Source organism: Carassius auratus, unplaced genomic scaffold, assembly GCF_003368295.1.
Source record: "Carassius auratus strain Wakin unplaced genomic scaffold, ASM336829v1 scaf_tig00002331, whole genome shotgun sequence".
In the NCBI taxonomy this organism is placed as follows: Eukaryota; Metazoa; Chordata; class Actinopteri; order Cypriniformes; family Cyprinidae; genus Carassius; species Carassius auratus.
In genome coordinates this window covers 17,461-281,852 of record NW_020523440.1, presented here as the reverse complement: position 1 = coordinate 281,852, position 264,392 = coordinate 17,461, and the positions used below count along the sequence as shown (strand labels likewise).

At 36.9% G+C, this 264,392-nt stretch overlaps 2 protein-coding genes across 2 annotated transcripts; both read left to right on the top strand.

The window, feature by feature from the left end:
- Positions 1-10,482: 10,482 nt before the first annotated feature.
- Positions 10,483-12,510, top strand: LOC113069716 (protein S100-B-like). The gene is made up of 3 exons (XM_026242838.1): positions 10,483-10,582; positions 10,820-10,985; positions 12,030-12,510. The coding sequence occupies exons 2-3, from the start codon at positions 10,848-10,850 to the stop codon at positions 12,177-12,179; spliced, it is 288 nt and encodes a 95-aa protein (XP_026098623.1). The 5' UTR covers positions 10,483-10,582; positions 10,820-10,847; the 3' UTR covers positions 12,180-12,510.
- Positions 12,511-38,898: 26,388 nt separating this feature from the next.
- On the top strand, positions 38,899-208,562 carry LOC113069715 (CUB and sushi domain-containing protein 1-like). Its single transcript, XM_026242837.1, has 64 exons — positions 38,899-39,090; positions 39,481-39,605; positions 47,553-47,674; positions 58,794-58,897; positions 59,094-59,206; positions 61,905-62,087; positions 62,842-63,168; positions 66,228-66,422; positions 66,534-66,672; positions 66,918-67,105; positions 73,411-73,599; positions 75,253-75,369; positions 75,674-75,889; positions 76,015-76,203; positions 81,682-81,851; positions 83,153-83,309; positions 84,345-84,536; positions 88,799-88,925; positions 93,099-93,301; positions 93,955-94,146; positions 97,782-97,920; positions 99,259-99,446; positions 110,280-110,474; positions 132,039-132,155; positions 134,718-134,831; positions 136,890-136,985; positions 139,204-139,407; positions 140,974-141,098; positions 142,486-142,582; positions 149,732-149,836; positions 154,069-154,187; positions 154,287-154,356; positions 154,471-154,587; positions 159,140-159,349; positions 160,411-160,599; positions 161,959-162,136; positions 163,527-163,672; positions 164,202-164,282; positions 164,374-164,487; positions 165,697-165,885; positions 166,646-166,792; positions 169,290-169,478; positions 172,982-173,167; positions 174,505-174,699; positions 176,728-176,901; positions 177,486-177,659; positions 178,085-178,258; positions 179,983-180,171; positions 182,088-182,261; positions 182,959-183,141; positions 191,271-191,447; positions 192,520-192,699; positions 194,385-194,558; positions 196,009-196,182; positions 196,299-196,372; positions 196,484-196,595; positions 200,590-200,769; positions 201,156-201,218; positions 201,836-201,997; positions 202,707-202,819; positions 203,007-203,094; positions 203,325-203,457; positions 203,756-203,812; positions 207,962-208,562. Exons 1-64 carry the CDS (start codon positions 38,990-38,992, stop codon positions 208,119-208,121), a joined length of 9,774 nt encoding a protein of 3,257 aa, XP_026098622.1. The 5' UTR covers positions 38,899-38,989; the 3' UTR covers positions 208,122-208,562.
- The last annotated feature ends 55,830 nt before the right edge of the window (positions 208,563-264,392 follow it).

Here is a 264,392-nt window from a genome sequence, read left to right as displayed (position 1 = left end):
AAGTTAAGAAGATGAAGCCAAATGAGAATGAGCAGGTACAGGTCAAATCCTCAACTTGAACCGTCAACCTACAGTCTAATCTACTATGATCTGTAATATGGCTGCTTAAAATAATAATCATAATACTTGTAACAGTAACAATGTTAATCATTTATATAAATTTATGTTGATATTCAATCATATGAATTAATTTCATTATATCTAATTTTGTCCTATTAATATTACTTATATAAATTCATATTTAATATATTCCTAATAACTATAAAGTTATACTAGCTATAATTTATTTATAATATATAATTACTTTTTTGCCACACACACACACACACACCACACATATAATTTCTCTGTAAATACCATGTTGGAAAATGAGGGCAGATTTTTATTTTTTATTTTTTTGATAAATATTTAAACTTTTATTTATTTCTCTCTATCTCTTTCTAAAAATAAACAAGCAAAAATAATAAAATAAAATAAAAAATTATTAAAAAAACTCATCTTCCCTCTGAACAATTCCTTAATGAATCTTTTCCCCTTCAGAGCGATTCCAAACAAACGAGTTGTTTTTCTGTGATTCTCCTTAGCCTCCTTCGGGAGCAGTTTTCAATGCTAATGCCTCTGAGGTAATGAAAGGCCTTTCTGGTTATGGTTCAGTCTGAACACGTTCTGCTGTTAAACAATAAATTGTGGTTACGTTTTGATAGTTTCCTCTGATGTAATTTAGTATTGGCTCGTTAAAACATTACACACTCTTGAACCGTTTCCACATTTGCTATTAGAACAAGAACGTGAACTCATCCGAGAGGAAACATGCCTCAACATGTCCAGTCTGCTATGAAAACAGAGTATACAGTATCAAATTGTTTCACCCTCATGTCATTCCAATTTTGTATTACTTTCTTTTTCTGTGGAATCCAAAAGAGCATAGTTTGAAAAATGTCTCAAAGTCATTAGAGTCTAAGCTAAATTCAGATTAGCATTCGAGCATTCTGTAGTCTTTTACTGTCTACATTTACTGAAATTAACATGTTTAGCAGATACTGTATGACATGCTAGCTTTTGTTGTGAAGCAGATGCTTTCTTATGCTAGCTCTTGTTTTTCTGTTACATTAGCATTACCCTCTTCCACTATATTGGTGCAGAATTGGCACAAAGGTACTTTTTTCGTTTCTTTAGGTGTAATGTTTAGCAGGTGTTCAGTTCAGAGTGGGAGAGCAGTATGAGTCACAGTGAGGTGAACCTGGATAAAGAGCTAATCTCTGTCCAGCATTTACTGAGCTCACTTTACAAGCAGCCTACTGACCTGGATTCACTATTCCTGTCTCTGACAATTACCCACAGGAAAGCCTGACATCTGTCCGGCCCTGTGACCCAGACAGCGCTTTTGCTGCGGCCATCAGTTTACATGCTGTATGTCACAAATTACAACCTTAAACTCTCAAAACTACTACTACTGCTTACTGTTTATTTATTCATATATTAATTTAGTTAAATAATGTTCATATTATATTGTTATTATTTTATATAAATAGTATTTTATACTTTTAAATATTAACAATTATTATTATTATTATTATTAATATTTCCTTTTATATAATATCATATTTTATATTTTTTATCAATATTGAATAATATTGTTATTTTATTAATAATAATTTGTATCCACTGATGTTAATTTAGTTTGTTAATTAAAATTTTTCTTGCTGTTTTACAGTAATATTAGTTTAAATAATAATAATAATAACAACAATTTTCTTAATATTGTTAATACTGATAATATTAATAAGTTTGATAATAAATTAAACAATTAGATTAAATAATATTATTATTATTATTTTATTACTTTGAATTTTGTTACTTGTTATTTTAATAATATAATTTATATGATCATAATAATAATACATTTTATATGAATTTGTTATGTTAACAGTGATTACAATTATCGTCATTACATAAAAAATTCTTTATATATTAATATTCAAAAAATAAAGTTAGAATATAATTTTTGTGTTATTATTTGTACTACAATAAAAAGATATATAAATGATTGTTATTTTATTAGTAATAATACCTTATATTACTTGATAATGGTAATATTAATACACACATTTTATTTTATTATATGTTAAGTTAGTTTGTTAATTAACCATTTTTCTTGCTATTTTACAGATTACTTTAAATAATTATAACAGAAAAATTATTAATAGTTTAATATTATAATATTAATAAGTTGCATTATTATTTTATATTAGGTAATAATTACATAATAATTAATAAACAATTAGAATAATAAATAATAATAATATTAATATTGAATTACTTTGAATTTTTTTACTTGTTATTTTAATAATAATTTATATTTATATGATCATAATGATAAATGTTATATAATTTGTTATGTTAACAGTGATTACTATTATCATCATTACATTAAAATGTATTTATATATTAAATTAAAAAAAAATAAGTTAGTATAAAATTTATAAAAATTATAGTATTATTATTGTACTACCAGTGTTAATTTTGACACGAAATTTTAATTTAGTTTTAGTCTTAGTCTTTTGACTATAATTCTTTTTAGTTTTAGTCAAGTTTTAGTCATCTGATTTGTTTTAATTTTAGTCTTATTTTAGTCGACTAAAATTGCTTGGTATTTTAGTCGACTAAAATTGCTTGGTATTTTAGTCGACTAAAATAAGACTAAAATCAATAAAGATTTACTAGACAATTTTTTACAACTGGTATAGGAAACAAACTTAACCAAAATATATAAAACACAAATTCAACTTTATTTCAACACAACTGTGTCTTTATTTCGATTCAAAAGCTTTTATGCAGCAACAAACACTGTCATGATAATGTAAACAATAACTAGCTGCCAATTGACCATCAATAAAAGAAAAATAAAGTTAGGTCCAGGACCTTAAAGTTTACAGCTGAGCTGAACAATAAGTGCATACATTTAAAGTAAATATTTAATAAGTTGTCAGCTAGGTGGATAAAAAAAGTAACAAGATTTTATAAGGTATTCATTTGTCTAGCAATATTGTATGTTTTAAATACTACAATATTGCTAGATTTGTATGTATAATGATAGGATGTGAAACATTCATGTTTCACATGACTAATATAGAAATATTGTGATATTGTCAACAAGTAGAACATTATAAAATATACTAAACATTAGTATTAATCAAATGTATTTATCATGATATTACGTATTAGTATTTGCTCGCATCTAATTTGAAGAAGGGGCTATTTTACAGTACTTTTCAGTTCGTAATATTTAATGCTACAACATCTACGCACTGCACTATTCCAATTTTGCTTAGCTCAATAAACAAAAGAACATCGTTGTAAAATAGATTGAGAAAATGTCCGGTGGCTCGTCTGTAAATGTCTTTTCAAATTGGTTGTGTTCTTGCCACGAATGAGCGCTCTGCGTGCTTTACACTTTGTTTTGTTTTGTTCGTCGTCAAACGTGAAGTGAGCTGTGGACATTTTGTCGCTCTTTTAGACAGTAGGGACTTTAAGCAACAGCTGCGAATGGAACGGCTACAGCGACCGGAAGTTTGCCGTCACACCGCTGTAGCCAAGAACGTAAAAGTCACTAAGCAACGGTAAAAACAGAACAGCGCAACGCAGCATTAATTCATTTATTGAGATCCAAAAAAATATATAATTTAAAAATGCAAGAGAAGGATTGCTTTGGCGTTAAATGACAATCTTTTGTCAGAAGAGGAGTTTTTAATATTGTATGATGTAAATAAGTCTAAAAACATAACATTTATTTACCTAACCTCTCACGTTGTAGCGACTCTGGCAAATCAGCTGTTCTCCCGTAGTAGACCGTTAAATTAGAACGTCACAAAGTAGCAGTTAAATTCGCGCAGGCGCAATACAACGCCAGAATGGCGTTGCCGTTCCACCAGAGGCTGTTGCTTAAAGTCCCTATCACCTCTTCGAATGCCGACTTCCCGGGAGCTCATAAAAACTGAAAACCTTCGCTTCACGTCTCAATAAGTCAGGCTCTGATTGGTTCTCTTCTCTCATGCAGTCTGTTCTGTTTTGCCGGTTCTTTTGCTCATTCCTCGCATCTCTCCCGTCTGCTGATTTGATTTTCGTCACAGTCTATTTCGTCTCGTCCTTTATTCGTTGACGATAATGTCAATCAATTTAGTCATAGTTTTAGTCTCCATCAGTGCCTTCTATTTTAGTTTTCGTTTCGTTTTCGTCAGCAAAAATTATTCGTGACGAAAATAATGACGAAAAATATTTAGTCAACGAAATTAACACTGTGTACAAAAAAACATTTTTACATAAATTATTATTTGTTATTTTATTAGTAATAATGTATATTTATATTAATTGATAATGGTAATATTAATACATACATTTTATTTTATTATTATTATTATGTATTTTACACTTTTTAAAATAATAATATTAACAATTGTATAATATAACAAATTTACATGCATATTATTATACTACTATTCACTTTTACATAAAAGTTAAGACATGCATACCTTTCAAAACAAAAAAAATTATCTTTAACCTCAGAAACTTTCAAAAGTGTGTGTGTGTGTGTGTGTGCATGTAGGCTGACAAGGTGAAGTCAAGCCAAGCTGTTTTCAGGTGCCAATCTGCAACAGGCATCCAATTCATCACAAGAGCCGCATAATCTACTTTATCCACTTTAATTACTGCGCCTGTGTTGTTTTTGCCAGTTTGCAAAGCTTCTTTACTACGGGACAATACTGAGACAATGTCTAGGAGGGTAAATGTCCAAATATTACTCAAGCTTGATCTTCATTCTAGTTGGCGTCAGCAAAAATGTCAGCAGAGGTAATAAAGTCTTTGATGTTTTTTGAAGTTTTGTGGATTTGTTACATGAGCGCAGGGTTAATTCTAGCTGACCAGGTGCGCACGTCTATGTTTGTTTGCACTGAGCGATACATGTTGAACTTCACCTGTTAATCACAGTCCTACTTCCATTCCTAATTACTGCAGCAGATGACTGACTGTTAACATGAGCCAAACCAATTCTTTGCTAGATCAAACCGCTAAAACTAGCGATGTAGCATTGCGTCACACTACGAATAGCTAGTACAAGCATCAATAAAAAAGCATCTCGTTAATAAACGAGCTACACAGTTTTGAAAACAGTTAGCTACTGTTACACCTTCGAAAAACGCAGTTACGTTAGTGTTGTTGCTACTGTATCTTTTAAAAGTGACTCGTTATTTTTTTATTTTTTTTTTTGCAAATCACTTCCTAGTAAAATCGCTTTTATTAAAATGGTTTAGTTCTCATTAAATTCCAACTTTTAGATTGATAAAAGTAAATATTTCATAAAATGAAGTTGTTTAATATTCTGTTGATCACATTCTTAACGTCATACATGACATATAAATAAAAAACATGACCACATTAATTATTAATTAATTATTAATATGATACTTTATAAATATTAATTTGTACTGTTCACATTTATTAATATTAATGCATTTTTTTTTATAATAATAACAACTATATAATAGTATAACAAATATATATTAAGTATTTATATATATTTATATTTTGACTGTGACTGTTATATTTTGGTGTATGTGTTTAGCTACTGTAATGAATCTAAAAAAAATAGTTAAACAATAACTATACAGTACAATATAAAACCATTATACATTTTATTTTTTTTCAAAATATTATTATAAGTATTAAAAATATCCACTAAGAATAAATATTGCTGAAAAATTACAGTAATTGATTCATATTGTTAAATACTGATGAATCATTAATTGTAATATTATTGTATTTTTCCAAATAAGAAAGATAAAAAAACAATTGTATAGACCTAATATTATAACAAACATGTAATATTCATAGTATTATTTAATATTATTTTTATTGGTATATAACATATTCACGCCAAGCTAAATGTAAGGGAAAAATAGCATGATATTACCGTCAACATCACACACAGCTACCCCTCATTAAGGTAGTCACGTGACTTCAAACCATAATAGACATGACTTCCACACCACAGCTTGTTTTACTCATCGGGATAAGTGGCTTAATGCGTCTCCGGACTGGACCGTTTAACTGACCACACGAAACACTTACATGTAAAAATCGCAGGACAGATTAGAAACCTACGTGTCCAGACAGCTTTCTGTTTGTTAACCACGCGGAACAGATCAACGCAGTGTAAGAGAAAGACAAGCCTACCACCTAGTGGTTAAACATAAACATTGCAGATGAAAAGAAATAATGTTATTACAATAACAAATACACCCAGTCTGTAAATGAATCAGTAAAGCATTATATAAGCCCCTTGACACGTTTTAACCCAATTTGAATGGTTTCAAAGAGACTTGATGTTTTCATAAATTACATAACAGCATAACAGCGATGCCGCCACGAGGGGCGTATGTGAAAGAAACGTTTTTGAACTAACACTCGACTGTAGCGAATGTCAAGTTTAGCTATTTTCCGATTCAAAAATCAATATTTTATCAGAACAGAGTTATTCGGGACACTTTAGCACCTGGAGAGCTGCCCTCGTCCGTTACTTGTACCGCGCGCGTCTCCAAGCGATGACTCGGCGTTCTGAGGAACCTTTGAGAGAACGAAGCCCCGCCACTGCGAAGCGCGGCAACAGGTCATCGCCATGACAACAGCGACAATGAGTGAGTCTCGCCGCTTGATTTGTATGGAGAGAAAAGTTCACCTGAAATACACCCCAGTGGCTTTCTTCTTTCTTTTTCGGACGCGGAGGGAATCCGGCCAAACTAATCAAAACTTTCTCTCCGATCAACCACCCGCAAACAGAACACACACATTTCGTTCCTTAGCGTTCAAAAGGTCAAGCGATGAAATATTAGGTCGTAATTGTCGTTAAATCCTGGTCCCTGACTGTTTCACTGCGAAAAGCAGCCCAAGCTCAGCAGAAACAGCATTATTTACCAACTGAGGTGGCAAAATTACAGTTGTTTATCTATTTTTATATCTGTGCACAAATATGCAGTGTAATTTTTACTGTTTGACTAAATAATAAAGAAAATGTTATATATTATTAAAAATGCACATTAAGAATGATTTAATTGGTCAAACACACAGACAAAAAGTGTCCGACATGAGTTTTTTATTTATTTTTATTTTTATGATTGCAGTTCACGGGATGAACATTTAAGGCCACAAAAATGCTAACATAAATTAAGAACAAGTTATAATATATATAAATAAAACTTTTATATTATTCTATTATTCATTGTGAAATCAGGATTAATATTTTTAGGAGTTTTCTTAATAACAAAATCACAATCAGAAAATTTTATACAATTGTATATATATATATATAATATTATATATATATATATATATATATATATACTTATTTTGAATATTTTCAGTCTGTTTCTGAAGGTCATGTAACCCCCGCTCTCTGTGAAATCCTATTGGTCCAAAGTCCTCTTACTTGTGAGATGATATTGTGTTCAATCGAAAAGAACCACTGAAAAGTAAAAAACAAATCAATGAATAAATTCAGAACATTTAAAACTAATAAAACCTAAGTTAAATCAACATACCAATCCAGCAAAGTGAAGTATCAGCAGTGAATGACTTTTTCACCCTTGTGGTTTTAGTTTGTTTGTTTGTTTTGTTTTTAATGCAGTTTTCTAAACACACAAACGCTAATTTTAGTGAATTTGTGAAAGTGATAGATAGAGCCATAGTAAGAAAACAGTAGTCAATGAGAGCATGTGATCCTGAGCGTGGCTGGGGCTCAGAATGAGTTTTTTGTCAGGCCCTCCACCAGTATCCCAGAGTGCACTGGGCAGCCAGTCATATGGCTGACACAACGGGCAGAGAGAGAACAGGTTCCTCAATCCAGTGTTCAACAAAAGCTCATTTATTCAGCCGTTTTGTACAGAGGAGGTTATTCACAGACTAAAACAAACACACACACATTTGATTTTATGGTGGAGACTTTGCATCAATGTTTGTTTGTTTGTTTAAGTGTTAAACAGCATCAATATTAATATATTGTTATTTATTAATTATTTAATAAACTCATTTAGTTTTTTATTTATTTTGATGTAATCTGTTAACTAGAGTTATTGATTAATTAATTTATTTTAACTAAATATCAAGTTTAACTTCTAAAGGCCTCATATTGTTATTTATTTTATTTTTATTTCAATTAATTTCATTTAGTATCAAATCAAATAATTTTACCTGTAAAGGGCCACAAATAATTTTATTATAATTGTATTTCTTAATTATTTTGGTCATTTGTTTTGTTTATTATTTATTTGAATTTGATTTCAAGTGTAACCATTGAAAGGTATATATATATATATATATATATATATATATATATATATATATATATAATATATATATATATTATATATTATATATATATATATATATATATATATATATATATATATTATATATATATATATATATATATATATATATATATTATATATATATATTATATATATATTTTTTTTTTTTTAATTTCTATAATTTATTTGTTTTCACGTTATTGATTTAATTTTAAATAAAGTTTAACCATTTAAGGGTCACATTTTATTAAACTATTATTGTATTTATTATTTTTTATTAATTTACATTGTTTATATATTTTAAATGAAGTTTGACTAGTAAATGACCTCATATTATGTTATTAAATTAATATTGTATATATTGATTATTTTATAGTTTTTTTTTAATCTATTGTAATTTAATTTCATGTAATACTAAGTTGAACTTTTAATGGATTTTTAATTATTTAATATATTAATTATTTGTAAATATTTTAACATAATTTTTATTTTATAATAAATTCTTAAATTAAATTAAAATTACATTTAGGGATATTTGGTATCCCCCACCCAAAAATAAATAAATAAAAAAATAAAATAAAGCTGAACCAGTGGATCTGGATCAAAACAACAGTGCCCATGAATGAACAGTCATCTGAGTCAGTCCATCCGAAACGGACGCTGCTCCCAGATCACAGTGTGATGAACAAATCAACACATGAGTATAGAGAGGCAGAGAAATGGATTATTGATTTGTTGATGGGGTGTTTTATCCATCTGACCCCTGAGAAAGGCCGTCAGGACAGTGAGGCCCACATAAGAATACAGTGTTTGCTGCCAACAACAGTGTGCTTGTGCTGTGTATATGAAGCCACAAAAGACACATTTATTATGGCGAAAAAAACCCGTCCGACAATCCCAACCGTCTGGCACGCTGGACAAATGCCAGGGAGGTGTGGATGAAGGATCGTAGTGCCCATGACTGCATTCCCATGCACCTCTTCATTTTTATACGGAGGATGACTTCATGATTTAAGATTTCGCTGTTTATATAGGCCTAGAACAACTGTAGAATAGTAATAATCATTACAAACAATTTAATACATTATAATATTTACCAATTTCTTTATTAATAACTAGTAAGTATATCATAGTAAGTATACAAAATTTTGAAAATACAAAGCAACAATAATGCACAAATTTCACTAAACATTTAAATAATAATAAAAAAAAATTATAATATTGCAACTACATAGGGACAATGCTTACCAATAATAGGCTTTCATCTTTATATGTGTTTAAACAGTAATTATCGATAGTTGGGAAAAGTATATTGCATTGAAACATACCATAAACTTTCATGTTTTTGGACAACAAAACAAAAGAAAAATATTTGATCATATTAGATTATATTATGTATGAGAGTGTTTGTTCTCGGTGTTAAAGCTGTTTAATAGTCCAGTGGTGTTTAGGACACACGTCTGGCCAATTCTATAACAGAAAAGGATCGGCTGATTAACATGCCACACCACTCACTTCCTCTCAAACACACTATTGTCGTCCTCCGAGATGCAGGACAACAAAACACTTGTGTGCGCTTATGGGCCAACAGAACTCCCAAGAAAGATCAAAAGGAAAACGAATAGGAAAAATGAAATGAACATATATTCCATATGGCCTACAGGCAAAAAGACTAGACGACTAATTTATAAAATCAAGACACTGTATTTAATTCCTTGGAAAAAGACTGACCATGACAATACTTGTTTCAAAGAAAAAAATAAACAAAATAAAAAGCCTGTTCAAACAATAACATACTTAGTATTAAATTTCAGAAATTCAATAACATCAAAAAAATCTACCAGATTTTACAGAAAACAAACAAACAAAATGTTAAAAAAAACCTAGTTTAATTTTCTTACAGATATTACATGTAAATAATGCATTGTGCTTTAAAAGTTGGCAAATGATTTATTTTGTGTATATAATATCAAATTTCAAGCTTCGTTACTCAAATGTGTCACACAAGTGTTATACTTTGTGTGTGTGTTTGTATTAATCTCTTTGTATCTCACTCTGAATGTGTCTGTAGTGGAGTGAGAACAAGGTCAGAAGCTCATTGGTCAGTTTTGGTGATTGACAGGTCAGAATCTCCAAGCTTAAGGCCCCTCCCTTTCAGACCTATAAATTGACTCCCATCTCACTCCACTCTGAATCGCCTCATTCGGACAAACTCTCTGCTGGTAAGTTTTTATCATTGCTATGTTTTACAGCTTATTTTGCTCCAAGCTTTCCAAACTGCAAATTGCAAAACTAACTATGTAATGAGTAGAAATGTGTTTGCAAAAGACAGAAAGAAAGTTAATGGTCCATAAAATTGCTTCAACACTTAAACTTTTAAAGTCATTTGAGGGAAAATTTAAACAGCTTGAAATTGCTTTCAAACATTTTCACATTTTTAGTGCTTATTGCTATTCCAGAAAACGTTGAACGCTAGACTACATAAAGATGTCAGACTTGGAGAGCTGCCTGGGAACCATCATTGAGGTGTTCCACAAATACTCATCCAAAGAAGGTGACAAGTACAAATTAAAAAAGAGCGAACTCAAGGATCTGCTCACCAATGAATTTCCGACTCTTACCGAGGTAATTAAACTTAAAACTTTTTTTTTACACTTCACTTTGTCTTGAAATTTAAAGAGTATTTGATTTACAGTCAAGGCATTACATCAGAATTCAGTTTTTGTGTCAAAATTGTATTATTAAATATTTGACGGTAAGCAAAATTATCTATTTCCTACCTCTTAAGTTTTTTTCTTTTCCAACTCTTACCAAGTAATTAAAAGTAAAAAAAAAAAAATCCTCTACACTTTGTCTTGAAGTCAAGACATTACGTCAACAAAGTCAAGACATTACGTCAGAATTCAGTTTTTGTGTCAAAAATTTCGATTAAATATTTAACGCTAAGCAAGTTATCTATTTTCCTACTTCTTTAGCTTTTTCTTTTCCAACTACTACCAAAGTAATTAAACAAAATAATAATAATAATAATAATAATAACTGCTCTTCGTCTTGAAATTTAAAGAATGTTTGATTTACAGTCAAGACTTTATGGAAAATCGAGTTTTTGTGTCAAAAATGTATGTTTAATATTTAATGCTAAGAAAATTATCTATTCTCCTAATTAATCTTTTTGTTTTCCAACTCTTACCAAAGTAATTCAACTTATTTATTTTTTTACTCTACACTTTGTCTTGAAATTTAAAGAATGTTTGATTTACAATCATGGCATCACGTCAGAATTCAGTTTTTGTCTCAGAAATTTACGATTACGATTATGTTAAGCAAATTGTCTATTTTCTTACTTCTTAATCTTTTTCTTTTCCAACTCTTACCAAAGTAATTAAACGTGTAAAAAAATAAAAAAATAAATAAAGAATGTTTGATTTACAGTCAAGATTTTATGTGAAAATCGAGTTTTGTTTCAAAAAGTTTCGATTTAATATTTTTTATGCTAAAGGAATTAGCCATTTTCTTATTTTTATAGCTTTTTCTTTTTCCGACTCTTACTGAGGTGATTAAACTTATTATTATTATTTTTTTTTAACACTGCATTTTGATTTACAGTCAAGGCTTTATGACAGAATTGAAAAAAAAAAATCATTTTCATTTCTTTTTGATCTCACTCAGCATGTGAAAGATCAAGCAACATTGGACAGTTTGATGGAAAGCGTGGATACCGATGGTGACTCGGAGTGTGATTTTCAAGAGTTCATGACCTTCATCACCATGGTTACCATCTGTTGCCATGAGTTTTTCGAACACAACGAAGACGAATGAGTCGAATTAAAAAAACAAGTATTCATAGCATAATAGTAATACAACACATTGATTCTCTTAAAGTTTGCTTTGTTCTTTTTCGTATCATATTAGGATTGTTGTTTAGTTTGAACAGAATGTATATGCAGCTTGTACGACAGTTTGTTTTGCTAGACTCAAAACCAGTTTATTACAAAGCATGCTTCTATTATTTTCCTAGGCAATTTTTTTCTCAAAGACATCCCCATCATAAATCTCATCGAGTGCAATGCGGACCAGGTGTTGCGCTCTTGCCATTTCAGTTCCAGGATGATTGTGAAATGTTTTTCCTGATTAGCTTCAGACTATTAGGCTGCTATTGACTTACGTCAGATTGTTCCAGGGGCCTGAGACAAATCATGCTGTGCTTTAAGAAGACCCACCAAAGCAAATTATTCCTTTGAAAATATCTAATATGATGTTTACAACCATCCATAAATGGTTTGGAATTTCAAATCAATCCCATGTTATTAAAGCATGAAAACTCATTTTTTCATGTATTTAGATATCCAGAAATGTTTAATAGTAATGGTTGTGTTTTTAAATGTAAAGATCTTTGAGCCACTTCTTTATACTCTTGCTTTGTGAAATGGTGCTCCATCATATAAAATGCACAGATCACCAAACTATTCATGGATCGTTAGAAGAAGCCACTCTTGCAGAACATTTTGATACCATTCTTTATTCATGGCAGCGTTTTTGGGGACAATTATGAAAGAGCCCACTCCTTTGGTTGAAAAGCAACCCCACACACGGATGGTCTCACGATGCTTCACCTCACAGGACTCATGGTAGTGTTCACCTTTTCTTCTCCAAACTATTTATTTTCCAGATGTCCCATACAGGCAGAAAGGAGATTCATTAGAGAAAATAACTTTTTACCAGTCTTCTGCTGTCCAATCATTGCAGAATTTCAGTCTGTCCTTGATATTTTTCTTGGAGAGAAGTGGCTTCATTGCTGCCCTTCTTGACACCAGGCTGTTGTCCAAAAGTCTTGGCCTCACTGTGCATGCAGATGCTCTCACTCCAACCTGTTGCCATTCCTGAGCAAAAACTCTGCACTGCTGGAGACACAATTCCATAGCTGACTCCTCAGGATAACTCTGGGACATCCTGAAGACTTCTTCATTGCAGTTGAACCTCTTTACTTGAAGTTCTTGATGATCCAGTAAATGGTTCTTTCAGGTGCAATATTCTTTGTAGCAATTTCCTTGCATGTGAAGCCATTTTGCTGCAAAGCAATGATGGCTGTACGTTTCTTTGGAGGTAACCATTGCTAACAAGAACACAATGATTGAAGGCACTTCCCTCCTTTTATAGCAATCAGTCTGCTCTTACTTTTTGGTGTGGAAGCAGCTCTGTTTTATCATACTAGATATGTTTGGATGCTCTGTTATAATGCTACTATAATGCTTTATATATATGTTTATTTGTTTTTCTCTTCTGATTTGGGACATGTCCACATATGGTACTACATCAGATGCAGGATGTTTTGCAATGCAAACTCAATCTGATCAGCAATACTGGAATTCATATGATGGATGAGGCAATGAGTCACTCTAGGTTTTACTTACCATTAGTTCTCTGTGTGATGGTAGTCAGTGGAGGGACAGTGAGGTGTAAGATTAGGGCCGGTGACACACTGGCTGCGTGGCGTGAGCATGGCAGTTCTGCTTCGTGTCAGCTGCGTGGCGGCTGCTTCAGGTTTTCTGTGTCTTTACACACCAGAACTGTGCCTGACGCGGCGCTGGCGCGCTATGCTGCTGTAGGTGACATAGAGGGAGGCCGCTGACAGACCAGGCTCTTGTCTTCATGACAACAATATCTGTACTTCATGTTGAGCATACAATATAAAGCATACTGATAAAGGACGCCGTCAACCAGTATTGATGGCAAAATAGACTACGTTTGACAATATTTGGCAATATTTGGGTGCAATATTTGAAAATCGAAAATTATTAATTTATTTTTTAATTACATTTCTATCTGAATATATTTCAACCTATAGATTTTCAAACATCAAAGTGTCATGAATTAATATGAATTTGTGTACAAATGACATTAACATATTTTCCTATTCTATTTTGCCTGGAAACGCTTCCAACACGCTTGCGTGTCACGTGAAAAATAGCGTCGGTTCTATTTCTAGCATGCACGCATTTTTTCTGAGACGTGCGTCTCATGCAGGCAGTCTGCAAGCTCTAACCTATTAACATGGGAACCGAATTGAAGCGGACATGCCACGCAGCCTGAGACCATTGCGCCACGCATCCAGTGTGTTGCCGGCCTTATGGTGAAATCTTTAGACAAGCATAACATGAGGGAAAACTAGAAAGGCTTTTCTCTCTTTCCTTCATCCTGGCCTCGCATTAATTAGCAGTCTTCTGTGTCTCATGTGTTATTTATTCAAACAATGACTGATTCAAAATAATTGCTTATTTCTTCTTTGAAAGAAACAATAAACAAGTCATTAAAATTTTCACTCAATAGATATTACTATGTGGAACTACTTGTCAATGTGGGATCAGAAATGTAAGCTACTTACTCAACTTTTGGTATAGTTTAAGCTACCGAAAGAGAACAATATCTCCCTATGACGAGTGGGGCGGGGCCGAGAGACGTGGAACAGGAGCGAGGCCGGTGGAGTGATTGGGAAATGAGCGACACCTGCTCGACCCACCAGTATCGAGTCCCACGGAGGAGATGGAGGAATATAAAACCAGAGCGACGACAGTGACGGACGAGAGAGGACCAGGCCTGGGCTTTAGTTTGTGTTTTGAATATTGTTTGTGAATGACAGTCTGCCGTGAGGGGCTGCTGTACTGTTTTGTGTTTGTTTTTGTAATTAAAGTTTCATTTTGATTGTCCGCCGGTTCCCACCTCCTTCTTCCCGAAGATTATAGAGTTTTTATTCGTTACACTCCCAATTGTGCTTCAATGTTGTCACTTCAATAACTTCTCACAAACTGCAAAGCCGTCATAGATAGTTCTAACGTGAAATTTTCAAATGTGTAACGGGGGCATATCATTTTTGAATTTGCATCATTAAAAGAGTTTAAGGCATTCAAACACAAGACGCTGAAAACCTCACCTGAGTAGCTAGTTACTTGCGTGCTTTGTGCGGTGCGCACGCAGGCACCAGTGCTTTAAATGGTAAATGGACTGCATTCATATAGCGCTTTCAACAGACCATATGGTCATCCAAAGTGCTTTACAATTTGCCTCACATTCACCCATTCACACACTCATTCAACACACCGACTGCGGAGCCAGCCATTCAAGGCGCTATCCAATTGTTCGGGAGCAGCTGGAGTTAGGTGTCTTGCTCAAGAACACATCGACACTTGCTCAGGTGGAGCCGGGGATTGAACCACCAACCTTCCGGTTTGTAGAAAACCTACATGAACCACTGAGCCACTGTCGCCAAAAACGCTTTATAAAAACAAGACTGCATAAATGGCCATACATCATTATGGTTGTGGATATCTGAGGCGCCATGTCCACAATGATTCACAACCACGTAATAACAATATAATTTTTTTTTGATACTGGTGTAATTTCACAATTATCGATTCCAGTTTTGAAACCCCAGCAAAAATAAAAATAAATAAATAAATACAATACAATACAATATTCCATGATATATTGAAAGTGAAAATCTGTTGATTTATTACTAATTTATAATTTTTGTGGTATTTTGTCCAGCTGAAGGATCATGTGGCGGGACGTTAAGAGGAACAACGGGGACAATATCAAGTCCCCACTTTCCTTCAGAGTATGAGAACAATGCTGACTGCACGTGGAGTATTCTGGCTGAGCCGGGAGACACTATTGCCTTGGTCTTCACAGACTTCCAACTAGAAGATAGATATGACTTTCTAGAGATCAGTGGCACAGAAGCACCATCGATATGGTGAGTAAACTGGCCTCTGTTACTACTTTTACATTGCAATCTGTTCTCATCTCAGACCTATGTTGAGCAACAACACAATAGGATCCCTTTCATGGAATTAGAGCTGAATTACTCTTTTTGTATCCTTATTCAGGCAGGATTTATTTGGTAAATTACTTTTGAACAGTGGTTGTTTACAGAGAACATCTGTGATTTAAAACAAGTACAGGACTGGGATCTATGTAGTTATTACAAAGGTGAGACTGTCCATTGTATGGATGTGCATTTACAGAAAATCATGTGCTCTTTGTGTTGTGTCGGATTATGGACCTGTTTTGTTGTGTTTTCCCTCCCCATGTGCTCTATGACCCAGTTTCTCCAATGTTTGATTGTGTTCATGTCATCCAGGTGTGTCTTGTAATTACCCCCATTACCCTATGTATTTAAGTTTATCTACTTGGTGAAGAATGCATGTCTCCTGTTTATTAAAGATTATTATCCTGAATCTCCTTCGTCTCTGCATTCCATGCACCTCACAGTACACAACAATACAGAACACCTGACAAAAAATTGTAAACGTGCGTTCCCTCTCCATTTTGTTCTTGTTCTTGCTCCATCACTTTTCTTGATCATGGCATATTGCCATTGACCTGTTGACCACCCAGACACCATTGGACTGAACTAGAGAGAGGTGATCATCCAGTTTCTGGAGAGAATCCACCCCAGATCCAGAGTACCAGCCATTCCCAGAGCCCACCCTCATTATCCCGCAGCAAGGAGCACAATCCTGAGCCCACCGATGACAGAGAGCCTGAGCCCATTGCTACCACAAGCCATTGCCACACGGAGTGACAGACTTACCAGTCTGAACTGAAAATTGTCTGCCAGCCCTGTCGTTACCCTGTCTGATATGCTTCCAGTGTTGGGAGTTGCGATTTGGTGTGTGTTGGCAGCGCACACCTGCCCTGAGAACCCTGGGGCTCTAGATGTGCCTTATCCGTCCGACACTGTCAGACTCCTCCTATGTCGCTCCAGCTCCACCACGGCCTTCTAGGTCCCCCACCTCCGCCTCAGTTGACTGAGCCATCTGCTCGGCCTTGGCCCTCCAGATCCCCACCAAAGTCCTGACTCATCGGCTCTCCCTCTCAGCCTTGGGCTCCTCCACCTGCTCCGCCACCATTGGTCAGCCCCGTGGAGTCGTCAGTCCTTCCTCTACCATGGCTACTCTGTCCGTTGTCTCCACGCCTTCACGGCTGTGGCCTTTGATCCTGCCTGGCTTTGCCTGTTCCAAATCCCTCCTGTCCTCCTTCCTGGTTCCTCACTCCATCTGGTCTGCCCTGGCTCCTCCTGTCTCCTCAGGTGTGTCTTGTATTCACCCTCATTACCCCCATGTATTTAAGTCCCAGTCTGTGTGTTCTGTCTTTGTCTGGTCTACTTGATGTATGTGTGTCTCTGAAAGCCTGTGTATCCCCATCAAAGTTTATTAAATACTTTTATCCTGAATCTCCTTCATCTCCGCGTTCCTTGCTCCTCACAGTAGCAACTGTGACATTGTGAGAATCACAGACCTTTTTTGGGGGGGATGGGGGCGGCATCGAACATGTGAATTTGCTTTTATTTTGAAGCACAAGATGCCTTTTAGAACATTTGAAACTATGTTACACTCAGACTGTTATGTTGACAGAATACTGATGGTAATATATTGTATATTTGATATTAAATAAAATAAGTTGGGAGATATTGCATTAAAAAGTGTGATCCTCATCCAAATAGGGCTTTGCCTGTCTTTCAGGTATTGATCTCACTGATTATTCTTGTAACATATCACTTGTTCTGTGACTTGCTCTTTGATTGTGTCCCCACAGCTGTCAACTTGATGATCACCACTCGGTGGTTTAATACATTTTTCCTGTTTTATGTCCTCACCTGTTTCTGTCCGTCTCCTTTCATCAGACACTTCTTCACCATGTTTTCATAGGTTTGCAATTGTGACCAAATGTAAGTTCTAGCCTAGTAAGAGATGCTAAAGAAGGCTCTGCCTGAACTCTATTAACTTCAAGCTCTGTGAATAAATATGCCCTCACTCTAGATTTGTGGAGCATTGAGGCTTTGTAGTCACACAGGCTCCCTCACAAATAATTAGCTTTTCCACTTCACCAAAACACAGGTTCAAAATTACACAACATGGCTGATAAATAAACAACAGGAATGCTATTTACAATGCATCAGAAAGTAATATCAAGATGTTCCCCCTCAGGGAACTCGAGCTGCATCCGAAGACACTATGCGAACACCCCAGCGTGACCATGCTCTGAATCACATGTAAAATCAGTCCAATAGAAGGGAGAGATGTCATTGCTATTGACATAGTGACCAGGAATCTATGAGGTGGTATGAAGCACGTGAGGCGGAACCAGTGTTAGCTTTCTGTGATTCAGCAAGCACTCTGTGTTGTGTCAGTCATATCACTCTTGAGAGTCTTATTTGATGTCATCCATCATAAAAGAAGATATAAGAACAATGTCCATTCCTCCCTGCCCTCGCTAAATCACCATGGGGATACATACAGTCTGTGCATTGTTTGCTTGGGGGTGAGCCAATTGCCTGCATTGTGAGAAAATGCCATTGCTCTTGCTTTGCCCATGAAAGGCTCTCTTTGAAGAGGGAGCTTTCGCCAGTCTTCTTTGTTATGCTGGTCCCGCTTCAGCCAAGACTGAGTGGGCGGCTGCAATCGTGGGGTTTGCAGTTGGATTTGGCGGAGGGAATGAAGACGTGTGTGCCCCAAAGTGACTTACAAGAGTGGAGGTAGGAGAACACAGGTAGACTTTATCCTATGTAGAAGAGGCAATCTGAAAGAGAATAGTGACTGTAAAGTGGTAGTCGGAGAGAGTGTAGCCAGACAGCATAGGATGGGTAGTGTGTAAGATGACTTTGTTGGTCTGTAAGAAGAAGAGGTCAAAGATAGAGAAGAAAACCAAGTGGGGGAAGCTGAAAAAGGAGGAATGTTGTGAGGAATTTAGACAGAAGTTTAGACAGGCTCTGGGTGGTCACGTAGTGCTGCCAGATGACTGGGGAAACTACAGCAGAAGTAACCAGGGAGACAGGGAGAAAGGTGCTGGGTGTGTCATCCAAAAGGGGGAAAGAAGATACGGAGACTTGGTGGTGGAATGAAGAAGTTCAGGATAGTATACAGAGGAAGAGGTTAGCCAAGAAGAAGTAGGACATGGACAGGACTGAAGAGAATAGACAGGAATACAAGGAGTTACAGCGCAGAGTGAAGAGGGAGGTGTCTAAGGCCAAGCAGAAGGCATATGACGAGTTGTACACTAGGTTAGACACTAGAGAAGGAGGGAATGACTTGTACAGGTTAGCTAGGCAGAGGGATCGAGATGGGAAGGATGTGCAGCAAGTTAGAGTTATTAAGGATAGAGATGGAAGGGTGCTCACAAGTGCGGAGAGTGTGCAGAGGAGATGGAATTAATTAATTTCATTTATGTATTTATGTATGTGTACACACATACAAGTGCACCATGGTTTTCTCAAATAATTACAGTTACACCAAATATGTACAGTTAGGTTGTTATTTAATAATTAGGATAGGCCTAGTTAACTAGATTATATTCATGGGGCATGATGATTGCTGTCACCCAAGGAAAATGACCATAGTTTGGAGTGTGGTAAGAACATGAACAACCAAAATACATTTAAATCAGGGCCAAAATCTCTCTAGAAGACCATATAAAGAATCACATAGGACTTTTCTGCACAGGCTACCAAAACCTTTCCAGTTATGAAACTACTATTACTGTGTGTAAGATCAAATGTCATGCATGTCACGCTTAAGGGTGATTCATCGGCATCCCTGTTGTCTGTGTCCTGTCATTGTCTGCAGCTCGTGACCTGGGCAATCAGCGCTGATACATCGGCGCTGGTGTGTGAAGATCACGAGCTGATTGCCCTCACCTGTCGCATGTTCCCATTTTCCCTTATATTCTCTGCTGTGTCTGTCCCTTGTTGTCAGTAGATTTTGTGTTGACTTTGTGACAGTACTGTGTGTCTGTTTCCTTACCTGTTTTCCACTGTGTTACTCAGGACATCTAGACGAGGTGTCTTACATTGTCCGCGTGCCTGAGATCCTCTGTCTCGTTTTTCCACGTCCCGTTGGGCATTTTACCAGTGGTGGTCTCCACAGCGTGTGTCCGCAGGTGACTGTACGGACGGCTCTGGAGTTGTTACACTTGGGTTTTTGTTCGTGTGTGTGTCTTCACAAATTTGATTATTTTTGGATTCTCCGTTGTACTAGTGATGTCTAATTCGTGAACGAATTGTTCAATTTAACCGGTTCTTCTTAGTGAACCGGTTGAACCAGTTCACCAAATCGAACTGAATCATTTGAAAACTGTTCGCATCTCCAAAAAGCATTAACCCACAAATAACTTAACCTGTAAACCTTTTTAATGTGACTGACACTCCCTCTGAGTCAGAATAAACCAATATCCCGAAGTAATCCATGTACTCAAACAGTGCACTGACTGAACTGCTGTGAAGACCAAACTGAAGATGAAAACCGAGCCGAGCCAGATGACGGACGAACACACCCACTGTTGGAGCAGTTCTCGTTCTCAAGTCAAGAACCAGTTGCATCGGTTTTCGGATCACCAGTACACTGAACCGATTCTGATTTGAGAACCGATGAACTGATGATACTGCGCATGCGTATAATTTAAGTATTTTATTTCTTTATTATTATTATTATTTTTTTTATGTTTCTAATCTGTATATTGTAGATAATGTATAGGCCAAAAGGGGTTTTCAGGGAAGTTGGACAATAATTAAGACTCTAAAGACTCAGTATTTATAGTTAATGATGACACATTCACAAATGGAGTTTGTAGTAAACAGAACATGAACACGAGTAAAGTAGCTGATGTTACTGAACTGCAGCAGTTAGAGTGGTTAGAGCGATTCTCGTTCTCGAGTCAAAAACCGGTTGCATCTGTTTCTTTCGGACACGTCCGTTTCGAAAACCGAGGAGCTGATGATACTGCGCATGCGTGATTCAGCGTGAAGCCGACTGACTCACTGCGCGTCTGAGCCGAACTGGTTCTTTTGGTGATTGATTCTGAACTGATTCTTGTGCTAATGTTATGAGTGCGGGTAAACCGAGTGCTTGAATGAAGGGCAATCTGGCGAGACGTAAGTTCATTTAATAACAAATACATCGCAATGGATTATGTATAGTAAGTGGATCATGGTTTCTGTGCTGATGACACCAAATTTATTTACTCTATATCTTCAAGACTTAAATCCTCATATGCACATTATTGCTGTTACAGTATTTGGGTGTGTTGTTGCAAAACTTAATTGTAAACTTTTCATGATTATGAGGTTTCTATCTAAAGTTATGATTACTGACTTTATATATTTGTATGTTTGATAGACGTGATGCCATTACGTCATCGCCAATGATGTCATTACGTCGAGCATAAAAGAACCGCTGAACCAGTTTTTTCAACCGGTTTATTGAATCGAACCGTCCGAAAGAACCGGTTCGCGGAAAAAAAATCGAACTTCCCATCACTAGGTTGTACCAAATGAACTGTTTTAGTTATCTCTTTGCACACCTGACAATGCATGCTTGACCATTTTGTGTAAGGTACACACTCATGCACACTTACCTGCATGTCCCATATATGGCAGTCAGTGTTTGGAAGAACGGCATTAGCAGTGATGGGAATAACGGCGTTATAAATAACGGCGTTACTAACGGCATTACTTTTTCCAGTAACGAGTAATCTAATTGATTACTCTTCTCATCTTAATAACGCCGTTACCGTTACTGCAAAAAAATGCGGCGCGTTACTATAACTGATGATGAAGCTGTTTTTTTTTTTTCATCAGACCAACTAGATCTCTGAGCGAGAGGCAAATACTTTTTTTTACTGTTCTTCCTTGGTTAGTGGGCAGAGCACGAGACAAGCGCATAAATGCTGACGATTGGCTGAGGTAGAGTAAAATTTCATTGTAAGCCAATCAGAGGTAGAGTTGGGCGGGTTTTCGAAAGCACGCATAGTAGTGATGGGAATTCGGCTCTTTTGACTCAGCTCACTGAAAAGAGCCGGCTCTTTGGCTCACAAACGGCTCTTTAAATGACTTTGACTATAATATTTCAATTTTTATTACATAATTATTTAATTTCTATAGGCTAAATTTGAAAAAAATAGAGTTGGCTCTTCAGATATGCGAGCCAGCTCCCGAAGTTCAACTAAAAAAGCCGGCTCTTAGAGTCGGCTCATTCGCGAATCGCGAACGACTCATCAAAAGCTCATTCGCGAACGAGTCGATCCATCATCACTAACGCTCATTCGCGAACGACCCATCATCGGACAGGACAGGACACACAACGAACAACACAAGCCAGTCAGTCAACGAGAGACAGGTATGGCGACGAGCCCAAATAATCCAAAAGTAGCCTTCTCTAAATAGAAGTATATACATTACTTTTTCCTTCAAGAAATTAAAGAAACAATAAAAGGAAATATCAAAAGTTCCCAAAAATCTATCGTGTTATTTGCATTGATCCACTATATAAACATAATATCTACATACATGCCATTTGATTGGAGGCTAGTCTCACTTTGTCCCACAGCAACTTTTTTTTTTTAGATGTGTGCACAATGTTTCATGTTTCTGTTAATAATGTATTGTATTAAGTGTCCATTTCATTATAATATTCAGATTTATCATAAATAATTGAACATGCACATGTATTTTAAGTTCCTTTAAAGAGGGGTAGAGGTGGGGTCACGTTTGAGCATTTAAAATTTAATTTTACTTGAAAGTAACGCAATAGTTACTTTCTTAAGTAACTAGTTACTTTAAAAATTTGTAACTGAGTTACTAATTTAGTTACTTTTTGGAAGAAGTAACTAGTAACTGTAACTAATTACTTTTTAAAAGTAACTTGCCCAACACTGGGCATTAGGTAACGACGTTATTTTTTCAGTAACTGGGTAATCTAAATAATTAATTTTCCCATCGTTACAACGCTGTTAACATTACTGGACGTTAAATGTTGTGCGTTACTATTCATTGATTGAATAAGCTGTATAATCTGAACGCACCCCTGGCTCACAATTATTATAATATAAGCAATTATTATTGGCTAAGGCAGAGTTGTGTGTTTCATGGTAGCCAATCAGAGCCAGTGTTTTTATACACATGCCAGCACACGCGCCAGCGGCGCCACACACACTCTTGTTGTCTATTGACGTGCAATAAATATCAAAAGTTATGTACGAACACCTGTCTGTTCTTGTCATTTCAACTGACTTGTTAAAACTGCTCAAAAAATACAAATTCTTTAACATATAGCAACTTTTTTTTTAAACAGTAACGCAAATAGTTACTTTCCCTGGTAATGAGTTACTTTTATTATAGAGTAATTCAGTTACTAACTTGGTTACTTATTGGACTATAATAATACTATAATTAATTACTTTTTTAAAGTAACGCTCCCAACAGTGAACTGAGATTTTTTTTTAAATTAAATTAAAATAAAAAAAGGTTGGTAAAGAGCAAACTTAAACGTACAGACACCGCTGTGTTATCGAGGTATTGATTTACCTTTGTTTCTCTAATATTTCTGTTCAATAGAATTTCTGAGATTTTTACAGTCATGTGACAAACTGATACTGAGTTACTCTAGCCTAACAGGCACAGCTATAGAATTTAACAAATAGGCCCACTATAGATTCTTACGGATTACTGAAACATTGGCTGGTGAGCAGCCTCTAAGCCAAGTCTCTTCCATGATAGTCGGAAGTATTTTCTATATTGATCACATTTCAGTGGCATTAAGGAAATTCCCTCTTTTTTTTTTTTTTATGAGATATGCAGTATATTTTGACCACAGACATCTCACTGCATATTTTTTGAGATGCCAGATCAATCAAAAAGACTCCAGAAAGGCAGTAAGTATGTCCCTGATCGATGTCCAGCCTGGTGCTGTTGAATGTGCTGGGCAGCACTGTGTGCGTTTATGTCGTAGAGTCATTACATTGTTCTGACTATTTGGTTTGTTGCTCCATAGCCTGCATTTTATGTTTTTTTTTTTTTTTTGTTTAATCATTATGACACGTGTGTGTGTGTGTGTGTGTGTGTGTGTGTGTGTGTGTGTGTGTGTGTGTGTGTGTGTGTGTGTGTTTTAAACGGCAGTTAAAAGGCAGTTTATTGACCATTGGATGATTGTTTGTTTTGCTTGTGGTAACTGACAAATGATCAATGCTGATCAATCCTGAAGCCCTACTGAGTCAAGCCGATGCAGGTGCATTGGTCAATTGTGGCCTTTATATATGGATACAAGCTTCTGCCAAGAGCATTTACCTTAGAATATTTCTCCTTTAGGACTGTGATACCTTCATCCTGTTATCTGTCTGAGTAAAGTGGTTCTAGTTCAAACTAATTGCCCTCAGTCTTAAGATGTTGCACTCTAGGATCACCCTCATTCTTAGGGACAGCACAGTTTTTTTCATAACCTTCTGTTTTTGGGGCATCAGAAGAAGCTTATGATGCCATCTCTTTTGTCTGGGGTAGAAGAGTCAAGTGAGCCAAAGCTCCTCAAGCACAGAGAGCTGCATATTCAAATCAAGTAACTTTTATTTGTGTAGCGCTTTTTTACAATACAGATTGGGTCAAAGCAGATTTACAGAGGAAAACAGGAAAGTATTTAGTTAATCATGCAAGAGGACAATAAGAAACAGTATTTTTTTTTATTTATTTTTTTTTTTTTTCAAGTTTAAAGTGTGGCAGACTTTGCTTTGCGTGCTACAAATGTTACTATCCAATCCATTAGCCATGCAGAACAGCAGCAGAACTCCTGATGCTACCCTCACAGCCATTCAGCTGGGACCAGTCCCTAAAGATCATGTCTAGAGCTTTTTCAATGCCTTCCCTCTCTGCCATTACAATTTGCTGATATGGGGAGAATGAGTTAAATAAGTTTGTTTATGTTGACCTACTCCTGAACGTTTCCGTGTGCGCAGTAGTATCTCTGATCTCTGATCTCTCTCTCTCTGTGCGAGTGATATGTGTGTGTGTGTGTGTGTGTGTGTGTGTGTGTGTGTTAATTAAAGCAGTGCATTAATATATAACGATGATTAAACTGACGTGGAACTACTTGTGCATTCAATAGTTTTAATGCATACCTGCCACCCAATCATAATGAAGTATTTCAGACAGAACAAATAATAATATTATTATTTAATAAAAGTAGCACTTTCAAATTGTGGCAATTCAGCAAAGCAATTGTTTGTTTGTAGTTCATTTGAATTGTCCCTCTTCCTTTCACTTTTAAATAACTTGAATTAGTGGCAGTTCGACATCAATTGCTTGAATGCAACAACACAATTAAACCTCAAACTCACTTTAAACCATATATAAAACATATAACTTTTATTAACACAACAAATAAAAATACACCATGCTATAGGGCAGGCTATGCCCAATATAAAATAAATAAAATAAAAAATAACTTACATAGTTTAAATAGCCTATTTCCAGTTTTGCATAACCTGAGTAAACATGTATAATATATGACCAAATAAATAAGAAATGTAGAATCTGATCTCTGATACTCTCTCTCTCTCTCTCTGAGTGATGTGTGTGTTAATTAAAGCAGTGCATTAATATATAACGGTGATTAAACTGACTTGGAACTGCCTGTGCATTCAGTAGTCTTAATGCATACCTGCCAGCCAATCAGAATCAAGTATTCAGACAGACTAAATAATGGAATAAAAGTAAATATGTTGTCACTTTTTTTTAAATATATGAAAGCGGGAATTCATGTGTATATATATATATGTGTGTATAGATATAGATCTAGCAATGTACGGGCATAGCCATTTTGAATTGTGCCATGGACTTGGGCAATAAAGATGCATTCTCAGACAATGTTGAGGAAATGGGAGGAATTGAGAAACAGTTTTACTTTGTGGGTCTAATTGTCTAACTGTCAAATTGTGTATCATTTCAGGACATAATCTTTGGCAGCAGGCTGGTCATCACTGAATACTTGAATGTCACCAGTCACTTCACAGTGTGCACATTTTACTTTAGTCCAACCTCCTCTGTTCGTATTGTGCTATAGTACCATATTATATGTGTATTATTATTATCTTTTTTTATATTATACCCACATAGGCTAGTTCAGATCTTACACCAGTAATGCTGTGTTGTGGTCACTGTTCCCAATGGTGTTAGCTGCTGACATGATTTAAAGTGAACTGCAATCGAAAGGGAATGTCTCTGGTTATGCATGTAACCTCGGTTCTCAGAGGTATAAGGAACACTGTGTATATAAGTGTATATACAATTTTTTGTATTTTGTATTTGCATTGACTTGAATGATAACTTGCTGGGGATAAGTGATATTCTAATTATATGACCAGCACCTGTGTGTGTGTGTGTGGGTGTGTGTGTGTATGTATGTATGTATGTGTGTATATATATATATATATATATATATACAGGTGCTGGTCATATAATTAGAATGTCTGCATAAAATATGCATAAAATCTGCATTTTATGTGTGTAATTCATTCATTACACACTGACTGAGATATATTTAAAATGTTTATTTCTTTTAATTTTGATGATTAAAACTGACAACTAAGGAAAATCCCAAATTCAGTATCTCAGAAAATTAGAATATTGTGAAAAGGTTCAATATTGAAGACACCTGGTGCCACACTCTAATCAGCTAATTAACTCAAAACACCTGCAAAGGCCTTTAAATGGTCTCTCAGTCTAGTTCTGTAGGCTACACAATCATGGGGAACTTGTTGACTCAACAGTTGTCCAAAAGACGACCATTGCACAAGGAGGGTGAGACACAAAAAGGTCATTGCAAAAGAGGCTGGCTGTTCACGGAGCTCTGTGTCCAAGCACATAAATAGAGAGGCGAAGGGAAGGAAAAGTTGTGGTATAAAAAAAAAAAGTGTACAAGCAATATGGATAACCACACCCTGGGGGATGATTGTGAAACAAAACCCATTCAAAAATGTGGGAAGATTCAGAAAGAGTTGACTACAGCTGGATTAAGAGCGATCTTTCTCTGTCTATCATGGCAACTACTAGCAAGGGTTTAGACAATGTGTGCATCCGTGTGGGCGTTATTTGACACCCGATGACACACACAATCTTTATGTGAAATAAATGTATAAAATCTAACTGGTCTTATGCCATTAATGTACCAGGGGGAATTATTTTGTGAAATGCTAAATAGTGGAGTATATATTCTGTAGAAAATGCTATTTTCTTATTTAACTCAGTTTATTACTTTATTTATTGATTGATTTATTATGTTTTCTACAACTTAATGATCACATGTATCATATTTGATGGCTTTTTCCTTTCTTTATACATTTAACTAAACTATCCATTTTCAGACAGAGGTGTTATTTTAACACTTAGTGTGGTTGTGTAATGTCTCTGTCTACCACAGCGCTCTAGAATGTTATAATGGCACCACTTGTACAAGAGCATGTAATATTGTTTGAATAAATATATTGCTTTCAGAAAGCTACTTCTTTACTGTAACATTAAAAAAGACATGACATACTGTACACATACCTCACAAATTTTTATGTACGTGGAGGGCTGCTCTTCAAAGGGTCAGTTCACCAAAAAATAAAAATGGTCATAATTTACTCTCCGCCATGTTGTTCCAGACCCATACAAACTCTGAATTGTTGTCCTCCATTGCTAGTCTGTGAGATCAACATTTTCTTTTGAACATACATATTCACTATCATATAATGAACGGCCCCTAAGAACTGCAGTCTTCTACAGTACTTCAAGTATGCCGTGGAGAATCACAGAAAGTGACTGAACATTGTTGCATTGAACAATGAAGAACATTGTTGCGGCATCTCTCAAGCAACGAATAAACACCGCTAACTTGGAGAATGCAGTGAAAACTCCTCTTCTCGCGTCTGCCCTAGTCCCTCAGTGCAAACATCTCAGGTTTCTTGATGAAAACATGAGAGAAGTAACGTTAAGAAAAAAAAAAACTTTTTTGAACATTATAAGAATATTTTTTTCTTGATGCGAGTGGCGCGGATGTAGCCGCCGCCACCAATGAAGAAGAGGATGCAATGCCCACTCGTCGGAAAAGATCTTCTTCTCCAGTTCTTCAGTGATGATTATAATCATCCAGCCGAGACGAGTGGGAACAGTTCTTGCTGGAGCCATGTATTCCACCAGATGAGGATCCCATTCAGTGGTGAAACGGAAACACGAAGCGCTTCACACAACTAATTAGTTAAGCACATCGTTATTTGTGAGTCCCGACAACATTTGTGCCGTCAGATCGCATTTTCTCCACTGCCGGCCTTATTGTTAACAGACTAAGGAGCCAACTTTCCCCCGATCATGTTTACATGCCTGTGTTTCTTAACAAGAACATGTAAAACAATAGAAAAAAAGCATAAAAGATTTGCTTAAAAGTTAAGTGTATGCTATGTTCTACAATAGCCTAATTGCTGCAGGCTGCTTTACGTTTTTCTTTGTTAACTTTTTTTTTTTTTGCTTTAATCTGTACTTTTGTTTGTTTGCACACATTGTTAAAGGTTTTCAGCTACAAAACAGGATGTGTAATGTTCAAGATTATTGTGTGTAGGCTTGTTCAAAATGACAGAAACAATAAATGTTGCGGAAAACTAACGTCTGTCTCATTAAACTTAATTTAAATAAACAAATATCAGAATATTCATTTTTTTGTGAGCTCAAATATTTGAATATGATATTTGTGAGAAACGCCCATCCCTAGTAATTATGCTAGTCTTTATTACATAACACTGTTTCCTTTAGGAAACTAATGTATATTCAGATTAACTGCCAAAAATAAGATAACAAATTAACATGGGTTTAACTGTAACCATAACCATAAACATAACCGTCTATTAAAGCCTCAAAAAATGCATATATTGTAAAATCTTATGTAAATATGACATAAGACACTCACCGACGATATATTAAAAGTTACTCTTCCGTTCAGTAAAAGAAACCTCTGTTTCTGAGGTGAAAACCGCGTCCATGTATTTTTCAATATAAGCTCTTTTATTTCCGCCTTTCATGAAACCTCAAAATACTCCTGGACATAAACAATGAATGCTAACTGTACATTTGGAATCTTTACTTACCATGATGTCTTTCACTCTCTTCTCGCTTCTTTCACACTGAGAAAATGGTGGCTTCTCGCACTGGCGTCGTCCGATGTTAACGTGACATGCATGCTCTCTTTCACGTCCGCAATACTGACCCAATGCTGCTGGGTTATGATAAAATCCAATTTTCAACCCAAACTTGGGTTAAAACAACCTAACATCCTACCCAGTAGTCTCAAACCAGCATTTGGGTAGACAAAACAACCCAGCGTTTTTTTAGAGTGAAACTTCACATCTTTTTTTTCAAGGAAATCATGGTGAGGTTTTATAGGAACATGTAGTCTGAATCTTTAGCTTAAAGGAAGCTTTTTTATTATTATTATATCCATCCCCTCTTTCAATGCTGCTCGTAATGTTGTCTGTGGACTTCATTTTCAGCAGTTACTGCCAGAAGTCATCAAATTGGGCCTGCTCTCTTGACCTCTTGAATAAATTTGGCTACAACTTGTGAATAAAAGAAAGGCCATACTGTTGAAGACCTTAGATCTCTTCTGCTGTTCAACACAATATTTATGTATGACTTACCTGAACCCAGCACCAAACACCATCATTCATAACATTTAATTTAGCCTATATAACAATACATCAACAACAACAATACTACTACTACTACTACTACTACTACTACTACTACTATTTCTACTAATACTACTAAATGTACTTAATATATAATTTGTCTTTATAATATGTAAAATATAATACACAAATAAAATATCATGTTGTTGTTGATGCATTTTTTTTGCAAATTATACAGTTACAACCACCAAACAGAAAATGATTTTATTTTGTTGTTTATTACATGTAAACAACTTTTTTTATTCACTAATTCTTAAGAAACCACCGTTGCTTTAAAGAAACTGGAGACCTATAACCTATAATGATTGCAATGAACTTTTGTAACTTATGTATATTAAAGTGCTATTTCATGCATACTGAGTTTTTTACACTGTTAAAGAGTTGGATTCCCATGCTAAACATGGACAAAGTTTCAAAAATTAAGTTGTACGTTTGAAGGAGTATTTTTGTTCCAAATAGCGAGGCTGAGCACAGACATTTCACTGATCAGAGCGATTCACTGATCAGAGCGAGAGCGTCGTGAAAAGTCACAAAAGAAGTGTGGTTGCCAGGGCAAGACAACTCTGCACAGATTACCAAAAAAAAAACAGCATTAAGGGACCAGTGGATGGAGTTTATTTTTACAGAGCATCAACGGAGTTGTGTAAGTGTTTTTGTTTGTTCCCTGCATTTCGAAGATGCTTGTTTTACAAACAAGGCCCAGTTTGACGACGGATTTGCGCATCGTTTATTTCTTAAGGATGATGCAATCCCAACGAAAAAGGGTCACGATCGTGTGTTGGAACCGCAGGCGGTGAGTAAAACTGCTTAAAATATCTCTGCCTCCTTGTTAGTGCGTTCTGCTCCCATGCCGGAGACCCGGGTTCGAGCCCCGCTCGGAGCGTGTCGTTGCTGCTGCTGCTCTCGTTCAGTTTCAGCCTCGGGATCCGCTCGTGTTTTTCCGGGAAAAATCGGTACAGACTATCTTTCTCTTATGAATATAATAAAACTAAAGACTTTTTGGAGTTATGAAGGATGCAGTACTACTCTATAGGTACTCAAGATTAACAGGATATTGAGTGAAAACAAGCATTTCACCCACCCTTTAAACAGTTGAACCATATACAAACTTGAATACAACACATTGTAAAATGGTGTTCAACCCAACAATTGACATGAATGTTTGAGTAGAAACTGTGTCAAGGGTCTGATTGTTTCTGTAAATGTGTAAAACCCACCTCCTAATGCTTGTGAAGATTCTTTGGGATCAAACTTGCACATTGCAAAGCTGTTTCTTTATTTTAAAATATTTACTCTGTCAAATGTAATTAATGCACTGTTAATTATGTCAAAGTTGATTCTTGTTTCCAGATTGTATGAAAATTTATCCATCCTATTTATTTATCTTTTTTGAAAATATTAACACTTTTATCTGTTGTCCTCCCGATTGTTTAGCTATAGTTTTATCTGCACAGGCCTCTACAAGCAGTCTTATTTTATCAGGTTTTTTTTTTGTTTTTTTTTGTTTTTTTGTTAGCACATTCATCCTTTGCCTCTTCAGCTCAACCTGTTTTTCATGCACTGTTGAACTCCACTTTCTTGAAAAGAATGTGTCAATTGCAAGTCACTGCAGTTTTGTGCCAGACAGGCTTTACCTCACTTACTGCATTTAGCACCACCAACCCCGATTTAATTTCCCCCACAAAATGAATTGAGCCTTTTCGAGTAAATCAGTAAGTATGTAAATACATAAAGGTGCATCGCACAGAAGCAACCCTAAATCAACAAATTAAGCTGAAAATAAGCTTTGTTTTCTTCCAAAAAAAAAAAAAAAAAAATGTGACCTGGACATGTTCTTGAGAGGTTTCATGAGATTCACTCATGAGACAAAGAGAAGATCTCCTCTCCATCACATTGCCAAAAACAAAATAGTCTCCTCATCAAGGAGATGAAGCTCTGATTTGTGATGGAATATTAAATTATACACTAATGACTGTGCTGTAGCTGTCATCATTAATGCTTGTTAAGGATATGAATGATTATTGTCAAGACTGTGTGAATTTTGATTGGATTTAGTTTTGTCTTTGATTTGAGACCATTTTTCCTTTCTCTCAAATTTCATATTTAATATTTCAGATAAATATCCCCTGCAGTCATTTTGTTTGAATGTTTGGCATCAATAATCAGAAAAAGAAATATTGCTCCAGGACTGTAGCTGTGCACTAGTAGTGCATCACACTTGTGATTCAAACCATTACTGTCATGGCTTCAAATTAACCCTTGCATGATAATCCTTAAAATGAACACACACACAATAAGGAACATAATGTTTACACACCTTGCATTTTACAAGGTGAAGGTGAAGTTTTAATAGGCACACTGGAATATGAAAAAAAAAACTGCAGCAGGTCAAAAGCACAAGACATCTTAATGACATCAAAGCTCATCTTGAGTAAAAAAAGTATCAAATTTGTATTTTATTTATTATGGTTTTTTTTTTGCTATTGTGGTAAAGTCTGTATGAATAGATTTAGATTTTCACATTTCACATTTCACATTAGTACACAGTCACATTTTATCTGTGACTGTGTACTAAAGTGAGATGTTGATCATCCATATATCAAGATGCTTTTTAGAAAGAAACAGAAAAGCCCTAGGGTGTCCACGTTTCAAAAGTAGCGTCACACTGCAGGGAATTGGAATATTGAAATGGATGTGCAGTTCATCTGACAAGAAGCATAATTAGGAGATGCATAGACAAATATTTACTCAAGTCTGCATAGAACTTTTAATTAACTATTCTGTTAATCTCTGGCATAATTATCTGGAATAATAGAATCAGGTATATGGATAAAATCTGTTGGCATGCTGAAAGGAATCAGAGCTTGAAATATTAAGTAACATAAATATCAAACTTTAATATTAAATTCCCACAATCAGAAATTCAGAAGTAATGGTTTGGAATGTAAATGGAGTATGATTTTTCCAGCCAAACAACTAGCCAACCAACCAACTACTGTAATTTCTGTAAGAAAAAAAAAAAAAAAAAAAAAATGGAAATATAGATTAGAAAATATATTAACAGGTCTTCCGTCCATGACACTGACTCACTGCTGCGCTGCCAGTTTTAATCTTAATAGCTCTTAACACTGAGTGGATGGTTAGATGCATGATGGGTTAGTATTAAATAAAAAAAAAAAAAAATAATAATAATAATAGTTCTTTCCAGCATTAAGGTAATAACATTACTGTTTTTTTTTTATCATCTTATTGCAGTTATAAATTTGACTGCTAAATGAATGAAAAAGAACTATATTAAAATGCTTGTTTTGTAAAAATTTCTTTGTCATTTGAATATTGATTTAAAAATCATAAATTTTTCAAAAATCTGGGATTTTTTTTTTTTTAGACCATATGCTATTGCCCAACTTTAAAAGCAAGTAAAGAAAGGCTCCCTTTAATATCACTTAAGACAATTACTAAAGCTCTTTTTTACATCGTGTGCATTTTGTTGATTATAATGAGAGAACTTGAGTATAATCATGAGGATGTTTTAATAATCCGTCCATTCTTTAGAGTTTCAAAGATTTAATCGCACAGGTTTAATTTGTTCGTTTCTTGTTTTAGGCTAATTAGGCCTAAATAATGGGAACGAAATTATACAGTGCTTCACGTTTAAACATGCAACAATTTCTTAATCCGTTTACAGGCAAATGTATTTTTCCCAATAAGTTATGTCAAAATAAAGGACCGGTAACAAATAACAAAAAAATGCATGTTGTTTTATTAAAGGAAAAAAATATATTTAAAATATAAATTAAAATATAGGCATAATATATGAAAATGTTGACATTTTGCATATTAATCCATGTAGCCTACCCCCTAAAATAGGCTACCACTTTTAATGCTCCGATGCAAAGTAAACCACAATTTATTTTGAATAATATAACACATAATTAATATAATATAAATAATACTGCACATATTTTAAATGTGTCAAATCTAAAATATGGTTTAATACCATGTAGCTTAAAAAAATAAGCACAGGCTCAGGCTTGACATTTATCCTGCTTGAATTAGTTCTAAGAAATGCACATAACTTCACAAATACCAAACTTTCATATGTGAATATTAAATATTAAATATATTAAATATTCAAACTATAGTGTTTTTTTTCTTTAATTTTCTGTGACTGAAACGGTCAAATGTAATACATCAGTGAGGTAAAACTGACGTCTATTTGCGAAAAATGTGCTTTGATGTGCTTGTTTGATAACTTGTGGTTAAAGCCACTCAGCAGTTAAAAGCAGCTAATGCACTTTACAGACGCCGCCGCGGCGGTACCCTTTTGAATGTCTACCTACTGTAACTAACCAATTAACTAACTAACTAACTAAATTATTATTATTATTATTATTATTATTATTATTATTATTATTATTATTATTATTATTTAATTTCCTATTTAAATTAAATAAATTAGAATTGTTGAGTTTCACAAAAATATGGTTAATTAGTACTACTTAGTACTGCAATACCATACAGTATTACGAATATTTTGTGAAGGTTACGATAAGAATAGGGAATGTTTAAATAGTACAAATTAAATTGTTTATGTGAAACTACTTCTATGTTCAAATTATGTATTTATTTATTTTTGGATTGGACCATTTATTTCAATTGCCTTTTTTATTCTATGAAATTAATACCTTGTTTCTTTTCAGGCTGACTGGAATGAATTTGCCATCTCCTGTCATCAGTAGCAAGAATTGGCTGCGGCTTCACTTCACATCTGATAGCAACCATCGGAGGAAAGGATTTAGTGCTCAGTATCAAGGTAAGGGGTCAGTGTGTTTAGGACACTGGAGGAGAGGAGGGCTCATCATTGGCAGATGTGGGACAGTTGGCAATGAAAGATGGCACATCCCTTGGTGTGTCCTGCTGTAGCTAAAAATGACATCTTGGCTTCTCTAAGTGACTCAGTGAGCAGACACATTGCTGGAATGATGATAACAGCATCCCACTGAACACCTCCAACCACCAACCCCTACCCCTTTTTTAATTGGGAAATCAGTCATGACAGTACTGAGGGAATTCATGTTCATAACGTGAATAACGCAAGATGAGGCGCTTCTAAATCATTTTCATGATATGCGTTTATGATCGTGTTTTCTATTTGCATAATAAGCGAGGGATGCCGTGAATCTTAGGGTAAGCTTAGGGGATTTGTTAAATTTGTTATTTTAGAACATTTTAGAGCACTGGCTATGAATGCATTTTTTTTTTTTTATGACAAAAATATATTCACAGTTGAAGTATTGCAATTTGTGTAGTTTATAAATTATGTTCATGCTTAATAATGGATTGAAAATGTCCACAGTATTGGTGCATGAATAGGTGAGAATGGGAACAGTTGTAAAACCATCAGCTTGACCACTTAGAAAAAGTCACATACAGTAGATGAACATGAACACTTTTCCCTGAGGTGACAGTAGTCTCTCTCTCTCTCTCTCTCTCTCTCTCTCTCTCTCTCTCTCTCTCTCTCTCTCTCTCTCTCTCTCATTATTTATTTATTTATTTATTTATTTTTAACAAACATGATTATAAAAAAAAAAAAAAAAAAAATCACACCTGCAATTTAATTTGTGATTAGTTTAACCCATATTAAATGACAAAATGTTAATTATCTGGATTTGCTTAAGTTAAATATAAAGTCAACTTTTACATGTTGAATGTAAATATATGTCTAAATAGTAATGTCTTTTTAAATGTTTGTATTTAATTTGCATACAAAATTTTTACAATAATTGGCATCAATGCAAATCCTCAGAAGAATGTACATTCTATGCTTGACATGGCTCAATTTTAGGATGATGTCGGATAACTGTCGGATCTACCTCTGATAATTATTAAAATACCTCTGCCCATCAGGACAGTCTTATTTTGATGGCCCATGCAAGACAGATTCATAGAGGATTGTTCATTTTCAGTGAGGTGTTGGCACCCTTGGGTACTCGACAGCTTTTCCTAACTGTATAAATGGATTGTGATTTCCACTTCTACACACTTCACCTTTACCCTCTCCCTACAGTGAAGAAGGCCATCGAGCTGAAATCCAGAGGGGTGAAAATGCTCCCGAGCAAGGATACAAGTCACAAAAATGCAGTCTGTAAGTACACTTCTAACACAGCCCCCCACTTAAATCTAAGCAATCGTAAAACAAGAGAAGAGTTCAGTTCATCTAAGTAGAAAATACCTAATATGCTTCTTTCACAGCAGGCCATGAGGTCTAGACAAGATAAGTAAAATCCCTAAAGTTCTCACTGCTTTTTAGTATGTTACTGGTTTAGCTCATGTGAAGCAATGTAAAAATTCAGCAATAAGGTGCCTGTAATAAAATAAAACCGTATTCTCCTCAGTCATATAGTGGCCTTGCTTGTTTTCATTATGAGTTTAATAAAGATGCCCTTGATTATATTCTTAATAGGATGGAGGAAGCTACACAACGTTATGCTGTACGCATGATTTTGCCTGTTTTGTGTTTCGTTGAACAAGTTCTATGGCAATTAACATTACAAAAGCAGCTGACTCTGTGAAGTACACCACTTTAGTTGAGCTTCTGTATAATTTACAGTGTGTGCATGATGACAATAGCTTGTTTATGGACACTCAGTCAGTCATTACATGCAACATGCGAGAGGTTGCCTAGGGTTTTCATGACAAAGACCCCAGTTTACTCGTAGCAAATTAAGAGACTGTCATTTTACTGAAACAAACCAGACAAACATGCAATGTAACTTTTATATTCTACACTGCATCTGTGCACATCTAGTCATACTCATATGTAGCTAGACTTTAGACTATGGGCATACACCCTCTGGTCCACTTTGACATGATGGACTGACCACAGTTTGTATGTTTTTCACTTGTTGAACTGGATTTATCTGAAAAGATGATAACAATATGTCATGTAAAGTTTCAATGATTGGTGTGTGTGATAAGTCTTTGGTAGCTAAATCTAGCAGAAGTTAGTGAAACTGCTTAGAGCTCTTTTAAGGGCAGTTTTTAGATATTTGATTGGAATTGGAAGTACACTTGACATTTATGTATTAAATGTTTACATGTGCATTATAAGAAAGTCTTTGACACATATTGAGGTTATTGCAGGGCACTATAGGAGGAAAATAAATGTCCAAGAAAAACAGATACCCACTTTGATCATAACTTAAGAGACTGATATCAACAATCAGGGGAGATGACATTTGAAGACCACATCAAAAAGAGGGATGTGACAGTTGATCAAAAAGCCTCCTTCCACAAGTGAAATCATTGGGCTTCTCTCTCTCGCTCTCAAAGACATACCTCTTCCAAATGCACTGACCTTGCTTCATACTTTACATGAAGTGGTTTATGTGGGTTCTAGATTATAATTAATCTTCTGTCACCTTCTGTATATAAAGTTAGATTCGTACAGGCATAATTTTTTACCGACAGGAATGTGACCAAATGCAAATTTTGTTTTTAAGTTAGGCAGCAAGTTTATCAAAAAAATATGTAGCACAATGTGCCATTGGATGAGGAAATTCACCCATGCATTCAATTAATAAATTAATAAATTAATCAATTATGCAGCTGTACTAAACGAACTTCTATTACCAATTAAACCAATATTCCAGTTAAGAAATACAAATAAAGCAGCTGGCACATAATAATACAAAAATAATATATAATAATAGCAAATATAATATATAATCATAAAAATAGATTAAATAGAGTCAAACATATGGCCCCTTTAAAACATGGGTAATTATGTGGATGTAAAGATGGTCAATGCTGCACCTGATGTGAAGTCATCCATGAACTCAACTAATGTGATTTTGGCCAGCTATTGAACTCAGAGGGATGTCAGAATGTGAGGCTGTGTGAACACAAACTCACTGTGGCTTAGGAGGAACAAGAGAGCGGGGAGTGGAGAGACATTGGACATACTTTGACCTTTATTTGCTTTTTATTGGAAATAGCCTTGAGCTTACCATCACTAAATCCCCTGTCAGCTCTACAGGAATAGATATCACACCTGTGAGTGCCATCTTCACTGGCATTCTGATGAACACTGTACACTCTGGCTGTACTGAATGGGAACATTCCATTGCTTTTCTCTTTAATAGGTTCTTTGGAAAGGTTTGTTATTAGAAAGAAACATTAAATTATTGACCTTTTGTGTCATTCACTGTATAAAAGTTCAGAAGTTTGAGATCAGTAAGATTTTAAATGTATATTTGAATGATCCTACATTGCATATTATAATATTCACATTATTACTTTTTTTTTCTTTTCTGCTTTTATGAACATAAGAGACTTCTTAAAAAAAAAATAAAAAAATGAATGAAATACAAATCTAACTGATCCCAAACTTTTGAATGACTATTATATATAAAGTTGTGCTCAAGTTTACATACCCCTTGCAGAAAATGGAAATATGTTAAAGATTTTAACAAAATAAGAGAGATCATGAAAATTGCACAGATTTTCTTTATTTAGTTCTGTCCTGAATAAGCTATTTCAAATAATATATGTTAATGTATAATCAAAAAATAATAATAATAAATAAATAAAAAATGAACTTAATTTACAAAAATTACCCTGTTCAAAAGTGCATATGCCCTCAAATCTTAATACTGTGTGTCATTTCCTGGATGATCCACGACTGATTTTCTGTTTTGTGATAGTTGTTCATTAGTCCTGTGTTGGTCCTGAGCAGTTCAACTGCCCGCTGTTCTTCAGAAAAATCCCCCAGCTCCTCCACCTTCTTTTCAGCATGGTTTTCCAGCATCTTCTGCATATGTGAACCTTTTCCGAAAGTAACTGTATGATTGTGAGATCCATCTTTTCACACTGAGAACAACTGAGGGACTCATACACAACTATTACAGATGTTACAAAAACTCATCGAGATAATCCAAAAGAACAAGGGTGGCGGGGCGGGGGGGGGGGGGGTTTGTTTTGTGGGGTGAAATCTTTTTTGAATTTGAAGATCAGGGTAACCAGTCGACTATCGGACAAAATAAGTCTAATTTTGTTTCCTCTCTTGCCTTGTGTGTTTTGTCTTCTCTTGCATGCTCTCTCTTAATGCAGTAAGCCAAGGTGGGATGGCTGCAGACATTTGTCCAGATCCAGGGATTCCTGAGAACGGGAAAAGAATTGGCTCCAGCTTTCAGTAGGTCTTCTTTTTTTTTCTCTCTTATCTTTTGCGCTTGTCCTTTTTAACTTCATGACACAGCGTTAATCAGGCCTGGGCCTGCTGTTTGACATGTCCATCTGAACTCCCATACCGATTGGCCATTACCACCAGGACCTTTGGTCACTGCTACTAAGTGGGTTTCTAATGCCCCTACAGAAAAACCAAGTGCCATTACTTGTTCTGCCTTTAATGGAATACGATGTGGGGGATTCTGAAAATAGAAGAGACATTCGGTTTATAGACGTTTGACTGAAACTGCTTTCATCTAACCAAAGAAAGATGTGTAAGAGATATATACAGGGTCTGGGGTTGATTGTGTAACTTGTGTAGCCGGATGATCGCTGACAGTCATTTCAACTCCGGCAGGGTTGGAGCCAGTATCCAGTTTTCCTGCGACGACAGCTATGTACTGCAGGGATCAAAGAGCATCACTTGCCAGAGAGTGACTGAGACCCTAGCAGCCTGGAGTGACCACAGGCCTATCTGTCGGAGTAAGTGCAAATATGGCTTTCTTTTCCCCTGCTCAGACACTTTCTGTAGGGACGTTGTCAGATCCTGTTAAGTGACATGTACCACATGGAAGTATTGCCCATACAATTCGTAGGAATGGTTGTGACACACAGATTTAACAGAGATAACACTGGCACACGTGAATATATCAAAGAACATGTATGGATTTAAAATATGCATTTAGGGTTTTCTTGACAACTGTAGCTCTGTTCCAAAATTTGGTGTGCTTTTTATTGGCAAAAAGGCAGTTTCAAAAGGTAGACAGCATAATAAGAAACAGAGTTTCTTAAATTGTTAGATAGTCCCATAATGCACTGTGACAATCTTAGTAAAAAAATAAATAAAATAAAAGAATCAATAAAAAAAAAAAAAAAAAATTATATATATATATATATATATATATATATATATATATATATATATATATATATATATATATATATATATATTTATATAGATGTGTGTGTGTGTGTGTGTGCGTGTGTGTGTCTGTGTGTTTGTGTGTATTGATAGTCCACGTTAGACATTATAGTGACTTTACTTCAACAAACAGACATTACAGCCACGTGCACCGAGTAGACAAAGATTTCCTAACAAAGACAACAGCGCTAAAATCAAATGAGAAAAGATAAAAAACAAAAAAACAAAAAAACAAAACAAAAAAAAACACTTACTGTATGTTGAACCTCTTGTTGCTTGACTGCAATATACTTCAACAGATGATTTTGCTAAACTAACACAACAAGACAAAGCCATTAGCTAACACATTTAAAAGGTAATATAGAGTAAAAACCTACAATGTAGTGTTAATACATATTAAAAATACAAACCAACACATTCGTACATGTAAATTTATCCAATTTCTTTACAAATTTAAATGCTGGTGTTTTTTTACATCCAGAGGCTGCTCAGTGTTGTGGCATCTTGAAACTCATTGATCAATGTGATGGCACATTGACGTTCCAAAATGGCGGACATGTCAACATGTCTGAAGCAGTTGAATGTGGCATCTATAAAATATCTATGATAAAGACCCAAGAAGTGTCACTCGTATAGCTTTGAATGGGGGGAAAAGCAACACTCAATATGGCTGCTCTATCTATAGACGCCCCATCTTCTGAGTAAAAGAGCCAATTGCTAATCGGTAGAGTTAACTCTGCCATTAGAAGTCCCTGTTGCTATAGAAACAGTCTGGATTCTGAGACGTGCACTTAAGATTGTGCATCCACACTTGCTGGTCTACCCTGCATACAATTTTTTAAATGCTATTTGAACAAAAGACAAAAAAATAATAAAAAAAAATCATGAGACAGTTGTTGTCAGATTTCATTGGTGTTTTCAAATATGAAAATAGGAATAGGAAATTACTACAGAAATAGGAGCTGCACTTGAGGCATTTCAAAGATGGCTACCAAGTGAAATGACTTGAAATGAGTGAAGGGACTTTGGTAATACAGACTCCCTCATCTTCTAGTAGTAAGAAAATCTCTGACTACAGTAGCAAACCGTGGCACCGTAGGACCCAAACGGCTTTACTGAGCTGACCTTGATGTGCTTGATATAAATTTTATTTTATTAGAAAATAATGTTTGGTATTTATTTATTTCATTACATCAAAAGGCTTTGCAGTCCGGATTCAGACCTAAGTCTGCCAGTTGGCAACTCCTCTGCTCAAAGTATGAACTGTCTAGGCCGGGTTTATTTAGTAAAACTCTTTGTTTTCCTCTTGCTAGTGACTTCTCCTTTGTTCTTAGTTTGTAATTTTAATCCACATCTATTAATTTAGTCAGGCAGATTAATGAAGAGTGATATTTACTTTTATTAGCCACTATTATTTACTAGAATGCCAACAAACAAAAAAGAAAATCTACCACCATACCATAGCACCATGACCCTGATGACATCAACATGTCAAACACTGGGTTTTAACATTTATGTCTTCTTATTATACTAAATCAAATTTGTCTAATAACTTTGTACTTAATATTGTACTATAATATTTTACATAAAAAATTGTTTATAAAACTGCTACACAACTCATTCTACTCATGTTTCATGAATAAGGCTTAGATCTGTACACATCCTCAGGCCCTGGCATAATTAATTTCTACAACAACATTCCTAACATTAAATTGGATCTACGTGCAGCTGTTGTTGATGTCAGAAAAATACATCAAACCATTTAATTGTATTATATTTTGGACATCCCTGAAACCTTATCTCATGCTAGATGTACCTTAAGATGAGACCTGAGTAGGGCTGCTTTGAAAGGCATAGAGGACACAGGCCTCCAAATGACATGAATCAAAATGAAATAAGGCAGTGTGTCAGATGGGCAGACAGAGGAATAACCATGTTTGACAATTTCTCTGCACAATTCTCACCATTCATTGATTGATCCAGACACTTTTTGCTTCAGCAGTGCCAAGTAACCTTTTTAAACACAAGCCTAAAATGCCTTCCTTACCTTCTTCCTGTGATATGTTAGGGGGAGTGAGAGTATAAAACAGGAAGTTAAATACCTTTTAGCTTTGTGATTTCGTAAATACCAGTGCTTTGCTCTTCTCTCTCTCTCTCTTTCTCTCTCTCTCTCTGTTTTTAGTGGTGGTCTTAAAGAAAATCTCAGGAGATGTTTTGAGTTAATTATGGAGTACCTGCGAATAAAACAGAAGCTCAAACTGACCGCTGATTTATGCATGTACTGCTACTTTGATAATTAAGTTATAACTTATAACATCAATTTGCAAGTATACAGACCATTAAAATGACACAAATAGACACATCACAGCTATTCATGTATTTAAAACTAGTTGTAACCAGAGTTCTTATTTTATAGGTTCTTGTTCTTGCATGACCTCATTTATGTTGATATCAAACATACAGTACACCCTGCAAACTGAAGAGAATATCCTTAAGAGAAATTGCTATAATTATGACAGTGTTTGCAAAGCAGCACAGTATTGATATTCCTCAAACATTCAGGTTAGGGTTCCAAACCCCTGACTATTAAATTTGCAGTTACTCTGCCTGATCTATTTAAGCCTGCGTGAATACAGAGACTCCATTCATTCACATTCTGTTTTGGAGATAATCTCATGCTTTTTTTCTCACATAAAGATTTCCAAAATTGCTACTTAATTAAAGTCATATTTATTATTGACACAGCTAGGAATCTTTAGGCTATTCACATTTAGACAATTCTGGATGTGTTTTTTTTATTAGGGCCAACCCTCTTGTATCTGCTTTGTTTATTATTATTATTAATATTATTATTCCGCTTCTTTTTTGAGGGCTTAAACATGCTCAAAAAGTCATGAAAATTTGCACACGTGTCAAACCTGGTGAAAATTTTCATCTGATATAGGATTCAGAAGAGGGTGTGGCAAAATGGCTCGACAGCACCATCTATACTAATAAAATAAACAGCCTTCCAGCTATGTTTCACGTACATGCAAGAAAATTGGCACACATGTGTAACATGCCAATACCTACAAAAAAGACTTTTGAGCAAAATTCTAAACCCAACAGGAAGTCTAATAATTTTATTATTATGAGCAAATTTTGTGTAAATTTGGTCATTTCCATTTGTTGTACTTTAACACACTCCTCCTAGAGATTTCTTCAAATCAACACCAAATTTGGTATGCCTAATCTAAAGGCCTTTGCGATGTTAATGAATTTGCACTGGCCTCCAATAGCTGCTCGCATAAAATACAAGACATTGATATTTCCCTACAAATCTACCACTGGCTCTGGACCCATTTACCTAAATTTGTTACTTCAGACTTATGTGCCCTCTAGAAGCTTGCGTTCTGCAAGTGAACATCACTTGATTGTGCCATCATAAAGAAGCACAAAGTCACTTTTACAGACTTTTAAATTAAATGTTCCCTCTTGGTGGAATGACCTTCCCAACTCAATCCGAGCAACTGAGTCCTTAGCCATCTTCAAGAATCGGCTTAAAACACATCTCTTCCATCTTTATTTGACCCTCTAACTTTAACACTCAATATTCTAATTCTATTCTTAAAAAAATCTAACTACCTTTCTAATCTTTTTGTATTCTATTTTTCTTTTAATTTATTATGCAATTATATATATGTGTGTATGTGTAAAGACCTCTAACTAGCTTGCTCTATTCTTTTTTTTATTTTATCTGTTTTCTTTTTATTTATTATATTATTTAAAATCCCATGCTACGTGTACTGTGTTAACCTAACTGAGACTTGTTATAGCACTTATATATCATTTCTCTTTTTGTTGTTTTTAATTGCTTCCACTGCCTTCATCTGTAAGTCGCTTTGGAAAAAAGCGTCTGCTAAATGAATAAATGTAAATGTAAATTGCGAAGATCTTGAGTTTTCGTTGAAGGGCGTGTCTGTGGCGGCCTGGTGAATTTCGATGATACGCCATGAAAAATGAAGTTGCTATAACTCAGACATACAATGTCCAATCTTCCCCAAACTTCACGTTTGATGAGACACCGAACCTGAACAGATTGACATGCCCATATTTAGTTATAGTCATAGCACCACCTATTGGCAACAGGAAGTGACATATTTTACACTGCGACAAACTACTCCTAGAAATTTTATGACATCAATGTCTTTACTGTGGTCAGTCTAATCTAAAGGCCTGTGCGATGTTAAGTTGTGAAGATCTTGAGTTTTCGTTAAAATGGTGCTGTGACGAAGTTCGATGTCTCGCCATGGGAATAAAAGATGTTATAACTCAGGAATAAAATGTCTGATCTTCCCCAAACTTCACATGATTCCATCGGGTGTGACATATTGGCTTGATAGCGCCACGTATTCACTTTCAACAGCGTGCACCTCGAGCTATGTTTCACGTACATGTACAAAAATCGGTACACACATGTAACACACCAATACCTACAAAATTCCAGTACCAAAAATTATTGGTACAAAATCCGAATCCCAACAGGAAGTTGGTTATTTAGAATTTTCTCTGCAAAATTGGCGTTGTTTTTGCCATTTTCAGGGGTTGTACTTTAACGAACTCCTCCTAGAGATTTATTCAGATCAACACCAAACTTGGTCAGTTAAATCTAAAGACCTTTGTGATCTTGAGGTTTCATTAAAGGGCGTGTCCATGGCGGCCTGACAAATTTCGATGTTTCGCCATGAAAAAGGAAGTTGCTGTAACTCAGACATACAATGTCCAATCTGCCCCAAACTTCACATGTTAGATAAGACTTCTGCCCTTAACAGATCTACATGCCCATATTCAGTTATAGTCATAGCACCACCTGCTGGCAACAGGAAGTGACATGTTTTACGCTGCGACAAACTACTCCTAGAATTTTTTTGAGATTAATGTATTTTTTGTGGTCAGTCTAATCTAAAGGCCTGTGCAATGTTAACTTGTGGAGATCTTGAGTTTTTGTTAAAGGGCGTGTCCATGGCGCCATGACAAATTTTGATGTCTCGCCACAGCAAGAGAAGTTGTTGTAACTCAGGCATAATTTGTTCGATCTTCCTCAAACTTCATGTTCGATAAGAGTCCTGCCCTGAAAACATCTGAAGGCCAATATTCCATTATAATGAGAGCACCACCTGCTGGCAACAGGAAGATTGGCACATATTTGGAGTAAACTTTGATATTTTCCACTTATATTTATGAGTTTAAATGCATATTTCTCACCGTTCACCTATTCACTAAAGCCACTCGCTGCCGGTGAGCCCGGGTGCGAGGGCCCGTTCGTCACTGCTTGCAGCTTTAATTGTTGTTGTTTTTGGTTGTACCAAAGTCCTTTTAGGCAAGTCTTGCCACTCGGCCGCCATCTTGGCAATGCCTCCGGGCAGCTATTTCAGACTAACAAGACCAGGCTCCTATCTAAATTAATGGGCAGAGAGTCAGAACTGCACTTTCACTGGTCACCGGGACGTAAAAACTGCATGTATAGAAACAGCAGTAAAATATGAAAAAAATTGCTGAAAAGTTTGATGACTTTGCCCCAAAATAAGGTTTAAAATGCCTTTTTCCCACAGGTTATACTTTTACTACACATGAGCAAGGGTTCACGACACCGACTTCATTTATGTCTCTATCCAGAATCGCAGTGTCTTTTACTTAGAATGTAAGGTAACATATTTGTGGTCAACATAAAATGCTTTAACTGGCAATCTGGTGCCTTCGCATTGTGATCACCCTCTTCTATGTGGATTCCATCGGATCTTGCACACACCACAACTCGCTGTTGCCAAATCGTCTCCGCTGTCGCAAAACCTCAACTGTGCACATGCGAACCAGACGATAGGCTTAAATGTTTCCTGGCTTGACTGTTAAAAGGAGATGATTGGCTTTCCAGCGGGAGGGGCGGGACATGTGCATACAACCGTTATGTTTGCCGTTACGGGTTTTCCTTATATAGTTGTATGGAGGATTGAGGAAGTGACATGTCTCTTATAAATTATCTCTGGTTGTACCTAAGAATGATCAACATTTGAGTGTGTAATACACTGTGTCATGCAATTGCTGTAATAACATATTATTCAACTTATTCAGCCTTTTGTTCTAAGTTGTGAAGCTTATCTTGCATATGTTTGTATGTCATTTATTTATCACATATAGTGGGCATTCAGTTTTGTTCATTATTCACTAATGATATGCAGATGGCACTGCAGATGGTATTTTTGATGCAAAAAAAAGCATATATTGTAAATAGATAAGAGCTAGACTGATGGTGGATAGATAGTGGATCAATCCAGACCAGTTCAAGAAAGAGTTATGATTCATTTGTGATACGTTGATTTTATAATACTAGTTTGGTGGTTAATGTTTCTGCTGAGATAGTTATCTGTAGATTTTTTTTTTTCCCAAAACATTTCGAATTCATTTTCACATAGTAGTTTCTGCAGTGTATAAGCTCCTTTTGAGAAAATATATGCTATATAATCTCTTCATATCTCCTCCTATCCAAATATTCTTTTGTACCCTGTGAAGAAGCCAATGAAGCCACAGTAACGGAGCGGGGCTGCTCTTTTAAGCTGTCAAAGAAAATCCCTGACTAAACACAAGGGAGAAGCAGTTAATACCCTGGCACAGTATAGGGTTTGGAAAAAAATACCCTGACTTTGTCAATGATTGAGTCAAGTCATTCTGAGGCATGACCTTAAATAAATTAGCTCATGTCGTGAGGTCTGGATGTGTTCAAAGGAAGTGTTTTAGTGTGGGGTGGGATGGAAATATCTATTTGAAAACCTAGTGAGCTGTGTATGTATAAAGCATTTTAGGCATCATAGGTGCACTGTTGACTCAGAGACTGTTCCACAAGGTTGGCAGCATTATAAAATGCCTTCTAAAATGTTTAGTTTTGGCCATATTTTAAGACAACCTTGCAAATATGCATGAATGGAGAAGGCAGTCCCATAATGCATTGTGACAAGCTCAGTAAAAAGGTTAAGGGAGAGGAATATCAGTTATAAATGTTATGGTTACTAAAGCGCAGAAAAATGTATTGCTAAACGTAGTTTTTTAATAATTTGTGTTCTTATCGAGATGCTAACGTCAAAAAATTGTAAGTTGATAATGTCAAGTAAAATGGGCCTTTTATCTTTCGATTGCACTATTTTATCAGTATTTGCAGTAGTAAAATAATTACATTCATATCCAGCATTTCTCTTTGCTCATCCAACTTGGATTCATTTGTTTGTTTGTTTTTATTGAACTCTTCACAGTGCCTTCTATGAAGTGCACATGCCTGGAAAAGCCTTTGAGTTGCCTTAAATGCCTTAAGTAATGACAAGCTGGTTATATTGCATCAAATTCTTATATTAGTGATCGAATATCTACAAAACCAGTTGTCATATAACTCATAGTATGTTGCGTTCCTTTCAGTAGCAACATCAATAAGTATAAAACTTTGCAATTGTTAAATCTACTTTTACTTTTTTTGTACTCAACAGCTCGGACCTGTGGCTCAAATCTTCGGGGGCCTAAAGGCATCATGACGTCTCCAAATTATCCCGTCCAGTATGAGAATAATGCACACTGTGTGTGGGTCATAACAGCGATGGATCCAGAGAAGGTATGTTTGTAATTTAAATCTAAATTGCAACCTAAGGCTCACTCCAAGTTATACGAGAGAACAATTCCACAAAACACGCTTATGGTCCATTTTTAATCTACCAAACCAAAATATGATATGCTTTTGAATAGCCAACATAACACATAATTGAATGGGACTTTGCATGAATGTCAAAAATAATCTCAAAGATAATTTGTGAGGACATTTGCATTGCAGTCCACAGTGTTTGCATAATTGTCCACCTCTTGCCCCGACTGTCTCTCGCTATTACTGTGTCTCCAGATTTGATTAGGTTCAGCCACATGTCTTCAGCTCTGTGACAAGAGTGATGGCAATACAATCCGGCATGACCTCAACACACACCATGAGAATGACTCATGCTTTTGTTACTAAATCAAGACCAAATGAAAATAGTCAAAACAACATATAGAGTAAACAAGAGCTATCCTGCTCCCCCCCCCCCATGCTTTGCAGATATTACTTAGGTATTTCAGATATATCTTATGCCCAACAATGCTGTATTTATTTGATCATAAATGCAGTATTATGATGTATTGCACCAAATAATACATTGAAACGTAAAATTCTCCAAAACTGTTAAAGGGGGGGTGAAATGCTATTTCATGCATACTGAGTTTTTTACACTGTTAAAGAGTTGGATTCCCATGCTAAACATGGACAAAGTTTCAAAAATTAAGTTGTACGTTTGAAGGAGTATTTCTGTTCCAAAAATACTCCTTGCGGTTTGTCACAAGTTTCGGAAAGTTTTTTTCGAGTATGGGTCTGTGTGACGTTAGATGGAGCGGAATTTCCTTATATGGGTCCTAAGGCACTTCTGCCGGAAGAGCGCGCGCTCCCGTATAGCGAGGCTGAGCAGCACAGACATTTCACTGATCAGAGCGATTCACTGATCAGAGCGAGAGCGTCGCGAAATGTCACAAAAGGAGTGTGTTTTTGGTTGCCAGGGCAAGACAACCCTGCACAGATTACCAAAGAAAAAAACAGCATTAAGGGACCAGTGGATGGAGTTTATTTTTACAGAGCATCAACGGAGTTGTGCAAGTGTTTGTGTTTGTTCCCTGCATTTCTAAAATGCTCGTTTTACAAACAAAGCCCAGTTTGACGACGGATTTGCGTATCGTTTATTTATTAAGTATGATGCAATCCCAACGAAAAAGGGTCAAGATTGTGTGTTGGAACCGCAGGCGGTGAGTAAAACTGCTTCAAATATCTCTGCCTCCTTGTTAGTGAGTCTGCCTCCCTTCGGAGACCCGGGTTCGAGCCCCGCTCGGAGCGAGTCGTTGCTGCTGCTGCTCTCGTTCAGTTTCAGCCTTTACAGCTTCCAAACGCTCTCAACTCAAAAGCCTACTCGCGCTCGTGATTCTTTAGCTCCGCCCATACGTCATGCCTCCAGGCGCTCGTGTTTTTCCGGGAAAAATCGGTACAGACTATCTTTTGTCTTATGAATATAATAAAATTAAATACTTTTTGGAGTTATGAAGGATGCAGTACTACTCTATAGGTACTCAAGATTAACAGAATATTGAGTGAAAACGAGCATTTCACCCCCCCTTTAAAAAATTAAAAAAAAAATTTTTTTTTAAACATTTGAGATATATATATTTTTTTGATGATGAGTATAATGTTCAGTCTGTTTATTTACTTATTGTTTGCATATATATATATATATATATATATATATATATATATATATATATATATATATATATATATATATATATATATATATATATATATATATATATATATATATATATATTATTCCTTTTGTTGTTTTACTGTGGAAAACATTCCTTGATTATTTATTGAATCTGAAATGTTTGGTTGGAATGTTGGTTTCTCAGATACAGGGTATAAAATAGTTGTTTTTATACATTTCAGAGCAAAAACATGTATATTGTGATAGATATCATCTACAAGCTGAAAGACGTGATGTATGTGAGCTCTAATTCCAGCCCTAATTGTGACACATGGTTTTAAACACATGCTGTCTCTTATTGGGGTAATGTACTTCCTAAACTGAATTTTATAACATGGTCAAAGTCCTTTTAAGACAAGTCATGTCACTCTGCGGCAATTTTTGAAATGCCTCTCGGGCATGCAATTGCAACTCCTGTCTCTTTGAATGGGGAAACATCAAATTCTCCAAAACTGTTCACCAAGCTTACAATTAAATATAATTCAAACCCGATTCCAAAAAAGTTGGGACACTGTACAAATTGTGAGTAAAAAAGGAATGTAAAAATTTTAAAAAATCATAAACTTATATATAGAGATAACGTATCAAACTTGACTTGAAAGTGAGACATTTTGAAAGGTCATGCCAAATATTGGCTCATTTTGGATTTCATGAGAACTACACTTTCAAAAAAAGTGGGGACTGGTAGCAATAAGAGGCCCGAAAAGTAAAATGTACATATAAGGAACAGCTGGAGGACCAATTTGCAACTTATTAGGTCAATTGGCAACATGATTGGGTATAAAAGGATCCTCTCAGAGTGTCAGTGTCTCTCAGAAGTCAAGATGGGCAGAGGATCACAATTCCCCCAATGCTGCAGCGAAAAATAGTGGAACAATATCAGAAAGGAGTTTCTCTGAGAAAAAATTGCAAAGAGTTTGAAGTTATCCTCATCTACAGTGCATAATACCATCCAAAGATGGCATCCTTACATGGCACTGCATCACATACAGGAATGCTACTGTAATGGAAATCACAACATGGGCTCAGGAATACTACCAGAAAACATTGTTGGTGAACACAATCCACCGTGCCATTCGCCGTTGCTGGCTAAAACTCTATAGGTCAAAAAAGAAGCCATACTGTATCTAAACATGATCCAGAAGCGCAGGCATTTTCTCTGGGCCAAGGCTCATTTAAAATGAACTATAGCAAAGTGGAAAACTGTTCTTTGGTCAGACAAATCAAAATTTGAAGTTCTTTTTAGAAAACTGGGACGCCACGTCATCCGGACTAAAGAGGACAAGGACAACCCAAGTGGTTATTAGCGCTCAGTTCAGAAGTCTGCATCTCTGATGGTATGGGGTTTCATGAGTGCGTGTGGCATGGGCAGCTTACACATCTGGAAAGGCACCATCAGTGCTGAAAGGTATATCCAGGCTCTAGAACAACATATGCTCCCATCCAGATGTCGTCTCTTTCAGAGAAGACCTTGCATTTTCCAACATGACAATGCCAGACCACATATTGCATCAATTACAACATCGTGGCTGCGTAGAAGAAGGATCCGGGTACTGAAATGGCCAGCCTTTTTTCACCCATATAAAACATTTGGCGCATCATAAAGAGGAAGATGCAACCAAGAAGACCTAAGACAGTTGAGCAACTAGAAGCCTGTATTAGACAAAAATGGGACAATATTCCTGTTAAACTTGTCTCCTCAGTCCCCAGACATTTGAAGACTAGGGGTGTAACGGTTCACAAAATTCACGGTTCGGTTCGATACGATACACTGATGTCACGGTTCGGTTCGGTTCGGTTCGATACGTTTTAGATACAGCAAAATGTAAAAACATCTCAACTTTTCAGAATGCCGCAAGCGCACCGCGGGTCATGTGACAAGAACCAACCAATCAGCTTCATCCTTTCCCGTAACAAGGTTGAGAGCTCAGCCAAGATGAAGGAACAGCTGATCATAGTTGTATATGGATTGCCATTTTGAAATAAATTTAGTAGCAGAGCTACTGCAAGCGATTTTTAGAGCAGGAAATCCATTTATCCTTCGCTGAAATTTCCGCGTCTCATGGAGAGAGCACGTCATTGTTGCTTAGCAAAGACAGACGCCTCATGAGCGAGCCCGAGCGCTTCTGCCCGAGCGCTCTCTTGCCATCACCATTATAGCTTAAAGGGAATCCAAAGTGCACCCAAACACCAGACCTGTTGGTTATTGGAGGATCTTCTAATTTCTAGTCTGTTAAACGCATTGGCTATTTTGCAACGAGCCTTCAGCGCGTACTGAGTGAGCGAGCGCCTGCTGAGTAGCCTAACATAAACATATAAGATGGTGTTTTTTTCTTCTTCGGGAGTGTCAGGGGCGTTGCCTGTTACGTTGTTTGGGTTATTGGGCTACCTTGTTGAACGCATATCATTATATTTCTATCTCTCTCTCTTTTTTTTTTTTTTCCAAATATAATTAATTACTCCAACGAACCGTTCGGTATACATAATGCGTACCGCGTACCGAACCGAAAGCGTCGTACCGAACGGTTCAATACGAATACGCGTATCGTTACACCCCTATTGAAGACTGTTTTAAAAGAAGAGGGGATGCCACACAGTGGTAAATATATAATCCCTGTCGTATTCTGAATAAAATATTGAAATTTGAAACGTCCACATCGTTGCATTCTGTTTTTATTCACAATTTGTACGGTGTCACAACTTTTTTTGGAACCGGGTTTGTATTTGAAATCCCTAAAGATATCTGACATCAACTGTGTCATAAATGTTGTTATTTTTTGCTTAAATAGCATTATAAAAAGCTTGTTATTCAGGCAAGATCAGCCAGTGTGCATGCGCAGTCCTAAGCCCACGTCTCAGAGTGCTGACTGTTTCTATAGCAACCGGGACTTCTAGGCAGCTGCAGTGATGCACTGACTTAACCGATTAGCAACTGGCTCTTTTATTCAGCGGCCATATTGAGCGTTACATTTTTCCCCATTCAAAACTATACAAGTGACATGTATTGGGTATTCCATGGTCTTTGACATGGTGTCTTGCTGTACTGTGTATCCATGCATTTCTGTGGCAAACCGTAGTTTTCCCAGGACAGCTGTATTTGTAAAAAATTCAGATCCTAAAGCACTGCAGGAAGAAATTACATAATTATATAATTATTTATATTATTTGTATGTATTATTTATTAATATTGTTTTACTCCTCTATCTGCCTGGAATTACAATATCCTGAAGTGTGTGTTATGGTTTTACATAAAAAACAACCACAATATAGGCACTTTTATTTTTTCATGATGTGAATTTGTTGTAAAAATGACAGTGCTCTAACAGTTATTAGCAGAATACATTAATAAATGACAGTTGACATTGAACATAAATACTTGAAGTAAAACAAAATTTAATAAATATAATAATAATAATAAAATAGTAAAATCATAATCCTCTATGTGCATTTTGGTGTGATTGATTGCCCATTTCTCTCTGCAGATGATGTGGTTGTAGGATGTGACAGCATCTGAAAAACACAATTGAGTTCAGAGTTACAATGTGTCTCATTCGTTTTTGTAAAAACAAAGCCAAAAAAAGGACCATAAATTAAATATTTCTGTTTCTTGCTCAGTGGTGAAGAGGAGAGAAGTATCCTTAACTGAACAGGGCTGGTCACACTTACATGTTCTTTCAAACTGTAAAGTGAAAAATACATGATTTGTAAGAAACCAGTTACAATTTGAAAGTAAAATAAATAAATAAAATAAACAAAAGAAGAAGAGGAGTATCCTTATCCAGAGCTGCTCACACATACATGTGATAAAAAAGAAGAGAAAATAACATATTTGTTTGAAACCCGGTTTCTGATTTTTACGGCCTAAAAAGACTGATTTTGCTGTGGCTTTTCTCATACTTTCCAGTAATATTTGCGGCATTTCTTATTATTTTTCAGTGAAAATATACCACAGACAACATTCTTCTAACACCATTATGACTTTTCTGACTTCGAGAACCATTGTAGGGCTCCAGACTAAGATTTGAGGACACCAGCAATAGTGCCATTAAGTTCTACAGAAGGTGGCACCAGCACCTGACAGTAAAGCACTCATCCTAATCAGACATTTAAATCTTGGAAACATCTAATGTCTGGATTAGCATATGCAAGATGTATTTTTTGTCTCTAGTGCTTGTTCATCTGCAGTACGTCTCGAAGATGTTTCCTGTAAGATGTCAAACAGGCATTTATTAGAATGCATGTGAAACTGCTTCTGAGATGTTTATCAGAGCATACAGCAGATGATTCCCAGATCTTTAGCAGATGTCTTACAAATTTGATAAATAAATAAATAAATAAATAAATAAATATATATATATATATATATATAAATATATATATATATATATATATATATATATATATATATATATATATATATATATATATATATATATATATATATATATATATATAAATATATCAGCGGTGGGCTGTTATCGGCGTTAACGTGCAATATATATTTCCATTAATCTATTCTCACAGTCAAATCTGTAGGGGGCGAGAACGAGTCTTTAAACCTGTGTGTATGCCTACTGTGAAATTACCACATCAAACGTGACGTGCTTACATAGATGCAGCTAAGATGCCGCTGGGTTTGCTTCAGGGAATTTATTTGTATTTTTTAAAGGAGCTTCCCAATGGAAACCTCGACAAGACGCACGCCTGTTTCATACATAATCCGTCTGCAGTGCGTATGTAGTCAGTGTGCGTTTCATGTGTGGGGCAGAAGATTAATTCCAAGATTTCAGTGAGATTAATCTAGATTAAAAAATGAATGTATGCCTTCCACTAATAAATATATATATATATATATATATATATATATATATATATATATATATATATATATATATATATATATATGTATATATATATATAAATTGAAATTGAAATTAAAATCCAAATTCTGCAGAAAATAGGCGGCAATTACGAAAATTTGCGAATGGTTGCGGAATTTGCTGAGTTTGCTTGATTTTGCGATAAAATCAGCGATCGCAAAATCACAAAATACTGGAGGGACTGGTGTAGTTGAATCACTGAACTCCAGAAACTCTGTGATAAAGTGCTTTGACAGTTACAGATTTGAAAAACAAAAGGGCGGGAATATAGAACCCTAAACACTGACACAAAGAACCATTTCAGCATTAAAAGGGTTCTTCAGGATGCTATGGTTCTAAATAGAACTGGTTCTACATGTAACCTTTAAAGAACCATCTTTTTATCTAGTAAATGTACCCTTACTTAATAGACATGGTGTATGCCGGAAAGTAGCATTTGACGCCATTCATGCATGAAGAAGAAAATGCAATTTTGTGTGTATGTGTGTGAGAATATAAAATTATAAAACGATACTTTCTTTTGTTCAAATTCTAAGGCAGTATCACTGATATCCTTCATGTCATCTGACTTCATCACATAATAGGTGGATTGCCCTAATAACCATGTGTGTGATCTTCACCAGTAGTCCTACTTCCAATGACATATTTTCTTGTTCCTGATGAATCTTGGGAAATGCTTAGCCACAAAGTACTTTTTTTGGATATACAAGTTAAATGCTGTATAAAATTGTCTTTGAAAATAGAAATAAGAAATAACAGTTAGTTTTAAACAATACGGCTGTGTTTATATTGATATAATCTTGTCATACTGTATTGTCCATGTTGTTATTGTCACGTGACCTGACAGTTGCGTCAACTGACTGCCATTCATGTCCTCGTGGAATAGTAAAATTTCCATCAAATGCTCATTTAAGAATCTCGCAGGAAGGAGTAAGTCATTCAGGTACTTTTTGCCTACTGTTTTATGAATAATGTAATTATTTTTCTTCCCACCTATGCAGTAGAGTCACATGGCAACTGGGAGCTTATCATTTGATTTACTAAATGAATGATATTACTCTCACCTGTGGAAAACTTGTGTGTTACTCTTTTTATGCCAAAAAGAAAAGGAACAAATTATCTTATCATTTTGTACTGTATGTATGGTCTTGTGATAATAAAGGCATTTTAATAAATGATAGTGCCTTTGCTAGATTTTTGTTTTTGGACCATGTTGAACCCTTGAACTCATAGCACCTTCTTGTTGTATTTCACCAAGGTATGGAAGCATTCTCCACCATTAAACAATCTTTTTTTTTTTTTTCTTCTTTGCTCAGAACAGAAGGTTTAGACCTCAGAAGATCATAAAAATGCAGTGTTGATATTCATCTCTGTCATAGCATAATGGTCCGAGACAAGAAGGTCATGTTCCACAACATGTTCTGACTGCTGAAACATTCAGACTCAAGGCCATATTAGTAATAAACATCAGCCTGCTTACAGACCAGTAGCATTTTATCACACTGCCCTTAATAACATTTATTATCCCTTCAAAAAAGGGCCCAGTTACTCACAAGAGGTCTCACTGTGTATATATATATATATATATATATATATATATATATATATATATATATATATGTATATATATATATATATATATATATATATGTATATATATATATATATATATTTATATAATAATTTATATAAATAATAGTTTATTTATTTTATTATGCTGTCTGATTAAAAAGTCGACAACCTTTTTATCACAGACACTGGAGATTTGTAGCCTCTTTGTTGTTCATGAAGTGTGTAAATTTATAGTCTATTTTGTGTTTCCTTTGCATCTGGAGATGGAGAAGTTAGGTTGAAGTGTTGAAGGTTAAATTGTAGAGGTTTAGGGACATTCAAAAAAAAAAGTTTGTTTTGAAGCTATTTCATGTATATAGCTATAGTATCTTTCGTATTTTTTACGATCATTTTCTAGTAAATGTGTGTTATAATAAATGCATTATGTGACACTTAGCCTTTATGTCAGTAAATTACATCCTTTTTGGACATAAATATTTAAAGCCAAATGAACATGAAATATAGATCCAAATTGTCTGTAGTCATTCACAATTATTATTTTATTTTATTTTATTTTATTTATTTGTTTATTTTTTGATGTTGTTTGTGCAGTAGAAAGATCAGACTTGCATTGCCACACAGTTCAGAGGGAACACTTGTTTGTAACTAACACTGAATCTGATTTGTAAACACTCATTGTTTCTTTCTTTTTTTTTCTTTCTACCTGGATGAGAAAAAAAAAATGCACAATAAAACCACTCCATTTAGCAATTTCTGAAGAGCATCGAGAGCCGTCTTCTCTCAAACTCAGGGAGAGTCAGTGAGGCCATGTCAGCCCATTTCATTTTTGTATAAAATAAAGAAATCAATAATTCTTTAAATCTGGTGCAGGGAACAATCACTAAGATGTCCTGTCACTCTCTGATTGTGTTTATGTTGACCATGAGTGCTGTTTTTATCCTCTCGCTAGGTCTTCTTAAAAAAAAAAAAAAAACATTCTTTACCTCTTGACAGAAGATTCTTGACAGAATAATTTAAAAGCCTGTATTTTAAAATTCTAGTTTAAGGTCTCCACAAACGACTCCGTATCAGCGTTTACATTTTATACAGATCAGATTGTTGTCAAGATCTTCTCAGTGTTGCTCAATCGGTCCCCCTTTTTCTTTTTCTTTTTTCTTTTTTAACTAATGCAGCCATCCTACTTTCTCTATCACCAAAATGGTGACCAAAGACCCTCTAGCAATTATAAAATGATAATATCTACTGAAACATTTGTTAAGGAAATATTTATTTGTGAGATAAATCACAGGCTCTAGTAGTTCAATTGTAAGTAACAACATGCTGTGATGCCTGCAACGTTTGGAATAGGGTTGAAACTGTTGGAGCGATGTATGGACTGATCAGAATCCAACATTAAAATTATCCTTTTAATAGTAGAATAAAAAAGCACAATTTTAAATGCCATGACCAATTTATAAACCCTATGTTCACTTAATTTTAAGTTTTTATATAAATTGATGAACACATTCCAGGTTTTATCAACATAACTGGCCAACAATTTTGTAGTAGTAATTACCCATTAATTAGAGGTGGTGTAACCAGTGTTAGCCACTTCACTAATGTCTGCTAGACATTAGAAATCACTTGTGGGGATATATTCATACTTCACTTCATTAACCTTTGCAATGACAGAAGATGATGTATAAGGCAACAAATCGGCAATGCTATTGTTAGCTTTGCAGGTGTTTGAGTAGTGTCCTAGCAACCAAATTGCATAGGGTAAATGATGCTGTACATTTCTAGCATTTTGCAGGTGTACAATTATCAACAGAAGAATAACCATTTCCAAGTTGCAAGTTCAACAAACAGAGTTCATTGGAACTTGCAACCACAGTTGGCTAACAATGCTTTTGGGAGGTGCGCTTCAGGCCTGTCTGACTGGCGCCAATGCATTTTGTGTTACATAAATTAATTAGATTACGAAGAACTATGGATTGGAGTTGTATACTTTGCGTTATTACTAAGCTTTTTGAATGCATTTTTTTTTATTTTTTTATGGTTTTCAAAAGGTGGTGGGACATAATATGCTTTGGCAAAATTTTGAAATATCAATTAATGTAACAACATGCAACGTAGTTCAAATTATGGAGGTGCAATCAGCAAGTTAGGTTGTTGTATGGAAAAAAAACGAAAAAAAAAAAAACAATGTTTGCACCTTATCGGCGGAATTAACAAAGTACAAATTACTGTGTCTCTGCATGTTAAATTACATTTTACTCACTCTCATGTTCAAAATATTGCACACTGTCCTTGCGTGGAACACAAAAGGACATTTAGAATGGCAGTTTCACTTTCCATCCCCTCTCACTTTCATTGTATAAAAAATTCATTGAAAATGCATTGATGACATTCTGCATAACATCTCATTTTGTGTTCCACTGAAGAAAAAAAGGAATACGGTTTGGAACTTAATAATTATACACCAAACACATTTAAAGATGGGACAGAATTTAGATGAGAATAATAACTCTTAAATAGACCATTTGAAAAGAAAAAAAAAAGTGAGGATTTTGACAATAGGGTAGTCCTAATTAAGCTTGATCCCCCCACCCCCTTCTCCTTCCAGCAATCTCTCATTGAATCCAATTTTCTTTCTGCAGCTGTTCTTTCTGTGCTCAAATCAAATGAACATGCAACCATTTTCCCCGGGCTTTGAACCATACATGGCGGAACTTTTCAAATACTCACATATCTTAAATTAAACAAAATTATTTAATTGCACCTTAATCTCTGCTTCTGCAATCAGCCTTAAATGTGTAGCCATGGAAAATAATAAAGAGTGATGACTGACCTGCGTTGCTGTTTTTAATATGATTAATCTCTGAGTCAGCCTCATGTGGATAGGGCAATTCTGCTCTGAGCTTTTTAACCCGTGGTGTTTGTCATGACCTCTCTTTTATTCTTATAGGTCATCAAGCTGGCTTTTGAGGAGTTTGATCTAGAGCGAGCATATGATACGTTAACAGTGGGTGACGGAGGGAAGATAGGTGATGCTCGAAGAGTACTTTATGTGTGAGTAGAGCAAAAAGGATTCTTATGTTAAAGTGTGAACAGGCATGTGCTTCTATTTATAAATGCCTAAGTGACTTTATTTCTTTCAAGAGAAGCAACCACATGAAAATGGCACTGGGCTTATGTATAAGGTTTCATGGCTCCATATGAATACACAAATCAAAGAATAAAATTAGATTTTGTGCATCTATTCTAGTCTCACAGGATCCAGCGTGCCCGATTTGATTGTGAGTATGAGCAGCCAGATGTGGCTCCATCTGCAATCTGATGACACGATCGGATCGCAAGGATTCAAGGCTGTATATGAAGGTATGTGATGTTTGGAAACACCTGGTTTTTGCTTTCTTATGGTCATTTCCACTGACTGTAAGAGTGATGAAACAAGACAAGAAATATCAGTGTGTTATTTATTCCTTTTCACAGTGAAAATGTATGCTTGAAAATGATTTCGGTTGTTAAAGCGTACCAGTTTCAAAATGGCATGCAAATCAAAGGCAAATGGAGCAGCATATGTGCAGTGCAGACATTTTTCAAAAGCTTGTGTGAAATATTCTACCTGCTGTTCACCCTGCAGGAGAATAGCATCAAAGCAAGTCAGATCGCAGACATGTATTTAAATATACACAGATAAACCGATAAAATTTGCTACAGAAACAGCCATTTCTTATTCAAAGGTAAACATGTTGCACCATTATCAATTTATCAGCTCAATAACTGAACTCTTAACAGAGTGGTGAAAATGCTTCTGTTTTACATCCTGTTGTTATTTATATTCACATGATTAATGTAACCAATAACTTATTTTTTTATTATATGCCACATATTTTTTTGTTTGTTTGTTTTATGTTTATGAATATTTCCAAAATTAAATTGTATGTATAATTGTTCGAGTTCCCAGTGGATTTCCTTGATAAATTTGACAACACTTTAATTTATTTCAGCATGATTAAGTAGACTTTTTTCTTTTGTGTTTATCTATTCCCTTTGTTTCTTCCTTTTTCAACCCCATAACTTGTTTTTCCAAAGCATGCTGTTTAATACCTTGAAATAGAGTTTTTCCCTAGCCACTCTTCACTCTAAACTGTAACCTCACAATTGAGCAATTCTCACCGTCTGGATAGCCTAGCACAATGACACAAACCCAATTAACTTTGTGTAAACCCAATTTCACACTTGTGCTTCTAGTCACGTTGCCATGTTTGACAACATTTCCACAGGGACCCACTGGTGGGACACTTTGTTTGAGGCTGTGTAGATGTCAAACTCAAATTCATCATTTCATATGTTCATTTAAAAGTTCTTAGATTGGCAAAGGATTGTTTTCCCCTTCAATGGAAATGATAAACTTTTGCTGGTCACCAGCAGTGAGCAGACAGCCCAAAGGCCTGGTAGATGATTAAACCCAAACCTCTAAAGTAGTCCTTTCCAAACCTGTCCTTGAGGACCCCCTGCCCTGCACATTTTGCATGTCTCCCTAGACACACTCAATTTCGATCTTGCAGTCTCTACCAACTAGCTGATGAGTGGAATCACGTCTGTTAGATAAGGGAGACATGCAAAAGGAACAGGGCAGGGGGGTCTCCAGGACAGTTTTGGGAAGCACTGCTCTAAAGAGTTAAATGAATATTTCATAAAATACTTCACTAAACAAAAATCGGGCATTATTTATGGATTTCATTCCGAACCGACAAGCTAAAATGAAGTTTTTATGAAAGAATGGCCATAAAATAAATACAATTACAATTATATATATATATATATATATATATATATATATAATTTTTTTTTTTTTTTTTTTTTTTTTTTTAAATAGGAAAATGCTTGAGTAATTACCAGAGAACCTAAACAAAAATATTTCACACTTAATTGCACAGAAAATGTCAGAGAACTGCTTTTCCATTTAATAATGGTATATGCTGTTACATTTAATTCATTAGCATACATTTTTCCCCAGTGTCTAAGGAACACAATGACTTGTCCTGGCAAATTTGACATTTTTGTCAATAGGACAGATAATAGATTTGTTTGGTCTAGAGCTTTAGGAAGCTAAACACATTAGTTAAATGCTGTGTTAACGGTGCTAAAAGCCCCATACAAAAATATATGCAAATGTTTAACAGAACGTTTATATAACTGGTAATGGTCCCGGTAGCCTTCCTGTGCATTATTTAATACCTTTGTCTGTAAGATCTGTTTGCTTTGATGAGTTGGCAGTCCTAACACGATAGCCTAGCGTTTTTGTGGATTCTTAAACTAATCGCCTGTGGCAGCACTGAAGGTATTTAGCATGCTCTTATCACCTTGTAGAGCTTGTAGAATCTGCCGCAAGTGGGAAACTCATCCCCTGTAGATAATCGTCTGGCTGGGTCAATAGAGCACTTGCTGCTGAGCTGACACCATAGTTGTTAACATAAAAATGAACTCTTCCTGAACATCATTCGTTTGTCACTGTCATTTTATACTGCCTTCCAAAACATTTCCTGGAAATAAACAGCCTAGCTCAGGAGTTATCACAAATCAAAAATGTGTTGAAGAACTATTCTGATACTGTCAAGGACAGCACAGAAAAAGTAATGCTAAATGTAAGTGATACAATGCAACTAACAATATAAATATATTAGGATAGCTGCAAAAAATAGGTTTACCATTGTCTGAATGTTTGAATGTGTTTCCCATATTTTTGTTGTTTATGTCGAATAAATCCTATATACATTACACTTTAATTGTTTTCCTGTTTAAGTGAGGCTGTTTCTTCTATATTGCTAGGCTTATGTAGTTCATGTTAATGTTAATATATTTCGGGAAGCAGAGTTTTTTTTTTTTGTTGTTGTTTACTTTTGTACAATAAACATTCTTGGTTCTATTTTGAGTTGGCACTTCAATGTAAAATCCAATTTCTAGAGCGAAATCACTGTGTTAAACTACTTACAATACCGAAAGGTGGTCCAATTGCCAGGCTGAAAACCACGTTTAAATTAAATAAATCATGTACTCTTGTATTCCACAGAAATTGAAAAAGGTGGATGTGGAGACCCAGGCGTCCCTGCATATGGAAAGCGAACTGGGGATCGTTTTTTACATGGTGATGTGCTGACCTTTGAGTGTCAGGCTGCTTTTGAATTGGTTGGCGAGAGGACAATATCATGCCAGCAAAATAACCAGTGGTCTGGAAACAAACCCAGCTGCGTCTGTAAGAGTCATTTTCTGAAATGCATGATTATAATTAAAATGTTGCCATTTACAATGATTAATGTATCGCCTCTGTAAAAACATGACATCTAGATTAGGGGCAGATATGAAGCTAAATGGCAGCCATCCATGCTAGAAATTACCAGTTTTGCTGTATGAGAGATCAATTATCATATTTCTGTTTCTGGAATGTGTTACTGTCTCTTTCTTTCTCAATAGAGAATGCACTGTGTCTGATTGTTTGACTACAAATGTCTGGATATATGCCCAGTCTGCAAAAAAAAATACAAAATAAATAAATAAATAAAAATAATAAAATGTCTAACAATCGATAATGATATAAATTTACATAAACATGGTGCCACACTGCACCAGTTTTTGCTCACACAAACTGAAATATAAGCACAGCTGTAGTGAATTTGCCCCTCAATCTGTCATGAAATGGTATTTTTCCTTAGTACTGAGGTAAGAGGGAGCAGTGTACTCGTTAATGTTTTTGTTGTTAAAAAGAAAACCTCTTAAATGACTTTTCCTGACAAATCTCAGACTATGAGTGAATTCCTTGACATGTCATAATTTCTGCACTATGCAAACACCTCATTAGCATGGTCTATGTGAATTCTCTTTTCTCTCATCTTTTTTTACAGACATAATAACATTTCTGACAATGTACCCATTGTGGATGAAAATAAATATTGTAACCTTTGTAATGGAATTATATATATACATATATATATTTGTCTTCATCTCCACAGTCTCCTGCTTCTTCAATTTCACCACTTCATCAGGCATCATCCTATCGCCAAGCTACCCAGAGGAATACGGAAACAACATGAACTGTGTGTGGCTCATTATAGCTGAGCCAGGCAATAGGATCCATCTCATTTTCAGCGATTTTGAGTTGGAGCCCCAGTTTGACTATCTCATTGTGAAAGACGATGGGATGCCAGAACCCACCACGTTTGGAACGTTCTCTGGGAAGGATGTACCCTCACAGATTGCTAGCAATGGCCATATAATGCGCTTGGAGTTCCAGTCGGACCACTCAAACACGGGAAAAGGGTTTAATATCACCTACACAAGTAATTGCAATATCCATATTATGTTGATTATTATTTTTTACGGGTGAAGTGTGCAATTTCCGCACCACTAGGAGCACAAATAATATAGCTGTCTTGGGCTGATTAGGATACTTACAAGGCTAGTCAGTTCACAGTTCACAGTCATTTGCACTGTAAAAACATAAGGCAACTTATCGCTTTTTTGAGTAAACTTAACAAACAGGGACTAAAGTCCACGCAACTTAAAATAAAAACTTAATATCACAAGTTGTCACAACATAAATAGCCATGTTAACATAAAAAAATATCAGAACAAAATATTTTTTGTTTACTGAACACAAGGCCTATTATCTATAAGCATACACAATTTAACCCATCCAAAGTGCACACACACAGAGCAGTGATCACACACACACACACACACGGTGCCGTGTTCATCATTTATGCTGTGGCACCCAGGGAGTAGTTGGGGCCTTGCCTTGCTCAAGGGCACCTCAGTCGTGTTATTGCCGGCCCGAGTTTCGAACCCACAACCCAAGGGTTAGGAGTCAAACTCTCTAACCACTTGTACACGATTTTATATGATTCAAATAGTCTAAATAAATAAAAGACCATAACACGGGTCAAATAATTTTTTTTATTATTGAAAGTTTGTGTCCATAGCACAAGGACATACCGAGTCTTGTATATTAACTTCTTTACTCAATGCATTTTACACTGAACTCAACACATGGTACAATCAAATGAGAGGAGGAGGAAGGAAGTGTGTGTGTGCGCGCGCTCTTTGGATGGGTTAAATGTAGAGCATGAATTCTGAGTATGGGTCACCATACTTGGCTGAATGTCACGTCACTTTTCACTTTTTTCACTTTAAAATTGTGTATGCTTATAGATAACAGGCCTTGTGTTCAGTAAACAAAAAATATTTTGTTCTGATATTTTTAGGTTAACATGACTATTTATGTTGTGGCAACTTGTGATATTAAGTTATTATTTTAAGTTGGGTGGACTTGAGTCCGCGTTTAAGTTTACTCAAAAGAAGTGCTTGCGATAAGTTGCCTTATTTTTTATTTTTTTTTAAGTTGACTGAACTTTTTTTTTTTACACTGTGATTAAGGCGGGAAATATTATGGTGCAATTCCAACACTTTAATTAGGCATATCTCCTTTTAGCAAATGGCAAACTTCAGTACAATTTTCACAGGATTCCATTTTTACAGCAACAAGCTTTTTTTATATAAAAAGTAGGCAGAACGATTAAGATACTTTCTTTTGAACAAATTCTAAAGTAGCATCATTTGGATGTAATTGTACACAAGGGAATTTTGAACTTTCTCCTAGCTTGTCATTGGAAATAGTGCTTGCTTGTTTTGCCCTCTCTGGAATGTATCTTTGATACCAGTGTAGTATTCATGAAGCTTAACTGGTACAGTGTGTCCTAGCAATGCCAAGGTCATGGTTTGATGCCTAGGAAACACATTTAATGATAAAACAAATGCTTTGGATAATTTTTGTCTTTTTTTATATATATATAAAGGCAACTGCTAAGTGTATAAATTTAGCTTTGCTCTTCATTAACAATAGTCCAATTTCACTGTACTTTCTGTAGTGACAATAAATAATCATGAATCTTGAATAAATATAGTTAGACTGTTAGAATGCCATTAGGGATACATCCAGTCAGCAAGCTTAATGTATTTACAACAAAAGTATTTACATTTTTAGTGAATAGATCTAACTGTGAACAAGATCTGTGTTGGCACGTCTATGTGGGAACAAAAAGGGGTGGTAGATGGAATCAGTAGTTCAAGGCAATGTCAGTGTCAGTGGATTGTGTGGTTTGATATTTCAACAGTAATGCTTCAGTAATGTTGTGTCATTGTCTCAGAAAGTAGTAGACATGTTTCCCAAAGTGGCGTTGGTGCAACTGTCAGGCATGGCCCTAAGAACAATGAGGCTGTCATTTGGGAATGGGGTAGAGCTGCGTACATATCCTAAGCCCTGGCTGCAAGGTCTCCATGCATTAGCCATCATGATTCCACAGGGGCCTTGCAGACAGAGGTGTTCATCAAATGGAAACACTGAAGTAGCTTTGACAGGATCCTCTGCTTCTGCAAGTACACATATTGAATAATTGAAGCTTCCACACTGACATCCTGTGATGCATGTTCGACACATATGTGAGCTGTCTGCAGAGTTGTGAGAAAGGGAAAGCAGAGATTTGACAAAAATCTTCAAGCCATCTTGAGTGTGTCTTAAACCACCATATTGCAGGAAAAATAGAGGGTTTAGAAACGAAGGCTGAAGGCTTTCTGTTGACGTTTATCCATGTACCACCTCAGCATCTGTGGTTCTTTCACATGATTCAGATTTATTTTTCCTGGGAATTGTAACAGTTAATATAAAGTTAATTAAGGAAGTATTGATGAAGGACTAATGAATTATGAAATGTAATGCACACCCAATGATGGTAATGCTGCCATTATTGTGCAGGTTTGTTCTCAATACATTCTTAAGGTTTTGGCCCTTGAAATACTCACGCATAATTATTTTCTTAGTCATTAATAATTCATTAGTAACTCAAGACAGTTTTACTGCTTGACTCGTTCAACAAAGTAATTCAACCTGGAACTACTTCATAGAAGTGCAGATACAGAAAATTAATTATTGAACACCTATGAATGTTTGTCAACCAATCAGAATCAAGTATTCAACCATACCATAAAACAAAGTGAAATAATGCCTCGGAATATAATTATGTAATTATACTGTAATTCATCTTGTAATGGAAAATCTTAACAAACTACTTTTGGACATTCAACGATGCAAAATCCAGACTTTGTAGAATCTGCTGAACCTAATTAATTGTTGCCAAAGTGACATTTTTTTAAAAACTAATATTGCATTGTGTGGTATCCAACCCAGGCTCTTGAGAAGTCATACCAATTTCCAGTAGATGGAGAAATCGTAAGAATACGCTGACCCAAACTTAAGATGTAGTGCCATCATGTGTGTTAGCATTGTTTTTGCACATTTATTATATGCTTCAGCACTGATTATACTTTTATCCTGTGTCTATAGCTTTTGGTCAGAATGAATGTCATGACCCTGGTATTCCTGTCAACGGGCAGCGCTTTGGAGAACATTTCTTACTGGGTAGCTCAGTGCTCTTCACTTGTGAAGAGGGCTTTATCAAAACCCATGGATCCGAATCCATTACCTGTGTCATCCAGGATGGAAATGTAGTGTGGAACGCGGCTGTCCCCCGGTGTGAAGGTGAGAGAGCTTTTAGACTTTGGTCTTCTGCACCTTTTCTAAAGGTGCTGCTGGGATTTTTGAGATGGGCTGCTGTTAAAATTAATTTTTTCTGCACTCTCACTATCCCAGCTCCATGTGGTGGACATCTAACGGCTCCCATGGGGGTCTTACTTTCCCCTGGCTGGCCCGGATACTACAAAGACTCCCTTAACTGTGAATGGGTGATTGAAGCCAGGAAGGATCATGCCGTCAAGATATCATTTGACAGGTATTGATTTGTTTTGGGGATTTTTATTTATTATTTTATATTTTTTTTTCATGTGAAAGCCCTGGATAAACATCCCTGTCCCCTTTTTGGAAGCCCTGGCAACATTCTCTTAAGTACAGTTTCTCACTCTTACAATTTTTTTTTTTTTTTCATTAACCTTCCAGTTTAATCTCCCTCATTAGAGTAATTCTGATAAAGACCTGGGTCATAAGCAGATGTTCCGCTCTTTTCAATTTCCTGTGCAGGTTTCAGACAGAGGTTAATTACGACACATTGGAGATTCGGGATGGACCCTCCAACTCATCGCCATTGATCGGGGAGTACCATGGCACTCAGGCCCCCCACTTCCTCATCAGCACCGGCAATTACATGTACCTGCTCTTTACTACCGACAACAGCCGTTCCAGCGAAGGCTTCCAGATCCGCTATGAGAGTGAGTCAGTTTCTCATCTTTCCTTTGCAGTGATTTAAATGTACAAATATTGGATTTTCACACTCCAAAGTGGGCAGTTCTGCAATATTTTGCAAATTTTAGCAGGACACGATCTTTGGTGCATGTGATCTAATTATAATGGCTTCTCCAGGGTTACAATCAGATTTTAGTTTCTAGTTGCCTAAAAATTATGTAGAGAAGCCCGGCAAGTGTGTGCTAGCGTCACATGACCAATATCAACATTCAGAGGCAATTTTAAGAGAGGTGAAGAACCTCTGTGAGTAATTAAATTAATCCGAAAATTAAGTTTGTTTTCTTTTTGAATATGTGTGGTGGTGGTGGGTTTGTAAACTACACTTCAGAGTGCAGTTAGAGTTTAATGTCCCGCTGACACAAGGCCTGTTTGTTTGTTAGTACAAGCTCATCAGATCGACCAATCATTATTGTTAAATGCATATTTTAATGCTTTTGTAATTATTGTTGACTTGTTTACAGGGACTAGCCGAAAAAAAAAAAAAAAAAAAGGACAAAATCAGATGTGGCATCTGTTATAGTGGATCCCCCGCAGGCATATAGAGGAAAAATAATTAAATAAAAACGTTAGTAAATTGTAACATGGAACCGAGAATGGTTAAACCACCACTAGCATGAAAGTCTTTTGAATACTTTATATGTCAAATTTATTGTTAAAGGTGGAGCATGCAGTTTCTGTGCTCCTACTGTCACATAGCAGAATAACAAAAAGAAAGCATATTTTCAAACAGCCTTTGCAAGTGCATCACAACTCCCCTACCCACACCGCCTTAACTTGAAGTTAAGCTGACCTATCGTGAAAAAACTCTACAAGTTCTTAATCTTGATTGAAACCAAAATATTACATAAATTATTCTATTTTGTAAAATAGCACCTATGTTTACCCTTGATTTACTCCATTGTCTGTCTCTGTGCATTTTGCCAAGTCTTCAAATTTTGGGTTGCACTTCTGTAACAAATCTGAATTTCGACTAAATCACTAAAACCCTCTGATTAACCTGCTACAGTAGCCCCACCCTTGACTCTCACTACTGTGCAGAGGTATGCAAATGCATAAATAAACAGGCAGGTAAAATATTTATTTATATATTTATTTATTTAAGTGCACACCCTCAAATTCAAACTGCAAATGACATTTGAAAATAACTCTTTAATATTCAAGACAGTTAAAGGACAATTTAGCTGTTTTCAACCAGCTTTATAATGTTATAATACAGCTCTATAAAGGTAAAACATGACAGGAGTATTTGTAAATGAATAGTGTGTACTCTTTCTTCATGTTACCTGTACCTAGGTCTTCTGGATTGTTTGTCAGCTTTTGTGGAATTACAGATCATACTTTAGAAATTTTTGTACCTCTGCTCACGGTTAATTGGTTTGATCCCAGAGTGTTATGAAGTTTCCTTACCTTCTTTGACAAAGGGGAAAACCACAGCCTCTTTTCTCAATTTTCTTTGGTCACGTAGCACTGATTAAAAAATAAATAAATAAATAAATAAATAAATAAAAATAAAAATAGCCTTTCTACTGCATAGACAATTTTTATTAGCCATCTACAGCAAATAGTTGCCCTTGGGCAATGGAGAGTTGTCTAAAGCCCCATGTTCAGTACATGTTTCTTTAAATAAGTGCAACCAATTAAAATGGTCAAAAAGTATCAAAGAAAAGTTCATTAAGGTGCAGGAGTCCCTGTCAAGCAATATTTGAAGACAGGATTTAATTTTCTGACACATGATCACAGTAGCACGTGGTGTGAGATGAAGGTAAAATTATTTGCTTGAGTAATCTTTTTTTTTTTTTTAAATGACATGAACTCTACATAACAATAAAAGAATATGCATGAAGGTGTAGAGAAGACCTTTGTCAGGTTTTATGAAGTTTTTTTTTTTTTTTTTGCATGTTTAGAAAATCAGTTTTTCTTTCTGTAGTCTCAGGGCAATATTGTGTGATAAGGGGTAAGGATGCAGGGGTCCACGGCTCCCATCCCTAACCAGGAGGTCCCCTTGGACAATTTCTCTCACTGGCAAATAATGTGTGACAAAAATTTCACACAGAGTGAAATCTCATAACATGAAGTACATGAGATGACACACAACTCTACATGATATAAACCTATGCCTGTATCTAATCCAGTATATCAAACCCTTTTTACTTAATGATTTCTTGACATTTTTGAAAAAAAACAAGAAAGATTTGTGATTTTATATTGCTTTCTGAGCATTGTCTTATGTAATATTTAGCATGTATGTACCATTAAAATGTGTGCAGTAGAGGGTCAAAAGCCCTGTTAATTTAATGAAAATTCAAGTGTGATATTCATGGCATTAATGATTTATAATATTTCCATAAAAAAAGTAAAACCTGAAGTTATACCTTTTTAATAATCAGTTTGTCCTATGGAGATGTCTTATCATGGCACGGCACACAGATGTAAATGAACAGAAATTAATCTTCCCTGCAAGTAAAATCAAATATCAGTGATCAAATTCTTATTTATAAAAACAGAACTTATAATAAAATAAGTGCTTTACAAATTGGCAAATTAAAAGAGATAGTTGACATTGTTGTTATAATTTATATGTTATCTTGTGTTATGCTATGTTTTACGTTATGTTATGTTATGTTATGTTTAAAAATACTGATAAAATATGGAGACAATTTTTTGAGTTTGCATATATAATGACTTATATATAATGTATTTATTTATTTATTTATTTATTTATCAACCATTTTTTATTTTTTGTTAAACAATGCCATTGTTCAGTCACACGTTATGTTTCACCTGTCAGTTCTAACTGGCAACCTAAAATAGTGTCTAGGAACTATAATATGGAAGAGAGGTGGGTGCTCCTTTTGTAGTCAACTCTTTAGTTATGAGAGGGTGGGATGGGCTGAACTGGAGTGGGACAGGTCCTTAACCCTTGTGCATTGTTCAAATTCACTACCCTTTCGAGTTGTGCGTGGATGAAAACATCCACTCAATTAAACTGCTGTAAAAATGTATCAGATTCATATATATATATATTTTTTTGCATAAATCTGTTAATCAACTTCAGTCCTGATTAAAACTACCAAATGTTTAAAAAAAAATCCAAGAATTTAACTCTTTAATTGCCAAGTTCATAAATGATGTCACTGATTTTGGGGGGGGGACCACACAAAATGACTTATTTTCAATATAAAAGTAATTGTGGCTGGATTTTTTTTTTTTTTTTTACTTTTTACAACAGTCTTGGGCATGTCAAAGATTAGTAGCAACATTGGCTTTGATGCATTGTTAGTTTTTTTGCAGCATTAGATTAAAAATTTTTCTCCCTAATTAGTTGTTGGTGGCTGTTTTTGCCCTATTGACTTCCATTATAACGACATTTTTTGATTGCAAAGCCATGACACCATGTAATCATGCATTCTTGATTGTTGGTGGTTTTCCCTGTTGGGAAGAGGTAACATTTGTTATTTTTACAGTTGATCTCTAGGTGGGACCATTAACCCTTTGGATAGGCCTGTGCAAAAAAAAGCTTAGTTTCTGACTTGTATATAAAGCTATATGGAGTATAATAGCATATTATATTGTGTGTGTATGTGTGTGTGTGTGTGTGTGAGAAAGAGAGAGACAGAGTGTGTGAGAGAGACCTTTGCGCACTTACCTTGATGTATTTCAGAAAATCAAAATGTACACCTCAGCTCTCAGAACTACATGGAGTAAACAAAAGTGTATTCATGCACCTGCTGCCTTTTAATGGTGGTGAAAGTATTCGGTTGTTAAGTGATGACGTAAGAAGCGCTGTTTCCGGTTCAGGCCTCAACTCGCTTCACTTGAGAATATGACCTCAGCAGCCGTTTATGAGCATTGTTTATTCATATTGATAATTTAAGCTAAACGCTTTCAAACTTACGATATACACTACAGTCTCCGTGCTCACAGTGTCCCAAACACAAAGAATTTATATATATATTTTTTTATATTTATATTTTCATTGTCTGGCTATCTGGTACTTCAGTATGGAGTTAAAGGTTAAGATTATAACTTTTTCGCTAGTATTCTATCACATTCTGAGTTTATATTAGCACCTTTTGTTGTTTTCTCGTGGTAACTGATAGAGTGTTTGGACACGGAAGCGCTGCTACGTGACGTCAGACTTAACAATGGAATAGACTAAACAAAAGCAAAGTACATGGATTTAAACACTTGCATGGCATCGTGCTGGTCATTTAATGGTGAAAAAAGCAGCAAGCAACTTGTACCAAAGTTTTAGAAATGATTATGTAGCATGACCCCTCCAGCGAGCTGCAGCTTATTTGAAGTTGGTATTGCATTTTGGTTCATAATACATTATGTTCATAAATTTAATGCAAAGTAGATTTTTTTACAGGATTTTAAGGTTTTAAACTGGCTTTGCCATCAAGAAAAGACGAGCATTTCACATATAGGCCATCTGTACTTTTCACCATCAAAAGGCAGCATGTGCATGAACACACTTCTTTTTTTATTGTTTACTCCATGTAGTTCTGAGAGCATGAGGTGCATATTTGGATTTTTTCCGGTACTGTACATCAAGGTAAGTGCACGAAGGTCTCTCTCAAACCCTCTCTTTCTCTCTCTCTCTCTCTCTCTTTCTCTCTCTCTCTCTCTCTCTCTCTCACACACACACACACACACACACACACGCTATAATTTGCTGTTATACTCCATATAACTCCATATACAAGCCAGAAACTAAGCCTTTTTCTGCACAGGCCTATCTAAAGGGTTAATGGTCCCACCTAGTGATCAACTGTAAAAATATATTTTTTTACCTCTTCCCAAAAGGGAAAACCACAAACAATCAAGAATGCATGATTATATGGTGTCATGGCTTTGCAATCAAAAAATTTCGTTATAATGGAAGTCAATGGGGCAAAAACAGCCACCAACAACTAATTAGGGAGAAAAAAAATAAATCTAATGCTGCACAAAAACTAACAATGCTTTAAAGCCAATTTTGTTTCTAATCTTTGACATGCCCAAGACTGTGATAAAAGGTAAAAAAATATCCAGTCCACAATCACTTTTTATATTGAAAATATGTAATTTTGTGTGTTTTTTTCCCCAAATCAGTGACATCATTTATGAACTTGGTAATTAAAAAGTTAAAATCTAGTTTTGATTATGACCGAGGTTGATTAATAGATTTATAAAAAAATATTTATCTGGTACATTTTTACAGCAGTTTAATTTAGTGGATGTTTTCATCCACGAACAACTCGAAAGGGTAGTGAATTTGCCCAGAGTGTACCGTTGAGTTTTTGAAAAAATTCAAAGCATTGTCCCAAAATATGGGTCAAAATAAGATTTGTCACCAAAAATCATTCCATTAGCTCAAACACAGAGAAAATTGTGGCCAAAATAAGACTCAACTTTACCCCCTAGTGGACGAAAACGTCCCCAACAACGCACAAGGGTTAATAATTTAGTCCCAGGCCCTTTGAAGGAGTTTGTTTTGAAATGTGATTTTGTTGCACCCCACTGCTCAAATACAGTGTCGATTGGAATGTTAAATACACTAGTCCTTGTTCCAAAACCTTATAATTAACAAATTTAGCACTGCTTATAGCACATGTGCCTGCTTGTTTTCTATTATTGCAGCTGTATAAAAATAGGTTGTTTGTAAAATTAAATGTTATCACTTTTTACCACCCCATGAGCTTAACTGAAAAATGCTAATTATAGCTTTATAAAAACTAAATGACTTGACAAATAGTCTCCAGTTGCTCTTCCTCAGCAGTAATTTAACATCTTTATTATAATGTAATGTGCTGTAGTATAGACTGAAGAATGAGAAATGTGGGCAAGAAGCAAGATGATTCTCAAATGATATTCATGACTCCCAATAAATTACCTGACATTATGACTGATATACATGAAACTCATTTGTGTCAAAGTGTTCCTATTTTTCATACTTTATAGACAGCTATCAAAGGTTTATCAGTGGCCACAAGGTAGATCCGAATGGTTGTGAAACTAACAGGTGGAACTATTCCTCAGAAGTCAGTCTCTGAAGTCAGGGGAAATGGTTTAGAAAACAGTGCTGTCACTCAAAATATAGAAAAGGTAAGTAGAAATAAAAATATTAGTTCAAGGAAGGAAACCACTTTGGGACTAGTATCTGCTGATTAATACTGTCTAAAGTGCTTCCGACACAATCCTCCTTTCAATTTAGACCTTGGAGGTGGAATTAAATATATATTATATATATATATATTTATTTGATTGTTTTGTTTCTTCCACACAGGTATTATGATGGAAACAGACTCTTGTTTAGATCCAGGTATCCCGGTGAATGGAAAAAGGCATGGTGACACGTTCGCCATCGGCTCCAGAGTGACGTTCAGCTGCAATAAAGGCTATACTCTGAGCGATAATGAACCCATTGTGTGCGAGAGAAACCATCAGTGGAACCATGCGCTGCCCAGCTGTGACGGTAGGCCAAGTTGCGCTCTCTTGATTCTGATCATGTACAAGAGAATCAGCTCCTCCCTACCACCCAACGATGCCTAAAAACTGGACCCTGGTGTCAGCTTGCACTCTATGTTTTAAGCACACAGGTGTTTCGTTTAGGGAGAACTTTGGAGCCCCTTGAACATCTGGGGCCCGAGGGCATTGGTCAGGGCTATCATCCAATCCTTCTAGGCTGCATTACATTTTTATCAGAGGGGAAAGGGTAAGCCCTCTTAACACTCCTCCAAGATTTGAGTTCATGCATTTTTGATTAGAGGTGACTGGCATGTGCTGTTTCATAGATAACTTTAAATGGAGGGGGAAAAGGACAGGGAAGTGGGAACATATAATTGAAGTCCTTTATCTGATATCTACAGGAAAGCTCACTATAAAGCTGTTTATCTTATTTGCTTTATGATTACCGGGATTGAAGTAAAGTGTTTTCCCGAAAGACCAATCATGCTGTTGCCTGTCTGTTCCAAAATTCCCAATGTTTTCTTACGCTTGCATCTTATCAGCTCTGTGTGTTTGCTCAGACTTTGATTCAGCATGACGGGCTCTCATCGGGTCCTGAAAGTCATTACAGACAGGACAGATACTCCCCATCTGTTTGTTGGAATATAAATACATGTTCATAAAAGATTGCACATTTCCTTTCTGTCAGGTTGATTATTATTATTTAATGGAGAGTAAAATTCTGATTTCTCGAGCCAAATTCAGAACCATTTTAAACATGGCCACACCCAAAAGTGCATATAATAGACATGTGAGCCTCAGAACTGGACCTTGGAGCAATGCAAGAAGATTGTGTTGACTGATGAATCATGTTTTCTTTTAGATCCGTAGGGTTGATCTCGAAATGTCAACAATTCAATGCTTTGATCAGGAGGAGCCTGATTTGACTACCAGTCTCACAGTCGAACATTCATGGGGTGTTATTATCATGCCATTTTGGCTATATGGAGGTGCTTAAATGTCTGTTTTCACATAGAACTACCGGTTTTCTCCCAATAAGTTAATATACAGTCTATTAAGATGATGCAAATAAGAATCTGAAAAGAAAGACGCTTTAAATACATATATGTCTGTCTTACTCTCGTTCTTTGATAAAAAAAAAAATCACATTTTTTTTATTGTCTCTACTGACAGACATTCTCCAGTCAGAAAATTATCTCAGTTGTTACATCTCTTTTTGATATTCTTACAAGTATTTTTGCTCTATATGATATCAACCTCTTATTAGTTAGTGTTACTTTAAACTTGTTTTTCATGTAAAAACATCTCCATTTCAATGTTTTGCATCTATCATTTTGTAGTTTCACTAAGTTTTATTATGATATTTACTTATGTAACAACTGTTTTACATATTGTTTGTGAAGTGTTTGATCCAGATGTCAACAACTCAATCTGGACATATGGTTGAACCATTGTTGATTATATTATTTGAACAATGAACAATTTGCAACAAGCCAGCAATATGTAGTAAAATGCTGAAACCACTTTTTAGCAACTGCATAGCAACACCCTGGCACAACCCTCACATTATCTTCAGAAAATCAATTTAAGCTTGAACCAAAATAATTATGAAGTATGTATTTCAAGGCTAGATTTACTTTTTCTGTTATTGCTTTTCCAGCATTGTGTGGGGGCTATATCTATGGAAAAACTGGAACAGTTCTTTCCCCTGGTTTTCCGGATTTCTACCCAAACTCTCTGAACTGCACTTGGACAATAGAAGTGTCCCATGGGAAAGGTAAGACAGAAGAACATGTTACAGCCACAAGAGTTGCACGTACTGCTGAAACTGATAAAAGTTTGAGGCACAATGATTTTACCCATGCGGTTCCTTTCTGTGCCCTTTGAAATTACCCTTGATAATGAATTTAAGATACCTTTCACATTTCTCTACATTTAAATTACTTGGCACCATGTCGGGAAAATGCGATTCTGTTTCGATCAGTATTAGGTTCCCTCTGAAGTCTTCACAGTGGGTTGTGAGGTTGAAACTGAGGTTTTGCTTGTGACTGACGGCCCTAATCTCATCTGAAATTCCCCAGGAGTGCAGCTTCTCTTCCACACGTTCCACCTGGAGGACTCCCATGATTACCTGCTCATTACCGAGGATAGTAGCTTCTCCGAGCCGGTGGCCAGGCTCACAGGCTCTGTCCTGCCACCCTCCATCAAAGCAGGCCTGTTTGGCAACTTCAGCGTCCAGCTACGCTTTGTCTCGGACTTCTCCATGTCATATGAGGGCTTCAATATCAGCTTCTCAGGTGGGTCACCACTCATTCTGTTCATTGGTGTGTGCTTGAAGGCACGGTTCTCATGGTGCTTACTCTTACCCATGCTTTGCTAAGCAGTCTGGAGGTTTAAGAGTTATTATGACTTTGTGCTGCAGAGTACAGCTTGGAGCCATGCGAGGACCCGGGAGTACCCGCATACAGCAGGAGGGTGGGCTTCCAGTTCGGGGTCGGCGACTCACTGGTCTTTTCCTGTTTTGCGGGCTACCGTCTGGAAGGCGAGAGTAAGATCACTTGCTTGGGAGGAGGGAGGAGAGTGTGGAGTGCAGCCCTGCCCAGATGTGTGGGTAGGTGGACATATGATTGTCATTTATCGTTCTCAAACATCAATGTGTTTATTAAAGGGATAGTTCTCCCAAAAATGAAAATTCTGACATAATTTACTCACACTCATATCATTCTATGTTCATTAGACCTTTGTTCATCTTTGGAACAAATTAAGATATTTTTCCTAAACTTTGTCCTAAAAGTAATCCATATGAATCAAGCGATTTAATCCAAGTCTTTTTAAAAAGCATGATTGCTTTTTATGATTTATATGGATTACTTTTAGGACAAAGTTTAGGAAAAATATCTTAATTTGTTACACGTATACACTTTTAAAGGATGGACAAAAAATATGACAGAATACTAAAATCCAAAGATGAAAGTCTTTTGGGATGGAAACGACATGATGATAGTAAATGATGATCCTTTTTCTCTTCTTCTTCTTTGATTGAACAATCCCAATAATGCATCAGTGATGTTTAGGTTTGCATTTCATTTGACAATTGTTTCCATTTAAATCAAGCAATATTAGGATTGGGAATTCAAAATTAATATGATCAAAAAGACTCACAAATTAGTCTTGAACTTTTGGGTGTCATTTATACACTCAAGTTAGTGTGATTTAAAATTTGGGTAAAAAATTATATTCAGAGCAAGTTTGTTTTTTCTGTTATTTTAGTTTAGTTCTGTATTATGTTATTATGCATAAGGAATGCAATGTTAAGTAACAAGAATTAATTGAATTCAAAATGTATTTGGTTTTAAACATAATTTTAAGATATACAATGTAGTAGTACATAAAATACTTATTACTAACCTTCACTACTACTATTGGGTCATGAATTCAGAATGCATTAGATCAGTGTTTCTAAGAGACTTTTGGAAGATTTTAAAGATTTTAAATCTTTCCCAGAAAAAGTTTTTTTTTTTTTTTTTTTTTTTTTATTATTATTTATTTTTTTTAAAGGAAGGCTGTCACCGCCAGCATTTTTGATCATTTAAAAAAAAAAAGTGTAATGGCATCCAGAATATTTTGCTGTATGAATATAAGAACATGCAATATATAAAAACAATTCACAGAGCCTTCGGAAAAAAAAACAAAAAAGAAAACTTTTTTTCTTTTTTTTTTCTTTGTAGCTTCATGCTGTCTTTTTTTTTAGCAAAACTTGAATGTGTGTTTGTTTCACGAAAAAAAGCAACATTTTGAACAAGAAGTATTTTTGTAAAATACTACATCTTAATCCAATTCAGAATGATGATAAAAACATAGGTAATAGTTCGCTTCCATCAACACATCCAAAGCTTAACCAGTCCTATGTACGACTTCTTGGATAGTCATTTGATCTGACATGTGGCCAAGTATATTAACCCATACTCCAAATGTGTACATTTCGAGTAGTGTAAACAAACAAACAGACACACACACACTGTGAACACATACCTGGAGCAGTGGGCAGTCATTTTTGCTTCAGTACCCCCGGAGCAGCGGATGGTTTTGTGCCTTGCTCAAGGGCACCATAGTTGTGGGAAATTAGGGTGAAAGAGTGCACTGTTCATTCACTCCTCCCACCTACATTACAATTACTGAGACTCGATCCTATGACCTTTTAGAGTTAGAAGTCTGATTGTCTCTCTAACTATTAGGTCACAACTGCCCCTAACATTTGAGGCACTATTTCATTTGGTAACATTAAGCAGTTTTGATTTATATGCTGTTTAATGTTTGATGACTGCATTATTTTACATCTGCTTACATATGTGATCACTTGTTTCTGCTTCTTCTTCGCCATGTTTTCATGATCCAGACATTCAATACTCTTTCAGAAGATGCATAATAGTGCCCCCTACACAGTGGCGTAGCCACCCACAGTGGCAGCTGGCACACCTAAAAATAGATGCAGAATTATTTTTTATAGTCTCAATAAAAATGTTTACTAAACTTGGGCTATTGTTGTTTACTTATAAAATGTATATTTTAAATCAATCCTTTCACCCGTAAGTTACAAATATTTTAACTGACCCCTTGTTTCCATGGTGACGTGTCATGATTGTCAAGTGACACACCACAGCCACAATAACTAACAGATGTATCGCTATTCGTTTTATTTAGTTATTACAATTTTATTAAAAAAATATTCACAAACTTACTTACCATGTCAACCATCTGATATTCAGATTAACCTAAAAAATAGAACCTAAAAAAAAACATTATGTGGTTGAAAACACTGCATTAGTTGTGACATATGGCAAGCGCTGAGCTCGTCCATCTCTGGCTTAGTGCCAACCAACGCGCGAAAACTGTTTGAATCTGGCAGTTCTGTGACGCCACTGAACATTCTAAATCAAACTCTCTGGAGCACAGAAATAAGAATCCAATATATGGTGTCATAATGCTCAAAATGTTAAAATGTAATTACATTTTAAATTATTTTCGTAAAAAAAAAAAATCTGCCGGCATTCAGACTGCCAACCAATCAGCAAACAGCAGCTGACTGTGACCCCAGTAACTCCCCAGAGATTTTTGCCGTGCATTTAAATAGAGATTTTTTGATTGCACATTGCTAGCTAGCAATATGTCGCAGAGCTCCCTTCTTAATTTTTTTTAAGCAAAAAAACCTAACGTTATACCTGATGAGGATGTTTCTTGTGTGCCATACTTGGTCTGCTTGCTGTGCCTTGCAGGGCTTGGTCCCGTATTGCTGCTTGCAGCTATAAAGTTTTATGGTTATGTGGGGATGGTTATGGTTAGGGTTAATAATTCTGCACAGTAATCTGACAATAAATGTGGCATACCTTGAATTTCATATGCACACCAAGAGTCTCTTTTCTGGCTACACTACTGCACATTATACCAGTAAAAACAAGGAAAGCCGGGAAATTCCATCAATGACAGAGAAACATTGTCTCTTACCGTAAATGAGGAAAAATTCCATGGCGGGGAAAGATTTAATGAACTCTATAGCTAATTTGACCATAAAATGTCCCATATAAGGAAGGGAGAACCAATTTTAACCAATGCATATTATTAGAAATCTGGTCTTTTCCTTTCATCCTGAAGTGAGTGCATTTTACAATGCCGCAAATTCATTATTTAAATGCTCTGACTATTCCCCCATCGTATTAATTATTTATTTATAATGGAACTTGAGGTAGAAAAACTTTTAGAGATCTTGGCATAACAGATTAATATAAAAATTGATCAGATTTTTTTTTTTTTTTTTTTCTGTTTTGGTAGTTAAGTGGTTAAGGTCATGGATATTTGTGGACAGCATTAAAAACACTGCCAAAATAATGTAATTATGTTGTAATTGTGCAGTCCTTCTGTCGGACCTGGTTTTATTAGTGGTTAATCGCTGCAGTGTAATAAGAGCGTGTGAGTGTGTCTTTAATTGGTCTGGTGAGCACAACAAACATTAGCCTCAAGAGGTTTGGATTATATTAGCCACATAAAATTGATAAAGGGTTGATGGGGACATTCTCACTGAAAGTAATTATCTCTAGTTTAAAAGCCTCGAGACCAGAGTTTCCCAATCAATAAGGGTGCTAGATAACTAAAATGGGTGAGGGTGAGGGCTAGACACCAGAGATATTTGAGTTCAGTGGTTTAGAAAAAATGTGAAATACGTGAAAGATTATTTGATTTCAACTGCAATCAGCTAAATAACCTCTCTGGAAGAGGTTTGGATAAGTGATATTTACGTTCTCTGGGGCTGAGTGAGCAGTACAGTGGCAGTGACTTCTTCCACTAATTGGGCTTGTAGCAATGCAGTGGGGAAAGGAGCAGGGATCTGTTTAAACAGCACTGAACACAAAGCACTGTCACTGAGAATACTTACCGTATTTTCCGGACCATAATTCACACTTTTTTTTAATAGTTTGGCTGGTCCTGCGACTTATAATCAGGTGCGACTTATTTATCAAAATTAATTTGACATGAACCAATAGAAATGAACTAAGAGAAATGAACCAAGAGAAAACATTACCGTCTACAGCCGCGAGAGGGCGCTCTATGCTGCTCAGTGCTCCTGTAGTCTACAACTGTGCAGCATAGAGCGCCCTCTCGGCTGTAGACGGTAATGTTTTCTCTTGGTTCTTGGTTCTAAATAAATGTGACTTATAGTCCAGTACGACTTATATGTTCTTTTCCTCATCATTATGTATTTTTGGACTGATGCGACTTATACTCAGGTGCGACTTATAGTCCGAAAAATACGGTATTTCTCTGAATAAGTATTATATTAGGGTGTGTATATATTAGTATTATATTATATGTGTGTGTTGTAGTTTGCATCAGTTTAAGGTTTGAGAACATAGTTATGAATGGATTTGGATAAAACTCTGTGATCTCTCTTTGTTTTACCCTCTGCTGCTGCATCCAAAGATCCTAAGGAATTTCTTATGGCGGCCACAGGCCAAAACTTGAGGAATCAGTCTGTTGGTGGGTGAAGGGCAGAAACTGCATTTTCATCAATAAGAAATCCTGTCCTTCCCGGGTTTTGTACCAAATGTCGTCTTTTTGCACTCTAAGAGGTGTCTGGCTGTTGTCCTGGCAACTTTATCTGATGGCGTTGGACAGTTTGCTTATGTTGGTCTGCCAAGATCCAATCAAAATGTAGCAAACCTTTGTCCACTACTGTGGTCAGAGATGGGCACAGCAATAAACTGGGTCCTGGAATGTGCTGTTCACTACACATTGAATTCATTGCATGGATGGATGTATGGATGGAAGGATGGATGGATGGATGGATGGATGGATGGATGGATGGATGGATGGATAGATAGATAGATAGATAGATAGATAGATAGATAGATAGATAGATAGATAGATAGATAGATAGATAGATAGATAGATAGATAGATAGATAGATAGATAGATAGATAGATAGATAGATAGATAGATAGAGTAAGACCAAAACAATTAATGACACTTAATATCCACTGGATAAAAAAAAAAAAAAAAAAAAAATCTACTATCACTTTAGAAACATTTCTGTGAGTAGTTTATCTCTAAGGAACTGACACCTTTTTAAAAAGTTTGAATATCAGGAGGCCGTTGTTGGAGAATTTTACTTTAAGTTGCTGAGCTCAAGGTCTGGAAGCAGCATCTGCTTATATATTTAGAGAGCTGCTAGTGCAGAATATTAAACAGAAGACATCTGATCCTAACACAGCAGTGAGCTGTTGTGACCAGCAACTAGCTAATGCATAAAGGCCTCTATTAATTAGTATTCCTCTGAAGTTGTTCTCACAGTGATTCATCAAAATGACAAAGTCTCAAATTCCAGACGGTACAAAACCTTGGCCTAAAATTAGCCTGTCAGTAGGAAATGGAGTAGCAGCTGTCAAGGCACTACAGGCCTTAAGGGAACACAACTTATTTGTAACCAACCCCTAGTTTTTCACAGCCATGTGCAGCTTTGATAAGTCTGTGCTTTCTGCCCTCAATATGTGAACATTTTCTTCTATCTTTCCCATCCATACATCCTGGGTTTGCCTAGCTGAGTGTGGAGCCACTTCTGTGGGCAGTCAGGGTGTCCTACTCTCCCCCAATTACCCAGATAATTACGACAACAACCACGAGTGCATCTACCGCATTGAGACCGACAGAGGCAAGGGGATTCAAATCACAGCCACCACCTTCCAGCTTCACGAGGGAGATTTCCTCAAGGTGAGAATGACTGACATGAGTCATTTTATATATATATATATATATATATGTGTATATATACGTATGTATGTATATATGTGTGTGTGTGTGTGTGTGTGTGTGTGTGTGTGTGTGTGTGTGTGTGTAAACAGTCAAACCAAAATGTATTCAGACACCTTCAACTATATATCAAAATTATTTAACCTATATAAATAATTGTGTAATTGTGTGAATATGCATAATAGATCAAACAGTGAATTATTATTATTTTTTTTTATTCATTTGTTCATTGTTCATTAATTTGTCTAATTAAACTGTAATTAAAAAGTAAAATTATTGTTATAACATAGTTCAGACTCCAAAGGCCACATCAGTTAAATTCTATGTTATTGTGGTCAGTTGTGACATTGCAAACACAACTTTGATGAAGTTTGGTGACTGCAACACCTCTGTAATACTGTTAACATGTAACAGTTTGTAATCCATGAGAGACCTGCCAATGGGACTTGGAGACACCATTAACTATTCATAGATTAATTTACGTTACAGTGCTCAAGGCACATGTACCATCACAGAAGAAATATGTTCCCTTAAGACCAATATGGCCACTAATTAAGTAACAAATGAAGCATAAGAATGAGGTGCTTTAGCAATTCCAAACACATAAATTTTGTCACAGTTAATAGTGATACTGTTGCAATGAATCATCAAAATTTTGTCTGTCGGCACTAAGGGGATATTTGAATTTAATCTGTCAGCAAATTAGGTCTTAGACTTTTATATCTAGCATGGTTTGCAAGATTTATAAGGAAAACGCTATTCCCTCGTCACTTATGTTGATTGGCCGTTTTAGTTGATTTCAGCTGATTTGTGAGGCTGTTTTATCAGGCTGTTTTATCATTGTAGACAATCAGCAAAAACAATAAGTCTGTTCTGAGACCAGTGGCCCATTCTTCTCATGCAACTTGGAGTTGCATGTAATTTTCCATTAAAGCTTGAAATTGTGTCCTCCGCAACAAAGAAAGTGGAAAAATGCTGCTTGACATTGATTTGTGACCTTTAATATATATATATATATATATCTGTGTGTGTGTTTATTTTTTATTTTTTTCCTATGCCGTAGTGTTGACCGCCCTCTCCAAGCAGAGGTTATTTTTTCAAAATATATGCAATTTTGAAAAGAAATGACATAATTCAGACACCAAAAGACAATATTTTGATTATTATTTTTTTTTTTTCTCAGAATAAGCAATTCTGATATAAACTGCTGACAAAAAAGCTGAGTAAATATTCCTTCTTCTTTTGGCCTTTGGTTTTCATAGGTTTATGATGGTCAAGATAGTTCAACAAGACTCCTGGGCAATTTTACAAAAAACAACATGTCTGATGTCATCCTCAACAGCACGTCCAACCATCTTTGGATGGAGTTTAACAGCAATGGTACCGGAACCAGCAAAGGATTCAAGCTATCGTACAGTAGTAAGTTGGTCCTGTAACTTCATCCTGTAATCACACACTGATTCTTTTGAAATGGCTACATAAGTGAAAAAAAATAAGCTTTATGCATAAAGTAATTCTTTTAAATCAATCTTATAAGCATATCTAATAGTATTAACCTGTGTTTGGGTAAAATCTCTTGCTTCTTCAATTTTCCTAGCCAAATGTGTTGTCCTTTCCTATCACTCAATTTATAGTCACATTCAACATAGTGACACTGAGATCATATTTACTGTAAATCACTTTGATTAAAAATAAATGGTGGTTTCAGAATGGTTTCAAACTGATTTTCAGCTCAATCTGTTGAATTGTTGCCAGTGTGAGAAAATAAATTACAGTTTTGACTAAATATTTATATTTGTTTTTATAAATACTTGTGAAATAGAAATAGAAGCTCAATTATTAAAACAAACAAATATTATATATGCAATGTTTGTTTGTTTGTTTTAATAATTGTGGTTCATAAAAACTAAATACTACTGCTCTAATTAAAGGAAATAATGAGTAGAAACGAAGACAGTAAAGACACAGCATGTGCAAGATATTACGGTTTTAATTGCTGGTCAGAGACAGTCTAATAATATCCTCATTATCCACTCTTTGTTATATCCTAATTAAGACTACCACCATCTTCCCAGCCAAAAGAAGGATAATAGTAAATGCATTAAAGAGCAGCTCAGCAGGTTTATTGTTTTCAGACATATTATTTGAAAAGGTTTTACCTTGAATTGTCTCTGCATTGGAAATGTGCTTTAACCAATCACATACAAAAATGAGAAGACAGAATGTTTGAAAGGGTGATCTTTGGGTTGGGCATATGCTGAGCTGGTATTAATTTGAGGTGGGCTCCTCGGGGCTGCATAGGTAATTGTTGTGTGTAGGTGTACCTTTTATTGCACTACCTTTATGTCATTTTTAACTGAGAGGATGATCCAGCCTGCCAGAGGGTTGATTTCAGGTGGCCAGATGTCTTTTTTACCATTGAAATTGGCTTACCTTGATCCCGCCTCTCTACAGGTTTTGACCTTGTCAAATGTGAGGAGCCGGGGACACCTAATTATGGCTACATAATCCAAGACGATGGCCATTTTGCAGATACATATGTTTTGTACAGTTGCAATCCTGGATACACACTGCATGGAAGTAGCACATTGACGTGCCTCAGCGGAGACCGTAGGGTGTGGGACAAACCACTTCCATCTTGTATTGGTGAGTTAACAACAATTTTTTTTTTTTATTTATTTTTTTTTTTTTTTTATTCACTGCATACAGTCATCATCCATAATGCAAAAGACATTCTGTGAAAATGTAACCATAATATATTTAATATTTACTGAGGAAGGTCATGTCAAAGATTGAAATTAGAGTGAAATGAATGGTTGAAATTGAAACTTTGATGCTTATCACATACAGTAATTAGATTTTGAGACTTAGCCTGGATTTCACAGACAGGGTCACATTTTACATCTTTCAAGTAAATGTTTACCCCTTGCTATTAAATGTTTGTCAGGGAAAGGCTTGAGTTCGTATCCCTCACAAAAACCTGTCAAAGAGTCTCTTAATTGGTTGTCAACATTTGTCATCACTTCCAAATCTTCAGTGAAAAGCAGGTGAAAAAAAAAAATATTTGAAAAATAATGAAAAATAAAATTATTCAGTGTACTGGAAAGGATGAACAGCAAAACAAACCTTTGTAACATTGCATTAAAATATGTTCTGATACAAGTGTTATTAAATTTAGAATTAAAACTTTATCAATGAAAATCGAAGACAGGTTTGGAAATAAAATTATCAATATAATAAAACATCTATTTTATATAAAAATGTTTGTCAAATCACCTTAAAATGAACGTTTTGCCAATGCATGCAATGATCTAATGGATCAGAAAAGTTACAGTGTTCAGTGGTGTTAGGCAGTGTTTCTTTCTATCTGGTGTTAGGCAGTTTCTGTTGTACCCTATACCATATATTTGGGTTGGATTTGTTTCTTCACATGCTTGCTACTGCTGTGGATTATAGAAATAAAAATATAAAAATCCCCCATTTATCAAAATAAATATCAATCCTTAATGTTAAATATTGAGCTTTGAGGGCTGCCACTCACCCTAAATCCAAAAGCCACTCAAAAGTGGAGGCTTTACAGAATATTTCCAGTTTTTTTATGATCACACATCTGCCCAGTATGATGCAGCTCTGTATCCACTGTGATTTATATATATATATATATATATATATATATATATATATATATATATATATATATATATTTTTTTTTTTTTTTTTTTTTTTTTTTTTTTTTTTTTTTTTACATGACTTTAAGGTTCAGGGTCACCAGAAATATATATATATAAAAAATTATTATATTTCAAATATAATCATGTACCTCTCTCCAAAAATACTGGACTTCTGAGCATCGTTTTAAAACATGAACTAGATTTCCCTCCTCTCTCTGGCATCGCCAACAATCAGGATTATCCTTAAAAACGGTTCTAAACAGCCTTCTGGGTGTCCAGTAAAATATGTGTAAAATTTTAAATTGTATGAGACATTTTCTAATATATTCTAATAATATCATATTTTAAATTTCCAGTGATCTTCTGCCATTCCTCAGCTTCAAATGTGCATCCCAGATATTTTCTCCTAGATTATCTTAACCTAATATTATAACTAATATTTTGGCCCATCTGAATAACAAGTAAGGAATAATATTTAGATGACACATGGCCAGTACCCATAATGTTCCAGAACATCTTGAGATAGCTTTTATCTCTGGGAGTGTATGACGGAGAGGCAAGATACTTGTGAGCATATGCCTCATCGGCAGATAATCTCCAAATCATTAGGCAAGATGAATTTTTGTCTCTGTAATGAAATGTATTAAATCATCATCTTCATAAAGATCCTCCAGAATATATATTTTTTTTTATTTCTATCTATCCATTCCTTTCATAACACAGTTGTTCCACCTGTTAATAGCTTTGGATTGGCCCAAATAGCAGATGAATGGCTTGGAAAAGGGTCAACCCCTAGAAAACAAGAGGTCTTCTTTCAAACTGTTTGGAGATGGGAAATAATCTAAAGATTATGCAATAGTAGTGGATGTTAGTTTTGTTGTGTTATGAGCTCAAATGGTATAAGCAGTCAAGCAGATTTTTCCATGGCTACCCATGGGGGAGCTCTCTCCGGAGGTAATATGAGGTTCTGTCCCATTCCACAAAAACTGTTTGTATATCTTTATCAAATATACAGAAATATTTTGAATGGACAGGCCATAGGCAGCATTGAATTTGCCCCAAAGGGAAGGAAAAAGGGGCGCCCACCTTGCTAGGTCAGCTGAATTTTATTTTTATTTATACATTTTTTTTAATGGGGGGGGGGGGGGGTTGTCAAGATTGACTTTAACAATATCCTTAAAACACTTGGGAAATGTAATTCCTAAATATACAATTTCCTTGTCAGGCCATTTAAGTGCACATATCTGAAACAATGATTTTGGACAGTAAGCAGTCTTGGGGTAGAGCCTCTAACTTGGACAAACTGACTCTGTATCCAAAATAATTTGTCATACTAAGTAATGCAGAAGTGACTTAGTTGAAACTGTGACAAAAAGCAAAATATAGTCTACATATAGCATAAATGTCCCTTGTTGAGTTGAGCCCCTAACAATTACCCCAGGAAAGCTGGTATTTAATTCTATTGCCACAGCTAAGGGTTCTAATACGGAACAAAACAAAAAAGTAAAGGGGGAGAGTGTGCGACCCTGACGAGTACCTCGCCCCAGTATAAAGTATGCAGAAATAACCCCATTAGTTTGCACAGCAGCCTCTGGATGTTCATATAACAACTTCACCCACTTTATAAAAATTGAGCCAAATTCCAAAAATTTCTAATGCTGTGAACAAGTACTAAAAATAAATATATTTGTATTTATTTTTGTATTTATTTATTTATTTATTTGTTTTATTTTTTACAGTAACACACGTAAAAAGTCAAATCTACACCGTATTTTAATGTACTTATGATAATGCACTGTAAGGGTGAGCGATAAGAGCAAATCTATGAGTAAAAATATGACTTAAATGTGAATTAATGAACATATTGCATTGTAAACAATAGCAACATCTCTGTTTTAAAAAGTTAAAAAGCATCCCAAAATGCAGCTCATAAAGTTGATTAAGTGGACTGTCTAGAGGGAGCAGAGCTAGAATCTATCCCATGAAGAAGCTCAAATATAATATTATTAATAATAATTAATTTGTACAGTGACTGTACACACATTCGACATAGAAGTATCTTACAAATATATTAATAGATTAATTGATGACCTGTATATCAAGTATTCAGGTATTAACATCTGATACCATTACTGTACCATGATACCACCAAATAATTATTTGTGTGATGGAAAGATTATGTCATTAGATCAGGAGAGGTGTAGAGAGTAGTAGTTACTCTAGTAATTAATGTCTAAGCAAAGTTATATATATATATATATATTTATGTATAAATAAAGCAATACTTTGCATGCCACATAAAACAGCACCATAATGAAAGTAGGTATAAAAACAATAAAAATTTCTTGATCTCAAATAATTATTTAGATATTTAAATAAAAAGGGGTGGTATACTGAGCATGAACCAAATGCAAGAGTGTCTTCATATTGTAATTCGGATAATGAGAATGTCCTTACGAGACTCAACTTTAGTAATTACATGTGAGACCCAGGAGAAAATAAAGTACTTGAGGAGGATGGAGAGAAGCTCTCTCACTGTGGTTAGGATGAAGTAAATGATTACTCTGTAGACCCAGCACAGTATACTTACACAGAGATTTTTTTTTAGGATGGACCCAATTCGGTCTTTACTGTGCTGTACTTATTCCATAATTAAAACTTCTTGAACAAGATGTAGTTTGGGAGAATGGTGTGGAAAATGGAGAACACTGTCTTAAGCCAACTTTGCACAATATGCATTTATTTGAATTAGTCAACATAATAAACCAATTTTCTGTTTTATCTGCTTGCTACACAGCATACACAATGGCTAAAATACCTATAGTGTACTATAATTTAACCCTCTGGAGTCTAAGGGTATTTTTGAGGCCTGGAGAAGTTTTGTCATCATGCCCTGACATTTGTGCTTTTTTCATCTTCAATGCAGCTTCATTGAAATGTTAATTTTTTGGATTATACTTAATGATAAAGTTGAAAAATATCCCTTTGCTTACTCTGTTTACCTTGAGCTATGATGTCATCATGTATTTGCATACAAACTTACGATTGGGATTCTTCTTAGATTTATATGCGTACTGAACAGTAATTTGTGTCATATTGACGTATTTTGTAGTAATTTGTAATAAACATAAACTTTTTTCTTTCTTTTTTCTTTTTTGCATTGTACACACTATCATTTATTTCCGGAAATGCAAATCTAGTTAAAGGCCTTAATTTGTTTTGTGTGTGTGTGTGTAGCCGAGTGTGGAGGACACATTAGCGATGCCACATCTGGACAGATTCTGTCTCCTGGTTACCCGGCCCCTTACGACAACAACCTTCACTGCACCTGGTCTATTGAGGCAGACACAGGCAAAACCATCAGGTATAAAAACTAGCACTTGAAACCATGTTATGTTTTTTTTACCACCCCTCCTTTTATTTCCATATAATTCCCATAAAGGAGAATCACCACAACCATAAAGGAGCATGGTGATTGCATTTCACCCTGCTGCACGACCTACCACTGGCTGGCATCTGTTCCTACAACTGCATTACCTTTACACAGGGGGAGGGTTAGTGAAAGAGCGAAAAGAATAGAGACACAAAAAGCCATAAGCCAGTTAAGCCTTCAAAAATGGAGCAAAACTCAGGTAAGCCAATTCGGTTGATCCATTTAAGGAGAAAATGGCTTATAAAGAGGAGATAAAAGGAGGAGTTGTATATGGGATGTAATCCATACCATCAGGCATGCATCATGTCATTTGCATGGTGCAGGTGTTTAAAGTATTTCTATACATATAAAGGCCAGAGTGAATGCCCATCAATGCCAGCACTCATCAATGCCAGTAAAAATTGACTTGTTATGCAGGGTATGTGATTGGAGTGGAGCAATAGTTATTTCCTCTCCACACTCAAAGTGTCTCTGCTACAACTCTCTCGCTCCCAGCTCACAGGTGAAAGAAACCTCTCTGTGACTTCACTCCATCGCATACATTTGCACAATAATGGCTGCACTGTAAAGTTCTCTCTATATGTTTTTTTTTTTATTTTGTATTTTTTTATTTTTTTTCATCTAGGCTCGAGATGTATTAGGTGAAAGCATGTTTTCGAAATTCTGTACAGTTGAAAGGTTGTTGCATTAGTATGATGACATCTTATGGCTGTTCACAATTTTTAAAAGACTGCACTGATAGGACAGACTGATGTTTTACTCACCTTCAAATTTTATTTTCATATGTTAAAGGAAAATGTTTTTTCCTCCTGTATGTGTATTTTATTTCTAATGGTAACATTTAACTTATATTATATATATATATATATATATATATATATATATATATATATATATATATATATATATATATATATATATATATATTAAAAATTATTCCTAATATTTTTTATTGCATTTTTAAAATGTCATCGCATTATATATGTTCATAATGCAATTCCATTGATGGCAGAAAGGACCCTGCTGGTGAATGGAATGTCGCTTATGAGCGTTGTGTAGTTATTTGAATGAATAACTCTCTGTTTGTGGAGAGCAGAACTCATGGTTGTCCACCCACACATCCCACAGAGACAGTCATTTCTGTGACTTAAGTTGATCAATGCTATGCTTTCATGCCAGCTGCAGAGATGTGCTTGACTCAAGGAGGTCAGACACAGTCCTGTTGAGTGCAAATAATATAAATCCCAGTGGCTCAGTAGAAAAAAAAAAAAATATATATATATACAGGTGCATCTCAATGAATTAGAATGTTGTGGAAAAGTTCATTTCAATAATTCAACTCAAATTATGTGTATTAAATAACTTGTGTATTAAATAAGTTCCGTGCACACAGACTGAAGTAGTTTAAGTATTTGGTTATTTTAATTATGGAGATTTTGGCTCGCATTTAACAAAAACCCACTAATTCACTATCTCAGCAAATTAGAATATGGTGACATGCCAATCAGCTAATCAACTCAAAACACCTGCAAAGGTGTCCTGAGCCTTCAAAATGGTCTCTCGGTTTGGTACGCTAGGCTACACGATCATGGGGAAGACTGCTCATCTGACAGTTGTCCAGAAGACAATTATTGACACCCTTCACAAGGAGGCTAAACCACTCAGTTCACACAGTTCTGTATCCAAGCATGTTATCAGAAAGTTGAGTGGAAGGAAAAAGTGTGGAAGAAAGAGATGCACAACCAACCGAGAGAACCGCAGCCTTATGAGGACTGTCAAGCAAAATCGATTCAAGAATGGAATTTGGAAAGAAAGAATTTGGCTATAGTTTTCATATTCCTCTTGTTAAGCCACTCCTGAACCACAGACAACATCAGAGGCATCTTACCTGGGCTAAGGAGAATAAGAACTGGACTGTTGCCCAATGGTCCAAATGTTTTGTATTTCATTTGGAAACCAAGGTCCTAGAGTCTGGAGAAAGGGTGGAGAAGCTCATAGCCCAAGTTGCTTGAAGTCCAGTGTAGAGGGCTGCATTGGGTTTGGGCTCCTGCGGGACCCGCGGGACCCAAAGCAAATCTCCCGGGAGTGGCCGATTTGACCTTTGCTTCAGGTGGGAGTGGGCGGTCAGAACATTTCACGGGAGACCAGCAGGGAACGGTGGTGTGTAGTAGAAATGGAGTCAACGCAAGTTGAGAAGAAAATTAAAGCTGTTGTTTTCTTGACAAAAGCAAAGCAAGGCAAGCCGTACATCTAGAAACAATTCTCAGAAGGATTTTCTGTACTCTCAAAATTCACATGTTTTATTTTGAGCATCACTGCATTTAGTGTGTATGGGCGGGTCTTGGAAGAAAGATGCACAAGTCTGGGACCGCAGTCAGTCAGCAATATACTTTTCCTTCCTAGTAATGTGGAGTAAGCAAAGCAATAATGCCCAGTGATCAAATTTTATTTCATTTCATTCGTTTGTTAAGTAGGCAACAACTACACTTTATGTATATATATCCTATATATATATATTTAGTATTATTTATTTTCTTTTTTGCAATAGCCTGTTAAGCAAGCTATTGTGAATGTGAAATCTGTGAGATTTTGTCATATTTCGTTTTGTATTTATTTTGTAAAAATTATATCTAGCGTGTTTTCAAAGTTCTCTGTGTTTATTTAGTTAATGGTAAAGTCATTTCCTAGTTAATCGTTTGGTGCGTGTATGCAGTAGGCCTAACCTGTGTTTAAAAACTGAGGTGCTACTAGTTGCGGTTTTGTTTTAACGGTTAATGATTTATAACGCTAATCAAAAAAATACCCAATGTTTTTGTCATGTGTGGTGCTTTGGTTTAGCATTGGTTACTTCAAATTATTTAAACAAAATGTTTAAATCTGTTATTGTGGATGTTAACTTGAACGAATATTTAGTTTGAGTACCTATTTGTTTACATTTTTCACAAGCTCTGAGTAAAGTCCGCGGGAGTGGGTGGGAGTGGACACATTGAGGGTGCGGGCAGGAGTGGAAAAACATAGGGAGCGGGCGGGCCTGGTCATACATTCAGCTGGAGCGGGCAGGTGTGGGTTTAAGAAAACAGTCCTGCGCAGGGCTCTAGTCCAGTTTCCACAGTCTGTGATTATTTGTGGTTCAATGTCATCTGCTGGTGTTGGTCCATTGTGTTTTTTGAAAACCAAAGTCACTGCACCCGTTTACCAAGAAATTGGAGCACTTCTGCTGAACAGCTTTTTGAAAATGCTGATTTCGTTTTACAGCAGGATTTGCCCACACTGCCAAAAGCACCAAAAGTTGGTTAAATGACCATGGTGTTGGTGTGCTTGACTGGCCAGCAAACTCATCAGACCTGAACCCCATAGAGAATCTATGGGGTATTGTCAAGAGGAAAATGAGAAACAAGAGACCAAAAAATGCAGATGAGCTGAAGGCCACTGTCAAAGAAATCTGGGCTTCCATAACACCTCAGCAGTGCCAAAAACTGATCACCTTCATGAGCCAAAATCATCACAATTATTAAAAGATCCAAAGAGACATAAACTACTTCATTATGTGTGCACTGTGTTGAATTACTGAAATAAATGAACTTTTCCTCGATATTATTATTATTTTTTTTTTAGATGCACCTGTATATAAATTCTGAAGGCTTTTTATTAATTCAATGCTGTAAAAAAATAATATATATATATATATATATATATATATATATATATATATATATATATATATATATATATATATATATATATAAAGTTTTGAATGAATCGAGTGATCATTATATTATTGTCAAAGATAATCCAGATTTATTAATAAGGTCCTATTTTGAGGAATCATATATATATGAGAAACTGGAATTCATTTTGCAGGAAGTGGAGGGTTACATCATATCCATACACAGTTTCCACAATTTACTTTAGCTTTAATTATTAATACATTTTTAGAACATATCTTTGAAAAGTCTGGACTTCTGATTTTATCAAGTAATTGGAATGAATTATATTTTAATTTGCAAGTGTTTTGTGCTTATTATTATTGATGCAATGTTTTTGAATGTCTTTGAAAGATAATAAAACAAAACATAATATTCTCGCTATTTTTGACCTTCCCAGCCTTCACTTCATAGTCTTTGACACGGAAGTGGACCATGACATTCTGAAGGTCTGGGATGGACCAGCGGAGAGTGGCATTCTGCTGAAAGAGTGGAGTGGATCGCTTTTACCTGAGGACACTCACAGCACCTTCAACATCCTCACACTTCAGTTTGACAGTGATTACTTCATTAGCAAGTCTGGCTTCTCCATCCAGTTCTCCAGTATGTATCAGCTTCTCCTTGCCTGTGTTGATAATAATCTTATATCATTGCAGTATGCATACTTTACACTGAACATAACTTTTCAATATACATGGTAACTGGAATGTGCTTGCCTGGAAATAATGTTGGATCAGCTACCATTTCTTTCTAGGCAAATCTTTTGACTGGGGTGCCAAAAATCACTTTTTAAATTCAAAATATAAAATAATTGTATTTCCAATATTATAAGTCTGTCATGTAATACATACAATAGCAGGCATTGTAGTCTATAGTACAGTATATGCTGTGCAGTATGCAGTTAGTAGTGAGCAATTGTTCTAAGAAAGCCTTTTTCTCTTGTTAATTTCCTCAGATCTCGCTGTTCTTATTATAAACTATTCATGTATTTTTAAGTGGTTATGGAGCATGTGTTTGTTAAAGCATTGCATATTTCATTTGACTTCTTGACAGTAATATGATATGATTGATGAAGTATAATTAAATTAAAATCTTCATAAACATGAGTTTAACTCTATCACATATGTGAGCTGCTGTGCATCTTGGAATATTTTGTCAAGAGCAGAGGTCCATTCTCTCATGAATAAGTGATTTTTTTGCTCTCTCTAATGTCTCACTGATCCACAGCTGATTTAAAATTTATCTTTTTATTTCAGCTACAGTTGCCACGACCTGCAACGACCCAGGGACCCCTCAAAATGGAACACGTTACGGAGACAGCAGGGAGCCGGGTGACACCATTTCCTTTCAGTGTGACCCTGGATACCAGATTCAAGGAGTGTCTGAAATCACTTGTGTTCAGCTCAACAGGCGATTTTTCTGGCAACCAGACCCACCCACCTGCATTGGTGAGATCCGACTTGACTCTGTGCTTCTTAGTTTCTTTACTGGAAAGCTCATTCTAGTAAGGAATAAGTATAATTCCTGTGTTTTAAAAGTGAAATAATAATATTAATTACAACCGTCAAAGCAGTACATTAATTTTGAATGAATGCAATACATTAATTACAAAAAAAAAAAAAAAAAAGTAATGTTAGTAACGTCATAACTATTCGTGATCTGAGGAACATTACAATTTCTCTGGGATGTTTCCAGTAGCTCCTTCATGGGACATGGTTGGATCCACATAAAAGGGGTGGAGATTGGTAGGTTTAGGGATGGAGATGGGTGGGTTTAGGGATCAAGGGGTGAAGACGCGTAGGTTTAGGTATATGTAAGGTGAGAGGAGTTGGATCTGGATCAAACCACGGCCCCTGGATTTTGTGTTTTGCAGTGAGGACCATCTTGATGTTTCTGCAGTTTGATTGGATTCCATCTATTGCAAATTCTGTTGACTGGACATGTTTTGGAAAGGCACACACATGTCTATATAAATTCTAAGTTGTGTTTAAGTATAACAGGTCTAATGCATATAAGAGCAAACCTAAGCCACATAATGTCTAAGAGGCCTCTCCTCAGGATATGACACACAAAAACCTGCTTGAAATTTGCTAAAGCACCTAAATGACTTTCAATTTTGAGAAACATATTCTCTGGTTTGATGGACTTCAATTCCAAGCGACATATCTGGAGAAAACCAGGCACTGCAAATCACTTGCACGGTACCATTCCAATGGTGTAGCATGGTGGTGACTGCACTTATTGTGCTGCAGATGAGATTTTCAGAAGCACTGGGAATGGACGTGGTAAAAGGAAAGCTGAGCACAGCAAAGCACATCAATTTACTTAATGAAATCCTGGTCTGGAAGCCCTCCGGACTGGAGGTTTACCTTCCAGTAGTACTACGACTCTAAGCACACAGCCAAGACAACACAAGGGTAGCTTAGTTACAACACACTGAACCTTGAGATGCTCAGCCAGAGCCCAGACCCAATCAAACACCTCTTGAGAAACTTGAAAATGGCTGTCAAACAAATATGTCTCCCTCCAACCTGAAAGAGCTGAATACTGTCACAAAGGCAATGTATATTAGCATCTAAAACCATCACTGTACTTGTGTTATAACTCTACTCAGTTGTCCACTACCAATCAAAAGGTCATAGCATTACTAACCTCTTCTTAGCATTCATGTCTATACTGAGTGGTCTTCTAGAGATTTAAGAGAGATGCATACAGTATTAGCTCAGTGTTATAGGGAAAAGCAGAGCTGTCTCGCCCACAGCATTACAAAGTTGCGTTTATATTATTACTATGACCTTCTCTCAGACCTCTAGTATTTTCTGCTTATTTTCTCCCTTTTTTTCAGTCAGGCTGTATGCTCTGCACTTTCTAAGGATGTTAAAGAATAGTGTTTTTCTCCAGTGTCCCAATTGACTTTTTTGATGCCATGCTTTTGCCATGAAATTCTACAAGGTCCTCTCGGGTTCAGGAAGAAAAAAAACCCATTCATGTTGTCCACAGAGCATTTTTATGATTCAAGATTCAAGAATCAAGATTCAAGATTTTTTTTAGTCACATACAAAATTATATATAGCATACCAGCAGTGAAATGTGAGTCAGGTCCGCTCCATGGATAGTGCAATTATTAAAGAAAACAACACAGATTAAAATATACATAAATATAGCTATGTAAGAATGAAATAAAAGTAAACAATAAAAATATAAGAATAAAATATACAAAAATTTATATTGTAGAATTAAATATAGAACGCAAAATAATGTGCATGAAAGTAAACTGTAGTCTTAAATATTATGTGATGTACAATGTGCATATGTGCATTATATTGTAGTCTTAAATATTAAGATATACAGGAACGTACAAGAGGCAAATGTGCAAACAAGTTGACGCTGTCAGTATGTCAATGTGAGATAGAGAATGATGAATATCTTACTGATAAAGTTAATATTAAGTGGAGACATGAAGATGTTAAGAGTCTGGATTTGAGTTTAGGAGCCTGATGACCAGGGGGAAGAAACTCCTCCTGAGTCTCTCGGTTTTTGCCATCAGGCTACGGAAGCGCTTACCAGATGGCAGCAAAGTGAAAAGATGGTTACTGGGGTGGGTGGAGCCTTTGATGATTTTAGCAGCTCTGCTTCTGCAGCGTTTGAGGTAGATGTCCAGCAGAGAGGGGAAAGCTGACCCCGAGATGCGCTCAGCTAAGCGCACAACTCTCTGTGGGGCTTTGCAGTCTTGACTGGAGCTATATTTAGATATATGATATATGATAATATTTAAACCGTTTGAGGCAGACTTAGCATGAGCTCAAAAGCTGTCCAGGGATGATATACTTTTGTATCTTCATTAAGCAAAAACAAAAAAAGAAAAACTTGAATTGCTGAACATTACCAATATTTCTGAAGGGAAGTCCACCTATCAGACAAGTGGCTGTTTCCAAGAAGGGAAGAATCACGGCAATCTGACTGCCCACAGCCTCTCTGTACTCACACAGTTTTCATATTTGTATATATTTGTATCATAAATATGTAATCTGTCTTTTTATATATGTTGGTTAGTAGTTTTATATTGTATTGACATTATTTCAGTCTTTTGCAACGCTTCATGGGGTGTATTTCATATCATAAAAAGCATTAAGTACACAGTTTTTATAGCAGTATTTGCTCCATACCAAATATTAAATGAGTGTAACTTCCAGAACCAAAGCCTGCAGTAATTGGCAGATCCTATTATAACAGTACTGCTCATCAAGATTATATATATATATATATATATATATATATATATATATATATATATATATATATATATATATATATATATATATATATATATATATATATATATATATATATATATATATATATATATTTACAATTAATCTAGTTTCATTTACTGATTATTATCATTTAATGTTGTGGGATGTAGTTGTCCTGCTATAGCATTAGCATCATTGTTTCAGTCTTCAGTGCACATGATTCTTCAGAAATCATTGTATTCTGTTTATAATATTTTTTAAATTATCAGAAAATTCAAAAGAACAGTATTCATTTAAAATATAACTGTTGTGCAACATTATCAATCTCTTTAGTGTCACTTTTGGTCAATTTAATGCATCCTTGCTGAATAATATTCCATCCAATTAAAGGATGGAAAGTATTTATTTCTTTAAAAAAAATAAAAATCTATTCATTCATTCCGTTAATATATGAAAATCATAAATCAAAAACTGTTCTCAGCTAAAAGTACAAGTACTTATAGAAATAAATACTCAAAAAAGTAATAGTCTTAATAGTTACTTGAATAAGAGTAAAAAAAAAAAAAAAAAAAGAAGAAGACTGTGATCAACGTTTCCAAAAGATTTACTCACTTAAATGTAACGGAGTAAATCTACTTCAATACTACCTACCTCTAGTGAAAATATGATGGATTCAGGAAGTTTAGGTAATGAAAGGTTTGATTTCAAAAAATTATTTATTATTTAACAGATAATGAACTCAAAATAATCATCCTGTAATCAGGCAGCTGTGACATTGTGTATTTTTGCTGTGTTGAAGGATCACATTAACACTCTCCTTGTTATGACAGCTACCTGCGGGGGCAATGTGACAGGACCTGCTGGGGTAATTCTATCACCCAACTATCCCCAACCCTACCCACCAGGAAAAGAGTGTGACTGGCGAATAAAAGCCAACCCTGACTTTGTCATCGCTTTAATCTTCAAAAGGTAACATGCTCATATAGCGTCCTCTAATGACTCGCATGCCATCCGAATGGGTGTAACATCTTTTACAGGGATATTTTTGATTCACTACAGAATTTTTTTTTTTTTACTCAAATTTCTATAAAAGTGAAGTGTTTTTAAACACATTTATCCTGAGAACATGTTAATTTGCATATGATATAATTATTACACACTCTGAGAAACAAAGGTACAAAAGCTGTAACTGGGACTGTACTTTTTCAATAGATACAAATGTAAAAGTAGACCATTAGTAGTCCATTAAACAGGAAACACATTAAACTTTTGGTCACATTTATTTTAAGGCCCAATTCTCACTATTAACAAAGTATTAACAATTAAGTTCGCCACAATAAACTCCTAATTTTCTGATTATGAATAGTTTATGTATGGGGTAGGATTAAGGGATCTAGAATATAGTCAAGCAGAATAAGGTATTCATTAACAGCCAATATGCTAGAAATAGGCATGCTAATAAGCAAAATAATAGTTAATAGTGAGAATTGGTCTCTGAAGTAAGTGTTGAAGAAGTGTTACTGAGCATTTAAATAAGAGAGCTAAAATCAGGGTAGAAAATTACCTATTAATTCTGCATTATGACCGTTTTGATGTGAAAAAGATAAAAAAAGTGGGGCACTTTATTATCCCAGAATACTCAAATGTACCCTCAAATCTTCAAAATGGAGCCAGACTGCATAGAGCAGGTTTAAAAGATGAAAACTTTCAAACGAAATTGATGATTTTTCTTTTTTCTTTTTTTTCTTCTTCTTCTTTAATTTGGGGTGGAAATGCATCAGTGTCAAAATATATTATGAATTCAAATCACTGCAATTTATTATAAGTGTCATGTATCTAAGCCCTCGCACACAAATGCACAATCACAATCATCAACTCACATACTTGAATCTTTAGAATGATTATGACTCTGATTGCTTATGTTTCACCCAGGCAAAATAATCAGGCTTGCATAGACTTCCATTATAATTACTAAAAGGACAAACTAGAAAGAAGGATTTACTTCTGGAAACTAGTGGGCTTTCTGATGAAGCAGGTTATGCAATGATGTATGGGTTGAACACTTGTTGAACATCTTTGTTTATTAAAAGCAATTATGATTCAAGTAATTGGTTGAGCATCTTAAGCTCCTTGCACATTACCTTTCCTGGACAACTGCACAAGACCATTCAGTGCTCAAGACCAACATCCAAAACTTCACATATGCTTGTATTTGAAAGTGTGTTGTCAGATTTATATATATAAATTATCATATATATTAACTAAATATCTAGGAATCCTTAATTCTTTCTCCCATTTGTTGTGTAGTTTTAACATGGAGCCCAGCTATGACTTCCTCCATATCTACGAGGGTGAAGACTCCAACGGACCCCTAATCATCAGTCTGCAAGGGAACCAGGTTCCTGAGCGCATCGAGAGCAGTGGAAACAGCCTTTTTCTGGCCTTCCGCAGTGATGCCTCCCTGGGGATGTCTGGTTTTGCCATCGAATATAAAGGCAAGATTCACCTTGCAGTTGTGTAGTTTGTTCTCTTGAGGGGAGGGCTTGGTAAACAAGTGAAGCAAAACCCCTGGTTTCAGATTGTGTTTCAGGGCGAGTGTCATGAAAACATGTCCAGGTCACAAGTCAAATGAAACTTTTAGTGGTGCTGAGGACAGATTTTGTTTTCATTTTGTCATTCAAACACATTATCCTTGAATTCTCCTTATCATTATGTTGTTGTTGTTGTTTTTTATCATTATTAATATTTTTATAATTTAAATATTATTATTTACACATTATAGTAATACATATGAGATGAGATAATCAAAATGATAAAATAAGAAGGAAATGTGCTTAATTGCCATGAAAGTGCAAAAAAAAAAAAAAAAAAAAAAATAGGCAACTTGTAATTTCTTGTTTATTACTTTTATATTTGGAGAAAAATATGACCCAGAGATGTTCTTGATGGGATCTTAATTTTCTCAGATGGTCCTCACTCTAGAACACAAATCCCAGGGGGCGTGGTTATATCCAGATCCAACTCCTCCCACCTTACATATAATTAAACCTTCCCGTCTCCACCCCATGATCCCTAGAACCAACCCATCTCCACCCCTAAACCTACCAATCTCCACCCCCTAGATGTTGATCCAGGGGCGAGGTTTGATCAAGATCTAGGGGGTGGAGATTGGTGTTCTGCAGTGAGGGGCTACTGAATTCTATTGGCTATAAAAGCTTGTTCTTTGTAGGAACATCAGGTAGTTTTGACTGCCATGTCAGTTAAAGCTGATGCACCCTTCAGTAATTAGATTTTGCTTTCCTCTTAAATTAGTAAATATGGATTTGTTCTTTCTTTCTTTCTGTCTTTTATGTGGACTCTAAAGGCTGGTAAAATGTCTGAATTATGTAAGCACTGTGTCTTGGATGGAATAAAGTACACCATGACAATAGCTAATGTCGAGCAGCCCTTTTGTAACTTACAAATTCAAGTAAGATTCCATCAATACTGTAACACCCATTAACCACTGACCCTGATGATCAGATATGCACTCTAGAGTTCTGCAGCTATTTTCTCTCCACCCTAAGAAGATGAGGCTGAGGGAGCTCTGACACCTTATATACACCTATATATACAGGACAGACCAAAAGTTTGGAGACACCTTCTCATTAAAAGAGCTTCATAGCCCTTGATGCCTTCAGTGTGACTCTACAATTTTCATAGTCATGAAAATAAAGAAAACTCTTTGAATGAGAAGGTGTGTCCAAACTTTTGGTCTGTATATATATATATATATATATATATATATATATATATATATATATATATATATATATATATATATATATCACCTTTATTTATATAGTGCTTTAAACAAAATACATTGCGTCAAAGCACTGAACAACATTCATTTGGAAAACAGTGTCTCAATAATGCAAAATGATACTTAAGGCAGTTCATCATTGAACTCAGTGATGTCATCTCTGTTCAGTTTAAATAGTGTCTGTGCATTTATTTATTATACCCCAACTAAGCAAGCCAGAGGCGACAGCGGCAAGGAACCGAAACTCCATCGGTGACAGAATGGAGAAAAAAACTTTGGGAGAAACCAGGCTCAGTTGGGGGGCCAGTTCTCCTCTGACCAGATGAAACCAGTAGTTCAATTCCAGGCTGCAGCAAAGTCAGACTGTGCAGAAGAATCATCTGTTTTCTGTGGTCTTGTCCTGGTGCTCCTCTGAGACAAGGTCTTTACAGGGGATCTGTATCTGGGGCTCTAGTTGTCCTGGTCTCCGCTGTCTTTCAGGGCAGTAGAGGTCCTTTCTAGGTGCTGATCCACCATCTGGTCTGGATACGTACTGGATCCGGGTGACTGCAGTGACCCTCTGATCTGGACACAGACTGGATCTGGTGGCCACGGTGACCTCGGAATAAGAGAGAAACAGACAAATATTAGCGTAGATGCCATTCTTCTAATGATGTAGCAAATACATAGGGTGTTATGTGAAGTGTTTCCGGTTCCGGTTTACCTAATTAATGCAGCCTAAAAATCCTTTAATGGATTTGGATATTAAAAGCATATTAGTATGTTATGTGTATGCCAGGTTAAAGAGATGGGTCTTTAATCTAGATTTAAACTGCAAGAGTGTGTCTGCCTCCCGAACAGTGTTAGGTAGGTTATTCCAGAGTTTAGGCGCCAAATAGGAAAAGGATCTGCCGCCCGTAGTTGATTTTGATATTCTAGGTATTATCAAATTGCCTGAGTTTTGAGAACGTAGCGGACGTAGAGGAGTATAATGTAATATAATGTATAATGTAGCTCATTCAAATACTGAGGTGCTAAACCCTTCAGGGCTTTATAAGTAATAAGCAATATTTTAAAATCTATACGATGTTTGATAGGGAGCCAGTGCAGTGTGGACAGGACCGGGCTAATATGGTCATACTTCCTGGTTCTAGTAAGAACTCTTGCTGCTGCATTTTGGACTAGCTGTAGTTTGTAAACTAAGCGTGCAGAACAACCACCCAATAAAGCATTACAATAGTCTAACCTTGAAGTCATAAATGCATGGATTAACATTTCTGCATTTGACATTGAGAGCATAGGCCGTAATTTAGATATATTTTTGAGATGGAAAAATGAAGTTTTACAAATGCTAGAAACGTGACTTTCTAAGGAAAGATTGTGATCAAGTAGCACACCTAGGTTCCTAACTGATGACGAAGAATTGACAGATCAACCATCAAGTCTTAGACAGTGTTTTTACAAGCAGAGTTTTTAGGCCCTATAATTAACACCTCTTTTTTTTCTGAACTTAGCAGTAAGAAATTACTCGTCATCCAATGTATGTATGTATGTGTATATGTGTATGTGTGTGTATATATATATATATATATATATATATATATATGTGTGTGTGTGTGTGTGTGTGTGTGTGTGTGTGTGTGTGTGTGTGTGTGTGTGTGTGTGTGTGTATATATATATATATATATATATATATATATATATATATATATATATATATATATATATATATATAAAATATGTGTGTGTGTGTGTGTGTGTGTGTTTGTATGAGATTTTTATATTTTAAGACCCCACTGAATTCCATTTGGAGCTCTTTGTGCCTTCTTGTCTATTAGATTAGATAAGTATGCTGGCCTATTCATAAATTTGACTTCTAAATAATTATTTCTGTTCAAGGAAATTGAACAAAAAGGATTGATGACTTGTCTTGCTCTCAGGGGCTCGTCCAAAATTTGGTCCAGTAAAATGGTCTCTGTGAGAATGCCCCCTGAATAACAATAACAAGTACCAGATATGTAATCACATATAGAAAGTACATTTTAAGGTAAAACCAAGGATTTTGGATAAATAAATAAATGCGGTCAATACGTCTTTTTCCAAATTCCATATATATGTTCAACTACTGTACTGAATGTTCGTATAGCAATTTCATGGTGTTTTTAAACTCACCATCGGATTTTGGATTTAGTTGTGCTATTGGAAGTATGACACCTGTACTGGGGTGTATTTCCCAATAGCATTGTTAACCAGCAAATGGTTGCAAGCTAACATGCAATACATTTGGTATCTTTCATTCCACTTAAATATACATTTCAATCTGAATATTTTGGCATATCAACAGTCAGGACATTTTTATATGTGAATAAAAACACAAGGGAACATAAGAGTATGATGTAAGAGAGAACCTGCAATGAATCAAACATCAATTACAGCAAAATAACAGGGAACAAAAAACAGTGACGTGGTCATCAGGAAGCAAGTTTAATATAGCAGCATCTCAGCGATCTTAAATCTGTTAATTAGCAGAAGTTATTACTCCACCACAAGCATGTGACCTTGTTAACAATGGCCCTATACTGCTGAACCAGTGTGGTTCAAATTCGACTGAGATGTGACCACGTTCATGGAACAGTTGTGACTAGCTAGTTAGCTTTCAAAACAATGCATCATACTATAGTAGTTAATCAGTGAGTGACATTGCTGTATGGGAAACACACCCCTGGAGTACTAAATTCATGCATTAGTGAAAGAGCATATGTTAAACGATTAGTCAAAAAATAAATAAATACAAATAAATAAATAAAAAACCTCTTAAGTGGTACCGATTTATAAGTTGCGCTTCTTTGAGTAATACTATTAACCTTTCACAGTGAATGCCTGGCACTATTCCCCATGAGAAGAGCAGGTTTTGCCAATTTGCTTTTTGTAAATGCTCTTTAAAAAAAGAACGGGAGTTTGTATTTCAAAAATCAGGGCATACAATGATGCAATGACAATGCACTGTCCCTTACATGCTATGTACCTCTCTGAAATAATTTCTACTCCCAGCGGCACTTTTTATATGATGACAATGGAGTAAATGTGCAGTTCACGGATTGTTGAATTTGTAATTGCCATTATTTTAATGGCAGCCTATTGCACAGTGTAGATGAACTCTGACTTCAACTTTTAGTCTTTGCTCCACATTAGAACCCAGTACATTATAAAGTTTGCTTGCCAATGTATTAAATTGCTCTGTTGATAGTCTCGACATCCCACAATGCCTCAGGATTTCACTTTCATGTCATGCCATTAGGTTTGCCCCGTTTTATCAGGAAACAGAGTGACGCATGGGAGTTTGATTTTCACAGTGAAAGTAGGGATGGCACAGTTGGCTGAAAAAAACAAAAAGGGTTCCACACACGGTTCGGCACGCGCTGGGACCGCGGTTCAACTTTAATCTGACAAAACATCTGTAATATGGTTTGCTATAACACGTAAAACAAACTGGGTTCAGCTAATGTATGTTTCTGTTGATGCATGCGCATTCTGGATTCCCAGACATTACAACAACAGCGATGAGAAAAAACAAACAAACAAACAAAAAAAAACACCCTGGACAAATCATTCACTTTTGTTCAATGTGGAATATGAACAAGTCATTTATTCCGCCATCACCCGGGAGCTGATAGTGCGTGCTCACAGATTAGATCTGAATAGCACACGTTGATATGTTTCACTAAACTCATTTAAGCTTTGCCAGTTTAAACATTTGAGAGCCAAAGGATGCAAGCTCGCGCGCACAGTGAGAAGATTTGTGCATGCGCTCATCCGAAGCGCCAAAAACCCGCGCCTCAGATCACGCGCAAATATTAAGCTCTCTCTGAAGTATTGTGTTTAAATAGACAAATTCAGATAAAAAATTATATCAGAATGCCCGTTTTGGTAAGTATCCTACAGCAGACATAGGGCTGAACGTAGGCCTACTTAATTAGTGCACTCGATCAGTGCATTCTCTTAAAGTGTCTTTATATTAATTATTATTAATTATATTCGAACAGCAACAACAAGGAAATCACTCACTGCTCTTGATTTAAAAGCTTTTGTAACTTTAATAAATAATTATCTTTAATTTGTACAGTCCAACATGCAATGCTGTTTTACATTTGATTACTTTATTCAATTTCTGTACCATAAAATCTTATGCTAGACCTACCTAAAAAAAAGCAAAACTGAAAATCACTGTTTATTGTTGTATCTTTACTCTATTGTATGTATTTGTGTTGTTGCTATAGTTGGATAAAATATTCTTCTTCTTTTTTATTAGAAAGTATAGTTCCCTTTCAGTCGGTCACGTTCAACGTTACGAATGGGATCTCGCCCAAAAGCCCAGTCACCTTCGAGTGGTACAAAACGAGCCAATGGTACACAAAGTACCTTGGTCTGCGGAATTTGCATCGCGAGCTCCGCCCCGCAGAGCGGGTATATAAGGAGCAACGCAAGCAACTCGCATTCAAGCTTTTGCTTCTGAGCCAAGCACATCGCTTGCTGCAATCACCGGAGTGTTTACAAGCAAGAGCTGGTGTTGGTGTGACGGCGCGATTCAGCTGTTCGTCTGTGTTTCCTGCGACAGCTCCCGCGTTCCCCTGAGCGCTTCAACACCCCTAAAAGAGCAATTTCTCTCACAAAAGAGATACGGGCCAATTTGTGTCTTTTTAAAGATGTAATTTCGCCCGTGTGTTTCTGGGTGCGGTCGATATATCGCTCCTAGTGACAGTCATGATCGCTGTGTCACGTGTCTGGGCTTCCAGCACGCTGAGACTGTGTTCGTGGATGGCTCATGTTCTCATTGCGGGGACATGACCATCTCGGCGTTGAGATCGAGACTCGATTACCTTAAAAGGTATAAAGTCCCCTCTGCCACACCCCGTTCTAGCTCTTCTTTTCGTAAGAGGGCTACTTCGGCTGGTGGCCAGGGTGACCTGAGGGTTACCGTGTGGGCTTCCCCGATGAGCTAACCTCCTTGGGCCACACCCCCCTCACATACGCCGCAGCCGGTTGAGTTCCCGGATGAGCTTGCTGGACCCTCTCAGGCTCCTGACATCTCATTTGGGGCTCGCGAAGAGAACTGTATGTAGATCGCCGTATCACAAGGTGGGCTTGAGTCCTCGGGAGATGAGGGTTCGGCTGCGTTGCCTCCCTTGGGAGTGCCAGCGTTGTCCGAGTCCTATCCCGAGCTGACGGCCGTGCTTTCCCAGGCAGCGGAGAACATCAGGCTTGAGTGGAATCCTCCACCCTATCCCGAGCGCTCGAGGCTGGATGATTGGTTCCTGGGGGCTGCTCATGCGGATCGCCAGCACCCCCCTCTGGTTCCTTTCTTCCTGGAAGTGCACCAGGAAGTAACTAGTTCATGTAAGGCACCTTTAACTGCCCGAAGCAGTTCTGGTTCTTCCTCCGCCTTCACTGCCCTCGATGGCGGGGCGGCCAAGGGGTATGCTGGGATTCCCCCGGTGGAGCGTTCTGTTGCGATGCAACTGTGTCCACAGAGTGCCTCCACTTGGCGTGGTGGTCCCAAGCTGCCCTCTAAGGCCTGTAAGTTCTCATCCACGCTTGTGGCCAAAGCTTACAGAGCTGCAGGCCAGGCCGCTTCTGCCTTGCATGCCATGGCCTCACTTCAGGTCTATCAGGCCAAGCTGCTCCGGCAGCTGCACGAGGGCAGTGCTGACCCTGGGGTTTTGCAGGAGACGCGCACTGCTACCGACCTCACTCTCCGGGCAACGAAGGTCACTGCGCGCTCCTTGGGTCAGGTGATTTCCACTTTGGTGGTCCAGGAGGGCCACCTATGGCTGAACCTGGCTGACATGAGGGAGTCTGATGGGGCTCAGCTCCTCAACTCCCGGGTCTCCCAGGATGGCCTCTTCGGCGACGTGGTAGAGAGCTTTGCCCAGCAGTTCTCTGCCACCCAGAAGCAGTCTGAGGCCATCAGACACATCCTGCCCCGGCGGCCCACTGCTGCTTCCACCCCGCCGCCGGCGCAACCGCCTCAGCCTGCTCGTCGCCGAGGGCCCCCCCCTGCAGCCAATTCGGCCACAGCAGCAGCTTTCACCCCAGCCGCAGTGAGGAGATGGCCGCAGAAAGGCCGCGCAACCCGTTTCTCCCCCTAAACCTGCTTAACGCCAGGCCAAGCGGCATTCCTGAGACGGGCGACCCGGAGTTGGAGACGTCAGCTCATCAGGAGATGGTAGCAGGACCACTCCTTCCCCCGGAGGAGGGCCGGGGGAGAATCCTTTGTTCTCATTTTCTTTTTGTTCTGCCACTGGCCCTGCGGCCGGTGGTACCCAAACCTTCACTAAAAGAGCTGTTTCCTCCACCTCCGGGTCCCAAGAGGCCACGAACGACAGTTGGCGATGTGCTTCCTCGCCCCTCTCGTTCTCCTCTCCCCTTGCCAGTTTCCATGCAAAGACGGCTCAAGAACGCTTCGCCTTCTCATGCCCTCTTTGCTACTTGGATTCAGACGAGTGCCCGTGCTCCGCCCCCGCTAAGGGACGCTATGCCTCCCATGCCGGGGCTGTCTGCTCCACCACACTGCCCCACTGTGGGTACGCCTGTAGTACCCTTGATTCCACTGGTTCGGTTCCTGGGAGCCTGGCTAGAGCTCCCCAGGCCTTCCCGCTGGCTCATCTGAACGCTCAGGCTCGGCTACGCGATTCAGTTCGCCCGGCGTCCCCCCAGGTTTCGGGGTGTCCACGCGACGATGGTGGGCAAAGATGTCCCTGTCATGAGCGCGGAGGTAGATAGAGCCGGTCCCTCCAGCCGACATGAAGTCCGGCTTTTCCAGCCCTTACTTCATAATACCCAAGAAGACTGGTGGGTTATGGCCAATCCTGGACTTGTGTGCCCCATTTGTAACGTCGAATGTGACCAACTGAAAGGGAACGTCTTGGTTACATATTTAACCCTCGTTCCCTGAAGGAGGGAATGGAGACGTTACGTCCCCTTGCCATATCGCTGTTCCGCTGAACGGCCGGGTCACTGGCTCGGCTCCTCAGCGAAGACTTGAATGCGAGTTGCTTGCGTTGCTCCTTATATATCCGCTCAGCGGGGCGGAGCTCGCGATGCAAATTCCGCAGACCAAGGTACTTTGTGTACCATCGGCTAGTTTTGTACCACTCAAAGGTGTTTGGGCTCTCAGGCGAGATCCCATTCGTAATGTCTCCGTTCCCTCCCTCAGGGAACGAGGGTTACATACGTAACCAAGACGTTTTTCCATAAACATATCACATACCGAACTGTACCGAAACCGTGACTCTAAAACCGTGAAACAAACAGAACTGTGAAAAAGTTGACCCGTGCCACCCCTAAGTGAAAGCTAATAAGAACACCATCACAACACTCAGGTGATTGGACTATTGGAATTTTTTGCTTCATGTCTCAGTGCAGTGATTGAAATCCGGGTGGAAGACCCAATTTTGCAAGATTGATTATATTATTGATGGTGTTTCATTGCATTTCTTCTACTGACTTCAGCTTAAAGGTGAAGTGTGTAATTTCTTCTAAAACTGTTTTTAAAAAGTCTTGCTCATTTGCGAGACATATGGTTTGTTTCTGGCCGTGCATGGCACCTGTAGCTCAAGAGATCATCATCCCAATATTAGCAACAATAAATAAATAAATAACAGTCATTTGATTGGCACATTTCAGAACTGATTGTGAATCCCCATTATTTCTAACAAAATGCAATATAACTAAATGTACACTATGGATAAAAATGATCAGTTTATTTATTTACTTTACGGGTATAATGAAAGTATTGTTATGAAAAGCTAAATAATGATAATTTTAGGCGCAAAATAGCCCTGACTAACAATATCAGTGGACCTGTGATGTTTGATATTGCAAGTTCAATAGTAGAACTGCATATGTTCGTTGAAGGAGCCATCAAAGCAATGTTACTTTCTCCTTGATGAATCACTGGTGTTGTCTATTTAACTGTTCCCAAGTTCAGATCTGAAAATCATAATATCATTGTTTGCTATTTGTTCTTGGCTTTGCATTGCAACAACAGCACTCTATTCTAAGGCCTGAATAAGTGTCTCACTCTCTCCATCGAAGCCTAAATTAGAATGTAAATGACATGATGAAGTCCTTTTCTCGTTTTTGTTGTGTTTACTTTTGATTAATACAGTGTCATCATTTGCTGACTGTTTCTCTTTATACAAGCCAATCATTTATCTGCTGTTGTTTATCACACACCAGTAAACACAATTATTAATGCCTTTACTAGGGAAAATAAATGAATATGAGAATATTAGAGTCCAAAGACTCTCATACCTTGAGGAAAAACAGAACAGATTGATGTTTTACATTTATTTTAGTGGCCCTTAAAAACATGCACCGATGTATGAATGCCATTGCATTAGTTCAAGGGTTTGATTCATGGTTAATTTGTGATTTATAGACACACAATCTTCCAAACCAAACTTTTATTTATTTATTTTATTTATGTGTTCCACACATCTCATTTGGGCCTGGTAATAAGTAGTTAAAAAACCTAATATATGCAGGGAAAGTGGGCAATCAATCTTATGACGGACATGCATGTCAGGGTGAGCGGGACTGTGAAGATTTTGTTTGAATGTTTAGCTTCCATGTGCGCTACAAATGATGACAGAATATTCATTTTTGGGCCTATTCCTTTTAGTTTGAGTGGTGCACTCCAGGTGCACTAGCTGTTCCTCTGTTGTTGTAGAAACGAGGAAGATTGTGTTGCACACTTGCAATTTTGCAGATAGAATCTTCCCCTCCTCCTTCCCACTTTCTCAGGCCCCTAAAGCTTTGCAGATAGCTGTTAACTGTCAAGTTGTTTGGCAGCCTCTCCAAGCACCACCTCCGGAGATTTTTCCAACTGTCCTTCTCCCTGTGTCTGGTGCCAGAAGGACAGAGGCCATCTCCTGCTGCCCCAGCGCATTCACCTGCCTCTCCCCTGGTGATAGTTTGCTTTAATGCATGATGCCCTCAGGCAACTGTCTGCTCGCTCTTCACACTCACTGTCAATCTAACGGTTTCCTCTTATGCTACTTCTCTTTTTCCTTCTGTCTGTTACCTGTCTCAGAACTGGGAATGGTTTGCATGGGACAAATGCAGGATACGATTGTGCATCTGATTAATTTTGTTCAGAGTTTGTTGAATTACAGAAACGAGTGCTGTTAATCAATTAAAAATCATGTGAACAAATTACCGACATCAGCAGCATTTATCGACAGGTGTGTTTAGAGAACTTTGGGGGATGCTGGAAGGTGGCATTTGTTTAAGGCAGGTTTATACTGAAGATTCACAGAGAGACAGGCTGAAACCAGTAACTGCAGTCTGCAACATTCAAACACTTCCCCAGAGACATCCATGGACAAAGCAAATATTCAAAATCCATTTGTCTTTTTGTCATAAATTACATGTGGACTATATGTTAGAAACAGAACAGAGCATCTGTGACTTTAAATAAATGATGTGCTTCATACATTATTTGTGCAATTTTAAAACTTTTTTATTTATTATTGTTATTTTACAGAAAAGCCACGAGAAGCATGCTTCGACCCAGGGAACATAATGAACGGAACTAGACTGGGAATGGACTACAAGCTGGGATCAACTGTGACCTACCAGTGTGATTCTGGTTACACCATTGCAGGACCACCTACTCTCACCTGCATCATTGGGGCTGATGGGAAACCTGTATGGGACAAAGCTCTGCCTACATGTAAAGGTAGGATCTGAAAAATGCAGCTTCTGTACGGAGGCATTAGGGGTTAATGGGAGTTAGAGGACCCTATCATACACAATACTTTTTTGCTAGTTTCGGCCTGATAGAGTTATCATTTTCAAGTTCTGCACCATGTTGTTTAAATAGCAAATGCATCTGGAGCCATTTGCTGGTCTGAAAACGATGTGTGTTCAGGCACATTGCTGGTGCATTGCTATTTTGAGGCAACTGAAATAGACTGCAAGATTTACGAACAAAAACCTTGGTCTAAATATAATTTTTTTTGTTATATATGGAGCATGTTAGTAATATGCACCTATAGGCGGGTGCACAACGCGTGTACTGCTAATCACACACACAGGGATGCACAGCATCACACAAATATTTTTAAGAATGAAAAATTAAATGATTAAAATGTAAATTATTATAATTGTGTACATAAATATTAAAATGCCTACATGTCATAATGAATAATCTTTGCATGTATCAGACTTACGCACAAGAGTAGATCTATTTCTGTTTTTTCACTTGCATGTAAATAGCAAATCCCCCATGGAGCGAGCACAACTGGCATTTAAAGGGAATGGGAGATGAGACTCTGATTTGTTTACACCCAAAACACACCCATTACTCACTTCAAGAGAATAGGGACAACCCTTTTGGATCATACGCGGGGCGTGCCGACCATTTTTCCCTTCATTAAATTAGCAACAGTGGATTCAGACAAGCCTAAGAGCAATTGTGCCATGCACTTTAGACCATTCGCTTAGATCTTTTTTATTTTTTATTTTTTTATTATATATATATTTTTTTTTTTAGCTCTGAGGCAACTCATTAAAGGATTAGTTCACCCAAAAATTAAAATGTTGTCATTATTAACTTACCCTCATGTTGTTATAAACCTGTATAATTTCCTTTCTTATGTCGAACTTTCTTATGTATTCCATAACTCCCTTCCATTACATTATTCCATTAGTCATATCATGGCATAATTTCCCCCCCATTTTAATATTGCCAACTAATACTGGAAAGTTGTAATTATTATATATTATATATATATATATATTATATATATATATATATATATATATATATATATATATATATATATATATATATATATATATATATATTTATTTTACACAGATTGGGTGGTAGTTTATTGATTTTAGAAACTTGATTTAGTCTTTTTTTTCCATACAGTTTTAAAGTAGTGACACATGTTAATTTAATAAAGCACTGCTTCTTCTAAAGAAATTAGCAGCAGCCTCCTTATCAGAGACAGTATTCCTTTTGTTTAGTTTTTTTTTTTTTTTTTTTTTTTTTTGTGATCTTGAGAGATAATTGATTAGGCCTTTGTTACATGCATAATTCTACTCTGTCACACTGCCAGGACCCAGCCAATATTCATTGGGTTTGGAGAAACCGTCTGGTGCTCCAATTTACTTACACAGAGAGAGAGAGACAGGGACAGAGGCCTTTGAAAGAGCAGCGCCTAGGTCTTTGTTTCTCAGTGACAGATGAAAGAGCCTGAGTGGTGACAAGTGCCACTCATTCACACATTTGCTGTCAACCCGAGACTTTTCTCCTTTCTTTAACTTCCCCTGTCTGTCTGTCTTTTTTTTTTTAACTTGTGTTTTGGTCAAATATTCAGGCAAAGAGAGCATGGACATATCAGTGAGTTATTATGTGATTTGTAGAGTTGGAAAATAAATCAAAACAATTATATATATACATATATATATATATATATATATATATATATATATATATGTATATGTGTGTGTGTGTGTCCTCGTGCGTGTGTGTGTGTGTGTGTGTGTATGTATGTATGTATGTATGTATTTATTTTTTTGTTTTAATCAAATGAATGAATCATCACTGTGCATGATTCTTTTTTATGTCTCACCACCATGATAATCAAATGAATGAATGAACAAATGAACAAACAAATGAATGAATCACACTTTATTTTAGGGTCCAATTCTCACTTTTAACAACATATTAACTATGAATTTTCCCCAATAAACTTTTTGTTAATTTTAGGTATGGGATAGGGTTAAAGAATCTAAAATATGCTCATGACATTAAAAAGTACTAATAAACAGGCAATATGCTAGTGATATGCTTGCTAATAAGCAACTAATTAGTAGTGAGAATTGGTCCCTGAACTAAAGTGTTAGCAAAATTTCATGTTACACCTTAAAGATATTTCAACAATTCATCATATCCAGTGAAGTACAAATCGATGTGGTTCAATAATCCCATCAACCATAATTGCACAAACACATTTCCAATGCCCATCCCCCAACCTGCCATGGTTGAGTTAGTGTTATGTCCACCCCAGTTGATTCGCTCAAATAAACAGATTGAAATTCCAGTTTGTGTCGCTAGCAGCGCAGAAATCACCAAGCGCCGAAATCAGAACCAAGCGTGTTCAAATACAACACCAGGTTACAAACAGATATGAACGTGCAGTGAACATCATTGACCCCACTCCGAAAGGTCAAACAAAGGATTTCGCATTTCAGTAGCATCCGCTGATTGTTTAACCTCTTTTGATGGAGATGGAAAGCTGCTGATGCCCTTTGTAAGACAGCCTCATTTCCGCACTCCAGGAACATTTTGTTTGTCCTCACTGATGGGATTTCCATCACGTTGCTTCTCCCATCTTTATGCATGAGCTCTAACTGTGAGGTAGAGACATATTCCTACACAGGTCATTGTTGAGCAAACACAATCATCTGATTGTGTCATGAGAGATGCTTTATTTGATCTTAATCATCTGCACAGAGTGTACGCAAGCAAACGTTTGCACAATCCATTAGTTTTCTGCCTGCTAAGAATCCCCACCGGCTCATCTATTAGTTAAATGAGTATGTCTACCAAAGACAACTGGATCATGGAGAGGTTAGACATCCTGGCTCAGTCGCTATCAGCCTCTTTACATAACCCTAGCAGGGTTTTATTTATTTATTTATTTATTTATTTATTTAAATAATGTAGTGTTATGGTAGATGGGATAACCTTTTTTATGGCGTGTTGGAGTCAGTTGCAGTTCAAATGTGCAGTTCTTTTTTTTTTTTTTTTTTTTTCTGTTTCAGTTACGTGTAGTCCTTGTTGAAATCACAAGCATGTTGATTTATTACAGTTTTCTACAAACTGGAAATACCCTAGCAACTGTCTGGCAACTGCTCAGAACACATTCACAACCACATGACAAGGCCTCCGTCTCATCAAACATCTGGTACCTCTTCAAACTGACAAAGTATTCAAAGGCTCATTTGACATTCAGCCTTCAGACTGTTTAAAAGTTCTAGGCAAGGCTACCAGTCCAACCTTCAAAGTTTGCCTTGAACTTTACTTTTGTAGTTGTGATTAGTGTTGGTTTGATCCTTGTCTAGCTGGTGGACCACATAGCAATCCTGTTGAACAGTGAAACATAATGAGTGAAACTAGTTGACTGGGATGGTCTGGTGTAGCTGGTTAACTAAAGAAGTCTTGGTGGATAGTCTGGTTAAGCAGAATAATAGGATCACTGGCATTCTTTTCAGTTTACGTTATATAACCATTACCACATCGAGTGTGTCCTCAGTTATTTTTCTAATAATTCAACTGCCCATATTAAATGATTCGTTACATAATGGATAATTGTTCATGTTTATTACTATTTATTTATTTATTTATTATTATTATTATTATTTACATTTAGATTACATTTGCAATCCATCATTTTATTATTATTTTTTTTTTACTTAGTTTGTCTGAAAGGGATAGGGTTTATAAAACAAAAAATAAAACAAAAAAAAATCTGACAAAATGTATTCACCCTCATATCATTCCAGACTCATAGGACTTTTGTTCATCTTCAGAACAAAAATGACGTTATTTTTAATGAAACTTGAAAGGTTTCTGTCCCTCCATGCAACATCTAGGTAACCAATATATAGAAAATCCATGAAGATTAGAAAGGCGTTGTAAGAAAAATCCATTTTGTGTTTGCCATATGTGATGTGCTTGCTGTATGTATGCATATCTGAATAAAAGCCCAAATTATATCAATTCATTTTAAGTGGGCAGTCGTGGGCTAATGTTTAGAATGAATGACCAGTGCTTTCTTCCACTCTCAATACCACGACTGAGGTGAGACCCTTGAGCATGGCTCCGAACACCCAACTGCTCCCTGGGCCCTGCACCAATATAGCTGCCCACTGCTCCGGGTGTGTGTTCACGGTATTCGTGTGTGTTCACTACTGTTTGTTTGCACTTGAATGGGTTAGATGCAGATCACAAATTCTGAGTATGGGTCACCATACTTGGCCACATGTCACTTCACTACATTAAGTAATTATGTCTCTACACAAGACTTGGATTAAGCTGCTCAAATGAATTAGTTTTTCCTTTATGACCTTTTTGCATTTTAAGGGTTTTGGATGCATATACTTTTTAGTGGAGAGACAGAAACCTCTTAGGTTTAATTAAACATATCTTAACTTGTGTTTGACATCAAATGGGTTTGGAATGACATGAGGGTGAGTAAATGAGAAAATTTACATTTTTGGGTGAAGTACCCATTTAAATTATGTATTGAATCTCAGAGTCTCAAAGTCATCTCTGATATTTGGACCCCATATTTATCAATGTTCTTTTAGTTCATCAATCGGAAGTCATGCAGTCACTAATCAGTGACATACAGAAGTATTTTGTGGTGGTCATGGTGCATTGATTCACTAAAGTAGTTTGTGGAGGTTAATCCTTTTAGTTGTCCTCATTCAGAGCTCTTAAATGTAGAGGTGTAAGGTTAGACGAACTAGACGAAAGGCTGTGAGCTTTTTGCTATGCATTTATACACTGCAGCTTCCATTTATCAATAGCCCATGCTTAAATCTAATGAGGTAAATGGCTTGCTGAGTACTTACAACCTTTAGCCAAAGCGGCTGCTTCCAAGTAGTCCAGTGAGAATGAGTCCTATTTAATTGGGGGGTGGCAGCGGATAAACAAATGAATCTGGGTTTCACATTGTAGGGTGGGTGATAGCTTGAAAAGAGTGCACAATTGGAAATCGTTCTGAAAACCAAAGGAGATGTGAAGCAAATGTTGCTGTTTCACGGGCCATTTCACCATATTGTCTGTCACTTTAGTTTATTTCTAGTCTCCTAAATCTGTTATTTATGTCACCTTCAGCAAAGAGAGGTAGCACGCCATCACTGTATTTAGACATTGCGTCGACCTCCAGCTCTACACAATGTTCTAAAGCATATCAAAAATACAGGAGCCTTAGGCCAGGATAATGATTTTAATAAGATCCTTTAGCAGTTAATGGGGTGTGATACTCTCTCATCAGTTAAACCATACGAACAGATGCATACGTACAATGCACATGTGATGCGCACAGACACATGACTGTAATAAACAGACTCATGTTCAATCAGACACAGCAGGAAACCAATAACTTGTAGAAAAACAAACAAACAAACGAACAAACAAAAAAAGGGACATTTTAGTAGCCCACACACAATGTCCTCAGAACAACAACAACAAAAAAAATCTTCACAAGTCTTTATTCGGACGCTTAGTGAATACCAACAAAAGTGCACAGAGAAAATACAAAACTGTTTCAATATCACATACTGATGATAATGTGATATTGAAAAAATAGTTTTGTCTTCGCACTGTGAACTTTTGCAAGGTCATCTCAAATATAATCAGATAACTGCTTTATATATAAAATTATGAATGATATATGAATGTTGAATGTGTAGCATTATATAAACAACCCATTGTATAACACTTAAATGCATGTGCCTTTCTGTCATTCTTACATGCAGTAAAACTTTGTCATGGGAAAAAAGTACTTTCATTCAGTTAACCATCATTTTTATAGCAATAAACATATCAGCCTTAACCAAGAAATCACTAATATTCATATTCATGTGATATATGAACTGCCAGGGGCTCTGAAAAAAAAGGAAGAAATAATAAAAGTAGAGCAAAACGGATTGCAGTTTAATACATGGCAATGTTTGTAAAAGATTTCCATGATCTTGTGGTTATCATGAGAAAAAACTGTAAGGCAAACCACAGAAGATAAATAATAATAATAATAATAATAATAATAATAATAATAATTTTCTTTTGCAGAATCAACACCTACAAAACACTTCTTGTTCAAAGAGATAAAAACACCTGTAAGGTTTGCAGCAACCCTTTGCATATTTGATTATTAAATATTATGGCTATTTTGGTTATAAATTCATCTTACAACAAGCTGGCATTAACACACACAACATGCTTAACCATGTAGCAACATTGTATAAACCACTCAGGAACCCCTAACACAATGATCTGCAGTGATGGAAAGTCACTTATTTTCAATGAGCAACAGCAACCATTTCTCTCACTCATTGAAAATGAATGATCTCCAGTCGCTGCAAATCACTGTATACAACAATCTTCTGTAAATACCATCGCAACCACCCAGAACATCCTTAGTAACACACTTGTAAACATCTAGCAATGCAGTAACAACTGTCTAGAGCACCCTAGCAGCCACAAACCTAGCAACAACAGAGCAACCATACAACAACATTCTGTAAACCAACATGAACACCCTAACAACCATTTAGAAAAGACACACCCCTTCAAACTTCAAATGCCCTATTTTAATGATCTTAATGCAAAGTGTAAATTGCATGGTGAAGGTGCACTCAGGGCGTGTCCAAATCCACTTTTGCTATTTTGACGACGGAAAAACGGTGTGCCTGGGCGCATTTTTGGAATGGGTTGTACCTATTCTCATAATGAGTAATGGGCTTAATGTTCAATAAACCAACCAGAGTGTCATCTCCCATTCCCTTTAAGAGCGAGATGCGCTACCACCAGAGCGGATCGCTATTTACAAGGCAGAATTTGTTGGCGGAAAAGCTGAACGCTTCTCAAGCGAAGAAATCGATCTGCTCATGTGCAAAGTTAAAGCACACAAGCAGATCATCTACGGGACAAGCAGGAAACTACCAAAGCTCGGCACGATGAGTCAGTTAATATATATTTGTGTGTATTGGCATGATTGTTCAATTAATTTGGCAATTTCATTCATCATAAGTAGTAATAGGCTGAATTGCAAATAGGTAATCTAATTCTAATACATGCAATGACTATCCATTATAAAATTGTTATTTATGTAGCCTACACAATAATATTATTTTACACTGTAATCCTTTTGTTTTTAATATTTGACATGTTTGTGTGATGCACATCCCTGTGTGTAATAAGCAAAGTCAATGCGCACTGTGGTCCCGCCCAGAGGTGCATTTTCTACCAACATACTCTTTAAATAAAAAAAGCATATCGTGCCATTGACTTTAGACTTTAGACCAGGTTTGAGTTGGTCTATGGCACAGTCTATTTTCAGCTTCTTAAAATAGCAATGCACCAGGAGTGCTCCTGAACACACCTCTTTTTACATTAGCATGCCCATGGGTGCACAAATGGGCGCAAATACATTTCCTAATTAAACAACGTGGCGCTGGAAGGGAAAATGCAAATCGCACCGGACTGAAACTAGCAAACACACTTGCGTCGCATTGCACCGGGTGTATGATAGGGCCCCAAATTTCCTAACGTGTACATCATGCATTAACATACATCTGCATATCTCTGTAGGTGTTGCTTGCCAGCAAATGTCTAAGTAATCGTCTAGAATATTAGCAACTTACGGCGCTCACGTGCGCATGTCCATGAAACCATATAGTGTCCCATTCGTTATTTTAGCTTTCAGGAGGGTACTCACCGAAATTCATTTTGGCATAAGGGGCCCTATCATACACCCAGCGCAAAGTGATTCAAGGCGTAGTGCAAGTGTGTTTGCTAGTTTCAGTCCGGCGCCGTTTGCATTTGCGCATCCAGCGCTACGTCATTTGATTAATAAATACATTTGCACCCATTTGTGCACCCATGGGCGTGCTGGTCTAAAAAAGAGGTGAATTCAGACGCATTGCTGGTGTATTGATATTTTAAGGAGCTTAAAATAGACTGCACCATAGACCAACTCAAACCTGGTCTAAAGTATAAAGCCAATGGCGCAATATGTTTTTGTTATTTAGAGAGAGCGTTGGTAGAAAATGCGCCTCTGGGCGGGTCCACAGTGCGAGTGTCACGTACGGTGTTACAAGAAGCACGGGAGAGATCCAAATGCAGGTAAACAGGTTTATTGAGGGGCAATCCAAAAGATTAAACAGTCCAGGCAGGGTCAAAAACCAGAAAATCCAAAAATATAAACACAAACAAAAACACACGTGAAGAGCAGACTCTGGAAAGTAACATTCATACAACAAGGACTCCGTGACAAAGACTCAAACAGACCGGGTATAAATACACAGAAGGATAATGGGGAAACAGGAGACAGGTGGTGAACAATCAATTAACTAAAACAAGGAGGAAGGTGACCAAATAAGGGAACAGGAAGTGATAAGATGACAGACACCATGGGAACGGAGGACACCTAGTGGACACCCAGGGAACACAACTCAGACACTGTGACAGAACCCCCCCCCCACGGAGTGGCTTCCAGACGCTCCACGATAGACAACACAGAGACCAGGAGGGAGGCGGACAGGTGGAGGCTCAGGGGGAGGGACGGAGGGCCAGAAAAGAAAAACATGGGGAACAGGTACCAGGATGTAACACAACACAGGGAGACCAGGAGGGAGGAGGACAGGTGGAGTCTCAGGGGGAGGGACAGAAAAGAACAACATGGGGAACAGGTACCAGAATCTAACACAACACAGGGAGACCAGGAGGAAGGAGGACAGGTGGAGACTCAGGGGGAGGGAGGGAGGGCCAGACTAACCGAGGGGAACAGGGATAGGAGTGAAGACACAAAACAAGAAAACAAACAATAACATGAAGCCCCCCCAGGGCGGAGCAGAAGACCACCATATCCGTGTGGTCAGAGCGGAAGTCCCCCAGGGCGGAGCAGAAGACCACCATGCCGCTGTGGTTGATGCCTGAGTCCAACAGGGCAAAGCAGAAGACAAGTACGCCCCTGTGGTTGAGGCCGGAGTCCCCCAGGGCGGAGCAACAGACGACCCAGTGACTTGACTTGACTTGACTCTGGAAGTTCAATGGTGACCCGCCTTGTCTCTGAAAGGTTCCCGGTGACTAGCCCTGACTCTGGAAGGTCATCAGTGACTGACCCTGGCTCTGGAGGATCATCGGTGACTGGCCCTGACTCTGTAGGGTCATCGGTGACTAGCCCTGACTCTGGAGGGTCATCGGTGACTGGCCCTGACTCGACTCTGGAGGGTCCACAAACACCTGACTCGACTCTGCAGGGTTCACAAACACCTGACTCGACTCTGCAGGGTTCACAAACACCTGACTCGACTCGGGAAAGTCAATGGGCTCCTGACATGACTCAGCATCGGGTACCGCCTCGGCCTCCAGAACAGCATCGGGCACCGCCTCGGCCTAGGGAACAGCATCGGGCACTGCCTCGGCCTCCGGAACTGCATCGGGCACCGCCTCAGCCTCCGGAACAGCATCGGGCACCGCCTCGGCATCGGGCACCGCCTTGGCCTCCGGAAAAGCATCGGGCACCGCCTCCGCCTCCGGAACAGCATCGGTCACCGCCTCTGGGACGGCGGCGGCCTGCTTGGGAATGTCCTCCTGGACGGCAGCGGCCCGCTCGAGAACGTCCTCCAGGACGACAGTGGGCTGCTCGGGAACGTCCTCCGGGCTTTGAGGAATGGTAGACGCCTGTCTCCTCCTCCTCCGCCCTCTTTGATGGTGAGTTGGTGGCCCCTTGTCTGGAGACTCAGGCATTGAGTCGGCCATCTTGTGCTGTGGCGCTGGGCTGGCGGCCATCTTGTGCTGTAGCTCTAAGCTGGCGGCCATTTTGTGCTGTGGCGCTGGATTGGCGACCATCTTGTGCTGAGGCGCTGGTTCAGCAGCCATGACGTGAACCGTCTTGGGAACCTCTAGGATCGTTGATAGCATCTCGAAGTAATCGAGAAGGGTGTCAGCGGCCATCTTGGGCGTTGGTGCTGAGCTGGCAGCCATCTTGCACTGTGGGGTGAGGCTGGCTTCCATCTTGCCTCGTGGTGCAGGGTTAGTGGTCATGCACCGCAGCGGCGCTGGGTTGGCGGCCATCTTGTGCTGTGGCGCTGGACCTGCAGCCATCATGGGCAGTGGCGCTGGCTTTCTTCTTCTGCCCTGGTGAGATGGCGGCTCTGGTCCCTCCCACGTGAGCCTCGAGTCGAAGGGTATTACAATTGTCACGTACGGTGTTACAAGAAGCACGGAAGAGATCCAAATGCAGGTAAACAGGTTTATTGAGGGGCAATCCAAAAGAGTAAACAGTCCAGGCAGGGTCAAAAAACAGAAAATCCAAAAATATAAACACACACGTGAAGAGCAGACTCTGGAAAGTAACATTCATACGACAAGGACTCTGTGACAAAGACTCAAACAGACCGGGTATAAATACACTGAAGGATAATGGGGAAACAGGAGACAGGTGGGGAACAATCAATTAACTAAAACAAGGAGGAAGGTGACCAAATAAGGGAACAGGAAGTGATAAGATGACAGACACCGTGGGAACTGAGGACACCTAGTGGACACCCAGGGAACACAACCCAGACACTGTGACAGCGAGTTGACTTTGCTTATTACACACAGGGATGCATCACACAAACATGCCAAATATTAAAAACAAAAAGTATATCAGTGTAAATGAATGTTATTGTGTAAGCTACATAAATATAAATATCTAATGATGGATAGTCATTGCATGTATTAGAATTAGGATACCTATTTGCAATTCAGCCTATTACTACTTATAATGATGAATGAAATTGGCGTATTAATTGAACAATCATGCCAATACATACACATATATATTAACTGACTCATCGCGCGGAGCTTTAGTGGATTCCTGCTTGTCCCGTAGATGATCTGCACGGGTCCTTTAACTTCACTCTGATTGGTGTATTGAAAGATACGCCCATTACTCATTAACAGAATAGGGACACCCCATTCCAAAAATGCGCCCCGGCACACGGAACATTTTTCCATTGTTAAAATAGAAAAAGTGGATTTGGACACGCCCTGAGTGCACCTGCATCGTGCACTTTATACTTTGTGTTTAGAAAAGGGCCGAAGATGTCATTTTTACCTACAAGCATCTTATTCAGTTTATCATATTTACATGACTGAATAGGCTCCGTGAAGTTAATTGAAATGTATTTGAAACAATGTTTCACTGGACCAACTGAGTGATAGTCAGATCTGTTCAAACTTTATTGACAGTTTAAAGCATGTTATCATTCAATCATCACCAATAATTACATAGTTTAAATTTATCAAATGGTAACCCTAATCTAGCAATTCCATAGCAACTGCCCACAACACCCAAGCAACTATTTAGGGGGAGCATTTCTCGTACAACAACAACGTAACTCATTGCTTCATTGTATAATGCATTATGAGATAAATTCATTAGTCACAATTGTTTCGTGAATCCAACGTAATATGGTTGCACCTCTGTTGTTTAAACCACTGTGGTTTAACAGTGTAAGCCTGCCATTAATGATGTTATAAACAGCCGGTGGAGTAATAACTTCTGCTAATTTACTGATTTGGGATCACAATTAATGTCCATTATTATAGTTCATTTACACAAACAACAGAGTGTCATTCATATGTATTATGTTAACATGCAGTATTGAATTGTTGCACACTTTACTCCCATACACTACATGCAGTTCATTAAGTCATCAGCTTTCGCCACAAGATATTTTTTTAGTTATGCTACTGTAATTAACATGGCATCTGAAGGCGGTGAGCGTGATTTCACCAAGTACAACATGATCCTGTAACAACATTCCAATAAACCAATCAGAATTGAGATATAACTTTTCAGGAAACATCTGTTTTAGATTTACAATCAGAGTTAGGTGCTTCTACACCTTTGTTAATCAGCTTTCATTCCCCACTGATTTTAGGAATAAATTAATTGGTAGGGTTAGGTTTGGGGTAGTAATTAGTTTAATTCTATACTTTTGGACAATTCGGTGATCAAGGATCATCAAAAGATTTTGATCCAGGAACATGTATAACTTGACAAACTCAGAATCTGAAGGCATTCTGTTCCCTATAGTTTTGCTTTATTTGATGTTTGCATCATCGCGGGTTCCCTATTATGCCGTACTCTGGAGTTCCCTTAAGCATCAATGCACACTCTTCAAAAACAGAGGTGATTGTTGACATGCTGAAATATATAGAATGAAATGTCTATATATTCACATAGAATGAAGGATATATAATGTACTGCATGCTAGTTTGCTTGTTTTGTCAAAGAGAATGATCTGTTTAAGTCCATGTCATATTAAAAAGAAGGTATGCTTCCAACCCCAGGTCGAGAGCTGTAGTTCTAACCACACAAGTTTGTGATGTTGTTTGTAAAGTGTTTGTTGAAATAATGAGTGTGTTTAAATGCACCCTCATAATGCAAATATAATAGTACAGTATTGTTCAAAATAATAGCAGTACAATGTGACTAACCAGAATAATCAAGGTTTTTCGTATATTTTTTTATTGCTACGTGGCAAACAAGTTACCAGTAGGTTCAGTAGATTCTCAGAAAACAAATGAGACGCAGCATTCATGATATGCACGCTCTTAAGGCTGTGCAATTGGGCAATTAGTTGAATTAGTTGAAAGGGGTGTGTTCAAAAAAATAGCAGTGTGGCATGCAGTCACTGAGGTCATCAATTTTGTGAAGAAACAGGTGTGAATCAGGTGGCCCCTATTTAAGGATGAAGCCAACACTTGTTGAACAAGCATTTGAAAGCTGAGGAAAATGGGTCGTTCAAGACATTGTTCAGAAGAACAGCGTACTTTGATTAAAAAGTTGATTAGAGAGGGGAAAACCTATAAAGAGGTGCAAAAAATGATAGGCTGTTCAGCTAAAATGATCTCCAATGCCTTAAAATGGAGAGCAAAACCAGAGAGACGTGGAAGAAAACGGAAGACAACCATCAAAATGGATAGAAGAATAACCAGAATGGCAAAGGCTCAGCCAATGATCACCTCCAGGATGATCAAAGACAGTCTGGAGTTACCTGTAAGTACTGTGACAGTTAGAAGACGTCTGTGTGAAGCTAATCTATTTTCAAGAATCCCCCGCAAAGTCCCTCTGTTAAAAAAAAAGGCATGTGCAGAAGAGGTTACAATTTGCCAAAGAACACATCAACTGGCCTAAAGAGAAATGGAGGAACATTTTGTGGACTGATGAGAGTAAAATTGTTCTTTTTGGGTCCAAGGGCCACAGGCAGTTTGTGAGACGACCCCCAAACTCTGAATTCAAGCCACAGTACACAGTGAAGACAGTGAAGCATGGAGGTGCAAGCATCATGATATGGGCATGTTTCTCCTACTATGGTGTTGGGCCTATTTATCGCATACCAGGGATCATGGATCAGTTTGCATATGTTAAAATACTTGAAGAGGTCATGTTGCCCTATGCTGAAGAGGACATGCCCTTGAAATGGTTGTTTCAACAAGACAATGACCCAAAACACACTAGTAAACGGGCAAAGTCTTGGTTCCAAACCAACAAAATTAATGATATGGAGTGGCCAGCCCAATCTCCAGACCTTAATCCAATTGAGAACTTGTGGGGTGATATCAAAAATGCTGTTTCTGAAGCAAAACCAAGAAATGTGAATGAATTGTGGAATGTTGTTAAAGAATCATGGAGTGGAATAACAGCTGAGAGGTGCCACAAGTTGGTTGACTCCATGCCACACAGATGTCAAGCAGTTTTAAAAAACTGTGGTCATACAACTAAATATTAGTTTAATGATTCACAGGATTGCTAAATCCCAGAAAAAAAAAAAAAATGTTTGTACAAAATAGTTTTGAGTTTGTACAGTCAAAGGTAGACACTGCTATTTTTTTGAACACACCCCTTTCAACTAATTGCTCAACTGCACAGCCTTAAGAGCGTGCATATCATGAATGCTGGGTCTTGTTTGTTTTCTGACAATCTACTGAACCTACTGGTAACTTGTTTGCCACGTAGCAATAAAAAATATACTAAAAACCTTGATTATTCTGGTTAGTCACATTGTACTGCTATTATTTTGAACAATACTGTATGTATGGCAATCTTGATTTAATCATCATAATCATAATTTAACATTACCTCGTGTATTTGCAATACTTAGATCACAATAATGAGATTAAGCTCATAATCATAACAAGCATAATTGTATTAAAATATGTGGTTTAAAACAATTTTAATTGCAGTAAACAGGGATGTAAATCTCATTATTACAGCTCTGACCAAAGTGTGCATGTACTCTGATAAAATCATATGCTACGAGTTGTTCACACAACTTCATGAATGAACTCCGTAGCGTTAGGGTGCTAAGCATTCTCAAATAAATAAATAAATAAATAAATAAATAAATAAATAAAATTATAATAATAATATTGGCGAAACAGAATTAGCAAACACTCCAATGCATATTAATTTTTGCAATCAGGAGAGCTTCATAGGTTTTATTTGCAATGTGTTTTGCAGCATTGAGCAATGTAACCAATCACAGACATATCTGTTGATTTCTTAAATGCAATGGCGAACCAGAGGTGTTTAATTTCAAGCATACACTCACCACTCAGAATGCCAAAGTTTTTTTTAGTGCTGAGTTATGGAATCTTGTGAATCCTGTCATTATAACAAAGTGTTAATATTATGTAAATTGTGCAGTGTAGAAAGAGATACATTGACTTTAACAGAACAGTGTGAGATTGCAACATTGAGATGTCCATCGCTGTGCCAAATAACCTTCAAGTACATCTGTAGTCCTTTTTTTTTTTTTTGCATTTCATGTGAGTGGACTGTGGCCAGTAACATGCCTAATGTACTGTATGTGTGTTGTGAAGAAAGTGCATAATGACAAAAAAAAAAAAAAAACATTTACATTAAGCGCAAATAGCCCGTCTTGTTGGTTGAAGCTATTTACACAAACTCCACCCACCAACATGCGATTTGGCAATCGCCAAATCGCAAATGGCAAAACGTGTAACATATTTATTTTGACGCGATCAACCTGGGTTCGAATCTGCCTTTTGGCAAACTTTTTTTTTAGGGTTAGGATAGGTGTAGGGAGGGCTTTATTGTCCCAGTAAGGTGGCATTTATTTAATAATTTGAATTTAAATTACAATTTACACTCAACAAGTTAATACTCTATACTGTTTTACAATGAACTACAATATGTGGTGCAGCCAATTGCCACTATTTGCAATAAGTAATAAAATTGTATCAAAGTGTAACTTGAATATGTAGCTATTTGCACTAAGTGTAAATAGCTCCTATTGCTATTTAGACTTATAGTGCAAATAGCCGCTGCCTAAAAATAAACACCTCTTAGCAAATAATGAGAATAATCAAAACCACATGTAAACTGGAGTGAAGAGGTTTGCTTGTGTCATGTAAACATCTTACTGCAATTAGGTGCTCAATCTGATTAATTGAAATAATTGCATTATTGGTGCACATGCAAATATAGTAAACATCATTGAACTATGCAGGTAATAACAGAGCTTGTGACCATAATTGGATAACAATCCTTTTGGGAAACACACCCCAGATCACCTTAGCAACTTTCAGTCAACCGTTCCTCCAAAATTGTACTGTAGCATATGCTTTCCTGTGAGTGCACTGCTCTTTGGTGCCTCTGACTGAAAGTCTTATGGCGGATATGCTGATCACTATGAGCAGGACTGGGAAGACTCGGCTTGAATGTTAAGGCTCTTTCTCCCTAAGATTGCTCACATGGAAACAGCTTCTATGTGCGATACTCCATAAACATCCGTCTGGCATCAGCTGTCTGATATGGCACAGTGTTTTATGTAATGGTGGCTCATGCAGGGTTAATGGGGTTTCATCAGAGCACTCCAATAACTCCACTAACAGCCAATAACCCTGCCTTTCCCAAGTACAATTCTGCTTCTTTAACACTAACTGCTTGCAGAATGGACATTTCCAAGCGAGAAAATTGATTTTAATATTGTTAGTGACAGATTAACAAGTAAATAGTGTGACTATACATTGGACAAGTTGTTGAGCAGGCGATGACCACTTGGCTTTCTTTTTTACACGCTTGTAATTTCCAAACTATCGTTTGGAATACTGATGTGGCCCAGAGCCATGTCCTCAAGCTTTTAGACAAAACTCATTAGAAAGAGGTGAGATCCCTTTAAATAATGAAGGATTTTCCTTTCTTTCTTTGGTTCTCTCACCCAAATAGATCTTTTATTCGTTTCCATAGTAACTAAAAGACTGTCTCAGTACTGTTGAATGAGGACTCTTCCCTGTCTGTAAATAGTGAGAGGGTGTGGGGGCTGGGAGCATGGTGGGATGGCGCCTCTCAGAGGCTGTACAGATACACAGCTGCTTCTAATCTGTCAAAGCCTCCTGTTCATGTATGCATGATTTTGCACAGCTATGTTCAAGCTTTAGATTTGCAAAGGACGTTCGGGTTAGTCAGGTGGCAGCCACAGCTGTTGTCTTCATGCTTATGTGAGGCAGGAACACATGGGCTGCTACATTTAGCCACACATGTAGTCTGGGCACAACAGAGCGCTGCTAAAAACAGCTAATGAGCTGCTGTCTTAGAGAAGATACAGTTATCCTGCAGTGACCTGTTCTTATGTAGGCTAATGCTTGTTTTGATGTCATGCGTTCTTTGTTTAGCAGTTGGGGCTTTCAGTGGGTGGTTACAGAACATAAAATGATAAAAGATGGGAATCCAAAAATAAATAGGGAAAATTCTAGTGCACATAGGTTACCACCAGGTTTTGATCATTCTCTCTTTTATGATTCAAATATTTTTTGCTGTCCTTCTGCAGAGATGTTGTCTTATACTTCAACATCATTGCACTGATATTTTGAGCTGCATTAATCCGATTTGCTGTCATCCAAATCACTCGTCCATGTTTAATTGTAAATCAATCACTGAATATGCAACTAAATTTGCTAAATTATTCAGTAACAGTTTAGTGACCAATTCTCACTATTAACTAGTTGCTTATTAGCATGCATATTATTGGTTGTTCATTAGTTCTTATAAAGCACATATTATTCCCTTATTCTGCATGACAATATTCTAGATCCCTTAACCCTACCCCATACTTAAACTTAATAACTACCTTTAACGATTAATAAGCAGCATATTAGGTTTTCTTTTTTTTCTTTTTCTTTTTTTCTTTGAGGCAAAATAGTTAATAGTTAAGAGTGAGAATTGATCCTCAAACTAAATTGTGACCAATTATTCAAACACATTTTAAAATATTTCATAAACATAATTTCATAATGTTCCAAATATTTATTTATATATTTATTTATTTATTTTAAGGAACACAAAATGAGATTTTCTTAAAAAAAAAAAAAAAAAAAAAAAAAGAACCGGAGTTGGTTGTAATACTGTTAGAAAACATGGACATCAGTTTACATTGTTAAACAATCAGTTTACATGTTAAACAAATGTTACATATTTAAATGAAGAGGACCTACCAATTCACCTTTTTTAATTTTAACATGCAATAAACAGATTGAAAATCAGATTATGATTTGAAGTGAAGTGCTGCTTTGTTTTGAATACCAAAATTGTGTATTTGTCCTGTTAATATTAAATGTGGTAACACTTTAGTTAAAGGATCAAATCTTATATGAACTAGGTGCTTGTTAGCATGCATATTACTGGCATATTGGCTGTTTATTAATACTTGTAAAGCTCAAATTAATGACTTATTCTGCAAGACCATATTTTAGATTGTTTAATCCTACACTATAAACTTAAACACTACCTTACTAATTATTAATAAGCAGCATATTAGGAGTTTATTACAAAAGTCCTATTTAATAGTAAGAATTGGTCCCCAAACTAAAGTGTGATCCTATACATTTTACAGAGAGACTTATGACATCTGCTGTCACCACAAGAAGGTGGTTGACGTGTACGATGTGTGATTTTATCCCTGTACCTAATTAATTAGTCTTCTACTGTGGTCTAGTAAATTTGCTATTTGCATGTAAAAATGGGGCAAAAGGGATTTCAAAAATTTTCAGTTAACCACGGACTGTCGTATATATACACAGACAAAGAAATAAAGAAAGATACTCCAGACAGTCAGGCCTGAAAAAAAAAAGATATTTCCAAAAACCTGAAATTTCCTTCCACCTCAGTGTGAAATTGCAGATTTCTAAAGGCAAATCTTCCAACAAAAGGCACTGTGTGTGTGTATTTGCATATGCCCACTTGCACACAATCACGTGCAATTGTGTGTGTGTGTTTGCATGTAGCTCCAGACAGTCTTCTCATGGTGAGTGTGAAGGGAAGGTGATGTGATCAAAGGTACAGGAGCGAGTTTGATATGCAGAAAACGGGGAGCCTCAGCTGCATTCTGACACCAGCTTTTCATAAGCTCACAGAAGCATTGTGAGGCAGATGAAGCAACAGACCTGTGGATGCCAGAGCCCAGAGGCTTTAGCATGGGACTGATGCGTGAGGAATCTCAATTGAAGATCATTGTTACTGAGACCTGAGGGATGAAAGAAACACAGACGGAGTAGAGAGATCACAGGTGGCGTGGACTGCAATTTTGGAAGACCACTCGTACTCATTGGCATTGAGATAAAGGCAAATGCAAGCTGGGTAATGCCAGGGTTTAGGTACACAGAGAACTTTCATAGCTCTAACCTCAAGCTCTTTTGTCGTTCATCCCATTTAATGGCTCTTGGGATGGGTGTGCTGCAAATAATTAAACCAAATTATTACTCAATTCAGTTGAGTATCGTCAGCATAACAGTGGAAATTAGTCCCTTATTTTCTGATAATATTACCAAGGGGCAACATGTATACTGAACACAGCAGAGGACCTAGGACAAATCCTTGTGGCACTCCATACAATTACTGGTGATAATTGAGATGACTCAAATGAGTTTCTGTGCTATAGTGGGCCTGAAACCTGACTGAAAATCTTCAAAGAGATCTTTTTTTTTTTTTTTGGTAGGAAGGAGCACTATTGAGCAGACATAACTTTTTACATTTTTCTTTTTTTTTTTTTGGCATAAACGGAAGATTTGAAATGGGTCTGTAATTTTCCAGTTCACTAGGGTCTAGTTGTAGTTTCTTAATAAGAAGCTTAATACCCGCCTGCTTGAATGATTTTGGGGTGTGACCAAAAGATAACCGAAGAGTTAATAATATTGAGAAACTGTTCTTTTGCAAAAGGTAACAACTCTTTTAATAATTTAGTGGGTACAGGATCTAAAAAAATTAAGTAATCCAATTTATTTTGGTGTGGACTTTCTCTGTTAAAATTAAGGTAACATATACTGTAAACACACACACACACACACACACACACACACACAGAGAGAGAGAGAGAGAGAACTGATACAGGGGTCGGTAGCACTTCTTTTAATCAGCCAAGCAAGCATTGTTGTTGACCACAACTATCTATAAATTCAGATTTTTTACAATAACTTTTAAAAGTAGAGTTCCCCAACACTTCTTATCACAGGTGGTCCATCGGTCATGGTCATACAAGGTCAAGGTCATACGCTATGGGCCAGGTGTGACAGAAGCACTGACACTGATTAATATCTCCACAAATACTCTTCACTGACCTTTTTAGCCTCAATGTTTTACACTTGGCACTGCCAGTAATCCTCTTGGTGACCTTTGTGGTTGTTTTTCGCTTGTTTTTCCTGGCATGAACAGTCAAACACCTAAGTGTTTAGCCTCTACCCATTATGGGCCTGATAAAGAGATAACACACGCCAATGCACCAACACACAGATGATTTATAGTTTTCTTTGGCTGCTCCTCCTCAATACTCCTTCTTTGTGCTCAGACCTGAATTACAAATCAGTTTTACTAAAATACCTGTCAGAGGCTATAGCAATTCCAATAGCCCTTCCACATGGCTTGCATGATGTGTTAATTGTAGGCCATTTTAGCAGCGCTACCTTTTTTTTTTTGCAATCAATGTCAAGCCTAAGCAAATTATCCCTGCCTGTATAAAGGTATGCACATTTTCCAATACCTTGTTATTGACTTTCTTGCTCCAATAAATGTTTAGGAGTTAAGTGAACAACTTGCTGCTGGATAGAATGATCTAGTGTCATTAGCTTGTACAAGTCCACACAATACTTACACCTTCTTGGCCGGAATTGTGATTACTGTTGTGTTGTTATTAGGGAGTGCTAGTTCTGTCTATGATGTGAATTACGTTTGTTGTGCAGTGATTTATTGTTAAAACAGCAGTTTCAAAGTATCAGTCAAAACTGCTTTTTACTGCTTTCTTTTTCTTTCTTCTTTTTTTTCCTTTGGTAAATACTCCACTAATCTGTTATTTAAACACTGCATTCTTTTTAAATAAGGTATGCCTTGCAATTGTGACTTTTGCTCCCTACACACTAAGCAGGGAGTATCTGTTGAAGTTAATTTTGCCTGGCAAAATTCATTAATCTGAAATGCCCTACAATCAAACACAGGCAACAATAGAGTCATGCAGATTAGGAGTTTCAAATATAAAAATATGATCATGTAAATAAAAATAATATACATGAGAATATTTCATTATAAATGTATCTAATAAATCCAGTTTTGATTATATGAAATAAATCTTTTTATTGATGCTGTTGTATTATTATTATTCGTATGTATTACAGTTAATATAAATTGTGTCATTTATCATACATAAACCCCTAAATTTAGTTATAAATGTGATTGATATGTACTATTGAATTAAATGTGAATTTTAATTTTTGGCATTAATGTATATATGTTAATAGTTTATATGTAGTTTATTTAAATGTATTTTAGCCAAGCTTTATATAAATATTATTTATTTGACCATACCTTCATATACATTTGTATATGTACATATATATATATATATATATATATATATATATATATATATATATATATATATATATATATATATATATATATATATATATATATATATATATATATATATATATATATATTAATCTATTGCATACTATTGATATATTTAACTCATCATTGTTTATTTTAGCCAAACTTTGTGCGTTACTATGGTAGTATGCAATTGCTGAATCCTTGTTCACTTGTTGTGAATTGCTACATCTACAGTATGCACACTTCATCCCTATTCCATTACGATTTGGAATTAAATTCTATTGACCAAATATTGACTTTGAGGATTAGAATATATTTTATAGCACATATAATGTGGAAACAGAGTCTGTGACAAATTGACTGCTGAGAGCACAAGAGTCAGTCATTTTTTTTTTTTTTTTTAGATCAGACCAATCATAATGGGGGAAAAATAAATTGACGTTGCTTGTAGTTTCCTGCTGTCCATATATATATATATATATATATATATATATATATATATATATGTGAAGAACTCCCTTAGCCTCACTGGTCATCACATATCTAATAGAGTACTAAAATGAAATTATGAACATTTAAGGTTGTTTCTCTCGTTTCAGCACCATGCGGTGGGCAGTACACTGGATCAGAGGGAGTGGTATTATCTCCAAATTACCCTCTCAACTACACAACAGGCCAGACCTGCTCCTACTACATCACAGTATCTGGAGAATTTGGTGAGTAAATAAAGTTACTTAAAAAGGTCACGGTTCAGTTTAGAGATTTCTTGGAGTGGGATATACCTAAAAAATGTATAAACGGCTAAAAAGCTGTTAATTCAGAAATCACTAGTAAACTTTAATGAAACCTTAGTTGTAATGCTAACAATAATATTTTTAATTACTGAATAATGTTTATTTTTAAGGTGTTTTTGTCTGAATTGTAAATTAATTAACAATTTATTAAGTATAGGAACTGATATCTTTCAATTTTCCGTCCTCACTTTGTTCTCATTTGTAAAAGAACATTAGATGAGGTAACATTGCCATCACAAATATAGTACTGGAAAGTTAATTAGTAGGTTGTATTGCAAGTATAAACTCAGTTACCTTAAATATTTCATTTCATTCAAGTGGTGAGTCCTCCGTCTGTAGATATTAACTGATGTAAATATCTTCCTGCCCAAACAACACACTCACGCTGTGTGAATCAATAATTAACTGCATTGAATTAATAATAAAGCAAAGAGCATAAACTCAGGAAAAATAAACATAGTTCTAATGCTCACATTTACATTAAATATCTGGCTCTATTAAGATAATATATATAAAAATATATATTTAGTTATGCGAAAGTTCACTAATACCTGCAATTTTGGATGATCCATAAATGCTCAGTTAGCATGTAAGCTCAAACTGGATAGCTATATTACAGTACTATATTATATTTGTTTTACTCAGCAATATTTTAACTTGGTTATTCATAAAACAAGGAAAAGAAAAGGAAAGAAAGAAAGAAAGAAAGAAAGAAAGAAAGAAAGAAAGAAAGAAAGAAAGAAAGAAAGAAAGAAAGAAAGAAAGAAAGAAAGAAAGAAAGAAAGAAAAAGAAAGATACTATGGAAGTGTGTATAATGTGACCCTGGACCACAAAACAAGTCTCAAGTCGCTGGTGTATATTTGTAGCAATAGGCAAAAATACATTGAATGGGTAAAAATGAATGATTTTTTTTTATTATATGCCAAAAAATCATTAGGATATTAAGTAAAGATCATGTTCCATGAATATATTTAGTGAATTTCCTACTGTAAATATATTAAAATGTAATTTTGGATTAGTAATAGCCATTGCTAAGAACTTCATTTGGACAAGTTTAAAGGCAATTGTCTCAATATTTACATTTTTTTTTTTTTTTTTTTTTTTTTACACCCTTAGATTCCAGATTTTCAAATGTTTCTCGGCCAAATATTGTCTTATCCCACCATACATCACTGAAAAAGCTTATGTGTTCAGCTTTCAGATGGTGTATAAATCTCAACTTCGAAAAATTGACCCTTATGACTGGTTTTGTGGTCCAGGGTCACATATATGGAAATAACATTAAATATGAGTTGCTTAAATATATTTTTGGCCATACTTTATATCCACGACTGCACAAAACCACAGTTTACTAAATCCATTACAAATCCTTGCAGTTAATGCATAGCAAATATGTGTAAGTAAAGCTTTAACATTTGAAGTTTGTGGAAGTGTTTGTGAGCCGACAGAAATCCAGTCAAACTGATATTTACAGAGCTACTAGCAGCGACCCTTCAGCTTTTCTCTGCTGTTTGAGTATGAAGCGAGGGCCGACATCTCATTACAGAGGACATAATAGAGTCGTCGCAGTGGCCCGGGTGACCCCTTTCCACCCTTCTCTGCTTAGCTGGCTCTCACCACAGCGACTGACATGCACAGCATGCCTCTGTGATTTCCCTGGTCTCTCATGTCCTACCATGTGAACCATGTGTCCTTTCTGGCAAGCGAATGCGTTTAATCACAGCTTCATCACTGGTCTCAGGTCAGAGGGAATGGACACCAGACGGGACCAAACATACACATAATGCATACATTACTGACAGAGGTTCATGATTTTGAGGTATTGAGAGTACAGTGATGATAACACTACAGTACTTGGATTTATACTAGCAGTGAGAAAAGGAAAAAACAAATATTATAATAATAATAATAATTATAAATACTACTTCTACTATGAAAGTTTTAGCTGAATATGTAGCTATATATTGTTACATGAAAAAACAAGGTATGTAAATACACTGGCTTAATTCTTAGTCCTCAGTGTGTTTGTGGTAAATCAACATAATTTTTATTTGTGAGTCATTCGGTTCATTTGATTAAAAAGAACCAGCTCAGTCATTTGTTTGTGAATCACAAGCTCTCAAACTTAATTCCCACACAGGTCATTGTTTTCCAGAACAGAGCTGTTGCTACACTAAAAGTGGTGTCCTGTGGTATGGGTTTACAGTACGCACATTTTATTCACAGTTTCACGGCATGATTCCTGTAATCAAAATCTTCTGTTATAATGAATGTAATCTCATGTGCCATTTTGATTTGACTAGGTTATACTTCAGGTCATACTGCATATTATGGACACTTATAAAACCATCGACCTGAAGCAAGCTTGTAGATGGGATATTTATGTGAATTTATGTCTTAATTCATTGTATGTCTTTTGTTAGCATCTTTTCCCAGCTGTGGTGATAGTAAAATGCTCAGTGCGTTTCATTTTGTTTCCTCAGTGGTGTTTGGGCAATTTGCCTATTTCCAGACAGCCATGAATGACTCCGTTGAGCTATTTGATGGGCCCAATCAGAATTCTAGGCTGTTAAGCTCCCTGGCTGGGTCTCATTCTGGTAAGTAATAGCTTTACATTCACCCCAGTTTTGTTGCTATGAGTTTGCTTTGAAATGCACAGAACCCCCAGGCATAAATGGCTTTATAAATCTGTAAAAAAAAAAAAAAAAAAAAAAAAAAAGACAATTGTGCAGACAACTGAGCAGTTTAGGAGGATGTAAGTTTAATGGCTCATTTCAGAGGGAGAGATACAGGAGTGTCATTTTTGGCAAGCATTTGATAATATTATTTGTAATTGTTTTTTTTGTTTTTTGTTTTTTTTATATATAGTTTGAAATCGGTGTTACATAAACACTGACAGTGAACACAGTCACTCAGCCTCAGGCAAATTAAGTCTTTGTTTGCAAGTAATATTTTCATAAAATCATAAAAATATACATCACCCTAAAAGACTGAATGAAATTGGTTTTAGACTTCCATGTATCCAATAGCTTTGGGGTGATCTACAGTATATTCTAGTTATCAATCTTTTTATTCACAAAAAAAAAAAAAAAAAAAGTAAAGACAAAAAAAATTCTGGAACTGTATACATCCAGAGTGAGGAAAAGTGCTCATAAAATCACTCTGGATCCCTCACATCCAAGTCACCCCATTTTTGAACTTTTGCCATCTGGCTGGCGCCTCAGAGCCGCAAATACCAGAACAGTAAGACACAAAAACAGTTTCTTCCCCCAGGCAATCTACCTCATGAACAGTTAAATGTTCCCCACTTATGCTTATGCAAAAAAAGTGCAATATCCTTATATTTATTTGTTACCCCTCCATCCTAGTACATCCCTCCACCTTATTCAATCCTATTCCATTATCATTTATAGCACAATTGTTTATACACTTATTTATTTGCCTACATTTTTTTTTTTCTCTTTGTGCTGGTGTCTCTATGTACTGGAAGCTTATGTCACTAAAACAAATTCCTTGTATGCGCAAGCATACTTGGCAATAAAGCTCATTCTGATTCTGATTCTGAAATATATATATATATATATATATATATATATATATATATATATATATATATATATATATATATATATATATATATATATATTCTTTACTTTTTTTCTATACTTTTTGTGTAGAATCACTATAACTATCAATGTAAACAATTAACATCTGGCAACCAAAAAGTGTCCTTTTCTCCCCCATCTTCCTTTAAAATGAACGCTGCTTGGTTTTATTTATATTTTTATTCATTTATTACTATTATTATTATTATTATTATTAGTAGTAGTAGTAGTAGTAGTAGTAGTATTCATGCTATTCATACGTTTTTAAGTGTGGTTTAAGTGTTCAAATAATGGAATCCATGTTGTCATTTTCAACTATTCGATCCAGACTTTAACTCCTTCTAAAAAGAAAATGTCATCCTTGCAGCTTCCTGCTGAATTATTGTCGGTATTATTGAGTGAAAGGTAATAAAATGCCAAGAAAATGAAAATCACTGCTAATTCCTCAGTCTTTGCAGGATTGATGGCAACCATTGGACACAAACTGTTTGTGTGGCATTTTTATACTGTATATCTTCATGGTCTGCTGTGCAACACTATATTCCAATGGGAAGCGCTGTAAATTCATATAATTTCTATCTCATCTTTGTGAGCAGTGGGCTAGAAATCCTGACAGGCCACTCAATTCATAGTTAGAGTGTTTAACCCTCCAGGCTCAACTGTAGTGTTTCATTCACCATCTATATCAGCACTCTGGTTCTTTTCTTTGGATACAGCTTTGTAAAAGTACACTTTGACTTTGGATCTGGATGCTCAAGTTTAGCTCAAGGGTGAGTCATCCTTTATGTTGGGGATTATTTTTTTTATTTATTTTTTTATGTACCTGCTGCATCTTTGAACATGCCGCAGACAGCTAGAGTATTTATTTGGGTATCCATCAGTTTTAGGCCCATCATTGCTGACCTGCGTCTCCACCCTTGCCCCGGAGGCTGATTCGAGTTATTAAGCCATCCGTCATGTACGCTACCTTAAGACAAGTTTGTTGCAGCACATTTGCCTCCATAAGCGACTCTAAGAGACTTTAACATCTAACATATTGTGTTTTTGCAGGAGAAACCTTACCCTTGGCCACCTCAAACCAAATCATGCTGAGATTCAGCGCAAAAAGCGGCCCATCTGCCAAAGGTTTCCATTTTGTTTACCAAGGTAAGCGAGCACTCAACTTTCAGTCAATAACAGGTCCTTGTGCAGAGCCAAGGCTTTGTTTTTAATCTTCAAATCCGAAACATTCAGTTAGCCTTTGTGTTTGCGTTGTGTATATATTTGCACCGTGTATAGGGTGAAATCACGCCTCTGAAGTGTCGGGCCGGCATGCTGATCAGTATGCCAGAGCCAGCTTTTAGAGGGAAATAGCCTTTATATTTCACACAGAGAAGTAAACGGCTGCAATCACAATGTCATAACCAATACACAATATAGTCAAATGAGGAAGGGGCTTGAATTTGATATAATTTGTAAAGCATTTAGCTCTGAGCAAAGCCAAATGGGAGAATGATTTCTGTGCTATTCTCAGTATTTTGAGAGTTGCCTTGCAGTTTTTGAGCATTTTTCCCCCCTCTCCCCATCCCTTTTTTGCCACTTTGGGGTTTTGTATTTCAGTGTGTATATTCCAGAATAAGGCATTAGTATGTGCTTTATAAGTACTAATAAACAGCCAATATACTAGTAGTATGCATGCAACTAGTTCATATTGAGAACCGGTCCCTAAACTAATGTGTTACACCCAATTAAATAATATATTTGTTAACATTAGTAAACAAACTATGAAAATACTTTTAAAGCATTTATTAATCTTAGATAATTATTACATCACATACATTATTAAAATTAAAGTTGTCTCTAATAATGTTAGTTAATGAACCTGAGCTAACATGGACCGTCAATGAAGAGCTGTATTTTTATTAACTAACATTGACAAATATTAATAAATACTGTAACAAATGTATTGCTCATTGGGGTGAGTAAATTAGTTTTGGGTGAACTGTTCCTTTAAATGATTCACCCTTGACGTGTCAGACTCCTCAGACAGCAGCAGTGTGCCGCAGGACATGCGAGGCATTTCCCCTCGTTTTAAAAGAGGTCATAAATTAGTGTATAAATTACAGTACGCTTTTTAACTCCCTTTATCAGCTGCCTTATAAAAAGATACAATAGGAATCTTTCATGGGCACATCAGCGTGCGCACACACTCACAGTGCAGACCGCGGCAAGCCTGCTATGTCTCTTTATATCTCTCCTCGCCGTTTTATAGTGTACAGCAATGGGCACAGAGAGAACAGCTGGTGTATGAGAAATGTTCTTTGACAGTTAGGACAGTTCATTTGGCTCATGGAGGCATCCAGGTGATGGTGGATGGTCCCTCCAGCCTCTTCCTATATATTCACAGCCATCAGATGAAAGTTAAGACACAAACAGAAAAAAGAACCAAGTTGCTACAATGTTCACAAGCAAAACCAGCAAAGTTCTCTGTGTTAAGGTCATGGAGATGCTTATACAAATGTGCTAGATAAATATATAAGTGTGTTTTATTTAAAACAAGTGCTAAAGTAGTCGCAGTGTACACCAGTGCACTGGTGAACACACAATAGGTTACAAATGTGGAACGTTATCTGTCTTTTAAAAGTGCATAGGTGCAATTATAAAGACAAACTTTTGCTTTTAATTCATGAAAAACTGAAATGTATAATAATAAAAAAATCTAAAACAAAATATATATTTGTTTTTAAGTTATCAAATGTAGAAATGGACATGGACAATTTTAGCAACATGCCAATGGAAAACTGGTAATGAGTCCAATGATGAGTCTATTTTTTTGTGAGGTGTATGTTAGGACCATAATTTTTTGTCTATGCATATTTTGGTCACACTTCGTTTGAGGACCACTTCCTACTATTAACGAACTGTTAATTAAGTATTTAGGTATGGGTAAGCTTTAGGGATCTTAAATATAGTCATGCAAAATAAGGCATTAATATGTGTTCTATAAGTACCAATAAACTGCCAGTATGCTAGTCATATGCACGTGACTAGTTAATTCTAAGCGACTAGTTAACAGTGAGAAATGGTCTCTAAACTAAAGTCATACTTCTCTTTAAATTCATTAGATGTTTTATTGTTAGTACATGTTAAATAATTGGTAATTAATTTAATTAATGTAAAAAAAGAACCTTATTCTAAAGTGTTGCCAAAATGTTTGTGAAAACTTTGGAATTCTTTGCTGAAGAGAAAGTTCAAAAGAACAGCAATTGTTTGCTTTGTTTTACAACAATGTTAAGAGAACTTATTAGGTTTTGAAACAGAGCCGGTGTGTTTCCAAGCCTCCATCTGGTCCGCTTTGATTAGAGATCTGTTTCCTGTCCACTAGCTGTTCCACGCACCAGTGATACACAGTGCAGCTCCATCCCAGAGCCCAGATACGGCAGGCGGATCGGGTCCGAATTCTCAGCTGGCTCCATTGTTCGTTTTGAGTGCAACCCTGGATACCTCCTCCAGGGATCCAAAGCCATCAAGTGTCACGCGGTCCCTAATGCTCTGGCACAATGGAATGACACAATTCCGAATTGTATAGGTAAGCTAGCCTGGATTTATTGAAGAAAAATGCCCACTAGTCATGTTTTATTCAGGACTAAACAATTCAGCTTGTTTGAGCATTAGAAATAAAGCAAGATAGACAGTACAAATTCCATTTTACTCTTATATGCTTGCTAACAGGTACCGTCATTCAAATGTTTATTTATTACCCTGTATTTTCTCAAGTCCTTAGAGAATGTAAATGTACAACTTTCTGTGGTCTCCTCTAACTTGAGCTAACTAATAAGGGTTAAAAATCCCGCTGGAGGATGAAATGGCAGTGGCCTCTATGAGGATTTAAAATGTCAGGCCTCTAGTTAATATTTCCTTCTATACTGCCATCCTCAAGGGGCTGAGAAGCTGAATCCAAGGGCCTCTGGGCCGCAGCCTTCAGTTCAAAGCTGTAACCTCCAGGCTTTAATATTGAGCATTTAGCTGTCGCTGTATTCTATAGTGCTGTCACGATTTTATCACTCCCAAGGCACGTCCTCATTTCGGTCTGCTTTCAAATCTCACTTCCCCGTTTTTCATAGGAATTACAAACTGAAAGGTAGATATCTATTAAATATTAATAGAAATTTTATGTATTTAGCTTGTTAATCGTAACATTCCTCATTCATTCCTTTCATCATCATGTATTAAAGTCAGCATGAAACACTATTTGGAACCAAATTTCTCTAAGCTAGGAGGTAAGTCCATAATACCAGCATGGAGAGAGCTTGAGCCATTAATGTCATGTAACTAATTGTTCTAGAGCTGCAGGAACGACAATACTATTGTAATGTGCACAAGCTCAAATCCTTAAGATGTGATACCACAGGCATCAGATAGGAAATTTATAGTCTGTTTCATGCTTTTAAGGTCCATCTGCAGAAATCAGGTGTTTGGAAAACATCTACTGTAATAAAATTGATTCATTGCAGTTTTTCAGCAAAAAGAGATTAACATACATGATTAGAAAGAAAGAGATTAGAAAGAGATTAACATACATGACATAGTTTTTAACATCCAGGCCACATTAAATAGTTTATAACGCTTATACATAACACAAAATGAAGTTTTCTGAAAATCTCGTTTTGTATAAGGGGTAGATTTAGGGTTAGGGTTAGGATTTGTGGATAGAAAATATAGTTTGTGCAGTATAAAAATCATGGCAAGTCCACATAAAACATGGAAACCTGTGTGTGTGTGTGTGTGTGTGATAACTTACCTTTGAAGTGTTCAAAGTAAGAACAGGAACATGCATTAATAAAATGAATGTTTTGACTGTCGATCATGTTAACTTATGAATAATTTAGGATACTTTCTACAGATAGAAAAAATAAAGCTTTACAACGGCAGACATAAGATTGTTTCTTGGGAAATATAGTGCTCCCAGAAAAGCATTTTTCATGCAGAGAATGTATGTTTTAGCAGGGTTATGATGGCTTTGGTTCATGTTACCTCGGGCATAATCACATCTTGTGTCAAAGGAGTCTGCTGCCTTTCTCACAGGACTCGGTTCAGGCACTTGTACGGTTCCATTCTCAGCATGAGCTAATTTTTCCTCTGTTTTGCTCCACAGTCCCATGCAGCGGGAATCTGACAGAAAGGAGAGGTACCATCCTCTCCCCTGGGTTCCCAGAGCCTTATGGGAACAGCTTGAACTGTGTGTGGAAAATCATTGTTACTGAAGGAGCTGGTATCCAGGCAAGTACAAAAGTGTGAGCTCATCAAATGCAGTAAAGCTACACCTGTTGAAATTATATAATGAAAAAGATTATTTTGTAGTCAGCAAGGCAGTGAATTACAAAGATTAATTTTAGCATTGGAAGATTAATATGCTTTGTGTTGTTCAAAGTACTGTTTATTTAATGTAAAAGATACAACAGAGATGCCAAATGTAGACCATGCCCATAAATGAAAGTCAAGATAAATCTGAATAAATTGGATTGTGGTTGTTGTATGTATTTTGGCTACCCAAGTTCATTTAAAATACATGCTTCTAGCTACATTTCAGCAAAAAAAAAAAAAAAAAAAAAATATATATATATATAGTCCTATAAAAAGGACTATTTAAAAAGGACTATTTATCTATTTATATATATATAAATAGATAATTAAACCCTTCCCTATATGTACAAATCGTTGCAGTTTCCAGTAGACATGAAGACCAGAGGCAGTAAATCTCCAACAGCATTTATTCACACAAAGTATGCTTTACAGTGCCAGTGTTTTAATTAAGAAAGCCTAAACATTGCTTCAAAAATCTCCTTATTTAAAGCAAGACAGTTATAATGTATAGAACAAAGACATATTTACAGCACTTGGAATCTGGCAGCTGTATTAAATATCCAAGTAAACATGTAAAAAATGTAAATAAATACATCAAAAGAAATTTACCTGCTATTACCTATAAAAATGTTCGTAGTCGAGGAAGAAGGCATTGAACTGGCGAACATTTAACTAAACTTTAATAATAAAATATACACAAAATATTCATATTCACGTGCTTTGGACAGTCACAGAAACAGCCCTTTCAACATTGGAGGTGGTGCTCTGAGCTACGTATACTATAGAAAGTTGGCGTTGGTGGAGGGTCAAATGCAAGTCTGTCAGATGTCTCATACACTGGTGAGAAAACATTACATTGCAAAGCGCATAATATTACAATAATAACGTCTTCCGTTCTTATTTGATCTGTAATAAAATAATGAAACAGACTGATGACGTATCATGCAGCCTATTGTAGCCTTGGACCGGAGGATATGATTGGACAAACACTTTAGTCCTAGATCTTCCACAGACAATTTAAATACATTTGGACCACTTAACCTAGTGATTGCTGTCGTAATGTGAATAGACTTTCAACCAGCATAACAATTATTTATTATTTTAAATCACCTACCCTGCCTGCTAGCACAATCAGCCTGTTCAGGAGTTTCAGAGAGGGGGTGAAGAATTGTTGCATAAAACAAACTTGCTATTTTTGGTTAAAGACAACTTGACTATGATTATAAGCAATGCTGAAAAGTTACAGCATATGACCATTATGTGAATTCATGTTCATTGTGTAGAATTTTCTTTTTCTTGGCAGATCCAAGTTATGAGCTTTGCCACCGAACACAACTGGGACTCATTAGAAATCTATGATGGTGGCGATATGACAGCTCCAAAGCTCGGGAGCTTTTCAGGTTCGTATTATCTTTATTAATCCTCTTTTAATTGCTTATTCAAAAATAGTATTTTGGAGTGATTCAGCATCTGATTTACAGAAGTTCTCCTAAAGCTCATTTGCATACTTCTTTATAGCTCATTACAGTTTCATATTGCTATAAAACTGAGAGCCAATCCCTGACACTGGTTTTATGCCCATGTAATCTTGGAAGTGCTGAAATTAGAGTCCTGGAAGGCTGTCCATGTGCCATGCCTTACATAACAGATGAGTGCCCTCATGTTACATTTGGTTGATTAACAGTATCAAATTAAGTGAAGTGACATTCAGCCAAGTATGGTGACCCATACTCAGAATTTGTGCTCTGCATTTAACCCATCCGAAATGCACACACACAGAGCAGTGAACACACACACACACACTGTGAGCACACACCCGGAGCAGTGGGCAGCCATTTATGCTGCGGCGCCCGGGGAGCAGTTGGGGGTTCGATGCCTTGCTCAAGGGCACCTAAGTCATGGTATTGAAGGTGGAGAGAGAGCTGTTCGTGCACTACCCCCACCTACAATTCCGTCCGGCCCGAGACTAGAACTCACAACCCTTCGATTGGGAGTCCAACCCTCTAACCATTAGGCCACGACTTCCCACAAATTGTACACCCTTTCTTTTTTTTTTTTTTTTTTTGGTTCCAGTTGGAAAACGTCTCGGGTTACGACTGTAACCCTTGTTCCCCCGAGAAGGGGAACGAGAACTGCGTCGAACGACACTTTGGGGGAAGCCCCTCAGCGTAGCGCCTCTGAAGTATGAATGAACCTGAGCCAATCTTGATTGGTGTTGCGTCATGACGTAATGTGTGACGGCATACGCGGAAGCTATAAAAAGGACGCCGGCACACAACACAGATAGCTTATGTAATGAAGCAAGCGCTCCCAGGCAGGGGGAGGTGTGGCGACGAGACGCATTTCTCGTTCCCCTTCTCGGGGAACAAGGGTTACAGTCGTAACCCATCGAACTGCGTCGAACAACACTTTGGGGGAACGAGTACCCACTATGCCACAACGGGCCCTGCCTGTCCTAGTGTGAAGCTGCACACAGGCACACTTAGGATGAGAGCACAAGGGTGCCAGGTGTCGATGGAATGTCCAGGCTGTAAAATCTAATGAAAGTGTGAGGGGTGGCCCATCCTGCTGCATCGCAGACCTCCTGGATGGGGGCCCCAAATAGGAGGGCTCTAGAGGACGCCATGCCTCTAGTAGAATGAGCCCTCACGGCCAGAGGTGAAGGCAATTTGCGCACCTGGTAGGCCATAGATATAGCTTGGACAATCCAGTTGCTAATGGTCTGTTTGGAAGCAGGAAGCCCCTTCTTGGGCGACCCAAAACAGACTAACAACTGGTCTGACTTCCGCCATAAGGAGGCCCTCTGGATATATATCTTCAAAGCTCTGACAGGGCAGAGCAAGTGAAGTCTCTCCTCATCTGCCATCACGTGAGGTGGAGGATGAAAAGCCTGCAGAACTGTAGGCCGTGCCACATTAGACGGCACCTTGGGCAAATAGCCCAAGGCAAATAGCCCAAGGATGGCTTTTGTCGCCTGGAGCAAACTCCAGGCACCCATCAGATATAGAGAGCGCCTGGAGATCTCCTACCCTGCTCTAGAGCTGAGTATGGTCTCCACTACTCCTGCTGACAGGCCGGCCTCTCGGTACTGTGCCCACAATGGGCCCCAGCCCGTGAGGGAGGCGTCTGTCTGTCTGGCTAGGACCTCTTCGTTGAAGCCTTCTTTGCCTGCAGGACGGCCCTCAGGTCGCCTGGCTTAGGCTGAGGCTTCAGCTGAGAGCGTCTATGCCCCCAGGCTGCCTGAGGGGGGGCTCTAGAAGCTACGCTCTCCTTTCGCGCCTGTCTATAGGCGGAGGAGCTGGCGGATGGCTGCGGCTGCCCGCTTGGGGCAGGCTTCTTAGACATTGTCTAAAGGCTGCAGACTGTTTCTTTGCCTCCTGAAACCTGTCGACGACGATATTAACTGAGTCGCCGAACAGGCCAGAAGGTGAAATCGGGGCATCAAGGAGGAAAGCCCTGTACTTCTCCTTTAAGCCCGACAAATTTAACCATAAGTGTCTCTCCGAGACCACCATTGCCGCCATGGAACGGCCGATAGCACGGGCCGTTCCCTTTTTGACTCGGAGAGACAAATCTGCAGCCTTGCTCAACTCCGCAATAATTTCTGGAGTTGGACCCTCGCCCTCATCGATATCTTTAAGAAGGTCAGCCTGGTACGCCTGCAGTACTGCCATTGTATGCAGACTAGCGCCAGTCTCGAGATCCACCGCCAGATCCATCTGCGAGCCCCATGAAGAGCGTTGCAGGTCCCGCACCTCGAAGGGGAACTACCAGCCACATTTATTCCATCCAATTCATTATCACACAGTTCTGGACCAAAAAACTGCACACTTAAAATTGAAAGTTTGAATGTTATGAGTATTATAAAGGCCACCATTATCACTCGCATTTTATTGTGTACAGTTTATTTATTTAATTATTTTTTGTAATTATTCGTTGGCATGGAATACCTTTGAAAAGTTGATATTTATTATGCCATATTTATTTAATAAAATAGAGATGCTGAAAAAAAAAAAAAAATAATAATAATAATTTACCAGCACTTCTAATTAACTTTTGAAGACAAGGATGATTAATAATAATGAAAAATTGTAAGAGTGGCCCTAAGATTTCCCTTAAACATTCATATAACTTATATATTCATTTAACAAGTGTATATTAAAATATCCAAATCATATAATGAGGGTTTAACAGAGCGAACAAATCAAATATAGACATATAAGATAAAGATGGGAAAAATGACATCACAAAATGCTTTTTTTTTTAAATGTCACACAGCATGATTAGGAAGAGGGGGCATGATCTTCCTTTGAGAGAGGAGGCTTAACCTTTTTGATAACTCTCCCAGTGGACTGAATCGTGGCCAGGCCTCTAGCTACACTTTCAACACGACTGTAATGAACTCTGCCTCTGTGTCACACTAGCATGCTGGTGAAAGGTCACCCAACCAGGGAGCTCCTTCTGCCCTAAGGCATGTGTTCAGGGACACTTCACACTGTCTAGCACTCCTCACCTTCCCCAAGCCATATTCCCAAAAGCTGAGAAGCTCTTTAAATGCTAAAACATCTTCACCCAGTCTACTGAGACACCTGCCGCCAATCTATGATTGAATTTGATGATAAAACGATAATTTCCCCTCATTTAGATCTCAGTGGTCCAAATTATACGAGCCCGGAGTCATTTGTGAGCATTGGAAAGACATGGCAGGGAATCAGGAGCCAGTGTCATTAGGCATGGTGTTTGGCTGCCCATTAAAATGTGCTCTTCGCTCTCCTGTCACCTGTGCTTTCCCTTTATATCCCCCACACACTCGCCCATCACAAACGGTCGTTTCATTCTTCCTCTAGTCACAAATCCATTAGGATAATACCCTTAATTAAACTGTCAGATATGTTTTGTGTTTCTGTCTCCCCACACTTTTCATCATTCTGAATTAATTGTGGCTCAACAATTGCCATTTTAATTACAACTGCATGCATTGTGTATGTGTGTGTGTGTGTGTGTGTGTGTGTGTGTGTCTTCAAAATATATCACTGTCATTATTTACATAATTCTTACTGCATGTTATGATCCTGAAGTGGAAAAGTGGTCAAGATCAGACCATATTTACTTTTTATTTACCAAAAATCAGCAATGATCCCAGCCCATTCTGCTTATTCTATTCATGTGGTTCTGCTGAAGAGGCTGACAGCTTTTGTACTTTTTTTCTGAGAGTGCATTTATTAAACAAAAACACAGTTATTATAGTAATCTTGTAAAATATTATTAAAATTAAAATGACTGTTTTTTGAACACCATTTTCTGCTTTGATTTTTGTGGAAAGTGAAAGTGACGAAAGTGACGTGACATTCAGCCAAGTATGGTGACCCATACTCAGAATTTGTGCTCTGCATTTAACCCTTCCGAAGTGCACACACACAGAGCAGTGAACACACACACACACACACACTGTGAGCACACACCCGGAGCAGTGGGCAGCCATTTATGCTGCGGCGCCCGGGGAGCAGTTGGGGGTTCGATGCCTTGCACAAGGGCACCTAAGTCGTGTTATTGAGTGTGAAGAGAGCACTGTACATGCACTCCCCCCACCCACAATTCCTGCCAGCCCAGGACTCGAACTCACAACCCTTCAATTGCCAGTCCGACTCTCTAACCATTAGGCCACGACTTCCCCAAACCATGATCCACTACCATTCAGTAAGTAAAAAAGAAAGAATAAAAGATAAAGAATTAAATTAATACTTTTATTTAGCAAGGTTGCATTAAACGGATGTGACAGAAAAGTGACAGTAAAGACTAAATACTGACTCAAAAAAAATTAAGTATTACCGTTTCCACAAAAATATTAAGAAACAAAAATGTTTTCAACATTGATGATAACGAGAACTTGATTAATAAACAGAACTGATAATAATTTAGCACCAAATCAGCATATTGAAATGATTTATGAAGTATCATATGACAATGAAGACTGAAGTGATGGGACTGATGAAAAAAATTATCTTTGCACCACACAAATAAATTGCATTTAAAATATAGCAAAATAGAAAATAGTTATTTTATATTGTAATAATATTTCACAATATTGCTGGTCTTTCTGTATTGCTGATCAAATAAATGTAGCCTTGGTGAACAGTACTGTAGAGACTGGTATTTTTTATTTTTTTTTGTACTGTACTGCTCATGGCACAAATTAATCAACGCTTCGCTCTTCCACACAATACCTCCCACAGCTTCAGTTTCATACTGAAAATGAACAGACATGTGGTTGGACTTCAGTTCAAACGCTGCCTGTTCATCTCTCTTTTACCCCACACATTTTTGAGTCTGTCTTCTGCTTGCAATTTTTTTCTTCATCTGTGCGGGCGCAACATAAGTGCTCAGTTTAGAAAGAATATCGTTCTGTAGTGTCTTTCAAGTCGTGGGAATGTATTTTACAAAAAATCCTTCTTCTCAAATCCCCCTAATCTGTGAGGATGCATTGCTCCTTTTGCTATTTGGCATCCAATGTGATTCAGTACTGTAATTGTACAATATTCTGTCTGGCAAAGTCTGTTTAAGCTCATCTGAGTCTCATCTGAGCATGTTAAGATCTTCTCTAAATTGCCTTGTCACTAATAGTGATGATAGACCGCTGAATAGCTGGACACTGAATGAGCTCGGAGCTGTCAATCTTCATCCAAAAATGATTAGTCAAATCATTCAAGCACTTTTTTCAGGCTGGAATATTAGGAGTCAGATGGCAGGATGCTTTAAGTGCAAACATGTCGGGGAACCATTTTCTGGCAAATGCATGACACCATTTTGGGCATTTGTGTAAAGATATAAACAAGCCATGTATGAATATATGCTACGGATGTGAGTTTGAAAGAAATAATTTTTCTCAAACTAAACAGTTCTCTAAGCGCATGCCATGGCTATGTGGGTGTATTTAAGCATTCATCATGAGTCACTATGCGGCGGCGTACTAAGGCACTAAATACTATAAACAGTATTTTGTTGATTCTTTTTGCAATCGTATTTACTCCAACCTTATTTATTTTTTACACGGTATTTGAATTGTACCTTCATTCCCAGAGGGAAATAAAAAGAATATGGGTAAAAGCAAATAAGCTTAATGGACCTGAGCTACTTACAATGAATGGTTGTATTTTATTAATTAATGGAAACACACAATTCTTAAATAATGTAACACTTGTATTGCTCATTACCAGTCAATGTTAGGTAAAGCATTTGACCTTATTGTAAAGTGCTACCAGTGAGACTAACCCTAACCTTCTATTTTTTTGAATAAAAATAAAAAAATGCAAATGATACATAGCTGTTCAACCTACTTTACCACACACATCCAGATGCTTGTATTGAATGGCTGCCTCAAACAACACCAAAGACAGGAACTGCTCAATATCCATCTCCATTTTTAAACTGAGTGAAGACTGATACCAGGCCACATGTCATTGGAGCACAACATGCATTGAACCCAGAACATTTCTTTAACACATGTCCGCCCACATTTACTTATCAGTGCCTGTTCAGTAGTCAGCAACTTGGCAGGAATGTCTTATTGATACGGTCTGTTGAGCTCTGTATGTTAGAAAAAGGGTAGAAAATAGTTATTTGCAACAATTTTGGTGTGAGAAAACATTGTAAAATGATAATTGTCAAAAAAAAAAAAAAAAAAAAAGGCAAAAGGGCAAAAATATGATGAAAATAGCTATTATTATGTTACATATTAAAGTCAACATGAAATAAAAAATAAAATAAAAACACACACAGTCAACTTAAGTCACATTTGATGATATTTTAAGTAATTTTGTTTCTTAGTAGTTGTTGTTGTTGTTTTTTTCAGGTATGTATTTATGTTATACATACAGATTATGTTATTTAATCATTTTAGTTTCCATAGATGTTACCATTATGAATCTATTCTGGTACATAATGCCCATTTTTCAATTCAATCAATTCCAGAAAGATAAATTCAAGTCCCAACCAACCATTTCTCACTGCCATTTCAAGCTGTATCAATTATCATTTTGACTTTAAGGATGTTATGTAGTATTCATGGTATTTTCTTCACATATTAAAGATGTCACACTCTATATAAGGTCTGTACATATATGTATAAGCAGAAGGAAAATCCTCTGCTTTGAATCCAGATTGGCAGCAGTTGTTTTGCTTTTTAGTCTGACGATAAGTGACTCTTCCCTCTGAGCTGTGATGAAAGTTCCCCCCTGAGAGCTCAGTAGGATAGCGACACACTTCAATGACTATCGCCTGTCAAAATTTTATTTTTTTTGCCATCCCTTTTTACTTGACTCCGTTTCATTTGGCTGATGTCCAAAACAGGCGAGTCTTTCTCGAGAGCGATACGCCTGCCATGATTAACAGCTGCTTACCTCCCTTTGCCCTTTAGTTCCTGCATGTGTATACACACTGATCATTTAGCTTGTATATGTGTGTATGAGTGCTGGAATGAAAACATATTGTCCATGTGTGTGATAACTCCAGCCCTTTTCCTGCTCATGCATCTTTCTGGTGTTATCTTCCAGGTACAACAGCTCCAGCCTTGTTGAACAGCACCTCCAACCAGCTTTACCTGCACTTCCATTCAGATATCAGTGTCGTCGCAGCTGGATTTCACCTTGAGTACAAAAGTGAGTACAGAACATGTCACTATGGTGCTTTCATTATCCTGAACCCTCTGCCCTTGGTAACAGTCCAGAGCAAGACTTGCCGCTACATTTCACCGCCAATCACACACAGTGGGGACACGGACACACATGTACACACACACACACTGAGCTGTATTTTTTCGATCTCTCACCGTTCTGCTGCCAGGTGAAGGCAGAAGACAGTGTGCCCCAGCTCTCATTAGTTGATCGGATGCAGCATCTATGTTTGGCGACACCAGCATGAAGAAAATTGGAAAACAATGGGGATGCATTTCAACCTTACATGGTATAAAATATATATATAAAAAAAAAAGTCTAAGTGTATTTTCATTTGTACCTTTTTTTTTAAGTGTCGTCTACAGGTAGTTTTCAATCGTGAACATTTTGCATGACTTTGCTATTAAAACAACTGATTCAGATCATCAGCTCATTGGCATTAGCAAAGAGCTTGAACTGAACTGAACATGTCTTAAGTTGCTGGGGTATATTTTTTTACAATAGGCAAAAAGACATTGTATGGGTCAAAATTATAGATTTTAGATTATTATAGATTTTCTAGAAAATTATAGATTTTTATTCCAAAAATATTAGAATATTAAGTAAAAATCATCTTCTACAAATATATTTTATAATTATCCTTTCTATAAATATATTAAAACTTAATTTTTGATTAGTAATATGCATTTCTAAGAACTTAATTTGGACAAATGTAAAGGATTTTCTTAGTATTTAGATTTTTTTTGTCCCTCAGATGCAAAAAAAAACAACAAAAAAAAAACAAACAAGTAAGACCCAATGAGATTCCTTCATGTGAATGTCCCTTCAGACATGGTCTGAATTAACCCTGACTTCCAGTACTGCCAGTATATCTCTAACAACATTAAGTTTGATATTTTGTGTGTGTGTGTGTGTGTGTGTGTATTTGCAAGCCTTTCAGACTGTGACCTTTGTGTGTTCAGACCAAGCCATATATAAACCACCATACCAATTTGCTTTCTGTCCCATTTGTCTGTTTGCGAGGGCAGTGTTCTCAGTGGGACAGCCCAATTTATACATTTCTCTGTCTCTCATCTGTGAAAGGGTTGGTTAGTGGGGCACAGGCTGCAGTAATGTTATGTGTTACTAGTCACGTAGAGGTAGATGGAAAGTTTGATAATCTGAAAGAGCTAGAGATTGGAGTTGAGCATTTTGATCTCCGAAAAAAGTTTTAATTAACAGTATGTTGACTTTGTAAAGCCAAACTGATTAAACTCCATTAAGAAAAACACACATTCAGCACTGTAAATGCTCTGATACAGCGGAAGCAGTCTCAGTAAATACAGTGTATCAATTATCTGCATCTCTCTGGTTAGAAAACACTGATAAGTGCACTGTGGAGCTCTGGGAGTTAGGAGCATTTTGACCCTGGGCTGAGTTTAGATCAGCTCCCCTCTTCTTTTTCTTTCTAAGACTGTCTTTATCACTCTTTCGCTTCTTGTGCTCTGATTTTTTTTCTGTAATGTGTTCCAGTGGATTAATCAGGGTCATTTTCTCTGTGGAGGAAAAACTGTCAAGCGCATCTTCCAAAAAAAAAAAAAAAAAAAAAAAAAATCTAACTATGTGTAAATGAGCCGTTTTAAGCAACACTGTCCAACAGCGACACCGGCAGATTTTATCTCTCAAGGTCATAATGTTCTCATCGAGCTCTGGAAGCTTGTCATGAATGTGTGTTGGTGTAACAGCACAACAGAACAAACAGGACCTCCACTGTGCTATAATTGGCGGATGACTCTGTGAAGGTGATGATATTCAGTAAGATCAGGGAATTTTGTGTTGGAAACCAGTCCGTGAATCAGCCTGATTTTTTTTTTCTTCTTCAGATTTATATAAACTCTGAGCTTAAGAAAGAAAGAAAAAAAAAATTCTGCATGTAATGCAAGAGTATGGGTCGATTAAAAAGATGATAATTAAAAACTATACAAAGTGAACGCTACATTAACCCATATGACATCAGTTGGTGAATAAGTGTCTTAAGTGAAAGCTGATGATAGGCAAGTGAAAGAAGCATAAAAAATAATATTTTATAATAATAATAATAATCATCATCATCATCATCATCATCATCAATATTTTTTACCATTGTGTTCACTTTCTGTATTTTTTAAAGTGGTCTCATACACTTGGATTATATGCACTGATAATCTTAGTATGTGTTCATATGAAATACAAAAGTCATCAGACGGCATGTGGGTGAGGAAATGATTAGAGAATTTTCATTTTTGGGTGGTCTTTAATGAGCCAGATGTGATGTGAAGGCCAGAAACATGCAGACAGAATACAAGAATGTGTTGATATAAGAAGTGACATGTAATTAAAATATAGAATATAGACTTTTTGAAAAATACACTTTTTGTGTTATCTATTCAACGCTTCTGTCTGCAAAAATAAATTAATAAATAATTTTAATGTTTATTTTGGACAATTTATTTTATTTTATTTTATTTTGGTTTATTTTAGTTTATTTTATTTCAGCAAATATTAATATATAATGATTTGCGACCAATTAGATTAAGTAATGATCAAACCATTCACTGTTAAGAACATCACTAAACATGATTTACAATTAATTTGAGATACAATATTTAATTAAACACTTTTTTGGAGATTTGTAAAATTTTATTAAAATAATAAATAAATAAATAAATAAATAAATAAATGAATGAATGAATGAATGAATGAATGAATGAATTAATGAATGAATGAATAAAGAAAAATAATTCCCACCAAAACTTATGTTTTATTGTGTTTTATTTTCTCACACTTAATGTATTTGCACTTTATCTTGTGCATTCAGCCAGTATACTCCATAGACAGCTAATGGCAGTATCTCAAAACAGACTCTCATTTGATGAAGTTTTGATGCCAGAAATTTACCTGATGAAAGTCAACTGAACTGAAGCTGAAATGTGTGTGCTTAATGTATGAAAACAAACCTCATTCAATGCAGAAATATCAAATGGAACTTGAACTGAATTTCTTTACTGAAATTGAACTGGACTTAAAAGCTAAGCCAGAAGCATGGCATGCCACTCAGAATAATATATGTTGCAACATTAGCTTTGTTGAAAATTTGAGTATCATGTTGACTGATTTACTGGAGGGCCATGAATAAAGATGAAATGTGGTGAGAAAGAGAGGGTCTTGGCAAACCACTCCGTTTTGCAGCATCGCCATCAGCTTTGAACTGTCATCTTTGGCTCAGCTCTCAGAACATAAACCCTTTTCCTGCCCTGTTTCATCATACACTCTCTGATAGACCCCACAGTAATGCATGTGAAAAATAATAAACACTGAAATAATAATCATAATAAATAAAAAGGTGTCATTTATTTAAAATTTGTTTTTATATTCATTATTAATTTATAGTAGGTAAACTAAATTCAGCTTTAATCAACAAAATATGAACATTTGGGTAACACTATTTTTTATTCCCTTAACAAGTTGCTTATTAGCAGGTAGGGATGACCTTTTTTCTACATCCCTAATCCTCCCCATCACCTAAACTTAACAACTATCTTACTAACTAATAATAAGCAGCAAATTAGGAATTTATTGAGGGAAAAGTCATAGTTAATAGTGAATAAGTGTTCCCTATTCTAAAGTGTTTTCATATTTTAGCTTGTTTGTAATTTTTCAAGCATTTTTAAGGTGGCCCAATATTTTATTTATTTATTTATTATTATTTTCCAGTGTACAATGCAAGTTGATTCCCTTCAGATCTATTTTTTTTCTCTTTATGTATTATTGGTTGAATTGCAGTAACCATCATCACAAAAGCGTTATTCTCTTTTCATCTTTTTTTGTTTGTTTACATATTTCCGCAGTTCAGCTCGATCAAAAATGTACACTCTGAGATAAGATAATACAGAAAAAAGCACACTCCACCAATGCCACCTGTTGTGTGGCATATTTCACCAAGAGGAATATGGAAAGCATGCTCTCATGAACCACACCACAGCCATCACCATGGCAACACTCTCGCACAGTCTATTATAGACCCGAATTTACTCGCTGAAATCGAGTGGATAAAAGACAGCATTAAATTACAATCAGCAGATGCGTTCAGACGATTAGGAATACCTGACGCTATCATTTTACCTGTTTATGACAGCTGTGACATAATATACAGAATCTGTATTAAGAACATGTCTTAATGCCTTCTTTGACCCGTTTAGCTGTGGGACTGACGACCTGCCCGGATCCTGTGATCCCGGCCAATGGCATCAAGAACGGTGACAGGTACATGGTGAACGAGGTTGTGTCATTCAGCTGTGAGCCGGGATATGTGCTTCAGGTGAGTTGTCGATTATCCTCAGTATGCACACAGGTAGAAAAGTGCCCAAAATAACAAGCTGGAGAAGCTGCTGCGTCATGTCATCTCTTTGTTTTCCAGGGACATTCTCACATAACGTGTATGCCGGGAACCGTACGTCGCTGGAATTACCCCACTCCACTTTGCATCGGTATGTTTTTCCGTAATAATCAGATGAGATAATTTTTTGACCATATGGCTTTTTCATAGTTTTTAATATTCAAACACCCTGGGCATTATTTTATGTCTCCTTATGTTTCTTCAGCGAAGTGTGGCGGTTCACTGTATGATATGAGCAATGTTGTCCTGAGCCCGGGTTTCCCTGGGAACTACCCTGGAAACTTGGACTGCACCTGGAGAATCAAGCTTCCTGTTGGATACGGTGAGTGCGCCGAGAGCTGGCACTGGATCAGCTGTGTGGAGATTACAGCTTCAGATGCTTTCTCTCAAGGAGGAGTGTCCCCTTTATTTGTGTTGAGGGGGGACTACTTAAAATAGCGAACCTACTGACTTAAAAGTAAACATGAATTTGAAAGTTGACCCTGTTTATTTTCTTGAAGGGATTTGTCATTATTCAATAATCCACATGTTGTTCCAAACCTGTAAGAATTACTTTCTTCTGTTAAGCACAAAAGAAGATACTTTGAACAGCATTTTTCTTATGTATTCCACATAAGAAAATCAATTAATAGAGGTCTGGAATAATTCATACTCATTCTGGTATGTAACGTCCAATTAAGTGTATTTTATTTTTATTTTATATATATATATATATATATATATATATATATATATATATATATATATATATATATATATATATATATATATATATATATATATATTATAATTATACATATCAAAAATATATATTTTTAGATTTGTTTTATCGTATTATTTATTGATTGATTAATTTGTTTTACCAACCATGATTTTACAGTTGTGATGGTAGGTAAAATGGCATAAAATTGTGCTTTCATCCAAACCTCTTATTTTCTGTAGGCTACAGCATTTCATTATGACTTTACATTTTTCAGTGTAGCTTGATCATAGCTGCAAAATTGGGATGTTTTCCTCTAAAAAGAAAACCTTGTTTGAGTAAACTGGATTATTCATGTAATGATGCAACTTAACAGAAAAAAAGGTGTCACTAAATAGACCCTACACAGCTTTTTTGTTTGTTTTGCCAGGAAACAACATATAATATATTAATATTTGATTAACGTTAACTACTGTTCGAAATCAGAAAGTCTTAATTCAGTTCAGTGCAACAAAATGGTTTTTGAACATTTTACATGGAAACTCACTTGTGTTTCATGAATGACAACCATTGACTTTATTACATGAGCAAACTAATGCATTAGGTATTTACCCAGATAGATACCCAATAACGGACAGCACCACACTGAATGCCATCAGACACAAAGTGATACTAGTGATCCTTTCCATTTGATGTTCTGCCACTTGACACAAGGGTGATATTTGGTTTCATTTATCGCAACTTTTATGGCCCATTTGCATTCTCCCATCTCAGTTCAAATGAGTTATAAACAAAACAACAGTTCAAGATGGCATCCTAGGTGTGACTATGACTTTCCCTATCTGTCGGTCACTACGAGTTATGTCGACCGACAAATGGGGTCTCACTTGGGAGGCCAATCATCTCTGAATTTAGGAGAAAATGCAAATGAAAATTGGCTAGTGGATTAACATACCTGAGCCACTCCCGTGCCGACGGGTATAAATAGGGCGACAGGTGCATCCACTCATTAGATTTTTGCTTCAGAGCCGAGTAGTTGTATGAAATCTGTTATACTCCACAAAGCCATTCATCTGCTGTGTCAGGAAGCTGTTCTGGTTGGCGGTACGGCGCAAACAGTGGTGTCCCTTTCAGCGATTCCCCTGGGCGCTTCAACTAAGAGAGCAGATTTTTTAAAACAGCAAATCGCGGACGTTTCGCGTCTTTTACAAGACGCCGTTTCGTCTGCGTCCTTCTGGATGCGGTCGTTTCCTGTTCTCTGACAACGGCCACGTTTGCTCTATTCCATGTCTGGGCATGGTTCATGCACGCACTGCGTGTGTGACCATGGCAACGCTGTGATCGCGTCTCCCCTTTCTTAAAGGGAAGGGAGCAGACCCCTCTGTCACTACCCGTTCTGGTTTCTCTGTCTCGAGCAGAGGGCCGCCGGCTAGTGCTCTGGGAGATTTGAAGGTGACAGTGAGAGCTTCTCCGCCGAGCCACGCCCCACGGACCTCTTACCCCTTCCGCAGTGTTTGTCCTGTGCGGCTGCTGGGTGATTTTGCTGGGCTGTCTTATGGCAGTCCCAATGGGTCATTCAGTTTGCCGCCGGAGATCAGATGTCGATTGCAGCATCAGGGATGGGCTGTTGACCTCTGTGGATGAAGATTCGGCAGGGCTGCACCCCTCGGGTGTTGTCGCCACTGCCGAATTGGACCCAGAGTTGACAGCCATGCTTGCTCGGGCAGCTGTTAGCATCAGGATGGAGGTTAATGCACCGCCCAACCCTGAGTGCTCATGGCTGTTTGATTGGTTCTCGGTGTGGAGCGCGACTCACAACCACGTTTTACTCTGGTTCCTTTCTTCCCGGATGTGCATGGGGAAGTGATGTAGTCGTGCATGGCCCCTTTTACGGCCGGAAGCAGCTCATTTCGTTCCTCCGTCCTCACTACCCTCGATGGAGGGGCAGCTAGGGGTGCGTTGACATTCCCCAGCAGGAGATTGCGATTGCAGTGCACTTGTGTCCGCAAAACGCCGCCACTGGGAGGGATAGTCCGCGCCTCTCACCCAAGGCCTGTAAGCTGTCGGCCGCGCTCGCTACCAAGGCTTACCGTGCTGCAGGCCAAGCTGTCTCTGCTTTGCATGCCATGGTTATCCTGCAGACCTAAGTGATCTGCCCCAAGCGGTGGTAGACACTATCACTCAGGCTAGAGCCCCTGGATACGTGGCCAAGGTTCCCACCACTCCCTTCCGAGACCAGGTGGTGAACCTGCAAGCGCTGCCCCTGGAGGAGGCAGATCCAGCCTTGTCGTTGCTGTGTCCCGTAAGAGCACTTTGCATATACGTGGACTGCATCCAGAGCTTTAGAAGCTCTGAGCAGCTCCTGGTCTGCTTTGGAGGTCAGCAGAAAGGGAAGGCTGTCTCTAAGCAGAGGTTGGCCCACTGGATATTGGACGCCATCGCCTTGGTTTACCATTCCCAAGGCGAGCCATGCCCCCTGGGGGTGAGGGCCCACTCCACACGGAGTGTGGCCTCCTCCTATGCACTGGCGCACGGCGCCTCTCTGGCAGACATCTGTCGAGCTGCGGGCTGGGCGACACCTAACACATTTGCGAGGTTTTACAACCTCTGTGTAGAGCCAGTTTCTTCCCGTGTGTTGGGTAACAGGTAATTGGCGGGAAGGGCTGGCTGGGTGTCACGCTTGCTGCGCCATTCCCCCTAACATGGGGATGTGAGCTCCTTTCTTCTCCCGGTAGAGTTCCCCGGTTGGCGTACCCTGGTCGAGCATCCTCCAGCACCCTCGGCAGTCAGACTTGGCGGAGCAGTCTGTCGCCATGCCCAGTTCTGGCGTTAGCATGCCCAGAGTCCCGGTCAGCCCCTGTACTGGGCTAGGTGTTCATATGGCTTGGTTCCCTACGGGTAATCCCATATGTGAATTCTTCCACGGTAAGGTTTCCCTCTTGGCAAACCCGCGTCTTCCCTTGACAGACCCGTTCTGTCAGTCTCTTCTGGCAGCCGTTCCATCCCTACTCCAAGGTAGAAAATTAATTTGCACCCATTTGTGCGCCCATGGGCGTGCTGGTCTAAAAAAGAGGTGTGTTCAGGTGCATTGCTATTTTAAGGAGCTGAAAATAGACTGCGCCATAGACCAACTTAAACCTGGTCTATAGTCTGGTGCAATTAATATTAAACACAGGGACACACAGCAGCACACAAACATGCCAAATAAAAATAAAAAAAAAATTGAGGATTGCAATGCATAAGAATTTTTTTGTAGGCTAATTATATATATATATATATATATATATATATATATATATATATATATATATATATATATATATATATATATATCATAATGGATAGTCATCGCATGTATCAGAATTAGGCTATTCTGAGAGAAGTCTATTCACCATCAAAACTTTAGTGTTTCAAAAAGTTTGTAAAAGCACAGTAAACACAATCCATATGAATTGTGCATTTCAGTTCATTTCTTCTGAAGAGACTCAATCACTTTATGTGTTGAACAAATTCATTTAGTTTTTCATTCATATATAAAACTGATAAACACACATATATAGAGTGCATCATATAGGCTAAACCTAAGCTCAAAAGTGCTTTCTTGGCATGCGAGAACAAACCTCATTGCCTCCTGTGTGTCGAGCAGGCATGTATATGAGAAAGCCTACATTAAATATTTTCATCACACTGGATGAAGTAATTGTGTCTGTTCAGATGAATTGGATTGTTTTGGATATATGTTTCAAAGATGAACAAAAGTCTTATAGATACTGAATGACACTAGGATGAGGAAACAATTTTCAATTGTATATACTCTACCAATCTGTGTATTCCATGCCAGCTTATTATTATCATGCTATTATTAAAGTAAATAAGGCACAAATAAAATAAGTTCTAAACATTCTAAAAAAAAAAAAAAAAAAAAATCATTTAAATTTGATGCTGATAAACTAAGTCTCTGGAGTCTGTATAAAGATCAATAACATGACTGTTTCATTTTGTCCATACATATGAACATGAGTGAAAAACTATTTGTGATTTAGCAAATCTCTCTTAGCAGAGGAAAGAGCTGGTCTGTACAGGCCAGTCAAAGTTATTGTTTAAAAAGACTTTCCTTATGTAAATTCTGCACATAACCCTCTTTGAAAGTCTAACCACTGTGATCACTCCGCAGGGGCACACATCCAGTTTCTCAACTTCACCTCAGAGGATAACCATGATTTTTTAGAGGTTCGCAATGGGCCGCACCACAGCAGCTCTGTGATTGGACAGTTCAGCGGAAGCCAACTGCCGCCCCCTATACTGAGCAGCACACACGAAACCATCATCCACTTCTACAGTGACCACTCCGAGAACAGACAGGGCTTCAAACTCACTTACCAAGGTGGGTGACCTCCCACCTTCCATTTGCATGCTGCGCTCTCTTCTCCTGCAGACATCAGCCGCCCTTGATTTTGTATTGACCCTTCGTGTGGGAGTGAAGGCCTTTTACCATGATCACTGGAAATATCTAAAGATTCACTTCCTTTGAGATCCCTGGGAGGACACTTCATTATGACAGCCGGGGTCTTGAAAGCATTCTGAAATCAATAAGACGGTGCATTTGGATGTGCACTTGGATTCCACTCGATATAAATAACTTGCCATTGTCTGGTCTCCTCGCTTGTAGGTCAAACAGTTCGTCTGTCTTTTTCTTATCCACTCAAGTCTGAGTTGAAAAGAGCCAGGCACAGCCTTGATCTGTGCTGCCAGACAGGCTTTTGCGGGGGGAATACTGATGCCATGTTTTGATACACAAACAATGATGCAGGATGAAAGAATATGATTATAAAGCTGTTGATCATAAGCGCTGCACTTGAAATGTTGCCTGGAGATGCTTGTATGTTATTTTGACAAGCTTTGTGGTACTTCACCACACTGCTGGCAATACATAGACATGAGCAACACATTGCATGTATATTTGTCAATAATGCCTTAATGCGTGCTTGTCATTTTGAAGTTGATAGAGTAATTGCAATTATTTATTTATTTTTGTAAATTTTTAATTGATGCACTTATTACTTCATACATTAGGCTTTTATCACAGATTTATAATATAGTGAGAATGTTTTCTTTCCCAAGAGGCCCAAAGTGAGCAAAACAGATTGCAATGCAATTAAATGTTGCCCGTTGACACTTTATAATAACTTTCATTAATAAATCATTAGCAGACTTTATATAATGCTGAACTGATCGTTAGTTAAGATAGATAGACAAACAGTCAGACAGACAGATAGATATAATAAAATAAATTTGGATTTGGAATGGCATGGCATGAGGGTGGAAAATAATGAAACACTTATTTTAATTATTTCAGTTCTTTTAAGTGGGCCCTCTAGTAAATATCGTCCAGACATGGCTTTGCAGATATTCATATATTCTATTATTTTTTTTCTTTTCTTTTAGCGTATGAATTACAAAACTGTCAAGACCCATATCCATTCCACAATGGCTATATCATCAACAGTGATTTCAACGCAGGCCAATCCATAACATTTGAATGCTTCCCTGGATACGTGTTGGTCGGCCACCCTGTGCTAACATGCCAGCATGGAATCAACAGGAAGTGGAACCACCCCTTTCCTCGTTGTGAAGGTAAAGGGAAGGGAAGAAAGTAAAGAAATGTGCTCCTTTTCCATCTCAAGTTTTTCAAGTTGTGTTGAGATTAGCACACGGTTATTTTCAGCCCTTTTGCCCACACTTTGAAACAAAAAGAATAAATTACTGAATAAATTGTCTGACTTTTCGAGACTTACAAAGGTATTATACTCTCCCAAATGTCTTTTTAACTATGCTCTTTAAGTAATGTGTTACTACTTTGTATCACTAGTACAACAAGAGCCACTGGGTTTTAAAACTATCTTTAAAACAGACTTTGAAGACCTGAGCTGTGGAGACATATGCAACTGGGAGCTGTTCTAAATTGTATCCTTGATGATTAGCGTGGGTAGTGAAGTGTGAAAGCCGACCTGTCTCTTATCGATCAGTCGCTCAACTTGTTCCTCCTAGGCATGCCTTTGCAGGGAATCTGCACTGCATAGACTTTTGGGCCATTTTTCTTTCTTTTTTATCGTAACGGTGTTATTCTTTTGTGAACTCTGTGCCAGTATCTTCTACCCAATGTTTTTCTATAGCAGCCTCAGGAATGTTCTGTTCTCTTCTTCAGTTTTCACTCATCTGCAAATGAAACAGTACTATCTTTTATAATAGCCTTTAAAAGATACATGTTTATGTTTGGTAAATTTCTGCACTCTCATGTTATATTTTTTTTCTCTCGATAAAAAAAATAAAAACTAACAAACAAGAGAAAAGCACCATAAAAGTGGTCCATATGACTCATGCAAGTCTTCTGAAATCATACACTCATTCTTTAATACTTTTTTGTATGGTGATTTTAGTCCTTTGGAGAATTATGAAAAATAACTGCATGGACATTTAAAATATTTAAACATTGCAAGAAAAACTGCAAGACTATTTTTACGTACCTCAAGGCACGTTCTGCAACAGTTTCAAAAAGAAATTTCCACTAAAACACAGGTTTCATATGTGAACCCTGACACATTTTGATTACATTAATCTAGTTACGTATTGATGTGTTTTTATTATGTTGCTTCTGGTACATATTGCTGTGGTTCAATTCAAATATCCGGGGACCGTCGCTAAAAGTTATGCCCTACACCAAACCCAACCCTAAACCTAAATCTGATAGTGTTATCAAATTCAAAACTGATATTTAAACGCATTTATTCTCAAACTCTGTATGAAAAGCAATAAAAGGTGTCAGAGTTTTACTGCCTCTGTTCATTTCTTTTGGAAACTGCAGTGATATGTACTTATTGGTACGTATTTCGCGTCTCGCTATAATGTGCGCCCAGGTATGTTTATGCCATGAGACCGGGTAGAAAGATAGATTACTAATGCGGTCATGGTTGAATGATGTTTATCTTCACACAGCTCCCTGTGGCTACAACGTGACAGCTCCAAACGGCACCATTTTCTCTCCAGAGTACCCAAATGAGTACCCAGACTCTCAGGACTGCACTTGGCTCATCACCGTGCCCCATGGTCACGGGGTTTACATCAACTTCACCCTGCTCCAGACTGAGCCTGTTACTGACTATATCGCTGTCTGGTGAGCACAGCTCCATTTAACGAGTCATTTAGCAAATATCAGACTGAGATGAGGACAAGACATTTATTTAAGCTTTCAGACTAGACTAATGCTGCTGTTGTTGCCATAAATCAAGCAAATCATTACGCAAATCAAGCTTTGTTTACTGACATTTGTAGTGTGTAGTCACTGTGCAAAGCAAGATTTCAAGAAAAGTTCAGTTGTCTTTGAAGTTGTGAAGCTATTCACTCAAAATGGGATTCTCATGAGAAAAAGAATAATAATAACAACAAAAAAAAGTTTTGTTTTGGAGACTAATATTCACTTTTAACTAGTTACTTATTATGATGCATATAACTAGCATATTGGCTGTTTATTAGTACTTATAAACAGTGGCGTATTGTAACTAAGTAATAATACTTTGTTACAGTACTTAAGTGTTTTTTGGGAGTTTCTGCACTTTATTTGAGTTTTTATATTTCAGCCAACTTCTACTTTTATTCCACTACATTTCCTAATTAAAATGTATACTTTTACTCTGATACATTTCCCCAAAACATATGTGTTACTTACTACAAGGTTTGACGAATCTGCAAGTTAGATGAAGTGCTTCTTATTCTTATAGTGCTTCTTACTCTTATCCTAAAATACAAATTTGATAAAAAGAGTTAAAACAGAACAAAATCTTTCTACTCAAGATGTGTATGAACATTTTTTGTATATATTTATTTGCTGCTTTTCCATTTTGCATTTACTTGTACTTTTACTTTCAATGTACCTTTAATATATAAAAAAAGAAAATGCTTTTTGTACTTGAATGTCACATACTTTAAGACATTTACTCATGTGCTGTATGCTTTATACTAGTAGCTAGTACTAGTATACAGCCATTATGTAAATAATAGGCATGCTAACAAGCAGCTAGCTGATTGTCAGAATTGGTCCCTTAACTAAAGTATTACGAAATTTCTTCATTTGAAACGCTTTCATTTATTTTAATGAAGTTACAGAAATAACTGAATGGAAAGCTTGTTTTTAAATTGTAGGTATTTTGTAATGATCACAAAGCACAGAGCCGAATGTAATAGTTCCCACTGAATAATCTGAAACAGTACTGAGTTGATTAAAAAACATGGAAGCATACATCTCCAGCGCTTTCCCAGTAATATTGGCCATTAATCTTCAAAAGCCATTAAACAAGTGGACTAGTCTGTTAAGTCATAATTTTTGCTGTTTTTGTTGAAGCTGGTCTGTAGTGTAATGATTTTATTAAAAAGTCAGCACAAACTCATTGTAAATTTGGAAGTAAATACATTTTCTCCAACCACTCAGAATTTTGAGCCATTATTATGCCATTAAATGGCAGGATCACAGGTTTTAATGTAATTTCAATGCACGTTTCCTCTTCCAGGGACGGCCCAGAGCAAAGCTACCTACAGCTGGGAATTTTCAGCGGTAACACAGCCCTCGAGTCAGCCTACAGCACTTTCAATCAGGTTCTTATCAAGTTCCACAGCGACTTCTCGACAAGTGGATTCTTTGTCCTCAATTTCCATGGTTAGTTTCTCCTTCAAATGAAAAATGTTGCCCCTGAATGCATACCGTTAAGTGCCGAATATATTCAAAACTTGTTTTTATTCTCTAAGGAGGCATGACTGCTGCCTCTGATGACATCACGTTATTTCTGGAGATTAAAAGAGTCAAAAATAGAAGCTTCCTTTGGCCTCTTTGATATCAGTGTCAGCATGCAGGCATGTGTTGAACTGCATAGGAAAATCGGAGTGTGAAAATGAACCGGTCTTTCATCTATACCTCCAACGTTCATTTCAGTCTGGCATATTGGTTAGTTATAGATGCGTGGTTTCAGTGCAGCTTTTATTCTTGAGAGGACTCCCTGTATGTTAATACATAGAATTGTATGCTGTCACATGTTGTATGTGTAATTGATACACTGGGTCGGTGTGAGATGTGTCATGACTATAAAAGAGAAAGAAAAGGCAATTTGCTTCAAAACTATATATATATATATATATATATATATATATATATATATATATATATATATTTTTTTTTTTTTTTTTCTTAGCTTATGGGCTCAAGAAATGCCCTTCTCCCCCTACGGTTGAACAAGCAGAGATGTTATTTGAAGACCAGGACTATGAAATCGGTATGAACAACAATCCATTATCAAAGAATATCAAAGACGTGAGAAAAAAAAAAAAGTGTATTTCTTCTCACCATCTTACTGTACCATACAGGTGACATTGTGAGGTATCGATGCTTACCTGGATTTACATTGGTTGGCAGCGATGAGCTCACCTGTAAACTGAATTCTCACCTGCAGTTTGAGGGTCCACCACCGGTGTGTGAAGGTCAGTGAAGAACAAAACCTGTCGAAATGTGTGAAGTATATATATATGTGTGTGTGTGTGTGTGTGTGTGTAGACGGTTTCATCGGGTGCACGCACCTGTCCATAAGTTAACTTCCGGTCTGTGTTGTGTATATCGGTCTGGCTGCGGTGCCTTGTATTTTATATCACTGCATTTATGAAGGAAGACTTGCAGGCATGGAAGATATGCCTGATAAAGCAGCATTTGTGAGCGTAGCTCTGCTTTGTTTACAACTGTTACTGGGGAAACCTCTATTTCTTGTGCTTTAAAGCATCTCCTGCTGAAAAAGAATGTATTTGCATTTTCATTAAGTCCACCTGATTTACGCAGGAAACATATTTTGTTTGTTATCAAAAAAATATCTTGGTGCTGACAGAAAACAAGATGCAAGCTTAGCATCCTGAAGATGAAAAAGTGACTCTCTAAAACTTGCCTAAACTTTACAAACATCCTATAGTGCTATTCCTCCAGGATATTAACATCCAATATGCTATTCTATTCTATTCTATTCTATTCTATTCTATTCTATTCTATTCTATTCTATTCTATTATATTTAACCATCAAAATATACAATATTTTGATGGTAATACATAAATAAAGCTCTATGTTACAGTAATTAATATCTATTTAAAAATGGGAATTACAAAACACAACCAAAAGGAAGTACTTAATGTAAATAATTTAAAGATGGTTGGGGCCACCAATCTGAAATAATAAAGTTATGAATTTTTAGTGTGATTATTGTAATCAAAGCTTGCAAGCAATATATAATCCATAAAAGATGGCATTGAACACCCCAGAGGCAGCATTTTTGTTGTATGGTAACGAGTAGCCGACATCTGTCTTGGGAGCTTTCAGTTTTAAATCTGAGCCGTTTGGCTTGTCCCTACTTTCTGTACAGTGCCATGAAAAAGCGATAGTTCTCCTGGTTTGTTTCCTCCGCCCTCCCGCCCACAAAGCGGATTAACAAAAAGCTTCAGCTCACTTTGTTGCTTCCTCAAACCAAGGCTTGGGGCCCCTGAGGTAAATCCAGGAGAAGCACTGCGCATGTTGGAGAAAGTTCTTAAACGTAACAGTTTTTTACTGGAATACTCTGGAGCTTGCATCTTGTGCTTTGTTAGTAGGATAACCTCAGTGTGATGTGTAATAATAGCCATGATTCCTGTGAAATGCTGTGTCTACACTACAGCTCAGTGTCCGGCAAATGAGGAACATTCTGCTTCCTCTGGTGTGATCCTGAGTCCAGGCTTCCCAAAAAACTACCCCAACTCCCAGACCTGCTCATGGATCATCAGAGTGCTGCCTGCCTTCACCATCGTCATTTATGTGGAAATGTTTCAGAGTGAGAAGCAGTTTGATGAACTGGAGATCTTTGATGGTAGATTATATTCTATTCTATTCTATTCTATTCTATTCTATTCTATTCTATTCTATTCTACTTACAACAACACTTCATAACACACACACAAAATAATAATAATAAATATAATAATTAAGCCATTTTGACCAGTTTATTAAAATGCAAATGCATACTATTAAAACAAATGTCAAGCAAAGAACTGAGACTATAACTGAGACTTAAACAAATAATATTAATAATAATAATAACAATAATAATAAATAAATAAATAAATTAAATAAGATTTTTGAGCTTTATATTTAGGAGGCATGCTTATTCATCCAAAAATTACATTTTGCTGTTGTTGTACTCACCCTCAGGCCATCCAAGGTAACTCTATGTAGGTTACTTTTTTTTTTATTCTTTCTTTTTTTTTTACTTTTTTTTTTTACTTTTATTTTCAGTAGAGCAGTAAAGAAGATTTTTAGCTGAAACTGCGGAACCTGAAACTTTTTGTTAGTGGCTACCATCACTCATGAAACAAACCTATGCAGGCAACACAAAATTAATTCCTGTGGCTCCTGACGATAGTTTGAGGTCTTTAAAGATCCCCAAGGACCCATCCAAATGACAGGAAACACAGTGTAGTGTAAACAGTAGTGATGGCTAGGTTGAATTTGGATTTGCTGATCAAAGGTGGCACTTGGCATGAAAAGTCAGATTTTTTTTTTTTTCAGTCACGTCTGTGGTTTGCAATATTTAGCATTACGTGTTGTTTTTGTGATGTTTTATTTACCAGGGCCATCTGGACAGAGTCCGTTGCTGGTGGCTCTGAGTGGGAACCACTCCACACAATTGAATTTCACTAGCAAAACAAACCAGCTTTACCTCAGATGGTCAACTGATCATGCGACCAGCAAGAAAGGCTTCAAAATACGTTACACAGGTTTGTAACAGATTTATAACTTTTCATGTTTTGCATTGATGCATCCAGAAGTTCTGTAGGGTTATTGTTAGAAACTTGGAAAAACAAAGTACTTATTGAACACAAAACCAGCAATACTTGTATAAGGTAGAAATCCACCAACAAAAAAATAAATAATAATAATAATACTAATATCTAGCTTTGATTACATATTTGAAGAATCCAGGCATTTTAAACAGGCATTTACAATTATCTCTAATTTGTCTGTTGGTATATTCAGTAGCATGCAATATGTGTGTCAGATTAATTCCCACAATTTAGCCTCCCAAGGTTGCTGCTTTGGATCAGGCTAGAACCAGACACGTCCTACCTTCAGGGAGCCATTGGCAAGTCTGCTGTAATAGAGGTCAAATATGCAGTAATGAATTTTGCTGAATAACTACCATGTCGTTTGCTTCTGACCGACATTTCCACCTTTGGCTAAACATGATATATGAGCCACAAAGCCAGTGGCCATGATTACTCAGCATCTCTTCACCAATTCCCATTTATCTGCCTCTCTGTCAACATTTCTTGCTCTCTGTGTTCATTTCAGTTGATATTTCTGACATGCTATGCCCTATGCAGGCTTATTATTCCAGTGTGTTGCCACCTGTTTCCTGTTTATTGGATTTTGTCAAGAGCAGACAGAATGAGAAACCATTGAGTCACTCCGAGGGACTATGTTTGAAACCCTCTGAGTGGATACTGAGCTTTATATTTATATATATATATATATATATATATATATATATATATATATATATATATATATATATATATATATATATATATATACAAATATATATATATATATATATACAAATATAAATGTCAATAATTACAAGATCTGGGTAATGCTTTATGATAAATATAATACCTTTATCTCTATAAAACACATTTGAAAAGCAACTTCAAGCCCCTCCTTGTTTTTCCTGTCTTTCTTAGTCTGTTGGGCTTTAAGCGTAAAGAAAATTTAAATTCAGTGTTACATGAGCTTTTTTTTTCATGCTAGGTCTAGTTAATCACTCACCGCTAAGCCTAAACCTCTCAGCAGAATTGGTGATGATGCACTTGATTCGATCTGTCTGAAGTGAGATTAAGCTTTGACATCCCTCAAGCTTCTGCTTCCCTTTTTATGAGGGGTAAACTTGTATTTGTGTCACATCAAAAACAAGATCTAATGATCTGATCATAACCATCAAGCTGCAATTTCTCTTTCGTTTTATCTCAGAATCAAGATTAAACGCGGTTGTGAATTCAAGTTTGAGGCTTTTTAAGTCCACATCTGTTAGTTAGTTAGTTCATCGAAATGGCTGTACCACCAAAAAAAGTTGACTGAATTAACTTAGCAGATAAACATGTTAAACACGTTGTGAAGAAATAGACTAAAAATATGGATTTTTGTCCAATAAAAAGCTGTCTTGAAGTGGAGATATAGTTTTGCTTCAGGACTCATTGGTCAACAAAAATACTGTTGTTGTTGTTGTTGTTGTTGTTGTTGTTTTTTTACATTTATTATCCCAGTAATTAAGGACACTAAGCAATAACCACATCTGTCCTTGATTCAGCTGAAGCAATATTTAGCATATTCAGGGTCGCACAAATGCCTTATGTAGTTTGGGTAATGGTTTTTGAAAGTTATGTCATGCCAACAGTCTTTAATAAGTATTTTTGTCTTGTTTTCAAGTAAAATATCCAAAAATATCTAAAAAGAGATATATTTAGCCTATTTTCAAAGGAAATTATGTAGTAAGTACATGTATGCTTAAATTGCGGAGTGTTTATGACAAGGGCAGGGCAGGGCCATTGTCATCACACACGTACATCCAAATAGTCACATTATACTAAAATCCACAGAAAGGTTAACAAGTGATAAATGTTTTAACTTTGACCAAAAATGGGGTGAAGAAGTTTCATTTTTCAAGATTTCAAAAGTGACTAGCTGAAGGATCACCCTTAAAGTTGCAGTCGGTAACATTTGACGCTCTAGTGGTTAATAAACAGAACTGTTTGCGTCTTGCGGAAGAACATCGTAGCCGGAACTACTTCTCTCTGTTTATGTCTATGAAGAATCACAAAGGTACTGTGTTACTCCGCCGCGGTACCCCCGAAGCAATCTAAAATAGTCCGAATATAAACACTTATTGTAGGTGCACCCTAGTGATTCAGGACAAGCTAAAAACATGGTTTGGAAAATGGATTCATGGTGTACTCGCTTATTATGTTAATTTTTCTACATTTTGAACACAAACAAAGTTACGGACCGCAGCTCTGATTGGTTGTTTCTTAACGGGAGCAATGCATTTCTGCAAATGGCAATAGGACCACTGGGAGGAGCCAGAGGAGCTTGATTTTTTCACAGATTATCTGTCTCATATTCTACTGTCAGGACATAATGACAGGTTTAACAAATTTGTACCTACTGCAGCTTTAACATCATTCAATGACAAACTGTGCTTGTTTCTATCTCCCGCAGCCACGTATTGCAGTGTGAACGATCAACCCAAGAATGGAGGAGTCATTAATAGGGCGAGAGACCGGCCAGGCAGCAGGCTTCAGTATTACTGCAACGCTGGCTACAGGCTCGTGGGTCACAGAAATGCCACATGCAGACTCCATCCCAATGGACTTTACCAGTGGGACAATCCAGCCCCACTGTGTCAAGGTAACTCACTCTCCACAGAGATATTCACTGCCTCATTCTCCTCATTCACATGAGAGGGAATTGCCTTGAAAAGGCGGCCCACCTCCTCGCATATGAAAAAAATGTGTCATTCTGCGGGGCGCTCAAAAGCACCTCTGCATGCCTCAATGAGAAGCCGCTTTTATTCCATTAAACACTTCCGTCGAGGACTGTGCAATGAGATCAAGAGTGTCCTTTGTCCCAATGTCATAATGGGCGACTCTTCAGTCATGCTAAGACTAAGACAGAAATGTAATTGAATGTGTTTGATGTGCCGCGGTTTCTCTTAATTTCATTGTTCATGCTTCCTTCTCTGCTCCTTCCTCTTTTATTGAGGTGCTAATTTTATCCTTCAGCCTACGTGGCATTTTGTCCGCCCTTTCTCCTTTCACACTCCGAGCCCTCGTGTCTTCTGTTCCAGAGCATTGTCAAAGAAAATGGTCTCTTCTGGAGGTTTGCTGTGCATTCATTAGCGAGACGAGTCATCCATCAGACGTGCACTTGCATAAAAATAGTGAGCGAATGAACAGTATGTAGGCCTAATTGCTTCAGCTGTTATTTGTGGAAGTTTAAGGCAGGTTAAGAGATGAGGCTGAGATGATTATATAACGATTAAGTATATTGCGCTTTCCATGAATAATGTCGGAATTATAAGGTCTAAAACTTTTAAAAGAATAAAGCCATTTGATGTGTTTTTTTTTTTTTTTTCTCTCTCTAACAAATGTTTCATCAAAGAATATGTGCTTAACCTTGACAAAATGTTGACTATTAACTTCAGGAAGTCAAACTATAATATGACTATTAATATGAGCTTCCTTGTTTGTATGTGCAAGGTTTACAATCATGTATGAACACAATGTTTTTGTTAAATTATACATAAATAATTATTAGGGCTGTGAATCTTTGGCTAGGCAGCGATTCGATTTGATTCACGATTCATAGGTTTTTGATTCGATTCAAGAACGAGTTTTGCAAATTTACAATGATTCAATTCGATTCGATTCACAATTAAATTTGATTCGATTTGATTATAACGATTTGATTCTTCATTCTTTAAGTTTATTCACAGGATTATTTAAATGCTTCCCCTAAATAATTTAAATGCTTAGTCAGGGGGCGAATTACAGCAGCCTTTATGTTTAGAGAACCATAGGTTCATTCTGCTTTTTATTCAGATTAGCTGCAGATAAAGCCTGGCACGTCTATGAGAGCGAGATCACTTCTCTTTCAGTGTGAAAACTTCTTTATCATATTTTCACAAAATGAAATGCTATAGTAGCTATTTAATTTTTCCTCTCCATCAGCGAATGATGAATCTGAGAGAAAACGCGTCCGATGTCTGTTTCTAAAGCAACCAACGCTACTTTCATGCATCTGATTAAATAAACCTCAAACTCTTATTTCAAGGTCATTGTTAATGCTGTGGTTATTTTAAGTTTCCCTCATACAGTCAGCATTGGCAAAACACATTTATCATTCAATGGAACTGTGCGGATTTAGACACTTACATTTCTGCTCCGTCCATGCAATATATATGCAGCTTTCGACTGCTCAGGTAACACTGTCTTTAAGATGCAGAGAGCAATTGAACTACAGAAAAGTAAAGCTACTTCACTTTAATATTACTGGCCACGAGTCCTGAGGAGAGCTCACACATGCGAGTGCAATCCTGTGACAGTCTCGAGCGGTAATAGTGGAGCATGTGAAGGATAGATGTGGCACAAACACTGTTCTAGGTCTCCATTGATTCGTGCTTGTAGTAATTTAATGTGTATATATTTTGAAAGCATTGAATCACTATAGAAATCGTGATTCATTCGATTCTAAGCATTTTAAATAGATTACTGTCCGAGATCAATGATTCACAATTCATTAATCATATTTCAAGATGCATATGAATCATCAGGGTTTGTAATCGATGCATCGAGAAAACGGGTGAATCATTACATCGTAAGTGAATGAAAATCTTCTGACTGCTACTCAAAATAGTGCCCATAGCCGCATTTAAATTGTCACCTTTTAAAGGACGTTTCACAAAGATGCCAGCCAAAGTTTCTGTACATTCAACAAGCAAAGGTTTTACTCAAAGAATCTCATTACTCTTAATCACACAAAGGTAAATGACACCATTTCAAGGACTGGAGGTTAAAGCACATCCTTTTACCATTGCACAGAGCTCAGAATAGCCCTGGCTAGGCCCCAGTTGTATTGAAGGGCATCTAGAATGGGGGCTAATTAAGGCTAATAATTTCTTTAAGTGGTGGGAGCCATCCATGCAGTCTGCCAGCAGGTCAGTCTGAGGTAGAGAAAGGCTTCAGGCCTGATTTTAATTCAAGTTGTGGTCATTTTAACAAGGAAGAGCTTTAATTGGTCCCATTGCTTTCCTCTGAATTCTTGTGTGTGCCTGCAGTTTTTTTTAAAGACTCACCAAATTTATTATAATTTTTGTATTGTTGAAAAGAGCCAATTTCATATATGAATAGTTTGATGTAATACAGGACTGTTACCCAAGACCAACAGGACTTGACAAACCGATGGGTTTTAGGCCAGGTTCAAGTCATTTTTTTCCAGGTGATACTTTACAGTAAAGTCCCATTAGCTAACATTAATCAATGCATTTAATAACAAAGAGCAATAGATGTAAAATAATATAACAATAAATAGTAAATATAACTTTACATTGTTATCTTATGTTAGCTAAAGTCTGTTAACCTTTTTTTATTATTATTGTTATTATAATTATTCATATTTAATAATTTATTATTTAATGTTGAAATTAACTAAGATTAGTAAATGCTTTAGAAATATTGTTTATTGTCATAAGTTATTGTTAAGTTAATGTTATACAATGTAGTTAACCATCTTAACAAATTACAACTTTTCTGTGAAGTGTTTTTCAACATACAGTATAAACATATAGTACAGTACAACATACCGTATAAAATTTTGGTTGGAAACAAACAAAAAATTCAAAACTATACATTATTGTGAAATGTAGGTACTGCCTTCAATATATAAAATATAATAGGTTGCTTATTTTACTTATTTTTACTTTGAAGTCTACTGTCCTCTTTTTATTATTATTATTATTATTATTATTATTATTATTATTATTATTATCATGTCTTCAGTTTCATCATAGTCCTTAAGTTCACATTTCCACATAAATGTATCAGCATACATAGAAAAGGCAATAAAAATGTAATTCACTTTAAAAGAAAAATATTGTAAATCAATGGGAGTGGTATATCCAGCCTGTCATGACCTTTTCAAATTTATGTAGCTTCAGTTTTGAAGAAAATATGTTTTGCTGAAAACTCCCTGTACTTAGAATGAGGAGTGGTACAATAATGGTCATGTTGTGCTTGTTCTAGAAGGCAAGTCAAGTCACTAGGTATTTTACGAATTTGAATATAATATTTCTATATATAGAGAGACTGTTTAACATGTATCCACATGTAATGCTGTTTGTATCTGATTGGCAGCTGTGTCTTGCGGAGTGCCAGAGTCTCCTGCTAATGGTTCATTCCACGGCTTCCAATACACAGTGGGCAGTAAGGTGCAGTACCAATGCGAGGAGGGCTATAAGCCTGACGCAAGCAGCCTGCTCACCGCCGTCTGCCTGGAGGATGGCTCCTGGAGCAACACGGCACATCCTACCCGCTGTTTACGTGAGCAAATTGAGCCCTCTGTTTCTATGACAACAACATGTTAAAATCTACTGCCTCATTGAACCGCCGTAGTCAGCCGTTTCTCTCTCAGTCCCCCTCTGAGAGTAATGTAGGGCAGGTAATTGGCAAAATTAACAATAATGACTTGATTTTTTGTGGTTTGGTAACTCAAACAAGACAAATGGTATGATACGGCATGTCCCCATTCTGACCTGAATTACCATTACCCTACAAAGCCGACTAAAGAGCCCACAGCCAAATAACCAAGTATTATGCATTCAGAGGTCACAGCGAGAAAGACACTCATTATAGCCGATGTTGCTACAGATAATGTCATTTAGTATTATGATATTCCTCATCATCGATGGGAAGGAGAAAGGATGAGGCTTCTGTCCTGCTCTGTAATACCATGTCAAGGTGTTCTTTCATTCTATAGCTTTCATATGATAGCATCCAGAGTTTCCGAGACTAGCTGTATTGTAAAGCACTCGAGCTGTTTGTAATTTTCTAAACAAGTGCGAGCTGAGGGACATGAAACCTTTGTAATGTAGAACATGGAGAGAGAACATTATGTGAAAGATAAAGGCAGGGGTAGGCAAAGATATTTTGGTCTACTTAAGATCTTGTTTAGTATACCTGACCTAGCTTGCAAGACTTTTTCTTTTCTTTTTTTTAAAAAGTTTGATGCGCCTGCACCAAATAATGCTTCTTTTGAATCCGAGCTATGCACTGTGCTGTTCAATCAAAGGACCGTCTGTTCCATGCTGGCTCCATTATTGTTACTTCGAAACCTTATGTTTCCACTTCAGTTTTCAACCACCTTTATATAAACACACAAAACAAAGCAACCACATTGTTCAATCGTAAATGTGCTAACAAAATGGAATAGATGCCAAGCCATTCGTTGGTTGACTTACAAGAAGTGAAAACTCTTTCAAACAGTGCTGTCTTTGGTTGAAGTCAGTCCAAGATTGTCAACCATTGGTGTGAGTTTGAAGCAGGTCAACCTGCTTTTAATAACAGTTGCGAATGAGAAATGTGTCATTTGACAAAAAAATCCACCTCATACTGTATGACACAGTTCAAATTTTGGAAACATCTTAGAGGATACATTTTAAACAACATATTCTGGATGCTTGTTGGCTATTTTTCGAATCTTGAATTTTAAATAAAATAACTAAGCTTTTGATAAGTTATTCAATCAGTCAAGTGTGTCCTAACTTTTCACTGGTATTATATATCTATCCCATAATTCCTGTAAACTCTAGTTATTCCAGTTCTAGGACCCACAAGGTCATTGTTTTCCATTAATGCGTTCTTTGCCTTCTGTCCTGCAGCGGTTCAGTGCCCTAACATTGAGAGCTTGCTCTCAGAACACATGGTATGGCATCTCATCTCAGGCTTGCTGAATGAGTTCGGTGCACGGATAATGCTAAGCTGTTCCCCCGGCTACTATCTGGCAGGCAGGAAGACCATCAAATGCTTAGCTAATGCAACATGGGAAGGGCTGGAGGAGAAGTCTACCTGCAAGAGTAAGATTGCATTTACAGAAACAGAGTCACTTGCACATGCATTTCTTTTATTATTATTATTTTTGGAGTTTGGCTGTTTTATCAACTCCTTTCAGTGTATGTCTATCATCTGTGATCATGGAAGAAAGAAAATGGCATGAAAGTGCATAGTGGATGATAACGACCATTTTGGACTGAACTATTCTTTTACAAAGACCCCACAATAAAAGCACAATTGAATTCCAAATTCCGCTCTTGGGATTTCACAAAAAGATCACTGTGTTAATTACCAGACAGTGTTCATTGTGAGCTAATGAAACAAATACATTAGGGTAGCAAATATGTCTGAAATCTGGCTGCTCTCTATACCATGTCTCATTTATTTCTCCACTGATCCAAGCGTAATCCTCTGGATTTAGCATGAGCGCATAAGATGCCATCCACTGCTTAGTCATTTCTGATCGTGGCCAGGTTTCCACCACTGGGACAGGCTGTGTAAACAGTATCATGGTGATTAAGTCTTTGGTGAAAAATGCTTCAACTAATTCGAGGTCAGAGAGCAAATGTAAATATTCCAATCAGAGGCAGCTTAATTCTGAATGTGTGTATGCACCATGATGTTGTTAATGAAAGGAACAGATGCAAACAGCTGGGGCTTCCGTTGTAATTTGAATTCTTAAACTGTCATAAAATTAATGTGGATTGATTGTATAATTACTGCATGCACCTAACAATGCTATAGTGCTGTTTTGCTAAGGTAAGTATAGCTATTATTATTGCTCATACTCAGGGTTGTGGGTCTTAACAAATTCCTTGCCCCAAGTATGAAATTTCTTGTGTATTTAATCCTGTATTTGTCACACTACACATGAGATATATCTTGATACCAGAATATCATGGAGGCTTTGAGGGTAACCTCTTTTGATCAGAAACCACACATAACAACGTAGAATTTAAATGAGCTAAAAAAAAATAATAATTAATAAACACCTTTGCAACCGCATATAGATGCGCTGACACTCAAAACTCCATAGCACCATGGCAAACATTTTACATGGCCAATCACCTCTCACATTTCCTTCAGAAAATGTAAGAATCTAGTGGTAACACTATTTAAAAGACTAATTCTCATGATTAACTAGAATGCATATTACTAATATGCTGGCTGTTTACTAATTCTAAAGCACATATTAAGTGCCTTTTTCTGCATGACCATATTTTGATAACACTTTATTGTAGGGTCTCTTATCTAGTTGCTTAGTAGCATGCATATTACTTGAATATTAGCCATTTATTAGTACTAATTAAGCTCATATTAATGCCTTATATTATGTGACCTTATTCTACATCCCTAATGGGAAAAGTTGTAGTTAATAGTCAATGTGCGTTTCCTATTCTAAAGTGTAATTTATAACTCACATTATAGATCTCTTAATCATATCCCATGCCTAAATTTAACAACTACCTAACTAACTATTAATAAGCAGCAAGTTTCGAAGTTAATAGTAAGTTAATGGTGAGAATGGGACCTTAAATTAAAGTGTGACCTGATTATCTTTACAAATCTAGAAGAGTACGAATGTATGGATTTAAAGTGTGATAATTAACTAAATGTTCATTTTGATTTCCATTTTAGTTATTTTGTGTTGTTATACTCTGTTATTGTTCTAAATTTTGAGAAAGCAGTAGCAATATACACTCAGAAATGAAGAAAAGATGTCACTGGGACGGTACCTAACAAAAATGTACCCTTTGAAAAGGTACCGCCCCAGTGACAGCTTTTGTACTTTTATTTCTGCGAGGGAAGAGCACTGTAAATAACAATGAGTGTACAAACTTTTAACTGGCAGTGTACTGCTATTACCCTTGACATGTCCACCAATATATAAACACATCTGTGTTGCTTTTAGCCATAGCCTCTTCACCCCTCCATTTCCTGCTAGCTACTGTGAATAAGAATGGCATATTGTATCCATCATCATCAATGTGACCTTTTTCAGCTAAACATGCCAAGTGTATTCAAGAAATTGGAATGGCTTTTCCCCCCAGTTATTTCCTGTGGGGAGCTTCCATCCCTTCCTAATGGCAGGAAGATGGGCACTCTGACTACCTATGGTGCCACAGCTATCTTCATGTGCAACACAGGGTACACTTTAGTGGGCTCGCACGTGAGGGAGTGTCAGGCTAATGGTCTCTGGAGTGGAGATGAGACCAAATGTCTGGGTAAGTAGCATCTTTCAGCAGTGTTCTCTGATTGGATGTTATTATTACTGAGTCATTCATGTGTAGAGCAAAGCAAATCTGTTTACTGGATGTATTTCTAGTCTATTATAGTATGCTTGTATAGTTCTAGTTATTGCACAGGACTAAGAACAATGTGATTTCCCCTAAGTAGGACATGTTCCTGGAAAAACATCCTTAGTTGGCCCCCAACAATGTTCCTATTAGGCATTCACAGCCTTAACCCTAAATTCACATAGTCTTGTGTTGCCAGTGTTAATTTATGACTTCCGTAGTGCTAAATAATCCTGGAAATAGGGGAAATACTTGAGCAAGCATTGAGAGCAGCTCATCTGAGGTCTGCCACTGTGTGACAATCAGCGCTGACCCTAGAACACATCACCTGCTGCTTGACCAAACAGCACAGAGGGCATTTCAACGAAATGTCAGGCAGTGACTCCCGGAGTGCTCTCTGAACATAACGCTGATATTTCCATACCTCATGCTCTGTAAAATGCCTAGTTTGAATCTGTGTTTGTGATACGTTTGTTGATTCTGACCACTCTTTTTTTTTTTTTTTTTTTCAGCTGGTCATTGTGATTCTCCGGATCCAATTGTTAATGGCCACATCAGTGGTGATGGATCTAGTTATAGAGACACAGTCGTTTATCAGTGCAACCTGGGCTTTCGGCTCATAGGGACATCGGTTCGTATCTGCCAACAAGACCACAGGTGGTCAGGCCAAGCACCTGTGTGTGTTCGTAAGTGTCTTTTATTTATATATTTAGTGTTTATGTATTGATTCTTTAGCCATTTACAAAAATAAATAAATAATTAATTAATACTGGCACTTAGCTATTCTATTATATTCTATTCACTCTAATTTATTTAAAATAAAATAACCTTGCTATGTGTACTGTGCTAAATTAAGGTAGTAAGGAGTATGCTGGGTTTGAAATACTTATAATAGTTATATAAATTAGTTAAAATATTTAATGCATTAATTTGAGTTATTAATTTGTCATCTGGTGATACCGATTAATTACAAGACATCAGATTATTTGCCGAAGAATGTATTAAGTGACAACCATAATTTTAACAAAAAAATGTGTAGCTTCAACGCATGCATAAGCCATGCCAGCAGCTTTGAAAAAGAAGTGATTGACCATTCTCCTTTTCTCAACAGCCATAACCTGTGGCCATCCTGGAAACCCTGCAAACGGTCGGACAAACGGCAGTGAGTTCAATCTCAACGACGTGGTCAACTTCACCTGCAACACAGGCTATTTGTTGCACGGTGCATCCAGAGCCCAGTGTCGCATGAACGGACAGTGGAGCAACCCTCTTCCTGTGTGCAAGGGTATGAACCTTTTAAAAAACACGACTTTACTGTATATCAAATGCTTTCAGGCAACCTGTCCTTTGTTGAGAATCTCAGTGGAGACGCAGGCTCGAACACCGTCTTGTTATGCGAGAAGCTCCTTAGTGAGGCTGTTTAACACCCACAGCTCATGGGCTCAGCATTAACAGAGCGAAACCAGCATCTGTGCTCAGCAGTCTGAGTCAGCCAGTGAATGACAAGAAGCAATGTGCAAATAATTCTCTGTGTGTCATTTCCCATCTTGAAGTGTTGATTTGAAAGTCAAATGGGTCTGCAGCAACCCGTGTGACATTGTGGGATGCTTTCTGACATTAAGTAGGAGTAACCGTGCACATCTTGTCACTTTAATGATTCATTAATGTGCAAAGGAAGTTGTTGATGGTGGCCTGGTGAAACTGAATCGTGACAGTGTAGTGAAGGTAGGTCAATGCATCTGAGATGGACAATTCCCCACAGGCTCAGCCAGAGCCCAGGGAAAAAGCTCTCAGCAGGGAGAAAGGCATGGCATTCCTCTGAGCAGATGCATTGTTAAAGAAAACAAGCCCAAGTTGAGTTGATATGAGCTTTGTGTTTTTGATATAGTATTTAGAAAATTACTAACCTTCTTTTTTCTCCAATTATTATTATTTGTTGACATTTAAATGAGAAATGTTGAATTGTTACATCTAAATTAAAAAGGTAGAACTCACATGCAAAAAAGTACATTTATCCTATACACATGAATAAGAAATCTAATGCACTTTGTAAAACTTAAATACAATTATACAAAACCACTGTTAATACACCCAATTTTAATGATCATATAGATTTGAAAATAATAATACTTTGCATTACTCATATAAATAAGAAGTAGTAACTGGCATATACAATTGTAAAAAATAAGATTTGTAAAAAAAATAAATAAATAAATAAATTCCCAAGTAATTGTTATTGTTTTTCAGCTGTCAACCATATGGCAATTATGCTGCCTTATTCTTATTCTGAGCTGTGTCCCTCTAAGATATTTATTTTCAAGGTACGCTCAGATGAAACCATGATGTCTCACAAAGAAAAACACACCAATAACAGGTGTCAATTATCAACATTTTAGCTGCTTGTCCACCCACTTTTCTTTTCCCCGGGGACTTAATTGAGTGCCGAGACAATGACAGCTGCCACAGAGGGAAGGCAGTCTGGTTTGTTTCCTCTGGACATGGCCTCAACTTCTATCTTTTTTTTTTTTTTTTTTCTGTTAAATTGTGAAGTGCAGTAACTGAATTTGTACCTGCATGGACGACACAGCATGCCAAGGACATCATGTACACGGTTTGAGTACAGAAAAATGTAATATGACCACATCTGTCAAAATTTGTCAAGACAGTGTAGAAAGAATCAGCTACATGTGTAGAATAACGTTCACTGCATGAATAGATATGTCAGCTTTAGATCAGAATGCATGCATGACATGTTCTAGGTATGCACAGGAAAACAAAAGACGTTTCACTGTTGTGTAAGTGCACAGATAAAAGGCAAAGTAAGTTCTGAAGGAGCACAATTCACCCCCTTATAATTTATATCTTCAAAAAGAAAGTGCGGTTTATGGGTTGATTGAAATTGCTTCAGAGGCTGCACCAGTGATCCTACTGTTCAGCCTCCTCCATTGATTTCTTCTGTCTTTCCGCACTCTGTCAGACATTAAGCATCTGGCTGTTTTTATCTTGCAGTGGTAAACTGCTCTGATCCGGGCTTTGTGGAGAACACGATTCGTCACTCTCAACAGCTCTACCCCGAAAGCTTCAACTACAGAAACAGCGTGATGTATCACTGCAAGAGAGGCTTCTATCTGCTCGGCTCCTCCGTCCTCACCTGCCAGTCAAATGGCTTCTGGGACAGATCACTTCCTAAGTGCCTTCGTGAGTGATAGCCTAATGTTTAGTCTAATACACACTTGTCCAGAGATTCAGTGCCAAAAACCGCTTTGCTGTTGAATACATGTGATGGAATGCTTGAAAAACTTTTTCAAAATTAGAATTGGTTCTTGGTTTCTGTAATATTCAACATTCTTAAAACAAGCTTAATTCATTGGAGAAGCAGGATTATTTAAGATGTTGAGACCTTTTTTTTTAGAGAAAATGTAAGAAAAATAAGCTTAGATCATACTTATATTACACAAGTTATTTAGATTTTTATTTTATTTTTTTAAAGGACAAACTTCTGAGTGATTATCTATGTATTTTGGTTTACATAGATTTTTTTCTTTAAGCCTTAATATTTTTAGCGATTTTGCACAAAAGGGGATACATTTAGAGATGTAACTTTTTAGAGAGGGCTTTTGCATTCTGACAATGTGCTTTACCAAGCTAAAGGTAACTATAACTGTTGAACTGTCAGTGCACTAAAGTCATCTCTTAGAAGTTGCTTTTCTAAATCCATCCTCTTAAAAGCTCCACTATTTCAGCCATAAAGGACCACTTATGTAGCAGACACGACTTTTGTAAAATAAGACAATTACTGCGTTGTCAAAATGTTTGTATTTATTTTTTATTATTTATTATTTATTTATCCAGGAACTAGTGACTTTGGGCTGATACTCGGTGTGTTTCCACCGCAGGAACCAGTAACTAAATAAAGATCCGGGTAAAAAAAATGCCCCTCAGAAAGTCCCTGCTGTCGATGTAGTACTTTTTCAGAAGTTCCAGAACTTTCGGGGGCGGGACTTGAGTGCTAAACATCCTGATTGGTTGAGTTAACGCAGCACTGTGATTTCAACCACCATTAATACGGATCATTTTCAAAATATTACTGTTACTGAGTCATGAAATGTAATTTTAAACATATTTCAGCCGAGAATGTAGTTGTTTAAAACTCAAATCTGTGTTTTTTTTTTTGTTTTTTTGTTTTTTATGAAGACAGCACTTATTTAAAAATGTTTCTCACAGAACACAGAAAGCAACAAGTCTGGGGGAAAAAAAAAGTTCCTGGTACAAAAGTTCTACCAGAAAGACTCGAAGAAGATATTGTAACAATTCATCCATTTATTTATGACCCAGCAAGCAATTTACAGTATATATCGTAGTATTTGGTGTAGGCCCCATCCGTAAATAGCAGTCCGAGGGTACGGATTCAGGATTTCCTGCCTGATGATGAAGGCAGGGGTGCAGTCGACCTCTGTGAGGTTTTAGGAGGGACCATCCTGGTGGTGGTGGGATGGTTGGAGGTGAAGAACATCCTGAAGTGGTAAGGAAGATGGAGAGAAGAAGCTTGTTATTGGTGAGGGAGGAGCCCATCTTGGTGGTGGAGGGGTGGGTGGTGGTGAGTGAAGCGTTCAACATCTGCAAACTCAGACAAGTGTAAGCACAGGTTCTTTTATACTTCTATTATTAGAACGTGATTGGACAATTGAGAAGGTAATAGGTGATGCTAACAATTGAGTCTTCCTGGCAGAGCTTAAGCTAAAGCTTTCATTTCTGGGTCATTTCGGTGGAAACGCAGCAATATTATATTTTAAATGTGTCAAGTTAAGAAAATAGTTCAACATCTCAGGACTCTGCAGGTTTTTTTTCTATTTTGTTGCTCTCCATATATCTGTTTGAATGCAAGCATTCAGCCAATGTGATTGCCTCTTTGGAAAACATCTAATTGGTGTCTGGGTATGGCTATGTTCAAATCTGGATATGGCTATGTTCAAAACTGTATAGAATTTACTTTTCTGCAGTATATAGGTTTTAAGCAGTGCTTTGCGGCACAGTTTGATATTATGGAATAAAAAACTGAAGTTTTGAAGAATCTAATCTGAGTTGGTCCTTTCTCTTTCTTCTGCCACCCATAGCAATATCCTGCGGTGATCCCGGCACACCGCCGTTTGCTGTCATGTCGGGCCAGAAGTTCACCAACAGAGCTGTAGTCCATTACTCTTGCAGCCAGGGCCGAACTCTTGTGGGGAACGCCACGCGCCAGTGTCTGGATGATGGCCGGTGGAGCGGCTCGCCGCCCTACTGCTCCGGTACACACTTCAGCAGGTGGCAGAGCCTCAGGGCGGGAGACTGCAGACCAGCTGGCTAGCTGATCTTTAAGCCTCTGTCTGAGCAGCTCAGCTTACATCAGACTTAAGTGTCTATCTGAGCTCAGACAGATGTTAAAGTTTAAACAGTAACTGCTGTTGACATCAGCACTGACAAAGTTCTTGTTTTCTCCCTAGTCCAGATGATGTGCACATCACGCAGCTCTCTGACATTATATGTTTATGTGATAGGTTTATGAAATAATAACATAAACCAGACTAGAGCATAGCAGTTTGGTAAGAAGTACACACATTCATTTTGTTCATATATAAACTGATTCAAGATAGATCGACCATGAGCCCTAAGATTGGTTTGCTGCTACAGAAGCATATATTAACACCTAATTTACAAATTCATGGTGAAGAAGGAATCCACCAATCAGAGAAGTCAAAAGGAAAACAGTAACTGAACCATAAAAAGGCCATCAGGGACACCCACACTGAAAATTATGTATTCAAGTTAGTGTCCTACACCTTTCGAATAAGAAGAGCACAGGCAGTTCGAGGGATGTGGAGTCACAGAGAAGACAGTTGACAACACAATTGTTGAATAAAGTCTTTATTTGTGTTTTATTTGCTTACAAACATTTCTTGAACCGAGGTCACTGAGGAACGAGAGTCAAGCCTATGTGCATTTCAGGTGATAGTCCGGGATTCTGTGGCGATCCAGGAATTCCTCCTCACGGTTCTCGTCTTGGGGAAGAGTTCAGGCATAAAAGCCTCCTAAGGTTCACGTGCGAAGCGGGCTACATGCCGATCGGATCTTCTGAGCGCACCTGTCTGCAGAACGGGTCCTGGACCGGAACCCAGCCCGTGTGTGAAGGTGAGAGTCACAGATACCTGTAGACTAGGATGTGGCTCTGCACTTGAGATTAATTTGATCAGAAAGCAAGCATTCCTCTGAGCAAATTGTAATCCAGTACAGGCAGTGGCCTAATGAGTAAAATGTATGCTTGAGGGACTAGGGTTTTTTAGTTTGTGCTGTATATTTATAAAGGTTTAAATGTATTCTTAGAAACTAAAGTCGGATCAAATTACGATGTGCTCTCTTTGTTTCTGAACCTCACTTAACCTGCTGTGCTCACTGTTTCCTGAATTGTACACTGTAATTATTGTAAAATTGATCTTTTTATGCTAACCGGCCTAAAATCGGTAATTGCGACTTAACTCAATGACTCTGGTTAGTGGAGCCACACAAAAGGCCCTGTCATTAAGCATAGTATCTAATGATACATTACTTTACTAAGAATCACTCCTCTGGCTAGCTACAAATGGAAACACAGGACATTTTGACATGATTCAGAGTGTGAGCAAAGAATATATATATATATATATATATATATATATATATATATATATATATATATATATATATATATATATACTTCAAATGGTTCCCTTATTTTGCAACTGACCATATTCATGTTCTTTGTCATTGTCCTCCAGATTTCCCATATGCAGTCCCTGTTTGTGTATTTGATCACTGACTCTTGTCTGACAATTAGAACATTTTAAAATAGTTCATGTATAATTTATATTTAGTTTAGATATAGTTAATATAAATTAACAAATAACATTTTCTATTTTCTATTAACTTACCCACACCTAAACATTCATCAATTTCATTGCACAGCTTCATTTTATTTCTCAATATTTAATTTAGTTATTCTCAGATGAAAATAATAATATCACTCAGCAAATAAATCTCATGGAAGCTAGAGGTCTGAATCACCGCAGGAAGTATTTATGCCATATTATTAGAGGACAGCAACAATGTGCCCAATAGCTTAATGTGTTTTATCACTAATTTATTTGTTTGTTTTCAGCTACAGACAGTACAGATGGGGTTGTGTAAAAGAGATTGATAATATACATTATTCAGGGCACATTCATAATTGAATAGGGGCTATAACACATGGCTGAGACAGAACGCTGCGGGTGGTAACTCTTCGGTGGGCTTTAGTACAGTTGTGAGGATACAGACAATACTTTCCAGATACAGACATAAAACACAAGCCTGTTGCTACTTACAAATAATGACTTAAAGGGGTCATATGATGCTGATAAAGAGAACATTATTTTGTGTATTTGATGTAATGCAATATGTTTATGCGGTTTAAGGTAAAAAAAAAAAACACATATATATATATATGTATATATATATAGGAGAAACAATATATATATATATATATATATATATATATATATATATATATATATATATATATATATATATATATATATTGTTTCTCCTCTATGCCCCGCCTTCTGAAATGCATTGAATTTTACAAGACTCATCGTTCTGAAAAAGCGAGATGTGCTCTGATTGGCCAGCTATCCAGTGCATTGTGATTGGCCGAATGCCTAAAGCATGTGATGGAAATGTTACGTGCCTTAACATACAGTATGCCATCTCCCAGGCCAGCAGCATGAGACTAAGGACCAATCCCAATTCTACCTCTTAGCCCTTCCCCTGTTGGTTTCATTTCGCATCAGAGGGAGTGTAAGGCATGTTTATAAACCAAATAACTTAAGCAATTTGTGGGTTAGTCCATACTGGAGATGCAAACCATTTCAAATGATTCAGTTCGATTTGAAAGTGAAAGTGAAAGTGACGTTACATTCAGCCAAGTATGGTGACCCATACTCAGAATTTGTGCTCTGCATTTAACCCATCCGAAGTGCACACACACAGAGCAGTGAACACACACACACACACACTGTGAACACACACCCGGAGCAGTGGGCAGCCATTTATGCTGCGGCGCCCGGGGAGCAGTTGGGGGTTCGATGCCTTGCTCAAGGGCACCTAAGTCGTGGTATTGAAGGTGGAGAGAGAACTGTACATGTACTCCCCCCACCCACAATTCCTGCCTGCCCGGGACTCTAGAGAGCATCTAGAGAGCGTCAGTGCGGATCATTTCAGAAAGATAACAGCTTTAACACCAGCATTCAACACTTTTTTTAAATAAGTCGAGCTCAAAACTCTCTTTCAGTCAGCAGCGAGTTTTTGAAATAACTTGATCCAATGTGGATTATAATCACCATACAAGGCTGAAATATGCACGCTAGGCATTACTTAATAAATACACATTTGTGATAGAGAATAAGAAGCTGAGGTTTATCCAAGCGGTCATATTTACCATGTTTACTAATGTTTAGCGTGCATAGTCTTTTACATCGCTTATAAATATCAATATGATCAATGTATCATGTATTCTATAGTTAAAACATCGATGCTTTTGAATTTGAATATATAACAAAGCATGCAAACAAATGGCCACTTTTATCATGTTCATGTGTGATCGCAATGTTCCAGTGACTTATTTCTTAGTTTTCTGATAACTTATCTTTGTTGGTGAAATGATGAGGTTGCATGATGTTGTTCTGAGAGGTGTGTAAAGGGCGTCTTTTAGTAACGCGCAGCGGAGCTTCAGGCTCCACTATGGAAACCCTGTGCTATTCTGGCCTTGGTGCTACTGGCCCGAGTCTATTTGCCCCGCCCGGCACGCTTTAAGCCCTGGCTCGCACTGGCCCGACAGTGGAAATGCGGCTAATGACTACAGGCCTGTGGCTCTAACGTCTGTAGTCATGAAGTCATTTGAAAAACTGGTGCTGGCCCACCTGAAAGACATCACTGGACCCTTGCTAGATCCTATTCAGTTTGCCTACATAGCAAACAGGTCTGTGGTTGATGCAGTAAACATCGGACTGCATTATGTTCTGCAACACCTAGACAAACCGGGGACTTATATGAGGATCCTGTTTGTGGACTTCAGCTCGGCCTTTAACACGATCATTCCAAACCTCCTCCTGCCCAAACTAACTCAGCTCTCCATGCCCACGTCCATCTGTCAGTGGATCAACAGCTTCCTGACAGACAGGCAGCAGCTAGTGAGGCTGGGTAAATACACATCCAGCACCCGTGCAATCAGCACCGGAGCTCCCCAGGTCTGTGTTCTCTCCCCACTGCTCTTCTCCCTGTACACTATCGATTGAACATTCCAAGGACCCTTCTGTCAAGCTCCTGAAGTTTGCAGACGACACCACACTCATCGGCCTCATTCAGGACGGTGACGAGTCTGCTTACAGACAGGAGGTAAAAGAGCTGGCTGTCTGGTGCACTCTCAACAACCTGGAGCTTAACATGCTCAAAACAGCGGAGATGATCGTGGACTTCAGGAGAAACCTCCCTGCACTCCCCCCACTCACCATCATGAACAGCAATGTGACTGCAGTGGAGTCATTCAGATTCCTGGTAACCACTATCTCTCAAAACCTGAAGTGGGACATTCACATTGACTCCATTGTGAAAAAGGCCCAGCAGAGGTTGTACATTCTCCGCCAGCTGAGGAAGTTTAACCTGCCACAGGAGCTGCTGAAACAGTTCTACTCCACCATCATCAAATCCATCCTCTGCACTTCAGTAACTGTCTGGTTCAGCTCAGCTTCTAAATCGGACCTCAGAAGACTACAAAGGGTAGTCCGGACTGCTGAGCGAATCATAGGTTCAACTCTCCCATCTATTCAAGAACTGTACTTATCCAGAGTGAGAAAAAAGGGCTGTCAAAATAACTCTGGACCCCTCCCATCCAGCACACTCCCTCTTTGAACTGTTGCCATCTGGTCGACTCTACAGAGCTCTGAGCACCAGAACGACCAGACACAGGAAAAGTTTCTTCCCTCAGCCAATCCATTTTATGAACAGCTGATAATAACTGTGGAACACACTACACTATTTATATTTATATTTATAAACACATACACGTATTTATCTAACAAACATACTTAGCGTATACTTAAATTTTTTGCACATAATATACATGTACATGCATAAATGCTCATTGTAACATACCTGCCATACATTGTCAATTTGTATATTGTCTTTCCTTACACACCTATTTGTATTTTTTTCTATTTTTTATTCCTGAAGAGAGCAGTCTTTTTCATACAAAAAAATCCCGCACCCGATGGAGAGGAATGGGGTGGATGATCTTGGCTGCAAGAGAATGAGAAATATATTTCTCCATGACCTCCCTCTCCGGATTGGAAAGCAAATATAATTTGCCTTTAGGCGGAGACGTACCTGACAATAACTCCATAGCACAGTCATAGGGATGATGTGGAGGTAGAGAAGCAGCCCGAGACTTACTGAACACTCTCTTCAGGTCGGGGTACTCACGTGGCACATTAGACAAGTCAGTGTGATCATCCTGAAACACAGAACAAGACAGGGGAACATGTAGACAACATACATGATGTATAACAATATTCATTCCAGGACAAGACAGAATTTTTTCCCCAGTTTATGTGGGGATTATGGAGCACCAGCCAGGGATGCCCCAAAACCACAGGAGCAGCAGGAGTGTCAGTGAACAGAAAGTCAATGTCCTCAGTGGGTTGTCCAGAGTTTAATGGCGACCTTGGAATGTGTGACGGAGGGTAATGGCTGACCATTAAGAGCCACCGCAGAGATGGGCTGAGAAAGTTCCACCATGGGTATCTTAAGTCTTTTAGCCACATTAATGTCTAGAAAATTACCCCCTGCCCCCAAATCCACCAAAGCCTCGCAATCAAAAGTTAATGAATGAAGTGTCAGCATTACCGGTAGTGACGTGACAGAAAGAGAGATTTTTTGAGAGTTGCTTCACCGTCAGTAACCTCTTACCTACTGGCGGGCACCGGCTTTTACTGGACATTGCTGAACGACGTGACCCCCGGCTCCACAGTACAAGCATAATCCTTTCTCTCTGTATCTCTGCTTCTCCTGCTGCGATAGGCAAGATCTGCCCATCTGCATGGGTTGGGGATCAGGGAAAGGGAACTCCCTCTCCTCAGAGACTGATGACATGTTGCTATGATGAGTGACGTCAGGGATTCTCCGTAGTGTCTTCTGTTGGACACGCCTCCTTACTCTGGCATCCACACGAATAGCCAGCTCAATGAGTTTATCCACCCTCATGGGTAAATCCGAGGAATAAATCTCATCCTTGATGGTGTCCGAAAGTCTGTGTAACAACAGGTCCTACTGTGCTTCAGAATTCCAGCCACACTCTGCAGCTAAAGTATGAAATTCGATAGAATAATCGGCTACGGTGTGATCCCCTTGTTGCAGCTCCACGAGAAGTCTAGCTGCCTCTCTGCCATAAGCAGCGCGATCAAATATCTTCTTCTACTCCTCTGAAAACACTTGAAAGAAGCCACAGCACGAAAGTCTCTGTTCCCACACAGTGGTTCCCCAGCGAGCCGCTCGTCCTGTGAGCAGAGTTATAATGAACGCTATCTTAGACTCCTTGGTGGGAAACGATGACGGTTGAAAATAAATATAGAGGGAGCATTTAGCAAAAAATTAGTGACACAACTGGGGCTCCCCGGAATAAAAAGCTGGTGAGGCTCAGGAGAGCGGATATTTTGATCCACGGCAGCTGGTGGATTAGACGCAGGTGGTTGCTGAGAAGAAACGGTCTCTAACTTGAAGCGCTGAAACTGAGTGGTAAGTTCCGTGAGTGACCAGGACTTGGACAGCACGACCCGTAGCCACTCCTCTGCGAGAGTTACCACTGGTTTAAAAGTCTTGTAGTTCTGCCAAGCTCGCTGGTTCCATTTTGGTTGGTTTGCTCTGTCACAATGATCGAGTCACGAGATCCAAGTGCAAGGTAAAAATGTTTTTTTTTTGTAGCTCAGATAGTCAGCAATGAGAACATAGGAAGACGATGGCATAACCCCAGATGAATCACGTCCAGACCACTCAAGCTGCAGTAACTCAAAACCAGCATAGGAATCTCAGGCGGGCGAGGAATAAGATCCAGAGAATGCCAACTCGAGGAACAGGAGCACAACAAGACAAGAGAGACAGACGAGATATCAACGAACCTGCAACATGAACAGGAAGCAAGCCAAACTTAAAGGCAGCGCAAATGAGCTACAGCTGGTGCTCATTAACGCAGCTGTTGCAGACAGACACAATCAGACAGAGACACAAAATAAGCGCACTGACCCATGAACCGTGACATGGATATCACTAGATCCGGACATCACTAGACGAGTCAAAAAAAAACAAAAAACATTACAAACCAGGTTTTTATTGGAACCATTTGGGACATAATTACTTATATTGCCTTTTTACATGTTGCGTTGCGTTGCATATCGCGCTGCGTAAACATGAAACCATGTCTGCATGATCTTAGAAACAACAAACAAACCTACTCTACAGTGCTCAAAACTGTTTCGAGCACATTGAAACTGCGTTTGAATTATCAGTGCCAAATTAATGAAATATAAATAACTTACTTACAATCTGTGAGTCAGAAGTTCCAGACTGTCCTTGCAACGTTTGAAATGCCCCGCTTTATAGAAACAGCCATTGTGCCACAGATGTGTTGCAGGCTAGTCCACATCCATAAAATGCAAAGCATTGATCTGAATATTTGGTTTGGACTGTTCTGGAACAGTTTTTAAATAAAACTTAACCACTGAGTTCTAGTTGTGTCCTCTTTTCGAAGGCCAAACACGTTTTTTCGCTTTCACAACGATGTTCCATTACATTTCAGCGGTGGCAACAGAGAGAATAAAAGTTACTCCTCCTTTCTTTGCGTGAACATTTGGGCGGCGTTATGCAAATCTTTCCACATAATGACGTAGAGATGTGAGGGTGTGTTAGAACGAGCCATTTTAGAGGGGAGGGGTTGACTGTTAACTTTTATAAAGAACATCTTTTGGATTTGAGACTTTAGTCTTTGCAGCTTTACAGATTTTCTTTATGCACCAAGAGCTTGTAACACTCCAAAGAGAAAGAAAAATTTTAAATCGCATCATATGACCCCTTTAAAATTGGGAGCTGTATCTGTTTACAGCAGCCCTGTATTGGGATCCCATTAAATCTTAATTGGTCCAGTATTTCTCTATTTACTTACATTTTATATTATTTAATCCAAGAGGATATGAGGGCCAAATTACAGCTACAAAATGTTGAATAAAGATTAAGTGAGTCCTCTATGTCACCAACTATTTAAACAACTGTTCTGCTGATGTAAATAACCTAGAGATGATGAAACTCCAAATGCAATTATAGAGGTTTAATAATGATTTCTTAACTGTAACTTAACCAACAACTAATTGATATTCAATATGCTCTTGGGGCATAAAAACACCCTTAAATTATTGTTTCTTTAATAGAAATGGAAACAAGTCATTTAAATCTAATTTTCTTTTGCACATTGTTCATCATAATTTAGAAATCATTATTGAAAGCTGTGTCATAGGGACACCTGACCAATTGCAGGTAGTTACCGTGCATCTCTGTGCATGTTTTCAGATTCTAATAAATCTGAACTCTATTGTTATTTGAAAGTACTAGCAAAGAAAATAATTAAAGTTGGAACTAATTTGATCTACCTTTCTAGCAACACTCTAGGCTCCGGTTTCCTGTACTGTTTATTTAAAAGATCCTGTTAAAAATAATTTCACAATAGAAAATTACTTTGCATGAAATTCCTTGTTCTTTCTTTTTAAAAAACAGTCAAAATGTACAATTTAAATATTGGCTGTTGCACATGAGTCGTCATAATTAAGAAAAGTGCTGTCGTAGGGACACACGACCAATTAAAGGCTGTCACGCATCTCTGTGCTATTAGAATTCAAACTCTAATTAACCACATTGGCGCGTATCATCTTTACTGCCCTTATCTGAAAACGACACTTCAAAGTATGAGGAAAAAGAGAGAAAAAAAAACTTGTTAAAAGCTAATTGGAAATGGAAGTTTGTCTACCTTGCCTACAACACTCTGCAGGCTGTAAAACACTGTGATTGTGGTCTAATTTCAAGTGTTTTGCATGATGTGCTAGCCCTTAGATATGTTTCACAGACGCTCTTCTCTTGCGACTGCTGTTTTCAATCCCAAAGGGCTCACATTCTCTCTTTTAACTTCTTTGGGTCTTTGATTGCCTTCCCAGCTGTATCCTGTGGAAATCCTGGAACGCCGGCCTATGCCAGGATCATTTTCAGTGATGGTATGCTGTTTCCTAGCTCGGTGACGTACGCCTGCTGGGAGGGGTACAAGACAACGGGCCTCACCACTCGCCATTGCACCACCAATGGCACCTGGACCGGCTCAGCACCAGATTGCATCGGTCAGAACAGCAACTTTTACTCTTTGTGATTAACAAATGTTTTTTTTAATTTATTTTTTTATTTTTTTATTATTATTATTATTATTTTTTTACCCTGCTTTTGTAATTACACAGGCATTGCTTATGTAATGTACCCTGTGTGCTTCAGGGGTTGCACTAAGTGCACTAATAACTGATGAGTTCTGTCACAAGTCACGTGATCCATCAATGTTAACACAGATTGAACATGTTAACAAAGTTTCTCTTCTTAAGTTAAAAAAAAGGGGGCGACAACAGGAAGAATCGTCATCTCTCCATAAAGTTCAGCAGTTTAAGCTGTGTGATATAGGTTTTGTTTAATAGCCTGTAATGGGAAAATATACAGTGGGGTCCAAAATCTGATACCACATTGAAAATCTGGGATATAGAAATGTATTTAGCCTGGATAAAAGAGATCAAATAAAAACAAAGACAAGTTAGAATATTCTAGGTCATAAAATAAAAATTATTATTATTTATTTATTTTATTTTATTTTTTTCTATTAAAGGTCAGCTGTTTTTGATTCCACTGAAGTACAAAATGGTCTTTGAGACATTCTCAAATTATACTCATTAGCTTTTACAAAGACATGTGGTGGTGTTATCTAAGCAAAAGATGGACAGAACTGACTACTCTGATCATGAATTTTTTAATGAGAAATGTAAAATAAAGTGCTTAAAATAAATGTGAATTGTGAGCATTGTTGGTCCCACGTGAAGGTGAAAATAATGTGAAACCAAATGTAGCCCAAAAGACCCAATATTTTAAATATAAGGTGCATACAGAAAGTATTCAGACCCATTTTTTCACATTTAATGATTTATTCTTTAATATTAATTTATGTATATATTTATTTTCCATATCCATTTACATCCAAATACTCTGTCTACACAGTAGGGACTAACAGATGAAAATTCATATGAAGTTGTAGGGAGTGCAGTTTGATGTGAACAGAAATAATAATTATTATTATTAAATGTCCTTGTGCAATCTCTATGACTTAATAAAGAATGTTGAAAATGTTTGAGTCTAGCTTGTCCTCTCTCTTTGCAGTTATCAGCTGTGGGGATCCTGGTCCAATTGCCAATGGAATTTACATTGGAAATGAGTTCATATTTAACAAAACCATCCACTTTCGCTGTAACCCTGGGTATGTGATGGAACCCCCTGGTTCATCTACTCTACGCTGCAGCAAAGATGGCACTTGGAATCAGACCAAACCAAGCTGCAGAGGTAACTTACAAACATACACGGTTCTCTCTGTGAAGGCAGAGAGGGCAGAATTTCCTGTCACTCTGCAAACAGCATCACGAGAGCTTTTAAAATATATACTAATATTGTGGAGTTCTTCGCAACTTCAAAAGCCTTTCAGATGTTTTTGATCTTTGTTTTTTTTTTTTTTTTGACTTGCCTGGCAAAGTGAGATTATTCACTTATGAACTCCAAGGAGATGTTGCCATGAAATGTGTAGGATCTATGTTATCAGATGTCAAAATGAAATTAGCAAGTGGTGCAATGCAGACAGCTCAGCCTCCTCACGATCGGTTCTAGAAAATATCATATATATATATATATATATATATATATATATATATATATATATATATATATATATATATATATATATATTATTTTATTTTTATTTTTATTTTTTTTATTTTTTTTCTGATGCAGGAAGAAATGTGATAGATGTTTAATATTCAGAGCGATTTTAGTACGTAATCCCATTAAGTCATCGTTTCCTCCCATAAGCAATACACTTCCTCCCATTAGCAAATGGAACGTAATGATCAAGGAAAGAAAATAAATAACTCTAATCCCCTTGTTAGCATACTCTTCTTTCAGATCTCCCTTTTCTGCATCTAAACAAGTGAAAGGAGGAGGTGCTGGGTTTGCACACATCTTCCGTCAGTAATAATGATGGTGATGAAATCAGAGCTGTCGGCTGTTCAGAATTCCTTTTAAAATGCATTTCAGATCCATTCCTTTAGTTTGAACTGAGGTAGCAAACAGAATATGGAATTTGAATTTGAATATAGGACAGTCTAAATAATATCTAAATAAAGGTAGGTGTAGGTTTTAATGCTACATGACATGGGGTATTTCCAGAAACATTACTTTATATTGATAACCAATGTTTAAAAAGCCACCTATAGAGGTTTGTATTTAATTTATATATGTGTAGTTGAGATGAAATATTTTCAGACACATCCTGCAGTGTGATGTGCTATGTAAAAACACTTTTCTTATTATAGCATAATGATTAGTCACACAGCATTTATAAACAAATTAATTTCACCTAAGGACCCTTCATGATGGCAAAAAGGTGATCAATAACAGTGCAAAATGTACAAGGCATGGTGTTCAGTTGCAGCAACAAAAATATTCAGTTAATGCATTCTTATAGATTTTATTGTAACATTTAGTTAATGTCAATAAATAAATAAATAAATAAATAAGTAATAAAAAATGGTGTAAAGCATCAGTTGACAATGGTGAAAGTCCATTTCCATAATGCGTTAATTTATGTCAAATTTTGATGTTAGTATTTATTTTTTAAAGGTTATCTGAATGCAATACTTTTACCCTAAAATGTGTTTCAATGTCGTTTCTTTTTTTCTTTTCTTTTTTGATGGTATTAAAAATATGTGCAATCAGTTAAAGATGTATTCTACGTACAGTGTCACTGAGTAAATTTTGACATAATTAGTCAAATTATTAATTTAATTATGTGTTTTCTTACAAAACTTGGATTAATGAAAATCTTTAGCTGTGAGAGTGTTAAATTTATTTAAATTGCAATGCAATTTCAATTACAGGACTCTATCCAGTGATCATTGGACTATCCCAGTTCCACTCAATGAAAAAAAGGGGGCCAATTATTAAATACTGAATACTTTTGTGGTGGTGTTTTTCAGTCATCATGTGTGGCCAGCCACCAGCTATACCCAATGGGCGAGTGGAGGGCTCAGACCTGCAGTGGGGTTCAAGTGTTACCTACAGCTGCTTTGAAGGATACCAGTTGTCCTCTCCTGGAATAGCCACATGTGAAGGGAACGGCATATGGCGTGGCGAAATCCCTCAGTGTCTGCGTAAGTACTGTTATGTTCCATTGACAGAAAACAAAATTAAACTCCATTAACACATCCATGAAAAGATCCAGCATATACGGATGATAATGATCCTGTGAGGATAAAAGTACAGTCTGTTTTGTGCTAAGCTAACACTTTCTGTAGTATGCTCTAACATTTAAGAAAAAATAAAAATAATAAAATAACTAATAACCACCTAAACACATATTCTTCAGTATTAATAATATAGCAAGATCTCTACCATCTTGACATTTTTCTGCCATCACACCATTCATACCATCATAGCGCCCAGCTGTAAATCCACATATGGGCCAAAAGTTGATATTTTCTGTGGCGACTGTTGTTGTCTTTAGAGTATTGTGTCACTATGATGGAAGGTCCATGGCTTGACTGAAATTGTGTGAAATGCAGCTACACCACATCACAAAACCAGTTTTGACATTTTCAATACAAGTGTCAACACATCACAAATGGATCCCTCAAGTAGCCTGGCTTTCCAGCATGCAGCGTGAGAAGTACGAGGTGCATGCAGAGAATCACTGTTAAATCCTTCTAGCTTTTATTGAAAGCCTTTGACACAATGTTACAACAAAAATCCTTGTTAAAAGTGACAGAAAAAAGAAACCTTATTGTAAGTACACACACCAAGAAGTATTATTATATGAAAAAGAGCAGGGCTAGTTGTCTGATGGAGAAGATGTCAGGAAGACTGCGTATATCTCAGTAAGTAAAGTTTGGAGGCAAAAGACACAAATGCTTGTTTTCTCCAGAAGTGGTTTTGTATGCTGCTTTGAAACTTGTTGAAATCAAACTTGTCGATCAATACCTTTGATCATCTAAACTAAATTTAGAAAAGTCCATTAACTAGGACTTTTGCCTCAATAAGTTCCTAATTTGCTGCTTATTGACAGTTAGTAAGGAAATTGTTACAGTAATTTAGGTATTGGGTAGGATTAGGGATGTAAAATATGCTCATGCAGAATAAATATCACATTGTACATGTATTTGATACAAAAATAATTAAATTAAATAATTGATTAAATCAAATGGGGGGAAAAAAGATAAATTGTAACTATATTTTCATGTTTTCTCAAGCAAAGCAGATTGTTGAAGTCCACTGAAAACATATCTTCATAGACAATCATAGCAAACAAATGAATCCGTTTGATCTGATCATTTGACAGCACACTTGATCAAACAAATCAGTCTAATCAATTTCTGAGGGTTTTTATTATTCCTTTGCATTTCCAATGCTTGACTATCTTGTTTTAATGACAGTCTACTGCATATACTGTATACACACACACACACACACACACACACACACACACACACGCACACACACACACTCATGTTTGATTTCTGTGAAAAGTGAGGACATCCCATAGGCATAATGGTGGTACACACACACACACACACACCCATATATATATATATAATTCCTTTACAGCCATGTTATGTGGAGATCCAGGCACTCCTGCAGAGGGCTTCATAGAGGGCCGGCAGTTCACCTACAAATCCGAGGTGTCATTCTACTGCAGACCTCCATTCCTGCTGGTGGGCTCCTCAAGAAGAGTTTGTGAGGCGGACGGTTCATGGAGTGGAATACAGCCTTCATGCATTGGTGATCCACTATTTACCTTGAATAAAAGCAATGCAATTCCACTGCCATGTGATACATAAATATTGATTTATATATTTAAATACATTCTTCTAAAATATGTGAATGTCTGTTTATAGATCCAACCAACAATGCATGTAAGGATCCCGGAACCCCAGCATACGGAATTCCAGTCCAGGCTCAGGGATTTGAGGTGAGAACAAATGACATTCAATAATTTCCTGTCCTTTAGTTGAGTAAATAACAGCTTTTGTTTCTTTGGTTTCAGGGTTTCAGTCCCAATAATGTAATTCTCTTTTTTCAGGTTGGAAGTAAAGTTTTCTTCAGATGTCGGAAAAACTATCACATCCTCGGCTCAACAACAAGAACGTGTTTAGAAAATTTAACATGGAGTGGGATACAACCAGAGTGTGTTGGTAAGCATCAATATATACAGATTGTGTTCCAAAAGCTAGTGAGCTGCCCATGCTGGCAGCATCTTAGTGCCTTGAGCATGAAAGCTATTCTGAGAAACCTTCTTTAGGCCAAATTCTAAATTAACTTTGCTTGTATCCATTGCACAGAGGACAATGTAAAAAAAAAAAAAAAAAAAAAAAAAATATATATATATATATATATATATATATATATATATATATATATATATATATATATATATATATATATATATAATATATATTAATAATAAAATCAAACCAAGTTGGGGAAGATATAAGACTCTTAGATATTAAAAAAAATTCTAAAAATAAAAAACTGATTATAAATAGAAGATTTTCCACATTGAGTGTATCTACGTATCATTTTACCGCCCACACACTATGATAGTTTTGCTAGAACTTTATTTTAAGGAACAATTCTCACTATTAACTAGCTTGCATAATACTAGCCTATCAGCTGTTTATAAGTACTTATAAAGCACATATTAATGCCTTATTCTGGGTGAACATATTGTAGATCCCTTAATCATACACCATTCCTAAACTTAACAACTACCTTACTAACTATTAGTAAGTAGCAAATTAGGAGTTTACTGAGGCAAAAGTCATAGTTAGTAGTTAGTTAACAATGAGAATTGGACCTTACTAAATATATATTGCTGTTGTCATCATTTCCAGTCAAAACACGTTTTGCACTGATTGACTTGGAGTTGCTTCAGGTTTATTCCAAACTTTTAAATATCTCTTATGCAATGTATCTCAAATATCTCTTTAAATATCTCATATGCAATGCATCTATCAGGTCGCGATCATCTCACAAAGCATATATTGGCCTCTGCTTTCAGTCCTCTATTGTCATGCCATCTCCATTTACTGTTAGCGCCCAGAAAATCTAGTCTAAAAGCTGAAGTTTTAGCTTAGCAACATGCTAACAGCAAACTCTATTGAAATCAGTTGGGAGTGAGATATGATATTTGCTATGTGAAGAACACTATTTGCTACCAAAGTAGGGCACTTATGAGGTTCCATTTCACTGAGCATACTGCCTCAAAAAGAAGATTCTCGTGTAGGTGTCTGAAAGCAAGTCAGTTCCTTAGGTTTAGGAACACAGCCATAGCGTTAAATCAGAAACAAGATGTGTGATTGATGATGTACTATCAGGAAAACAAAGTAGGTGAGGATAGTGAGACCGAGAGAGAGAGAGAGAGAGAGATCTTTACACAGGAAATTACTGCAGAAGGGTATTGTTTGAAGAAGTACAGATTATTTCAGAGTTAGGAAGGCTGAGGGTGCTAATGTTAAAGATGCTGACAGCTTAGCTGAGAGAAGTTTGCTCTTGCAAATCTACTTTTTGATAGAAGTTCTCTGAGCAGTGTCATGCACTTGATCCTTGCCACTGTCCCAGTGATGATCTAAAGCTGTATGTGTGAATTCCACGTTGTGATTCTTTTATATTGAAATGATTCCTGGAAGAGAAACAAATGTGGCCAAAATAATTAAAGTCAGCTGAGTCTAAACAGCTTGTACATAAATTTGAGATACGTGAACCACTTTGACAGAGCGCCCCACCAAATCCTTAGGGCATCTTGCCTGTGTAAAGCAGTCAAACTGTCAGAAGCTGAGAGGCTGTGAGAATTGAGTTGACAAAAGGTGAGGTGTGAGGACATGGCTCATATATTATGGAAAATGGGAGCACTCAAGTCATGTCCCAGAATGTTTCTGTCAGGGGTGTGGCTTTATCTCAACTGTTCTTAAGTATGAAGCTGAGACTCCACTCGAAATATTTCTGATACAGCTTTTATTGCAGGGATTTTAAGGGATGCTCTAGTCAGAATTTTTAAATGTATTACAGATTATCAATTTCCTGTCGTCAGAAGCAGCTGATACCAATAATATATTTTTTTATATGAAACCCTATAACTGTAACTTTGTTGAAAATTCAATGCTCAGATATACATTTCAAACAACAACGCTGGCTCAAATGATAAAACTATTATACAGTCATGGCCAAAAATATTGGCACATTTGGAAGTTGTGATCACAGAAGGGGGATGAGAAACTGAACTGTTAATCCTTTTGATCTTTTAATAAAAACAAATAAAAAATAAATAAAAAAATCACAAAAATCTGAAAATATCATGGGGGAAATATCATAATGAAATTAATGTTTTTCAAAAAATACGTTGGAGACAATTATTGGCACCCCTAGAAATTATTTTGAGCAAAATATTTCTGAAGTTTATTCTCATTCATATTAAAAATTTTGAGCACTCCATGGTGATTATGAACATGAACTTATCCAGCCATGGTTTCCTGTTTCTATGAAATATAAATAGGAGGGAAAACAAAGCCCAAATGCCTTTAATCATCCATCACAATGAGAAAAAACTAAGAATATATTTCTGATGTGCAGCAAAAGAAAATTGAGCCTCACAAATTGGTGAAGTGGCTTTAAGAAAAGAGCTAGAGCAATGAAAATTCACATTTCCACTATAGTGGCAATAATTAAGTGGCAATAATTAAGAATTTCCAATTCCACAGCTGGAGAACTCCAGAAAATAGTTGAGTCTCATAGTGGGTCAGAAAACCTTTAAAAAAATTTCAAACAGTACCTACATCACCACATGTTGTTTGGGAGGGTTTCAAGAAAATTTTTCCAAGTTCATCCAAAAAAATCCAGCATATTCAGTTATCAGACATTACTGCAACTTCAAATGGGACTGGCTTGTATGGTCAGATGAAACTAAAAAAGAGCTTTTAAGCAGCAAACACTTAAGATGGGTTTGGTGAACACAGGAATAAAAAGTACCCCATGTGTACAATGAAATATACAACTGTATTTTTTTTTATGTCGTGGGCCTATATTTTTGCTGGAGTTCCTGGACGTCAAGTAACAAGTAACTAATAGATCATCATGGAGGTGATGTGTAACCCTTGCAATGGATCTATGAGGAGTCATAAAATTTACGGCATAAAAAATAAATGTGACTTCTGCACCACGTATATGTTATTTTATTTGTGTTATCAAATTAATGAAATAAACAAAAAAATACATGAAATCATTATCTAGAATTTAAGCTGTAAATAAGGTATATGTAGTTTATGTGTCCTAATATCAGTAGCGATCTCATAATATGTCCACCTTAGTTCAAATAAGCCACACACACACACACACACACACACATATATATATATATATATGTGTGTGTGTGTGTGTGTGTGGCTTATTAATGTGTCCTAATATCAGTAGTGATCTCATAATATGTCCACCTTAGTTCAAATAAGCCACACACACACACATATATATATGTGTGTGTGTGTGTGTGTGTGAGTGTGGCTTATTTGAACTAAGGTGGACATATTATGAGATCACTACTGATATTAGGACACATAAACTACATATATCTTATTTACAGCTATATACACATTACAGAAACATTACTGAACATAACACTAAACAAATAGATACAGATGCAAGACAAGCAATTTAAACAATTTCTCAGGTTCTAGGTATATATGTGAAAGTAAAATTAATACAATTATGATGGGGTCTTATTATGTCTTTCCTATAGAACATATGAAGACTTTATTTTGATGCTCCATTTGAGACATTCTACCTACTAACTTCTCAACCATATTTCAAGACTCTCTTCTTAATATTTGCTAACAATTTACAACATGTAATTGCAAATTAATAATAAGAGTTAGTTGGCATGCCATTACAAAGTTACTTAAAGGTAGTAGAATGATGTTTTAAGTGGACTATCAAAATGTGAATCCCAAAAAATTAACATATTAAAAGAAAGAAAGAAAGATGGCATGAAAGTGGTACTTAAGTCTGACCATTAGGCTCATTTCCTCGGAATCACCAAAATACTTTGGTTTATGGAATTGCCCATTGGAAGAAATACTGGCTCCAATATGGTTTATCAGTTGGAACATCACTTATTGTTTCTTTCTCTTTCATTTTCAGCACATGCCTGTAGACAGCCTGAGACCCCATCTCATGTAGACGTAAAGGCTATAGACCTGCCTACTCTAGGTTACACACTCATGTATACATGCCAAGATGGTTTCTACTTATCTGGAGGATCAGAGCACAGGACCTGCAAAGCAGATGGGAGGTGGTCAGGCAAACCTCCAGTCTGCAAAGGTACTGAAATATCAGGGCTAATTTAGGCATGGAGTAGGTTTAAGGGATGTAAAATATATTCATGTGGGATAAAGCATTAATAATTGCTTTATAAATGCTAAAAACAGCCAATATGCTAGTAATGTAAATGCAAGTTCATAGTGAGAATTGATCCCTAAACTACTGTGTTACAATATTTGTACAATTTAAGATTAAATATATAGACATGATAGTAGTGCCTCCATTTATAAATGTACAGTATGTAAGATTTTCATGTCTGTCAAACTGTTGTAGCAGTGACTCATTCTCAGAAAAATTACAGCAAGAAACTTTGATTAACTGTCATTACCACTGTACAGGTTTTATCCACAAATGTCACATGATCAATTATTTGCTCTATTTTCTAGTTGGACCCAAAATAAACAGCAAATCAAATGAGGATCCAGACCTGCAGAAAAACAAGATTCGTGGTATAAAACCTTTTAAGTTCCCCTTATATGATCCATATTGCAGTCATCAAAATAAACTTGGCCTACATGAAGTTGAACTGTGGTCATTGGAAATAATGGGCATGTCATGTTGCATTTTTAAGAAAAAAAAAAAGTAAATGTCAGAGTAACAAATATAAAGGTGAAGTGTGATTATTATTTTTTTTGGTGTTAAAATATGATGATTTGACAAATCAAATTTGTAGGTGTTGTATTGTTTGGGAAGCATGTTTAAATATTGTTTTTGCAATTCCATTCAGTGCTGCTAGTACTATTTATTTTTATTTTTATTTTTTATTTTTTTTAAGTCAATTAAATCAGCTCATTTACCAGTATGATGTTCATCACATTCTTGTTCCACTAATATCTAAACACCAAACATAAAGTGTCTACATTTTTATGCATTTGTTTAACAACATACAATTAATGTTTCATCATTGAAGGAAAGAAAAGTCTTTCTTTATATATATATATATATATATATATATATATATATATATATATATATATATATATATATATTGTTGCCTTAGCAGTTATGTTCATACATTTCCACGTGTTACACATATGTAGAAATGTTTTCTGTATGTGTTGTTTAGTTCCTGCAGACGTGTTCTCTTTAAACTCTGGGTGGGCTGGATTCTATGAGTATCTGGGAAAGAGACAGGCTGCCTCAGTAACAGTCAATGCATTCAATGCCACCACCAGCCGGGTCAACGTCACTCTTCTGGAGCAGAGTGGGGTGCACATCAAACTCTCTGGTAAGTTCGAGTTTTCTGCTAGGTTTTGAAGACACCATGTTCACTGAAGACTCTAGGGCTGGGTGATGGATATATTGTATGACTAAACATCTGTCAGTCGGTAGAAATTTTGCTATACTTTTTATACCTGTAAATATATTCCACTTATATCAGTGGGCATGACTACTTTTAGGTTACACTTGATCACAGTAAGAAACATAGAATGTTATCAAGGAGTGTTGATAGTGACAACATAGAAACCAAGTTATTTGTGGATGAGTATAAAAAAAAGTGAACTGAAATGTGGTCAGCTGCTGCGGTAACAAGATGACTTTCCATTGATCCAACTGTTATCTTCCTTGAACATTTTAGGAGTCTGTTCTTACATATTAAACATGCTGAAAGAGAAGGATTTTCTTACTTTGATGGGAGATGGATTATGGAATGATATGGAATAATGGAATTAGCATTGCATCTTATTTCTTCAGTGCTGAGATTACATCCGATTTCTTACTTGAACTGAAAAGGCTATATTGCTATGGATGATTTCCACATCTTTCTTTGCCCTAGTCCTACACCAAAAATAAACAGACAGCAGGTTTCTGAAAGAAATGTAGATAATGGAAATTGTTGGTTATTTTAGTTTACCTTACCTTACTTTTCCTTATAAGGTTTCTTCTTCTTCTTCTTCTTCTTCTTCTTCTTCTTCTTCTTCTTCTTCTTCTTGCAGGTACTTACAAGAAAGAAGAAAATCATCTTTTATTAAAAGTTTACCAGATAAGAGGCCCAACAGAACAATATTTTAGCAAATTCAAAAATGATAACTGGGCAATGGATGGATATGTGAGTATTACAAAAGTGGTAATAATAAGTTAATAAACCATTATATTTTAAACGGTTATGTGATTTCCTAAATTTGAATTGCATATATATATATATATATATATATATATATATATATATATATATATATATATATATATATATATATATATATATATATATATATATAATTTATTTTTTTCTACAGGTTACCACAGAAACTGAGAAAAAAATGTTTGTTTACCAAGGGCACATTCACAGCAAGGATTTTGGGAAGTTTCAGCTAACAAGACAAGGTAGATTGATAAATACTGTGTGTGTGTGTGTGTGTGTGTGTGTGTGTGTGTATATATATATATATATATATATATATATATATATATATATATATATATATATATATATATGTTAGTACATTAATTAGTATTAGAATTGATAATGGTTATAGATTTTGTAATTATTTAATTTATGATTCTGAATCAGGCAGGTCGTAATTTCACATTTTTTACTCTGAATTCTCCGTCAGGTCTTATTACCACAGATATGGATCCATCTAATCCTTACTACAGCACAAACAGCAGTTCTGTGGCAGCTGCCATTCTAGTGCCCTTTTTTGCTCTTATTTTATCAGGGTTTGCCTTTTACCTCTACAAACACAGGTAAGAGGAACTGACTTTGTCTAGTGTGTTGATGTTATTTGTCCGTAATGAAAGTGAATCAGCATTGTGTCACTGCAGTGATAGGAAACTCTTTGCCAAGCCATTCATTGTGACTGATATTGTATCTGCCTAAAAATAGTTAGCAATTAAAATCTCTTAAAATACCAATGAGTTCTAATCAAGTCTATGTTTAAAAAGCAGCATGGGAGTTTTCCTTTGCACACAAAAGAGTTTGACAAAGTTGTCATGAAACATGACAGTTATCCAATATTAAAATCAAAAAAATAAAAATTGGCAGGGCTCTATCACAAGGCACAGATGACAATGAGAGGCCCAAAGACCCGGCAGTCTCCAGGTAAGTTACCGGAAGCTAATGCCACAGGCAACGAGCCCTTTACAACCTCACCTTCATTGTCTACATTTTATTTTCTCATCTCGTCTGAGTCATGGCAGAGCACAGAAATTATGGGAAATTAAGTGACTTGCATTACTTCTAGTAGTCTTATATTAGAAGGTAAATTCTGTCAAACCTAATTTGATCAACTAAAAGACATCCTGTTTATTTCTGTTTGTGTACAATTGCCACCGGAATATCATGAGAATTGTGTCTGATGTGGTGACACGTCAGTGTCTGTTAGTCAGTGGAAATACGAACTGGGCGTGGGATATAGGTTATTTATTTAGATTTATTTGGACCCTACAATTTGACCGGATTTTAGATCATGAAGTAGTGACCTTTTTTTTTTTTAATTATTGTTGGTAAGAAGCAGCAAAGTTTCCAGTTGGAGAGAAAATTTAAAACTGATATGATCTGATATGATCAAAATAGCATACTACTATACACATACATATAGTAGAATACCTAGATTATCAAATACATTTGCCAAAATGAATTTTACAACAGAGCATAATGCACTTGGAATGGTAATACAAAATGCACTCCATTTGATCTCACATTTCAGTATGCTAAATTAATTGAAAATAATTACAGCATATTTTTTCTTAACTCATTATTTGATGAGATCAGCCAAGAGTTTTACTCAAAATTTAAATCAAATGTAAAAAAATATGTCATGTGACAAACACAACAATGCTTTAAAATGCAGCATAGTGCTGAAATGTGTACTATTTGGGGAAAAAGTAGGCAATGATACAGCATATACCACAGAGTATGCTATTATTCCATAGGCATTGTTTCACCATAAATGTTTCAAGCAGTATTATGCCACATTATCTCCTGACCTCTTTGTCAAGACCTCATCACATTACATTTGAAAATCAAGCAAGGGGCCTCCTCTCATCCTCTTTGAAAAATATACTGCATTTATTATTTTGCATTCAGTGTTGCGAAAAAAAAAATATCCCTAAAGTAGAAGGTCAAGTCGACCACAATACATTGTGAGATACAGTGTTCCAAGTAGTAAGGATATTTCTATAAAGGACACAAGCCATATGGACTGCTTTTATAATGCTCTCACAGTGCTGTGGATAACAGGACAGCTGCTCAGACATTCAACATAATATTAACATTTATGTATACAGTATATACTAACATTTAGGTTTTCCTGGAAGAATGTATAGGGTTAAAAATGACATAAGAGTGGGTAAATGCCCAAATTTCAATTTTGTGATGAACAGCTTCTGTTTTAGAATGAAAAATATTCAGTTGGTTTGTATATATATATATATATATATATATATTAGGGGTGTAACGATACGCGTATTCGTATTGAACCATTCGGTACGACGCTTTCGGTTCGGTACGCGGTACGCATTATGTATACCGAACGGTTCGTTGGAGTATTTAATTATATTTGAAAAAAAAAAAAAAAAAGAGAGAGAGAGAAATATAATGATATGCGTTCAACAAGGTAGCCCAATAACCCAAACAACGTAACAGGCAACGCCCCTGACACTCCCGAAGAAGAAAAAAAACACCATCTTATATGTTTATGTTAGGCTACTCAGCAGGCGCTCGCTCACTCAGTACGCGCTGAAGGCTCGTTGCAAAATAGCCAATGTGTTTAACAGACTAGAAATGAGAAGATCCTCCAATAACCAACAGGTCTGGTGTTTGGGTGCACTTTGGATTCCCTTTAAGCTATAATGGTGATGGCAAGAGAGTGGTTTCCTTTCCAAAGCGCTCGGGCAGAAGCGCTCATGAGGCGTCTGTCTTTGCTAAGCAACAATGACGTGCTCTCTCCATGAGACGCGGAAATTTCAGCGAAGGATAAATGGATTTGCAGCTCTAAAAATCGCTTGCAGTAGCTCTGCTACTAAATTTATTTCAAAATTGCAATCCATATACAACTATGATCAGCTGATCCTTCATCTTGGCTGAGCTCTCAACGTTGTTACGGGAAAGGATGAAGCTGATTGGTTGGTTCTTGTCACATGACCCGCGGTGCGCTTGCGGCATTCTGAAAAGTTGAGATGTTTTTACATTTTGCTGTATCTAAAACGTATCGAACCGAACCGAACCGAACCGTGACATCAGTGTATCGTATCGAACCGAACCGTGAATTTTGTGAACCGTTACACCCCTAATATATATATATATATATATATATATATATATATATATATACACAGTATTGTTCAAAATAATAGCAGTACAATGTGACTAACCAGAATAATCAAGGTTTTGCGTATATTTTTTTTATTGCTACGTGGCAAACAAGTTACCAGTAGGTTCAGTAGATTCTCAGAAAACAAATGAGACCCAGCATTCATGATATGCACGCTCTTAAGGCTGTGCAATTGGGCAATTAGTTGAATTAGTTGAAAGGGGTGTGTTCAAAAAAATAGCAGTGTGGCATTCAATCACTGAGGTCATCAATTTTGTGAAGAAACAGGTGTGAATCAGGTGGCCCCTATTTAAGGATGAAGCCAACACTTGTTGAACATGCATTTGAAAGCTGAGGAAAATGGGTCGTTCAAGACATTGTTCAGAAGAACAGCGTACTTTGATTAAAAAGTTGATTAGAGAGGGGAAAACCTATAAAGAGGTGCAAAAAATGATAGGCTGTTCAGCTAAAATGATCTCCAATGCCTTAAAATGGAGAGCAAAACCAGAGAGACGTGGAAGAAAACGGAAGACAACCATCAAAATGGATAGAAGAATAACCAGAATGGCAAAGGCTCAGCCAATGATCACCTCCAGGATGATCAAAGACAGTCTGGAGTTACCTGTAAGTACTGTGACAGTTAGAAAACGTCTGTGTGAAGCTAATCTATTTTCAAGAATCCCCCGCAAAGTCCCTCTGTTAAAAAAAAGGCATGTGCAGAAGAGGTTACAATTTGCCAAAGAACACATCAACTGGCCTAAAGAGAAATGGAGGAACATTTTGTGGACTGATGAGAGTAAAATTGTTCTTTTTGGGTCCAAGGGCCACAGGCAGTTTGTGAGACGACCCCCAAACTCTGAATTCAAGCCACAGTACACAGTGAAGACAGTGAAGCATGGAGGTGCAAGTATCATGATATGGGCATGTTTCTCCTACTATGGTGTTGGGCCTATTTATCGCATACCAGGGATCATGGATCAGTTTGCATATGTTAAAATACTTGAAGAGGTCATGTTGCCCTATGCTGAAGAGGACATGCCCTTGAAATGGTTGTTTCAACGACAATGACCCAAAACACACTAGTAAACGGGCAAAGTCTTGGTTCCAAACCAACAAAATTAATGTTATGGAGTGGCCAGCCCAATCTCCAGACCTTAATCCAATTGAGAACTTGTGGGGTGATATCAAAAATGCTGTTTCTGAAGCAAAACCAAGAAATGTGAATGAATTGTGGAATGTTGTTAAAGAATCATGGAGTGGAATAACAGCTGAGAGGTGCCACAAGTTGGTTGACTCCATGCCACACAGATGTCAAGCAGTTTTAAAAAACTGTGGTCATACAACTAAATATTAGTTTAGTGATTCACAGGATTGCTAAATCCCAGAAAAAAAAAAATGTTTGTACAAAATAGTTTTGAGTTTGTACAGTCAAAGGTAGACACTGCTATTTTTTTGAACACACCCCTTTCAACTAATTGCCCAATTGCACAGCCTTAAGAGCGTGCATATCATGAATGCTGGGTCTTGTTTGTTTTCTGACAATCTACTGAACCTACTGGTAACTTGTTTGCCACGTAGCAATAAAAAATATACTAAAAACCTTGATTATTCTGGTTAGTCACATTGTACTGCTATTATTTTGAACAATACTGTATATATATATATATATATATAAATATATATTTTTTTTTCTTTTTTTTTTTTTTTCTTGTCCTAAATTTGTAATTTAACCCGGCTAACACATTTGTCACTTCCCATTGTTAGAAGAGGACATCAAGATCTTTTGTTTTAAGTTTTATCTAACATGTTTAATGTTTATGTTGTTCTTCCATAATGGAAATTACACTGGAATGTGTTGTAATAAATGTAAAAATGGCTTTGAAAGTAGTCCCTATTCTCTATTACCATTGACTGTCTTTGTGTTTCCACCTTTCCAGAACAAGACCAAAAATTCAGTACAACGGATATGCAGGTCACGAGAACACTAATGGACAAGCTTCATTTGAAAATCCCATGTATGATACAAACATGAAACCAACAGAGGCTAAAGCTGTGAGGTTTGATACGACCCTCAATACAGTCTGCACAGTAGTATAGCCTTCATGATCAGCTCTGGACCGACCCGCCTCATGGTTAAGCAGTGGAGCAGTGGGTACCAGACACCAATACTCCTTTACGACTGACTTCACTTTGCTTTACATGTTACTTTTGTCACAAGCATACAATGGACAAAACAAAACCAATGACTATGTTTTTTTAGAAAGAAAAAAAAGAAAGAAAGAAAACTTAAATCAACAACAACAAAATACATCAAAGAAAAAATACTTTTCAAAGAACGAAGCTCACTTAACGCCTGTTCAGCCAGAACTAAGGTCAACATTCTCTCTAGGATCTGTACTGTTCATGGCACTTAAGGATGAAGGTTTTTTTTTTTTTTATCTTTTTTTTTATTCCTCCTTTAAAAGACTTCCTGGGAAAGCTACAAAGCTGTTGACACAATGTATTTTCTTCAGTGAAGACAAACCACAAAACGAGAAAGCAACTGGACTACTGTGGCTTAGCACACTTAATAGATCTCCACCAAGAAGGTGACAAAATGCTACAAGAAACACTCACCTCCAGATGGAGGATGGAACTCAACCGCTGCGTTGAAAAAAAGAATAAACTTTATTGCACAAATTTTGCACTAGAATGAAATGGATATTAAATCAATGTATTGGAAGAAACAAAAAATAATATACAGGGTTTTATTGACCATATGTATATTAACATAAACCCATATCCACAGAGAGCATGATGTCATGCTACACCTATCAAGAGAGACTGAATTTATTTTTAAAATGAAGTTCTGTTTATGTTTACAAGGTGATAAGGACACAATTGAATCATTTTTGGTTGCTTTTTAATGCATTCCTCATACTTCACATTGCACACGTTGTACTGTTCCTTCATGGTGTGTCCAATCACTTGCTTGGACTAGCATATGCTGACAAATTACATTTCATTTTTACGTTGGAAATCATAACAGCTTTACTCACAATTTGCCGTATCACCAATTTGCTTTCATTACGTATCAAATATACCTCTAGTTCAGAACATGACTGTATTTTGATGGCGCAGATTTTGAGTTTATCAACTCTGTGTGGATGCCTATACAAGATTTATCTTAGCCCACAAGTTGATGATTTTTTTTTTTTTTTTTTTTTTTTTTTTCTGAACCAGTGTGCATCTCTCATGCCCATTAGAACGAAAATCAGTGGGGTTAAAATCAAACTTACTCTTGAAGAAACACTGCCTTATTAGAATCAGAAGCATGACCAGGCCACACCGGTTCCCAATGACCCATATCATTCGTAAATTAACCTAGATGAAGATGGTAGGGCTGCTGGGGTGCATATTCACTGTGATTTAAATGTCATGAACACGCTGATTCTAGTGCATGTGCTAAAACTGTAAGTGCTCCCATTTTTCCACGTGAACAACATGATGCCTGATGTTTTCTCAATGCTATGTTACCATATGCACTTGCGTGCTACACATCGACAGCTTTGAGCATAAAATGTGCACAATGACATAGTTGTAGGCTCACTATCGGATATCATATAATTTTCACATTGATTGTATTTTCAATCAAAACCAGATTTTGTTTTCCATTGAGTCAAGATCTCAGATCGAACTGTTTCCATGTACATTGGTTTCGCCAGGTTGGCCTAAAGAGCGGAGTTGATTTTCACACTGCGGATGATCCACGTCTTGCCTTTTCTCAGGCTTGCTGCAATAATGTTTCTTTGTTTGGTTGCATTTTGTACAGTTTTGTTTCCTTCCGACTGTAAAATAGTTTCGCCACTGTCAAGCTGTAAAACTGCATTCAAACCAACAATCGTGCTACTGGCCATTTATCATTCGATCATGTGCTGCTGACTTGAAGTAGGTGCAAAAGATGTTTTTGTACAGAAATATATTTTTTATGCAGAATTTGTAAAATTATTAAATATGATGTACTTTTTTGATTAATGTAGGTAAAATTGTTAAAATAAATGTTTTTACTGTATAAAAATGTAAATTAATTGTTTATCTACCCATAAGTATATATCTACGGTTTCAGATTTTCCTACAAATGTCAATTTATATGAGCTTTTATGAAATACTCAGCTCGTATGAGTTCTTTGACATTAGCAAAATCATGAACCCTAGAGAACTGTACTGCAGATTGTTAAATGACAAATATTTTGAAAAGTATTATTTGAGATAAATATTAAACTTTTTCTTAAAGTACTCTTTATGTTGTTTCTTCAGTCACAAGTGAATTTCTTGACATATACTCTATCATGGTATACTTGTAGGTAGGGGATGTAAATAGTTGGCTTGAGAATTCAATTCTGTTACAATTCTTTACTAAAAGTAATGCATTGTGAAATCAGCATTTTCAGTAGAAAATATATAGGGAAGATATCAGGTAAATGTAAACTATTTTTGCCATTGAAATGTCCTTGAATTCACCCTACTGATAGGGGAATACAACCATAGAAACATAAAGAGAAAATGCTTATTTTATTATATAAACACAAAATAAAATATATTGCTGAGTAGTGACCAGCACTGTGTATTGAGAATTTGTGTTTTTTGATAAACTGATCTATTAACATTTCCCAATAGACATTAGATACTACTAATAATTATTTAATTTATTTGACTACTGAGAGCTCACTGTATGTGCGGATAACAGCTATGGGAACCACGTCTTTTTGGAATATCACATAATGGTAAAATAGGCTTAGATAACATTTTACCTCCAAAATCACAATATTAACCATAGAAGGAAATTATATATATATATGTATATATTTGTCAAGCAAATGTTAAGGGGGAATGTCTGCAGACTATAGAAAAACATTACTCTCTTGGCCATATAGTTTAGATAATAATATCCCAATACTCACCCAACACACTTTAACAGCATGTAGCTGTGATCAGCATAATTAAGTTCTCATTTGAGAGCAAAACAACGAACAACTTCAGGTGTGATACAAACAAAACTGTATTAATTACACTAAATACTTCAACATAGTCCAACATTAACACACACTTATTCTGGTAGAGGAATATAGTTAAAGCTGAAGCAGAGTGAATGATAAAAGCATAATGTTTAATTATTAGTAATAATTATAATAATTAGAATTATATAATATAATTATATAATATTCTATAATCCTGAAAGTAAATTTCAAACCAATCTCTATCTGACCCATCATGAGTACTTCAACGGTCAACAACATCTCCCGAGAGGACCTTGACAGCGCCATTGCTAATGGTATCAAGTTTGCACTTAAATTACAACAGAGTACTTTGGGTTCGGTTGTGGCCTCAACAGTAAAAGACGAGATAGGATCTATACTGACCCCAGCATTGCATGACCTACATATGGACATACAATTCTGTTACAAGCCTAAGAGCACAGCTCGAAAAGTTATGTAGCATGACAAAACAGACACGCAACCGGGTAAATTCTGTTCAGGCAGCTGCACGTGAGGATAGGAGTAAAGTTGCAAACTTGAGAAAACAGCTAAAACAAATTACCGATAAAATGACGGACATTGAGGACAGAAGCAGGAGAAACAACTTGCAACTGATGGGTTTACCAGAGGGGGTGGAGGGCTCTGACGCAGCCGGCTTTCTCAGTGCTAATATTTCCAAGTGGATTCCTGCACTGAAAGGCTGCATCATCAAGATTGATAACTCTCATCATTTTTATGACAGAAGAAAAAGTAACTCCTATTGGCCACATACTCTCATCTTTCGTACACTAAGATGGTAAGACAGGTTAGCAATCCTGAAAAGTGCATGGCAGGTGTAACCATTGAAATACACACAGGACAATGTCATGCTCTATTTTTTCCAGATTTTAATACAATCACTATGGTCAAGAGAAAGATCTTCAGCCCAATCCTGAAGAAGATGACAGCTCTGGATATACAGCCTTTTCTAATGTATCCAGCAGCAATTAAATTACGGCACAACAGTGAGCAGATGATGTTCGACTCTCCTCAGAAAGTGGACGATTTTATCAGCTCACAGCCGTAGAAGACGACATACAGGTGCTGGTCATATAATTAAAATGTCATCAAAAAGTTCATATATATTTTATTAATTCCATTCAAAAAGTGAAACTTGTATATTATATTAATTCATTACACACAGACTTATATATTTCAAATGTTTATTTATTTTCATTTTGATGATTATATCTGACAACTAAGGAAAATCCCAAATTCAGTATCTCAGAAAATTAGAATATTGTGAAAAGGTTCAATATTGAAGACACCTGGTGCCACACTCTAATCAGCTAATTAACTCAAAACACCTGCAAAGGCCTGTAAATGGTCTTTCAGTTTAGTTTTGTAGGCTACACAATCATGGTGAAGACTGCTGACTTGACAGTTGTCCAAAAGACAACCATTGACACCTTGCACAAGCAGGGAAAGACAAAAAAAAGGTAATTGCAAAAGAGTCTGGCTGTTCACAGAGCTCTGTGTCCAAGCACATATAGAGAGGCGAAGGGAAGGAAAAGATGTGGTAGAAAAAAATGTACAAGCAATAGGAATAGTCAGTGCTTCAAGAACCACTACGCACAGACGTATGCTAGACATGGGTTTCAGCTGTCGCACTCCTTGTGTCAAGCCACTCTTGAACAACAGATAGCGACAGAAGCGTCTCACTTCAAAAAGGACTGGTTTGCTGCTGAGTGGTCCAAAGTTATGTTCTCTGATGAAAGTAAATTTTGCATTTCCTTTGAAAATCAGGGTCCCAGAGTCTGGAGGAAGAGAGGAGAGGCAAACAATCCATGTTGCTTGAGGTCCAGTGTAAAGATCCACAGTCAGTGATGGTTTGGTGTGCCATGTCATCTGCTGGTGTTGGTCAACTGTGTTTTCTGAGGCCCTAGGTCAACACAGCCGTATACAAGGAAGTTTTAGAGCACTTCATGCTTCCTGCTGCTGACCAATTTTATGGGGATGCAGATTTAATTTTCCAACAGGTCTTGGCAACTGCATACAGTGCCAAAGCTACCAGCACCTGGTTTAAGGACCATTGTATCCCTGTTCTTAATTGGCCAGCAAACTCGCCTGACCTTAACCCCATAGAAAATCTATGGGGTATTGTGAAGAGGAAAATGTGAAATATCAGACCCAACAATGCCAAAGAGCTGAAGGCCACTGTCAGAGCAACCTGGGCTCTTATAACACCTGAGCAGTGCCAAAGACTGATCGACTCCATGCCATGCCACATTGCTGCAGTAATTCAGGTAAAAGGAGCCCCAACTAAATATTGGATACTGCACATGCTCATACTTTTCATGTTCATACTTTTCAGTTAGCCAAGATTTCTAAAAATCCTTTCTTTGTATTGGTCTTAAGTAATGTGAGGATTTGTGATTTTCCTTAGTTTTCAGTTATAATCATCAAAATTAAAAGAAATAAACATTTAAAATATATCAGCCTGTGTGTAATGATTGAATACAATATATGAGTTTCACTTTTTGAATGGAATTAGTGAAGAAAATCAACTTTTTGATGATATTCTATATGACCAGCACATGTATGTTGCAACTATGCAGAGCAACAGGAAGGCAATAGATACCATCTCAATCTCCTCTGTCCAGCGAGGGAAACTTGACAACCATGGTGGTGGTGGTGATCTTAACTGCCCAGGAGAGGAGAATATCAAGATTGGTTCAGTTGCTGTTTTTGCCATAATAAAGATTACAGCAGATAAAGAACAACACTGACAAATCAAGTGTCAAATTGCACAACTAAAGCCAACACTTACCACCATTATGGTGACATCAAACCAAACTATTACTTTTAAACAGACATCAACATCAATATCTAAACCTCTGCTTAAATCTTGTAAGTTATGGGATAATGTTCTAATAATTTTATTAATAAACATTTTTAGAATGTTTTTAGAGAACGTTATCCTATCTTTTGAGAGAACGTTTTGGGAACAAAAATGAAACTACCTGCTAAAAACATTGTTAGAACAATCCATGGTAATGTTGTTAGAACATATTAGAACAAAAAAATATTAGAAAAAAATTAAAGTTTGCAATTTGATTTTCAGTGTTGTTCTCTATCTGCTGTAATCTTTATTATGGCAAAAACAGCAAGAGAACATTTAGTTAGATGACGCTGGTTTCTTGCTGATGGTTAAGACATCATCATATATGTAGTCATCATATATTAACTGACTTGTGAAAAATGCTCCAAAAAAAAAAAAAAAAAAAAAAAATTCTTTGACAAATAGCAACTTTTTTTTTTCTTTTACAGTAACGCAAATAGTTACTTTCCCTGGTAACGAGTTACTTTTATTATAGAGTAATTCAGTTAATAACTCAGTTAATTTTTGGAACAAGTAGTGAGTAACTATAACTAATTACTTTTTTAAAGTAGCGTTCCCAACAGTGTTTCACCCAATCTAATGGATGGTGGTAGTTGCATATTACATAGTGACTCAAGGGGTCAACAGCCTGAGACAAGTCACCATTATTTATATAGTGCTTTAAACAAAATACATTGCGTCAACGCAACTGAACAACATTCATAAGGAAAACTGTGTCAATAATGCAAATTGATAGTTAAAGGCAGTTCATCATTGAATTCAGTGATGTCATCTCTGTTCAGTTAAATAGTGTCTGTCCATTTATTTGCAATCAAGTCAACGATATCGCTGTAGATGAAGTGAGTCCAACTAAGCAAGCCAGAGGCGACAGCGGCAAGGAACCGAAACTCCATCTGTGACAGAATGGAGAAAAAAAAACATGGGAGAAACCAGGCTCATTTGGGGGGCCAGTTCTCCTCTAACCAGACGAAACCAGTAGTTTAATTCCAAGCTGCAGCAAAGTCAGATTGTGCCGAAGAATCATCTGTATCCTGTGGTCTTGTCCCGGTGGTCCTCTGAGACAAGGTCTTTACAGGGGATCTGTATCTGGGGCTCTAGTTGTCCTGGTCTCTACTGTCTTTCAGGGCAGTAGAGGTCCTTTCTAGGTGCTGATCCACCATCATGTCTGGATACATACTGGATCCGGGTGACTGCAGTGACCCTATGATCTGGATACAGACTGGATCTGGTGGCTACGATGACCTCGGAATAAGAGAGAAACAGACAAATATTAGCGTATATGCCATTCTTCTAATGATGTAGCAAGTACATAGGGTGTTATGGGTAGTGTTTGCGGTTCCGGTTTACCTAATTAATGCAGCCTAAAAATCGTTTAACGGATTTGGATTTTAAAAGCATATTAGTATGTCATGTGTAAACCAGGTTAAAGAGATGGGTCTTTAATCTAGATTTAAACTGCAAGAGTGTGTCTGCCTCCCGAACAATATTAGGTAGGTTATTCCAGAGTTTAGGCACCAAATAGGAAAAGTATCTGCCGCCTGCAGTTGATTTTGATATTCTAGGTATTATCAAATTGCCTGAGTTTTGCGAACGTAGCAGACGTAGAGGATTATAATGTAAAAGGAGCTCATTAAAATACTGAGGTGCTAAACCATTCAGGGCTTTATAAGTAATAAGCAATATTTTAAAATCTATACAATGTTTGATTGGGAGCCAGTGAAGTGTTGACAGGACCGGGCTAATATGGTCATACTTCCTGGTTCTAGTAAGAACTCTTGCTGCTGCATTTTGGACTAGCTGTAGTTTGTTTACTAAGTGTGCAGAACAACCACCCAATAAAGCATTGCAATAATCTAACCTTGAGGTCATAAATGCATGGATTAGCATTTCTGCATTTGACATTGAGAGCATAGGGCGTAATTTAGATATATTAAGAGATGGGTCTTTAATCTAGATTTAAACTGCAAGAGTGTGTCTGCCTCCCGAACAATATTAGGTAGGTTATTCCAGAGTTTAGGCGCCAAATAGGAAAAGTATCTGCCGCCTGCAGTTGATTTTGATATTCTAGGTATTATCAAATTGCCTGAGTTTTGCGAACGTAGCAGACGTAGAGGATTATAATGTAAAAGGAGCTCATTAAAATACTGAGGTGCTAAACCATTCAGGGCTTTATAAGTAATAAGCAATATTTTACAATCTATACAATGTTTGATTGGGAGCCAGTGCAGTGTTGACAGGACCGGGCTAATATGGTCATACTTCCTGGTTCTAGTAAGAACTCTTGCTGCTGCATTTTGGACTAGCTGTAGTTTGTTTATTAAGTGTGCAGAACAACCACCCAATAAAGCATTGCAATAATCTAACCTTGAGGTCATAAATGCATGGATTAGCATTTCTGCATTTGACATTGAGAGCATAGGGCGTAATTTAGATATATTTTTGAGATGGAAAAATGCAGTTTTACAAATGCTAGAAATGTGGCTTTGTAAGGAAAGATTGCGATCAAATAGCACACCTAGGTCCTAACTGATGACGAAGAATTGACAGAGCAACCATCAAGTCTTAGACAGTGTTCTAGGTTATTGTCACACTGTGACTTTTTGGGGGCGGAACCAAAAGTGGCGAAGGTTGGTTCCGCCCGAAGACGGTTTCCGCCCGGCCCGTATATTACAAACACCGGAACTTCCGGGAAACTCCGGGAGGCAAATTGGGCTGTACGAGGCACAGGTGAGGACAATAAACGCGGCGATCGTGGATTGGACAATGGAGAGAACAGGAAGGGTATAAAAAGAGTCTCAGAAATTCAAACAGCAGTTCGAGTTGAATCGTTTCAGGCCGATCCGGCGGGCAGTGTAGAGGTTTGGGCAGAGTCAGCATTGGTGAAGGCAGAGGATCTTCACGGGGTGAAGAGTGTTATCAAAGGAACAAAGGAAGAGTGTTATCGTTCATTTGTGAGTACTATTGGACAGTGCATTGTACATCATTGGGGAGAGTGCATTATCCAGCGTATGTTGTGAGCATCTGGTAAATAGGCCAGCGGCCCCATTACGGAGCAGAGTTTTGGGTGAGCCGGGAAGTACGAGTACAGGAAGCCGCAAGCAGTCGTGACGGCAACGTTATTCCTCCGGCCCTTCATCTATCAACAACGCCCAACGAAACCCCAGGATAAGTCCTAGTAAACCGTGGTTCTGACCCTATTTCACGTAGAGTGTGTGGAGTGCAGTGGGTGAGTCCTTGTCTTTGCTGTGAGTGTGTACACTTGAAATCTTGCAGTGGTATGCTGTGGTTGTGTTGTCAGTAGCCACCCTGGACTGGATGAGTCGTGGGGGAGACCAGTGACCGTTGAGGCTGGTGAAGCGCCATTTTCATCTAAATGCCATTTTTCGACCCCTGCATGGAGACCCAAATGTAACGTCCTGTCTAGACCCTTTCAGAATACCCTGGCTCTGTGGAAGCGGTGGTGAAGAATACACGTAAGCAAGACTGGTGTGAGTAAAAGCCAAAAATTATACCTATATGCAAGGAGGAAGTTTTACTGTTGCAAATTAGCTGTGTGGATTTACTTTACCTGTTGTGGAGCCTCTTCAAAGGTTCACCCCGGTCCAGATCCCTTAAACTGCAAATAGAAGAGAGGAGAGGGAAGCGTTCGGCCCGGTGCGACAGTGTTTAACTTTCCCAGACGCACAGGAAATCCCTGTGGAGGCCTGCGCTACGACGATTTACTACTCCAGGTCTGACAGTTCATCTACTTACTGTATCGCAGTATTTCACCATAAGCCCACCGCCCAGGAGAAGTATTCTAGGAGAATAGAGCCCCAGTTGCCTGTGGAATACTTACCTTTGTCCATTGCTACGAATCACTAAAGTGAGAATAGAGCCCCAGTTGCCTGTGGAATACTTACCTTTGCCCATTGCTACGAATCACTAAAGTGAGAATAGAGCCCCAGTTGCCTGTGAAGTACCTACCTGTGTTGTCCCCCGCAGTTTGAGTGACCTCTCTCTTGCAGTGCCATTGGAGTTCTGTGTCGCGGGTTGCCGCTCACCTCGGAGTGTGCAGAAGGGGAGGCGCCGCCCGAGCACCCTGTACGAAGAGATCGGAGGAACAAGTCGTTTATCAGCCAGTCGTATGGACCCAAGTAACAGGTAGCCACTCTCACCGGATCGATTACTCATTGTGTGTTTCACTCTGCCTTCAGGAGAAAAGAAGGGCGCCACGAGTCAACAAAAGCCCAAAGGGACATACTAACCCTCGCCGCATAGTTCTCTCCGGCCCCTTTCTCCTCCTGCTGAACAGAGACGATAATTTTAAGATTTACCTCCCCCTCCCTGAATTATTTTAATTAATTTAAATAAAGTTGTTTTAATATTACTTACGCTTGGTCTGTCTGGTCATTGGGGTTGCTTTGAGACCTCCTCGGGGTGGAAACTAGGAAGGGGCGTGACTTGCAACATCTGTGGTCCGCTCCGACCTGTGACATTATTACAAGCAGAGTTTTTAGGTCCTATAATTAACACCTCAGAATTTAGCAGTAAGAAATTACTCGTCATCCAGTTGTTTATATTTACTATGCATTCCATTAGTTTTTCAAAATGGTGTGTTTCACCAGACCGCAACGAAATATAGAGCTGAGTATCATCAGCATAACAGTGAAAGCTAACACCATGTTTCCTGATGAGCTCTCCCAAGGGGTAACATATAAAGCGTGAAGAGTAGCGGACCTAGTACTGAGCCTTGAGGTAGTCCATACTGCACTTGTGATCGATATGATACATCTTCATTCACTGCTACGAACTGATGGTGGTCATATAAGTACGATTTAAACCATGCTAATGCACTTCCATTAATGCCAACAAAGTGTTCAAGTCTATGCAAAAGAATGTTGTGGTCAATTGTTTCAAACGCAGCACTAAGATCCAATAAAACTAATAGAGAGATATATCCACGATCAGATGATAAGATCAGATAATTTGTAACTCTAAGGAGAGCAGTCTCAGTACTACGATACGGTCTAAATCCTGACTGGAAATCCTCACATATACCATTTTTCTCTAAGAAGGAATATAATTGTGAGGATACCACCTTTTCTAGTATCTTGGACAGAAAAGGGAGATTCAAGATTGGTCTATAATTAACTAGTTCTTTGGGGTCAAGTTGTGGTTTTTTTGATGAGAGGCTTAATAACAGCCAGTTTGAAGGTTTTGGGGACATATCCTAAAGACAATGAGGAATTAATGATAGTCAGAAGAGGATCTATGACTTCTGGAAGCACCTCTTTTAGGAGCTTAGATGGTATAGGGTCTAACATACATGTTGTTGGTTTAGATGATTTACCAAGTTTATACAATTCTCTCCTATAGTAGAGAATGAGTGGAACTGTTCCTCAGGGGGTCTATAGTGCACTGTCTGATGTGATACTGTAGCTGACGGCTGAATGGTTGCAATTTTATCTATAATAGTATAGATTTTTAGAAGTAAAGTAGTTCATAAAGTCATTACTGCTGTGGTGTTAAGAAATGGGAAAACAAGTGTTGACATTCCGGGAAAATGTCAACACTTTTTGAGGCTTTATTTTTCGTTAATTTGGCCACTGTATTTAATAAATACCTGGGGTTATTTTTGTTTTCTTCTAAAAGAGAAGAAAAGTAATTTAATCTAGCAGTTTTTAATGCTTTTCTGTAGGATAGGTCACATTCTGGGAACTAAAATAAAACTTCCTGCTGAAAAAAATTCCAGAACATGAAAAATTTCTAGTTGGGTATAGCTAATTCTAGAAGAATCTGGAAAATGGTTGAATGTCTGATGGGAGGACCCTTCAAATTCTGTAACACTGCACCTTATGGCACAATTTCAATTAAATCAATTAAATTTGTAAAAAAAAAAAAAAAATATATATATATATATATATATATATATATATATATATATATATATATATATACAGTATTGTTCAAAATAATAGCAGTACAATGTGACTAACCAGAATAATCAAGGTTTTTAGTATATTTTTTATTGCTACGTGGCAAACAAGTTACCAGTAGGTTCAGTAGATTGTCAGAAAACAAACAAGACCCAGCATTCATGATATGCACGCTCTTAAGGCTGTGCAATTGGGCAATTAGTTGAAAGGGGTGTGTTCAAAAAAATAGCAGTGTCTACCTTTGACTGTACAAACTCAAAACTATTTTGTACAAACATTTTTTTTTTCTGGGATTTAGCAATCCTGTGAATCACTAAACTAATATTTAGTTGTATGACCACAGTTTTTTAAAACTGCTTGACATCTGTGTGGCATGGAGTCAACCAACTTGTGGCACCTCTCAGCTGTTATTCCACTCCATGATTCTTTAACAACATTCCACAATTCATTCACATTTCTTGGTTTTGCTTCAGAAACAGCATTTTTGATATCACCCCACAAGTTCTCAATTGGATTAAGGTCTGGAGATTGGGCTGGCCACTCCATAACATTAATTTTGTTGGTTTGGAACCAAGACTTTGCCCGTTTACTAGTGTGTTTTGGGTCATTGTCTTGTTGAAACAACCATTTCAAGGGCATGTCCTCTTCAGCATAGGGCAACATGACCTCTTCAAGTATTTTAACATATGCAAACTGATCCATGATCCCTGGTATGCGATAAATAGGCCCAACACCATAGTAGGAGAAACATGCCCATATCATGACGCTTGCACCTCCATGCTTCACTGTCTTCACTGTGTACTGTGGCTTGAATTCAGAGTTTGGGGGTCGTCTCACAAACTGCCTGTGGCCCTTGGACCCAAAAAGAACAATTTTACTCTCATCAGTCCACAAAATGTTCCTCCATTTCTCTTTAGGCCAGTTGATGTGTTCTTTGGCAAATTGTAACCTCTTCTGCACATGCCTTTTTTTTAACAGAGGGACTTTGCGGGGGATTCTTGAAAATAGATTAGCTTCACACAGACGTCTTCTAACTGTCACAGTACTTACAGGTAACTCCAGACTGTCTTTGATCATCCTGGAGGTGATCATTGGCTGAGCCTTTGCCATTCTGGTTATTCTTCTATCCATTTTGATGGTTGTCTTCCGTTTTCTTCCACGTCTCTCTGGTTTTGCTCTCCATTTTAAGGCATTGGAGATCATTTTAGCTGAACAGCCTATCATTTCTTGCACCTCTTTATAGGTTTTCCCCTCTCTAATCAACTTTTTAATCAAAGTACGCTGTTCTTCTGAGCAATGTCTTGAACGACCCATTTTCCTCAGCTTTCAAATGCATGTTCAACAAGTGTTGGCTTCATCCTTAAATAGGGGCCACCTGATTCACACCTGTTTCTTCACAAAATTGATGACCTCAGTGATTGAATGCCACACTGCTATTTTTTTGAACACACCCCTTTCAACTAATTCAACTAATTGCCCAATTGCACAGCCTTAAGAGCGTGCATATCATGAATGCTGGGTCTCATTTGTTTTCTGAGAATCTACTGAACCTACTGGTAACTTGTTTGCCACGTAGCAATAAAAAAATATACGAAAAACCTTGATTATTCTGGTTAGTCACATTGTACTGCTATTATTTTGAACAATACTGTATATATATATATATATATATATATATATATATATATATATATATATATATATATATATATATATATATACACTTTAGTCGCGGCTCGCAATTAATTAGCCCTATTACTTTCTGAAATAATGAAGGCTGAAATGCCTGTAGTCTAAGGTAAAATGTTTACAAACATTATAAAAACTGTTATTAGTTTCTCTCCAAAACAAATCCTAGAAAAGTTTAGGCTATAAATTCGTCACTCTAAAACCTAATTAATCTAAGTTGATGCTGATGCTTACCTCTCTCATTCGGCACAAATCCAAATGTTTCCATGTTCCCGACATATCTGGATGCTAAAATGTTATTTATTATATAGTGTTTGTACTTTCAGTTATTATTATTTAAAACAATCTTGTCAGTAAATTGTTAATAATCGGTTAAGGAGCATCGGTTAGGAAAAATAACATAAATTAACATCCCTAGTCAGTAACGTCACAGCGCAAAGAATATAGAATAATAGTTGCTGTATAATAAGTAACGCTGTATATGCATCCTAAAGTCGGACTCCAAATTTCATTCTAAGAATTATTTTGAGGTTAATATAGCAAATGAAAACTGTTCAGCTTCCGGGAAATTTGAGAAGCTCCATTATGCTATTTTAGTTGCCCTCACTCCACAACAAATCATTTCAATTAACAGTATTTAGAAAATAACAATAATTACAAATATAAGGAGCTGTAGCAATATTAATTACAATACAAAACGTATTAATTTAGGCTAAAACGAAACTGAAACCAACGTTGGGTATCATTCAACAAAAAATCTAATGTTTCTGTATTCGCGATGCATTTGAATGCAAAATGATTATGAAAATGGTATGTTTATAGTGTTAATTATAGCCTAATGTTTGTAAACATTTTGTGTCTGCATTATGTCTATTTCTGAATGAAATAATATATATTTTTTTTCTTTCTAAAAACTGATTTATAACTGATGTTTAACTGATTATTAATTGGTCAAAATTAGCTGATACAGTTTGCTGCATCCATGCTCACTCAGAAACCGGTGACTGTGAACTGCAGCATCTCAGGCCCAATTTGGTCTCAATCCGGCCCTGAAGGCAGTGCATTGCCCTTGAGACTTGCCTATGATGAGTACACAGGGACATTTCACTCGCTTCAGCATTACATTTGCATATGCCGAACTGCTGGAATTCGTGATTGGTTGACAGCAAATTTCAAATATTAAACGGAACGATAAAATAACGTTATTAAACGGTTAATGGGCATTTCAAATTTTCGATTCTGTTCATAACTATAAAATTGGATTTAGTTTCTGGTTCTGGTTCTGTTCCTGTCAAAATTTCATTCGTTTCCCGGTTTTCATTTTCGTTCCTTGAACCAGTTCAGAGCCCTGTTTACAGCTGCAAAAAAAAAAAAAAAAAAAAAAAAACAATATGGTTTACACCTTTATCCTTATTTGTTATATGTAAAATAAATAAATAAATAAAACATTTGATTACAAAAAAATAAAATAAAAAATAAAATAAAACACTGACTGTCTGTCTGTGTTTGTGTGCATCAAATAAAGCAGCACAATAATGTATGTGGTGATTAAACTGACTTGGAACCACATGTGCATTAAACCATTAATCCTTTTAACAACCAGATATTTTAAAAAAATATATTGTTATTATTATTATTATTATTATTATTATTATTATTATTATTAATGTTGAAAAGAGCTGAGGATATTTTTTCAGGTTTTTTGAAGGGAGATAAATTGAAAGAACAGCATTATTACATTTGTTTCATTTGTTTCATCAGTTACATTTATTTGTTATATTATTTACATCAAGCTTTTGAATGGTATAGTAATGTATATTGTTATTGAAACTTCATAATATTTCACTTGATTATACATTTAGTCAGGAATTATAGTTTGGAAAAAGTCTTTGGAAAAAGTCTAACTAATAACATGTTTACATGTTATGTGCAAACCAGTACAATCACAATTATTCAACCCTCTTGACTTTTTTGCTGACAGTTTGCTGTGGAGGATAACATTTTATGAAATCAATTTAACAAAGGCATCAGTAAAGTATAAGAGAAAGTTTGTTAATACACTTTTGAGTGATTCTGAGAATGGAACATTGATGAATCATGATAAAATTCGAATTGGCTCTAAACATTCATGTTCAAAAATATTAAACCCCCTTTGTGCAGAATCTTTTATTCTTTAAAATCACCAATAAACGCTGTCTGTAAGTTTTTAGAAGCTTCTGTCACCTCTCTACTACAGTTTTGGCCAATTCCTCGGCTGAAAAAGCTTCCAGATTAGGGCTGGGAACACGCATTGAGGTCATCGATGACGTTGACGCAAAAAATACGTCGACGCAAAATATGTGCATCGATACGTTGACCTGTTTTTATTTCTCTAAAAAACGTTTGCAAAACGTTTACCTTATGTGCGCTGAATATACGCGATGGCTGGATCAACATTCTGTTCAATGTTATATAACCAATCCATGGGGTTTTCTGCATTGATCTTTTTTTTGGCGGCTGTCAAAGCCTTATTTGATCGGTGAGTGATGTAGAATAGAATGACTGCTGCGCCTGACAGGGTGCGTATGAGAGAGAACCCCGGCTTTGCGCGCACACTCACAGTCTTCAAACAACACAAGCGATCCTTGCTCTCTCTCTCCCTTGTGCATATTAATCAAAATCATTAAACACGAAAGAAAAAGGGCGAAACACCAAAATTTCACGTGCGCTCATGCACTCACAGTCTTCAAACTACACGAACGCTGTCTGGCACTCTCTCTCTCTCTCTCTCTCTCTCTCTCTCTCTCTCTCTCTCTCTCTCTCGTGCATATTAACCAAAATCATTAGACGCAATAGAAAAAGGGCGGAACGCCAAAGTTTCACGTGGAGCATTCAGAGATTTTTTTTTTCTCCATGACAGGCTGCTGGCTCCCACTGTTATTTTTTTTTATTTTTTTTTGCAAAAGCACTCTCTGTATTAGCTTAAAGCCCTCAAGTTTACATTGGTTGCTGTATTCTTTCAATTGCTCTAAACAAGTATTTTGGGTGACCTTTTTTATTGAATGCTAGACATCAAAGTTGTTGTTATTTAGAGAAAGTTGTGTCTGCTCAATTGAGCACCTTCCTGCATAAAAATGATATGTATGAAGAATTTCAGTCAGGTTTTAGGCCCCACCATAGCACAGAAACTGCACTTGTTAAAATTACAAATGACCTGCTCCTTGCGTCAGACCAAGGCTGCATCTCATTTCTAGTCTTACTTGATCTTAGTGCTGCGTTCGACACCATAGATCATGACATACTCATAGATCGATTACAAAACTATACAGGTATTCAAGGGCAGGCTCTAAGATGGTTTAGATCCTACCTGTCCGATCGCTACCATTTTGTTTACTTAAATGGGGAGTCATCTCATTTATCATCAGTAAAATATGGAGTGCCACAAGGATCCGTCCTAGGTCCCCTTCTATATTCAATATATATGTTGCCCCTTGGTAATATTATTAGAAAATACGGAATTAGCTTCCACTGTTATGCTGATGATACTCCGCTATATATCTCAACGAGACCAGATGAAACTTCCCAATTATCTAAGCTAACAGAGTGTGTTAAAAATGTAAAAGATTGGATGACACACAATTTTCTCCAATTAAATTCGGATAAGACAGAGATACTAATTATTGGACCAAAAAACACTACACAGAATCTTGTAGATTACAATCTGCAACTAGACGGATGTACTGTTACTTCCTCTACAGTCAGAAATCTGGGTGTTATATTAGACAGCAATTTGTCTTTTGAAAATCATATTTCCAATGTTACAAAAACTGCATTCTTCCATCTTAGAAACATTGCCAAGCTACGAAACATGTTATCTGTTTCTGATGCAGAAAAGCTAGTTCATGCATTCATGACCTCTAGACTGGACTATTGTAATGCACTTCTAGGTGGTTGTCCTACTTCAATAAAATAGCTACAGGTAGTCCAAAATGCAGCAGCTAGAGTCCTTATGAGGTCAAGAAAATATGATCATATTACCCCAATTTTACAGTCTCTGCACTGGCTACCTATTAAGTTCCGTATCAGTTACAAATTATCATTACTTGCCTATAAGGCCCTAAATGGTTTAGCTCCAGCGTACCTAACTAGCCTTCTACCACGTTACAACCCATCACGCACCCTAAGGTCACAAAACGCTGGACTTTTGGTCGTTCCTAGGATAGCAAAGTCCACTAAAGGAGGTAGAGCTTTCTCACATTTGGCTCCCAAACTCTGGAATAGCCTTCCTGATAATGTTCGGGGTTTAGACACACTCTCTCTGTTTAAATCTAGATTAAAAACACATCTCTTTCGCCAAGCATTCGAATAATGTATCTTTTTAATTGTGAGTGTAGTTGCATCTGTTCAAAGTTGCATTTTTATTCATTAGCTTGGGTTAAACTAATTTTACTTTGTTGGATCAGCAGCTATGCTAATGATGTCTGTATTTTGTTTCTATGTTTCGCCACGGGATTTACATCCCGTGGTAACTAGGATTTAAACAAGCTCCAGTCTGGATCCAGAACACCTGAGAAGAGATGATGCTGACCCTCAGAGGACCTCAGATGATGCTAACCTTGAATCAACAAACAGAACTAACAATTATTGCTAAATGTGTGACTGAATCATATAATAACTTAATTAATAATATTGATAGTTCATCGTCTAGCTGACTACGTCTTGTATTATTATTATTATTTTTATTTTTTCTAAAATCCTGTCAAATGTGCACAAACTACTAGCTACTATTAAATATTGTAGAAACATAATTTTCTGTAAAGTTGCTTTGTAACGATTTATTTTGTAAAAAGCGCTATACAAATAAACTTGAATTGAATTGAATTGAAATTTTCATCTGAAAGAATAACTTTTTTTTAGTAAGCTAGGCCCTATGTGTTAAGTAAGCTTGTTTCAGTAAGCTATGCATTTTCAAGGCTTCAAGGTTTTATTGAATGCTATCTCTATACAAGTGCAAAGTAATGCATTCTAAGCCAGTCTTTTATTTTGTAATTTTAAGAGCAATAAACATATATTGCAATGTTAAGGAATTCATGTTTTTTTTTTTCATTCAGATACGTAAATCAACATGTATAAATTGTTAGTAGTCAATTAATGGGGAGATAATCGAAATCGAATCGGTCTGAAAAAATTAATCGTTAGATTAATCGATGCATCGAAAAAATAATCGCTAGATTAATCGTTTAAAAAATAATCGTTTATCCCAGCCCTATTGCAGATCACTGATAATCTTTGGTTTTCACATTCACCACTGTTTTCTTCAAATTCCACCAGATATTTTAAATGAGAATTAAGGCTGGAGACTGAACAGGCCACTTAAGAACATTATATGACTGATCCCTGAACCAAGCAGAAGTAGAACTGAATGTGTACTTTGGTATGACTAGCCTGCAGGAAAGTCCATTGATCATCAGCTTCAGTCTTTGCACCAAATCCATCACAATTCTTGTCAAAATGGCCTGATACCTCAAAGAATCAATTATGTCCTTCACACAGTCATGATTTCCACTTCCTTCTACAGTAAAGAAACCCCATAACAGGACTGATCCACCTCCAAGTTTGAGGATGGAGATGGTGTTCTTCTGCTTATGAGCTTTGCCTTTTTTGCAGCAGACATACCGCTGATCCATGGGTCCAAAAAGTTCCAGTTTTCCTCCTTTCATCAGGTCATCTTGCAAGTCTTTGGCTTAACATTGCAAATGTTTCTCAGTTGCTCTGATTAAACATTTTATGATATTTTTCCTTCCACAACCTCAAAGATTTTCTGGTAAAACACACTTTAAGCTAAGGAGAGCTGTGGAGAGCTGTGTCTCTAGGAACTTTCAATGTCTTGGAAATCTTCATATAGCCTAAGCCTTTCTAAAGTACTACGATATTTATTCTCTTTTAGCTTTAGAGATGTCTGTTGACATTTTTGCTACTCAACTTCAACACATGCATGGGCTAACTGTATGTGTAATGGCTCAAGCTAATTCTGTTTTTAATAGGGTTTCTAAAAGCTTAATTGTGTTTTGAGACTGTTTTATTCCCCACCATGCAAATAAGTGATTTAAAAACAGCAATGTTGAATAGGGTTTGAATAATTATGACATAGCAGTATTATAAAAAAATCTTATAACTCAAAAGTATTACATTATATATTGACAATATCACTTTTAATATGCCAGTGAACTGTTACAGATGCAATTTTTATTTTATCCTGGATCTTCAGAAAAGCTTGTATTTGTAAAGTACTGCAGTCTCTAGGGGGTTGAGTAATTTTGATTGCAACTGTAAATAAATAAATAGAGACTTACTCAAGTGTATGATCTCTGCTGAATAAAGCGCTTCATTTATTATTATTATTTTTTTCTGCGGAAATTCAAATCTCAAATCCTCAACCACATCACATCTTTTTGGGGTGAATTATGTATTATTCCTCTCATCGCGAAGCAAACAGTAAAATAAAAGAACCCATCAGCCTGCACCATATAGAGTTTAATGACATAACATGGTGTATATATATATATATATATATATATATATATATATATATATATATATATATATATATATATATATTGGATACTTGTTTATACATTTCGCAGGAAGTTTGTCATGTTGCATAAACCGCTTAGACAAGTCTTTAAAAGTTAGTCATCTAGTTCTTAGACAGTTTTAACATAGTGGCTATGTTTAAGCAACTGTAAGCCATTGATTCAGGCTGGTTGTTAGTTGCAGTTTGCAGGCAGTTCCATTTTGATCAACTAATGTGCAGCAAAAAAAAAAATAATCCTTTTTGTATGGTGCTGATCTTGACATAGTCATTCATGCAGTTATCTCTTCCTGTTTGGACTACTCTAATGCACTTTATTTGGGAGTGAGCCAAGCTCTTATTTCAAAATTGCAATTGGTCCACAATGCAGCTGTGAGGCTCCTTACTAGTACAAAGAACTACATATTACTCCTATGCTGTCCTCACTGCAGTGTAGCAAATGTAGCTATACAGCCAGCTAACTCTGTTGCAAAATGACCACAAGTCTTAGTGAGCGATTTCTTGCCGTTTACTGTGGCTTTCAACATCATCTTACATGACAGAGTGAAAACTGTAACAGAAAAAAGTTTGAATGTTTGAATGTAACCAAGAACCACTCTGCTATCAGTGTAGAACTTAATGGAATCTAACTTCAAGTCCAGTTCATCCTGAATCAGCTCGGCCACTTCCACATCCAAAAGTTCAAGTCTGGGTATGGTTGGCTCTGATTGAGGAGCAAGTTTCGACTTCCCCATGACAAATCCAATATCAACGATGTCTGCTTGGATGGTCTTCAAATAGGCTACAGCCCCAATGACCATAGTATAAGCATCACAGAAGACACAGAGTTCCATCCGTTCGGCCTTGGTTAGAGAGAGTACTGTGTACATCCTTGATATATGGAAGTGCTCTTGAAGTGAGTTTCACCAAGCCTCCCACTTGCATAATTTCTCTTCAGGTGTTTGAGCATCCCACTCTGAAGCCGCTTGGGAAGGCTGCCAAGACAGCCGGACTATTTGATGCAAACTTGTGGAGCCTGAGGTTGGATGCAGAATGGCTTCAGCATCAGAAGGGACAGAACAAAGACCGTCATCGACATAAAAGTGACGTTCCACAAAATTGATGGTGTCTTGTCCATATCTTTGTGCACCCTTTCTGACAGCCTTTCTAAGCCCATAAATTGACTCTGCCGGAGACGGGCTGTTCCCAAACACATGGACTTTCATCCTGTAGTCTATGACTTCACTTGCCACATCATTGTTCTTGAACCATAAAAATCTCAAATAGTTCATGTGTTTTTCTTCTACAAGGAAGCAGTAAAACATCTGATGTATGTCTGCCATAACAGCCACCTTTTCCTTTCAGAACCGCTTGAGTACTCCCAGAAGGGAGTTGTTAAGATCAGGGCCAGTCAATAGCACATTATTTAAGGAGAGGCCGTAGTGTTGGGTACTCGAATCAAAAACCACCCTGATTTGACCTGGTTTTTGTGGGTGAAACACTGCAAAGCTTGGTAAGGACCAACACTCTTTGTCTTCCCTTAGTCCTGTTGCCACCTAAGCATGATCATTTTCCAGCAGTTTACCCATGAATGCCACATATTGCTGTTTCATCTCCGGCTTTCTTCTCAAGTTGCGTTGAAGTGATACAAGTAATTTGAGTGCTTGGCTTGTTGTTCTGTTGTTGCAGCCGTTCTCTAGGCTGCCTGAATGGTAGTGGAGCGACCCAACTGTGTGAATCATTTCTGTAGACTTCCTTGTCCACTACGTTCAAGAAAGTCTCATCCTCAATTGATGGTGCCAACTTGTTGTCCTGTTCGGTACGGTCAAATACATTGTTACCCAGCCTGTCTTCTTTAGCCCTTCTGAGCCCTAAGACACTTTTCCTGGGCTCTTTGCCATGAAGTTCATCGCTGACATGCATAAAACTAATGCATGGTTGAAGGAGCAAGGTCCGTTGACAATCAAGCACTGTTGTCCTGTAAGTGCTGATGTTTGGCTTGTGCGCATTTTCTAGACAGACCTCTCCAACCAACACCCAACCCAAGTCAAGACGTTAAGCAAATGGGGCATTGGGAGGGCCATTTACTTTTTCCCTTACATTGTGCACTCTAATTACGTCTCTACCAAGCAGCAGGAGGATCTCTGCAGTGGGGTCTAACACAGGAATGTGTTCTGCTACTTTGACGAGGTGAGGTTGATGAAGAGCGGCGTTCTGCCCGGTTCTCAGGTAAGTCGTTACATTCAATAAGCGGGGGAAGAGGCATTGTCACTTTCACATCATGTACTTTGACCATAAAATCTTCAGCCTTTCTGCCAAATGTTTCCTCTGTGCTGGAACACGTTCTCAGTAAGTAGGGATATGGCTTACTCTGAATGTTGAAAAGGTCAAAGAAACTGGATGTCGCCAATGACCGGTTGCTTTGGTCATCTAAAACGATGACCTTGATGGGTTTATCTGGACAGCCCTTGTGATACACTTTTGCTAGGCATATCGTGGAACATGACCTCCCAACTTGTCCTGCACCACATACTTCAGTACAGCTTGAGCTGACAACTTCCATACTGTCGTTACCCTCTTCTCCCTCCCCGCCATTTTGCGACAAGTTTACAGGAGCCATGGTCTGTGGTGGAGGGCCCGGATGCATAGCTGAGACATGTTTATTGCTGTCACACTCATTTCACTACTGCAGTACAGTCCTTCGCCACATGACTATTTGAACCACAGCACATAAAGCAGAATCCTCTCTCTTTCAGAAAGGCTTTCCTGTCTTGAAGATCTTTGACTCTAAAGGCTTTGCACTTCTTCAGTGGATGTGGCTTTGCATGTATTGGGCAGCTCTTATTTGGATTACTGGAAGTGCTTGACTCTGCTGGGGGGGAGATCGGTCTTATTAACTGCAATGGGGTTCTTGGTGCTTTTAAGATAGGGACTTTCAACCTTTACAGAAGATCCACTAGCATTTAAAAAGACAAAACTGGGATCATTCATTTTCTTTGCCTCATCGCAGACGAATCTGGTAAAGAATTCAAATGGTGGAAACCGTCCTCCGTTTTCTTCTTTATACCTTGAACCTGCAGGGCTTTTTCAACTACCTCTGTTGCTGCGTATCATTCCTGAAGACATCCCAGGCTTTTCTGAGTGCTATGTCTGGACTTGCTACATGCACTGATCACAGCCGTTTCACTTGGTTGCTGGATTCTTTTCCAAACCAACCAGTCATTAAGTCTAGCTCCTCAGTAGCAGTGAGAGCCAGCCCTTGTGTAGCATTTTATATGAAGACTGCCGAGCACGATCATTTTCTGGATTATCGTCAAACTCATACAAGCTTGCACTCACCAGGTCACGTTGAGCTAAATATTGCACAAGATGTTCAGTTGCAGACACGCCCTGGTCGGGTTTTAGCTGGGGATAGCACAGAGCAGAAATATTCAAGTCAGTATGAAAATTATTTGAATCAAATTGAGTATTCCCTCTGTCAGTTAAATTCTCACCATATGATAGTTTGACTGCCAGTGAAACATGAGCATTGTTTAGACCATTCTCTGATAAATTGACATTTCCCATGTTATTAGCCTGCCGTGGCTCATGTGATGGAATATAGACCTGCCGGTATGAAGAGAAGGAATTGTTCGGACTGAACATGAGAGTGCCATCCGTAGCAGGCTGAAAAGCCTGTGAGCAAGCCTTTGTAGCTGTTCGCTTTGTGGAGCTAGTCGGCCAAAATGAGGTTGGACGTATTCGCTTGTCCGCTCCATTTTGTCTTCTCCTCAAGTGCTCCACTTAGCAATTGTGTCAGCCGATTCCCAAACGGCTACTTCAGCAGCTGCTGCTTCCCGACACATGGCGAGTGTTTCAAGCTCAGTCTCTCTTTTTATTTTCTCCAACTCTGATTCAGCTTCTTTAGCTGCCTTTTCTATTTTAGCTTTAGCCTCTCTTTCTGCATATTCAGCACGTACTTTAGCTGCTGCTTTAGCCCGTCGCGGATTAATGCACTGCTTGATGACGCAGGTGAGTGAGAACTTCTACTTGCTACAGAAGACTTAGCATGTTTTCCTTCCATCTTGCCACAATGCTCAACACTAACTTTTCTGTCTTTTCACTGTGCTGTCCTCACTGCATTGTAGCAACTGTAGCTATACAGCCATCTATCTCTAAAGCAATTTCTTGCTGTTTACTGTGGCTTTCAACATCATCTTACATGACAGAGTGAAAACTGTAAGAAAGGAAAAAAGTTAGAATTTTTTAACATAAATATTGTCTAATGAAATATACCTGTATCTACACGTAAATAAACACTGTAACTGCGTAGTCTTTTCTTTTTAAACAGTACTGTAACATTAACTTATTAACATAATACATTTTGTACTTACGACATTGCTTCTAGAGCTAACAACAGATGGATTACATGTGCACACGTACTGTCAGCTTCCTTTCTTCCATACAGGAAATAACCTCTAACCCCAAACTCCAGGTCTACATCATATCAAAATAAAAGTCCTAAACATTTTGCCTTAATGGAAACACAACTCCACTTTTGGAAAAGATGCATTGGCTTCTGGTTAAATATTGGATTCAGTATAAGGTGTTGCTGTACGTTTTTAAAGCTGTCCATGATATGGCCTCAGAATATATTATGGACCTGATTCATTTGAACTCTGGTAGATCTCAAAGATCATTTCAATCAATCAATCAATCACCTTTATTTATATAGTGCTTTAAACAAAATACATTGCACCAAAGCACTGAACAACATTCATTTGGAAAACAGTGTCTCAATAATGCAAAATGATAGTTAAAGGCAGTTCATCATTGAATTCAGTTATGTCATCTCTGTTCAGTTGAAATAGTGTCTGTTTTAATTTGCAATCAAGTCAATGATATCGCTGTAGATGAAGTGACCCCAACTAAGCAAGCCAGAGGCGACAGCGGCAAGGAACCGAAACTCCATCGGTGACAGAATGGAGAAAAAAACCTTGGGAGAAACCAGGCTCAGTTGGGGGGCCAGTTCTCCTCTGACCAGACGGAACCAGTAGTTCAATTCCAGGCTGCAGCAAAGTCAGATTGTGCAGAAGAATCATCTGTTTCCTGTGGTCTTGTCCTGGTGCTCCTCTGAGACAAGGTCTTTACAGGGGATCTGTATCTGGGGCTCTAGTTGTCCTGGTCTCCACTGTCTTTCAGGGCAGTAGAGGTCCTTTCTAGGTGCTGATCCACCATCTGGTCTGGATACGTACTGGATCCGGGTGCCACGGTGACCTCGGAACAAGAGAGAAACAGACAAATATTAGCGTAGATGCCATTCTTCTAATGATGTAGAAAGTACGGTGTTATGTGAAGTGTTCCGGTTCCAGTTTACCTAATTAATGCAGCCTAAAAATCCTTTAACGGATTTGGATATTAAAAGCATATTAGTATGTTATGTGTATGCCAGGTTAAAGAGATGGGTCTTTAATCTAGATTTAAACTGCAAGAGTGTGTCTGCCTCCCGAACAATGTTAGGTAGGTTATTCCAGAGTTTAGGCGCCAAATAGGAAAAGGATCTGCCGCCCGCAGTTGATTTTGATATTCTAGGTATTATCAAATTGCCTGAGTTTTGAGAACGTAGCGGACGTAGAGGAGTATAATGTAAAAGGAGCTCATTCAAATACTGAGGTGCTAAACCATTCAGGGCTTTATAAGTAATAAGCAATATTTTAAAATCTATACGATGTTTGATAGGGAGCCAGTGCAGTGTGGACAGGACCGGGCTAATATGGTCATACTTCCTGGTTCTAGTAAGAACTCTTGCTGCTGCATTTTGGACTAGCTGTAGTTTGTTTACCAAGCGTGCAGAACAACCACCCAATAAAGCATTACAATAGTCTAACCTTGAAGTCATAAATGCATGGATTAACATTTCTGCATTTGACATTGAGAGCATAGGCCGTAATTTAGATATATTTTTGAGATGGAAAAATGCAGTTTTACAAATGCTAGAAACGTGGCTTTCTAAGGAAAGATTGCGATCAAGTAACACACCTAGGTTCCTAACTGATGACGAAGAATTGACAGAGCAACCATCAAGTCTTAGACAGTGTTCTAGGTTATTACAAGTAGAGTTTTTAGGCCCTATGATTAACACCTCTGTTTTTTCTGAATTTAGCAGTAAGAAATTACTCGTCATCCAATTTTTTATATCGACTATGCATTCCATTAGTTTTTCAGCTTTAACATTTAACAGCTTACTGCTCTCAGTTCCAAAAACTCACCCTGAAAACAAAGGGGGATAGTGCATTTTCGGTTGTTAGTCCAAGAATGTGGAATACCCTTCCACATGACATCAGATCTGCACCCTCAGTTGACGTTTTGAAATCTCTCTTGAAAACATACTTGTTTTCTATGGCTTTTAATTGCTGACTTTGGAGTATTATTGGAGTATATTATTGGAGTAAGTATTTTTTTTTTTTTTTTCTGTTATTGTTGATTTTAGTTGTACTGTTCTCATCTTGTTATGTTGCTGTACAGTCCTTTGGTCTAGTTTGGGCTCTACAAATAAAGTAGACTTGAGACTTGAGACTTCTGAATGGGCACTCGCAATGTGTCCCCTAGAGGGCACTATGGGGAATGCCTCCGGCATGACCAGCGTCTGAAGCATGACTCTAAACATGACAATAAAATTGACAGTGGCAAGCGGCAGCCTATGACGTCACAACTGGTGTGATCGAGAGTATCAGTGGTGGACAGTAACGGAGTAGCTTTACTTCGTTACTGTACTTAAGTACATTTTTCAAGTATCTGTACTTTACTGGAGTAGTTTTATTTTGAGTAACTTTTACTTTTACTTCACTACATTTCAAAGCAAATGATCATACTTTTAACTTCACTACATCTCATAAAACCTATCGTTACTCCCTATAATATATCACGTGCTCCGACACGCAGAAGCGGTGTCTGATTCATCATGAATGAACTGAGTGTTTTCAAAATAAACTTTTAAATCGGATCGCAAATCGCACAAAACGATTCGTTTATGAATTAGAGTTATCCGATTGCAGCTGTTCTGGAGTCGACCACTAACTGATTCATATGAACCGTTTAGTTAGAGTCAGTAAAAACCGGGAGATCTTGTGAGCGCACGTGCATCAGATGTTGCTAAAAGTAAGTTATTAATGAGGCCCTCCGGGGTTTTAAGTCTTGCTCCATCAGTTCTAATTTTCAACTGATACAATACAAAGCTGTGCATAGATTGAACTATTCTCGTACAAAGTTACATTCTATATATCCCTCTGTCTCACCTTTGTGTATTAAATGTAAGTACAATGAGGGCACACTGGCTCACTTATTCTGGTTCTGCCCAAAAATATGTAAATTCTGGTCTGAGATCTTCTGTTTTTATTCAAAGGTACTTAAGAAGGATTTTCCTCTTGATCCTCTTGTTGCAATATTAGGCTGGGCCCCTTCTTTAGAGACCTTTAGTTTTAATCGAATCCAGTCGATACAATATGGGATGACAATAGCGAAGAAGGCAATTTTGTTGATGTGGAACAAAGAGTCTGGACCTAAATTTGAAATGTGGCTGGCAGAGTTTAGCAGAGTCCTACATATGGAAAAGATCAGATATGAAATTGCTGGTAAACCGAACAAATTCTTACAGATCTGGAAGTCCTTTCTGGAATTTCTGGAAGGGGATGATTGAATTTAACATTTTGGACTTAAGCTCTAATGGGTGTGGTACTGTAGATCATATAGGATCTTGCAGGGTGCAATAACTCACTTTTTTCTATAATTGGGTAATCAATGGTATTGGCATTTTATTTTAAGTATTTGACTTTAATGTATGTGTATGCAGATGCTTATAATGTGTATTTGTACATAAGTATGTACGGATATTGTATGTTTCTGTGTATATAAGCTTTAAATAAAATATTTTAAAAAAGTAAGTTATTAATGTCGAAATTTAGGATTAATTATTGAAACTGAAAATTATATTTAGGTCAAAATTGTCAGTTGTTTGGGAACTGTTGTAAAGAGTGATTATTTAAGCCCACTGAAATGCTCGAGTGCAGACGATGCAGACACATTAATCAGCGTCTCTGTGCTTTAGGTAAAAAAATAAAATAATTAACCATTAAACTAACACAGATTAAATAAAATAACTCATGCATGTTCAAATTCCCCGCTGCCGTAATATTAACAGTTTTATTAAAATGCTGCCCTATGTGACATCTGTGTTTATATTGTTTATCAACAGTAACGTTATTTTATTTTATTTTATATTTTATTATCGTTGTTTGGATTAACTAGACGAGTAGACAGACATAAATGTTTATTCATAACCGTACTGAAAATAAGTAAATATTGTTAGCTGATGCTAACTGTCTAGCTAACAAGCTTGCTTGTGCTAACTTGAGGTAATTTTTATAACTAATGTCCAAATATTTACATATTATTTATATAATCTTTTTATTTTATAATCTTTATATTATTATTATAAAGATTACATCTGGGGAGAAAAGAAAGGATGTGAGGTTCAGAACATGGTAACTACAGTAATTGTAATCCACCCCGTTTGGCCAGGGGTGTTTTTACACCACAGACAAGGTTTGAGAAGGAAAAAATCATTAAGAAAATATATTTAGATTTTCCTTAAAATCTTCAGGCCTTATTATCATGTCATATATAGCTGTGATGTTCTGTAAAACAAAACTTTAAAATACTTTGTTCTTACTGGTGAAAATCAGATGGTCATCTCTGTTTTCCCTCAGGTACATCACAGTGTAAGCTTCACAGTGAACATTATTCTCATAAACGTAGTCCATATCAACAACAAAAATGTATCTTGACTCCATATAGTGGTTATTTTGGAAAAAATCCCAGGTATTTTGAGCAGTAGGATTATAAAAATAATATGTACTAATATAAAATTAAATTAAGTAGCCTATATAAAATTGCAAACATCTATCTTTCAGTACTTTTTACTTAAGCATATAAAAAATTGAGTACTTTTGTACTTTCACTTGAGTAAAATTGAAAAAGGAGTACTTTGGCATTTTTTATGGACTTTTAATGGAGTAATATTTTACTATACGTATCTGTACTTTTACTCAAGTACTTGATTTGTGTACTTTGTCCACCACTGGAGAGTATTAAAGGAAACCTGTAAAATATGTTATCCTCTTTTCTTTTCTTCCGGAGACTGTTTGTAAATGAGTTAGGAGGATGCACATTCCATTCATTGAAGGATTTCTCAATGAAAGCTATGTTTGTTCCATCCCTATTTTCGAGGAATATGGGATGTGTTTTTAGGTGGAATTCTGTCTTCTCTTTGAGCAAGCTGGATGCGCTAGGCATAATGATCCATGAGACTGTCTATAAGAAACAGGTAGGAACCTTTTCCTTTCTGCTCTCTCCTGAGGGATAGTTAGCATTTGCATGAGTGGGTTCAGCTCTCTACAAAATCTGTGAGGTGGTTAGTTCTCAGAAGTGATAAAAATAAACTTTTCTATTGAGGGGCCTTAAGGCACTCATAGAGATTCATTTGCAACTGTTCTCGTATGATTCTCTTCAGAGTGATAGAATCTGTCATTTGAACTTCAGGTTAAATGCGTGCCTTTCACAATGCGGTCACAGTAATCCACCCTTGCTTGACTCTCTCGAGAGTTAAGCGCAGGGGTTTTAGGCAGAGCATGGATGAGTCATACAGGAAGTTACAGGAAGTTTTCCTTTTTTGGCTCCTCTTGTTGACTCGAATAACACTATTGTTCTTTATGTGTCTAATTCTATGATTCTCAACTATATATCTCAATGAGAGAAGATGAAACTTCACAATTTTCTAAGATAACAAAGTGTGTTAAAAAGATTTGATGACCAATAATTTCCTATTAAATTCGGATAAGACAAAGATATTACTTATTGAAAAAAAAAAAAAAAAAAAAACAGTACACTGAATCTTGTAGATTACAATCTGCAACTAGACGGCTGTACTGTTACTTCCTCTAGAGTAAAGAAATGTGGGTGTTATATTAGACAGCAACTTGTCTTTTGAAAACCATATATCCAATATTACAAAAATGGCATTCTTCCATCTTAGAAACATTGCCAAGCTACGAAACATGTTACCTGTTTCTGATGCAGGAAAGCTAGTTCATTGCATTCATGACCTCTAGTCTGGACTATTTGTACTGCATTGCTAGGTGGTTGTCCTGCATCTTCAAAAAACGAACTACAGGTAGTCCAAAATGCAGCAGCTAAAGTCCTTACCAGGTCAATAAAATATGATCATATTACCCCAATTCTTCAGTCTCTGCACTGGCTACCTATTAAGTTCCATACCATTTACAAAATATTATTACTTACCTATAAAGTTCTAAATGGTTTAGCACCTAACTACCCTTTTACCACGCTACAACCCCATCATGCTCCCTAAGGTCCCAAAACGCTGGACTTTTGATAATACCTAGGATAGCAAATTCCCCTGAAGAAGGTAGAGCTTTTTCACATTTGGCTCCCAAACTCTGGAATAGCCTTCCTGATAATGTTCAGGGTTAAGACACACTCTCTCTGTTTAAATCTATATTAGAAAGTTATACCTGATCAAATGCACATTATTGTTCTTTAGCTTGGGTTAAACTAATAAATTTTACTTGGTTGGAACAGCAGCTACGCTAATAATGTTCTATTTGTTTCTCTGTTTTGCCACAGGATTTACATCCTGTAAAATCCATATGCACTTAAACTGACAATTACCACTGATAAGCTACTACTAAATATTGTAGAAACTTAATTTTCTGTAAAGTTGCTTTGCAATGATTTGTATAATAAAAGCGCTATACAAATAAAATTGAATTGAATTAATTCTGAGAAATTTGAGACAGAAAAGTGCTGTAGTCAGGTGGTGGCCTCCTTGCCTATTACAAGCAGCTCTCTATCAAGTCACCTTTATTTATATAGCGCTTTAAACAAAATACATTTCGTCAAAGCAACTGAACAACATTCATTAGTAAACAGTGTGTCAATAATGCAAAATGACAGTTAAATGCAGTTCATCATTGAATTCAGTGATGTCATCTCTTTTCAGTTAAATAGTGTCTGTGCATTTATTTTCAATCAAGTCAATGATATCGTTGTAGATGAAGTTACCCCAACTAAGCAAGCCAGAGGCGATAGCGGCAAGGAACCGAAACTCCATCGGTGACAGAATGGAGAAAAAAACCTTGGGACAAACCAGGCTCAGTTGTGGGGGCCAGTTCTCCTCTGACCAGACAAAACCAGTAGTTCAATTCCAGGCTGCAGCAAAGTCAGATTGTGCAGAGGAATCATCTGTTTCCTGTGGTCTTGTCCTGGTGGTCCTCTGAGACAAGGTCTTTACAGGGGATCTGTATCTGGGGCTCTAGTTGTCCTGGTCTCCGCTGTCTTTCAGGGCAGAAAAGGTCCCTTCTAAGTGCCGATCCAGCATCTGGTCTGGATACGTACTGGATCCGGGTGACTAGAGTGACCCTCTGATCTGGATACATACTGGATCTGGTGGCTATGGTGACCTCGGAATAAGAGAGAAACTTATAAAACTAATATTAGCGTAGATGCCATTCTTCTAATTATATAGCAAGTACATAGGGTGTTATGGGAAGTCTTCCTGGTTCCTTTAACGGATTTGGATATTAAAAGCATATCCAACTAAGCAAGCCAAAGGCGACAGCGGCAAGGAACCAAAACTCCATCGGTGACAGAATGGAGAAAAAAAACCTTGGGACAAACCAGGCTCAGTTGGGGGGCCAGTTCTCCTCTGACCAGACGAAACCAGTAGTTCAATTCCAGGCTGCAGCAAAGTCAGATTGTGCAAAAGAATCATCCGTTTCCTGTGGTCTTGTCCTGGTGGTCCTCTGAGACAAGGTCTTTACAGGGGATCTGTATCTGGGGCTCTAGTTGTCCTGGTCTCCGCTGTCTTTCAGGGCAGAAGAGGTCCCTTCTAAGTGCTGATCCACCATCTGGTCTGGATACGTACTGGATCCGGGTGACTAGAGTGACCCTCTGATCTGGATACATAGTGGATCTGGTGGCTATGGTGACCTCGGAATAAGAGAGAAACTTATAAAACTAATATTAGCGTAGATGCCATTCTTCTAATTATATAGCAAGTACATAGGGTGTTATGGGAAGTCTTCTTGGTTCCTTTAACGGATTTGGATATTAAAAGCATATCCAACTAAGCAAGCCAAAGGCGACAGCGGCAAGGAACCAAAACTCCATCGGTGACAGAATGGAGAAAAAAAACCTTGGGACAAACCAGGCTCAGTTGGGGGGCCAGTTCTCCTCTGACCAGACGAAACCAGTAGTTCAATTCCAGGCTGCAGCAAAGTCAGATTGTGCAAAAGAATCATCCGTTTCCTGTGGTCTTGTCCTGGTGGTCCTCTGAGACAAGGTCTTTACAGGGGATCTGTATCTGGGGCTCTAGTTGTCCTGGTCTCCGCTGTCTTTCAGGGCAGAAGAGGTCCCTTCTAAGTGCTGATCCACCATCTGGTCTGGATACGTACTGGATACGGGTGACTAGAGTGACCCTCTGATCTGGATACATAGTGGATCTGGTGGCAGAGGTGTCAAGTAACGAAGTACAAATACTTTGTTTCTGTACTTAAGTAGAAATTTGGGGTATCTATACTTTACTCAAGTAATTATTTTTCAGCCCAATTTTTACTTCTACTCCTTACATTTTCACGCAAGTATCTGTACTTTCTACTCCTTACATTTTAAAAAATAGCTTCGTTACTGCTATTTCATTTCGGCTTGTTTTCATTCCGGCTTGTCATCATAAAAAAAAAAAAACGTATCCAGATAAATCGCGCCATCCGGATGAAGTGAATTGGATTGTGGTTGGATGAGAAGTATAAACAGATACCATCCCGACACCCTATTGGTTTGTAGGCGATCCATCGCACCTGCACATGACACAGATCACATCACACTCCAGCAAGGACATAGCCAGTTTTGGGTTTGTTTATCAAAAAATATATTTCTTAAAAGTAGGGTTGGGTATGGAACCGGTATCCGATCGCCTCAAAGTCAGTTCGCTTAAATTTCATATGAAACCGGCATCAGACTGGTCTCCTCTCCGTCTTTCAACGCGCTCTTCAATCCGCAGACCGCGGCGGAGCAGCGTGAGCTCAAACAGAGACAGAGGACACAAGGTGTGTGTTTATCGATAGATTGTTAGAATGTCCGTATCTGTGCCGTTTTTTGTCATAAATACGGTTTACAAAAGGTCACGAAGAAGCAGTCGCTTTCTCATCTACTGTAAAGTTTTCGCTTGTCACAGCTCATCACACCACAGCCGTTTCCTCCAGCGACAATCTAGCCCTTAACACAACGAACACATACTTTAATTACACTTATTTAAATATACTTAATTTAATCAAAAGTACTTTATACATACACTACTGTGCAAAATCAGGCACGTTAGTATTTTCACTTAAAAGAATGGTGTTCGGCTATTTATATATTTTGCTGTAGTGTGTCAGTAGAAAATATCAGTTGTCAAACTGCTTGTGCATTCAAAATCTCACTAGATTATTATTAAAATTAATGGCAAACTGATATTTCCTACTGACACACTGCAGCAAAAGATATAAATAACTGGCTTAAAACCCTTTTTTGGGGTGAAAATACTATTTTTTTTCTTTTCCATAAGACTTTTGCACAGTACTGTATTTTAAAAACGACATTGTAGCTACTTTATAAAGAATGACCATACAGTAATTCACAGAACTTATATAAGACAGTGACAGACAGCACTCATCTTAACTAAATATCAGAGTGAGTGACAGAGATACAGTAGAAACATTATGTGTGCTTTTGTATTAAATAATGACCCAAATTGTAAATGAAATTTTTTAACCTTAGATTAAGGGAGGCACATCTTGGAAAATGAGAGCATCCAAGGTGAAAGTTATGGATTTATTTTAAATATTTTTAATGTTCTGTAATGTTATCCATATCCATATTTTTTTTTTTGTGGTTCTTTTTTTAAAAGTATTGGTTTAGGCACCGTTTAGGCACCGGTACCATTATAAAAGTATCGAAAAGGCACTGGACCTTACTTAAAAGTTATTATTTCTCACTGGCTCATTTACCAAATGAGTACTTTCTCTTCTTCCTCCGCAAATTAAGCTATTGTAGGTAGTTCGGTAGTGAGACGTTTTAATAAATTATCGTTTGCGATTGATGACGCGATTGACAATGTTGTGATAAGTAGGCTATACCGACTTTGTAACTCATTACCCCTCCCACACTGGACATAGCAGACGTATGTACCGAATACGAGAAGCTATCAATCAAGAAGGTATCAGGATTATGAGTTATTTTTCATTTTTAGTTTTGGTTACTCACTTGGATTGATCATTCATTTTGACAGCACTATAAAGTTTATTGTATATAGACAACCATAGAAGTGTAATTGTTACTAAGCCTGCACCACTGTTCTTGTCCATTGCCCTCGAGATTCCTGCAGCTAAGCTTGGATGTACATTTACATTCCATTAAAGGTTATTGATGACATGCCTCTGAAGTTTGACTTTTTCCACCATAACAATACTTACTGGCAACTAGTCATCATATCTCTAGTACTTTAATGTATTTGCATTGTACTAAAATGCGTTCATTTTCAATGGGCATATATGCGGCTGAAAGAGGTAGCCTATAGTGCATCCCAAATTTTTCAACATGAACATTTTAATATAACATTATAGTCATTATGGCCTTTAGAAATTTTTTTTTTTTGAGGAGGTGGGGTAGTGCACAATAGGCCCCTGTGGCACGGCCCAAGCTTTTGTTCTTAATGGCATTTTTTCCCTTACATTACTTTTACTTTTATACTTTAAGTAGTTTTTTAAACCAGTACTTTTACACTTTTACTTGAGTAAAAAGCTTGAGTTGATACTTCAACTTCTACAAAAGTCTTTTTAAACCCTAGTATCTATACTTCTACTTGAGTAATGAATGCCAATACTTTTGACACCACTGTCTGGTGGCTATGGTGACCTCGGAATAAGAGAGAAACTTATAAAACTAATATTAGCGTATATGCCATTCTTCTAATGATATAGCAAGTACATAGGGTGTTATGGGAAGTGTTCCTGGTTCCTTCAACGGATTTGGATATTAAAAGCATATTAGTATGTTATGTGTAAGCCAGGTTAAAGAGATGGGTCTTTAATCTAGATTTAGACTGCAAAAGTGTTTCTGCCTGCCGAACAATGTTAGGTAGGTTATTCCAGAGTTTAGGCGCCAAATAGGAAAATAATCTGCCGCCCGCAGTTGATTTTGATATTCTAGGTATTATCAAATTGCCTCTCAAAAGGAGCTCATTCAAATACTGAGGTGCTAAACCATTCAGGGCTTTATAAGTAATAAGCAATATTTTAAAATCTATACCATGTTTGATAGGGAGCCAGTGCAGTGTTGGCAGGACCGGGCTAATATGGTCATGCTTCCTGGTTCTAGTAAGAACTCTTGCTGCTGCATTTTGGACTAGCTGTAGTTTGTTTACTAAGCGTGCAGGACAACCACCCTATAAAGCATTACAATAATCTAATCTTGAGGTCATAAATGCATGGATTAACATTTCTGCATTTGACATTGAGAGCATACGCCGTAATTTAGATATATTTTTGAGATGGAAAAATGCAGTTTTAAAAATGCCAGAAACGTTGCTTTCTAAGGAAAGATTGCGATCAAATAGCACACCTAGGTTCCTAACTGATGACGAAGAATTGACAGAGCAACCATCAAGTCTTAGACAGTGTTCTAGTTTATTACAAGCAGAGTTTTTAGGTCCTATAATTAACACCTCAGAATTTAGCAGTAAGAAATTACTCGTCATCCAGTTTTTTTTTTTATAACGACTATGCTGTCCATTAGTTTTTCAAATTGGTGTGTTTCACCGGGCCGCAAAGAAATATAGAGCTGAGTATCATCAGCATAACAGTGAAAGCTAACACCTGATGAGATCTCCCAAGGGTCACATATAAAGCGTGAAGAGTAGCGGACCTAGTACTGAGCCTTGAGGTACTCCATACTGCACTTGTGATCGATATGATACATCTTCATTTACTGCTACGAACTGATGGTGGTCATATAAGTATGATTTAAACCATGCTAATGCACTTCCGTTAATGCCAACAAAGTGTTCAAGTCTATGCAAAAGAATGTTGTAGTCAATTGTTTCAAACACAGCACTAAGATCCAATAAAACTAATAGAGAGATACATCCACGATCAGATGATAAGAGCAGATAATTTGTAACTCTAAGGAGAGCAGTCTCAGTACTATGATATGGTCTAAATCCTGACTGGAAATCCTCACATCATTTTTCTCTAAGAAGGAATATAATTGTGAGGATACCACCTTTTTTAGTATCTTGGACAGAAGATTCGAGATTGGTCTATAATTAACTAGTTCTTTGGGGTCAAGTTGTGGTTTTTTGATGAGATGCTCTTAACCAGATTAGATCTGTCAAGTTAACTAGGATCTCTGTGTGTCTCCTTATATACCTCCTCTCACTGGAAAGTGAAAGTGATGTGACATACAGCCAAGTATGGTGACCCATACTCAGAATTTTTGCTATGCATTTAACCAGTGCAGACACACAGCAAACACACACCCGGAGCAGAGGGCAGCCATTTATGCTGCGGCGCCCAGGGAGCAGTTGGGGGTTCGGTGCCTTGCTCAAGGGCATGTCAGTCATGGAATTACCGGACCGAGACTCAAACCCACAACCCTAGGGTTAGGAGTCAAACTTTCTAACCACTAGACCATGACTTCCCCACAGATGTACGGAGCATGGATAGGCCTCCTCTCATTTTAGAGTCTCGTGATGCTGAGACCTCCGCTCCTAGAGCACTTACATTTACTGTGCGTGTCATCAGTCCTCCTCTCCCTACAGATAGTTATCTTCATTGAGGCCTCAGCTCGCCAGAACTCCGCTAGTACAGTATCTGTGAGAGAGAATATAGTATACCATGTGTCAAAATTTGATTGATGAGGGTCATAAAAAGCCATCTGTTCTGGACACCTGTTTGTACACCCCCCACCCTTCAAGAAAAAGGTTATAAACACAAACAAAATGGGAACGATGTAATGATTGTTTTCGTAGTTGGAAAAGTGTAAAACGTTGTTAAAGTTGTAACAAATAAAAAAGAAAACTACTGGTTATCTAAAACAACTAAACAAGTCAAAACTATCAGATGTGTTTTCGTTAAGCAACACGTGAAAAGATGTGAGAGCTTGTAAAAATTTAAAAAGGTGTTTTGTTACCAGCTAGAAAGGAAAGCATTTATCACTTATACCTCACCTCAAACTGAAAAAGAAATGAATGTAAAGCGGCGATACAAACCAGAAAACTTGGTGTTTGTCACGATGTTATAAAAAGTTAAAAACAAAAGAAAAAAGATGGTAGGCATTATGCGGATCAAAAATAAAATCCATCAGACAAGATACTTCAAATCAAATCTATGTTGTACTTTACCACTAACTACAACTTTAAAAATCTAGACTATTACTGACAGAGAGTTTAGACGAAAGAAAAAAAGATCTCACAGCAAAGTGTCAAGGCATTTCCGTTGAGCGATACTGACAGCACCGCAGACACACTTAGAATGAGGCTCGGGGGAATGCTCCAGAAAAAAAACACGCCTCCAGCGCTAGAGGCGTGATAGCAGCGTCAAATAGATTTAAATGTTAAAATAATTAAACTAAGTAGTTTTTAATAAATAGACATCAGTCCTTAATTAGTGAAAACTTTAAATCCGTTTAAACATAAGATCAATTTGTACTTTTTAAATGATGTAGCTTTATGCGATTTTTATTTACTTTTAGTCTTAAAAAATAAAAAATAAAAAATAATAATAAAAAACAGCATTGAAAAAGCATTATTTGTTTTTAATGTATTAAGTTAATTACTCTAATTTACGACTAGTCTAAATTTAGACTATTGCCGCCGATATATCTTTTATTTTTGTCAGGCTTAATTTCTCAAGCTATGACAATTAACACACACAAACACACTTTCCTTCTGTCCAGTTTGTAAGTTTGTGTCGTGTTATCTAGTAAATAAAACAGACATATGTAGTTAAAAGTAGTCGGTTTAACAATATGTCAGGAAAGAGATGTCATCTCAACATCGAAACGTGACAGTGCCGGGCATCTGGTGTCTGTGTGATTACTGTTGCCTGCATATCAGTAAGACATCAGCGGGTGTAAAAACATCTAAAGGTTTTTTGGGGTTTGCAACTCAACTGTAATCTAATTAGTTTTCCGGGGGTTCTGGTGTTGTAAATGGTCTGCTGCAGGTCAGCTAAAGTAAAAAAAAAAAAAATGTGTGTATTCACTATTCACTGATCAAAGGGGTACAATTTAAACTTTATGGTTTAGGCCTGTGATCGTGAGGTTAGCTAAAAGTTCATTTACTGGTCAAATGGACGTGAAATCTTTTAACAAGTCAGACCATATAGGAATATGTAGTTTAATTCGAGTTAATTTAGTTTATTTTAGTTACATTTATAATTTTTATTAAGCCCTAGATCTTTCAACCTCAACATAAATGTAACGAGAATGCAAACAAGTACACAAACACAACCACACAATCATAAACACACACACACACACACACACACACACACTTTCCTTCTGCCGAGTTTGTGTCGTGTTATCTAGTAATTAAACCATACATATGTAGTTAAAAGTATCACCCATTTAACAATATGACAGGTAAGAAATATCTCGTCTCAGATTGAAACGTGACAAACTTAGTAGTGATTCTTTAAATCCTGTTTATCAACTCTTTGAGATACTTAATCATTGAAACATTTCTATAGTCACATCTTTATTTAATATTTTCTAAAATGAGATCTGGTTTATTTCTATATTAAGTGTAAGTAAGTTGTATTCTTTCGTTGTCATATCTTTTACATTTTATTAAAATAGGTTCAACTGATTCAGGAAGATCACATTTAACACAAAGTCCAGACACATGTTTTTCCTCTTATAAATAATGACTGATTAAGTGCAATGTGTCCAATTCTATGGCGAGAGCTTCCTTTCTATCCCCAAAATTCTCCTTTCATTAAATTTGATGTCTGACATTTTAATGTTTTTATCTGATCCACTACCTTCTATTCCTATATGTGCAGGTATCTATACAAAATAAATATTTGTTTTTGGTTGTATTCTGAACAAACTCTGTAAAATGAATGACAAATTGTCTTGTTGAAGATTCGCCACACTTTAAACTTGGTAGTACTGCAAATGAATCTGAACATATGACTACTTTAGGTATATTAATGTGTTCAACCCACTGAAGAGCCAAAAATATGACAATCATTTCTGTAGTATAAACAGACGGATGATTAGATGTTCTTTCAGGTATTCTATATCTACCCACTTGGAACATATGTGTCCTGTTTCAGGATCTTTAGATACATCTATGTATATGAGTTACTTTAAAACTATATGCTCTTTATTTTTCATCTAAACAAAAGTCCTTGATGTTTTATTTTATTTTAATAAGCCACTCAAACTTACTTTAGTAGCCTAAATCATTGAATATGTCTTTTATTTTCTTAATATCAACTTCTGGCACGAAATTCTACATTCATAAATGTATGTTTCTCAAAACTCCCCGTGTTTGGTGGCATTTAAAGAGGAATTTGTGATGTATTTGGAGACGTTAAAAGAAATGAAAAGTCTCAAAGCAAGATTTTTGTATTCTTCATTAAAGGACTTTGGTTTTTCTTAATGTGAAAATCTGTTACTCCCCTACTTTTTCATTCTTTATCTTTTTCTTCAGTGTTGTTTTATTTATTTTACATTTATTTTGTTTTATGATGTACAGAGTGTGAACGAAAATTGAGTGTAATCTCAGACCATATTTGTAAATCTACCAGTAATGTACGCCTTTATGTTTTTAATGTTTAAAGCATCGAATAAAAGAAAAAAACACTCACTAACACATCCCCCTAACACCTCCCTAATAACGTTGGTCACAAAGGTTTAAATGTATGTTAAAAGAGTTAAACAAAGTAACGTTTTTAATAAAAAAACACATCAGTTCTTATTTGATGAAAACATTCTACCTGGTTTTAATATTAGACCGATGTTTTTACTTTAAAATTAGGTTAACCTATACCATTTTATTTTCATCTCAACAAAAATTCCTTGTTGGAAAAAATTGTTGTTTTATTTCATTTTAATAAGTCACTCACACATACTTTAGTAGTCTAAATCCTTGAATACGTCTTTTATTTTGTCAGTATTAACTTCTATCATTGCTATATCGTTGGTATATCAATTAAAACATGCGTTTAGGCATACACAAATCTAACTGGAATTAAATGTTTTGGAATGTCTTTGATTTTCTTGCCAAAGAAACTTTAACAACATTACAGGAGAGGCTAAATATTTCATCTCAAGTAGTGCTTAGAAACGTGTCTGGTGTCTGGAATCTGATGTCTTTGTGTTTACTGTTACGACCATGTCAGCGAAAATTGTAAAACATCTAAAGGTTTTTGGGGTTTCCAACTCAACTGTTATCTAATTAGTTTTCCGGGGGTTCTGGCGTTGTAAATGGTCTGCTGCAGGTCAGCTAAAGTTTAAAAATGTTATGTATTCAATGATCAAAGGGGTACAATTTAAACTTTATGGTTTAGGCCTGTGATCGTGAGGTTAGCTAAAAGTTCATTTACTGGTCAAATGGACGTGAAATCTTTTAACAAGTCAGACCATATAGGAATATGTAGTTTAATTCGAGTTAATTTAGTTTATTTTAGTTACATTTATAATTTTTATTAACCCCTAGATCTTTCAACCTCAACATAAATGTACCGAGAATGCAAACAAGTACACAAACACAACCATACAATCATAAACACACACACACACACACACACACACACACACACACACAAATGTAAACATTACAGAAAACATGAACATGCAAACTAAATAAATACTAATATACACTCAAACAAGTACAAAAATACACAAACAAACAAAATAGGTCACAAACACGAACATATCTATATAAGATTGAAAATGAGTTGTCCTAAGTTTTCTTTGAAACCAAAAGTGTTTGTTGGTACAAATGTCTGACAGAAATGTATACAATAGATTAGACGTCCTTTCTCACTTTCCAAATGGTGTTGTTAACCATGATGTTTAAAATAGTTTTAAAAAAGTATTATTTTTTAGCTTTCATGCAGGATTCATGTCAGCACTCAAGTGTTTTTAACAAGAGTCCGGAGACAGATGAAAATAGATGTGTGAAGAAAAAAAATGTAAGAGGTCTTTAAGGATAGACTAAATGGTTTGATTGTTTAAAACAATTGAGTTTACGCATTTCTCTTGAATGTGTGTACGGTAACCGCTGCATACATGAAGCAGAACAAATACATAACTCATAAACGCATTGTGGTTAATAAAAAAGACTTATTTATCTAGCATAACTTACTTTCTTTTCATAACAATAAACATTCTTATGACTTTAACAACTGCAAACAAACGGTTTGGTTGGAAAAAAAATAAAAAATAAAAACATATTGTGTTTTCTTAGTTAGAATGCTTACAGTTTGTAGTAAAATCACATATATAAGCTAAACAAATTTTCTTCCAAACCATGCTGCTTTCACACACACACACACACACACACACACACACCTCACAAAACTGTCAACAAGGACCTTAAGTTTTTGTTATAACGTTTAGCTGTAGCTGAGACCTTGGTGGAATTATTTATGTACAGTTTTGGGGAGGTTACTATGAACGTTGTAATAGTTTATAGATCACAAATTAACCCATTTAAAATCTAAAAGTTTAAAAAGTAATGTAACTGATAACATTTGATTACATGTTTTAAGACTTGTAATGTTTTCAACCGTTAATCTTTTGAAACGTGTAAACAGGACAGGTGTTAACATTAGAGTACTCAACAACTAATGACCGTCAGACTTTTCAAATCCTTCATCACTTAAATTAGGATTGTGATCATTTCATTTTAAAGCACAACCACCACGAAATCAGATTTGCTTGGAGATTAAATACATATTTAAAAACACAACAAGAAAGTTTAACAGCTATGATACTGTTTTTTAAATCAGGTTTTTGCACATCTATGAAGGGAAATGCCATGGCATCTAACAACGGTTGGTAAATCGGTTCAATTTATAATAAATATACATCGGCCAAATAGGAAATAAGCATACGTCTTTAACTCATGAAACATCTGACTCATATTTTAGAGTATTTAAGGTGGTTTATGAAATATATCAATGAAATCTGTAATCTGTAAAAATATTCAGATGTAACATTTTCATAATTAACCGCAATTTAATTATTTTTCTCACTGACTGTAACTGATTACATTTATTTTTAATCAAATGATATAATTTAGCTATATGTAACTAGTTGACAATTATTTGGTTTCAGGACACATGAATCCTAACGGCCAATGGTTCACAAGATAACATGACAACGGTTGCTCCATTACAGCATAGTCAACCCATTTTAGCCTGTTTTAGCACATGTATATCGTATTATTGTTGAATATAGTCGTTTGGTCTAAATATGTGTTAAAAGTTATTTTATTGTTGTTATATGTATTATATGTTTTTGTTTTACAAATGTAATATGTTTACCTAATACCTCATTCAAGCTATGTAGATCTTCAGGTCAGGGAACTACAATACCCATCACACACCTCAGGCTTCAAACATGCCTGTCGTGAATACATACTCATATTGTATGTGGCAACGCTCTAAATCATTGGACATCTGATTAAACGCATACGCAGATAACCTAAATAAAAAGACTCATATTCTTTTCTGTGATCTGTTTTAGTGATGCAAAGTTCGATTCACTTCTGAAAAATTATTTATTTGAACAGTTTGGTTCAATGAACCGATTCATAGGGTCCTTAAGTCATTTTCGGAGTTACGTAGTACACTTTTTTTTCTTCTAACAACTGAAGAGTCATTTTTATTTCAGTGAATCATCTAAATAAATGTAATTGTGTGAACACACATTAGCGGTTATTGTCTTTTGTTCATTTAAGTTAATTCTGAATCATCTAAATAAAGTTAACTGTGTGAACACACATTAGCGGTTATTGTCTTTTGTTCATTTAAGTTAATTCTGAATCATCTAAAAAAAAAAAAAAGTTAATTGTGTGAACACATATTGGTGGTTATTATCTTTTGTTAATTTAAGTTAGTGATGTTTGTGTTTGCAGTTTTACTCACAGTGTCTCTGTCGTTGTTTAGCTTAAACATCAGTTTTTAGTCAGTTACAAAAGTGTCAGGCATTAAGTTTTTGTATTTTTAATTCACCTAATTATGACAGAGTTACAGGTTTCGGGTGTTTTTGAAAGTGTAAGCGGTGAAAACTTAAATGTGACCGTCGATTGACCATACCTACTCAAACGAAGACAAATTGTGTAAGTGTTCATTAAGATGCAGAAATGAAAATAAGCGTACAAATATTCATAATGACAAGTACAATATCACCTAAAAACACTATAGCCCCCCTGCTAAGTATACCTAAAATTTTCTAGAGCGGTGAGATATTTACATTTACTGTACATTTATTCATTTAGCAGACGCTTTTATCCAAAGTGACTTACAGATGAGGACGGTGGAAGCAATCAAAAAACAACAAAAAGAGCAATGATATATAAATGTTTTAACAAGTCTCAGTTAGGTTAACACAGTACACGTACCATGGGATTTTAAATAATATCATAAATAAAAAGAAAACAGATTGAACAAAAAAAGAATAGAGCAAGCTAGTGTTAGAGGTCTTTACACATACACACACATGCACACACACACGCATAAATAGATATAAACCGCAATGTTTTTCGTAGCGTTACACTTTGAACGATATGTTTCCATGACATTGTTAGCTCTTTCTGTTTGAATCAATTTACAGCAGTTTTCACCATCCTAATTGTAATGGTTTGGTCTTATGCTTAGGGCCTTATACATTGTATTTTCTAGTTTTTGCTCTCGTGTTAGTGGGTCTCTTTGTTCATACAAATCAATATTTCTGCGGATTTGGGTATTAAAATATTGCTTTAAACATCGTCTTCATTCGAGACGTTTACTTAACATCATTATATCATCCTAGTTTATATCAGATATAAGATATGTTGCTTATTAATTATTATTGTTAATTGTTAACAAACAAAAAAGTTGCTGAACTCAGAGAACAGAATAGCGAGTGAAGTGGATCAATCTTTTATTTCAACACTATATTGTTGAATATATATCGATGTAGTGAAGAAAATTTAATAAGTTAGAAGAAAAAAAGTGTACTACGTAACTGCGAAAATGATTTAAGGACCCTATGAATCGGTTCATTGAACCAAACTGTCCAAATAAATAATTTTTCAGAAGTGAATCGAACTTTGCATCACTAAAACAGATCACAGAAAAGAATATGAGTCTTTTTATTTAGGTTATCTGCGTATGCGTTTAATCAGATGTCCAATGATTTAGAGCGTTGCCACATACAATATGAGTATGTATTCACGACAGGCATGTTTGAAGCCTGAGGTGTGTGATGGGTATTGTAGTTCCCTGACCTGAAGATCTACATAGCTTGAATGAGGTATTAGGTAAACATATTACATTTGTAAAACAAAAACATATAATATATATAACAACAATAAAATAACTGTTAACACATATTTAGACCAAACGACTATATTCAACAATAATACGATATACATGTGCTAAAACAGGCTAAAATGGGTTGACTATGCTGTAATGGAGCAACCGTTGTCATGTTATCTTGTGAACCATTGGGCGTTAGGATTCGTGTGTCCTGAAACCAAATAATTGTCTTTATCTTTAGAAAAAGTAATAATATGGCAAACGTAAGTCGGTCAATCGTGCATCCAGAGTTTAACTTACTGAATCTTTATAACAAATTTCTGCAATGGCTATACTTGTTACGGTGCTTCCAAGTCGGTGTCTGGGGCTTGTTTTAAGAGCAAACCCTTGTTTGTGGACATTGTACGCATTTTTAAAGTTAAAGAGGGTAATGAACTCTTTCACCAACTATTCTTGTTAGAACGCATAATCAGTGTTAGGGGGTCAACTAGTTACATATAGCTAAATTATATCATTTGATTAAAAATAAATGTAATCAGTTACAGTCAGTGAGAAAAATAATTAAATTGCGGTTAATTATGAAAATGTTACATCTGAATATTTTTACAGATTACAGATTTCATTGATATATTTCATAAACCACCTTAAATACTCTAAAATATGAGTCAGATGTTTCATGAGTTAAAGACGTATGCTTATTTCCTATTTGGCCGATGTATATTTATTATAAATTGAACCGATTTACCAACCGTTGTTAGATGCCATGGCATTTCCCTTCATAGATGTGCAAAAACCTGATTTAAAAAACAGTATCATAGCTGTTAAACTTTCTTGTTGTGTTTTTAAATATGTATTTAATCTCCAAGCAAATCTGATTTCGTGGTGGTTGTGCTTTAAAATGAAATGATCACAATCCTAATTTAAGTGATGAAGGATTTGAAAAGTCTGACGGTCATTAGTTGTTGAGTACTCTAATGTTAACACCTGTCCTGTTTACACGTTTCAAAAGATTAACGGTTGAAAACATTACAAGTCTTAAAACATGTAATCAAATGTTATCAGTTACATTACTTTTTAAACTTTTAGATTTTAAATGGGTTAATTTGTGATCTATAAACTATTACAACGTTCATAGTAACCTCCCCAAAACTGTACATAAATAATTCCACCAAGGTCTCAGCTACAGCTAAACGTTATAACAAAAACTTAAGGTCCTTGTTGACAGTTTTGTGAGGTGTGTGTGTGTGTGTGTGTGTGAAAGCAGCATGGTTTGGAAGAAATTTTTTTTAGCTTATATATGTGATTTTACTACAAACTATAAGCATTCTAACTAAGAAAACACAATATGTTTTTATTTTTTATTTTTTTTCCAACCAAACCGTTTGTTTGCAGTTGTTAAAGTCATAAGAATGTTTATTGTTATGAAAAGAAAGTAAGTTATGCTAGATAAATAAGTCTTTTTTATTAACCACAATGCGTTTATGAGTTATGTATTTGTTCTGCTTCATGTATGCAGCGGTTACCGTACACACATTCAAGAGAAATGCGTGAACTCAATTGTTTTAAACAATCTAAACCATTTAGTCTATCCTTAAAAACCTCTTACATTTTTTTTCTTCACACATCTATTTTCATCTGTCTCCGGACTCTTGTTAAAAACACATGAGTGCTGAAATGAATCCTGCATGAAAGCTAAAAAATAATACTTTTTTAAAACTATTTTAAACATCATGGTTAACAACACCATTTGGAAAGTGAGAAAGGACGTCTAATCTATTGTATACATTTCTGTCAGACATTTGTACCAACAAACACTTTTGGTTTCAAAGAAAACTTAGGACAACTCATTTTTAATCTTATATAGATATGTTCGTGTTTGTGACCTATTTTGTTTGTTTGTGTATTTTTGTACTTGTTTGAGTGTATATTAGTATTTATTTAGTTTGCATGTTCATGTTTTCTGTAATGTTTACATTTGTGTGTGTGTGTGTGTTTATGATTGTATGGTTGTGTTTGTGTACTTGTTTGCATTCTCGGTACATTTATGTTGAGGTTGAAAGATCTAGGGGTTAATAAAAATTATAAATGTAACTAAAATAAACTAAATTAACTCGAATTAAACTACATATTCCTATATGGTCTGACTTTTTAAAAGATTTCACGTCCATTTGACCAGTAAATGAACTTTTAGCTAACCTCACGATCACAGGCCTAAACCATAAAGTTTAAATTGTACCCCTTTGATCATTGAATACATAAAATTTTTAAACTTTAGCTGACCTGCAGCAGACTATTTACAACGCCAGAACCCCCGGAAAACTAATTAGATAACAGTTGAGTTGGAAACCCCAAAAACCTTTAGATGTTTTACAATCTTCGCTGACATGGTCGTAACAGTAAACACAAAGACATCAGATTCCAGACACCAGACACGTTTCTACACACTACTTGAGATGAAATATTTAGCCTCTCCTGTAATGTTGTTAAAGTTTCTTTGGCAAGAAAATCAAAGACATTCCATAACATTTCATTCCAGTTAAATTTGTGTATGCCTAAACGCATGTTTTAATTGATATACCAACGATATAGCAATGATAGAAGTTAATACTGACAAAATAAAAGACGTATTCAAGGATTTAGACTACTAAAGTATGTGTGAGTGACTTATTAAAATGAAATAAAACAACAATTTTTTCCAACAAGGAATTTTTGTTGAGATGAAAATAAAATGGTATAGGTTAACCTAATTTTAAAGTAAAAACATCGGTCTAATATTAAAACCAGGTAGAATGTTTTCATCAAATAAGAACTGATGTGTTTTTATTAAAAACGTTACTTTGTTTAACTCTTTTAACATACATTTAAACCTTTGTGACCAACGTTATTAGGGAGGTGTTAGGGGGATGTGTTAGTGGGTGTTTTTTTTCTTTTTTATTCAATGCTTTAAACATTAAAAACATAAAGGCGTACATTACTGGTAGATTTACAAATATGGTCTGAGATTACACTCAATTTTCGTTCACACTCTGTACATCATAAAACAAAATAAATGTAAAATAAATAAAACAACACTGAAGAAAAAGATAAAGAATGAAAAAGTAGGGGAGTAACAGATTTTCACATTAAGAAAAACCATAGTCCTTTAATGAAGAATACAAAAATCTTGCTTTGAGACTTTTCATTTCTTTTAACGTCTCCAAATACATCACAAATTCCTCTTTAAATGCCACCAAACGCAGGGAGTTTTGAGAAACATACATTTATGAATGTAGAATTTCGTGCCAGAAGTTGATATTAAGAAAATAAAATACATATTCAATGATTTAGGCTACTAAAGTAAGTTTGAGTGGCTTATTAAAATAAAATAAAACATCAAGGACTTTTGTTTAGATGAAAAATAAAGAGCATTTAGATTTAAAGTAACTCATATACCAGAATCAGAATCAGAATCAGAAAGAGCTTTATTGCCAAGTATGTTTGCGCATACAAGGAATTTGTTTTAGTGACATAAGCTTCCAGTACACAGAGACACCAACACACAGACAAAAAAAAAAGGTAGTCAAATAAATAAGTGTATAAACAATTGTGCTATAAATGATAATGGAATAGGATTGAAAAAGATGCAGGGATGTACTAGGATGGAGGGGTAACAAATAAATATAAGGATGTTGCACTTTTGTTTGCATAAGCATAAGTGGGGAACATTTAACTGTTCATGAGGTAGATTGCCTGGGGGAAGAAACTGTTTTTGTGCCTTGCTGTTCTGGTATTTGCGGCTCTGAGACGCCGGCCAGATGGCAAAAGTTCAAAAATGGGGTGACTTGGATGTGAGGGATCCAGAGTGATTTTATGAGCCCTTTTCCTCACTCTGGATGTATACAGTTCTTGAAGGGTGGGCAGGGGAGCACCAATAATCCTTTCAGCAGTCCGAACAGTTCTCTGTAGTCTTCTGATGTCTGATTTTGTTGCTGAGCCAAACCAGACAGTTATAGAAGTACACAGTACAGACTCAATGACGGCTGAGTAGAACTGTTTCAGCAGCTCCTGTGGCAAGTTAAACTTCCTCAGCTGGCGAAGGAAATACAACCTTTGTTGGGCCTTTTTTACAATGGAGTCAATGTGATTGTCCCACTTCAGGTCCTGAGAGATGGTGGTTCCCAGGAATCTGAATGACTCCACTGCAGTCACAGGGCTGTTCATGATGGTGAGTGGGGAAAGTGCAGGTGGGTTTCTCCTGAAGTCCACGATCATCTCCACTGTTTTGAGCGTGTTCAGCTCCAGTTTGTTAAGACTGCACCAGACAGCCAGCCGCTCAACCTCTTGTCTGTAAGCAGACTCATCACCGTCCTGAATGAGGCCGATGACTGTAGTGTCATCTGCAAACTTCAGGAGCTTGACAGAGGGGTCTTTAGAGGTGCAGTCGTTGGTGTACAGGGAGAAGAGCAGAGGGGAGAGAACACATCCCTGAGGGGCACCAGTGTTGGTGGAGCAGCTGTTTGATGTGAATTTCCCCAGTCTCACTAACTGTTGCCTATCTGTCAGAAAGCTGGTGATCCACTGACAGATAGAGCTAGGAACAGAGAGCTGGGTCAGTTTGGTCTGGAGGGTTGTTGGGATGATGGTGTTGAAAGCCGAACTAAAGTCCACAAACAGGATCCTCACATAAGTCCCTGTTTTGTCCAGATGTTGCAGGATGAAGTGCAATCCTATGTTGATTGCATCATCCACGGACCTGTTTGCTCGGTAAGCAAACTGCAGGGGGTCCAGTAAGGGTCCAGTGATGTCCTTCAGATAACCCAGAACCAGTTTTTCAAACGACTTCATGACGACAGACGTTAGAGCCACAGGTCTGTAGTCGTTAAGTCCTGTTATCTTGGGTTTCTTTGGGATGGGGATGATGGTGGAGCGTTTGAAGCAGGAAGGTACTTCACACAACTCCAGGGATCTGTTGAAGATCTGTGAAAAGATGGGGGCCAGCTGGTCAGCACAGATTTTCAGACAGGCTGGTGTAACACCATCTGGGCCTGGTGCTTTTCTTCTTTTGTTCTTCTTGAAGACCTGGCGCACATCATCTTCACAGATTTGAAGAGCAGTAGGTGTGGAACGGGGGATTGCAGGAGGTGTTAATGGTTGTGCAGGGAGATGGTCGGAATGGGTGTTGGGGGTTTCAAATCTGCAATAAAACTCATTCAGGTCGTTAGCAAGCCGTTGATTAGCCTCAGTGCAAGGGGATGGTGTCTTGTAGTTTGTGATGGCCCTCAGTCCTCTCCAAACTGAAGTTGAGTCGTTGGAAGAAAACTGGTCTTCCAACTTTTTAGCGTAGGTCTTTTTAGCCGCTCTGATCTCTTTGTTCAGTGTGTTCCTGGCCTGATTGTACAAGACCCTGTCCCCATTTCTGTAGGCATCCTCTTTGGCCTGACGAAGATGTCTGAGTTTTACTGTAAACCATGGCTTATCGTTGTTGAATGTTAAATAAGTCCTGGTAGGAATGCATATATCCTCACAGAAACTAATATAGGATGTTACAGTCTCTGTGAGTTCGTCCAGATCGGTGGCAGCAGCTTCAAAAACACTCCAATCAGTGAGGTCAAAACAAGATTGTAAATCCTGCTCCGTTTCGCTGGTCCATCTCTTCACAGTCCTTACTACAGGTTTAGCAGATTTAAGTTTCTGTTTGTAGGATGGTATAAGATGAATCAGACAGTGATCAGAATTTCCCAAAGCTGCTCGTGGAACAGAGTGATATGCGTCCTTTATTGTAGTGTAGCAGTGATCCAATATATTACTGTCTCTGGTGGGACATGTAACATGCTGTCTGTATTTTGGCAGTTCACGGGAGAGATTGGCTTTATTAAAGTCCCCCAGAATGATTAAAACAGAGTCCGGGTGTTGTTGTTCTGTCTCTGTGATCTGATCAGCAAGTTTCTGTAAAGCTGAGCTCACGTGCGCTTGCGGATGGATGTAAACACTAACCAGAATGAACGAGTGAAACTCCCGCGGCGAATAGAACGGCTTGCAGTTGACAAACTGCATTTCTAGATCAGGACAGCACATCTTCTTTAACACAGTTACATCTCTACACCACCGCTCATTGATGTAAAAGCATGTCCCGCCGCCGTGCGATTTCCCCGTTGATTCTGTGTCACGATCCGCTCTAAACAGCTGAAAGCCCGGCAGATAGAGTGCGCTGTCCGGTATGGTGTCATTCAGCCAGGTTTCCGTGAAACACAGAGCAGCAGAGTGAGAGAAATCCTTATTTGTCCGAGAGAGCAGAAGGAGTTCGTCTGTTTTGTTGGGTAGAGAGCGGAGATTTGCCAGATGGATGCTAGGCAACGGCGTTCGAAATCCGCGCTTCCTGAGTCTGACGAGCGCTCCCGCTCGCTTCCCCCGTCTGCGCGTCCTGAAGCGTTTGATCAGCGCCGCCGCTCCTCCGATAACAACGTTCAGTAAAACGTCTGAATAATTTAAATCTGGTAAAAGATCTTGTGGTGTGTTCTGCCGAATGTTCAGCAGTTCATCCCTGGTGAAACTGATAGTGTTTGTTAAACAAAAAACAGGAAAAACGAACAAAAACAGTACAAACACTGGAGAGCCAAGCACTGAAGCAGCCATGCGCGGCGCCATCGAGTACGTATACATAGATGTATCTAAAGATCCTGAAACAGGACACATATGTTCCAAGTGGGTAGATATAGAATAACTGAAAGAACATCTAATCATCTGTCTGTTTATACTACAGAAATGATTGTCATATTTTTGGCTCTTCAGTGGGTTGAACACATTAATATACCTAAAGTAGTCATATGTTCAGACTCATTTGCAGTACTACCAAGTTTAAAGTGTGGCGAATCTTCAACAAGACAATTTGTCATTCATTTTACAGAGTTTGTTCAGAATACAACCAAAAACAAATATTTATTTTGTATAGATACCTGCACATATAGGAATAGAAGGTAGTGGATCAGATAAAAACATTAAAATGTCAGACATCAAATTTAATGAAAGGAGAATTTTGGGGATAGAAAGGAAGCTCTCGCCATAGAATTGGACACATTGCACTTAATCAGTCATTATTTATAAGAGGAAAAACATGTGTCTGGACTTTGTGTTAAATGTGATCTTCCTGAATCAGTTGAACCTATTTTAATAAAATGTAAAAGATATGACAACGAAAGAATACAACTTACTTACACTTAATATAGAAATAAACCAGATCTCATTTTAGAAAATATTAAATAAAGATGTGACTATAGAAATGTTTCAATGATTAAGTATCTCAAAGAGTTGATAAACAGGATTTAAAGAATCACTACTAAGTTTGTCACGTTTCAATCTGAGACGAGATATTTCTTACCTGTCATATTGTTAAATGGGTGATACTTTTAACTACATATGTATGGTTTAATTACTAGATAACACGACACAAACTCGGCAGAAGGAAAGTGTGTGTGTGTGTTTATGATTGTGTGGTTGTGTTTGTGTACTTGTTTGCATTCTCGGTACATTTATGTTGAGGTTGAAAGATCTAGGGCTTAATAAAAATTATAAATGTAACTAAAATAAACTAAATTAACTCGAATTAAACTACATATTCCTATATGGTCTGACTTGTTAAAAGATTTCACGTCCATTTGACCAGTAAATGAACTTTTAGCTAACCTCACGATCACAGGCCTAAACCATAAAGTTTAAATTGTACCCCTTTGATCAGTGAATAGTGAATACACACATTTTTTTTTTTTTTTTTTTTACTTTAGCTGACCTGCAGCAGACCATTTACAACACCAGAACCCCCGGAAAACTAATTAGATTACAGTTGAGTTGCAAACCCCAAAAAACCTTTAGATGTTTTTACACCCGCTGATGTCTTACTGATATGCAGGCAACAGTAATCACACAGACACCAGATGCCCGGCACTGTCACGTTTCGATGTTGAGATGACATCTCTTTCCTGACATATTGTTAAACCGACTACTTTTAACTACATATGTCTGTTTTATTTACTAGATAACACGACACAAACTTACAAACTGGACAGAAGGAAAGTGTGTTTGTGTGTGTTAATTGTCATAGCTTGAGAAATTAAGCCTGACAAAAATAAAAGATATATCGGCGGCAATAGTCTAAATTTAGACTAGTCGTAAATTAGAGTAATTAACTTAATACATTAAAAACAAATAATGCTTTTTCAATGCTGTTTTTTATTATTATTTTTTATTTTGTATTTTTTAAGACTAAAAGTAAATAAAAATCGCATAAAGCTACATCATTTAAAAAGTACAAATTGATCTTATGTTTAAACGGATTTAAAGTTTTCACTAATTAAGGACTGATGTCTATTTATTAAAAACTACTTAGTTTAATTATTTTAACATTTAAATCTATTTGACGCTGCTATCACGCCTCTAGCGCTGGAGGCGTGTTTTTTTTCCGGAGCATTCCCCCGAGCCTCATTCTAAGTGTGTCTGCGGTGCTGTCAGTATCGCTCAACGGAAATGCCTTGACACTTTGCTGTGAGATCTTTTTTTCTTTCGTCTAAACTCTCTGTCAGTAATAGTCTAGATTTTTAAAGTTGTAGTTAGTGGTAAAGTACAACATAGATTTGATTTGAAGTATCTTGTCTGATGGATTTTATTTTTGATCCGCGTAATGCCTACCATCTTTTTTCTTTTGTTTTTAACTTTTTATAACATCGTGACAAACACCAAGTTTTCTGGTTTGTATCGCCGCTTTACATTCATTTCTTTTTCAGTTTGAGGTGAGGTATAAGTGATAAATGCTTTCTTTTCTAGCTGGTAACAAAACACCTTTTTAAATTTTTACAAGCTCTCACATCTTTTCACGTGTTGCTTAACGAAAACACATCTGATAGTTTTGACTTGTTTAGTTGTTTTAGATAACCAGTAGTTTTCTTTTTTATTTGTTACCACTTTAACAACGTTTTACACTTTTCCAACTACGAAAACAATCATTACATCGTTCCCATTTTGTTTGTGTTTATAACCTTTTTCTTGAAATGCACTGTGTACTTAAAACCTTAATAAAAACTTCCCTTATACCATTTTCATGATTTCATCCCCTTTCCACAGTTTAACAAAAAAGCACATAGATCCCAACACATTTTCACCCTCCCTCACCTAAATTCCTTCTTAGGGTCGTAAGTTCATATCTAGGTCACCGGGGTGTACAGGGAGGGGTGGGGGGTGTACAAACAGGTGTCCAGAACAGATGGCTTTTTATGACCCTCATCAATCAAATTTTGACACATGGTATACTATATTCTCTCTTCTGTGAGTTGTAGGAATTTATTTAAAAAATGGTATACCTGTACAGATATGATCAGCTGTTCCTCCATCTTGGCTGAACTTTTAATGTTGCTTCGGGAAAGGGTGAAGGAGATTGATTGGTTCTGTAGTACATTCTTATATTCTGCAGTGTGGTTTCAGCATTCTGAAATGTTGAGATGTTTTTTTTTTTTTTTTTTTTTATCTTGATGTGGTGCAGACGTGCACATGCTTGCTATGTGTCTACATTTATCATAATGAACTTGAAAATGCAAAAGACGCAATATGTGAATGGCCACTTAGGCTCCCCCTCTTCTGTTGAGGCCTCCATTCTCGAGAAGCTTTCGTTTATAGACATTTTTTATATTTAATTTGTTAATTAAAAAAGGACACAACACTTGATGCAAAAACTCTCATTATAAAACCCCACAGGAAAATCTTGAAGGAACTCCTGTCTCTGGCACTACAACCTCAATAGTAATTTCTACTTGATTATAAAACAGTATAACTTCATCTGTATTACAGTAATGAAGTACAACTTAAATGTACTTCATTACTTATCCTTTTTTTTGTCAAATAAAAGTAGCACAAAAAGGTACTTAAAATATCTTGGTACATGTTTTATTTGTTTCTTTGCATGTGGATGGGAGCAGTAGTTAATATAATTAAGTAGTTGAAAATAATATAGCTAAAATTTGGGAATAACATTTCCATTAGATAACATCTGCACATTAGAACTCACTAACCTTTTTAACATGAGAGTACTTTGTGGTAGATTATGCACTTGTTTTTACTTTGTTAGACTTGACTTTTTGTGAAAAAAAGATGGAAAATATGAAGACTAACCTGAAAGCAACATTTCCCCATCAATCGTGGGTTAAAAAATAAAAATAAAAACACATAGGCAATATTTTAAATGATCACAAATGTAGAGTAAAATATATGGTAGTTAAATTATGCAGCCTTCAAGAGACCAAAAGAGTATCCTTTGTGGAAATAACAATCCCAGAATGCATTGCACCAAACACGAGAAATGCTGGATTGAAATGTACTTCTAATTTATTCAGTAGCACAAAATTATAAAGTTCATAAAAAATTTCGTTAAGCTTAAAAATATATCAGCAAACTGTAAATTGCACTATATAATCTCTTACATAAACCCTATTATTTGTGTCTTGTATATCATTTAGACTGCTGCATACATTTTTCCCATGTGGTTACAATGACAGATACGTGTGCTTTTCAATTTCAACTTCAACATATTTTGCTGGTAGAGTATATGAGTTTATACAGTCTGACACCCCGGTTTGCCTCTCTGTCATTCATACTCTACAGCATGCAAAATTAAGCCACACCATTTATAATTAAAAACCTTGCATAACAGCTCAGCCAAGGTGCTGCACTGAATTTATGGGTCCTTGTTTTATAAATCTACAGATGGAAAAGTGTTTGGCCCTGGGTTAGAAACATGGCATGTGGACACAAATGTGACTAATACACAGACTATATCATATGGAATAATTTATCACTTTAAAACATTCTGAGAAGTATGTGCAGAGAATTTTATGCAACCTCTGTCTGCCTGAAGCACATCTAGCATTTAAGCTGGCATTTTAGTGAATTTCGAGGCATCTTGTGTGAAAGCCATCCTCAAAATAGTGTTTGAACCCAACAAAAGGATCTTGGCATCAGGTGTAGCAGCTCTCTGCCAAACAAATCATCATTTTACTTGTCAGTTCTGATAAATGAGGAGATATCTCATAAAACAAGAGCAATCTTGGGTCTTGCTGCTGCTTTTTCTTTCATTTACTGAAACGATACAGTGTACCCAACCCTTTTGTGTCAACCTACTTCTGCTACATCAATTTGAGTTTAAGTTCACCAGAATGGATGTGTCTTTCTGCACTCATGGCTCCCAAGTCAACTAGCGAGTGTTGTAGTGAAGTCTCTGCCTTAGGTTAAGTGACTTTTCATATACGCATTTAAAAAAGTCTTCTTTGCAAACCTGCTATGCATTACAGCAACAGTTAAACACCATGAGAGCTTTGGAGCTTATTCATAAAATTTTCACTTTGAAAACTACAAATATACTGCAAAGCACTGTCTTAAAATTAAACTATTGAAATGGTAATTATATAGTTGGTTTCTATTAAATATCACTATTGGGGAAACACAAATTTAGAGAAAGCCAGTTTAGTTATCTGATTGCTACTTATTCCTTAGAGTTAAAATTAGAAAGGAGTTGCATTAAAGAGGGCAGAGCACCACTAACACCTGAAGGTGCCCTATCACAACCATTGACCATTATGCAAAGTGATTTAGAGACTTTAAACTCCAAGGCTAAAAATTCTAACGATAATTAACTAATCTAACTAACAATATCGATAACACTTGCTAC

Excerpts from the sequence above, each read along its gene's own strand:
- LOC113069716 (XM_026242838.1), top strand. The coding sequence starts at position 10,848 with ATGTCAGACTTGGAGAGCTGCCTGGGAACCATCATTGAGGTGTTCCAC. Across the intron at positions 10,986-12,029 it reads AATTTCCGACTCTTACCGAG|CATGTGAAAGATCAAGCAAC; the intron begins GTAATTAAACTT and ends GATCTCACTCAG.
- LOC113069715 (XM_026242837.1), top strand. The coding sequence starts at position 38,990 with ATGCTCTCTCTTAATGCAGTAAGCCAAGGTGGGATGGCTGCAGACATT. Across the intron at positions 73,600-75,252 it reads TGCGCTGCCCAGCTGTGACG|CATTGTGTGGGGGCTATATC; the intron begins GTAGGCCAAGTT and ends TTGCTTTTCCAG. Across the intron at positions 196,596-200,589 it reads GATACAACCAGAGTGTGTTG|CACATGCCTGTAGACAGCCT; the intron begins GTAAGCATCAAT and ends TTTCATTTTCAG.